The sequence below is a fragment of the Malaclemys terrapin genome, chromosome 11 (genome assembly GCF_027887155.1).
Source record: "Malaclemys terrapin pileata isolate rMalTer1 chromosome 11, rMalTer1.hap1, whole genome shotgun sequence".
Taxonomy (NCBI): Eukaryota; Metazoa; Chordata; order Testudines; family Emydidae; genus Malaclemys; species Malaclemys terrapin.
This window is the reverse complement of record NC_071515.1, coordinates 67457210-67718559: the sequence shown is the minus strand read 5'-3', so window position 1 is coordinate 67718559 and position 261350 is coordinate 67457210. Positions and strand designations below refer to the sequence as shown.

Here is a 261350-nt window from a genome sequence, read left to right as displayed (position 1 = left end):
CCCTTGATGCAGATTAAGCCCATTACTTCTTGTCCTCCCTTCAGGGGACAAGGAGAACAATTGATCACTGTCTTCTTTATAACAGCCTTATCTGACTGCAGTTATCAGGCGCCTCCTCAGTCTTCTTTTCTCAACACTAAACATACCCAGTTTTTTTAAGCTTTCCATATAGGTCTGGTTTTCTAAACCTTTTATCGTTTCTGTTGCTCTCCTTCAGACTCTCCTCCATTTGTCCACGTTTCCTAAAGTGCGGCACCCAGAGCTGGACACAGTACTCCAGCTGAGGCCTCATCGGTGCACAGCAGAGTGGTTAATATATACCAGAATGTTATTTGTCTTTTTTACAACTGCATCACATTGTTGGCTCATGTTTAATTTGTGATCCACTATAACCATCAACTCCTTTTCTGCAGTAATACTGTCTAGCCAGTTATGTTTACCTATTAAGCTGTTTTGTGTATTAGAACTAATCACTAGAGTTTTCCTTTAAGTAGAGCTCCTTAGGAAGGGGTAGATTATGCAAGAATCACACTGCCTGCTTGTTCAGAATTGAGCTATGTTAAATATTACCATATGTGGGCTTGAGCCTGAACAAGGCAGGTATGAAGTTCAGGGCAAGATCAAAAGCCATAAACAGGGTGGGAAGAACAGGGGACCCTGACCTGAGAATGTTGGTGCACTATCACATTGTTACTTCTGCCTATTGCCTGCAGCAGTAACATAAAAAGCGGAGTGTGCAGTTAAGTGTTGCATTTGCACACTATGGATCACACTTAAGCAAATGTCTCCTCAGATACATTCCTCTGTTGCACCTCTCTTATCTTGCAATCTCAAGAGGAAGGGACACGGCATGAACAGGGGGTCTGAAACCTACTACCATGAAGTGCAGAGAAGGAGAGGTTACTCACCTTGTGCAGCAACTGGAGTTCTTTGAGATGTATGTTCCTATGGGTGCTCCACTTCCGTTGCACCTGCGCCTTTGATCAGCAGTTTTTGGTAGCAGCACCCGTTCGGCCCATGTACGCGCCCCACACATCCTTGTACCCCGCACCAAGCCTATATGGGGCCACTGGATGACCCGTCCTCAGTTCCTTCTCCACCGTAAGTCCCACAAAGGAGACTCCAAAGCAGAGGGGAAGGAGGGCGGGTAGTGGAGCACCCATAGGAACACACACGTCGAAGAACTACAGTTACTGCACAAGGTTCGTAATCTCTCCTTCTTCCTCAAGTAGTGTCCCTGTGGGTGCACCAGTTCAGAGCAGTACAGCCCTACGAAGGTGAGAGGTTTGGACCAGGGTCCAATACAGAAGAGAGAACTGCATCACCTACAGCTGCATCTGATCTTGCTGCAGACACCAAGGCACAGTGATTAGAAAAGATAAGTGGCTGAGGACCATGTTGCGCTCTACAGATGTCTCCAACTGACACATCCTTAAGCTAGGCAGTAGAAGAAGAAAATACTCTAGTGGAATGTACTATCACTCTTGAAGGGAGTTGAATCTGAGTTTCGTCATAACAGACTGTAATACATCAAAAAGAAGAACAGGAGTACTTGTGGCACCTAGTCTCTAAGGTGCCACAAGTACTCCTGTTCTTCTTTTTGCGGATACAGACTAACACGGCTGTTACTCTGAAACTTGTAATACATCAGAGATTCACTTTGATAACTTCTATTTTGAAATAACCGAACCCTTCTTTCTGTCTGCAATGAATACAAATTATCTAGGAGACCTTCTAAAAGGTTTGGTCCTATCTAAATAAAAAGCTAATGCATCTAGAGTATGTAACATGGCTTCTTAACTAGTCCAATGTGGTTTTGGAGGAAAACAAACAAACCAGGCAATGAATGGTTTGATTAAATAAGAAATTCTGAGGACACTTTAGGTAAAAATCTGGGATGGGCCCACAGAGATACTTGCTCTGTAATGAATACCATAAATGGGGGTCCACCATTAAAGTCCCCAATTCTCTGACCCTTTGGGCAGAAGTTAGAGCTACCAAGAAGACTGTCTTCATTGATCGATCTAACAAAGAACAAATACCTAGTGGTTCAAAGAGGTACTTCATAAGGCAATGCAGGACTAGGTTCAGGTCCCAGCTAGAAGTAGAGTCTCTGATTTGTGGGCAGAGATTCAACAAACCTCTTAGGAATCTTACCATGGCCGGATGAGCAAAGAGCAACAAACCCCTTATGGGTATGCAAAAGGCCGTTATTGCTGCTAAGCAGTAGTCTAATGGAGTTCATAGAAAGACCCAATGTTTTCACTTCCAACAGATAATCCAGCTGATGACTTGAATAGCCTCATGACAAAAGAAGCACTTTTTAAATCCCAGGAAGCCTAGCAATCCCAAGCAAATTACAACAAATTGACCCCTATTGAAGGGGGGGGGGGACCTCAACCCTAACTATATCTATGAACAAAAATATTTTTAAATAACATTTTAAACTTTTTTTGAAGAAAGAAAGAAAGAAAGAAAGAAAGAAAGAAAGAAAGAAAGAAAGAAAGAAAGAAAGAAAGAAAGAAAGAAAGAAAGAAAGCTGTTCCAACAACTATAAACAGAACATATTAACCAACAAACTAAATTCCGAATACTAGTAGAGAACAGGCACAGTTGGAGACTCTGTCTCAGGCCACAGGTGGTTGAGAAGGAACTGAGGGTGGTTCGTCCGCACGGCCTCATATAGTCTCGGTGTGGGGCAGGAGGGGTGTGTGGGACATACGCGGGCCAAGCAGATGCTGCTACCAAAAATCTCCAACCAAAGGCTCAGGCACATCTAAAGTGGAGCACCCACAGGGACACTACACTCAAAGAAGAACTAATGCCTAGTACTGAATCTTACTTGTGCGTCTGTTCACACTTGAGATGGGGCACAACAACTTGCTGAGTGCTGGGCAAGACTCTTTAGGATCACAGGCTCTATGGCAAACAAACACTATTAAGTGTTAGTTAATTGAGGGTCTGTCTTCACTATAGAGTTAACTCATGTGACCTTCCCTGCAAAGTTACTGCTCTAGAGTTATCTTAGCCAGCGACAGCAGCCACTCTGGGACATAGCACTCAAGTTCCTGCGTCCACACTGATGCTGTACTCACTCAAATGTGGCGCTAAGAACTCTAAGGGCACGTTCCATTGTTAAGCGCTGCAGTAAGCGAAGCCACTCTATAAATTCTTTCCCATGTATTGTGGGAGAACTTGTAAGCCTTTTCTGAGCACACAGGGAGAATTGTGGGAAGGCATTGTAAGATTAGTGGCACTAGAGTGGAGCTAGCCTGCAGCCACACTACAAAGAGATTATGTTAACAGCTGATTCGAGTTTAGTTTATACCCCAACTCAGACCAGCTAACTTGAGTTAAGGATTTTTGTGTGTGGAAGGGAGTTGAGCTAGGGGCAACTTGAATTATAATTCGAGTTCACTTTGCAGTGTAGACAAACTAAGTGTTTTTGATTAACGTGATCTTCACCAAGCACCCAACCCTGCACAGAATGAAGTCAGAGAGCTTTGGATCAGACCCTTAGTTAGGAATGTAATAAATTATCTATTTGGAGCTTCTTCCTCAGTGATCAACAGACATTTTTACAACAGCCAAATGTGATATCTTCAAAAATAATGTGTTCAGGGAAGCTACATAGACTCACCAAATAGGATTGGTGAAATAAGTTAAAGAGTTCTTCAAGAATGAAACAACTGTGAAGTTAGACTCTATTGAAAAATGCAGAAAGACCTTCACAACAAATATGTTATAGTTTTTCATGCAAATTTGTTGTTGATCGTTCAAATTTTCTAAAATCACAGACTACACAATAAGCTTGTAAAAAATGCTTTTTTGCAAAAAATGTTGAATTTTTGGGGGTCAAAATGTCACAAATTCCTGACCAGCTCCATTTGCAGTGACTAACTGGCAATCCAGTGCAAACTGCCAGCTAATAGGACTGACACAGAGAAGACAGCTGGAAATCCTTAAGCCTTGTGCTTCTCCCACAGTCAAATGCATCTGGCCACAATAGGCCTGATTTTCTGATGTGCTGAGTAGCTCTGCAGTGCTCATTGAAATCATGGGAGCTGTGGCTGGCTGGATCCAATGCAAAGTCTAAAATTCATGGTACATCAGTCCAACCAGGGCTATAATACTTTTGTTCTTGCCCACTTTCTCCCTGAAGTTCATTATGGCTACACACATTTTCTGCAAAGCAATGCGATCTACCTCAACAATTTTATCTTGTAATTTATTGCTCCATTAACGAACACTTTATCTGATCTTGCTGCTTTTAAAAAGCATTTAAATTCCTGCTGGAGGTTGCTATGGTGACTTACCACAATATAACACCACAAGTTTTGAACAACAATGCAGCTCAGTGGGCAATACACTGTCACATTCAGACATTTCCAAACACAAAGGAGATTTTCAAAGCAGTGCAAGGGATCAGTTATACCTTTTCCCATTAAAATTAAGGAGGCGTGGCTAAATCCCCCATACTCCTTTGAAAATGTCAACCTATGAATTCAGCCATCATTGCCAGATGCAGTGCTTAGTTAAGCACTGAGACACTTGACAGAATGACACATACCAATAAAGAAAACTAATATTTAGTGGGAAATCCAGCTCCCTTGTTGCATAGGAAGCAGATCACAACATGGAAAGGCAGAGAAGGGTCTGAAATGAACATACACTTCCTACCCAAAAAGAGCACACACTGCATCTTTGCATAAAAGTTGGCCAAGAGGAAACACACAGTAGTCAGACCAATACCTGTAATTTTACAATATCTGTAAACAAAACACTCCCTAGTGGTATTCATTTTAGAGTGCAGGCAACAGTTAGTCTGTCCGTACTGATCTATTAACAAATTCATGTTATGTGACGTCAATGGCGAAGATAAAAGTGGAGTGCATAAGTTAACTTCCATAAACTTCCACCTGGGTCTTTTACAGATCTGCATATTGGCTCATTCTTCCCCTCCATCTTCGCTACTCAACAACTACAAATGGGTTTTCAAGGCAGCAGTGCTCCGTGTTCTTTTGAGTTCAAAGTCCTTCCTGTATGTTAAGATTAAGACTGGTATCAGCTGAACTGTCATGTGACAGAGTGTACCTGGTAAACAAGGACACATATCTATGTTGATCTTCCACTCCCACACAATTATGTTAAAAATAGTCTCTTCTTCTGGTTTCATCACTAATAAAGGATAGGTTATATTGTCCAGGGTAGATGCATGAATGTCTGGATCCAGGTAAACCAGTGTAGGGAGGATAAAGTCCATTTCTTTCCAGTTCCGCGTTTCTTAGACCAGTCGGCTATAGTATAAAAAAGAAAAGAAAAGAAAAGGCTCTTATTCTGAGGCCTGAGTCCTACTTCAAATGTAGCCTTAACATTTTTTCTTTCTCCAGACTCACATGATGAAATAGAAACACACTTGAATTTGTTTGTTTTTATTGTTCTTGTCTGAGTTCCCTTTTATTTCAGGCATTTATTTAGCTGATGTAAATTAGCGTAGCTTCAGTGAAGTCAATGGAGCTATGTTATATAAGAATGGCCATACTGGGTGAGACTAAAGGTCCATCTAGCCCAGTATCCTGTCTTCCAACAGTGGCCAATGCCCGGTGCTTCAGAGGGAATGAAATGTTGATTTACACCAGTTGAGGATCGGGACCATAACTTTAAGCAATGATTTAATACAGTTATTTCAGTGGCTACAAGGAAATGTCGTGGTTTGAGATGAGCTCTCAGATCCATCCCACCTGCTATTACAGGATTGTTCCTAGCTATTTTCTAGGGCTTGTATTTTTTTGTTCAGTCTAATTTTAAATATCTCAAGCAACAGGGACATGCCTAGACTTCATCTCTAATTCCATGATGTGCACTCTCAGAGCAGTGGAATAGGAGGACTCTGCGAGGCTCATTAATACATTGTGAACATTTATTTTTACCACCACGTGTGTGCAAGTGCAACTGTTTGGCTAACTCTCAATCAACAAAGTGACACAGGCCCGAACAGCTGTTAGCCTTTGCACCTGGTAATTAAGAGGGGAGAGGATCTGGAAACTGCCAGGGTTTAGCAAACACTTCCTCAATCACCGTGAACACAAAGGGAGGTGCCACGCACAAGAAGAACGCTAATACATCAGCACAATGTGCTGCGGGAATACCCTTCTTAGGGAGCCCAGAAAGATGTTAGCAGCTCCACTTTCAAAGAGAAGCTAATGCCACATGGAAGCCTCTGAAAAAATTCCATTTAGAGACAACTCTGCTGAGTAACCATAGTAAATTAGCAGAGACATCTGGATGCCAACAGGATCTTTGCTTCATAACGCCTAGACTGTGGAATCCTTACTCACAGTGAGTAGTGCCCTTGAGTAGCACTAAACCGCTGTTGGCTCTTGTTGGGATACTCGTCATTGCTGTACAATGATGGTTCTGTACCAACAACCTGCAAAAACTCACATTCCTGTTTATTGGTTATAATAAAGGTCTTCAGAAAAGTTTAGGAAACCCCTCAGTTTCCAAGGCTCTTTTGCTATCTGAGAGCAGGGACAAGGGTCAATTCCATTGCTATGGTATATCCCAATAAACGTGCTCTGGAAAAACTTAAATTTACCTTGGAAATAAAATGCAAATCAAAACAAAGTAATGCTCACGGTCCTCTTATATTGCTGGACAACATCATTGCAAAATATGGGCCTGATCCTTCAGCATTTATTCACATGAGTAACTACATTGACTGCATTAGATTTACTCACATGAGTAATGGTTTGCAGGCTCAGAAACTGTGCCCGCAAGACTCTCAAACCTCAGGTATTTGCTTTTGTATTACATGCCATGTGTCCACATCTCACATAGCAAAGGATACACTCTCTGGACCATCAGACAAAAGAGAAAGTACAGATGGAACCCAGGAATAGATACCGAATAATAGACATCCGTCATCTGCAGCAGGTTTTTAGTGCTTCCATTTTCTTGCATTTCTATGGTCTCTCTGCCCCACTCCTGTGCTCGAGGATTCTTGGGGTACTCGGCATATGGCGACATTTGGAAATCCCCACTCTTGAAGATGAGTTTACTTATGTCATTTTTGTTCTTCCTGTTAAAAAAAAAAAAAAGGTTAAAAGGCAAAATTGACCTTGCTGTCTTGTTACGGTGACATGATTTAAGGAGATTTGCCCTGACTGCGGGCAGTGGTGTGAACCCGGACTGTAGGTGAAGAAAACTCCAGTTTTTGCCAATGCAGCTTATTCCTGGGGTAAAAATTGTTCTTTTCTTGTTCATAGTCAGGGTTTGCACTGGTGCCCGCTTGGCTGGAATCGCCAGTGCAGACAAGCCTAAACCTTGCGACTAAGGTCGGAATGACTTAACAGTGAGGGTAATTAACCCCTGGAACAACTTACCTAGTGACGTGGTGGATTCTCCATCACTTCAAGTCTTTACATAAGGACTGCCTGTCTTTCTAAAAAAGAGGTGCTTTAGCTCAAACAGAAGTTATGGGCTTGATGCAGGAATCACTGGGTGAGAGTCTATAACCTGTTTTACACAGGAGGTCAGATTAGATCAGACATGGGCAAACTATGGCCCGTGGGCCACAGCCGGCCCGTGGGACCGTCCTGCCTGGCCCGCCTAGTCCCTGGCCCCTCCCCTGCTATCTCCCCTCCCCTGCAGCCACGCCGCCACGCAGGCCGCACTCTGGCTTGCCGCTCCCGCCGGGCAGCATGGGGAGCGCAGCTGGCTCTGGCCGGGTGTCGCGGCTGCGAGCTCCTGCTGCAGGTAAGGGGGCGGGGAGCAGGGGGGTTGGGTAAGGGAGCGGGAGGTTCTGGGGGGGCAGTCAGGTAGGAGGGGGCAGTTGGATGGGGCAGAGGTTCTGGGGGGGCGGTCTGGGTATGGGCAACAGGGAGGGTTGGGAGTGGGAGTCCTGGGGGGCCTGTCAGGGGGCCTGGATGTGGATAGGGGTTGGGAGGGCAGTCAGGGGACAGGGAGCAGGCGGGTTGGATGGGGGCGGGGGTCCTGGGAGGAGGTGGTCAGGGGACCAGGAGCAGGGGGGGTTGGATGGGTTGGGGATTCTGAGGGGGGCAGTCAGGGGATGGGAAGTGGGAGGGGGTGGATAGGGGGCAGGGGCCAGGCTGTTTGGGGAGGCACAGACTTCCCTACCCAGCCCTCCATACAGTTGCACAACCCCAATGTGGCCCTCGGGCCAAAAAGTTTGCCCCCCCGGATTAGATGATCATAATAGTTCTGTTTGGCCTTAAAATCAGTGAATGTATCTATTTTAGTTCATAGAAGAGTCATGGAAGTGTCAAAAGTCAGGGAAAGGTCAAGCTTCTCAAGTTTCTGTACATTTGAATAGACATATTTTGCATGTATATTGAAACTGCTTGGATCAATGCTCTAGGCAACTGTCTGAACACCCAGAATCTCAAACCCACCCGCCCCCCAAACAACCCTCCTATCTACTGTATCTTATGAGAATCTCCTTTGGAGGAGATTTAGATCCAAAACTGTGTCCCCAAAGAGGGTGATATCCCAATGATGCGCATATATGCTATTGAGTGGATAGTCTACTTAAGGAAGGGAGGTGATCTTGTACCTAGATATGAAGACTAGGAGTCAGGACTCCTTGGTTCTGTTCTTTGCTATACCACTGACTTGCTAGGCAACCCTGACACAATCATGTTACCCATCTACAGAACTGGTATCATAATACTTGTCTACTTCACAAAAGTGTGGCACAGGTTAATTAATACTGTACTATATTAAATATACTGAGTACAATTCTGTTTAACTATGGGGAAATCCTGCCTCTCATTTGATGCTTAATTTGCAATGAAAGAGGTGCTGGGGGTCAAGCCTTTAGGTGCCAGGCTTCAAGCAATTTTTTTACTTTCATAACTGACACGGCTATGAGATGCCAGGGCTATGAACTGCCAAGCCCAGAGGTGGGGGGTTATGGACTGCCAAGCCTAGAGATGGCGGGGCACAAATTAAGTGTTGCTCCCAGTCCATAGGTACAGAAGGCCTCCTGGCCAGAGTAATTTTGTGGTACCAAAGAGAGGCAGCACTTGTAAGAACGTGTAGAGGCCTGCACTTCATGGGTGATATGGAATCTAGCTCTGCAGAGCCTTCCTACATGGCCATGAACAGGGTGTCTGAGCAGTGGGGCTGGGCTGGGGCTTGCGGGGGGGAGGGGGACAAGAGCATTACCCACTACCCTATATCCTCTGGTCTTTCCTATTGCATAAATTGTTTCTTTCATCTCAGCTGGAGTTGCCTTTGCAAGGCAGCTCCTTTTCTGCTCCATGGCTCGGAGCAGGCAGGTTTCCTTTATCTCCCCATCCCAATGAACATGATTTCCAGCACTCAGTTGAGTTACTTGGGCTGGCTCCTGGGGAAAAAAAGATTTTCCCTGAAGTGTAAGTACAATATATCCCTTGGTATCTCCACTAACTCTATTGTTTACACTAGGTTTTGTTCTCTGCATGTTTGGTCTTTCAGGTCTAGATGTGAGGCACTAAGTCCTGTATAATCCATTAACATCACTAACACAGGATTTGGCATCTGGTTTATGATACCTACCGGCAGCAAGTGATGATCAGTGCTATCCCCAGGATAAGCAGAAGTCCCCCTCCTGCAGCTGCAATCACCACGGTGATTAGCTGATACGCTAAACACAAGAGACACAGGCGACCTCACTGACTTAGAAACGATAACAGGCTTATAAATATTTGAGTATACAGGTATATAGCTACATATCTATCCATCAGGCAAAAGGATTAGGAATTATCTCCTCTTGTTCAATAATTATTGAATAGGACATTAAATTATGTCAAGTAGATTTACCTGGAGTTGGGGAGTTTTGGAGGACCGGGTAGAAAAATGGGAACTGTGAGATATGCAAAAACAGGTCCCCTCTTTGGGACAGTTTGTACTTATGAACATACGAGAGGTGTGCAACGAAAAGTCTGCTAATTCACTTCAGATCATCTTTAAGCAGCAGTGATCAACTCATGACAGACTGTACTTTTTCACCTTCCTCTGCAGCATGGGGCACGGGTCCCCTGCAGGTTTAAACTAGTGTAAATGGTGAATTCTCTATAACTTGAAGTCTGTAAGCCATGATTTGATGACTTCAGTAACTCAGCCAGAGGTTAGGGGTCTGTTACAGGAGTGGGTGGGTAAGGTTCTGTGGCCTGCAATGTGCAGAAGGTCAGACCAGATGATCACAATGGTCCCTTCTGACCTTAAAGTCTGTGAGTCTATATGTGTGCAGAGGAGGCCTCCAGGAAGGCATTTGTGTAATAATGTTGAGGAGAGCTGGTTGAAAAAATGGATGGAACACTCTTCCATTGGAAAATTCAGTTTGATCAAAATTGAAACCTTTTGCAGGAACAAGAAGACCTCAACAAAATGTCCTATGGTAAAATTTTGAAATGATTTGTTACGACTTTCTTGTTTGTTTCATTTTGTTTAAACATTTAGATTAGATTAGATTATTACCGTTTTGATATTATTAAATGAAACTATATGATGAATTTCTGTTCTGAGAAAAAATTTGAAATTTCAGCTTTTTGGCCCAATTTGGGACTTTTTTCCACCCAAAATGTTGGAATTTTCTGACCAACTTTAATGTTGAGCAAACAACCACAGCTGGTTCAGCAATAAAACTTACTACTCCAACTTTCTAGCATTGGGTAAGAGCTCCATTTTATAAAAAAAGGATAAGAATTTCTCATTAGTGCTGACTGGTAATGGTGATCCAAGGAAAATTCTGCCCCGCTAATTAGAAGAACAAAGCACTCTCATTGCAGTTCAGGCTGAAAACGTATCAGAAATAGAAGAGCCATTTGTGTCCTCATGACCCTAACAAAGAATAATGTGAAAGGACAAGACGTTCCATACTTACGGTTTCTACAGTTCAATCCCCCCAAGCCGAATGGGCACCTGTAACAGGAAAGAACTATGAGTTTTAAACATCTGAGCCCTAGTTGTGACAACATGTTACCATAGCAATTTTGGGAGTGGGTGGGGAAAAAGGGGTTAGGTTAAGAAACAGAGATTACTATACCTCACACAGGTCTCATTTTCAAGCCTATATCCATCTTCGCAAGCTAGAAAATGAAAGAGAAAGGTGATGAGCATCCCTCAGTGATGAACATTAAGTAGGTGCGTATTTATTATTTGTATTGCTGTAGATAGAAGCTCTAGGCATAGAATCATAGAAGTGTAGAACTGGAAGGAACCTCAATAGCTCATCCAAGCCAGCCCTTCTACTCAATGCAGGACCTGGAGCATGTCTACACTTAAAATGCTTCATTGGCACAGCTGTACCGATGCAGCTGTAGTGCTTTAAGGAAAATACACCTCTACCCCAATGTAACGCTGTCCTTGGAAGCCAAAAAATCTTACCGCGTTATAGGTGAAACCGCGTTATATTGAACTGGCTTTGATCTGTCGGAGCGCGCAGGCCCTGCCCCCCTGGAGCACTGCTTTACCGCATTATATCCGAATTCGGGTTATATCGGGTCACATTATATCGGGGTAGAGGTGTACTCTAAGTCTGTTGGCTTAGTCAATCCACCTCCCTGAGAAGCGGTAGCAATGTCGGCGGGAGAAAACTCTTCTGCCGATATAGCGCTGTCTACACGGGGGGCTAGGTTGGTACAACTATATCACTCAGGGCTGTGGATTTTTTCACACCCCCGAGCGACGTAGTTATACCATTATAGGTTTGTGGTGGAGACCAAACCCAAGTAATAACTAGACCGTTCATGACCGGTGTTTGTCTAATCTGATCTTAAAATCCTCCAGTAACAGAGATTCCACAACCTCTGTAGGCAATTTGTTCCAGTGCTTAACCACCCTGATAGGAAGTTTTTCCTAATGTCCAATCTAAACCTCCCTTGCTGCAATTTAAACCCATTGCTTCTTGTCCTATCCTCAGAGGTTAAGGAGAACCATTTTTCACCCTCCTCCTTGTAACAACCTTTTATGTACTTGAAAACCATTATCATATCCCCTCTCAGTCTTCTCTTCCCCAGATAAAATAAACCCAATTTTTAAAATCTTTCCTCATAGGTCATGTTTTCTAGACCTTTAATCATTTTTGTTGCTCTTCTCTGGACTTTCTCCAATTTGTCCATATCTTTCTGAAATGTGGTGTGCAGGACTAGGCAACAAAATCCCAGATGAAATTCAATGTTGATAAATGCAAAGTAATGCACATTGGAAAACATAATCCCAACTGTACATATAAAATTATCTAAATTAGCTGTTACCACTCAAGAAAGAGATCTTGGAATCATTGTGGCGAGTTCTCCAAAAACATCCACTTCATGTGCAGCAGCAGTCAAAAGAATGTTGGGAATCATTAGGAAAGGGATAGATAAGAAGACAGAAAATGTCATATTGTCTCTATATCAATCCATGGCACACCCACAACTTGAATACTGTGTGCAGAGGTGGTCACCCCATCTCAAAAAAGATACATTGGAATTGGAAAGGGTACAGAAAAGGGCAACAAAAATGATTATGGGTATAGAATAGCTTCCATATGAGGAGAGATTAACAAAACTGGGACTTTTCAGCTTGGAAAAGAGAGGACTAAGGGTGGATATGATAGAGGTCTATAAAATCATGACTGGTGTGGAGAAAGTAAATAAGGAAGTGTTGTTTACTCCTCATAACACAAGAACTAGGGGTCACCTAATGAAATTAATAGGCAGCAGGTTTAAAACAAACAAAAGGAAGTATTTCTCCACATAACGCACAGACAACCTCTGGAACTCTTTGCCTAAGGATGCTGTGAAGGCCAAGACTCTAATAGGGTTCAAAAAAGAACTAGATAATTCCTGGAGGATAGGTCCATTGATGGCTATTAGCCAAGATGGACAGGGATGGTGTCCCTAGCCTCTGTTTGCCGGAAGCTGGGAATGGGCAACAGGGGCTGGATCATTTGATGATTACCTGTTCTGTTCATTTTCTCTGAAGCACCTGGCATTGGCCACTATTGGAAGACAGGATACTCGGCTAGATGGACCTTTGGTCTGACCCAGTATGGCCATTCTTATGTTCTTACATTCGGTTGACTCCCTGGACCCTCTCTGGGGGGCTGCGTCTACACTGCAGAGCAATAAGGCTCGGATCCTGGGTCCTGGCTTAACTTGAGCTTGGATCCTCCAGTCCTGCAAGGTCCTGGGACCCTGCTTCTGAGCCCTGCAATTGCAGTGTAGACGCAAGGGGGATTAGCTTGGAGCCCAGGATCAAGGATGGGCTTATGTTGCAGTGTAGATAAACCCTTGAAATCTTCAGAGCTTGAAAAGAAAAGACAGGCAGCATCTCAGCTCTTATCCAAACACACGCACACGAGCTGCAACCACAACAAAGCCTTAATGTCAAGCATTTGGACCTGTTAATACATAATCTGAGACAGTGTTGGAGGTAAAGGAATGCAGGAACCACTGCTCTTAGTGTGAGGTGGGGAATGCAACATACAACAAAGAAGAGGTCAATATTCACTGCCATGTAGAGCAGAATAGAAGCACAAACTCTTATTAACAAGAAGCTGGGCATTATTTCTGGCATTCCTGGTCCTTTAAAGGCCTCCCATCAAGAGAGCCGAGTACAATGGGGTCCTGGTCCATGAATGAGGCTCATAGGTGCTACAAAAATAAATAATAATAGGACCTCATCTATCAGATCACACTGTGCAATTGCTATCAATTTTGGCCCATGCTTAACTTTATGCACAAGAGTAGCACCCCTGTCATAGGGTAGTGCCTGTCTGGAGCCCTCTGGTGGCAGGCGGAGGCATGACAAGCACACCTGCCTCCGTTTCCCTTCTTCAGACTCCCCAAGCAGTCTTTCTGAGTACGAATGGCCCTTGTGGGGTTCATTTATTAAAAAAGTCCCATGCATCTAAACCATAACGAAACAAGTCCCAACCAAGTCCCACAACCCGAGTCCAGAGAGAACATCCAATAGAGCCCTAGTGTTATTTTGCCATGCCCTAGATCTCCAGTACAGCACCACCATTCCTCAACCTGCCTCAGCCCTCCTGTACGGCTCCAGCGTCCCTCATGACACCTCACTCCCAGCCTTCTGGCCCTCTGGCTTCAGCTCTCCAACTCTGAGAGCCAGCAGACATCTCCCTCTGTTGCTCTGAGCCTTCAGCCCTCTCCAGCCATGACTTTCTGGCTCAGGAAGGATGGTTGGCTAGCCCCTCCATTGGCTTCCTAGACCTCAGCTCTTTTCAGCCTGCTGGCACTGGCCTTGGCTCTTCCGCCAGCTTCCTGATAATTCCTCCTCCTTTCCACGGAAGGCCTGCAGACAGCTCTCTGTTGATTTCCCCAGAGACCTCCTCTTTTCTCTCCCTGATCCTTCAGCCCCCAGGTGCTGTCCTGCCCTCTTAACTGGCCAAAAGGGAGCATCTGTCCTGGTACAAGGGAGCTGAACTTAGTTCATTTATGGGGGAGAGCCACACTGTGAAACCCGCCAACTGCCTTCAATGGGACCACTCAAGTGCTTAAGTGCCTTGCTGGACTGGAGCCTCAGATAACAATTAGAGCTGGTTCCATTTTTTTATGGAACATGTTTCCATCGGAAAATGGAATTTCATCAGAATCAAAACTTTCTGTGGGAATATGTCCATTTCAATGACGTTTTGTTTTAAAAATATTGGAAACGAAGCATTCTGATTTTTCATTTTGAAATGACTGTTTTGAAATGTATAAACCTCTACCTCGATATAACGCAACCTGATATAACACAAATTTGGATATAACGCAGTAAAGCAGCGCTCCGGGGGGGCGGGGCTGCGCACTCCGGTGGATGAAAGCAAGTTCAATATAATGCGGTTTCACCTATAACGCGGTAAGATTTTTTGGCTCCCGAGGACAGTGTTAAATTGAGGTAGAAGTGTATATATTTTTAGATGTTGGAATCGGAACAACGTTTTGATTTAATCAAAACAGAGCATTTCAAGTCATCCAAAACAGATTGTTTTTGAAAAAAACTATTTCTACTTTTTGTTTTTTTCTGTTTTCATTCCAATTCAGTAGCATGGAATTCTTTCTTCAGTTAGGAGGTCAAACTGCATGTCTCTCTCTCAGGCCAAAACTAGTGACGATGATTTGACAAGATGCGCAGTTAGCCACCATCCTCTAGCCCGATTACTTTCCAGAGTCCAAATGCATCATTTTCTTATGTTCTTAAACTGCACCAGCCCACTGTGATGTGATCAACCTAACCACACAACCTTGGCCTCTTGTGCAGATGTTAAGCCTCTGGGCCAACACTTTGTAATTCGTACTTCCACCTTAAAGCAGAATATAAAGCATATGGGATTGTAATAAGACCCCAAAGCTATACTTCAAGAAGAGCCTACGTGTGATAAACACAGCTGACCAGTGAAGGTGTTAACCCACAGCAATACAACTGACAAGATCTTTGTCTCCTAGCTCTATGACTGTAGTGTGCAGTTTGCAACGCATGAAATGCCTTTAAAGTTCTTGTACAACTGGATGAATATATATCTAGCCATAAAACTGTATCTCTGTGTTCAGGTATTTGGCAAGGAAAAGAAAAGAAATTGTGTGACATTAATCTGTACCCAATTAAGAAGTGTTGGCAACATCATCACAGTAGACGAGGAGAATTCTGTAGCAGGGGGACCTCATAACGCCAATAGTAATTGATAGACTCATCAATTTTAAGGCCAGAAGAGACCACTGTGATCATATCCTGCATAGCATAGGCTATAGGATGTCCCTGAATTAATTTCTATTTCAAATCCAATAGCTGTGGTTTTACTAGAGCACATCTTTTCAGAAAAGCTCCAATCTTGATTTGAAAATTTCCAGTGATGGAAAATCCACTACCCCGACGATTCAAAATTTTATTACTTATTAAAGGTAACTTTAGTCTAAATTTGTCTTGCTGCATCTTCCAGCCATTGGATCTTGTTATACTTTGTCCGGTAGAAGGAAGAACCCTCTATTGTAATATTTCTGTTCCCCATGTAGATACTTATGGACTATGTTCAAATAACCCCTTAACCTTCTCTTTGATAAGCTACATGGATTGAGCTCCTTGAGTCTACCACTGTAAGGCTTGGTCTACACTAACCCCCCAAATCGAACTAAGGTACACAACTTTAGCTACGTGAATAACGTAGCTGAAGTTCGAAGTACCTTAGTTCGATCTTATCTCGGTCCACATGCGGCAGGCAGGCTCCCCCGTCGACTCCGCGGTACTCCTCTCGTCTAGCTGGAGTACCGCAGTCGACGGCGAGCACTTCCTGGTTCGACTTATCGCGTCCAGACAAGACGCGATAAGTTGAACCCAGAAGTTCGATCGCTCGCCGCCGAACTACCGGCTAAGTGTAGACATACCCTAAGATAGGTTTTCCAATCCTTAATCATTCTCATGGTTCTTCTCAGAACACTCTCCAATGTTTCAACATCCTTCTTGAACTGTGGACACCAGAAATGGACACAGTATTCCAGAAGAATTGTACAACTGCCAAATGCAGAGGCAATATAACCTCCCTACTCGACAGTCCCGTTTATACATCCAAAGATCTCATTAGCTTTCTTAGCCAATGTTGCATCGCAAGTTTATATTCAGCTCGTTATCCACCAGAATCCCCAAGTCTTTTTCAGAAGCACTGCTTCCCAGTCCCCCATCCTGTAAGTACAGCCTACACTCTTTGTTCCTAGATGTATGGCATTACATTTGGCTGTATTGCTTGCTCCCAGATTACTATGTGGTCCAAATCACTCTGTATGAGTGACCTGTCCATCCTCAATGTTGGGTCAGCTGCAAACTTTATCAGTGATTATTTTAAATTTTATTTCAGGTCATTGATAAAAATGATAAATAGCGGAGGGCCAAGAATTGATCCTCGAGGGAACCCACTAAAACCCCCCCAGTTCATTCCCCATTTGCAACATGTTACCTATCAATTAGCCAGTTTTTAATACATTTAATATGTGCCACTGGCGATTTTGTTTTGTTCTAGTTTCTTAATCAAAATGCTGTGTGGTACCAAGTCAAATGCCTTACAGAAGTCTAAGTATATAATATCAACTTCGTTACCTATATCAACCAAACTTGTTATCTCATTAAAAAAAAAAAAACACATTACTTTGATAGGATCTTTCTTCCCTCAACCCATGTTGACTGGCATTAATTATATTACCCTCCTTCAAGTCTTTATTAATTGAGTCCCATATCAGCCATTCTATTGTTTTGCCCAGGAATTATGTCAGGCTGACTGGCCTATAATTGCCCAGATCATCCTATTTACCCTGTTAAAATATTGGCACAACATTAGCTCTTTTCCAGTCATTTGGAACTGTTCCAGTGTTCTAAGACTTATTAAAAATCAACATTAATGGTCTAGTAAGCTCCTCAGTCAACTCTTTTAAAACTCTTGAGTGCAAGTTTTCTGGACATGCTGATTTAAAAAACTGTTTGATGTTAGTAGCTGCTATTTAACATCTTTCTTATTTATTGTTGGAATGAAAAGTATTTCATCATATGATATGAATACATTATCTGATTTTTCCAAGAATAGAAATATTTACTGAACACTTCTGCCTTTTCTGCTCAACAGTTCTACCACTTTCATTTAATAATGGGCCAATACCATTATTAGGACTTCTTCAGTTCCTGAAATACTTAAAAAACTCCTTACTATTGTACTTAACTCTTCTGGTCATAGATTTCTCCTTGTATCCTTTTCCTTCCCTAACCAAATATTTTCACTGCTACCAACTTTCCCTTTTTTCCATTTGTTATTTATATTATTTTTTATTGCTGCTTTCATTTCCCTTTTAAACCTGTCTGGCTTTTTTTTTTAACCAATTTTTTCAATATCTCACGATTGTAGGTTTTTTTGGATATTTAATTGCCAATCATCATTCATAATTAAGTCTGTCCATCATATTAATTGTATTAGATTTATTATGAACTTTCTCGTTTGATTTTTATAAAATCAAGAAAGTAGGGGTGACCAGATAGCAAGTGGAAAAAATCAGGATGGGTTTGGGGGGTAATAGGCGCCTATATAAGAAAAAGCCCCAAATATCAGGACTGTCCCTATAAAATCGGGACATCTGGTCACCCTTCAAGGAAGAGTCCACAAGTAGAAAGACAAGTGATAAGTGTCTCAGTCAACCAGAAACCAGGACAACAAGCAAGTAAATACAAAATTGTATACACCCGACCTGTACATAATAGTGACGTGTCAGCAGAAGAGCAGAGATTGAGTGGTTTGTTCATGTTACAAGATCCACGAGAGGGACTTGGGGAAATCTTCCCCCAGCCTGAGTAACTAGATTGGGCATTACAGAACCCTGCGTTGGGAGCAATCCTATCTCCCAGGCTGCGCTCCACAAAGGTGACTGCGGCCTAACGATTAGTGTTGTCTCCACAGCCCTAGCACTCTTCTGCTGCTTGGGGTGTGGGGAAGGACTGGCGGATTTTGTGGCCCAACCTGACCCCAATCCCTCACCCACAGGGATGCAGCTGCACAGCTGTGCAGTCAATGCATCCACCACTTACTGCAAACAAAATTTTCCAGTCTCACAGACAGGAAAGCTATCGCATGGAGGACAGGGGCAGGTCCTGGATGCGCCATTTCTGTGCATCTGAGGGTTCTTTAAATGTAATGCAGAGCTGCAGAACTCTTTGCTCCTATTTCCCTTTCAGGACCCCACCCGCTCTCCCCCTCCTGTCATGCTGCTGGCTTCCCTCCCACACCTCTCCCCAGTTCCTTTGACTCTGCTTCGAAGAGAGCTCACCGTGCCACTCCCACTCTCCAAGCTTTAAACTATTACCGGCTAATCCGAAATCTAAACATCGGTGTAGTTTGGAGAAGGCAGGGGGTGCGTTGCCCCCGCAAGGCGCGGAATTGGACCCCAGGCACGTCCCCATTAGCCTGATTGGAGCTGCCTCCCAAATACAGAAGTCAAACTATGCCTATGAATCTAAACTGGGAGATGGAAGGGGGCGGGGTGAGGGATATTAAGGACTAGAGAGAACTGCAGCTAGGCAGAACGTTCAACTCCAATCCTCTTTCGACTTTTCACTCAGGATTTCTTTTTGTCCAGCTTGACCTCCCTCACCCAGTGAATGCCTGAGGGGTCTCTTGGAACCTTTTGGATGGGAGGAAGTGATGAGAGCCTCTCTCTGCTCACACAAGGGCGCTTGGTTTTATTGAGAAAAATGCACCCCGCAGAAGCCAACACGGCGAGCCTGTGGTGGCCTTTTCTTTATTAACCCTGCAGGCTTGGGGCCATGTCCTGGAAAGGATGGGAACGGCAGCTACCTGGAGATGAATGGAACGCATGATGAATGGTATTTAGGCTGAGATTTTCAAGCTCCTTCTGGCTCCTTTGAGAACTCCTCCCTTAAACCTCATTGATATTAGATATTTGTGGAGCCAGAATTACCAGTGTGTTCCAAGGGGCAGATTTCCCACAAGTGGGCTTTAGCTTTTAGTCAGGAAAGAGACACACCTGGAAGTTTGCTGCTGACCATTCACCATGCCTTTTGTCCTCTCCAAATCACACCCAACTTCCTGTAAAGGATTCCGGGTAGCCTAGTACAATAGGCATTTCCCACAGGAAGAAACACTATACTTAGAATTACCACTTGCGAACATTTAACATGCTATGGGCTACATTTTCCGCATTCACAATCAGGGCCAGTTTTTCCAGACACCTCAGTCCCGTTTTAGGCACCTGTATACAGGGCAGTTTTTCAAAAGAGCTCAGCACATTGGGTCTGGCACGCTTTTGAAAAAAAATCTCTGTAAATGTCAAATTGGGAGCTGCTGGGTGCGGAGTCCTTTTGAAAATCTGGATCACACAACGGGGGCTATATGGGAGCACAGCTCTGTCAAAAATCGGGCCCCAACTGCAAATGCTGAGCACTTGAAAAATCTAGCCTTGAGCTCTTTTGAAGGTCTTGCCCCACTCCCACATATTGCGGGTCACTAAAGAACAAAGCTTCCCGCTCTGTCCCCAGCTCTTGACAATATGGAGGTAAAATTCCCCTCAGCACAAAGGTGTGTAAAAGACCATCTGCTGCAGAGTAATTTTTACCTATGTCATTTGCAAGCTCATGGAGGTGTCATCCTCTTTAAAATGTCCTGATTGTCCTGCTTGTTTTATCACAACAGAGGTGATGGGGTGTCTTTTATTGCTCTGCTGCAAGCCCCTTGACCAATAAAGTATCCTATTTATTTTATAGATGGAATGAGAACAGAATGATCCCATCCCATCTGAGATACTTACAAAGCCCCTATTATCATAGCATTTGAGCATCTCACAATCTTTATTCTCCTCACAGCATTTCCCCGGGGATGGATAAATACTATTACCCCCATTTTACAGGTGGGAAGCTGAGGCACAGAGAGACGAAGTGACTTGCCCAAGGCCATACAGGAAGTCTGTGCCAGAGCAAGAAACTAAAGCTGGATCTCCCAAGGCTCAGGCTAGCACCCTAATCACTGGACCATCCTTCTTCTCAGCCCCACCCCCTGCAAGTTACACTGCAGCAATCTCTTCAACATTTGACACGCACCTTCCTCCATTCTTAGAGGGAAAAAAAGGAACGCTACTTTCTCTGACTGGAGCCTATTGAAATAAAAACTAGATGTTATTTTATGTGGGTTTCACACATCCTGTCTCCTCCTCTTTGTTGCTGTTAGATGCCAGTGCTGCTGGTGATCCCATTACACGTATGAGGGCAAAGCAGGGAAACATTATCACATATTTTTTTAGCAAAGGCAGATTAGATGATTTTAAGCTAACTTCAAAGCTACTGCAAACCTGATTAGAATTGTTTAGTGCTATTTGACAAGGTTCTTTTATTGTGCTGTTGACAAGAACCTAGCCAACTAAGGATGGCAAGGTTAAGGACTAATTGGGGATAGTCAACATACCTTAACAAAAATACCGCCCTACACACATGCACTCCCCTCGTCTCCCCACACGTATACACTCACAAAGGATTCATTTGTTTTACAATAGCACGTACAGATCCCAACTGAGATTGGGGCCTCACTGTGCAAGGCGCTGTACATAAATATAGCAAGAGATACACCTTGTCCCAAAGAGCTCACAAATAAAGACTGGGTGGGGAAACAGAGGCACAATCAGGTGAAGTGTCCTACCCAAGATCACACGGAATAGCTGAGCCAGGGTTGGAAGCCAGGACTCCTACGTCCCAATCCAATGCCCGTGTGGTCTCTTACAAATTGTGATATTGTCAAAACATGAATAATCACCAACTAGCTGCTTCATAAGACACAGAGGGGAAGAGGGTGTCATCTTTTGTAGATTGTGAGCTCTTTGGAGCAGGGACACTCTTCCCACACATTTATACAGTATCTAGCATGTTGCAATCACGGCCAGAAACAAAAATAACCATCAAAGTCATAAGTGTATTAATGATCAGAAAGCTGGACTTCTTACGACACACCACAGGAGTGACTAGTCTAAGCAGGCAATGGGCTCCATTGAACCTATATACATTTATTTTGATCACTACAGGAGCAAAACTGACCTTAATTTATTTAAAATGTAGTGAAATAGCTCTGTGTCTGCTAAGACAGTAGTTAAGAGATACTGGCTCTTGTATTTAAATGTCTATTATGATCCTTTTTAAGATCAAATAAATTCACACTCCTCCTCAGCTACTTGGTCATTTCAAAATATTAAGGATACATAAATACAGCTTGTGAATTTAAAACAATTATCTTTACTTCCCCTGGAGTTCAGACAAAAGAGCAACACAAAAAAGTGTGCTATGTCATCTGTGCACTATGCCACTGAACTGTTGCCTCTGGCATTCCAACTCCTTGTCTCTTTTCACTGGATCTTTCTGACTTGCACAGCAGGCTCCCGAAAGTGATAATATTATGATTACTGTAGTGAAAGAGAATATCTTCAATTTCTACTGTAAAGCACCAAATCCAAATGGAGGAAATCTAAACTGTTAATATTTATTCATAATACTGAGCTGCTTAGCATGCAAAGAAATACAAAGAACACATGTGTGAAAATCATTTCAACTGGAAACAAAATATTAAGCAAAAACCAAAGCAAACCTGGCTGTGAAAAGAACAATACCTCTGCAGGAATGATCTATCTTCTTGTATTTAAAGTATCCACTCTTGCACTGACAGACTGCAATGCCATCCTGGTCGGTGCATTCCGAAGTTTCTCTGTCGCATTCAGGGTCCTTCTGTTTACACAAACCGCCAACTACCATAAAGACATCACCAGTATCAGCACATGTCCTTGTAAATACACTGTTATGCACATTGATCATCAACAGATATTAGAGATGGAAAAGACCTACTAAGTCATCAGGTCTATCTCCTACCAACCAACACAGCATTGTTCCTTGCAATATATTCTTGAGTGCTTTGTCTAATCTAGTAATCCCTTGAAAGAATTCAGTAGTCTTACAGTTCTCTCCATTACAAAGTTGTACATGATATTCAGTCTAAATGTGTATGAAATCTTCACTTAAAAAAAGAACTGTTTCTGGTCTAGATGATTTCTTTTAGAGTAAGGGACACAAATATTAAATCCCTGTTAGAGAGAAACAGAGTATCCTTCACTCTGTAAAGCTCTTCCAGTGTAAATGCCCTCACATCTTTGCCCTCTAGCAGACAGACAGACCTCTGACATGTAAAGATGTATTATATATTAAGGAGAACCACAGCAGCATACTCCACAAACACTGTTATAATTTCAGCCAAAATGGAGTTTCCCCACACTTCTGGTACAAACAAACCAAACTAGGAGAATAGAGAAAGAGAGGGGTATGGCCCACTGCTCTTAGCATAGAACCAGGAGCTAGAAACTCATGAATTCTAATCCTAGCTCTAATCTTGAGTCTATGGGTATGTCTACACTGCAATTAAAAACGCGTGGCTGTCCCGGGCCAGATGACTTGGGCTCCTCGGCTCAGGCTAAGGGGCTGGTTAGTTGCGGTGTAGACGTTGGGGCTCAGGCTGAAGCCTGGGCTCTAGGACCCTGCGAGATTGGAGGGTCCCAGAGCTTGGGCTGCAGAACCGAGCCCGAACAACTACACCACAGGTTTCAGAATTAAACAGCCCCTTAGCCCGAGCTTGGCGAGCCCGAGTCAGCTGGCACGGGTCAGCCATGGTTGTCTAACTGCAATGTAGACATACTCTATGTGGCCTTGGGCAAATTACTTAACCTTGCCTCATTTCCATTCTCTTTAATACAGCAACACAGGAAAATGAGCAATTAATGTTTGTGAAGTACTTTGAAGACGAGAAGGGCTATATAAGTACAAGGTATTAGTGAGTGAATTCTGCAGTACAGGAATGCGCTCCCCAAGACCAGTTCTCTGCGCCTTTACAGATTCTGAACCAGGCTGTGCAACATATTTGATTGCAGAACAAGGAAACCCCAATAACCATCTGATCACTGTAATAGACCCAAATCCTCTCCACAGGCTTAAGCAGCATGAAAATGGATCCCGTCATCTTAATGCTGAGTCACAGAAATGTAGTTGGCCAGAATAAAAGAATTAAAAGAAATGGAGTTACTTACTGCCTGTAAAGATTCATAACTGAACTACAGGCCTGATCCAGCGCCCCCTGCAGTCCGCAGAAAGGCTTCCATTAGCTTTGCTGGGCTTTGATTCAGGCCTGACTGAGGAGAGCTGGGTCAAGTTGGGTGAACTTGGATAACAATAAATCATTGCTACAACTTCTATGACATTATGCCTCCCAACTGGAGCTCACAACTCTTTACTGTCCCAACTCTTCTCGATTCCCTTCGCTTCTGAATTTGTCAGCTTGATTTTTAATACTTCTGTAACAGAAGAATTTGTGCTGTCGACAATTCTGTTTATCTTTAATGGGAAGTTAGACACTAACCCTCCCAAAATGAAAGTGCGGAAGAGGCCACCCGCTGGACTTGGTCTCAGCTGGCTTATCAAATCTAATGCCACCACTTTAATTGGGCTGGCGACAGGAATTAGCAGGTGAAGAGCTTTGGCATGTGTTATGCAGGAGGTCAGATTAGATAAGCAAAATAGCCCCTGAGAAAAGGAGTTAAAAACTCCCAACTTTCTCATTTTTATGTTTATTTAGCTTAAATGGCCAGACCAATTTTTCTTTAAATTGTTTTAAATGTTGTTTTTCTTTCAGAAAAATGGCTAAATGTTGCCAACTTTCATCCTCAAAGCAAAACATCTACAGTTATGTCACAAAGCTCTGGGTGTAGATTTTTTTAATGGAAACCTGTCTCTCAAATGTCCCTTGTTTCATGGGATAACACTCATTTTAGTCTGAAGGCTACCTGTGTTGCACACAAATTTGGGGTCCCCTCACTTGGACTGTAACATCAGGAATACAGTCTCATGAAACGGAGGCTACAGAAACCTATGTCCGTGGAAGGAAGGAATCCAACAGCATTTTAAAGTTTCCTGCACGAATCATGTTTTGGTTCTTAGTCACACACTGCATCCCATGTTTGGTCCTTGGCAGGTGGAGGGGTCTGTATAGAAATGTTACTTTGCCTCGAACCATTTTAATACCATTCATTTTCACCAGTGGAATCTGGCACCAAGAAAAACCCAACCCACAGCAGGTACAGATTAACTATAGCAGCCAAGAAACGCTATAATCAAATTGACTGGAAAGGCTTGTCTCACTATAAACCTCACTTGCTGTCACCCTCCCCTTTTTTAGCAGCACTAAGCCCTGCACTCAAAGCATTTTGATAGGTTCAAACCATGTGGTTAGAATAAATCTTGTATTTTTTTGATCTGGATGGGATTCAATGCCGTACCCCAGAGATGAAAGGACCATTCACAATGACTGTAATTCTGTGCTGTGTAATGTCTTTCACCCATGTAATGTTTTCACAAAGAGACAGATTTCTCACACATGTGAGTAAGATAAAGCTTGAAATCTGCAGTCTCTTTTTACGCTGCAGAGGCTTTAAGATGACTTCCATTTAAATGAGATAAATATTCGAAAGGGACTTTTCAGAGGGCCACAGTCACTTTAAGAACAAACGAACAAATAAAAGGCTGATTGCTTTCCACTTTCATTATGATCAATCCGGATGTTATTTACCTCTGTGGAGCAGCGTAAGGTTGGAGATGAACTGGCAGGTTTCAGCAGGAGTTTTGCAAGCACTGATGTAGCTTTGTACACTTCTACAAATGTCAAGGAGCGTCACGTTAGATGTTAAAGAAAAGGTGGTTTGGACTGAAACTCGGACAGAACTGGACTCCCTGCCAAAAAAAAACTATGCATCACTGTTTTGCATTTTATTTCATTGTTAATATGTCCTCAGCAGATTGCTATTATTAATATCAGTAACACATAGCATGTATAAAACACTTGATGTATATTGAAAAGACTGTCAAACTTTAGCTAAGTCCCCATAACAACCCTCTCTTATATTACCCCCACTTTACAGACAGGGCAAACATATACATTTTTATTTTATATGGAGATATACCTATCTCATAGAACTGGAAGAGACCCCAAAAGGTCATCAAGTCCAGCCCCCTGCCTTCCCTAGCAGAACCAAGCACTGATTTTGCCCCAGATTCCTAAGTGGACCCCTTAAGGATTGAACTCACAACCCTGGGTTTAGTAGGCTAATGCTCAAACCACTAAGCTAGAGCCAATTCTGTCCACAGTGGGATACAAGTAATTCACAATGAAGCCAGTGAGAGGAGCTTCTCGTATTTTTCAGGGGCAAAGTTAGGCTTAGGGATATTAATGATCTGATTTTGAAAACAGGTGTCATTGACTTCACTGGGAACTGGGGTTGGTCAGCACTTCTGAAAATCAGGCCATAAGTGACTTGCGTAAGGCCACAAAGCAAGTCATGGGCAGAGTACTAAGATGTTCCTTGCTCCCAGTTCCAGAGTAAGTCCTCTTAGGCCACACTGTGTCTATCTTATTATCAACTGCAAAGTTTGTATCCAGAGCTGAACTTCCCCAGAGTTTTAGTCTGTTCAGATCAAGGAGGTTGGTCCTCCCCAACATATACATCCCTAACACATACATTGTATTCCATTCCTTACCTTGCAGCTTTAACCACTGAGTTGTAATAGCCAGGTAACGTTGAAAGAGACATGTTCAGCTGAAGGAAAGAATGAATATTCTATTACTGTTTGGGAATTAAACAGGGATCTCTGACCTTCGCAACAGCCTCCTATTTCAATGAGACAGAGGGGCCTTTGTATTGTCAACAAGGGAAGGATGAAGTCGCCATTGTGCAGCTTTGGACATTAGCAAAGTCCTATGGTTTGTAAAAATGGACATCTGTCCTGGGCCTGCTGTGCAGAGAGCACAAAGGGTGAGGACCAGCCAGCAAACAGTGGGGAAAGAGGCCTGCATAAGGCAGTATTCAGAACGACACATTTGGATGCTGCACATCATCAAAGGCGCCTCCCCCCGAATCCCACACTCAAGGAAAGAGTCTCAGGCTCAGTCATTTATTTTGATTTCTCCTAAGTCTGTTTAGTCAATATCACGGAGGCTGTAAGCCCATCTTCCTGCTGCTTTAGCTATGTCACCAGACACGCCGCCTTGCTTGGTAAACAGGCCCAGTGAACTGCTGTGACCAACGTCTGCTAAAAAGCTGATCTAACGTGTGCGAAGGTAAGAATGAAGACATGGTAGGCAAGAGAACTATCCTTGGTATGAATGATACACGTGCCACCTCTCCACTATGAGCAAGGCGTTTGATTCTCCTGTTTGTCTACACAAACTCGCACTCGCTTGTACTGAGCTACGCAAGTTTCAATAACCGTGTAGCCACGGTAGCTGCCGCGGAGGCACGGCTTAGTTGTGCCAAGTATAAACCTGCCTGAAACTGGTGGGTACATACGTGGCACAGCTACGCCGTGCGGCCACTGCCAGCGCTACCACGGCTACCCTGCTATTGATACTCGTGCTAGCTCGCTGTGAGTAGTGGAGTACGTGTACGCCAGCAGGGGAATCCCAACCCTAGCTTGTAGAGTACTCCGAGCCACAGTTATCGTTTCCAAGCAACTTCAGCACCAGGTTGGTATTTATGAGACTTGTTGCTGAAACTGGGGGAATCCAGGATGATTGGTCCTGAGTTTGCCTCTGAACCTGCAATAAAGATCTTTATATCCCCTACACTGGAAACTGCAGTACAACAACAAACCACTAGGGGGAGGGTACTCAATACAAGCCTATAGGCAGCCCCAGCCTAGTCGGAATGAGCTTTGCCTTAGTCTAACTCACTCAGCCTCCTTGAAGCAGGGTCTCTCCATTGAGGTATTGATGGGATGGGGGACGAAATAAGATTCAAAAAATGTGCAGATCTTTTAATATAATTATCAGCCTAATCATCCATCCTTATTTCCTGCCTGGTCAAGCCATCTCTCCGCCAAGGGGGAAAAAAAGCAGCTAATGATTCAAGTTCCACATCTAAAGAAGCCCATCCACTGGCATGAAGGAAGAGCTGAGGTGATTCTTTCTTGTCCCATATCTCACTGGTGAAGCTTGGCTCTCCAGGGGGGTAATCAACAGTGGTTTCTGCCTTCTCAGAGATGGGCATCTTAGACTGGAATAGCATGAACACCAGCCAGTATTATTCGGCTATATGCAGTTTGTCTAATGTGTACTCTTCTGCAAACGCAGCATTCTTATGATTTATTTGTATTGTGGTAGCAACCAGGAGCTCCAGTTGTAGACTAGGACCCCACTGAGCTAGGTGCTGTACAAACAGAACAAAAAAACCCCCAAATAAATAAAAAAATTAAAAAACAAACAAAAAAAATTAATGGAGATATCCTATCTCCTAGAACTGGAAAGGACCTTGAATCCAGCCCCCTGCCTTCACTAGCAGGACCAAGTACTGATTTTGCCCCAGATCCCTAAGTGGCCCCCTCAAGGATTGAACTCACAATGCTGGGGTTAGCAGACCAATGCTCAAACCACTGAGCTATCCCTCCCCCCAAGACAAGTCTTGCCCCAAAGAGCCGATTCATTTTTTTCTTCCCACACAAACACAAAGTCTGTTACAAAGCCCTGGAATAACAGACTCATAGAACTGGCAGGGACCTCGAGAGGTCTTCTAGTCCAGTCCCCTGACTCATGGCAGGACTAAGTGTTATTTAGGCCATCCCTGACAGATGTTTGTCTAACCTGTTCTTAAAAATTTCCAGTGATGGAGATTCCACAACCTCCCCAGGCAATTTATTCCAGTGCTTAACCACCCTCACAGTTAGGAAGATTTACTTGAAGACTGTTATGCCCCCTCTCAGTCTTCTTTCCTCCAGACTAAACAAACCCTTTTTTTCAATCTTCCCTCATAGGTCATGTTTTCTAGACCTTTCATCATTTTTGTTGCTCTTCTCTGGACTTTCTCCAATTTGTCCAAAGCTTTCCTGAAACGTGGCACGCAGAACTGAACACAATAGTCCAGCTGAAGCCCAATCAGTGCAAAGTAGAGCAGAAGAATTACTTCTTGAGTCTTGCTTACAACATATTTTACAGTCTTTGAGGAAAAGCCCTTAGCGTCTGACATGGTCATGACATAGTAAATGAGAAATGCCTGAACCATAAAATTTAATTGGTACAAAGACAAACCCATGATTTAGAGTCTCTGTATCTTGTGCTTTGTTGCACAGATCATGACGACGCTGGATGAAATCTACACGTAGCAGCATTTGTTAATGTTTTAGAGCAGTGGTCTCCAAAGTGGGGTGCGCAAGAGGATCCTTCGGGGTGCGCGACTGGAGGAGTGCCGCCGGAGTAGCGCCACTTTTTTTTCCCCCCTCCCTCGGCAGTTTGGCGGAGAGTCCGAGCGGTTTTTTTTTTTTTTTGCTTCGGCCGGGGGTGCATGCTCAAAAATTTTTTACTGATGGGGTGCGCAATCAAAAAAGTTTGGAAACCACTGTTCTAGAGAGGACACTTACCATTGTTATTATTTCATCTTCAATTCGAGGGAGTTCAGAATACTTCCCATGAGTAGTGTTCAGTTTCAGTGCAACTTGATCAACAAATGTTCTTACTAAAATTAAAAACAAAGCCTGTTAGCTACAATGCATGCAATGCATACAATGCAATACAAAGCTTTGATACCCCACGCTGGGATCTTATCATGTCCCATGAGCTAGAAAGGGGTTAGCCTGGTTGAAAACTGCAAGGGCTATAGCAATGGGAAACCTATGAATGAGTTTACCACTAAAAAGCACAGATCCCACGGGATTCTTCACAAGAGATTGTGTGTCAGCCCCCGTGTCCTAGCTAAATTCCAGCTCAGATAGTTATAGGTAATCTAACTGAATACTCCTGTAGCTTAAATTGAAGAGAGAGCTGTTCTTTTTCATTTCCTGTCCTAAGCTGATGTGCAGTGGTACTACTTGCTGTTAATCAGTCTGCATTCCGCCAGAGAGGTAACTATGTTTTGCTGGGTGCAATAATTTTTGTACTATATACAATATAATCTCTCTGTCTCTATAGGGACATTTATATGGTTGTTCTGAAGGTCTTGATAGACCAAGATTATCTGCCTTTCCCCCCTCCACCAAGTCTCTTTTTATACTGTATATATTTTACTCATTCCATTTCTAATCTTCTGTTCTTTGCATCGCGTATCTTGATCTTGCTGGAGGGGTTTTTTTTTAATTTTTTCCAAATCCTTCCTATGTTGTGGTGCCCAAAATTGCATACAGCTGTTGAGGTGAAGTTGCTGTAGGCTCAGAAAGAGCAGCACACCACACAACCTGCCATGGCCCAAATATGGAGTGCAATGGGTGACAGAGACTCCAAAGGAGGGACACAAAAACATTGTTAACGCGGGAAACTTTAAATATTGTGGGATTCATTCCTCCAGTGTAAATAACTCTTTCTGTAACCCCAGTTACAAGAGTCTTTATTTCTGATTTGAATAACTTCAGTGTGGCCAACTCTCATGATTTTCTGGTATGTTTCGCCATATTTGGTGGTTTTCTTAAAGCCTCAGCTACTGGAGGCATGTGATTAGGTGAGAACCTCAACTTTTTTTTTTTTTTAATTGTTTAGCCCTCGTCGGTGTAGAGAAAAGCTTGAAAATGTGACCCAGGTGTAAAGTTGTGATGGGGTCCACAGGCCCCACACTGAAACTGGCTGGGAGTGGAGCAATATTGAGCTAAGGGATGGGCCCTGCCTACATGCACAGCATGTTCCCACAGCAGATACACTGGTAGCTCAGGGAAGTGGGGAGGGAGCTGCAAGCTCCCCCAAGGAAGCAAGACTGAAGCTGAGAGCTGTGTCAGGAGTGGCCACAGCTTTGTGAAGGCTGCTCTAGAAGCAGGTATTTTGCCCTCCCCCCGCCCCCCACTTTTGGGGAGCTGAAAGCCCTAAAAGAGATTTGCTTCAACAGGACACTAAGAGACTGAAGAGTGTCTCTTAAGCCAGCGACCGTGTTCCAACTGGAATAGCTCCAGACTGGTAGGAAGTGACCCAGGGGAAAATATAATTTGGGGTAGCTCAATAGCTGGGCCAAATGCTTTGATAAACCCCTAGGGTACTGGGTCAAGACCCAGTGGAATGGGTGGGCCCAGATCCCCCTACCATGCCCACTCCCCCAGTCCTCTGTAGTGATAGAACCTCTGTGAAAGCAATCTGAGTACACAGAAGTGATTGAGGCTGCAGCCAGGGCCCCTCTGGGTTGACTAGGCTGGCAGAAACCATAATACCACGACCTGACCACTAGGACAACTGGTCATCGGACCATCCTGCTACAAACCTCAAGACTCAAAAACTAGAAGGCAAATAAAAATCATTCAAAATCTATTTGTTTTTTTTTTAAATCTTATGATTTTTAAACTAATGTCTTGATTTTGGGGGCGCCTGACTCATGAGTTTTGAAGGCTTGGGGTTGGCAATATTTAATTTTCAACAATACGAGAGAAGAGATGTCAAATTTGTGTGGGATTTAGGTAACTTTGGGACTGAAATGCATGATGCCCTTTGAGATGAGGTACAGTTTAGAGTTAAAAGCACTCTTGCCTACCTAGATTTATATAAGCCTGGGGGCAGAAACTAATAACCCAAGTTGGAATTTGGTCAGAATAGCAGAATAGATTCTATCCCTAAATCTTCTATTAAATGTCATGAGATTGTCAGTGAAAATGGGAGATCACAGCTTCAGCTTTATATCTCATCCAAAAGACAAATACAGTTGCTGATAACATTAGAAAGCCTCCAATCCTTTCCCATGCCTTCAGGCTACACACAGAGGCCAGGTGCTCCTCTCACAGGAAGTTTTGTACCAGAGAAACCTCATTGACTTCTCTGGCTCCTGATTTACACTGGCATAATAAAAGGAGAATTAGATTCACGGTGTTTATATAATCTGCCCTTTTCTTAGTGTAAAATAAATCAAATCATTTGCTATCCTAGCAGTCCATCTTAAAAATGCCCTTCATTAATACCTCAGACATGATTCAATAGCACTGTTTTCACATTTGTAATTCTTTCAGATCGTGGCTCACAGTAAAGTCTTGTAAAACAAAGTCACTTCTACAATGGGTCATGAGAAAAGCCTGAAATTCGGAGTCGTCTTGCATATAGAGGTGATGGAACTTGGGTATTGAATAATTGTGCTATATGCTAAACGAAAGCTACAAAATAAGGCCTTGTTCCTACAAAGACTTACACAGTTGCTTAACTTTATGTACATGATTAGTCCAACTAAAGTCAAGTTACACAATGGCCCTACTAACATGTGCCTAAGTTTTTGTAGGAGTGAGATCTAAGTATTTTGTGGAAATCTTTTGGATTGTTAGAATTCATTAAAAAAATCTGGATTTTCTGTCCTTAAAATACAAATAAACCTGTAACCATTATTTGAAACATGCTGTTTCTATAGCTTTACAAAAGTGGAGGAAATCTTTAAATATTACTAAATCCCCAGGACATTTCACCACAAAATACAGTAGACTACATATCGGTATAGACAATAAAAGGCAATTATGCTAATGGAAACCAACCATCGGTAGCTGAATTTTAAAGGAAAGGATTTGTCTGATCCCTGGTTTTATTTCTGTCTTAGATTTTTATTTTTAACCGTGTATTTCTTTCTTTTTTTTTTTTTTTTTTTTTTTGCAGTGCAATTCTCTTACCTAAATTGCATTTTCCTTTTTCTAGCCGGTATCCAAGAGGACATTTGCAGACATAGGAGCCCTGAGTATTATTACATGTGGCCAAATCTGGGCATGGATTAGAAAGACATTCATCCACATCTGAAACAAGGGAGAAAACAACAGCCAGTAGAATCACAGAATTACAAGGAATCCTTGGCAGTAGAACTAGAAGACCCTCTGTGTATTGCTGTATGACTCACTGCATCGTTACCACTTATTATTATTTATCCTGTTCTTGATTATCCTACTGGAGTTGAATGAATAAATGCAAACAGCTTTCCCATTCTCGTTCAGTAGTTTTACTGACTTTGCTTCAGCCCCTGTGAATAATAATGCCTAGCTCTTATCAATCACTTTTTATCAGTAGATCTCAAAGTGAAGGTGAAGGAACTTTCCCAAGGTCAGTCAACAGGCTAGTGGCAGAACCTGAAACAGAACCCAGGTCTTCTGAGTTTCACACTGGTACTATAGCCACTAGGATCATGGCCTATTTCTACAAACTGCTATCATTCAGGCAATGCAGAGTGATTTATTTGATGGTGCTTGAATTGGGGGGAGGGATAGCTCAGTGGTTTGAGCACTGGCCTACTAAACCCAGGGTTGTGAGTTCAATCCTTGAGGGAGCCACTTAAGGATCTAGGGCAAAAATCTGTCTGGGAATTGGTCCTGCTTTGAGCCAGAGGTTGGACTAGATGACCTCCTGAGGTCCCTTCCAACCCAGATATTCTATGATAAGACAGAGGGGCCACTGGCTGCAATACTGTCCTTTACCTTCACTGCAGTCTTCTCCTTGCCAGGCTGGTGAACACTTGCACTGATATTTGCCCATAACACCATTAATAACACATTTTCCATCATGCAGACAAGGGTTTGTGGTGCAGACATTGACTGTGAAATAAGACATTTGGGGGATTAATTCCTGGCTTGACTAGCATGACTGTAGTTTTGTCTATTTTCCGGTGCTTGGCATGCCGTTAGGGTTACCATATTTAAAAAATAAAATAAGAGGACACTCCACGGGGCCCTGGCCCCATCCCTTTCCCACCCCGGCTCCACCCCAACTCCACCCCTTCCACGCCCAACTCCGCCCCATCCCCGCCCCTTCTCCAAAGTCCCCGCCCTAACTCCGCCTCCTCCCCTGAGCGCCCTGAATTCCCCCTCCTCCCTCCCAGCCATGCGAAATGGGCTGCCCGAGCGCTACCAGCTTCACGGAGCCCGGGAGGGGAAGCGCCCAGCCGGGGGCGCAGGGTCTGGAGGCTGCCCAGCAAACCGTGAAGCCGGTAGCGCTCGGGCTTCGGGCAGCCCCCATGTCTCCGGACCCTGCGCCCCCGGCCGGGCACTTCCCCTCCCAGGCTCCAACGGCTGCTGTGCTCCCTGAACTCCTGGGCTCTGTAAGCGCCGAGATGCCCGAGCGCTACCGGCTTCGGGCAGCCCCCATGCCTCTCGACCCTGCGCCCCCGGAGCCCGGGAGGGGAAGTGCCAGGCCGGGGGTGCAGGGTCCAGAGGCATGGGGGCTGCCCGAAGCCAGTAGCACTCGGGCAGCTCGGCTCTTACAGAGCCCAGGAGTCAGGGAGCACAGCAGCCCCCGGCGCCGCTCTAAGGTAAGCCAGGGAGTATTTTTCCCGGACATGTTCGGCTTATTGGAAACTCCCCCCGGATGGGGGTTTGATTACCAAAAAGCTGGACATGTCCGGGAAAAACCGGACGTATGGTAACCTTACATGCCGTACAACTGAACATTCAAATCCTTATGGGAAAAAGCATTGGATTCTCACCCCTTTTAAAAAGAACACCCCCTTTTCTGCCATGTCTGGAAATGCTCTTCATGACGCATGTGTTATTCTCATTAGCAGGAATATAAATTATGCACATGTCCAAGTGCAGAACGTAGCCAGAGGGGTTGGCTTGTTTGTTGATTACATTGGATTACAAGACAAATTAGGTGGCACATGTCACTCAGATTTGTTTTGTGGTTATTACTGCGCAGTGTAATTCACAAAAGCTGGAAGGATGGTTTTATGGTTAAAATACAGAATTCAGGAACTCCCGTGTGCTGTTGCTGGCTCTGCTGCAAACTTACTGTGTGGCCTCAAACAGGTCACGGAGGCCAAACATTTCAAAAATGGCCACTGATTTTCGGTATCCAGCCTGAGACAAACTGATTTTTCAGAGTTGCTGGGCGCTCACCCTGGTGACTTCACCTGACCAGAGTTATGGGTGTTCAGCACCTCTGAAAAGCAGGGCTAAGGGGTCTCAAGTAGGGCACCCAAAAATTAAGTAGCCAAAAGGTACTTCTCTGTATTTCAGTTTTCCTGTTGTAATATGGGGAGGAAACTGATTACCAAAAACAGTGGGGGGGAGGGGAAGGAAGGGCGTGTGGAATTGCATGGACGCTTTTAAGTCTTTATACCTTATTTTTTTAAATATGAATTTGTCAACATTTTGAAACATGGTGGGGGGAAGAAATTGTGAAAACACGGAAATTCTCTCTCTCTTTTTTTTTTTAATATCAAGATTTGGAATACTGTTAAAATCTTGAAATTCAAAAAATTTCAACCAGCTCTAACAGTGATGAGATACGCACGGGACTCCACCCCAAAACTCATATTCCTGTGTGTATTCTCACTGAAATCAATGGGATTGCTTGCATGAGGAAGGCAAGCAGAATTGGGCTATTAATTCCTTAACATTTCTAAAGCAGTTCGGAAGGCATTACAAAAATACAGAGCATTATTAAATCCACAGTACAAAGTGTTAAGTCCAGGTCACCAAAAGGATTTCCTCTTTACAGTAAACGTCAAAACCTGACTTTTAAAAAAATAATAAAGTAACAAAACACGAATCACTCAATAAAAAGAGGCTACATTAAATTAGATTCTCACATAAAATGCATTAACCCATGTCACTATTCCCAATATACTTAAATACAATCTGTAATAAAAATATTCAGTCACAGAGTCCAGTCCTGTAAACACTTATTACTGGCTGTAATGCTTTCTATTTTATGTAGTCCTACTGATGTTAAAAGGATGACCGAAGTCAGTAAACACTACCCTGTGTAGCAAGTGTTTTCAGCCCCAGGGGCTTTAACTATGGATTATATTTCCATTCAGATAAAAACTGTACTGAATATATTTAATTGAGAAGATAAGGAGACTAGACTAACTGACGCCCTTGGGTTTTTGTTATATAAAGTCCTTCACGCACTCCTCCCAGTGTGCTGATGACCTAGCCACAGCTACCTTTCCTCAACCCCCTTAGTCCCTTAAGGATAAGTACATGAGTCACCATTCCAGTTCACTCCTAGAAAGAGTTTTCCCTTAGCCAAGTGTGAAGATGCCTGCTTCTGCCAAATTATGTATTCTTGTTTTATGAAGTGGAGTTTCTGCCAAAGTTTCTGCTTCTAATATCAATCTAGTTCCATGTTCTTAACACATAACTGGCTACGACAAAAGGCAAAACTGGAACTTGTGCTTAACGCTTTTCCCTACTTTTCTTCAAAATATAAAATGTAATAATGACTGTGGCAATAGATTCAGCAAGGATACAGAATGTGGCCTAGACTTTCGCTAACAAGAGAAGTGACAAATGCAAAATAATGCACATTGGAAAACATAACCTTAACTATACACACAAAACGATGGGGTCTAAAGGAGCTGTTACCACTCAAAAAAGAGATCTGGAGTCACTGTGTGTAGTTCTCTGAAAATGTCTGTGCAGCAGTCAAAAAAGCTAGCAGAAGTTAGGAACCATTAGGAACGGGATAGATAAGAAGATGGAAATGTCACTATATACATTCAGGGTACGCCCACACCTTCAATACTGTGTGAAGTTCTGGTGGCCCCATCTCAAAAAAGATATATTAGAACTGGAAAAAGTACAGAGATGGGCAACAAAAATGATTAGGCGTATGGAACAGCTTCCGTCTGAGAAGAGATTACAAAGACTGGGAGTGTCCATCTTAGAAAAGAGACAACTGAGGTGGGGATATGATAGAGGTTTATAAAACCATGAATGGTGTGGAGGAAGTGTTATTTATTCCTTCACATGACACAAGAACCAAGGCTCAGACGAAGAAATTAATAAGCAGCAAAGTTAAAACTAACATAAGTCCTTGTTCACACAACAGATAGTTAATTTGTGGAACTTGGTGCTAGGGGAAGTTGTGAAGGCCAGAAGTATAACTGGGTTCAAAAAAGAACTCATGGAGGATAGGTCCATCAATGGCTATTAGCCAAGATGGTCAGGGACACAACCATGTGCTCAGGTTGTCTCTAAGCCTCAGACTGCCAGAAGCTGGTAGTGGATGACAGGGGATGGATCACTCAATAATTGCCCTGTTCTGTTCATTCCCTCTGAAGCATCTGGCACCAGCCACTGTCAGAAGACAGGATGCTGGGCTAGACAGATCATTGGTCTAACCCAGGACAGCCATTCTTTTGTTCTTATGACAGGCCCTTTTGAGGGAGATTATATATACAGAGAGAGAGAAAATGATCATAGGTTGTAATAACAGGACAAGCTCCAATGCAAATACTAATGCTGGCCAACTGTCTTTCCTCATTAACATGACATATATTTATATGTATCTATTTTTAATGAGAAATAAAGAAATTGTTAATTCTAAATGTACAAGGAGAGCTGGTCGACAGTTTTTGAATTTTAATTAACTTTGGGTAAAATTTCCACCAAAATTTTCTGCATTTTTCAACTGGGGAATCTATTAAACTCTCTCCTTTTGTTTCAAATGCTTAAAAATACCTAGAATTAAGACTAACTCATATCCTCAAAGGTTTTTATATAAGCTATGTCTGATGTTCTCTTCTTTCTACATACCCAATGTTTCTGGGCAACCTTTTAGCTGTTTTACCTGTTGTATGAGAAGTAGTTACTAATGCCCTTGTGCGACTGAACAGAGCAACAGTAGTTGGTTTGGTAGCTGCTGCCGAAGTGGTGGAAAACCCTGCAGTGGTTTTGCTCGAGGAAGATGTTTTGGAAGGATGTGTAGCTGGGATATTTTCTTCGGTGATTTTAATGCTAGTTGCAGTGCTAGTTTCCATTGATTTTGTAGTTACTCCAGTTACGTAGGCCACTGTCGTGGTAGCAGCAGTTTGAACTCTGCGAGTTTTCGTAGTAATAGAATGATCTGTAGTTGGCACAGAACGCTGTGGCCCAAAAGTCATGTCTGTTGACAGTGTAACTGTTTTCCCTGTTGTTAATTCCACTGCAGGGAATACATCTCTTTGACTTGTCATATTTGGCAAGATACTGGTCGATGCTTTTGCCATCTCAGTGTGTTGGGTATCCTTGCTCAGACTTGGAGCAGCTGTTGTCAGAAGCAAAGTTGTCTTTTCAAAATGGTCCCCACTGGAAGTGAAGGTTCCTCCTGCGGAGCTCGCTGTTACAAGTGCGGAAGCTGATGTGGATGAAGAGCGACTGCTGAGCTGTTCCATAGGTTCAGTCTGAAGAGGAAGTGGTCCTGTGGTTTTGAAACTAGTGCTCTCTTTCAACTGGTGTGGTCTGCTGTGATTGCTGTACTGTCTGGGTGTACTTCCAGAGAACACAGCAGTCGATGGCTCCATTGTGTCTGTCCCTCCTGATGTAACCATGGACCTGCTGGTTTGAAAACTGTCACCAGCGTGTGATGGTGAAGATGCTGAAGAAAATGAAGGTATTAAGGATGGTAATAAAGGAAATGATTCAACTGACGAGGAGGTGGATAAAGATGACGACAAAGATGGTGGTGGGAGTGACGATGATGGTATCACCGATGAAGAGGATGGTGGAGATGACTCTGATGATGCAAATGAATGAGGTGGCGATGGCGTTGATGAAAGCAAGTGATGTAATGATGACACCGAGGAAGAGGATGGAAATACTGATGAAGATAATGATGAGCTGCCAGTTGGCGACGATTCAGTGCCAGTGAAAAACAGAGTTGCATTTTGTAGATTGACTGTAGAAGAGTAAGTTGGCATTTTGGAAGAATGTACAAGCAAAGGCTCTGTAGATGGAGCAATTAAATCCCCGTCAGTTGATGATACGTTACTTCCTCTGCTCTGAGCCATAAAAGATGAGGATTGTGCTAAATCTGAAGAGTTGGAAATTTCTGCATAAAAAGTGGAACTTTCTGATGATTCGGCAGAGGTGCTGTTATTTGATATAGACAGTAACGTCCTGTCTCCGCCTCTACTGAATGTGGTTTGAATGTACATGCTGTCAGTGCGAGAAACAGAGGTCCTTTTCTCAGTGTCGATGCTGCTAACTGGTTGATGGCTACTTGCAATGCCTGGAATAGAAGAAAAAAAAGTAACATGACAGTAATATATATCAAAATATTTTGGCATTTTACTGAAATTATATGTCTGATACATAAAATTTACTAGTCTGTGTATTGGTCCATCCAGTCCATCAGTTTGTAAGGAGGTTATTTGCAAGTGAAAACTAGCTTGAGTGCAATGCTTTTGCAAATGTAACTATGTACTTATGACTATAATGGAATTTTTAACACCTTCTGAAATGTTAACCTCAAACTCTTGCAGCATTGAGTCCCACACAGGAACTGTATGTTCACCAATAAGTATTTTTATCTCTTTTCAATGTGTTGCCTTTTCACGTATCAGAGGGGTAGCCGTGTTAGTCTGAATCTGTAAAAAGCAACAGAGGGTCCTGTGGCACCTTTAAGACTAACAGAAGTATTGGGAGCATAAGCTTTCGTGGGTAAGAACCTAACTTCTTCAGATGCATCTGATGCATCTGATGCATCTGAAGAAGTTAGGTTCTTACCCACGAAAGCTTATGCTCCCAATACTTCTGTTAGTCTTAAAGGTGCCACAGGACCCTCTGTTGCTTTTTGCCTTTTCACGTGATTGATTACTGTGTCCTCTTCTTGTACTTCGTGCAAGGGTAAATAGTAAAGTCCATTTGTCCTCTAGATCATTCAGAATGACCTTATCCTCTAACTCTCTTCCTCTATTCCAAATTAAGTAAAACCAGTCTTTTTTTAATCTGTTTTTGCACAGAAGAATTCTCATGCCTCTATTGGAAGAAATTACTTTCAAGGACATGTTCTATGTTAGTGTGTATAAAATAAAATAATGTCTTATAAAAATTCATTGATCAAAGACTTTATAATCAGGAAACCTCGAAAGTACAACACGTCTCTTTGAAAAGTTAGCCGTGGATGACACAGAATATTAACATTTATTTTACAGTTAATCGTTGGAAGAGTGTGTGTGTAGTGAATTTCAGTGAATTTGACAATGTCCTTAGACATATAGGATGGGATTTTCAAAAGTCCTTCTGAATTGGCCTAAATCTGCTCCTACTGAAAGCTCCCATTGGCTTCATTGGGAACTGAGTTAGGCCAACAGGAGCATTTTTGAAAATACCACCCATTAAAAAAAAGGTAGAATAGCATTAGTATTAGTACTGGCTAGTATTAGTAGAAATCTATCAGATTTCTACTAATACTAGCCAGTCAAGAAGCACAGTTTCAATGTTAATAATCCTAGTTGGCTTGATGTCTACCCCTTTGGAAAGATTCCCCAGAACGTATGAGCGTGGCTTTGATTTGGTTATTTTAAATAGCACATGGGTATATGGGACCACCATCTGTCTGCACACATGGAAAGTATTTAATGCACTGGTGAGATTTTGTATATAAGACTGGCATTCTCAAGGTAACATACACACAAAACACTTACTTGAAGGATCATTTTGGAAAGAAGAGTCAGTTGGTATCTTGGAAGAACGTATAAAGAAAGTCTCAGTTGAAGACCCAGTGAAACCCATATCATTTGCTGACATACTCGTCCCTCTAGTCTCTGCCATTGAAGGTGACTGAATTAATTCTGAGGAATTGCCAATTTCTGTATACGAAGTGGAGCTTTCTGTTGTATGGGTAGATGTGCTATTTGTCAGAGATTGTGACGTCCTTTCTCCACCTCCTGTTAACGTAGCTGAACTGTACATACTGTCAGTATAAGGACTTTTTTCGGTTTTTGAGCTGCTAAGAGACCGATGGTTACTTCCAATGGCTGTAATGGGATTAAAAGGTGGAAATTAAATTTTATATGCACAAATCAGAATGAAATTGTGAGTTCTATAATAATTTTACCCTGAAATACAGGGCCAAATAACTCCAGCAACTTAAATGGAGCTATGCATGGGATTAATTTGGTTTATAAACACTTTTTACAAATGAATCACCGAGTATTTAAAAAAACAATATAATTTCTATTGATGGAAACCTTTATAAGAGGGACTTTCTAAGGATGAAAGGTATTGACACAATGTGTGTCAGTAGAGTTGGAATGATGCATTAGAATTACTTGTATGAACTGGACTAGTCAGGAAGTGAACAGTCTCCTACACTAAGAAGATGTGGTCCACTTTCCTACACCGTTGGTCACTGTTAAATACCAAATGCTGTGTAGGTGATCTCATTAAAGAGAATCATTACTGCTTACAAATATTGTGCCTGGCAACTACAGTGGCTTTGAATTTGTTAGCGATAACAATATGCATAACCTACATTGGGGAGGAGTGGGAGAGAATGTTTTTCTTATCAAAATGAGATTTTTGAGTTCAGACAACTCACAGGTTGTATCATTGGGTAAAGACAACGTTGAGCTCTTGGAAGAATCAGTAAGCAAAGGCTCGGTGGAAGGCTCCATGAAATCGGCATCACTTGATGAGATATTGAAACCTCCAGCCTGTGATACAGAAGATAAGAACTGGGTTGAATCTGAAGACTCGGCCGCGTCTATATTATGAGTGGAGATTTCTGTTGCCGCAGTCGATGTGCTGCTGTGAGTTTGAGATTGGGATGTCCTCTCCTCACCTCTGGCGAATGTCGTTGACACGTACGTACTATGAGTAGGAGAACTGGAAATCTCTTTTTCTCTATCTGAAATTGTAACCGATTGATGGCTACTTCCAACTCCTGAAAAGGAATTAAAATCTGAAAATTAAAGTTTTTATATGCACATCTTGAGCAGAACAACAATAGTTCTTTACACACACACACGAACATCTGAAAACAAATCTGGAAATTATTCACTTTTTAGAATGTTATGATTATTTAAAAGATAATCATTCATTAAAACCTACTGCTTAGATTCCTCTAGCTGTTCCAGAGAAGAAGGGTAGCAGAGAGTGTTGGAACCTGGCCCACAGTGGCCAGCAGAAAATTCCGTTTGCACAGGGAGCTATTAGGTGGCATAACTGGCTTCTACACCAACTGCCCATCACACCAGCCTGAAAGGTGGAATATTGGAGGCATGCTGGGACATATGAGGGAAAAGGACAGGGCATGCCTGCACTATACCAATTCTTTGTAGACTTGTGATCCCATAGGGATATAGCCAGCTGGTGTAAGTCAGAGCACCCCCTAAGTTCATCTAACTTATGCCTATGGGCCAGGGCCAGTGCAAATGCACTATGAGAATCAGGGAGGTGTAACTTGATCCCTGGTAGTTCTCTTCCTCTTGCACTAAGCAGACCTCAGCATAGGAATCTGAGCCTTTATATTCAGAAATCTTCAGACGTTTGGGCATCTCTTTGTAAAATGCAGGCTCCGAAAGCCATAAAAGGGGTTACTAAAACAGATTAAATTCAGTGAAGATAGGCATTGGAATTCAACACCTCTAGAAATAGAGGTACAGTCTACAGGTACAGTTTAAATCTAAGCAGATTTAATGCCTCTACAGTCCAGTTAGTTGGTAAAGAATCACTAAAGGTACGTCTACACTGCAATCAGACACCTGCACCTGACCCATAGCAGCTGACTCAGGCTCACAGGAGTTAGTGTAAGTGGCCGTTTAATTGCAGTGTAGATGTTTGGGCTCAGGACGCAGCAAAGGTCTGCAACCCTCCCACCTAGCAGCGCATGCGAGGCTGGGCTCCAGCCCAAGCCCGAATGTTTACACTGCAATTAAATAACTCCTTAGCCCAAGCCCTGCAAGCCTGAGTCAGCCGGCACAGGCCAGCCGCAGGTTTTTAATGGCAGTGTAGTCAGTATAATGGGATTACTTGCAGGATATGGCACTGCTGGACATGAGCAATTGTGCCAGAATCTGGCCGAGAAAAAACTGTACCATTGTAGAGGGAAAAAATGGATTGCTATTAAAATATTCAGAGCAGTGTTAGCAGAGAAGGTTGGTCCAGGGTTAGGGTGCTAGCTTGGGACTTGGGAGATATTTAGTTCCCTGATCTTCTGCAAACTTCCTGTCTGACCTTGGACAAGTCACTTGGTTTTTCTCTGCCTCAGTTCCCCATCAGTCAAACGGGGATAATAGCACTCACCTACCTCACCAGGGTGTTGGGAGGATAAATACATTACAGATTGTTAGGCGCTCAGACACGATAATATTAGAGGCCATATAAGGACCTTTCATAGGTATGAGTCTGAGTTAAAGAGCAACTGATTCTTTAATGAAAAGGGTTGACTTTGTTTTTGGGGGTGGGAGGTTCTTTCTTATAGTTTTTTTAACTGTGCGATAACCAGCTGGGAATTGCAAAACTCACCAGCGAGATCATTTGATGAAGACGAAGGAGTTGGGATCTTGGGAGAATGTGTAAGCAAAGGCTCCGTCGAAGGCTCAGTGAAGTCACTTGATGAGATATTACTTCCTCCACTCTCTACTACAGGAGATGAGGGCTGGGGTAAATCTGAAGACTGGGTATTTTCTAAGTTAGAAGTAGAGCTTTCTGTTGCATCAGGTGATGTGCCGCTGTTTGTTAGGGATCTGAACGTCTTCTCTCCACCTCTGGTGAATGTTGTTGAAATGTAACTACTGGTGGTATGCAAATCAGAAGTCCTTTTCTCTGTAGCTGAGATGCTAGTTGGTTGGGGGCTACTTTCCATGGCTAAAATATGATAAAGAAAAATTATAATTTCATATGAATAAATCCAAACACACGAATGAGTTTTCTTCGAACAAAACACAGATGAATACAGTGCATGTCTGAATATTAAAACAGGGTTAAGTTTCGGACTGGAGAAAATGCTGCTTTGGAAAGACATGTGCACTTCATAGTCAGTAACCCCTGAAATTATTACTTGCAAAAAAGAATACTAGAGCCATGAATAGTGCCACCAAAAAAATAACTGTGAGACTAACAAGCTGCATGCTTAACTTCACTGTCCAGTTACACTGCTTCACATTGCATGCTACTGGCACTTACAAAAAATTGAAAACTATAGAAATAATGTTAGTACAAGGACTGGACGTTCTTTTTCCTGTATTTGAGCTGCTAAGCTACTGACAACTATGTCCAATGGCAGCTATGATATCCAAAGGTGGAAATTACATTACCTCAGAATGGATTTGTGAATTCTATAATAATTTTGCTTGAAACACAGGACCAAATAAATCCAGTGTGTAACTCCATTAACTAAAATGGAGATACACATGGGATGAATTTGGTTTATAAAGAATAGACCAAGAAAAATAGTTGTGTATAGATCATTGTGTATTTAAAATAACAAAATCTTTTCTATTGATTGAAACTTTTATAAACAGAACTCTCGGAGGATGAAGGGTATAGACAATAGGAGTATAATTAGAGCTTGAATAATGTGTACAAATCATTATAATCAAAGTGTGACCCAAACTAGTCAGGTACTGGGCAGTCTCCTACACCAAGAAGATGTGGTCCACTTTCCCATGTTGTTACCTTAATAACACTTAGAAACTGATAGATAGATAGATAGATAGATAGATAGATAGATAGATAGATAGATAGATAGATAGATAGATAGATAGATAGATAGATAGATAGATAGATGGATGTAAAAACAAATCAGGAAATTGTTCATTCTTTAGAAAATGATAACTTAAAAGAAAACCATTGAGTGAAACTTGTGGCTTAGATTCCAGTGGCTGATGCAGAGGAGAAAAGTGGTAGAGCATGATGGAACTTGACCTAAATGGCCAGCAGAAAATTCCCTTGCTGAAGGGAAGGTCTTGGCTGGCTTCTGCACCAACTGCCTCTCACAAGCAACCTGGAAGGCGGAGTACTGGATGCATTCTGGGGCTAGCCAGGGGGCAGGGCATACCCTCACTACATCAATTCTCAGTAGAGTTACGATTCCATAAGGAGATAGCCAAATGGTGTACACTAGGGCAGCCCCAAAACTGCTCTAAGTTATGCTGATGGGCCTGGGCCAGTGCACTTGCACAGGAGAATGAGGGAGATGTAACTTTGCTCCATGGAAATTTCCCCTCCTCCTATGCTGCGCAGATCTTGGGACGGGAATTTTAGCCTTTATAATCAGGAATCTTTAGACATGTTAACATCTCTGTAAAAAGTGGGCTCAAAAAGCCATAAAGGGTGTTACTAAAGCAAAGTTGGAGCACTGAATTTGATTGAAATTCAACACCTACAGAAATATTTAATCCAAGTGCAGTTTAAATGTAAACTATCAAGATTGCATGTCTTCTCCAATCCCGCTGGCTGGTCACAAGTCACTAAGGGCCCAAATCTTCCCCCTTATTCACACTGAGTAAAACTTTCCTCTGCAAGCAGTCCCATTCAGCGTAATGGGACTACTTGCAGGGCATGGACCTATGGATGTGAGCTATGGGGGCAAAATCTGGCAGAGAAAAAATAGTGTCATGGTAGAGAAAAAATGGCTTTTTTAAAAAGCAATTAAAATATTAAGATCCATGCTAGAAGGGAAGGCTGGTCCAGCTGGTAGAGTGCTAGCTTGGGACTTGGGAAGCCTGAGGTCAAGTCCCAGCTCACAGGGCTCTTGTGATGAAAAATACATTCAAGATTGTTAGGTGCTCACATACTAAGGTAATAGAGGCAATATAAGGACCTGTGCACCTCAGTTCCTCCTATCCTCTGCCTGTGGCACATAATAGTCTAGTATCCTGTAATACTGTGGTCTCATTTCTGTCATCAGGTTAAGTCGGCGGATGCTTACTGCTGTTGGTGGCCTGTGATATACAGGTCAGACTTAATGATACAGTAGTTCCTGTGGCCTTAAACTCTGACTCTATGGCCTTTCCTGGGTTTGAGTTACTAAAGAGCATCTTATTCCTTAAAAAATGGGTCAACTGAGTTTTCTGGGAGTGAAGGGCTCTTTTTATCATTTTTTTTAGTACTGTGCAATAACCAGTTGGGAATCACAAAACCCACCTGCAAGATCATTTGGGGAAGACGAATAACTTGGGATCTTGGAAGAATGTGTAAACAAAGACTCTGTGGAAAGCTCAGTGAAGTCACTTGATGAGATATTACTTCTTCCAGCCTGTCCTACAGGAGACGAGGGCTGGGGGAAATCTGAAGACTTGGTATTTTCTAAGTAAGAAGTGGAGCTGTCTGTCACATCAGGCAAGGTGCTGCTGTAGGTTAGAGACCTTGATGTCCTCTTTTCACCTCTAATGGATGTCATTGAAATATAGGTACTGGAAGTATGCAAATCAGAAGTCCTTGTTTCTGTAGCTGAGATGCTAATTGGTTGGTGGCTACTTCCAATAGCTAAAGTGGGATGAAAAGATGGAAATTAAATTTGATATGCCCAAATCTGATTGCATTTGTGAGTTCTATAATAATTTTGCCCTGAAATAAAGGACCAGTTATGTCCCACATATCATTTCATCAATTTAAATGGAGCTAAACATGGGATAAATGTGGATTATAAAAACTAGATTAAGAAAAACAAGCTGTGTATAAATCACTGGGTATTTAAAAAACAATATATTTTCTATTGAGTCAAACCTTCATAAGAAGGATTCTCCAAGGATGAAAGGTACAGACTACAATGAATTTCATTAGACTTGGAATGATGCATTAGAATTATTATAAATAAACCATGACCCACACTAGCCAGGTGGTAGATACTCTCCCATTAAGAAGATGTGATCCATTTTCCTACATTTTTAGTTTAACAACACTTATTGATACATATACACACTGCATGGGAAAATAAATCCAGAAATTATCCAATCTTTAGAAAACGATAATTACTTAAAAGAAAATTACTGAGTGAAACCCATGGCTTTTGTTCCAGTGGAAAAAGGTTGTAGAGATTAGAGATCTGTGAAAAAGAGACTTTTTAGCTCTCTGGCAATAAAAAAAAACCCGATAAAAACCAAACCCAAAGTTTTGGGTTGACCAAACAACAAAACGATTTGAAATTTTTGGCAAATTGAAAAGTAAAAAAAAATATTAATTTCAGTTGAACAAAAGTGTTTTATTTTGATATCAAGTACTTTTAAAATATGTTTGCATTAAAAAAATAAAATTGAAGGAGATTTCTAAATGAAAAGTCATTTCAAACCAAAAAATGTAAACAATTCATTTAAAAAATATCAAAATGAAATGTTTTGACTTTTTTGTAATTTTGCCCAGATCAGGCAGACAGAGCGTTGGAAGTTGACCCTACATGGCCATAGGGGAGCTCTCAGCTGCCAGAGCTGGCTTCTATGTCAACTGCCCCTCCCACACAATCTGGAAGGTAGAGTTTTGGAGGCACACTAGGAATGGCAAGGGGGCAGGACAGGGCATTACATCATTACACCAATTCTAGATAGGCTTATGGTCCCACAGGGAGATAGCCAGCTGGTGTAAATTAGAGGAACTCAAAGGTGCTCTAACTTATGCCAATAGGCCAGGCCCAGTACAAAGGCACCATGAAAATCAGGGAGGTATAACTTGCTCCCTGGCAATTGCCCGCCTCCAGTACCACACAGAACTCAGCACAGGAATCCGAGCCTTTATATTCAGGAATCTTAAGAAACGTTGGCGTCTGTATGTAAAAAATGCGCTTAAAGCCATCAAAGACGATACTAAAGCAAAGTTTGTAATGAAATGCAGTGAAGTTATTGAAGGTTTCAGTCAATGACTTTTGAACTGGAACTCAACAACTCTAGAAATATTTATAGGTACAGCCCACAGGTACAGTGTAAGTATAAATTAGCAAGATTGTATGCCTTGCTAATCCAGCTAGTGGGTAAAGAACCCCTAAGGGCCTGATTTCCCCTCTTACTCACACTGAGTAATACCCTCCTCTGCAAGTAGTCTCATTCAGCGTAAAGGGAGTACTTGCAAGGCATGGTACTGCTGGACATGAGCAATGGTGGCAGGATCTGGCAGAGAAAAAATAGTGAGATTGTAGAGAAATAAATGAATTGCTACTTTTTTTTAACGAAAGTGATTAAAATGATCAGAGCAGTGTAGATGGGTAGTGTGGTCTGGAGACTACAGTGCTAGGTTGGGACTTGACAGACCTGGTTTCAGTTTCCTCCTCTACCACAGACTTCCAGTATGATCTATGGGTAAGTCACTTAGCATCTCTGTTCCTCAGTTCCCCATCTGTACAATGGAGATAATAATCCCTACCTTGCAGGGGTGTTGTGAGGATATACACGTTAAAGATTGTTAGGCACTCAGATACTATGGTAACGGGGGGAAATATAAGGACCTTTGATAGGTATGAGTCTGAGTTAAAGAGCAACTGATTCTATTAAAAAAAAAAAGGTTGACTCGTTTTGGCGGGGGGGGGGGGGAGGGGAGGTTCTGATTATTGTTTTACGTTTGTAAATGGTGCACTAACCAGTTGGGCATCACAAAACTCACCTGCAAGATCATTTGGGGAAGACGAATAACTTGGGATCTTGGAAGAATGCGTAAGCAAAGGCTCCGTGGAAGGCTCAGTGAAGTCACTAGATGAGATATTATTTCCTCCAGCCTGTGCTACAGTAGACGAGGACTGGGGTAAATCTGAAGAGTTGATATTTCCTAAGTTAGAAGTGGAGCTTTCTGCTGCATCGGGCAATGTGCTGCTGTTTGTTAGAGACGTTAAGCTCCTCTCTGAAGCTCCGGTGAATGTCACTGAAATATAGGTACTGGAAGTATGCACATCAGAAGTCCTTGTTTCTGTAGTGGAGATGTTAACCGGTTGGTGACTACTTCCAATAGCTAAAATGGGATTAAAAATGGAAATTACATTTGATATTCCCTTATCTGACTGGATTTTTGAGGTCTACAATGATTTTGCCCTGAAATACAGAACCAATTATGTCCCACATGTCATTCCATCAATTAAAAGGGAGCTAAATATGGGATGAATTTGGCGATAAAAACTAGATCAAGAACAACAAGCTGTGTATAAATCACAGGTATTTAAAAAAAAATATTTTCTATTGATTGAATCTTTCATAAGAAGGACTCTCCAAGGGTGAAAGGTACGGACCAGAATGAATATCATTGGACTTGGAATGATGAATTGAAATGATTATAAATAAAGCATGGTACAAACTAGCCAGGTGGTAGGCACTCTCCCGTTAAGAAGATGTGTTCGACTTTCATACACTCAGATACAATGGTAACAGAGGGTCATAAGTAATTTTCATTGGTATAATTCTGAGATAAAAAAACAACCAATTCCTTTAAAAAAGTGTTTGACTCAATATTTGGTGTGTGGGAGGCTCTTTTTATCATTTTTTTTTGAATGGTGCACTAACCAACTGGGGAATCACAACACCCACCTGCAAGATCATTTGGGGAAGACGAATAACTTGGGATCTTGGAAGAATGCGTAAGCAAAGGCTCCGTGGAAGGCTCAGTGAAGTCACTAGATGAGATATTATTTCCTCCAGCCTGTGCTACAGCAGACGAGGGCTGGGGTAAATCTGAAGAGTTGATATTTCCTAAGTTAGAAGTGGAGCTTTCTGCTGCATCGGGCAATGTGCTGCTGTTTGTTAGAGACGTTAAGCTCCTCTCTGAAGCTCCGGTGAATGTCATTGAAATATAGGTACTGGAAGTATGCACATCAGAATTCCTTGTTTCTGTAGTGGAGATGTTAACCGGTTGGTGACTACTTCCAATAGCTAAAATGGGATTAAAAATGGAAATTACATTTGATATTCCCATATCTGACTGGATTTTTGAGGTCTACAATGATTTTGCCCTGAAATACAGAACCAATTATGTCCCACATGTCATTCCATCAATTTAAAGGGAGCTAAATATGGGATGAATTTGGCTTATATATATTAATATATGGAGATATACCTATCTCATAGAACTGGAAGGGACCCTGAAAGGTCATCAAGTCCAGCCTCCTGCCTTCACTAGCAGGACCAAGTACTGATTTTTGCCCCAGATCCCTAGGTGGCCTCCTCAGAGACTGAGCTCACAACCCTGGGTTTAGCAGGCCAATGTCCAAACAACTGAGCTATCCCTCCCCCCTTATAAAATCTAGATCAAGAACAACAAGCTGTGTATAAATCACAGGTATTTAAAAAACAATATATTTTCTATTGATTGAAACTTTCATAAGAAGGACTCTCCAAGGGTGAAAGGTACGGACCAGAATGAATTTCATTGGACTTGGAATGATGGATTGAAATGATTATAAATAAAGCATGGCCCAAACTAGCCAGGTGATAGGCACTCTCCCATTAAGATGTGATCCACTTTCGTACACTGTTAGTTTAATAGCACTTATTTACTGATACATATAGACACTGCTTGGGAAAACATCGGGAAATTATTCAGTCCTTAGAAAATGAATATTACCAGTGGTATAAATTCCTGTAGTTGTTCCAGAGGAGAAAGGTTGCACAGAGAGCTCTATGAAAAACAGACTTTTTAGGTCTCTGGCAATTCCAACCTCTCCCTCCCACCACCCTGCCAAAAAAACCAACCCCCCCCCCCCCACACACACACACACACACAAAAACCCACATTTGGCGTTGAAAAGACAATGGTGAACTAACCAACTGGGAAATCACAAAACTCACCTGCAAGATCATTTGGCGAAGACGAATAACTTGAGCTCTTGGAAGAATGTGTAAGCAAAGCCTCCGTTGAAGGGTCAGTGAAGTCAGTTGAGGAGATATTACTTCCTCCCCCCTGCGTTACAGAGGTTGAGGCCTGGGTTAAATCAGAAGCCTTTGTATTTTCTAAATTAGAAGTGGAGCTTTCTGCTGCATCAGGTGATACATTGCCGTTCGTTAGGGATCTTAATGTCCTCTCATCAACTTTGATCAATGTTGTTGAAATATATGTAGTGGTGGTATGTAAATCAGAAGTTCTTTTTTCTGTAGCTGAGATGCTAATTGGTTGGTTGCTACTTACTATAGCTAAAATGGGATTAAAAGACAGAAATTAAATTCAATGTGACTAAATGAAAATTGATTTGCAAGTTCTATAATCATTTTGCCTGAAATACAGAACCAAATAAATCCAAAGTTTAACTCTAACTTAAATTAAGCTATGCAATGAATATGGTTTATAAAGATTAGGACAAGAATAAAATCAGTGGGGTATTAATCAGGGTGTATGAAAAAAAAAACCAAATCTTTTCTACTGATTGCAATTTTTATAAGCAGGTCTCTACAAAGATGCTGACACACTAAGTACCTAACAGTAGGAATAATGCATTAGAATTATTATAAATTATGAACCAAGCTAGTTAAGTAGCTGGCACTTTTGTACACTAATAAAATGTGGTCCACTTTCTTACACTGTTAGTTTAACAACACATTCATTGATATATAGAAATGGCATGTGAAAATAAATCTGGAAACTTTTCAGTCTTTAGAAAATGATAATTTCTTAAAAGAAAATTATTCAGTGAAATCTGTCACTTAGATTGATTCCTGTGGCTGATCTAAAGCAGAAAGGTAACAGAGAGTGATGGAACCTGCCCCTTAATGGCCAGCAGAAAATTCCCCAGGCATAGGGGTGTCCTCAAGTGGCATAGCTGGCTTCTACGCCAACTGCCCCTCACACACATCCTGGAAGGTGGAGTATTGGAGTCATGTTGGGAATGGCCAGGGGGTACGACTGGGCATAATTCTTGATGGGTTTATTGTCCAGTAAGGTGATAGTCAGGTAATGTAAGTTAGAGCAGTCCCTAAAATGCTCTAATTTATGCTTATGTGCCAGGGCCAATGCACCATGTTAGGACTATAACAGCGTTTAAAAGAGAACTGGATAAATTCATGGTGGTTAAGTCCATTAATGGCTATTAGCCAGGATGGGTAAGGAATGGTGTCCCTAGCCTCTGTTTGTCAGAGGGTGGAGATGGATGGCAGAAGAGAGATCACTTGATCATTGCCTGTTAGATTCACTCCCTCTGGGGCACCTAGCATTGGCCACTGTCGGTAGACAGGATACTGGGCTAGATAGACCTTTGGTCTGACCCGGTACGGCCGTTCTTATATTCTTATGAATCAGGGAGGCGTAAATTGCTTCATGCTAGTTCCCATTCTCCTGCACTGACCTCAGCACAGGAGAGAATCTGAGCCTTTATATCCAGGAATCTTTAGAAACTTTCGCTCTTTTGTAAAAAGTAGGCTCAAAAAGCCAAAAAATGTGTTGGTAATGAAATTCAGTGAAGTTGGGAATTGAAATTCAACACCTATAGAAATATTTAAAAGTACCACCCACAGGTACAGTTTCAAGGTAAGCAATCCAGAGTTGCATGCCTTTGTCAATCCTGCTACTCGGTACAGAATCACTACGTGCCTGAATCTCCAGTTTTACACTGTCATATCTTACAATGCATGTAATCCCATACATCATAATGAGAGTACCTGCAGGATATGAAACTGGTGGACATGGGCAACAGTGGCAAAATCTAGCAGAGAAAAAATGGTTGCATGGTGACTTTGGACCAGTCAATTTCTCTGTGCCTCAGCTCCCCATCTGCAAAATGGGGATAACAGCCTTTCCTTACCTCACAGGGGTGTTGTCAGGAGAAATACATTAAAGACTATGTGCTGCTCAGATACTATGGTGATAGGGGGGCATATAAGGATGCTAGATAGGTAAGAGTCTGAGTTAAAGAGCAACTGATTCTTTAAAAAAAGGGTTGACTCAGTTTTGGGGTGGGTGGAAGGTTCTTTTTATTGTTTTACGTTTGTAAATGGTGCATTCAACAGTTGGGAATCACTAAACCCACCTGCAAGATCATTTGGGGAAGACGAATAACTTGGGATCTTGGAAGAATGTGTAAACAAAGACTCTGTGGAAGGCTCAGTCAAGTCACTTGATGAGATATTACTTCCTCCAGCCTGTGCTACAGGAGACGAGGGCTGGGGTAAATCTGAAGACTTGGTATTTTCTAAGTCAGAAGTGGAGCTGTCTGCTACATCAGGTAATGTGCTGTTGTTCATTAGAGATCTTAACGTCCTCTCTCCACCTCTCGTGAATGATGTTGAAATGTATGTACTGGTGGTATGCAAATCAGAAGTCCTTTTTTCTGTAGCTGAGATGTTAATTGGCTGGTGGCTACTTCCAATGGCTAAAAGATGATAAAGATTATAATTCCATATGCATAAATCCAAACAGATACGTTTTCTTCTCATATCACCCAGATGCAAATAATGCATGTACGAATGTTAAATACGGGTACTTTTCATTCTGGAGAAATTGCTAGCTCAGAGAGATTTGAACCCTTTAGAGTGAAGACACATGGAATTAATACTTGCAAAAAATTAGCACAAACCATGAAAAGTGCAACTAAGAAAACTGGCAATAACAAGCAGCAAGCTTAACTTCATCATTCAGTGATATTACTTTGCATTCCATGCTGCTAGCACTTACAAAATTGTAAAACAATGAAATATTTGGAATTAAATTCAGCAGACTTAGAACACTGAATAACTAAGGGCCTGTCTACACGAGGTGTTACTGTGCAGCAAGACAAAGTGGGACACTACAGTGCACTAGCTTGCTGCACGCTAACATCCAGTGTGGACACTGCTATAGAAGTCCTGGAGCATTCTTTGATTTACTATACTTTACAAGCAGACATGGCCAAAGCTCCTGGAACTTTTAGGGTATGGTTATACTGCAATTAAACACCTGCGGCTGGCCCGTGTCAGCTGACTTGGGCTTGGGGGCTCGAACTACCAGGCAGTTTAGGCTCAATCTGGAACCTGGGCTCTGGGATCCCAGCCCTTGTGGACTAATAATTCTCACAAGCTAGTGGACTAATAATTCTCACCTTTGGAAACAGTTTCTGAAGCAGAATGAGACTGTGTAAGCAAAGGGTCGGTTGAAGGCTCTGTGAAATCTGTGGCAGCCAATGAGATATGAATTCCACTGGTCAGTGCTATAGAAGATATAGATGACGACTGGGTTAAATACGAAGAGCTGGACATTTCAGTACCAGAAGTAGAGTTTCCTGTTGCATTAGAAGATCTGCTGCTGTTTATGAGATCTTGTAACGTCCCTGCTCCAGCTCTGGTGGATGTAGTTGAAATGTACGTACTGGCAATGTGAGAACTGGCAATATTTTTCTCTGAGCCGTTAGTTGGCTGATGGCTACTTTCAATGGCTGAAATAGGGTAAAGAAATAATAAAATTCCATTCTCATAAGTCAAAACACTTGGACAATTTTTCTTCCAATAATATTCAGATTCACAGTTTGTGTGTAGCGGGGAAAATGAAAATATTTCAGTTTGGAGAAAATAAATGATACCATGGAAAGAAATCATTGACTGAAACCTTTATATTGAGGAAACCCTGCAAGTATTGACAGATGTCTATTCATAGTCATAGAAATGTAGGGCTGGAATGGACCTCAAAAAGGTGATCTAGTACTTCCCCCTGTGCTGAGGTAGTATTAACTATACCTAGACCATCCCTGGTTGGTGTTTGTCTAACCTGTTCTTAAAAACATCCAATGATGGGGATTCTACAACCTCCTCAGGGAACCTGTTCCTGTGCTTAAGCAGCCTTATAGTTAGAAAGTTTTTCCTAATATCTAACTTAAATGTCCCTTGCTGCAAACTAAGCCAATTATTTCTTATCCTACCCTCAGTGAACATGGAGAACAATTGAACACCATCCTCTTTATAACAACTTTTTGCTATTTGAAGACTTATCAGATCCCCCCACCCCCCATTTTCTCTTTTCTAGGCTAAATATGCCCAATTCTTTCAACCTTTCCTCTGAGGTCATGTTTTCTACCCCTCTTACCATTTTTGTTACTCTCCACTGAATTCTCTCCAACTTGTTCACATCTTTCTTAAAGTGTGGTGTCCAAAACTGGACACAGTGCTCTCAGCTGAGGCCTCATCAGTGCTGAGTAGAATGGAACATTTACCTCCCATGTCTTACATACGACACTCCTGTTAATTCATCCCAGAATGACATTTGTCTTTTTTGCTGCAGCATCACACTGCTGACTCATATTCAATTTGTGATCCACTCTAACCCCCAGACCCTTTTCTGCAGTACTGCTGCCTAGCCGATTATTCCCCATTTTGTATTTGTGCATTTGAGTTTTCATTCCTCAGGGCAGTACTTCGCACTTGTCTTTATTGAATTTCATCTTGTCAATTACAGACCAATTCTCCAGTTTATCAAGATAATTCTGAATTCTAATCCTGTCCTCCAAAGTGCTAGCAACCCCTCCCCGCTTGGTGTCATCTGCAAATTTTATAAGCACACTCTCCACTCCATCATCTATGTCGTTAATGAAAATATTGACTTGTATTGGACCCAAGACAGACCCTTAGGGCAGTGGTTCCCAAACTTGTTCCGCCACTTGTTCAGGGAAAGCCTCTGGCGGGCCGGGCCGGTTTGTTTACCTGCCGTGTCCGCAGGTTCGGCCAATTGTGGCTCCCAGTGGCTGTGGTTCACTGCTCCAGGCCAATGGGAGCTGCTGGAAGCGGCGGCCAGTACATCCCTTGGCCCGCGCGGCTTCCAGCAGCTCCCATGGAGAATCCCTCATGTCCCTCAGAAAACTGTTCTAATGCTCAATTACCCTGACTGGTAAAAACTTGCAACTTATTTCCAGTTTGAATTTGTCTGGCTTCGATTTCCAGTGACTAGGTCTTGTTATGCCTTTGTCTGCTAAATAAAAGAGGAGTCTACTATTAGATACCTAATTATGCTCAAGTCACCTCTTAACCTTCTCTTTGCTAAGTAAACTGAGTTCTTTAAATCTCTTACTGCAAATCTCTTACTGCAAGGCATATTTTACAGCTATCAAATAATTCTTGAACCCTCTCTAACTTTTCAATAAAAATTGCTAAGTGCTTAGTACTATTATTCCTATATTTTCAAAAAATGACATTTGGTAATATTTTATAATATTTTTACTGTGAAATGAAAAGCCTATGGACTGTAAAACTCACCTGGGAGACCACTCTTTAAAGGGGAATATATAAGTAAAGGCCCTGTTGAAGACTCAGGGAGAGCAGCGATAGTTGATGATCTATTACTTCCTCCAGTCCATGCTATAGAAGCTGAGGAGTGGGATAGATCTGAAGACATGGCAATTTCTGTATGAGAAGTGGTGCTTTTTAGTGAATCAGTCGAAGTGATGCTGTTTGTTAGCAACTGTATTGTCCTCTCCCCACCTCTGCGGAATGTAGGCGAAATGTACATACTACCAGTATGAGAACTAGGAGTCTTTTTTTCCATATCCCAGATGCTAGCTGTCTCGTGGCTGCTTCCAATGGCTAAAATACAATAAAGAGAAATTAAAATATTTGTATTGTTGTTGTGCTAACAGCACGTACAGTGGCAGCTCTTAAAGACATGCCAATTTTGGCTTATACAAGCAGCTAAAGTTGCCACAGTATTTGCACTGTTACCTAAACTTCCCTATACTTCACACAGAGAATACTGCAAATACTGCTGTGACATTGTCTATTATCCAATGGAATGAAGCATGTTTTTAAGTGCGAATGCTGTAATCAGACACATATAGCACATGTGAGAATTTTTCAATCAGTAGGAAAAAAAAACAAACGTAGCCCCGCTGCTGGTCCCTACAGACTAGGGACTGAATGGCTAGGCAGCAGTTCTGCAGAAAAGGACCTAGGGGTCACAGTGGACGAGATGCTGGATATGAGTCAACAGTGTGCTCTTGTTGCCAAGAAGGCTAATGGCATTTTGGGCTGTATAAGTAGGGGCATTGCCAGCAGATCGAGGAACGTGATCGTTCCCCTTTATTCGACATTGGTGAGGCCTCATCTGGAGTACTGTGTCCAGTTTTGGGCCCCACACTACAAGAGGGATGTGGAAATATTGGAAAGAGTCCAGCAGAGGGAAACAAAAATGATTAGGGGTCTGGAGCACATGATTTATGAGGAGAGGCTGAGGGAACTGGGATTGTTTAGTCTCCAGAAGAGAAGAATGAGGGGGGATTTGATAGCTGTTTTCAAACACCTGAAAGGGGGTTCCAAAGAGGATGGATCTAGACTGTTCTCAGTGGTGACAGATGACAGAACAAGGCGCAATGGTCTCAAGTTGCAGTGGGGGAGGTCTAGATTGGATATTAGGAAACACTATTTCACTAGGAGGGCGGTGAACCACTGGAATGCATTACCTAGGAGGTGGTGGAATCTCCTTCCTTGGAGGTTTTTAAGGCCCCGCTTGACAAAGCCCTGGCTGGGATGATTTAGTTGGGAATTGGTCCTGCTTTGAGCAGGGGGTTGGACTAGATGACCTCCTGAGGTCCCTTCCAACCCTGATATTCTATTCTATTCTATTCTATTCTATTCTATTCTATGCTTTTGCAAAAACTCAAGCATGTACACAGCTGTACTCCTGGTCACAGTCAATGGGACACGTGCAAGAAGAAAGTTAAGTGTTTTCAGGATAAGGGTCTAAGAAAAAAATCACTGACTGAAAATGTTCTACACAGACACTCTTTGCCTATAAATAAGAAAATGCTTTCTATTTACCCTACGGCCCTGTTACATTGCCAGAGGGTTGGACAGCTGAGCCCAATAACTTAGAGACATATGTATGGTTAATGTAAATTACCAATAATGGACTCCCTCTCCATGTCACTGGTTGGTCAACAATGACAAATGCAGTTTCTAAGAAGCTCACAGAAGAAAACTGACCACCTTCCTTTAAAAACAAAATCACCCCCTGAAATTAAGAATGTCCGAGAATACAGTTACCAACAACGGGGCATGATTCCTTTATAAATCATTACTTACATTTGGTGCAGGGGGTTGGGTGGGGTTTATCAAGACTACTGCTCTTATGGATGATAAAACTCACCTGGAGGATCACTTTGTGAAGATGAATAGGTGGGTATCTCAGAAGAATGTACAATCAAAGGCTCCGTTCCAGGCTTAGTGAAATACATGTCACTTGAGGAGCTATTTCTTCTGTTCTGCTCTACAGAAGAGGACTGTTGGGTTAAATCTGCAGAACTGATCATTTCTGTATAAGAGGTGGTGCTTTCTGTTGCAGTTGTAGACATGGCACTGTTTGTTACAGACAGCAACGTCCTCTCTCCACTTCTGGAGAATGTAGTCAGTGTCTCCATATTGTCCGTAGGAGACCTGGAAGTCCTCATTTCAATATCTGAACTTCTAAGTGTCTGATAGCTGCTTCCAATGACTGAAAGGGAGGATAAGGGAAGTGAAAAAATTAAAATTTTTATCTGCATGAACACCAAGTCTGCAGAGTCAGATTGTGATCTCTGTTACACAGGGGGAAATCTGGAGTAATTAAGCTGAAATTCATGGAGTTTCTTTGGGTTTACACCAGTGTAAATGAGAGCAGAATCTAGCCCATGATGTCAAATTCAGAAATCAATGAGTTTGCGCAATGTAAGCCACGCTGCGTTTAGTTCCTTCTCTTTGTCTGGGAAACAGTTTTAGGGAATTACTCTAAAATTAGTAAAAATTAATCCCTTAAAAAGAAATTATTGATGGAATACTTATAATCTGGAATCCCTAAAAGAACTGGTACCTCTAGGACAATTAGTCTTGGAAGCCAACTATTAGTAATGGAAGATCTATCATGAATTTCAGTGGTTTAAAAAACTGGAGTTTAGAAACGTCTATCTGCCTGGATAATAAGCTGAAACGTGTACTCTAAAGTCATAGGTTGGTATAATCTAGCCAACAAAAAAGGGAGACACCAAAATATTAGGGCTGCATTAGAAAATTTTGGCCACTGTCTTTTGTGGAATAAGAAACAAAACATTGGTCTCCCTACTCTATCCTCAATTCACTCCACCACAGCTGTGTGCTATTATTTTTAATGTTGATGTTAAGAGAGGCAGTGGCTTCTCAGTACCTCTAAATGTCTGACTGCATGTCCCATATTTTGGACCCCAAAAACGAAGCACTCTGGGTTGGTGGGAACTCTTATATAGCAGGGCCTTAATCTCTATTTTCCACCTGTGAAACAATCTGGTAATCATAGGGCTGACCTATCTTTGTACATCCCTTTGAGGTCTGTAGATGAAAGTGAGCAATCAGGGGAAAGTGTAATTAGTTATTACTGTGAAGTGAATCCTAGCTATCACAATAGTGCATCTAATGTTCTCTGAGGATAAGTGGAATCATTTTATGAAGATTACTTCTGAAAGTGGCTTCAATAGTTACATCTACATAACGTGTAGTGATCAACTAGATATGGGCAGCAATTTCAATTACATTCTGTTCGAAGTCTGAAAAAGATAGTGATGGAGGGGAAATGGAAATAAGTCAGTGAAAACTATTCAGTAAGGCTGATGGGAAACTGGGATGTAATTTTTCTTTAAATTTCCCACCAAATATGTCATCCTTCCCTGATCCTCATCAAAATTTGAAATTTCAATTAAAAATAGTCATATTTTCAAATGTCAAAAATTTCACCTGCTCTGTACGAGGTCAAAAAATGAGACAAGATTTTGTTGAAAATTTTAACCTGTTTTTCCATCACAGTGTCAATAAAAAAAAAAAAAGGTCAGCTATTGGAAAATATCAAAAACATTCGTCCTGCCCTATTTTACTTTTTGACCAGACTTACTTTTGAAGTTTATAACGGAAAACATTTTCAACATAGTATAAGCATCATATTGCTGGTGTGTCACTTCGAACATGTACTGTTGTATTCAGAGAGAAGGTGGCATTCAGAGCTAGATTAGATTTCTTCTGGCACTCAAGGCTGATTCAAGGCTATCATTCAGGCCCAGGTTTCAGGCCCAGCACCAAAACCGAACAAGTTGTTCTGAAGAGACTTCGTCCCTAAGTAGACGAAATCTCCCAAAACAGATTTCAGCCATTGTGGACAATGGAAATCTCAAGAGAACTGGCTTGTGATCTCATGAGAACTGCAGTGCTGGTGAGATTCTGACTGTGTCCAAACTGGAAAATAGGTCCTATCTGGTTTTGGATGTCATTCAGATTTGACTCAGATCACTCCTTGCTGGCCAGTTCTGACAGGCTGCAAAAGCTGTGGTCCCAAGCACCACCAGGTTGGGAGGGGACATCCATCGGGAAGGAAAAAGAGTTCTGAGCATCTTTGTTTTTCACTCCTCTCTGTGCCAGACTCTAGTGTGAGAAAGCTGAGACAGCTCTGCACCATGCCTCCTGCACCCAGAGACTCCACAGCCCCCAGGAAACCAATGGGAGTTAGACACCGCGTGGGATTTTCAAAAGCACCTAGCTGCATCTTTAGGCCCCTAAATACCTTTACAAATCTACCCCTAAAAAAGGACTGAAGTGGCTGTTCATTAGTCAGCTTCTTGGTTTGATTACAGCAGTGGTCCCCAAATATTTTTGTCCACACCCCCTTTACCTGGTCTGCACCCCCCCTCCCCTCCCCAGAAGCAGGGCCGTGGTCAAGGGTGGGGCTGGTGCTGCAGCTGGGGCCTCAGCCAGGAGCAGGCCCACAGTCAAGCCTGGAGCTGGGGGCTGCGGCCGGAAATTGGGGGCTGGAGCCGGGAGCGGGCCCACAGCTTGGCCAGGAGCCGTGGGCTGTGGCTGAGCCCACTGTTAAGGCTGGGAGCTGTGGTTGAGGCCGGGAGCAGAGGTGTGGCTGGGAGCGGGGCCGCAGTCAAGGCCAGAACTGCAGCTGGGGCAGTCATGGCTAGGGTTGCCAACTTTGGTTGGATGAATTCCTGGAGATATCATTACATGATAATCTTTAATTCCTGGAGACTTGGCAACTCTTGTCAGGGCCTCAACTGGGGCTGTGGCCAGGAGTGGAACCATGGCCAGGAGTGGGGCTGGGAGCCGGTGGCCAAGGCCCAGGCCAGACCTGGGGTCAGAATGGAGCTCAGGGCAGAGCGGGGCTGGGTGGCGCTCCCTCCCTGCTCCCTGTGGGGGCTGGCCCGGGCCATCCCTGGCTCCTGGCCCCGACCGTGGGCCCGCTCCCCCCCGAATGTTCCTCCACACCCTGTAGGGGACATGCCCCACAGTTTGGGGACCACTGTATTACAATATTAGCGAATACTGCTGACCCCAGTAAGACTGTATACTATCGTTGTAGTTTTAGCCTAGTACTACTCCATAGCCCAATACCTTCTGACCAGAGTGCTTAACTATAACTGCAGTGAGCAGTCTGTGGAAGTGAGGTTTAGTTGTGGAAGTCAGGCTTACACATACACACACACACACACACACACACACACACACAATATATATAGAGAGAGGGGGGGAGGTCTTGGAAGGATCAGATTTTTATCACTAAGTGTTCATTTCAATGCACGGACACAAATCGACGAAAAACATTTCCATCTGTAATAATCGAAATTTCAGAGAGGCCAAGAAAGAAAAACACTGCTTGAGAACTTATTGGAGTTTATTTAAGGATATTTACTTTGTCTATTTTGACATCTGTTGTAGACAATTTGTGTTTTAACGGTTATAAAGCTTTAACTTATTTCTGAGTCTCAGAATCTCCTGTCATTAAATAATTGTTGTCTGACCTCCACATCATTTCCTGCAACTATGAAAATTTAAAACCAATAAACACTGGAAAAAATGCTTATCAATAAACATCAATATTATCCAACAGTAACTATCAAAATTAAAATCAAATTCTGCCAAGCACATATGTAAGGCTGTAGGAAACATGAGGATTTCAGTTCATGTTGATCTCATGAACCAAAACACGTGAGTTCAGTTCATCTACGTTTGCAGCCCTTCAGTGATGTTTTGGGTTCAAATAACCCCCCAAATCTATATAAATACCAAATTTGCCTGCTTCATTGTAAAGTAAAACAAAACAAAAAGCTCACTCAGTCTTTGCTGATTATCATAAGCAATTTTCTGGGAGAACAGCCTGAAGGTCCCAAACCCTATTTGCCTCCTGTTTGGGGAGTGCGGCAAACTACCTAGCCTGTTTCACCATCTTCAGATGGGTAGGTAGCAGTGAGGGAGTAGGTCTGCAGCCTTCCATTAAATGAGGGGAAATCTAGGGGATGGAAATCTGCTTCTCCACCTCCACATCCAGCAGCATGAGGATTCACAAAGCTACAGCATATCCTGTGTCATCATCCCACTCCCAATTACTGACTACTGGGCACCTCAGAACAAGATAACTGACAATGATGGAGAAAGCAGTGGGATCATCCAGACTCCACCAACGATCATGCTAAGAGGGAACCCTGCTCGCCGTTTCTGTATTCCCCTGCCGAGCATTTTTCACAAGAGCAGGGGTGTTTATTGCCAGGCCCTGGTTAAATTCCAGGGGGGCTATTCAACCGCATTTTCACCATGTACATATTCTTAATCATTTTACCAGAAATGTCATGTAGGATTGCAGTGAGCAGGGCCGGCTCTAGGTTTTTTGCCACCCCAAGCAAAAAAATTTTTGCCCCCCTCCCCCCCCCAACTCCAGCCCTGGGGTCTCACCTCCACCCCACCCACACCCCCTGCTGCCCCAGCCCTGGGCTCCCCCTCACCAGTGCTGACTCCGCCCGCTCCCCCCTCACCTCCAGCCAGTCCGGCGCTGGCAGGGTTGGGGTAAGCAGCAGTGCTCCCGGGTCGCGCCTCTGCCCAGGGTCCCTCCAGCCAGGGCTCCCGCCTCCAGGACCAGCCAGGACCTGGGAGGGCAGAGCCGGGGGACCGCCCCGGCCGGGGGCTGAGGAGCCGGGGCAGGGTAGCCCCAGAGGGAGCGGAGCCCCAGAGAGCGGGACGTGGGCCCCGCATGGCAGTGCCCCACCCTCTATGGCCCCGCTGCTGCTGCTACTGCTGCTTCTGGCCGCCCTGCCGCAGTCCCTGGGCAGCTCAGGACGCTTCGTCCAGTCCCAACTGCAGCGCTGGGGGGGGTGGCTGCCCTGCGGCATCTGCAGGCGGCTCCGTGTGCCCTGAGGGGCGGCCCCCAGCCCGACTGTCTCCTGCTAGGAGCCTGCCCGGCCCAGCCACAAGGTGCAGGCGCTGCTCCCCCGCAGCACGAACCGCAGCGGCCCCAGGGCGACGTGCTGCTGCTGCCAGGGCTGGCTCTAGGCTTTTGCCGCCCAAAGCAAAAAAAGAAGAAGAAGAAGAAGAAGAAAAAAAAGACGGCCAGAATGCTGCCCTCGAAAATGTGCCGCCCCAAACACGTGCTTGGTTTGCTGGTGCCTAGAGCTGGCCCTGCCAGTGAGCCTGCCACACCAGAGGTGGCTGCATTTCCTGGCTAATATGATCTCTCTTAAATACAGCAGTTTCAATGTTAACTCGCCAAGAAAAGAGAGAGAGAGAGAGAGAGATGGAAAGTATCTGATTTAGATAGTAAGTACCTTGTAGAAGGCACTTTGTTTCTAATACAGATTGTAAATCACTTGGGGCAGGGACTGTCTTTTTGTCTTAGCCCAATCGGGGCCTGGTCTATGAATAGGGCTCCTAGATGCTACAGTAATATATATATGTTTGCATAATGCTGAGCACAAACAACAACAATAGTTTGGCAGAGTCGCTCATGTGCTTTGACATCAGCTGATGAAAGACTATGCATCCAGTTGTTACTCCCATGCAAATAAACACCAATTGTCCCAGTTGCATTGTTGCAGCCAATAGCCAGACAGCATTCTTGTATCCAGCACAGTCACAACAAGCCAAGCCTACTCCCATTTAACAAGTGGCTTGTCGCTGCAGCCCTTTTGAATACAGGGATTCTGAAGCAGAGGGAGTCAGGCTTGGCATTTTATTTGCAAGTCAATACCCAGACTGTCCTTGTATAGCGGGGCTGAGGCTCAAAAATGTGGGTGTGTTTGTGGAAGGGGCATCAAATTCTTCTCTGCATCCATCTGTCCCCCAAATCTTTCAGATGTGAAACAAACAGCAGATCACCCTGCTGGTGAAACACTGAGATGAGCTCTCGCATCCGTTTTTGCTCTAGATAATAAATGTAAAGTAACAGACACTGCAAAAGCCCTTTGAGGCTAAATACTGATAGAGCAAGATTTACCTTTCCAGACTATTGAGTAACTTGTCACTGAACCATCAGAAGGGCAAGCTACCGTAAATACTGTGATACATTCAGGCAGATTGCACAGAGCAATAGTATAATACCGACCAAATTCAGGGACCTAGAGTGCAGCTCTGCTGTTAAAATTAATTCTGTAAAAAAGGACAGCCTGGGGTTCCATACTTATGGTCTCTCAGTGACTCCTGATCAAATGTCATCAGTTTAAAAGTAAAAAGACAGACGTGGTTTTTCTAGCTGCTTGCCCAGCAAACCCTGGGATCTGGGTTCTTTCCTGTTTGCAACATCATCAGTGATAAATGGCCCACTACACCTGTGAAGCGCCACTGTTTTCAAATTATGCGCTCACTAACACCTGTGCAATGCCACCACCTTTAGGGAGGGCAGAATCCAATACTATTTTTGGAACTTAACAGCTCTGTTGATGCTGTGCAAGTCAGAACAGAATCCAATTCATTCTCCCAGGGTATAATTCAGTTTGTTTTCCTTACACTAGTTTGGTTCTGCAGGGCAAACAGGAATAAAAAGGGAGTCAAAAACTTGTCTTAGTCACTCAAGTTAATAAATCTAACTATGAATACAGCCAGGGAGCAGCTCCACTGAGTAAGAAGGTGCCATTTTCAGAGGAGAATCGCACTTTCAATAGCCCACAAAGTATGTACATGCTGCATGTGCAAAGGAGGAAGAAAGCATACCAATGTAGGCTCAGATACCTGGTTTTGAGGGCACAGTTTACTCAGTTACGTTTGAAAATCTGGCCCACATTGTGCAATAAGGATACTCAAGACAGAATGAAAAAATCAAACATGACAAAAATCTCTAATGACCGCTCAGTCCCTAACAAGAAATGTATGATCTGGGCTCAAGACAATTACAATCAGACTGTTGTTGACTCCCTTGCAGAAACTGGTCTTCAAACATGACCCTCAGCTTGTGCAGAATGGCCCAGACCCAAACATCTTGCAAAATGAAATAAACACAGGACCATCTGGTCTCTTCAGATCCATTAAAGATTTAGACTATAAGCAGACCCATCGCTCAGGTACAGTTTTGTCACTAAAGATTTTGTCACATGCTAAGCTGTTGCCTTTGATTTAAAAAATAAACTCCTTCTACGCTGCCACAGCTGTCAAGACAAAATTTTTAATTGTAACGTGAAATTGTCGCACCACCTGCAGCATCAGCGTTTTTGTTTCCAGTTAGAACGATAGCACTAGCAATGATGCTTACCAGACATATTTAATCTTAAGTGCTACTTTTTCTTTGTAAGCACAAAAAGTATGCTACTTATTCACAGTGCCGTTATAACGTGTCCAGTATAAACAGATCACGTTCCAGCAGATTTCTCAGCCCCGGTGTCTGCTGTTTTCAGCCTGGCTCTGTAACCAGCTTGTGAATGTCTTCAAACATATGCAGACACGTTCAAAGTATTTCTATATAACATAGCTGGACTTTATTCCTTCTTCCACGCCAGCAAGGCCCTACTTCGTGTCAGCATCACAATCCCTGTCTCTCCCTGCTTACATACCCAAAGTTCTCTTCATCCTCGAGGCTCATATCACATATAAGCTGTGCCACTGTGGAAGTGGTTGTTAATCTAAAAGCTAATCACAATGTTTTCAACGGGTATCAGTCGAGCCGACTGTCACAAAGCACATGGTTACTAATGGTTGGCAAGGTTGTGATCTAAAGGCCTTGACGGAGGAGTACTGCACTCTGGACAGGATGGCCCATGCTCCCTGTGGTGGGTTGGAGGTGGGCAGGGATGAAACTTTTGCCTGTGCATCACCCTTAACTTCAGCACAGTTTGACTTCCCCCCTTCTTTACTATTTACTATTATTTACGCCCAGTATTGACAGAGGTGGACTAATCTCTTTTATTCAGACTCTATCATTGCAGGTAATTTGCTTGGCTTCGCCTTTGCCATGCCTCATTAGCTGGGGTGGGCAGAGCAGACCCATATAGCATGTGCAATTGGCATAACTTTTACAAGCTTGCTGGCCAGGCCTGAGAGAGTCATAGGGAGGGGCAAGTGACTTGCCTAAGGTCAGATCCGTGACAGAACCAAAACTAAAACGCAGGTCTCCCAAGTCCCAGCCCTGCACCTGCTCCCCTGTGCCATGCTGCTGCTTGGCTCACCAGTGAAATGCAGTCGCCTCTGGTGTGGAACACTACAGAACAGTTTTAGGACAGGAAACGAAGGAGGCAATATCAATCTGAACTACAGGGGGAATTTAGGTAGGCCAAATGTAACTATCCACACTGGAATTTGGCCAGGATGTTGAGGGATCACACCTCTACTCTTGCATGAGATCTTCCATCAGCTCCTTGGTTTTATATCTGAACTGAAAGACGGCACCTCATCCCTTAGGACATTAGTACAATACTGATTCAGACAGACACTTAATCACCAATCATCCTTGAGCACCCAAGGATTATTCCTGGAGGTCACCCAGCCAAGTACCACATAGGCCTATCCTTGTTTAGTTTACTGAGGCTGACAAGGGCACAGCCCAACCCTGCTCCCAGGGAAGTCAACAGCAAATCCCAAACTGATTTCAAAAGGAGCAGGTTCTAAAACAGGGGTCCCTTCACTGAAATGAAGGCAGCTTGGGGGGGAACACAGCTGCTGTTAAACAGCTCCATGACATACATTTTAGGGCAGGAAGTGAAGAAGAATATTGTATCCCTTTAAAATTGCAGGGGCTGGGGGGGGGGGTTAAAAGGCAAGCAGAATGGGATCACCTGAGCTGAAATTTGACCACAATGTCAGGGCTAACACCAGTACAAACCATGCAACATGAATTGATCTATCCATTTATGTTTTGTTCACTGAACTGAGAACTATTCTCCGCTCTTCTCTAGAAGGGATTTCCTAATTTAACCTCTAGAAGTGAAGAAATTATCCGCTCTAACCAGCGAGCAAAATTAAATCAGAATTAATCGTTAACCAGCAAAAATTAATAAAAGATAATATACTAGTCACCCAATTCTACAAAACAACCACCCTTAACTCAGTTTCCATCATGTACATCAGTCACTTCCCCCCACATGCCTGACTGTTAATCTTCCCTTCATAGCTCATTTCAGAAGAGAAGGTAACATTTAGCAGTAGAAGGACAGGCTTATTGTACGGTAAAGCTCTGTTAAGTTATTGTATGTGAAGAATAAGGTGATGTTTTGCGCCTTTCTGGGACGAAGCATACTAAAGTAGATCTCTCATGAGAAAGAGAAGCTGTAATTGTAAAGCTCCCATCTGTTCAACTACATAATCTCAGCATCAGACTGAGAGATAGAGAAAAAAAATCTAAACACAGAAAGCTCCTTGCCGGCTGCAGGAAAACTTTAGGACTCAGATTAAGCCATGAAGGATCAATAAAGACCAGAGCAAGCCATCTACTTGCTGAATCTGTCCAGCCTCACTAGGTGGCACATACTTCTGCTTGTGTCTTTCTCAGCCACCAGGAAAATGGCTCTGTGTCATGTTTTGAAACACTGCTGCGGATGTAATGATTATGGGTGGAGGCCATTTGGGAGCCAAGTGAATTTGTATGAACAAAAGCTACAGCCCTAAATCTGGACTGTCCAGGGCTCTGTGGGATTTTCAGTTTCCTTCCTTGTCCTTGCCCTGAAACAGCACTGAGAAAAAATCTGAAGCATAAAAAAACTTGTCATGCTTTAAACTGGTCGGTTCAGTATAAACATGTTGATATTATTCCTTCAAAAGGGGACTTTGTGTGCACTAGCCACCAGAAGAGTTTAAAAGGGTGGGGGGTTGCAACATACATTTCACCTCTTCATTATTTCTATCGATATTTATAAATGGGCAAGGGACTGAAGAACATAAACTCTAGGAAATATCCCGCTAACACTAGCCAGAATCAATAGGCAAGTCCCCCAGTCTCTCACAACCATGAGTGGCAGTAACAACGCCACAATGGAGGGCAGCATCAAAAAACATCATCTCCAAATGCCCCCTTCATGAGAACATCCCTGGTATCCCATCCAATCTCAAGCAACTGCATGAGAAAACAGCTGGGGCTTTCACTGGGTCCTGGAGGCCAGCAAACCCAGGTCCTAGCAGGCCACCCTTTTTCCATCCCTGCACAGCACCTTCAGGGAAACACATTAAACATCACTCAGTGTCCAATATCCCCAAAATGGTTTTGTTTCTGTTCAGCATTTGCACTGAGCCGCTCTATACAGTCTATCCCCAAGAGAGCTATTGTATGTCTCCAGCAAGTTACGAGACAAGGAACAGATGCATTGACAACAGACAACGTTCTGCCATTGCACCCATTTCACCCACCCACCCCTCTCTGCCTTCAGAAGCAGAAGAAACAACAAAACAGCAAATCCAGACTGTTGCCTAGCGCTGGCTCAGCATAAACACGGTGAGCCCCATGCATGTCCTCTTCATGGATGGCCCAGACCTCCAAAGAATCTTGGGGATGCATGGGGTTTGGAGGCTGAACCTTTCCCTGGCCTCGAGGGCAGTGAAACTTTTCCCACTTCTAAAAATACCAACCAGGTGGAAACTCAAGCAGTTCCCAGTCTCTTAAGTGGGAAATTTGGCCTGTATCTTGCATAGGCTCCTTCAAAGAAGATAATTATAACTGTCCAAGACTAATACTAGGACAACTAGCCCAGCAATGCCCACCCACAGCACCTACCACAATGGACTCCCGGGCTATGACTTGAGCTCCTAGGTGCTATCACAATACCAATAAATAAATAATAATAATAAGCAGCAGCAGCACTTACATTTGTGTATTGTAGTGATAGGGTATTGAGAACACCTTCCATCTTTCCCTCCCACGGATATTAGGAAATTGAAAACACACTATTCAGATAGGCAATGGAGCCACTTTGATGATGGTACCCATAATATGATGTCAGACACAAACACAGCATGAGGCATCAATGCCAGTCACTCAAGCACTGCTCTCATTGCCTCTGCTCGGAAAAACATAAACACACCAAACAAAAACGGCAAGGGAATCTTTTCTCTGTGGCAATCGCCATCCAGCAATCAAGCTTTACATGAAAAAAAAAAAAAACAACAACAGCCTATAGGAGACTGTGATTGAATTACTGAAGCTCACAGCTTGTCCCTTTCAGTGATTCCTTAAAATGTAAGGGTAGGATATAAGATGGTAGGAGAGGTGAGGAGAAACTTGAAAAAGAGGGGGGAGAAAACAGTGGGAGGGAGTTTGTCCTTTATATTTGTCTGTGATAAATTGAAAAAAAGCCTAAAGGAGTTTTGTTTTCTGGTTTTTCACCTTAGAAATCTCAGGAATGCCAAGTCTGGCCTTCCCTACTGTTGTTGTTGGAGAACTTCTTGGAGGAATCAGAGATGTTTATTGGTGACTTTTCTCAGCCCTTCACTTAAGTCACGGGGTGCCAATTCCTTAGTGAAAGGGAGCTTCTCTCTCAATGGTTTAGTTAAATAAGTGTTAATAAAAAGAAACAAAACAAACTTCCAAATACTATGAATAATAACAACAAAAATTCCTTTCCCTTCTCAGTTAATCAAGTTTCACTTTCTGCTATGTGATCCTAATAATTCCCCAGCCACCCACAGCATGCAAAAGACCTCAATTTCTAATGGTAAATACTAGCAAGATTTCAATTTATTTTCAAAATCTTTCAGGCCTTTCTTTTATAATGAAGCACAACAAAGAAGTTGACCACCCAATTTCCCCCCCAACCCCCTTTTTTAAAAGTTCCCTTGACATTTTCATTAGCTGGAAGGCAGCATCACTGCTTCAGGCCCTAAGCAGCTGAGGAAAGAGAAAAGCCCGTTAGAGATCTGTTTTGTTGTCATTTTAATTTTTGCTCCCTTCTGAGGGCAGTGCTGCTGGAGTCTGTCAGACTGCTGGAAGAGGAAGTTAACTGGCAAGACTCCACCAAAGTGGAGCTGCTAGGTCATTGGAACAATAAAAAAGCAAGAAAAAACATCCTGGCTGCAAAAAAGAAAAAAAAAAGAGCAAAGCCCATAGCAGTTCCCTGGGTGTGTACAGTACAGGTTGAATGGAGTGAACTAAGCCCTAAAACATCAGGACAATGTCACTGCTGACTTTTAGAAGCACACGAGTTAATTTATAGCACAGACTCTTCTGCAGTGCTAGTAAGTGTAAGGAAAGAGAAATAAAACCCAATGTGTCTGGAAAGTTTCTAATCATTAGAAAACTTACACAGGGCTTGACGGAACAATATTTCCGAGGAAGCCAGCCTGCTTGTATGTAAAGATTAATTACTCTCTGAATGTTAAACAGAGTAGCACGCAACTCGTTGCTCCATTAGACAGTTCCAGGACACACTTATTTAAATGGGAAGGCATAGGAAAACTCTCCTTCAATAGGAACAGATTTCAGTAATAACACAGGGACTGATCCCAGGAAGCGTTGAGTGATCTGCAACTCACAGATTCAGGCTCTTAAAACTGGGAAAGGTGTGCGGAGCTCAAAAGTTTCAAACTGAAACTCTAGGATAGTGAACCCTAAGGCCAGAAGGGAGCATTAGACCATCACATCTGACCTCACATATACCACAGGTCACTGAACTTCACCCAGTGTCCCCTGCTTTGAGCCCAATAACTTGTGTTTGACTAAAGCATACCTTGAATGAGAACCCCAAAACTTTGCTGCTTGCAGCCTGGTCCACATACAGATTTTGTACCAGTATAACTATTTCAGTTAGGGATGTGATTTTTTTACTACATGGGGGAATAAACTATACCTGGTTAAGCACTTTTTTACTGAGCTAACTGCATCTCCAGCTTTTACTACACCGGTAGAGTTAAAGTGGCACAACTTTTTGTGTAGACAAGACTTTTGTTAAAAATATTCAGCCATATTTAGTCTGCAAAAACAACCCAAGCCCTTCAAATAATTAATACTTAACATTTCTAGAACACCTTCCATCCAAGGATCTCACAGTACTTTACAAAATGAATGATTTAGCCACATACTTCCCTCCTGCCCCCCTACCCAGTAGAAAAGCACTGTTTTCCCCATTTTTTCAAAAAAAGAAGGCACAAAGAGGTGAAATGACTTGACCAAAGCCACAGGGGAAGTAAGTGCCAGAGCCAGGATTAGAACTCAGGAACATTGTCTGCACAAGGTCACCTAGGAAGTCACTGACAGAGCTAAGAGCACAACTTCAAGCCCCTGACTTCCAACCACAAAACCATCTTTTCTCTTCTTAACTCGACGTTGTACTCCTTGAGCAGACAAAACACCCATGGGAATTTTGTTTATGTTAGGAGTACAGGATCAGTACGTGCCTTTCATCCCATCACTCCTCCTCCCTCAAAAATGTTATTCCACTTCAAGACCTGCCCTCCAACAGTTCTTTGCCCCTTAAACCCATTCCGACTTAGCACCTTATTCTGGCCCACTCCCAAGCTGATTCATCTTCAAAAGCTGAAAAAGGGCAGTACAGCACTTGCAAACACTCCCTTGGAGTGAATTTTTAAACACTTATTTACCGTTGTCTCATTGCTTTTTAATCCCATTGTGTAACAGGGATCACATTAACATGACGCACGTCTGCAGTAAAAAGCTTCTTTGGTGATCAGACACTGCTGATTTGTGATGACTTTTAATCAGCCTCACAAAAGTGTTTATCACTTTGCATGCAGCAACACAGCAATCATTATCCCACTGATTGAGCTGTTTGCTGGGAGCTAATAATGCATCTTCAGCAAAGGACACCTCAACTGATTCTTCTATGCATCTCTCCACATTGCTTCCAGACAGTAGCTGAGTTCCCATTGCACATCTCAGTGCTCTTTGGGAAGCAGGACTGCAGCAATGCCACTAGCCTGGGTTCTTTCCAGTCACATCCTTCCAATACATGGTCTGGGAATGGTATACTGCTTTGGTTTGAACTGTACTTGATCTGAACACCCTATCATTTGCTTCCCCCTAATGAGCCATCCTGCCATCTGGTGCATGCAAAGCCTAGATGCTGGAATGGCTTTTCCATTGCTAATCAAAGCACAACAAAGCCTTGTTTCAATGGAATGCAAAGATCCAGGATAGGGGAGGTGTATTACAGCGTACTAAAGATCCTGTGGGTTCTAACATCTGCAGCATTCATCCCCACAAAAGCCACAAATCAGTTTGGCGGGAGGACAGCAGTCAGTTTACTGCAAATGAGACTATTGGACTCAAGCAGATCAGTGCTCTGTCAGGGCTCCTTCTATATATGGAGATATACCTATCTCATAGAACTGGAAGGGACCTTGAAAGGTCATCAAGTCCAGTCCCCTACCTTCACTAGCAGGACCAATTTTTTTGCCCCAGATTCATAAATGGCCCCCTCAAGGATTGAACTCATAACCCTGGGTTTAGTAGGTCAATGCTCAAACCACTGAGCTATCCCTTCCCCCCTCTACAACAAAGCTGTTTGGTGACTTCTTCCATGCATCACCAATGTGCCTGGAATCTCCTTGCTGATCCTGTGTGCCATGGAATCTCACTCCCCTCCTTCAAATGCCTCCAACTGACAGACCATGGCCCCGGCAAAGCACGTGCTCAACTTTAAGCATGGGAATAACCCCAACGGAATTACTCATGTTCTTAAGTGTTTTGCTGGATCAAAGCCTCAGTCAGGATCTTCCAGTACCAACCTTTACCCAGGTCTTCATTATGAACCGTGTCTACAAATGCCCAAGCTATCTTTTTTAAATCCAAAGTCAAACAAATTTTTGTTTTACTTTGTTACATTTTTCGGTGTTGCAACCCTTGTTCTCCTAGTGTTTATCATCAGCCCCTTGTTGTGTAAAGTCTCATTTAGAATGTAAGTTCTGCAGAAGAGGAATTTCAGGTTCTAACACATAAATACAGCTTTGTCTTTTCTTAGAGTCACTACAAAGGGATATAGTCCCATGTCTAGAATCATATGGCTGTTCTCTGTTAGATCTGCAAAGTGATTCACACAGCAGCCAAGAAAAACAAATCTTACTACATATTATGACACAGACACATATACCACATACTCTTATGCATATTTATTAACTGTAAAGAAAATTAATAGTTATTAAGGCCAGAAGGGGCCATTATGACCATCTAATGTGACTTCCTGTGTAATACAGGCCAAAGAACCTCACCCAATAATTTCTGCATCAAGCCCATAACTTCTGTTTGAGCTATCACAGATCTTTTAGAAAGACACCCAGCCTTGATTTAAATACTTCAAGTGACGGAGAATCCACCACCTCTCTGGGTAAGTTTTTCCAATGGTTAATACGCTCACAGTTAAAAATGTGCACTTTATTTTTAGTCAATTTTTCTAGCTTCATCTTCTATCATTACATCTTATGCATTTTTCTGCCAGATTAAAGAGCGATATACCATCAGAAATCTATTCTCCAGGGTGGTTACTTGTAGACTGTGAGCAAATCATCTCTTTAATTTCTCTTAGATAAGCTACATTGATTGAACTTCTTACATCTCTGACTTTACATTCTTGTCTCTCTTTTCTGAACCCTTTCCAAATTTTCAACCTTTTAGAATGTTCTTGGCGCCACAAAAAATGTATTTTGTCCCATGAGAACAGCCAGTATGATTCTGATTTTACATAGCATCCACATTGTTTGTAGGCTGTGTAATAGAAATTAAACTAGCACATTCAAAACTCTGCTTCCGCTTGAACTGGGCTCATCACTTCCTGTTCTATGCACAGAAGTGGGAATTCAGGTCAGAGTGAGAAAGTGTCTGTCAGATTGGAAGCCGCAACAGTACAATTTTTGTCCATGACACAAACATGCCACTATTGGACAGGAACTGCTGGCTTGGCATGGGGGGAACTGGTTTAGAGTTGCAACGATGCTAAAATAGGGAGATGAATTGTGTAATAGATGCTTGCACAGTGCCTGTCCCACACTATACCCATCTCATTCTCTTATTTTCATGAATCTGCAGCCCTGTGCTGCCTTATGGACGAGAGGTAAAACTCAGGTCAATGGCCATTGTGGTCAAAGTTACTGTGACACTTTTCAAAAGAGGAAGGGTTTCAAAGCTAGGGTTCTGGTCAGATTCCAACCTGGATAACTACATTCTGCTTCTGAAAATCCACCCACTCTTTGAATTGGGCTTAGTATAGAGCTGAGCAAATGTTAAACTTTAAAAAGGAAAAACCCAGACATTTGGCAGGAATGATAACATAATATAAATAATAGAAAATGACAGCAAACACTTGCTTAGGAAAATAATGTACTGTAAATTCCCATCACAATAACTGACGTTTTTCAATGAGAGGTTGTGTCACCCTACGAGGGAATCAACGCCTCCTCTCCCTGGCTGCAAAGCCCATTTTCACCCCAGCTGTCCCGCCTTCGTCTCTCTCTGGCTTGCGAAGCTCCTTTGCTTCAACGCTACAGTGATCGCACTCTTTCCAGCAGGTCCACCCATAAATGACAGCTCCTCACCTGGAGGGCCACACCAGTCCCACAGGTCCCTAAACTTATTCCCTTTGTCAGTGTCCCATTGGTCAGCCTCACGGGTCACATGGTCTATGTCCCTCATGGCTGGCTCCTTGCACACTGCCCTTCAAAGTCCACCCACCTCTCCCCAGCAAATCTCCTTTTTCACCTCCTTCTCCTCTAATCACCTTCTAACTGCCTCTGAGCCCCCTCCCAGCTTGAACTGCCTTCTCTTAGCGGTATCTCTCCCCAGGACAGCATCCTGGGTGCTGCATCACAGCTGTCGGCCCTAACATTACTCCTCTTGGTCAAAACTGCAGCAAACGATAGTGCCAGAGCTACTACACCTGTTCAACCCGAAACGAAATGCTTTGTTTAGGCTGCATGCTGGGTTTTAACATTTTTTAAACAATACAAAAATGAAATAAAATAAATAATGGTTTTGGCCGAGAAAAGTTTAGTCTGAAAATGTTTGCCTTGCTCTGATTTAGTATTCAGTCACTCACTGTCCTGTGTGCTGTTTAACAACTGACAGATTTCACCCCAGCGGTGGCTACATTTCAGTGGTGGGCCTCGATATTCAGCCCTGTAGGATTCTTGCTCACTGGCCAGCCATGGGGCTGGTGGAAACCAATCGCTCTCAGAATGAGACTGATAGCAACTAGCTACACCTTACCCACAAAACCCTGCCTATGAAATGAACTACTCGTGAATGGTATGATAATAACACCAGTGATGCCTCACTGACCCTCCCACAGCTGAGCTATCCAACTTCCCAGCAACCGAAGATGGGATTTGGGAGGAGATCAGAGAAAAATGCAAATGAGTAGACAAGCCGCTTAAGGAGAAATTAATCCCTAGGACAGATAAGGCCCCCATCCCCCAGCTCCTGGAAAAGGATGATGATCTAAACTGCACTTCCTAGATGAAGCTATAACCATCTGCCGCAGGAAGTAGTGATGGCAGTGCTGAGGGGGACACTGGAGGGTGTATCCCTTCCAAAGGTTGAGTTAGTTCCTCCCTCCTCCTACCATGCAGGGGAAGAAACACTGACTAATAATCGCTTGATGTAATGAGCAGCTTTCAGCGTGTGGCTAATGCTAGGCCATCTGTGTGATTACTGTGTACACAAATAATTACACACACCTCCTTTGTGAGCATTAGGGATGGGGACAGGGGATACGTATTTGTAGCTACAATTTTCACTGGCTTTTTTATATGCCTCAGGGAGGCTCAAAACTGCATGCCTTCTCCAGGCTCCCTGATCATTTCTCCCTAGGGACTAAGAGGATACCCAGAAGAGATTCTCCCTGATGAACTACAGTTCCCAGCACCTTAGAGTTCAGCTTCACATCTGCATCATGCCGCCAATGCAGACAAGCCTAGGACAATGGAGAATGGCAGGACTGCGCTGTAAATCTCATTGCTGTCAGTCAGGGTGGACACAGAGAGAGGGTTAGATAAGAAGGATGGAGAGATCTTTGGCAGGGTTTACACCCACTTTGCATAGGTTTGAATAGCTGCATCAGGAACAGTGGGAGAATCAGGTCCAGTATCTGCTTGAAATCTGTTCAAGCCACAGCCCAGCACGTCCACCCACAGTGCACAGACAAGCACCAGCTCATAGCGATAGCTCTGGTATTCTCTCAGAATCAAGTGACAAACAAGTTCAGGCTTTAATCCAGCATGTGACCTGAACTCATCCATTGTGGTTTCTTGTAGAGATATGAACGCTGCCCGCGTTACTAATCCTCGGGGCTGAATTCCGAAGATCTTTTATATTAAAAAATAGGACATTCTGGCAGACTGTATTCTATGAAATGTATCTAAATACAAGTCAACAGGCGTGCAATTATAGTCATTCCAGTTCTTTCATTCCAGAACAGAATTTTCTTACTTCTTTATGTTGATCCTTTCATGTGTCCACATTTGCTTTTTCTGTGTCCCCACATATGACTGTCTTCATGATTATTCTGAGCTCTGATCATGTTACCGCTCTAAGAAACTGATTTTCAAAGAGCCTTTATTTCCTGGGTCGTCTGCCAGTCTTATACTACACCACCAGCCTGCATTTGATAAACGAGCCGATAATAGCCTAAAGAGAGTTGAAATTTAGTGCTTAGCCCTGTAACCGAATCCGAATCAAACAATGATGAATGTTCAGATGCCTAAAGCTACTCAGGGGCATTTTTATAACGTCTTTTAAAACTTGTGCCAAAGGTAAGAAGCCTTTTGAAGATGTCTTTGTGAATTACAGCTGCTGAAACCCTTCTCTTTATCCTTCTAGACACTGATGCAATTATGCCCAGCTCCAAAAAAGAAGATAAGTGATAAATTACAAGAGCCGTATTATGTCTCACGATCAAGGTCACCCATTTTGAATTTATGAGCAAAGCAGGTAATGTGCAGTTTGATGGTTTGTTGATATACCTTTCATGCTAATACATTTACAACACAGCTGTTGGAAATGACTTTAATATGACAATGCTGTTTGCCTCATTTAAGCATAATTTCATGTGGTTTTGGCAGCCATATTACCTTGACCTGTGAGCTTATCAGATCTCACAATCTAAGCAGGATCCGACCTGGTCAATGTTTTTGGAAATCTCCAAAAAATCATTCGGATACACCAGAAAGTCGTGTTAGTAGGTGCCCTTCTCTCCAAGGCAGTATTGATGCCCAATATGGGGCTAGAGGAGCATGGGGCTGTGCTACTACATAGCACTGAGATCCTGGGGCCAGATCTGACCTTGTGTGAATTGTCATAGCTCAACTGAAGACAATGGAGCTCTAACACCGTCCACCAGCGAGGATCCAGCCCTGAAGCTTTAAAAGATTTTCCACAACAGTAAGTGTGTGAACGCTGGTATTCTTACAAACTGTGCTGTGGCGAACAGTATTCCGTAGAGCCGAACCCCTCTTCTGATTGCAGCTGGAGAAATTCCTTTAACTTTCTCCTCAAACAACTATGCTGGCATGTGGCAAATACAGAATAGCTGCCACTCTCCACCCCAGAAGTGGTTGCACGTCAGTGGCATGGTGAGCGAAGACTCAGGTTGTTTGGGATCCCTTATGTTGAAAGGCATCCCATAAATCTGAGCTGATATGATTTAGTCCATCTTGAATGAGACAGAATTGCTGATAGAGAGAGTCCCACATGCTCACCCGACACTGATGACTATAAGGAATTCAGGGTATCTATGTAACAAATGTTATGTTTTATGAAACGTTCATGGTTACAGACAACAGGAAAGATGGTACTTGGAACAATTCATACATTATATAATAAAGTGCTTGGATCACTAAGGATGTAACCAAGGTTATGGGAACAGTCATTAAAACTACTGAGAAAATTAAAACAAACCAAAATATGTAAAGAAAGAAACAAGACAGGGAACATCTTTGTTACCATCTATAAAAGGGAAACAGGCACTAATAAATCAGCTGATATAGAGGCCTAGGTGTATGACTCTTGACTGTAATGCCAAAGGCCCTGGCTTCAAAGCCGTCATGGCAGAAGTGAAAATTATCTATAGCCCATGTTGTGCAAGAGGTCAAACAGATGATTGTTTTAATGGCCCCCTCTGCCTTTAAAATCTCTGAAGTCATAGTTCAGTGCAAACAGGAGAAACGTAAAACAACCTAATTGTCAATTATAATAGTGAGGGGGGAAACTGACCTTATATCATAGGAATCTGCATTAAAAACCAAACTATGCACCTGCCTTAAAAGAGTTTTTACTTTACTTAGGGATAGACCATTACACTGTTTTTCTCTTTGCTCCCCAATATTCTGTGATCTCCTTGGCACTTCAGTAGATTAGGTTTGACAGCAATGTTACAGAAATGTAGGCAACAGCTATGTTAACAGCTGGGAGAAACTGAAGTTTGCAAAGCTTCCTTTCCTCGAGGGAGCTGCATTTTTCTAAGATTATATTATTACTTGGGCTGGCCACTCAGCAACTCAGCATCATTTCCCTTTTGGGTGGGAAAGTTCTCTCCTCATCCTGTGACTCTAATTATGATTTCAGCCTGAAAGGATAAATGTAAACTCTGCATAATCAAAGTACAATAAGAAAGCAGTGTCTCGTGTAGCAGCAGCAGGATATTATGGTACATATGGCCTGTGACGCCTTAAAATATAGACATACATCTAAACACACCTCTATTACGTCTACACAAAGAGAGGGAAACCTGGCTGGCTATTATAGAACAATTTCCCACAAATATGCACTTGAACAATCAATACATTCACTTAGACTGGGTTTGTGCCCCTCTTACATCTGCTCCCCATGAATATTCTTGCTAAGTTTACTAAGATTCATGGAAATAGCGCGTTTGAAGTGACAATTGCAAAATGTCCACGAAGAGAGAATTTTAAACATATAATAATAATAATAATACCTAGTTCCTATATAGCACTCTTCATCAGTAGATCTCAAAGCACCTAACCAAGGAGGTTAGTAACTGTGAGTATTCCCACAAGAAACTGTCAATCAGCCAATCAGGAAAGAGAAAACACACCATAGGACCTACAAGTCAAATCAAATGTAAACAACAGAGCCCCCATTTGGGATATCAAATGCTTACAACAACAAGCTGCTTGCACACAATCTGCGGGCTAAGAATTACTCTCATCTGGTGAGTAGTTCTGAATAAAGATATTGGGTTGGAGAATCCTCAGGTAGCCGGTTAAGTTGCCTTTAAGGCTACTGTGCTCCACCAGAGAGTAACAATGCAGCCTTAGCAGGTGGCAGGAACCAGTCCCGTGCCTTTTTACAGAAACTCAATGTGGGCTATGGAGTGAGTGGATTAATGAAGTTTGAATTAACAAGGTGGGGTGTGTGTGTGTGTGTGTGTGTGTGTGTGTGTGTGTGTGTGTGTGTGTGTGTGTGTGTGTGTGTGTGTGTGTGTGTGTACAAGTAGAAAGATACCTTACTTCGAATGGGAGCAGGGGAAAAGACCTTGTGAGCTTCCAAAATACCACCTTAACACACACACACCCTCCCAAGAAAACACGGGAATTATTTTGGGGAAGTTCTATGGCCTGCGTTATACAGGAGATCAGACTAGGAGGCCACAATGGGCCCTTCTGGCCTGGGAATCTATATAACATCATTACTCTCACTCTAAGGAAACAAAACAGAAATCCCTGAGTGTTTTAGAACTTTCTGCTGCCCACTCAGATTAAAATACAGCAAGCCTGGGCTTTTCAAAAGGACTTAGCACTGTGCGCTGGGAACAGAGTTAGGTCAGCGCTATGCCTTTTTGAAAATCCCAGAGTGAGTGCTCATTTGGCAAGTTCCACTTTTATGTCAAAGTTGTGAAAAGGAAAAGTGGAGAAAGCTGCAATGCTCTGGGGCAGAAAGGATGGAGGCTGTTTTGCCATCCGACACTCTGGCTTACACACCCCCACAAACTGTTTTATTTATCCTCATTTTTGAAATCGATACACTTAACTTGGCGAGAATGCTTGCAATTCTGGCAGTCTGGCCTTTAAGCAGGGCTCTTGCTGGGATTTCAGAGAAGTTGGGGAACGGGAAAATTTGAAAGTTCTTAGAAGGAAAATCATAGAAAGCCTGGGAATAGCTTTTCCAGGGTACAGACAGATTATTGCTGCACAGGTGGGGTTTTTGTTTGTTTGTTTGCCTTTATAAGAAAGCAGTCTGGGATTCTTAAATTGTACTTTTATTGTATTTCACTCATGTTTTCACTACACTGTGAAAGTGCTCCCCCTCCCCACCCCCGACTGTGAGCATTTAATAAATAACGTTATTATTTGTCAAGTGAAGTACTGTTAAAGTCTCAGTCCTTCAGCCTTTACATGCTCATATGATCAATGGTCCTGAACACAATTTTCAGGTCTCTCATGCCATTACGACTTCAAGTTTTATTCACAGACTTTAAGGCCAAAAGGGACCTTTACAATCTGACCTCCTGCATCACACAGGCTGAAGAGCCTACCACTTGCCAGTAAAATCTGCCAACTAACCTTAGCCTTCCAAGGAAACAGCTAATGCTCATACACAATGACTGGACATTTTGTTTATACTTTCAAATACATGGTGATTCACAATGGGTCAGAACTAGGGGCCACCAATAGAGCTGGGCAGGAAATGGTTTTTGAGATTTCATAAATTTTCCCATTCCGCTTTGGGACAACACCAAGACCTTTCAAAGTTTTTTTGAAAAAACTAAAGAGAGGGAGACCCACCCAGAATAGCCAATAGCGTGGTGGTTAGTGCACTTATCTGGGATGTGGGTCTCCAGAGACTTAAATCTGGGGCTATTCTAGGCAGAGTCTCTCTCTTGTTTTAAGCAGAAATCTATCCAGGCCTTGAGAAACCCTTTCCCGATGAATGTTTCATTGAAACCTGTATAGTCTCAACGGGGAAAAAAACCCAACCACCAGTTTAGAAGATTCGGCATTTTCTGATGAAAAAACGGTTCGCCAAAAAATTCTTGACCTGCTCTATCTACCATTGTTTTCCGGTGGTGTAAAGAAATCTCTTTCCAAGAATGACTTGAAATATCACAGTTCTGAAGAAGCAGTCTGGAAATGGAAGACTTCTGCCCAACAGCAGCAAGCCAGAACCACAACCTCTGAACAAGTCCTTTTAAGTTGTATGCTGAAACCACAGTCAAACAAAAGTCATTGCACGCAGAGCGATTTTCTGCTGCACCTCAGGAAAAACAAGTCAGTTTCAAGATCAAACTTGCACTTACTTCATTTATGGCAGGCGCAAAAGCTCTGTAGCAAAGACTCCTATGATCATACACCCAAAGGGAATCTTATTGAAGATTAGGCTTTAATACAGATGGTACAGACTGTGCCATCACACACAAAGTGAACTCCCATCTTCTCACAGTACAATTTAATTTTACAAGATACTCAAGTAACTGTCCCACAATACACATCAGGGACAACAGTGGAAGTGTAACAGCAAGAAAATGTGAGGACGAGAAAGTTAAGGCCCTGACTCTGCTTAAGGCTAGGATTCGTGAAACTTGAGTTTTAGGCCCAGTTTGGCCACAGAATTCCACAAATCACTTAATCACTCTGTGCCTCACTTCCTCGCTGGTGTTAAACTGGGATCCATTAATGTTTGTGAGGTGTCCAGTTGTTAGAACAAGGAGTGCAAGAGACAAGGAAGGAAGAAGGTGGTACCAGCAAGTGCCAGGGTGCAAACCGCCTGAGATCTTAAGCAGCATTGGAGAGCGGGGGTTTGAGTTCCAGATTTAAATGACGGATCCAGGAGGCTGGGGGAAAGAAACAAACTGTTCTAGACACTATGTTGGGCAAAAATGCCATCGTCATCCTTATCTGATCAGTACTGTTAACTCTTCTCATACTTACGTAAATCACATTCACAGAGGAACTCATCCAGGGCACGGTACAATAGCGGGAGTACATTACATAGGCATTTCTTCTAACCCAGCATCAATTAATGCGCTGTGAGAATAAACCTTTCGCACTGTTTTTCCAGCCACAAGAAAAATTGCAGCTCATTACATTACCTGTTTTAAACTTAAGCAGTGGTTACTGAGTGGCTGGGATGATCGTAGGAAGCGTGCTGGACTGCTAGGCGTGTGTGAGGCCTGTGATGGGTCTAATAGTTTGCAATGCAAGGCTGAAACCATCAGAAATAGCTTCTGGAATAGCACTTATAATAAAGTATCTCATCTCACATTCATGCAATGCTTATTGCAATAACCCAGCATATGACAGATTCATTCCATGTTAATGTAGGTGTCAGTCACTGTAAGTCTGGATTACAAACATTTGCATTTCATCATTCATTAATCTGCCATTAAAATAAATGGTTACTGATTCAAAACCCACTTAAATCAATGGAAAGACGCCCATTAACTTCAGTGGACTTTCCATCAGACCCTTAATGCCTGTAAGGATCTGGGAACGGAGTAGCTCTCTCTCGCCTTCTCTTTTGTTCCCCTGAAGGAGCAAAGCTAACTCCATATAACTTCAGGGACTACAAATCTGCAGCACAAAAAATCATTTAATTTACATTTTGCATAAGGATGAGTAGGGAAGGGGGCGAGACCGCAAAGCGTGTTAGTGCATAGGTCTTCCAGGTACAGTACAGAGACACGGTGCTTGATGCATCATTGCTCTGCACCTTGAGCAGTCATTTACACCAGTGCAAAGTGGGTGTAATCAGAACGGCAGTGTTTTATGTCCACTTCACACTGATGTAAAAGATTAGATAAGGTGCAGGCTACAGAGAATCAGGCTCATGGACTGGAGGGAATCATGTGATCAATACTAACTAATGAGTGGGAGGGAGATTTGAAACCAGCTTGAGGATACAAGCCCCCTCCCAAACCATCTCCCTGCTCCCCAACGCTCCTTCTACCAGAATGCTTCAGAGATGGGAGAGGAAGGGAGTCAATATTACACAGTTACTTCTAATGCTCATAATGTGCAGCACTAAAGAAATGCAAGGCAGCAACTGGCATGGAAAAGATGACGGAGGAAGGAAGGAAGGAAGGAAAGACAACACAGACATGGAAAGGAGGAATCTACTTATTTAGGCATTTGCACGGCTCCCATCATCACTAGGCTATCCGAGTGCCTCACATACCATGGCCACATAAGAGGGACAGAGAAGACAAGGGGAAAAGACATAAGGGGAAAGATTTGCTTGACTGGGGACCCTTGTCTAGATAGGAAACTTGTAGAGGCCCAGTGCTAGCCTTTATCATCATCATTTGTATTATGGTAGCACCTAGAGGCCACAGCCCAGATCAAAGACCTATTGTACAAATACAAAGAGCAAGCGGCAGCCCCTGCCCTAAAGATTTTACAAATCGAAGTAGACAAGACAGACACATATGAAAAGGGAAGTAGTATTATCCCCATTTTACAGATGGGAAAGTGGAACAGAGAAATAAAATGACTTGCCAGTGGACATAAAGCAGTCTGTGGCACAGTCAGGAATTGAACCCCATCTCCCAATTCAATGTCCTACCCACAGACTAGCCACTTCCTCTCAGGTATGCCCCCTCATGGTATGATATTAAGATAAAACAACTGCCAATAGAAAACGCATAGCAGAGAGTTTAGGTGGTCTCACAATTCCAGCTATTGCTCGAACCATCTGTCCTGTTTCTCAGCATGACTACTTTTTCTGAATACATCTGTGCCCGTCCGGATTCAGTTTCTATGTTACACAACAAGCAAAAAGGATTTGTCCTAGTCCTAATTTATTCACATCACAAAATGATTGCATGGTTTTGGCACAAACAGCCTACTGAAGGGAATGGAGGTGAAGCTGAAAGTCAAGACTGAGGTGCCCTGGCCGAGGTGCGGAGAGCAGCTTAGATAAGGCCTGCCTCTGTTATGCATAGTTTGAACTATCTCCGCCAGCTGCTCACTTTCACAGGCATTAATTTTTAAGATTAAGTTTCACTGCAGAGCTCCTCTCTGCTGATACCATCTACTTACCTAACTCTGCTGAGAAAGAACCTTTGCATTCTGACTTCAAAGAGAGTCAGACCACAAGCTGCCAAGATGCAATCTTTGTTTCCATGTAGCGACAGAGTGATGAGTTTACAAGAAATGCTTGTGGAAGGGTAGGCAAGATAGACAAAAGCTAACTTTTCAAGTGTCTGTAGCTCAAACCCCAAATGATTCAGTAGACCACATCAGACTACAGCTATAATACAGAATCATTATCTTGACTGACAGGCACAGAACCTTACCTAACATCTAGTGGATTGCAGTTGTCAGGACATAATCTAATTTATTAGGTAGTTTACCATGGTTTCCAGCAGCCACCATGCTCTCAGCCTTCCTAATTCCTCCTAGGTTAAGATCGACATAATTCATGGCCTACTAGAGCATGATAAAGTCTATGGAGAATGGCTCTCAGTGAAAGGCCTGAGCAGTCACTCACAATAAGCCAAATTTATTTTAGAGCTCTTGCGCAGATAGTTTTAGTATTTCAAACCTTAATGATTGAAATGCATTCCTCTCTCACCTCAGGAGTCATCAGAGCCATGAAAAGATGCTGCACTGCTATCTGAGCTTAAATTATATATTTTCTACCCATCTAGGAATTTACATGACCCTCATCATTTAAATCTGAGCACATGATGATCATTAATGGATTTTCTCTCTGTCAGGTAGGGAAGTATTGTCCCTATTTTACAGATAGGGAATTGATGCACAGAATAGGTTAAATGACTATCCCAAGGAACATAGAGACCTCTGTGGCTGAAAATGCAATAGAACTGAGAGGCCTCTTAAATCAAAGCCAGTGCCCTATCTGTTATTCTTCCTCCCTTGTTATGCAGGCATCATTGTAAATATTCTTTATAGGGCTTTATTTGATCCACCCAGGTATAAACTTTCTTTCATACGTGTACATTTGATAAAAGGCACCTTCTGGATATGTTAAGAAAATCAAAATATTTTTTCAAAGTAGTTTTAACCATATGTTCTGAAATTGTAGCTCTATAAATAAAGTACATCTCTAAATAGCACAATGTGACATTGGGGAGTTCTCTCCACAGCAGAAATTACTGGGTGAAATTCTATGGCCTGTGTGACCGCGAGGTCAGTAATCATAGTGGTGGTCCCTTCTGGCTTTAAAACCACTGAAGCTATATTTATCACATGCTAGAGTTCTTTACACTGTACACAGAAATCCAATGCCAACTTTTCAAACACATTAATCATCCTTAGAGTTGTGTGTTCAAGTTGGAAAACAGGGAAGTCATGCTGTTTAAAATTATATCCACTTTCCCTATAAAAAGCGTGGCCTGTGTACCAGCCTGTGTAATCACCAATCTAGCACTGACCATGGTCAGCGGATACCGCTGTATAGTGTATACCTGACAGATGACTAATAAGAGGATTTTACAATCTATTGTGCCTAGCTTCCCATTCTTCATAGCAGAAGTGCAAGAAAGAAAGAAATTTAAAATTATTACAATTCTGAAAAATCCCTACATCTGGATCTGAAAGGCCAGTAATCAATATGAAGCAGGATATGGCGAAATCTGAATGAAGAAAACATCTGGGTGGTATACAGAAGAATTCTCACTGCACCTGCTGATTTCCTGCCCTGGAAGTATTGCGTAACACCTGGTAAAATATGCACCTTTGGAATGCAGCAGCAACTAACTGCCATGGCTACTAAACTAGGGACCATCCTGGAGCGTATCCACTTCCTACTGAGGTTCTGCTAGCCTTGTCATTTTCATTTCCACATTGTTTTTACAAAGTAAGAGGTAGAATCTTTTAAAGTTGATTCAGTCAGTATAGTGGAAATTTACAATCTGAAATATGTAAATGAAGAAATCTGAATGAATTTTATTGTATTCTTTGCACAAGCCTTCATCTGCTCAAACCCTCCTTTATTACACTAGGATACAACTGTGCAATGTTCAAATGATTTCAAAGGACCCAATAATTTATAATTACCAAAGCAAACGAATCTGTACTTATAATATTTCTTTAGAGTTCAGTTTGATATTTTGTTACAGGCTTCTGTAGTCTGTACTTAAAAGTATAAAGGCATCATACTCTGTTTAACTTAATCATCTCTTAAACCCAGAGGTATTTCTTTTCATATTCTATTCTCCCCCAACAAGGTAGCATTTAAACTTTTGAAACTCTAAACTACATCTGAGAACGTGAATTTTAATTCCATATGTATTAACTAACAGGATCACATTTATTTTCTTTTTCACATCAGCATTTGTTTTGTATTTTCATAAAATGTAAACACTGCCACAAAAAACAGGCTGATGAGGATTGCAAATTAAAAGTAAAACCTAAAGAGGAGAAATAGTCCAAACTTTTCTCTCTCTCCTTTTGTATCACAGGTAATCGGCTACTAAGGTCACCAGAATGACATAAATGCTTACACTGATCAGGGCCTTAACCTTTCCAGTGGTACAATTCCAGTATGTTGTAAGGGATTCATCCAATATTACCTTCATCATGTATATGTTATCTCACAGACTTTGCAAATAGAGGCTAAACTCCTTAGCTTTCCAAGGGCAGGATTCAAAGCTCTTTGAAGCCAATAAGAGTCTTTCCATCAACTTCAAGGGGCTTTGGGTCAGACTAAACCCAGCTGAAGGGTGCCGGCTGTTCTGCAGCGCTGCCCACACACCCCTTGCTGGAGTGCCTACATTAACTTTCCTTTCCTTTGCAGCCCTTTGTGTTGGAGGAGCGCCTGATTTCCCCATTACTCAGAAACAGCTGTCCGATGCCTGTGTACCCAAATCCGCTAGGAAGTAGACTCGGGACAAGCCCCCAGCCTGCTCGCGGTGCTCCCATCGTAGCAGGGAGCCCCCAGGCGGCTCCCCCCAGCTAGTTACAATTACATAATTCCAGGGATCTACCCCAGCAGCTGGTTCGCCACTTCTTAGCACAATTCCTCTGCTGCTGTCTCTCTCTCCGCCCTCTGGGATAACACAAACCAGAGCCCATTCCCCCTGGATACGCTTCCACGCCGCACCCCAGCGAGCATTGCAAAGTGGCCGAGGAGGTGCATTGGCCCCATACCCACATGCAACCTCCTTGCCAACATTTGAAAGCCGCAAACAGGGATTTTCGGGGTGGGGGAGTGGGATAAAATAGGGACATGCTTATTTAAAAAACCAAAACCAACTCCTCCTCCTCCTCCCTGGAAATGTATTAGCCTGGAGGGGATTTTTGCAGAGGGTGGGGAGTTGCAATGATTTTGCTCCAAAAATAGCCACACAATTGGCCCAGGTCTCTGCAGCTGGCTTCGGTGCTGCCCAGCCCTGCCTGCCCTTGCCGGGACGCTGGATGATCTGATCACCCCCAAACCGACCCTCCCTATGGCAGCGAGCAAGGGCTGGGAAAAGGGGGAGCCCTCTCCAGGCAGGGCAGCGCCCTTGCTGAAGCCAGAAGGGTGCCAGGGCTCAGGGGCACCCCGGGGCGAGCTGGGTGGGTGCCTGAGCAGGAGAGCATCCCCACACCCTCCCCAGAGCAGCAGCTCTCGTGCCTCACTCACCCGGGCTGCTGGTGTGTCCTCCCGCCGCCGGCTCCGAGGTGCTGCCGGACACTGGCGGCGCCCAGGGCACGGAGCTCTCCCTCTCCCAGGGAGGCAGCCGCGAAGCAGCCGCTGCCGCCGCCGCCGCAGCAGCTGCAGAGACGCCCCGGCTGGAAGAACCCTGCGGCCCCGCGGCCGGCGTGGTGGCTCCGCTGAGCTGGGTCCGAGCACGGGGGTCGCTGGAGGAGGCGAAGGGGCCCGATCCCGCAGAGGGCTCCAGCAGCAGCAGGAGGAGGAGGCTAAGTTGGCGCAGCAGCAAAGTGCAGGTTGCCCGCATGATGCAGCTGGGGGGCTTCACATGCCCGGCTAGTAACATTAATAATTATTATTAAGGAACCCGGGATAGATGATGGGGCGGGGGGAAGCGAAGGGAGCAGGCAGATCAAGGGGAAGCAGCGGCAGTAGCAGCCCCTGCCTTAAAAGTTCCCCGGGTCCATGGGGAGGCTGAATGGGGGGATTTCATGGTCGAGCCCCCGAGGGTAACACTAGTAAGTGACTAACAGCCTCATGCTAATTACACGGAGCCTGAAAGTAAAAGGACAGGCACAGGCTCCTCCTAGAGGTTGACATCACCAGCCAAAGCCGCTTCCCCGGCTCCGCTGGTGCCCTGGCCAGCCCTCCTCCGCAGCCCCATCCCGGGGAGAAGGGGCCGGGGGCTTTGCAGACCGGGGAGGGCGGGGACACCTCAGCTTTGCCCTACGTCCTGAGAACTGAAAAGTGCTACAGCGTGGGACTTCTCCTCCCGCGGTCAAACCAGGCTCTGGACTGCACAGGAGAGGGGCAGCGGGGGGGGGGGGGGGGGGGTTGTGAAAGCATCTGACAGCACACGGTTTCTCTTCCATTGTTATTTACTTACCATGAGAATTGCAAGATGCCTGATAACCATATGTTCTGTATGGACATCTTTACATCCTTCCCCCCGAGTTGTTCCTGCCCCTGGGCTCCCCGCTTCTCCAGCTCGGTCTGAGATTGCAAACTGTTGCCAAAGGAGGTTCTCTTGAGCACATTGGCAACACTTCAACAACAATAAGGTCCTGGTGTCTGCAGGGGCGATGTTATCCCTACACCCTGCTTGCACATACATATAAATGCATATAGAACGTTTGTGGGTGAGTTACCATGGAGTAAAGGGTGTGGAACCAGTAGTCCAGCAAGTCTGGTATCTTGTCTCTTGTCCCCTGGCAATGACCAATACTGCTTCAGAAGCAGATGAATATCTGCCCAGTTGTACATCTGTCCAGTTGCACAATGGTAAACAAGAAGGAACAATTTTCCTCCTGACCCTTATGGTGTTCCTCTGAGTCCATGAAGCATCAGATTGGATTGCCATCTTAGGACCCAACATTTAATTCCCTGCTCAGGAAGTGCCTTTTGCAAGATCAGGCCCTTAGCGTACATAACTGCACATTCTTTTATTGGCTGTAAAGTTATCCAGCCCTGTTTTAAATTCCAGGAGAGCATTTGACTCTGCAGCCGCCTGCAGTAGTGAATTCCACAGGCTGGCTGCATGCTGTGTGAAGGATTTCCTTTTATTTTTTTTAAATTACCTCCCATTAACTTCATTGAGTGACCCCTTGTTCTTGTAATGTGAGAGCCAATATAAAGGATCAGCAGATTCGTTTTTAACTATACTATTTGTAACCCTAAATATCTCACTGACATCCCCTCTAAGTTTTCTTTTTCCAAGTCCAAATAAATATAGCCTGGGTAGTTTCTCCTCATATGTAAATCCTGACAGACTTCTAACCTTCTTCTCTGCCTTTCTCTGGAGCCTTCCAATCTCCGATTTAACTTTCTCAAAGTGCAGCAACCAAAACTGAACACAAGGCTCTAAAGCAGGGTGCTCCATTGCTCAGTATATTGTCACTAGAGTAACACAACAAATCCACAACTATCTCGACATCCACAGCTGCCACTATGCCACACACTATGGCCACTGCGTCTTTCCTGGTCCTGAAGCACAGTCAAGCTAAAGTAGGATCAGGTTAGCTGGCAGCAGTATAGGGCCTACGAGTCTGACACACACAGTTGAACAGTTCTGGTTCCATCCAGTAGAGGGCAGTGGTACACATGGACACTAGCCAGTTCATTACAGTGTGGTCGATATTGTTTTCTGCCCTTTTTAAAAATGTACTCTGGCATTACATTTGTTTTTAACTACTACTGCATGCTGGACAAACATCTCTTCATTGAGTCCAATCGCTCCCAAATCATTGGGCACAAAGAATCATGCATGATCAGTGCCCATTGGTGCATGGTCTTAAACATTTTCCGCCCTGCAGTTATGCATTACCTTACCTCCGTCATTGTGCTCCCTAATCGCCCCATGTGGACTATCTCATATGCCTCTGTGCTTTTGACAGACTTACCAAAGCAACTTCGCAATTCACCATTATCAGAAATGACTTCACTGAACTTCTCTGATAAATATATTGAAATTAAACCAGTGCAAAATGCAGAACCCTAGGGCATCCAACTATTAACCTTTTCTCCACTCTGCTCACAACAACTTTTGGTTTCCTCTTGTTAAAACCCAGGAACCCATTCAATGTAGACAGTTTTTAAAGTATTAAGAAACCGAAGCAAACAAATCACAACTACAAATCTCACATTGTACATAAAAGACCCTAATTCATGACAAATTTGACATGAGTGAACTAGTTACCAGGCAACTAAATGAAATGATTACGAAGCAGGAGGGTAATTACTAATGCACAAGTTGAAATGGGACATCAATTTATTTCTCAGCTATTTCTTAACAGTTTTCCCATTCATTCTTTATTGGATAACTTGTTTAAACAATCAAAGTGAGGTAAAAGGAGGCTATTCATACTTAGCTAAGGTACCTCACAGGGCTATACTAAGGTTTAGTTAAAATTTGTAAAATACTTTAAGATTTTTTTGGATGGACTATGAAAGTATTAATATTAGCCTTTCAAGTACCCATCCTATTTATACACACTGAATTTTCTGGTTTTGCACGAAATGCTTAACTGCCACTTTGTTTCCTGCCCCTAATAATTATGATTCTTTGTAAACTGCTTGTAGTTGCTGGAATGAAAGTCTCGATAAAGAACAAACATTAGGTCTCACTACATCCTGTGAGGTAGCCAACTCCTATTTTAGAGATGGGGAAAGCGAGGCACAGAGATGAAGATTGATATGCCCATGGTCAGATAGCTGGGGTAGAATATAGCCCAGACATAAAGTCACCATGAAACTTACTCTAGAGCTGAACTTGGCCCTAGTGTCATTACACTACGGCTCTACCACACCAGAGAACACTCCCCCCATTTCTAATCCATTTCATTGTTCCCTGCCATAATTGCACTCTCTGAAATTATAAATCCAACGGGCAGGAGGCACAATATCAAACACTTGCCTAAAAATCTCGATACATTATTCTGACTGTTTTGTTCAACAGGCACGTTGAGAACAAGATCAGAAACACATGAACCCAAAATACTCATTCCGGGAGAAGAGCTGAATTATACTGTGTCAGTACGAAGTATCTCAGTTTTCCACGATACATATTGCTTAGCTGGACCACCATTATTAGACATTGAAATAACTTTAAAATCAGACAAATGAGAGCTAAAAAGAAATATTAATTAAAACCAGAGATGAGCTCAAACTTCAAATGAGGATCTGAACCTTTCCAGAATTCTGGAGTCAGGGGGGTTGGATAAATCCCTACTCAAAAGTTTCCAGGAGCGTAGGTATACAAGAGAAGTGATCAAAGCCATATATATATATAGAGAGAGAGAGAGAGAGAGAAATATATATATATAATTTACACACACTCAAAGTTAAGTGTGCAGCAAAACACCAGGAAATGTTCAATTAAGGGTACCACATTGTCCTTGAACTAGTGGCATCCTGGTTAAACTTAAAATAGATGGAGAAAAACAATAATAGGAGGTGTAGGTCCCATGCCACTTCATAGGATGTAACCATAGCGCCTCAAGTCCCATGCTGTTGCCTGGGGAGTAATGCTTGGATTTGCCTTTTACAGCCCACAATGTAATAATTAGCAGCCGGTGTGCAGAGCTGAGCTGTGGCTAACTGGAACATAAAAGCACATTAACAAGAACAAATACATAAAAATGTGGGGAAAACGTGCCCTCTCTCTGCCATATTTACAGTCACCGCTGGTACTCTATTAGCAGGCTCTTGAAATGAAAATACCCATATTCACACTTCCCCAATTTAAAGCTTTTCCACTACAACTGCCCAACTTGTTGGGGGTTTGGGGTTTTGTGTGTGTAAGTTTAAAACTGTTTCTTTTCTTCATGTTATTTTTTCCTCTCTCCACTTCACTGTCTTACCTGTGTGTAATATTCACCCTTCAAAGAGATTCCCAACAAAAATGGCAGTGCTGCCAACTCTTGCAATTTTATTGTGAGCCTTGCGATATTTTCCATTTTTCTTTAAGCTTCAACTCCTGGAGTCATGTGAATACATGAGAATGTCAGCTTTCATTTTTTAAAAAGTAAGTTTCTAGCCCTAATGGCTGCAGAAGGCAAATAAAAATACCCCCCACACACACACACACACATTTTTTTTTAATCTCATTATTTTTAAGCCGCACTCATTATTTTTGGGGCATGACTTGTGATTTTTGAATGCTTGAGGTTGCCAATAGTTAAATCACAATAATTCTCCATTCCTCTCTGGCACAACATAACTAAGGATTTCAAACCACTTTACAAACATGAACATTGGTCAAGGTAGGAAATGACCACTCAGATCAAGATGAAGTGTTGCATGCTGGGACCTGTAGTCTCACTATTGAGAGAAAAAAGCATGGCTGCTATCAGATCAGTTTAACGAAAGCTAAGGGGGGGCATCAGCATCCTGCACCTTGGCTCTGTGGATCTGAACGGGGTGAAGGTTGAGCACCCCTGCATTAGTACTACCGTTCTGCGTCCTTCACTAATACATATAAATAATGTGCTCTGTAATGCAAAAGTGATATAAAGGCCAGCAGGCTGTTTCCCTCTCTTTTTAGGACCACAGCCTCAATAAAGAATTTAAGTGCAAGAAATAGTGCCACGTGTCAGATTTGCCCATGTTTATCCTGACACAAAATATTACCCAATTACCTTCCTGAAACAGGGTGTGATCTACAGGGCCGGCTCCAGGCACCAGCTTAACAAGCAGGTGCTTGGAGCGGCCAAGGGAGAGGGGCGGCATGTGCGGCAATTCGGGGCGGCATGTGCGGCAATTCAGGGCGGCAGGTCCCTCACTCCCTCTAGGAGCGAAGGACCTGCCGCCGAACTGCCGCCAGTCGCGATTGCGGCTTTTTTTTTTTTTTTTTTTTTTGTATGGGGTGGCAGAAATGCTGGAGCCGGCCCTGGTGATCTAAAAAGTCCATCTCTCTCTCTCTGTCCAATATAGTTGTATGAAACATGGTTCTGGTCTGCTGGTTAATTGAATCCCACTCCTCACCCTGTTTGCAGAGAGGAAGAGCTTAGTTTGTTTTGCACATTGTATTCACTTTGAATTTTCTGGTCCTAACCTGAAAACTCCCAGTTGAAACTACCACGTTTTGCATAGTTTCGAGATGAAACCATTAAAAACTCAGAGAGTTCCTCTGATGTAGAACTCCTACAGGATTTAGTAAGAATGAAACCTATAGGTTATTTTCTATTGTATTAGCTAGGACTTCTCCCTAGGGGTTCATGTGATTTCTATCCAGTATCACAAAACTCCTGCAGTTCACTTGAAATCCAGCCCAGATTTGTCCAAACCTCAGATAATACTTACAAATCTCAGACAAGTTTTGTGTTGATAATAATTTTTAAAACTAGGTGAATTTCACCTAGTTAGAGGTTTGTTATAAAAGGTATTAAGATTACAAGTAGGTGAATAATTCATAATTGAGCATTTTTTTAGTTTGGGAAGTGTCCACAAATGGATCACAGTTGACTCAAATATATTTGGTATTGGAACATTTTGACTGAATGATTGTTTGCACATAATGCCTAGTCTGTAGCATGCTTAGAAGCAACTCATTGCAAATATTCAATATTTAAAAATAGGGCTATCAAATCATTAAAAAACATAATTGCAATTAATCGCGAGATTAAAAATAGTCGTGATTAATCACAGTTTTAATCACACTGTTAAACAATAATAGAATACCAATTTAAATTTATTATAAATATTTTTTACATTTTCAAATAGATTGGTTTCAATTACAACACAGAATACAAAGTGTACAGTGCTCACTTCGTATTTTTATTTTTGATTACAAATATTTGCACTGTAATAAAGATTATTAAAAAAGTGCAATCTACAAGTCGGAGCACAAAGAGGCATATAGATGTTTAGCATATCTGGCACATAAATACCTTGCAACACTAGCTACAACAGTGCCATGAGAACGCCTGTTCCAGTGGTGCAAGTGGAATCCATTTCTTACTGGTACTGGGGGTGGGGCAGCAGCTAACGGGGGGGGGGGCACGTGACCTCCTCCCATGACCCTCCACGTGACCCCACCCCCACCCCAGTCCTCTGGTGGGGCTGCTGCTGTACTGATGGAGCCGGAGGAGACGCAGCTCTGTGGAAGGGCAGGGGGCGGGGCTGGGGGTTCTGCTCCTTTCCCCGCTGCGGTTCCCGGAGAGCCCTGAACCACAGGCCTCTCCTGGGAACTGCAGCGGGGAAAGGAGCAGAACATGGAGCCTCTAGTCAGCCCCACGCCAGCAGCTCCTCCAGCACGGCTGTACCGTCCCCAGTCCCGTCCTCCGTCAGGCTGCTGTACAGATGGAGGAAACCCTGCATGGAAGGGCTGGGGAAGGTACAGCTGCACCAGAGGAGGAGGTGGGCAGCCCCATGTTCTGCTCCTCCTAGGTCTTTCTGGTTCATTGTACCAGCTATAAATATCTTGCTGGTACAGCAGACCGGACCGCCCTACTTGCCCTGTTGGCCTGTTCTCACTTTCAGGTTACATTGTAAATAAGAAGCAGGCAGCATTATCTCCCATAAATGGTAGCAAACTTGTCTGTCTTAGGGATTGGCTGAACAAGAAATAGGACTGAGTGGACTTTGTTTTGTTTTTGAGTCCAGTTATGTGGGGGGGGGGGGGGAAATAATTTACATTTGTAAGTTGCACTTTCACGATAAAGAGATTGGACTACAATACTTGTATGGGGTTAATTGAAAAATACTATTTCTTTTGTTTATCTTTTTTACAGTGCAAATATTTGTAATTAAAAAGCATTAACTGAGGACCTCCAAACTATGGAACCATACTCGGAAATGGAAGCTCAACCAAACCCTGGAAAAGCAATAGTAAGCGTATTTCATCTTGATAATAGGAGTGCCAAAAACACACTGAAAGTAGCTTTCTGTGGTAAAAATGTGTGACACAATTACACTCCAACATATATTGGAGTGAAACTTGACTACACCCTCATCTTCCATGATCATCTTGAGAAGGAAGCTGCAAAGATAAAAACAAGAGCCAACATAATCGAGAAACTAGCAGGTACAACCTGGAGTGCATTGGCATCAGTTTTGCGAACATCTGCAATAACACTTGGACTAGATGACCTCCTGAGGTCTCTTCCAACCCTAATCTTCTATGATTCTGTGATTCAGTAACTGAATATTGTCCTCCGGTATGGAGCAGATGCACAATATTCAGTTACTTGTGGATACCCAGCTGAATACAGTGATGCGGTGCATCATAAGAACCCTTAAGTCGACTCCAACACCATGGCTATCTATTCTAACATCGCTCCCCTGCCAATAATCCGAACTGCTGCGACATTCCATGAAGCTCAGTGAATTCAGGAAAACCAATGTCTTCCTATCCACCAAGACCTTAATAACACCCCCTGCAACCTCTTAAGTCCCGCAAGTCTTTCTGGGAACATTCATTTAGTCTCATGCAATCAGGCTACCATCAGAAAGAGACTTGGAAAGCAGATTGGGCTAAACAAGACTTAAAAAATAAACACCTTGTGCTGGATCCCACGCAAAAGGTTCCTGTGTTTGACCTTCCACCATCATCTTGGTCAACTCTGAATCAAATTCGAACCAACCATGGTAGATGCAGACATCTAATGCACAAATGGAAAATTAAGGACTCCCTGTGTGCGCGTGTGGTTTCCCACGAAAGACCGTCGAACACATCACCATCCACTGCCCAATTTATAAATACGAAGGAGGCATCACTGTAATAAATTCTGCTACTCCTGGTGTAGCCATTTGACTCGATCAACTTCAGATGAAATTGTAGTTGCTGCTCTACATCAGACATACGAAAGAAGAAGATGACAGCGCCTTGGAATAATAGTGGCCTGCTCCATGACTGGGCTTCCTAGGTACTACAGGTAATAAATCAATAAAGGGTCATGAACATAGTCAAATCCAATGAGTCCACGAAGCACCATTAGAAGTTTTGAACATTTTTTAGAACAGTATACACCCAGCTTTAGTTTGGATAGTGCTAGTGACTTCTAGCCCCCTCAGAGCTCACCGGAAAGCCTGCACAGCAAAAATATAAAAAGAAACTCTTGCCAAGGCTTATGAGAAACATTTGGATCCAATAAAGTTACAGGTGCATTTCTTTGCCTTTTCATTTTTCAAAGTTCTCTCTCTAGCTGTATATACAATACAGAGTCACTTCCATTTGCAGTGGAAACCATCCGCTTTCACACAACCAATGCAAATTCCAAATATTAAAAGTCATATCCCAAAGTTTCTGGAAGAAATCTCCCTCCCTCCAACCAACTCTCTGTTTTCATGACAGTGATCTGGCCTCCCACCCAGAAGCAGCTGTGTGCTCCAGCAATAACAGGAACCCAGCTCCTTGCAGAGAGCCTGCATAGCACTGCAGATAGGCGCTTGTGTGGCAGCAAACACAAGGTTGGAAATGGTCAACAATAAAACTATAAATAATGTGGCAATGTAGGGAGGCTCCCTTATCCTGAAGCGATAGTGGATTCAACAGATAATGCCACAGTCACTCCAGAAATGCAGCTGCTGTTCTGACCAAAAGAAGTCACGAAAAGTTTTGCTTTGCAGGGTTCCGTGCTTAATGCCTCTCTGGGAGCCTGATCCAAAGTCCATGGAAAGGCTCCCTTTGGATCGGGCACAGGGACTCCAGATTAACCTGGCTTAGTTTGCAAGTGTTTTTTTTTTTTCTCCTCCTAACTTAGTCAGCCCCACAAAATTCTCTTGGGATGCAAGAGTCAAGCTGCATCCTTTCCGGTTCCTGGAGCAAAATTCTGCAGCTGAAAATTAGTTCCAAATTCTGCTTTCATGTACATCTGTATCGATCCAGAGTAGCCATTTAAATCAGCCCTTAACTAACCCCGGTGATGCACAAGCCAGAGCAGACTCCAGCTCACTCTCTGACTTAGCTATGCTGGTTCGGCAGTGCCAATAGACATGTCAAGTAGTAAAAACTCATTATTTTTAATAAAGTCATCAGCTAGGAATAGCTTGGAATACAGGCCAGGCACCAAGGGCTGCATGCACAAGCGTAAGGTTAAAAGTATCGAGCAGGGTATAAAAGCCAGGGGAAACCGAGCCTGCGGCTGCACCGCCACTAGTGTACTCCTGCCTAGCATCTGGAGAGAGGTCAAGGATGGGGGAGAAGAAGGTGCCTCGTTAGTGTGCTGAGGATCACATTTAAGCCCATGACTCATTCGATACCCCCATTCTCTGCCCACGCTCATCCCTTTTCACCCTGCACACATGAGAGAATAGGCACACAAGGTGTTCGCTACAATAGGCTTGCCCTTACGTGCACCTCCGAAGACCTTCCACTTGTGACTGAATTGAATGGTGACTGCCTTGCACTCTGAGGGGAGCAGCTCTGTAGCTGCCATATTGCTGTAGTTGTTTCCTAAGCATAAGTGCATGTGCACTTTAAAAACTGCGCAGGAGTTGAAGTGAAAGTGACTGGTTTTGCAATACTAGACGGTCCTTTTCAGGGCAGGTGCTCCACTGCTCAAATGAGGTAAGTGTCTACTCAGGGCTTTGTTGTAGCCTCAGCAACTCCTGGCCTGATTACTTTTGCTCACCCTTCATCCCCTCAGCATCAGGACCAGAGATGGAGGGAATTCCCAGCCCAGCCATATAACTCAGCCAGCATCAGCACAGCAGAAGGCATGCAAGTGCCAACTCAACGCGCTCACAGCAGAACTGAAGGGATAGTCCCAGTGCTTTCAGGTCCAATGCATTCAATGAAGCAATGCACTTCATTGCTTGGGGGTGGGAGGAGGGGCAAGATTTTTTGCCTGGAGGCCCAAAAAATCCCAATGTTATCCATGCAAGTAGCCCCAATTTTGAGCCGTGCAGCTCCTAGGCCAGCAATTAGCAACCACATCCTCATCTCCACTAGAACATTTGGTCATGGAGACTCTTTACTAGCCCTGGATCACACTGTGATTCAGATCTTAAACATTAGGTCCCAAATCTAGACCTCCAAATCTAGGTCCCAATAACATGCCACTGCTATTTTGGGAATAGAAGTGAAACGATTAGGTAGCTATTTTTAAAGGTTCTACCAAATCCGGAGTCACCAGTAACACTTTTCTTTTCTCTGTGCCTCCGACCCAGGTAACCCCCTTTTCTAAGTGAGATCAAAGTACTAGTTGTCTCTGTACAGCTAAAGGCATATCTTGACTGAATACAGAGAGGCCCAGAGATTGAAGGAATCTCAGACTCTCACTAACTTTAATTATAATTCTGGGGCCATTACTTGCAATTCAGCTAACCTGATCTTCTTTCCTTGGAGATTTAAATATAATGCTGCGCCTTTAAGTTCAGGAAACAAAGCCAATTTCCCAGTCTGAAATTCCAGTGGGTCGGTAAAACACACTGTCTCACTGGTAACAGATTGGCCCAGTTCCCAATAGCTTATATAATATCATGAGCAGCATAATCTGTAGAATCTACAGGATCAACGTGTCTTCAATATAATGTATTGTGATTGGTTGTTCTCTATCTAGTTTCCCATATCACTCCTATTACTATCACCTAAGCTGCAGAACTGAAAATGGCAGCTGTCTCTCTCCTTAGCCTGGTCATGCAACTCAAACATACACCAAAAGTCAGGACGGGCCGCGAGATACCCATGAGGTGAGATATAGTTATGACACTGGACTGGGAGCTATAGACCTTGGTTCTGTTCCTGGCCTAGCCACGAGACTCCCTGTGTGACCTGGCACAAATTACACAGGGCCAAGCCCACTGACTTCAATGGAGCTATGATGATTTATACCAACTAAGTATCTCATAGACTTTAAGGCCAGAAGGGACCATACATGATCATCTAGTTTGGCCTCCTGCACATTGCAGGCCACAGACCCCTAGCCCCTTATTCTCATAGTATCTCAGTTCCCCGGCTATTATACTGCTCCTGCCTGCTATTGCTCTTGACTATTTATATTGCAAGTATTTCAGATCAGGGATTGTCTCTTGCTACATGGTTGTGTAGCACCCTGCTGGGTCCGAGTCTCAGTTGGGGCCTCTAAATCCTACTATAACGCAAATAAATAGTAAAACATTTAAATGGCGGCTTCACAACACTTTGGGCCTGTTTTGCTAGCAGGATAATCGCATTGGAAAGAGCAGTGTAGAAAACGTACCCAACCACAATCCACCAAATGTACATTACAGTATTAACAATAAACCAGAATTCTTCTTGAGATCTGTACATTTATTTAAATAATTCTTTCCTAGGTTGAATGACCTTTTACAAATCATGTTTATTTCACAGTTTTCTTCTTTAAAAAAAGCTTGTTATCAATCAATCTGTGGAGTCAAAGCAAAATAGTTATGGTGATAGCTGAAGTATATGAGGGTCCAAGTATATGAAGTATTTGAAGCAGAAATAGCAGGACATTTTCTTAGTGATAGTAACCAAAGGGTACTTGTCTGGGAGTAGCTAGCACAGGTACCTCTCAGAGCTATTCTCTGAACTGATCTTAAGGTAAATTAGATCTTCATGCAATTCACAGAGTCTAGAGTTACTCTGCTCAAGGGAAGTTACTAACCTGGTGATAGGTTGCTGTAGGGTGGGGAATAGTAACGAATTCCCACCCACACTCTTCCTTCCCGAAAAGGGCAAGAAAAAATATTTCACGCCCATGAAGGTTTCTCTAACGTCAGATGTTTTTGGAAGAGGAGCACAAGTCACATTTGTTTTGTTAACTTGTAGCATTGCTCAGTTCACATCAAGAGTTTTTGCTTCTTCCTTCTGCTCATTTGGTGCTCATGAAAGAGAGAGACTGAGAGCGTTACCTTAAATTGGCCCTGGTGCAGCTCTGCCAGTGCACCTCAATCTTGTCCCGAAACACAGCTGGCTCTTTGAGCATGGTGTCGCTTTAGAACATATTTAATTATTCAATGGGCCTCGTTCTGCTCTGACTGGTTTTCAGTGGGGTAACTGGAACTGAGGTGTTTAAGTCTGGGGTTTAGGTACCTAAGTCCCGTTGTGGATCTGGACCAAGGAGACAATGCCACGGAGAGCTGCCATCTTCCATCCCCCTATCTACTTACTCAGGTAACTCTCTCTGCACCATTAGAACTATTTTCTATTCAGCAATGATAAAAAGCTCTTCTTCCGTCATGGAGGCAATTATTAAAGTTTAATATTTAACCCTTCCAAGAGCGGGAGCAGCCTATCCCTTTAGCCAGACGATACATGGTTAAAATAGACTTTCGCTGTAACGTGATCTCCCGTGTTCAGTGCACACTCAGGGTGTGCGTGTGATGTCTTACACTCATGTTGCTGTGACAGCATAGCATTGTGCCCATTTGTAAGAGAGATGGATTATTTCACTGGCACACAAGTACACGAAACCATGTATTTCAGTTCATACTCCATCTAATGCAACAAGCGCCATCCTTCCTGAGGGAAGTTACGCTGCAACAGCAACGCCATATTATTGCCAGAGCAAAACTATGGACATGCTAATCCTGATGCATTTGTCTCATCATAGTAGGGTGAAATTCACTGTTGTGCAGAAGGCCAACAAAACCCTGTGCAGTGCTGAAGTCCGCTTTCAGAGCCCCCAAAATATTCTTTAAGTGGTGTTTATGGCCTTGTGCTAGGCCTCTGCACAGGACTGAATTTCCCACATTAAAGCCCAGTATAACTGACAGTATTGTTACAGGGCAAGCAGCACAAAGTCGTGTCAGAGAACATTAAGATGGAATGAGAGTTTTTGAGAGAGGTAAAATGTGTTTTGATGTTTGTTCTGCTTTTTCTGACACACGGACATTGATAAAACAACATGAATGGTGCACAATCCAAACCTCATTGCACAAAGCTAGAAACTATTGTTTGTATTTCACATTGTTACGTCTGACGGATAACGGAACGAACTGCGGTGTCTGATATTTAAACATTCCACACCAAAACCAGTCATCTGGTTTTAATTAACACATTTCCCAAACAAGATATGGGTAGTAAAGGGACATTTTTTTCCCCTTAGATATTTTGCTTCTGTTTGCTGTCTCTGATATCAAAGAGGGCATTAAACTGTTTAGGACCTAAGAAAGAAAATGTAAAACAAAGACTTTCTAACCATCTCTCATACCATGCTGTGCTATGTGCTTTTCTCTTATTGAAATGCCTTATTTCAGAAAAATGGGGGGCTGAATGAGCATCTTGAGATGGAATGAGCAGCAGCATATGTAGATGCTGCTAAGTTTTAAGTGCATGAAATTTTGCAATATATGGCCCTTATTATAGAACTATGGCTACGTATCATACTGTAAAAGGAACAAATACAGCATGTGCCAGGTGGTTTGAGAACCCAAATCAGCATGAAGAAAAGGTTGCCGATTGCAGAACTACATTAAACACAGTTTACAAGGTCATACTATGGTTAATTTGACCTTAACATTTAATCAAAATTGCCCCTTATTGAAGATTTCTGCTAATAGGTCTCTGCTTTGAACTGATCTTTTCACAGGCAAGATATCAGGAAAAAAGCACCTGAAGTGTCTTCACAGATAAATCTATACAGGTTCACTATCTCTGAGCATCCTGTATCACAACAAGTCCATTTACAGGTCCAATCTTGCACCATTTAAGTCAATGGCAAGACTCACATGGAGATCCGTGGGTTTAAGATTAAGTCCTACATTAGGAAAAAGATTAGGCTTTAGTTTAAGAGGTGGATATACACTGGCTCAGAATCCCACTGAACTTAAGGGAAGTATGGATCAACATCCAAACTTTTTTATCTAGAGTACAGAGCAAAACCAGAATATCAGATCCAACTCTTCTTGATATTTGGGGAAGATCAAATCTAGATCAGAACAGAGCTCAGGACCATCTCTATGTATTTCTATCAGTAGTAGTAGTAGTAGTTGTTGTTTTAAAGAAACGTAACTAAGGAATCCTGAAATGAATGTTTCTAACATAAAACAGCTTGGGGTGGGTCAACCTTCAGGCTGAGTTAATTTGACAGCATCCCTTTAACTTTCACAAGAGCGATCATTTAAGGAATACTGAATTGTGACTAAAGCAGAAAATTAAAATGCGGAGCAAACTTTCAGTAGCATCCCAGAATTACTTTATTCATGATTTCATTGGTAAAGCTGGTTTCCTTCCACCTGCAGGAAAATATCACATGGTAGAAACAGCGCTCAAAGGGACTGACCCTGTGAGGTGCTGGTGAATGCCTTGAGCTCCCACCAAGTACAGTGGGAGTCAAGGGCCTTCAGCCCCTTCTAGTAGCATTGGTCCCAAAGCTAGCAGGAATTCAGAGCTTTTTCTGTAGCAGATGCAGAGATCTGGTATTATGGCACTGAACACTAAAAAAACTGAAAGACTCAAAGATTAAAGGAAATTAATTATCACTCCCTTTTTTAATACATTTTAAATGCCCAGACTTATTTTGCAGTGCTCACTACTATTTTACTACATACTCCTGAGGCCTGCTCCTTCATTTCAGACCTCCCCAGGAGCTTTGCCTGCATTGTTTCCTATCTGAAGGACTAAATACAAGTGATACATTTCTTCTTCTGATTGAAGTAAGGGTGTGGCCACATATATCCTAATAGGTACTTTTTGTTCGTTTATATAAATTATTATTTTAACTGGGACAGGTTGTATTTGGAAACACTGTAGACCTTCAGAAAGAGGGTCCCCAGATTATCGCCTATGTTTCAAGATTCAGCCTCTCCCAATCCTCATTTCTGAAGTGATGTTGAAAATAGCTATTTAGTGCTGATAAAGCATAATTTCACAGTATGACGATACAGAAGAGTTCATCGTGATACAGAAGAGTTCATAAATTTAAATGAACGGATTTGATTCCAATTTTGAACACACTTCATAATCCTCTTGCCTTCACCATTTCGGCCTTTCATCTAAATGCCTTAAAGCACTGTATGAGCACCAATTAATTAAAACTCACATCACCCCTGTGAGGTAGAAAAATATTATTTTACAGGCAGGAAAACTGGGGCATAAAGAGGTAAAGTGACTAGACTAAGTTTGCACCAAATCAGTGGCAGGGCTGAGAACAGAACCCAGGAGTCCTAGTTCTCAGCTTGCTGCTCTAACCAAAAGATCACACTGCCTCCATAGTCAGTCCATGGAAGTTTCAAGTTGCATTCTTCAAGCGTTTATAGTTTTTGTAATATTTAGTGTGTACAGGATTTGAATTCTTTAGATTTCTAATGCTATTGTCCTCAGTTACTGATCACTTTACTATAGTCCTTTAATTTGTTTTGCTAAACTGGATAGGATATGGAATCCTAGTTAAAATTGCAAACTTTGTCCTTTGTAAAAAAATAAAATAAAAAGACACAACCCCAAACAGTGGAAGCATTAAAAAAATATAGTCACATTATTCAAGTATTTTTACCAGGTGCCACAACAGCGATTAGTGTTAAACGACTGCTGGAGTGAACAGCCGGATCCGTTTTTGTTTTTTACTGAAACTGATTGACAAATTCTTCTCTTCTGATAATAGAGGAATGGTGGTAGCGGTCTCGAGAGGCAAAATCTGCATTCTCTTCAGTGAGCTGAGTGGTCTCCATGCCAACTGTTGCAAAGGATGGTGTAACAACAATCTGCTCCTCTGGGGATGGCCTTCTCCTGAAAACAGACAAACACACAACCTTCAGATGTCCCATTGTTTCCCAATCTATCAGCAGCTGTGCTTTGAACTATGTAAACAAAACAAATCGAACCTCTGATGCACAAAGACTTAGAAAAAAGACACTAAAAACTTTTCTTGGTGGCTATGTGAGTTGCAGAACTCAGAGAACATTTTCCTCTACTAGAAAAAAATAGTAACCTTGCTTACAAAAATATCCCTCCTCTCCTTGGTTGCTGTCCAGTTGCTCCAAAAAGTTCTTCAGCCACATAAAGTGAGGCAGAATTTGCTTCAATTACAGTTGCACTTTGTGGCTGCTAACAAATAAAAAGGATAGTCATATATCTTACCAACCCTTTTCCAAAGTTTACAGGTAATGTGGTTGCAGAAAAGTGAAAAGGATCTACTTCTAGTCATCCTGCTCGTAATGGTAAAGGTCAATCAATGTAACTTTATTCTACAGTAAGGCTAGGTCCACACTACCCGCCCAATTCAGCGGGTAGAGATCGATCTTCTGGGATTGATTTATCGCATCTCATCTGGATGCGATAAATCGATCCCAGAAGCGCTCCCCCGTCGACTGCGGAACTCCTGCTCGCCGAGAGGAGGAAGCGCTGTCGACGGGGGAGCTTGCCTGTGCCACGTGGACCCGCAGTAAGTAAACTTAGTTCGATCTAGGAAACGTCGACTTCAGCTACGCCATTCTCGTAGCTGAAGTTGCGTTTCCTAGATCGATCCCCCGCCCCAGTGTGGACCAGCCCTAAGATTTTTAGTGAGCTCTCTGTCTACAGAATATAATCCACTGTATTCAAGAGAACTTTTTCAAATTTAGGGGCCTAAATTTAGGCAACTCAGTATTGTCAATCTCAAGGATTCAAAAATCATGAATTGGGATAAAAAAATCATGAGATTGGCTTAAAAGTCTTGAGATTTTTAAAATTTTTAGATTCTTTATTGTTGCCTCTGACTCCTTAGGATGGACACTCTTCATGATTTCAAGCTTTTCTCTGCATCCATGAGGTCTAGAAACTTTCATTTAACAAAAAAAAAAGTAAGCTGAGATTTTCATGGCATCTCTTGATTCCAGGAGCTGGGGTTTGAGAAACACGTCAAAATTCACATGACTCACAATGCAATTGTGAAAGCTGGTGACACTGTTACATCCATATATAATATTTGAATAAGTAACCTGATTGGGCAAAGAGCCCTCAGCTGCCTTTAAAGTTCATTCAGCATCTTCCAAGATTGGGCCCTCAGTCTCGTTAAAATGTCCTTTCCCACCTTGCTTTGCAATTTGTAAAAATAAATCTGAAGCCAAACCACCCACAATTTATTTCTGTGTGATATTGTGGATATAAAACAGCGTCAGGGGTGTGCTTTAGAAAAAGCAAAAAAAGCTGTGCTGGGAATTGACTGCAGGCATTATTAGAAGGCTACCCTACCAGCTGTCTAAATTAGAGAGATTTCATCTTGTGACAAGAGAGAAACAAGATCAACTTCTAACTTGGACTGCTGCCAGCCTGACACTGGATCCTTTCTAGCTGTGTCTCAACCGATCAATACTACTGACAAAAGGCACCAAGGACTCTATCAAGCTGCCAAGCTGCAGTATAAGAACCTCCGGTAATAGTGACACATCTACCCAAAGGTGTGGAACTGGCTCATTACAGGGGGAACATTTCTCTTTGAACGCCCACACGGTGGATTGCTCATCCGCTGCACTGCAGCTCTCTATTGCAGGAGTTGGGTATGGAATGGTCCACAGAGATTTGAAGTGGGAATAAAAAATACACAGAGGTGTCAGGAGAGGAGGATCATTCTCTACCTTTGCAATGTGTGTATATAAAGCAAATAATTAATGTGCATATACACCTAGGGGGAATTGGATGGACATAGTGTACAGGACACAGATCCTCTTGTTGGGTCTGACTCACTACGCAATGACTAATTCTGACTAGCCTTTTAGCACGAACCCATCCATCCACCCTGTTCTCATGCCTCACCTCATAACTCTTCTCTTTCACTCACATCATAATACAAATGAACAATGTGAAAAGAGAAAGGGAGAAACCCCTGGACCTAATAAGACACGTAGAAAGCTTAATTCAAGGCCATTCCCCCTCCTTTGCCTGTATTTTGTCTAACTCAGGTTCTGATCCTGCTAACACTAATGAAGGTATGAAACTTTACTCCTGGGAGTAATCCCAATTGTCACAGGAGTAAAGTTATACACACGATTATGGGTTTGCAGGACTGGCACCTTTGAAAAAAGTCTTCAAGGCAGGTCCCTTGTCTTCTTTTATATAGGGGAGGCAGATTGTCTATTGGAGAGGCCCCTGGGCTAGGAGTCAGGATGTCTGGGCTCTATTCCTTGCTCTGCCACTGACCTGCTGGGGCATCTTGGCAAGTCACTTCACTCCCATCTCCCTCCCACCCTTCGTCTATTTAGACTGTAAACATTTTGGGGCAGGAAGTCTTGATCGCTATGCACAGATACTTAGCACAATGCGGCCGCGATCTTGCTTGAGGTCTTTAGGTAATAAATAAATAAATATCTAAAAAACACCATGCGCACCAATGGTGTTATACTAAAATACAACAAGAAACAGTCATCATCTCCTCTTCTGAATAGCAAGCTGTGTGGAACCTGGAACCCGACCTCTGCTTTCCTCCAGGAATTGACACTAGCCAGTATCATCGCTAGCATTCCCATCCAAATTCTGGATTAGAATATTGCCATCTAGCACATACAGGGCTTGTCTACACAGTGGGGTGAACCATTCTGATTTCTAAAGAGTAATTGGTCTGTGCAGCCTCTGCTGCGGTGCTCTAAAGGTTCCCTAGTAAATAGGAGTAAATATTTATTTTTTGCCAGTAAAGTAAGCACATACAACTCTGAATATACAAAGGGGGCAGGTCTATTGAGTTAAGTAGTAAATAGTTTTACATAGTCACTTTCTCTAGCCATATCAGCACTCTAAATACAAGATGATATCAGTTATATCAAGGAACTCTAATACACCAAAAGAGGTGTGTAACAATTCTGCAACACACCGCCACATTTTTTCACAATGTCAATTGTTTATTGTTAAGCGTGAGCATTACTTATGTCACCACCAAGTGATTAGTACCAACCTGCATGAGCTGACCAAACCTAACTTAATCCAGCTGAGAAAACTGAAGTTAGCTGCTGCCCCTGCAGAGGGAAAACACATGAAAAGTCACCATGCTGCTAATTCTCTCATAATAGCTTTACATGATCTAGACTTGGAATAAAATCTCAAACAAATGTGCATATTGTTATTAGCCCTACTTACACAAAAGGTTACAGGTTTAATAACTGTGAGAATGTGTTTCATTTTTCCCCATACATGAAAGCTTTTAAAGATTCTCAAGAACGTAACCTGAAGAGAACCATTGATTATTCCTAGACATAAGCTTTATTAAACTGTAATAACAATTTCCCCTATATTTTCTCCAGTAGATCTCAAAGCACTTTACAAAGGAGTGTGTATCACTATCCCCATTTACAGATGGGGAAAAGTGAAGTGACTTGCCTGAGATCACCTAGGCAGAGTTGGGTATAGAACCCAGGACTCCTGAGTGCCAAGCCAGTGTTCTAGCCACTAGGCAACATTGCCTCCTCTACTGGTAGAGGTAGTGACAAAATGTAGTGATCATTTAAGGGGGAGAAAACTCAAAAGCATGTTCAAATTGTATGAAAAACAAAGATTGAAAAGCTAGGACATTTTAAGTTAAGGTAAATCTTTCAAATAATATGTTGGAAAATATGGAAAGATAGAGTTAAGGTACTCCTAATAACCTTTACTCTGCCCCAATATTCCATATCAGAGAGAAATTGAGGCTGAAAAGTGGGGAACTGATGTGTAGAGGGTAGATGGAACATTCAACAACTTAACTGCTTATTTCTATGTTTCTTACAATTTGCGTTCATGGGATCTGCAATCTAGCAACCTCAAGTCTAAATTATCAAAAGAGGATATTTTCAAAAGTGTGCGAGTGATTTAGGAACTCAAATCCCATTGACTTTCGAAGTTCCATTGATTTTTCTCCTCCAAAATTTTGTGCACCCGCCCTCCCACACATGCACACACAGAGGTCAACACATTGATCCCCACCACATATATACCAAGGAAATGTAGGCTACGGTAACTTGCTTTCTGAACTTACTTTAGTATTTAATTTTGAACCTGTATAGTATAAACCAATCACATGCATAGACCTTTTCAATGCCCTTTTGCTTAAGAGTATCAGATTATGTTCCTCACATATTCAACCAGTTTAATTCAGAATCAAAAGGCCCTCTTGTTTTGCCATTAAAAACACTGAGATTTAATGAGATACTTATTGTAATTCCAATTTTCACAGCAGTTTTCTCAGGTAGATTTATATTGACTAATTAGGTTTATTAAAGAGTATTTATAGATTAGCCATTGATGTAATACATTTAATATCTGCAATTCCTATTAACTCTTAATACCAGTGCTTTTACTTATAGTAATTACTCTTTCTAATTTATTTTATAGCATAGCAAAACAGTTTATTAACTTTTAAACATGTTTAAACTCATCAGAACCAAAAATTAATCTGGTAATGCTAATTGTAGCCAGAGACAAATATATAACTACGTTTAAAGAGTCAATTATCAAATTTTACAATAAACTAGCAAGGAAACAAAATCTGTCATTTGTAATGTGTAACTCACATGTTAAATGAAAATGCCTTAATTTCAAATTAACTCCAATTAAAATGTAATAGGTATCTAAGATGATTTAATGCCATGGATTAAGAATACTCACCAGGGGGTAGTCCAGGACTCATTTGGCCAATGTAGAAATATAGAATAATTGCTACACTCAAATTAATGAGAGTGTAGATCCATTGAATGACAAACATGATTACAAGCGATCCGATTGCCTGTTGAAAATGCAGTGTTCAGGATTACTACACAGAGCATGATTGTATTTCACTGTTACGCTAACAAATATTTCCTGCAAAATTCAGAGGATGTTTTCTGCCATTTTTCTGATCTTGTGCAAGACCTGGCAATGCTCTGGATCCTGGGGCAGTATTACCAGCCATACAGGGGGGTTGCCCAGAGCAGGAGTTTATTCTTCAAGATGAAAACAGGCCAATGCCTTTGATGAAGTCAAATAAAAAGCGGCCTGTACCTATGAGAATCCAGTATTTTTATTGAATATGACAGCACTGGAGCTTTCAAGGTGTCATTTGAACATCAGAAACTCCACCTTCACCAGTATTGCCAAACCCTGTACACCAAACCACCCCCATTTTATATCCTACCGAAAACCTACGTTCTGCACCCCCAGTGCCTCCTCTGGAGTTTTAACCAGTAGCTCTAGATAAACATAGATCTCCTGGCCGTACCCTCTGGTCTTCTGGCCTACCTCTCCTCTGTATAGGAGTGGGCCGACAGCTGCCACAGAGCATGGCTGGGTGATATACAGAGAGCGAAGATAGACTTCTCTGTGGCTCCTAGTCCAAACAAAATGGAAATGCGCTAGACCCATCAAAGCCAGCAGAATTTCAATGGGCTTCAGATAAGGCCATAAACCTGATTCCTTTGTGACTTTTTGCTTGTTTTTCGCAAATTTGGATGAACATTTCCCAAATTTTTCACCCATCATATAGACGGGTTGAGATTTGCCACCTTTCAACATGCAGCAGAATTTCGCCCAAAGGTCATTACTATAATGATGAGAGAACTCTATGATGCAGCTGCCTTACAACATAATCATCATTATTACTATTTTCTTATTTGCCTTCTGTAGCACCGCCTATGTGTAAGATGCTGTACCAGTATAACAGGAGGCATGGCCCTGCCCCAAAGAGCTTACACAGAAAAAAACAGAAAGATACGATAGACAGGAGAAGGGACTCAACCTAGAAGTAAAGTGGTCAAGGTGACTGCTTAGTCAACCCTTTGTATTATCAAACTCTGTATTACCAATTTAAAAATACAGGATATAATTTCAAAAGCATCCAAGTTTCATTTTCAAAAGTGACTTAGGAGCCTGAGTCCCATTGTGTCTAAGTGACTAAGGCCCAGATCCTGAAAGGGATTAAGGTGCCTAACTCCCATTGATTTCAATTAGGTGCCTTTGAGGGTATGGGCCTAGACTTCTTTCAGAAAGGGACTTAGGCACTTTTGAAAAAATGTATCCATACAGAGTATCCCCCTGTTATCCTCAGGCGCACCATCCATAGAGTCTCATAGGTGTCAGGGTAAATGTGGGTTGTCAGGAGGTGTCTGAATGGGGGTCAGAATAGTGTCTTTGCATGCCAGCTCAGGAAGCATGTTCCATGTCTGGGGGACAGCATGGAGATGCTTGTAGGAGAAACAGTTAAGCAAGTCAAGGCTGGCATTACTGCCAGAGCTGAGCAGGCAGGGGAGCGGGGCAGACAAAGGCAAGGGGTCAACAAGTATATTTATAGATATGCACATATATTATTAAGCTTCCATATCAAGACTTTTAAATCTCTGTGTAGCTACCCGAGCCCCAGTTATCCACCATGGTCTCTTTCCAAGCCAAATCATTCAACAGAAGCCAAGTCTGCTTTAATAACAATGTCAGAATAATCTCTTTACACAAATGTAAGAATTCCCCCATGCTTATGTGAGGTGTTAACCGCAGTCGTGCTATAGGAGCTCAGTATTTGGGAACCACGCTGTTTACTGATCCAAAATGTAGATGTTAGCTTGCAGCTGCTTAGAAGATTTCATCCACTCAGGAAAAGACACCTGACATTCATCCCACCCATCTCATCACAGTTCAGCAGGGCCTTTCTCTGGCAGTTAGCATTTGATGAGCAGATGAGCTACTGAGCAATGTGGTTTGAAATGTGGTTGCCAAAGCCAAGCTAAAGATAGTGGGTAATTTAATATTTAATTTAATTTAATGCGCTGTATGTTGTTTAACTGTACTCACTATACATATACATGAAATCACGTATGTGGAGACAATATCCATGTGATAAAGTGCAAAGCCAGGTGATAACTTCATTTATCATGTACCTCTGACCACCTTTCCTGCCATCTGCTCCAATCCATCTCCCCAAGACTTATTTTAATGTTCCAAATCCCTCAACTGCTTCAGACACCTGTGATTTTTAAGAGAAATGTTTCCCCTCCTTCCCCAAAGGTGGGATTTCCCTCCAAAATTACTCTTGCCCTAGGTCTGGGGAAAGCAAAATTCTATGCAGTAACGGTTCTTTGATACATAAAAATGGCATGGCTTCTAAGCTGACATCTGACTACACTGCACGGCTAGAAAGGGGAGCTTCACACCAATGATAAGGGGGAGATTCCCAATGGAACTAGTCATGTTCTTTCTGGTCTGAAAAGGCCCCGAGATACCAGCCTTTTTAGGTCATTGTCAGATATTTTGATGATGTGCAGTGAGCCCTGTACAGTGGGATTCATGCTAAGTAAGGCACCTGGGCTTTAGAGGTGGAAGGATAAAAGATAGTCCCACTCAAAATGCAAACATTCCTAAAATAGTTTTCTGATACGTAGGTGGCACTTACAGAATGCATGTGGTATTCACATTCTAGCAGCACAAGTCTGGATTAGAAATTTCACTTCTGAGTGGCAAAACCCTGAGTAAACTGTGCCGATCACCCAACATTAGCGCTTCTAAAACCTTTATACCACAACACATAAGAATTGCCAGATTGGATCAGACCCGAAGCCCAGTATCCTGTCTCTGACAGTGGCCAGCACCAGATGCTTCAAAGGAAGGGTAGGAACCTCACCATCGGCAGATGTAGGGTAATGTGCCCCCCATGAAGGTTTCACCCTGATCTGTAATAACTAGAGATTAACTTAAGTCCTGAAGTATGAGGTTTAATAAACTTTCCACAATTTTTGTTCGCATTAGGTATTACTATGATATACATCATCATATATGCCTATGTCACTTTCAGTAGGACTGAACTTTACAGGTAGTGAAGTGTCCAGAAGGACCCCTAGACTGAATACCACCCTCAATGGCAGGAAGGCAAGTGGATGAATGTGACATAGGCAGCACATGGATTCCTCACCTGTTGCCAGAAATTTGAGCGAAACAATGGACCCCCAATTGGCTAATTGTGGAATCTCATTTTAAGCAGCAAAGATGGCATTCTTCTGCCATCTACGAAAAGGACCCATAGAAATGTGCACACCCAGCCAGTGTGATCAGCCAGGTCTTACCGACTGATTCCTGTAACTTCACAACTGCTGGTCTCTGAAAAACCACTTTGAGAAAAGTGCAGTTGCCTCAAAATGCTGCAGTGAGGTTAATCATGGTGCAAGATATCACAGCCATATTCATCTCATTCGCAAATCACAGCCTGGGCTTCCAACGATGTTTCAAGCTGATTTTACACTGTCTCATTCATAGTCTTGTTTTGCTTATTTTGGCATCGGCCTACATTTCGTCTTGCTCCTTAGACCCCAGTCTCTAACTACTATGGGCTACATTCTACTCTGGGTTACACCACCTAAATCCAGAGTAACTCTGGATTTACATCAGCAAGACTAAGAGCAGAATGTATCCCTTTCTTCCTAAATATGGATTGGAAGCAGGAAGTCAGATCCTAGGTTGGGACTCTAAAATTATGGAGTTCCCACACTATTTAAATAAGATCAACCACTTCTGTCCCATGTTGACTTTTAGTGAGATCCTGGTCTGGCCTGCTCACACATGAAAGGGAATAAGACAGCATACGCCCACTATTTGCATTTTGTGGTAGGTGAAAGCATCCTCTGCAGAGTCACTAAGCCCTTTCCCACTGGCCCAGGTGGGCAGTGATTGGGCGGAGCGAGAATGGATAGACCCTTGGCTCTGTGCCCCCCCTCCCAATGCATAGGGCAGCACAAGTGCACCAGGTAGCGTGCAGATGCAGGGTACTTGCCCCCAATGCACTGCTGAGGTTGGGGATTGGGAATCATAACCTCCTTCCTGGGCTATACCTGCGGCAGCCAAGCAATGCACTGCCACACACACAGGGCTCATGGCAAAGTCACAGCTAAGCCCTAAAAGCTTTTCATTCAGCCCTGTGTATCTGAGCTCTACGATTAACCAACCACATAATGATTTGGGATACTGGAAATGAAAACCCCCTTGCCAATATATGTAACTGCATTGATTGTGATTTATTATTTATTTATTTTTACTTTTCTACCATCCTAAAGCGATGCGCAAAGTAAAAGAAAGTGACTTACACCAACAAGGGAAACCCAGTGATTGCAGAATCTGGCGTAGAAGGAAACTGGCATTCTCTGAATTTCTAGTTCTTGATTTTGTTGCTTTACGTTTGTATCTATAGAAAGAAAAAGAAAACAGAAGCATTACAAAACCAACACAGGTGATGAAGTAGAGCTACATCCTAGGAAGCAGCCAGGTTACCCCTTGGTTAGGATCTTTGTCCTCTATCTACATCAAGTTACATGAAAACAAGATATAATTTCAGGCTTCCAACTTGCATGACCAGGCTTAGCCAGGTTTAGCATTGGTTGTAGAGCGGCAGTGTTGTCTAGCATTTAGTGCAGGAGACAGGGAGTCTTGGGTTCTATTCCCAGTTCTGCTACTGATTCTTTGTATTATCTTGGGCAAGTCATTCCCTCGTTATGTCTCACTTTCCTCATATGGAGGATATAATAATAAAACCTCACAGGGTTTTGTGAAGCTTAATTAATCAATGCTTGTAGAACACTAAGGGCTCGCCTACACGAACAGTTAGCTTGCGGCAAGCAGGGGTATGACTGTACCCTGCACTAGCCTGCCCATACTAACTGTCCGCATGGTACCTGCTGATGCACATTAACAGTTCATTAGTGAGCATTGATCTAGTGTTCTTTGAAATAGGACTAGATCAAAGCACATGAACAAACTTAATGCAGGTCATTAGGACCCACACATACAGTTAGTCCCTAACAGCCTAGTGTGGGCTAGATTCACACTCAGCTTGCTGTGAACTAAATGTTTGCACAGACAAACCCTAAGATTCTCTGATGAAAAACTCTACAAAGTCAAAGCATTAAGTATCCAGATCTACAATATAAATTAATTCAGATTCTTAGATGCAGCGATGATGATGTGACGAATTACTCATGGTCTTCTTGCACACCATGGGGATAATTTCATTCACAAGCCTCCTCCCCCCAATATCAAGATGAAAACAAATGCCATTGTATGCTCAGAAATCTTTTAATGTACAGCATTAAGAATGCATTTGCAGAATAAGTAGCAGCATGCTATAGACAGTGAACATTCCCACATAATTTTGCCTGTTCTCCCGCAATTAATCTTTCACTGGCAAATTAGATTGGAACCTCTCCTGTGACTCATTATGATGAACTCTACCCTCACCTATAAAAAAAAAGATATTATTGCCATGAATCACAGAATGACAGCATCATATAAAATTAGTCTCTAGCCTGCCTACAGAAAAGTGCCAGCAGGACAAAGATTATTAAGCATCCCCCCATGAAAACACAAATGTCTATCTCTGCTCTTGTGATCTTTACCTTCCACTTTCTGATGGGGAGGATTCTGCAGCTCATTAAAAAGTTGTTCTCCATATTCCATTAGCTCATGGTCACGTTTTTGCTCAGTGTCCACAGCTGATGATAAACACAGATTTCTTTCACTCTGATGACTCTGTTCAGCAAAACTCTGCAGACTTTCATCACTAGGCTCTGATGTTTTGGTGCCACAGTAAGGGGCGGGGGCAATATTCTGATCAAGATCCAAGAGAAAGCTGTCTTGTAATGTTTGCTTGGCTGGCTTCTTTATCTTTCTCTGTTTGACCTTTTGGTTTAAATTCTTGTCTCTCTCTTCTTTCTCTTTACAAGTCCCTGGATCTTTATTAAGAGGCTTAAAAAGCTGGTCCATGTCTTTTGTGAATTCTAACAAGGTGCCATCTGATCTGCTTTGAATTATTCCATCTGATCCATAACGGGAAGTTTTCTCAAAGGTTAAAGGCTGGGAAGAGTTGACAACCCTAGATTCCTCCCTCTGTGTCCTTTTGGGTTTCTGCTGTAGGATATAACTCATAGAGACTGAGAAATAAGAGTAGTCCACAGCAATGTATGTCAGCATGAAGTTTATGGTGACTATAGGAGCAAGGATGTTCACTTGGCCAACGAAGACGAAAGCCATGGTGATGAGACTCGTTAAGCAAATCGCAGCCACTGGGGTCTTGTTACGCCCTTTCTATTTTGTAAACCAAACAAACATATTTAAGTATATATTTGCATACTCCACCAACCCAAAAGTGAAGACTGCCCTCTCTGTTCACACTGATAGAGGACCATCAACATCTAGGCAATATTTTGATGGACATCTCACTGGTCATGAAATAAGGGAATATATACATATATGAACAGAAGCATCAGAGTCTAGTGGCTTAAGTGAGGGACCAGGAGCCAGGAACTAACAAACACAAATCTGACTTCTGCCACTGACTTGCTGTATGGCCTTGGGAAGGTCACTTAACTTCACTCAGCATCTCAATTTTCCCATCCGTTAAGTAGAGTAATAAAGCAATGCTAAAACTCACAGAGCATTGGGAGGATTCTTATATTGTTTAGACGGGGCTTTGGAGAGGAAAATTGCTAATGATCGTTAATCATGGATTTCTAATTTCAGGTCCATGCAAGAACAGACATTGTTGCCAAACAAAAGGCTTGCCATATACAGATACTGGAAAGGAGCTCTGAAAACAGTTTCAATTGGCAGCTAAGCCAAGCAAGCCTTTTGGGGCAGCGAGGCAGAGGAGAGGTGCCATTTTACATTAGAAGCTGCCGGCCTGGCCTTCAAATGAGGCTAAACTGCAGCCACAGTATTACCGGATTCCGCATTTAGCATTACTCCTCTTTTTATAAAGAAGCCCCAACTGCCCTAAGGCCAAGAGGAAAGGAGCAGATGAGAGGTTAAGCAGTCAAGGATGTTAAAGGGTGTGTGTCAGGAAGAGCAACAAATGATGCCAGGCGAGGATCAGGAAGGCAGACTACCACGAAAAGTATTGTTTATTCTTTTACTTTGGGGCAGGGTGGAGGTAGCGGGAGGATGGAAAGGAGGCACAGACTGAAGTGCGTCAAGCTGAAATAAAGGACTGGGAGTTGGCAGCTCCTGAACTTTAACTCCAGGTCTAACACGCCCTTTGGTTGCCCTGGACGCATCACTCAATGTTTCTGTACTTCTGAGATGCTTGTGCAAAGCCACGTAAGGCTCACAGGACACCAATGAGGGCACAATCTGACTGCAAAGCCTCTCTTACAGGTAATGCTGTGTGAGACATAAAGAACCTCACTCCCCTCTCAGGCTGTGTCTTCACTGGGAAATTTGTGCTTAAACATGATTTTCAACAGCTGAGTTAGCTGACATGATGCTGACTGGCCAGCACAGACCAGGACAAGCAGTGGGCAAATCCTACTGGGATCAGGGTTTACCTATGACAAGCAGACACAACGCTGAACACGTCTTGTCCTTGTCCACACTGACCAGTCAGTGTGACACATGGTCAGAATCATGTCACCACTCTCAGAAAGAGATCAAATTATATTCAATGCTAGCTCCGCAGTGAAGACAAGCCCTTCAAGCTTAGGGTGAATTTGTGGGGCTGGCAGTTAAAACAAAGATGTCGCTTTTTATGTGTAAATGTGATCTGGAAATCAGTGAGACACACTCACAAAGCAACTTTACTAAGCAGAACCACACTAATTAACTTGGAGACTCTGATGTAAACCTACAGCACCTAATAGATTCTTCTTGAGGAATTTATGTTTTTCTCTACCCAAACCCTTACATTAGTGCCTAATGCATCACCTGGGGTAGGAAAACACTAAGGCAAGAAGGCACCATGATAGAAGTTTATAACTATCAGTGAGGAGAAAATATCAATGCTGGAGAAGGATTATAATTAGAATGATATAAATAGGCAGAATGGGATGATGACATTAAAAAAAGGAAAACTTAGCCTGAGTATAAGGGTATGTCTTCACTACCGGCCAGATTGGCGGGCAGCAATCAATCCAGCGGGGATCAATTTATCGCATCTAGTCTAGACGTGACAAATCAATCCCCGAGCACTCTCCCATCGACTCCTGTACTTCAGCTCGGCGAGAGGTGAAGGTAGAGTCAATGGGGGAGCAGCAGTAGTCGACTCACCATGGTGAAGACATCACAGTAAGTCGATCTAAGTATGTCGACTTCAGCTACATTATTCACATAGCTGAAGTTGCGTAACTTAGATCGATCCCCCCCCCAGGCCCCTAAGCATAGACCAGGCCTAAGACAAAATCTTAAAGTGCAAGATAGGACTCTGCATGAGAAGAAGCAATATTTTACAGGATCATGGCCTAGATTTATTAGGTTGTGGAATAGTATCCCTAAGGAAGTGGTGGAAGACCATTACTTGGGACATTTAAAACTGGATTGGATGAGACACTGTCAAGAATAAGCCTGCACTGAGGGATGAATTAGATGATTTAATAGGACTATTCTGGCTCTAATTTACTATCAATTATGAACTGAAATGTTATGTGTGGTTTTTTTTTTATATTAAAGTAAAGAGATTTTTGGAGGCATTTAAACATTCACCTACCGTATTGGAAACACGACACTCTGTATGGGAAGGCGGCTAGCTATTTGACCATGCGGACTAATGTCACTGCCCATGCTGAGTGAAATGCACAAATGAAAGCAGCAGCATAAATGGTGAAAAGGAAATTAGCCTCTTGTGGCTTTAGCAACCCAAGGGAACATTTTCAAATAGCAGCTAGGTGCCTAACTCCCAATAGGAACCAGCTGCCTAAATGACATTTGTGCCTTGGACAATCTCCCACCTAAGGGGTTATTAGTACCACAAGCAAAACATTTCAATCGTGACTGTCCCTTTCATACAATCTTTCAGCTCTGATTGGATAAACAAGAAATAAATTAAAATAAATGCTTTTCAAATATAAAATACTAAGACTTTCACCAGCTTCCATATAAACCATAGTACTGACCATACAAAGGTACCGCCAATAGTGTCGAGAACGTACAAGTCCAGTTATACCAACAGTAACACAAAATATGCCACCTTGAAATATTTTTCATCCTATATTGTCCTCTATTGTATGTGCTTCTTTAATAAACACACAGCTCAAACAGAAACTATTTCCATTTCCTCCACACTCATTTATTAATAGAAAAGGATAATACATCCTGCACCTTACACATTTTCCCAACAATATGAGAAATGTGTCTCACGCATAACAGGCTTCAGAGTGGTAGCTGTGTTAGTCAGTATCAGCAAAGAGAACGAGGAGTACCTGTGGCACCTTATAGACTAACAAATTTATTTGAGCATAAGCTTTCGTGGGCTAAAACCCACTTCATCAGATGCATGGAGTGGAAAATACAGTCGGAAGAGATATATATACAGAGAACATGAAAAGATGGGGGTTGCCATACCAACTGTAACGAGACAAATCAATTACAGCGGGCTATTATCAGCAGGTGGAAAAATCAAGCATAACAGTGTTCTCAGAAAGCATCTTAAGTATTAGAGATACTATTGAGACAGGTAACAGATGGTACAGTCTTAGGATGCCTCTGGCCTAAGGTTAACAACACTGAAAACAATGGTCAGCTCCTTCATATTAACTAGGATTACGATGACTACAAACATGTTTAAACCATTGTATAAACAAACCAGTGCAGAATGCATTGTTACGGGCAATCCACTTTATTAACCGGCCCATGAACCAAATCAACAGTCAATTCTCAAGGTAGCAGATACAGGCAGGGAGGAAGGAGATTTTCCTTAAATTCTTAAATCCTTAAATTAAAGCCCCATTGACTCGATTGGGACTCAGGAATGTGTGCGAAATCTACACGGCAGCTTGAAGTAGTAAAGGTGGTGGTGGCGGGTTAATATATTAAGACTCATTTTTTTTTATTAACTGGCTAATTTATTGTGGGCATCATAAAAGAAATGGGTCCTATGGAGGGACTTGAATAACGAGAGGATAGAGGCCTGGCAGACCAGCTCACGAAGAGTTTTCCATGAATAGGGTTCTGTCTGGAAGAAACCAAAGAGACTGATGTGAGAGAAGTGGACTGGGGTACTGAGGAAGACATCAATGGTGGAACCGAGGGGGTGGGGTGGGGCATACAATCAAAGACAAAGTCAGAAGGGGCAGTTATATGGGTCCTTGAAGGCAAGGACGAGAAGCTTGAACTTCCTGCCATGAAGGAGGGGGAGTCAATGGAGGGGGTTCAAAGAGCAGGTGAACAGAGCAACAGGCAGGGAAGAGAGGGCAATATGAGTGCTGGTGAAAGCAGAGATTAGAGGAGGAGTTTATAGTAATCAAATAGGTGGATGAGGAGGACCTGGACTCAGACAGAGAGACTTCTCCCATAACTCTGTATTTCTTTACAAAGCAAATATTTGAATGCTGTTTCCTTTCAGGGTCCCTTCCAGTTCTATGAGATAGGTATATCTCACCTGCTGATCCCCATTGGGGAAAAACCATGACCCCCCTCCTCTCCTGGTATTTAATTACTGTACATCACCCAGGACAATCTATTGACAGCAGATTCATTGTTTCCATGCATCATTAACATTTGTTTGTTATAGAACCCATAGCTAATTCTACATCATCACTGATTACTAACCCCATGTCCAAGAAAGGAAAGGGTCGGTATCACTTTTTCCTGGGCAATGCACTGAAGGATTCGGGGTGCTCCATACAAACCTCCCATGCAGGAAGCTAAGGAGGAAATGTACAATCCTAATAAAAACAAGAAACCCACCAAGGATACCTGGAAAATGCAAAGAGAAAACAAATATTTATCAGATATTTAAAAAAAACCACTTAATTGTCTTTAAACACAGATTTTTCCAAATTCAAATCAATTAATTTCCTTTGTAAATGCTAAAGACTCTGGCAAAAATTTAACAGAGAACGAGCCGTGTGAAAATAGAAAGTTAACCTGCTCTGTACTGTGAGTGTGAACTAGTAATACAATAAAATTATCCCAAGAAAGCAGTTCAGTGTTGAACATTCTGTACCAACTGGAAACCACGCGATAAGCTCACGTCCAGAAATATGTGCCACTTGGAGAAAACGCTTCGAGGAAGCAGACATCTGATTCCATTCAAGTAACTGGAAGTGAGTTTGAAGGGAGTTTATTTCAGGAGAGCACACTTATATACCAAGAACATCATACAGGAAGAGCTATCCCAGGCTCTAAACCATCCAAAACAGGAAGACAAACCCCTGTGTCCCATAAGGGAATACCAATAGTGGAGGAGTAGCAGGGGAGGGGAAGAAATCCACACTGCAATCAAATCAAAGCTGCCATTTAAATAAATGGGATTTCAAAAACATGTTCCAAAGGATATAATGCGACGACCTTATTTTCCTGTCTTAAACGTGTAAGGAATTTCTTTAAGTTAAGTGAACATAAAACTTAAAAATCCTTAAAGCAATAATGCTAAGTAGACTGCTTTATTCATATTTTGTATTTGACACCTTTGGTTCTATTGTATTCCAAACCAATATTTAAATTTTACAAAACTTTTTACAGGCTCATCAATTAAGGGCAAGCACCTTTTATTACTAATATTTTGTATGATGGAAGGTGCCAATACACACACATAGTAAGAGTCCCTGACCCAAAGACTTTACAATCTATGTAGACAAGACAGCAAAGCATGGGAGAAAGGTGTATATCCCCGTTTTACAGATGGGGAACTGAGGCACAGAGAGATAAAGTGCCTTGTCCCAATTCATAGGTAAAGTCTGTGGCAAAAGAAGGAACTGAACCCAAATCTCCCGTCCAGTAATTTAACCACACCACCATCCTTCCTCTGCTCTTCACTACTGGGCTGGAGCAAGGTTGCTGTTTGACAGCACACAGCAACATTATACCCTTCAGAACAGGAAGTGAAAAATATTGTAGCCCAACTGAAATTTCAAAGGGACTCTGGGTCAGCAGAATGTAGGTGCACAAATTGAAATCGAATCAGGTAATCTCCTCATCTGAAAGAAGGTGCCTCTGGCTACACAGTTGCCTGTAAGACTATGGTGGAACATGGATTGTTTCAGTAGCTTTTAACACGGAAGAATAACACCTACTGAACCATCATCATAACTTCTTGCAGCATCCTGTGTTCACCTTGCTTCCATCCAAGCTGTGAATGGGCCCCCAAAATTCTAGCCAATTGTGTAATTTAATGACATGATATTTCCCTTAACATCCATATTAATTGTGCAGGTATTGATCCTTGGAAGAAAGAACAAGTTATAGTTATACAGAAATACAGACAAAAAGAGAACAGATTCATCTGAGGTTAGCACAAGGGACAGGGAACTGGAAGATCTGAATTCTAGTTTCTCTGAGGAAGAAAATATAGAGGCCATTGCCAGTATTTTCAATATAAGTTAATGGTTTATTATACTCTCAAGATGAACAGCAAAGCCAAGGAAATTGCATTTGTCTTTTCCTGCTTCTCTGTGATGTATGAAGATGGCTTTCAAATTTCTTTCCAAAATACTTTCCCACGTTTTTTTAATAACATGAAACATCAGGAATATCAACGAGGACCTCTCTTCCTTGTCTTTGTTAGAGGGCCTTGGCAAAATCTTTGGAGGACCTTAACAGAGATGTTACACAGGACAATGGAGCTACAATTCTCTCCTCAAAACTGGATAGGAATAGGATGCTGAGTCTTAGACATCTAAAGTAACAGTGAGGACAAGAGAGAACCCTTCCTTATATGTTGAAGACCAGGCTTAGGATCTGCTGAAAGGCTGATGTTGCTCTGCCTATGTCTAGTTCTTATACTGAACCCATCCCTATGGTATTTGAACTCTAGAGACATTCCATCATGTAAAGAAGAGTAAAATGTCCTTTGGGTGGGAGCTCCAAAGAGAAGCAAGGTCAGAAATTGATGCGATTCTGTTGTGGAATTCCAAAGCCATCCCATGGTCCGTGGAGAAAAGCCAACAGTTTGTGGCCTGTGATAAGTGACTAGTACTAACTGGAGGAGTTAGAGACCGAACTGATCAGACAAGCTTGCCGCTAATGGAGAAAGGTCAGGGGGTCACTGCTACGAGTTAAAGGATAGAGGCAAAACTTTTTTTAAATCTAAAGAATGTATTTGCTGACCACATGGATCATCCTGAGATGTGGACTGCTCTGAGTGCTAAAATCTGCAGGAGGCCTGATTATCACAATTATGCAAGGCCTGGGATTGCCCAGTTGAGGACTTGCTTCTGGATGCACAGGTGAATGCAGGGAAATGCTGGTGCAGTGAGAGGTTTTGGCCAGTGTAAAGGCAGTTAGATTTCTGTAGAAATGGAAATGAATGTGGGCTGCTTATTAAGTATGAGACTCCCTGCCTTGACTGAGCAACTCCTGCCGCTGCACTGACACATGAATCTGCAGAGCTGTCTAGAAGGTTATTGCGTCTCCCGCCCCCCCGTGCAGCCAGACTTGTCTAACAAGACTTGCCACAGGCTGTCATTTCTGGTCAGCGTCCTGGCTTCTACTTCTGCTACCTCATGGAACAGGGGGGAAAAATTCCACGGCAAATGTGTCAGCATTTCTAGCATGTGGATCCACCTTATGCACATACGAGTTCACATGCAGCCCTCTGCCCAAATAAATCCACCACAACAAGCACACAACAGTTGCTGGCAGAACAGGAGATATTATCAGCAGTGCTTCAGCTATGGAAGCTTGATAAACAGGGCTCTTGCCATATTCTAGGAGACCGTGTCTGCATAAGAACCAGTCATGCAAGACAAAGAACTCCAAAAAGCTGAATAACAGTCTCTTTCCCTCCATCCAGTATTTTGGATAGGGGCTATTTTCTCCCTATGCCTCCCCACCTTGCAGCTGCCATCTTTCCTGCTGTGCAATGGACTTTTGCATAATATATCGCTACTGATCATTAACGAGCTAGAGAGATTAACTGTCATGTCGTCTCCTTCCTCTCCCGGCCTATTCAGAATACCCGGCCACTCCACTCTTCATATCCCTCAGCTGAAGGAGCGACATGCTCCATTTTCCACATACTTACTTTAATCAAAATGGTGGAAAACAGGCAGCCCAGCTTCTCACACTGAAATAAGGGGCATTTCAGAGTAACCTTTATGATCTGTAGAGCACCAAGCTGCTGAAGGGTGGAAAGAAACACTGGGCTGTGAACTGACACAAGGAAAGGGCCTGAATTGTATGAGGGCCCCATGGTAGCTGAAGTAGCTCGCAGCCTGTATTTCCCAGGAGGTGGTGGCTGTGAAAAGAAATCATGCTGCAGGTTGCTGAGGCCTACTGTTGGTGTCACTAGGCATCACCCTAGGTAACTCGGGGGGTTGGAAGACCACGAGAGTCGATGAAGCCCCCCCGCACTAGGCCAAAGTGAATCAAATCCCCTGCATGTTAACCTTTACTAACCTCACAGGCCAGCAGCTGGGAAGCGGTGGTAATAAGGCCTGCATGCTTCTGGCTGAAAGGCAAGATAACAGATCAAAGGGAAAAGGACAAGATAACGGTTCAAAGAAGAGTTACTAACGAGCTAGACTTATAGCCGCCAAGATGATTTAACTGCTTAAATGTAACTACTGCAGAGGGAGGAAGGGGGAGGAGGTAGGAAAGGGGAAAAAAAATAATAAAAAGGAAAAACTGCTTGTCTCAGTGCGCTTGATTTGAGACATGCTGGTCTCCTCGTGCCTATTCAGAGTTCTTGAATAAACTTTGTCTGCTTCTCCACCCTGGTGTGTTCATTGGCACGAAGCACACCGGGCAACGAACCCCGCTGTTGCCCCCTCAAGCCCTCTGTGCCAGCAACACTACCATGGTGTCCCAAACAGAAGCATTTCTTGCAATTGCTTAAGGCTGTTTTTTGAAGAGGGACAGGGGGAGGCAGTTCGTTTTGAAAGACACATGTAGGACTAAGGTCTATGGCATTCGCTAGGGAGTTTCCACCGCACCAAGAATCCTGGCCTGGGGCCCTCACATAACGCAGAGCAGGACATCCTCAACCAGTGGGGCACGGCCCAGAAGTGCATCATGAAGGGGCGACTGCTGGGTTTCACCCCACTGGGTGGGAGAGAAAAGAATTATTGGCAAATCCCAGACGCTTGGACGTGGGAGCTGCTAGGGCAGGGGAGTGAAGGAACAAATCAATCCCACCACCTGCTGCTGCCCACCCAATCCTGCTGCAGCTCCTCAGCCATGCTCCCATATGTACAGCACTCAGCCATAGGTAGTATGCTGAAGGCAGCAGCGCAGAAATAAAGGGGCACGGTATGGTATTGCCACCCTTACTTCTGCACTGCTGCTGGCAAGGGCTGCAATAGCCACTGCTCTCCAGCCGCCCAGCTCTGAAGGCAGCATAGAAGTAAGGTTGGCAATACCACAACCCCCCTAAAATAACCTTACAACCCCCTGCAACTCCCTTTGAGTCAGGACCCCCTATTTGAGAAACGCTGGTCTCCCCAGTGAAATCTGTATAGTATAGGGAAAAAACACCCCCCCTCCCCAAAAAAAACAGATTTCGGGGGGGGGGCGGGGGAGACCATATTTCATGGTCCGTGATGCGTTTTTCACGGCCATGAAATTGGTAGGGCCCTAGCCATAGGGAAACGGCACTTCAAGAGGCAGCACAGACAGTTCCACAGCCTTTTCAACTGGTGCTGCCCGCAGAGCCGAACAACATGAGGACTGGGGAAGCGAGAAGCTCCACACCCAGCAATGGCTTCCCCATCCAGGCTTCAGCAACAATCTGGTGAGCCCCTACTGAGACCTAAAAGCAGCCATCTTTTTTTGACAAGAGCCCAATCCCACAATACTTTGCAGGACTGGGTGGGTGGCAGTAAGGAACCAGGGATTTTTTTTTTTTTTTGAGGTTTCCGGAAGTAAAAGGTTGAAAGCCACTGGCACAGAGTTAGTTGAGCTGAGTGGTTACTTCCAAAATGGTGGCACAGAACGGCAGGCCATATCTGAGTCTACCTGTGTAGCTTGAGATGTATCAGCAGGAAGCCGGCATTCCAGTCCATTTCCCCATAATATTTGTCTCTGAAGTTGTGAACCTAGAGTCTCTCTGTCTATCTAAGGTATTAATATAGCCCCCATTCCCATAGCACCTAATAAAAAATAATAAAAATAAAAAAAATAATAAAAATAATTAATGGAGATATCCTATCTCCTAGAACTGGAAGGGACCTTGACAGGTCATCGAGTCCAGCCCCCTGCCTTCACTAGCAGGACCAAGTACTTATTTTGCCCCAGATCCCCAAGTGGCCCCCCTCAAGGATTGAACTCACAACCCTGGGCTTAGCAGGCCAATGCTCAAACCACTGAGCTATCCCTCCCCCCAACCTGAGCTATCCCTACCTCACAACCTGTAATGTATTTATCCTGTGAGGAAGGGAAGCACTATTATCTCTCATTTTGCATATGGGGAACTGGGGAACAAAGACTCTAAGGCCCAGATTTCTAAAGGTATTTTGACATTGCTGTGCTCGGCACTGCAGTGCCTAACTAATTCAGGATCCTACATACCATTTTCAAAAGAGATTTAAGTACTTAGGAGCCAAAATCCTCTTGTCAGTGGATGCGATTTAGTCTCCTAAATCACTTTTGAAAATGAAATGTAGGCTCCTGCATCAGTTAGGCATTGCAATGAAGAGGGTGGCAATGCCTAAACATATCTAGAAACCTGGGCCCAAACAACTTGCCCAAAGTCACACAGGAAGTGTGTGGCCGAGCAGAGAACTGAACCCAGGTCCCCTGAGCAGCACCATAGCCACTGGATCATTCATCCTGTCACAGGTAAAAACAAACACGCACCTCATCCTGTTCACTTAAGAGGTTATTCCCTGCTTCTTTGTGTCCCTGAGGTTGTACATGTCAGCTGGGGTGTGCTTGACTAGTAGTGGGTAATAAATTTACATTTTCTAAGAAAGCTCAAGATACATTGACCTTTTTTCTTATTTATGAAAGCAGCCTGCATTGTAAAGGAGGTTGGATGAAAAGATATAAAATTCATTCTGCTTGGAGACAGCATCTAAAATCATGCTGTGTTTTGAAAACCCTCAAACCAACCCATCTTCCCCCTCCAGGCTACCTCCCCGCCCCCCCTCCCTCTTCCCAACGAACTAATTTGCCTCCAGGAAAACAAAGTGTGTTATGAATGGATGGATGAAAAATATGAGAAACAAATCAATGTACAGACATTTACATTAGAGAACAGAACAGCCCCTTTTGATTTCAGAATGCCATCAATACAAAACCACAATACTATTGGTCCTATTTAAAAAAAAAATACTTGAAAGAAACACTTGATCGTGTCAGGCTTTGCCTATCATTTTAGTCACCAAAAAATGCTTGCATTTAAATGTGCTACTTGACATTCCACTCAGGGCTTAGGGGGAAAATGTCTTTTCATTGAGATTGTCAAAAGTAAAATAAATTAATTAATTAACTTTTAAAAAGTTTAGAGAGTACAAATACTTCACAAGAAATTGGCAGTCCTAGCCTATTAGATCTCCTTTGAAGTGAAATTACTTTGTGTCCCTATTTTGTATGTTCAGAAAAATACATTCTAAGGAAGACAAACAGCCAAATGCTTCTTTAACCACGACTGACAGAAATGGAAAGTTTGCACAGTTTTTGATTTGTAATGATTTCTTCTATCAAACAAGGCCAATAAAATATAACTGTGCTTATAATAATTCTAATAATCAGCCATATTTATACATGTATTGCCTCACCACTTCATATTGTACAAGGGGAAAAGAAAACTGTATTTGCTTTTTCTTGTGTCTTTATGATATGCAACAATGGCGTAATACTCTCTTTCCAGAAGATTTCATAGAATCATAGGGTTAGAAGGGACCGCAAGGGTCATCTAGTCCTGTGGTTCTCAACTGGTGTTCTGGGGCACCCTACAGAGCCGGGAGCAGATTTCAGGGGTCTGCCACAATAATCCAGAGAGCACAGCCAGTGTTAGCCTCACTGGGGCCCACGGCAGAAAACCAAAGCCCAAGCCCCGATTCCCTATGGCATGGAGCCCCAAGCAGTTGCCCTTCCTGCCTGCCACCCCCTAATGCCGATATTAGCTTTTAATCAACTGGATATGCAGAAAAACTGGTGTTGTGGCACAGGTGGGACGTGGAATTTGTATAGCATGTTGGGGGGAGGGGAGGAGACTCAGAAAGAAAAAGGTTGAGAACTGCTGATCTAGTCTAACTCCCTGCCAGGATGCAGGATTTGTTGTGTCTAAACCATCCAAGACAGATGGCTATCCAACCTCCTTTGGAAAACCTCCAGTGAAGGAGCTTCCATGACCTCCCTAGGCGTCTGTTCCATTGTCCTACTGTTCTTACAGTTAGGAAGTTTTTCCTGAGATTTAATCTAGATCTGCTGTGCTGTAGTTTGAACCCACTGCCTCTTGTCCTGCCCTTTGTGGCAAAAAGAACAATTTTTCTCCATCTTTTTTATGGCATACTTTCAAGTATCTGAAGACCATTATCCTATCCCCCTCTTAATCTCCTCTTTTCCAAACTAAACATACCCAGTTCCTTTAGCCTTTGCTCATATGGCTTGCATTCCAGCCCTTTGATCATCTTTGTTGTTCGCCTCTGGATTCTTTCCAGTTTCTCTACATCCTTTTTGTACATTGGTGAATAAAACTAGACACAGTACTCCAGCTGAGGCCTAACCAGCCCCGAGTAGAGCAGTACTATCACCTCCAGTGACTTGCATGCTCTGCCTCTGTTAATGCAACCTGAAATTGCATTTGTTTTGTTTGCAACAGCATCACATTGCTGACTCATGTTGAGGTTGTGATCCACCACAACTCCCAGATCCTTTTCAGCAGTGCTGCTGCCATGCCAGTTTTCCCCCATTCTGTGTTTGTACATTTGGTTTTATTTCTCCAAGTGTAGCACCTGACATTTGTCTTTGTTGAATTTCATTTTGTCATCTCTAGCCCAGTTCTCTAATTCATCAAAATCCCCAAGTGTTTGCAACTCCCAAGTGTTTGCAACACCCCTCCCAGCTTTGTGTTATCTGCAAATTTGATCAGTATGCTCTCTATTACTACATCCAGGTCGTTAATAAAGATGTTAAATAACACCGGACCCAGAAAAAATCCCTGTGGAACCCCACTTGAGACCTCCTTCCAATCCAACATCATTCCATTAATAGTTACTCTTTGTTTGCGGTGGTTTAACTAATTATGTATCCACTTAATGATAGTTCCACCCACAGGGAGCTTGCGCCCCCCCCGCCCCTGGCCCCGCCCCAACTCCGCCCCCTCCCTGCCCCTATTGGACCCCTCCCCAAATCCCCATCACAGCCCCGCCTCTTCCCCAAGCGCGCTGCGTTCCTCCTCCTCCCCCCTCCCTCCCTGCCTTGCTGCGCGAAACAGCTGTTTCGTGGCGCAAGTGCTGGGAGGGAGGGGGGAGAAGCAGGACGCGGTGGCCGCTCAGGGGAGGAGGCAGAGGCGGAGCAGAGGCAGAGGTGAGCTGGGGCGGGTCAGGGAGCTGCCAGTGGGTGCTCCTCACCCACCAATTTTTCCCTGTGGGTCCTCCAGCCCTGGAGCACCCACGGAGTTGGCATCTATGGTTCCACCGAGCCTGCATTTGTCCAGCTTACTTATCAGAATGTCATGTGGGACTGTATCAGAAGCCTTACTAAAGTCCCTCTTACTTTAGTAAAGTAAAGTATATTACATTCCCTCTATCCACCAAATGAGTTACCCTGTCAAAGAAGGAAATCGAGCTGTTCTGCTTGTTTCTTATGGGGTACTGAAGCTAACCTAATAAAGGACTATCAATATTTATATAACAAAGACTGAATTAAAATGACTAGCATAGAAACAGTGATGATTTCTGTCTTACCTAGAAGTGACATAAGCCCCATGTGACGAAGTGGGTGATTTTGTGGGTTTTTTCAATGGTTTGCATGCAGAGCGGGTGGACTCAGGCTATGGCTAGACTGGCGCTTTACAGCGCTGCAACTTTCTCGCTCAGGGGTGTGAAAAAACACCCCCCTGAGCGCAGCAAGTTACAGCACCAGCCATGCTCCCAGTGCTGTAAACTAATCCCCTCGGGGAGGTGGAGTACCTGCAGTGCTCGGAGAGCGTTCTGGCCAGTGGGAGGACAATGGGCTGTGGAGAGAGGACCCCAGTGACCTAACCAGCCGGTTCTAGCCAGTGGGGAACAAACGGCTGAGAGGAGAGGAGACCCAGGCAACCCTGTTACTTGGCTAGAAGACAATGGACAGAGGTGGGGCTTGGGGGCAGGTGATATCGGATGCCCAGCTGGGAAGCACGGGGTCTCAGGACTGGGGGGAGAGGGCAGGCGGAGCCCACCAGGATGCAGGAGAGACCTAGATGTACTGTGCTGAGAGAGGCCAGGCCTGAGGGCCCTGAGAGTTTCCTGTGCTGTGTTCAGACGCTCAGTAAACCCTCCTGTTTTACGCTGGCTGAGAGTCGCTGCGGTCTGGAGAACAGGGTTGCATTATTCCCTCTGGGAGTGGAGGCCCTGGGGGTCCAGAGTGAGTGGACTCCGTGAGGGGGCCCACAGCGAGAGAAAGGCGTGCAGAGGCTCAAGGAGGTGCGGTTCCAGGAGGCCGAGGGGCTTAACCCCAGAGAGAGAGTGGACCCCCAAGAAGGGCTGTCACACTAAAGGGGGTTCCCCCCAGGGACCATACGGGGCCAAGAGTGGGCACAACCTGGGAGTCCGTGACACCCCACATACGATCATATTTCAGTGTAAATCTAAACTATTTTTTCTTATCTTGGGAACAGGACAAAATCTAGGGCTGCATTCAGAGGGAAAATGAAAGCATGCATTTCAAATAGAAATTATAGCTTAAATTTTGTTAGAAGAATTAAGAATTAAATAAAAGTAAAGCGTGCCAAACTAATTTAATCAAAGAAATTCTGTCAAATTGCAGTGAGCGTATAATTTTGGATAATGGGGGATAATTGAAAATTAGCCATAAACATTTTACTTCCATTTAATGTAAGCGAGCAATGAAATACACTGAAATCTTTTCCTCTCTTTTCAGAGGGCCTCAGTGATAAGGTTCATTGACTATGACACTACAAACCGGCTTCGTAGGTATATGCCAATGTGGAATGTCTAGGATTTAATAATCCCATTACTTACATTGCAATTACACTAGAGTGGATATGAAAATGTAAGCCTTGCTTGACTTAGTAAAGATAAGCAGTTTGATTCCTTGGAGATTTCAATTAGACCTAAGCTTCCACTGATGAAATGGGCTATACTGAATAATGTACAGCGTTTATCATTAGGCAACATTAGCATAGTTTAGCTATTAAAGTTATTGCTGTGGAATTACAAGATTTAGCATTATGGGGCATGTTGGAGAATGCAAGCTATTCAAATCAATTTTGGGATGGGATTTTCAAAGGAGTCTAAGGCACCCAAATCCCACTGCTTTTCCCTTAGGCTCTGGAAAACCCCAACTTTAAATAATGCCCCTGTAGACTGGAAAGCACCGTTTTCTACAATGGATTGAGTTATTTTAAATTTAACAAATTACCTTTTCTGCTATCATAAAGTCATAGCGGAGCGACTCCCGGGTACAAATGGCTCCCAGCAAGAAAACAAAGACTATATATAGAAACCACCTGAAAATAATAGAGAGAGACACCGTTTGTTCCCAAAGCAATGAGATCATTGGGCATTTTTACTATTATTAAGGCCTGAAGAAATTCAGCTACTTACAGTGATCACCATTTAAAAGCTTCATAAATAATTGACATTACTGCAACACTTGTGGTATACCCTGTTCTAAATTTAGGGACTAGCATAGTACATGCAAAGGCAAAAGTGTAAAGAGATAAGCAGCAACCACTGTATTGCTTTGTTATTTTTTAATACCAACTGGAATCCCTTTGCTTAAAGCAACGCAGGTAAGATCATATTTAACTTTAAGCTTACAAATAATCCCAATGGAGTCAAAGGGGACCATGTGCATGCTCCATGTTAAGCACATGATTAAGGGCCAGATTTTTAAAAATTATTTAGGCACTGAAATGTGCAGATGGGCACCTAGTGGCATTTTCAAAAGTGCTGAGGTGCCTGACTCCCATTATTCCATTACTGGGAGCAGTGTGACCTAGTGGATTGCACACTAGACTGAGACTCAGGGGAGCTGGGCTCCGCCACTGCCTCGACATGTACCCTTGGGCAAATCATTTAATCTCTCTGTCTCAGTTCCTCCATCTGGAAAATGGGGATAATTAAATCTACCTCGTTTGTAAAGAAAGCACTTGGAGATCTACTGATGGAAAGCACTATATCAGAGCTAGGTACTGTATTAATTATTAATTAATTATTATTATTGTGAGTTAAATATTCAAAAATTGCCATTATGTTTTGGGGAAATACAGTAGAACCTGAGAGTTACTAACCCCTCAGGAATGGAGGTTGTTCATAGCTCTGAAATTTTCATAACTCTGAACAAAACATTATGGTTGCTCTTTCAAAAGTTTATAACTGAACAGTGACTCAATACAGCTTTGAAATTTTACTATGCAGAAGAAAAATGCCACTTTCCCTTTATTTTTTTAGTAGTTTATGTTTATCACTGTACTGTATTCACTTCTTTCCCCCCCCCCCCTTTTTTTTTTTTTTTTTTTTTTTTTGGTCTCTACTGCTGCCTGATTGCGTACTTCTGGTTCCAAATGAGGGGTGTGGTTGATCGGTAAGTTCATAACCCTGGTTCTATTGCATGTGAAAAAATGGCCTCAGAAAGAACAACTAGATGAGAAATGTCTGAAATAGGGAAGTGAGTCAATGTAAATGGACATCTTCCTTCAGTCCCTCCTTAAAACTCACCTCTTCCTAAATGCCTGCAAGTGGGTATGCCAAGTCTGCTGCATATTATATTACACGTGATTGCCTCACTTTTACCTTGTCCTTCCTGCCTCTATCTGAGGGTAAGGAGCACAGACAGAGGTGTAGCCTTCCACAAATCAGTACATCCCACTATGCACAAGCAGGTGGGAGTTGTTGGGGCAGGGCAGGGAATTGAGGGGCAGATGGGAGGATTGGGCCAAAAGAAATCTGATGAGGTTCAACAACGACAAGTGCAAAGTCAGGAAGAAAGAATCCCATCCACCACTGCAGGCTGGGGACTGACTGGCTAAGCAGCAGTTCTGCAGAAAAGGACCTGGGGATTACCATGGATGAGAAGCTGGATATGAGTCAGCATTGTGCCCTCATTGCCAAGAAGGCCAATGTCATAATGAGCTGTATTAGTAGGAGCACTGCCAGCAGATCGAGGGAAGTGATTATTCCCCTCTATTCGGCACTGATGAGGCCACACCTGGAGTACTGCGTCCAGTTTTGGTCCCCCCACTACAGAAGGGATGTGGACAAATTGGAGAGAGTCCAGCGGAGGGCAACAAAAATGATTAGGGGGCTGGGGCACATGACTTATGAGGAGAGGCTGAGGAAACTTGGGTTTAGTCTGCAGAAGAGAAGGGTGAGGGGGGATTTGATAGCAGCCTTCAACTACCTAAAGCGGGGGTTCCAAAGAGGATGGACCTAGGCTCTTCTCAGTGGTGGCAGATGACAGAACAAGAATCAATGGTCTCAAGTTGTAGTGGGGGAGGTACACAGAGGCGCTAGCTCGGCTCGAACTAGCGCACTAAATATTTCAGTGTGGACACAGTTAGACCAGCCCACCTGACCTCTTAGGTATGCTAGCCCGATCCACCTCCCATCCCGTCATGTGAGGATAAACCCTAAGTCATTCTTCATAAAAAAGTACTTGAGAACTTTAGCTGCAACATGTCAGCTAATATAAGAAAAAGGGAGGTCTAGGTTGGACATTAGGAAAAAGTTCCTAACTGTCAGGGTGGTTAAACACTGGAACAAATTGCCTAGGGAGGTTGTGGAATCTCCGTCTCTGGAGATATTTAAGAGTAGGTTAGATAAATGTCTATCAGGGATGGTCTAGACAGTATTTGGTCCTGCCATGCGGGCAGGGGACTGGACTCGATGACCTCTCGAGGTCCCTTCCAGTCCTATAATCTATGAATCTATGACTCTGCCTGTTTCTTTAAAAAAAAAAAATAAAATAAAATAATGGAGATATCCCATCTCCTAGAACTGGAAGGGACCTTGAAAGGTCATCGAGTCCAGCCCCCTGCCTTCACTAGCAGGACCAAGTACTGATTTTGCCCCAGATCCCCAAGTGGCCCCCTCAAGGACTGAATTCACAACCCTGGGTTTAGCAGGCCAATGCTCAAACCACTGAGCTATCCCTCCCCCATTTATTTTCCTTGTTTTCAGATGAAAATAGAAGGCTTGTAATTTTTATTTTCTTAAAGAAACCCAAATCCAACAACTTTGAAATCTACTCCAGAGTAGTCCAATCTGACAATTCTAGAGTTAATACATATTCTGTATCAGGAAGTGAGCCTGGGGGGCGGAGAAGAATTGATTATATCCGCATTAATGAATCTCTTCACTAAAAGCATCCAGAGTAGGAGGGGGTAATAGATGATAATTTGAACAAGAGCCAGACTTTAATTTTCCAGATGGGTGAGTAATAAAAGGTTGACTGGAATATGAAATAGATTGGTCACATCCAGGGCACACTCTAAACAGAAAGTAAATTCTTCTCACTCTCTTTCAAGCGACTTACGAAATGCCGATAGCTGCCAGAGACCCGAGTGGGATGCTGGCCGCAGGCTTCTGGAGATCTCCACTCATATTAAACCCAGCCATCACACCTGCATGTTGTAGACAAAGATAAACATAATTTGGAATTAGATCATTTATTGATCATGTCAGAACTGTAGCTATACTTTGTTACGTCACTGTTGAAAACACTATCTGCCCCATAGCCGTAGCTTTGTAAGTAAGTAACCATTCAATCCTGTATCCAATGGTAACAAGCTACCAAAAACATGCCCACAAAGGACCCTTTGTGCAGGCTGGACAATGACATGAGAAAAAAGCATGAATTTAAACAAAAACGTCTTATCTTAATACAAACATCATGGAAAACAGCGTTGTTCAATTGTCAATAGAAAAGTGCTGCCATTCATCCCAGTGTCCATTCAACAGGCCGTATTACCCAACTCTGACACATGCAGTTAGACCCAAATAGATGATGGGTTCTTACATCCAGGAGAGACAATCTTTATTATAAAATGGCTTGTACTGTCTCTGTCTACCAACGATCCCACGCACATTTAACAGATAGAGAATAATAATACTGTGCAGGCACCTTCCATCCAAGAATCTGCTTTGCAGATGTCAGTTAAAGCTCACGACACCCTGGTGAGATAGGTATTATCTCTAGCTTGCAGATAGGGAAACTGAAGCTCTGACAGGTTAAGTGTTAAGCCCAAAGTCACACAGAAAGCACATGGTAGAACCGAGAACAATCTAACTAAACTCTTGTTATTATTTATATGCCAGTAATAATATAATATATGAAGATATACCTAACTCATAGAACTGGAAGGGACCCTGGAAGGTCATTGAGTCCAGCCCCCTTCACTAGCAGGACCAAGTACTGATTTTTGCCCCAGATCCCTAAGTGGCCCCCTCAAGGACTGAACTCACAACCCTGGGTTTAGCAGGCCAATGCTCAAACCACTGAGCTATCCTCTCTACCCCACAAAGTTTACGATCTAAATAGACATGACAGACAAAAGGATAGAAGAAAAGGAGAATTATCCCCCACTTTGCAGCTTGGCAAACGGAGGCATAAAGGGATTAAGTGACTGGCCCACAGTGCCTGAGTCTCAGTTCAATGCCATAAGCACAGTACTATCCTTCCTGGTCAAAATAGCTTTTTCACACTTCCTAGAAGTATTCAGATACTGGTAAAGAGAAAAGTAGCCATGTTACTTTAAAAACATGATGAGAATTTGGACAGTTAGTCCAATTAGTAGTACACTATTAGTAGTATGCTATTAGTAGAACACAATTCTTCAGTGTACAATTAGTGTACTTATCTCCATACACCATTGTGAAGTAAGGAAGTATTATTATCCCCATTTCACAGATGGGAAACTAAGTGGTCAAATGACTTGCCCAAGGTTGCAGAGGAAGTCTGTGGCAGAGCAGGGAATTGACCCTGAGTCAGTTCCAGGATAGCACCTTAACCACTGAACTTCCTTCCTCCTCAGTTCAACTTATTACCATGCAAAGTGTTTGGAAGGTGCCCCTTGCAGACTATAGTCTACTGGCATGGCAACGAGTCCCCTTCGTTGTGGGGTTTTTGCCAAGATGAATTGCTCCTATCGAGTCTTTGGCTCAGGAAGAAATGCCACACAAGGGCCAATCACTTCATAGGAGCACCTTAAAATGGCACCGACTTGTGCTGAATTGGAGCCTGTCGTTGCTTATTCACCACCCAAACTCTGACTTCATCATTCCTGTGCAGCATTAGTTTCCCATCTCTGAAATGGGGATAATAATACTTCCTTACTTCACACTGGTGTATGGGGATAAGTATACGAAGGACTTTAAGCCACTCTGATAGTACAGTAATGGGGCCATATAGGTATGATAGATAGATTAGATAGTGCACAAGAGTTAATGTGAGCATCATCAACCACAGAGCCCAAACAGCCTCCTATATACAACACGCAGACCTCAGATCTTACTGAAGAGGACCAAGGAAGTTCAGGAGACACAGGTGGTGTCTTGCTGTTTTATTCTCAATCACCTTGTCCACAAAGGACATGTTCCAGACAGGGTGATAGCTGAAGAAGATTAGCATCAAGAAGTGCTTTCCTGAGTAGCAGGTCCAACAATTTTCAACGAAGCAGCAACCTGCTTACCCTTAACAATAATAAGTCCTCCTTCCCAGTTAAATACATGAAAGAATGTGTCTGATTGGCAAGCAGTAGGATGGAGTGCTCTCAAAAATGCTAGCTCTCAACAAGAAAAACTGTCCAAAAGATCAACTTGAGAAGCTGGGACATTTCTCTCCTCCAGACATAGATCAGCCCCCACGGAAGCATTCATCCCCCTCCAAATTTGAACAATCTTATCTGCAGATTGTTCTCAGAGAGAATTACCCACGTCTCTGTTTCAATCCGATAGCAGCCTGGATTTTCCACACAGACCCACTATCTCCCAAAGCAGATAATGGCAAAGCTGCTGGGCAAGGCAGGATAAAAACGTGGTCAATTCAGCCAGGAAACCAAGGGAGTATCGAGACAGCCTGTACATCACAACTACGCCCAATATAATCCTATTCTGGGAATTATCCATGCGATGGACAAATGAAAACTTTTGCAGAAGGATACTACCTACATCATAGGTCACAGACAATCAACAGCTACACCACCTCCAGTTTATAACTTAACCACCTACGATTTATCATATATCACTGTCATATGACAAATATTTTTACATTTTCTAGTACATTACATGATAAATCAAGATAGAGAGCAAGGGCCTTTTCCATTCCTCGTCTCCTTCATTCCTCAGCAGATGGGGAATGGAAAATACCAGATAAGAGTTCATTTTTAAAAGGGGCCAAATTCTCTGCTCATATACATTGGCACCACTCCACAGCCTTAGCGGAACTGTGCCAGTTTGCATCAGCAGATTATTTAACCCAAGATTTCTAAATCTATTTGCGGTCACTTTGAAACACCAGATGCAGTTTATTCCAGAATTCAGTTTCAGTGCAAAGATATTTCACAGTAACATGACCTCAAGAGGTAAGTTACTTATTTTGTTATAACTGGAGTTCTTCGAGATACATGGTCCCTTTCTATATTCCATTGTGGGTACACATGTGCTTCATGTGCCTAAGACTGGAGACTTTTTGCAAGCAGTGCCCGTTGGTCCTGTGTCCCTACTCTCCTTGCGCTCTGCACAGAGGGCATAAGGGATGAGGCGGACTGACCGCTTCTTCAGTTCCTTCTCCACCACAAATCATGCCACGATTCAAAGCAGAGGGGAAGCAGGGCAGGTAGTGAAATACAGAAAGGGAACATGCATCTTGAAGAACTCCAGTTACAACATGGTAAGTAACTTTAACGTTCCTTTCTTCTTTGAGTGCTGGTCCTTATATGTATTCCACAGTGGGTGACTGACAAGCCGTCCTTAGAGAGAAGGAGGGTGCGAGGATGCAGGTGGTATAGCTGCTTGTAGAACTTCTGCCCAAAGGATGCATCAGTGGAGGACTCTTGAACCAAGGCATAATGCCTCATGAATGTGTGGAAGGAGCTCCACTTAGCTGCCCTGAAAATGTCAATCAGGGGACCTCTTGAAGGATGCTACTGAGGCCGCTTGTATCTTGCAGAGTGAGCCCTTACTCCATGTGGGGGAGGAAGCTGTGCCATCCAATAACAGTTAAGGATACACCTGGAGAGCTACTTAGAGATCCTCTGAGAGGATACAGCTTGACTTCAAACCCGTTCTGCTATGGCAACGAAAAATTTAGGTGACTTTCTAATCGGTTTCATTCCCGGCAGGTAAAATGCAAATGTTGGTGCTCGTCGCATGTCGAGGGAAGACCCTGCGAGCGGCTACTAGAACAAATGGAAATGCCCTGTCTTGACAGTTGTCGGGACCCACTAGAAACCTGAGGAATTTTCTGTGGGAAGGGCAAATGTCCATGTGAAAGCATGCATCTTTCACATTGAGTGCTGTGAACCACGGGTTCTTTTCCAGAGATGGTGTCATTGATGCCACTGTAACCACACAAAGAATTTTAGTTTGTGAATAAAAATGTCAGTGTTGCAAGTTGAGACTGGGTCTTTTTGGGAACTAGGATATATTTTGAATAGAACCCTTTTCCCTGATGCTGAAGAGATACCTGCTCTATTGCTCCCTGCTGAAGGGGGCATTCTATCCCCTGGGAGGAGGATCTCCTGGTGAGAATGGTCCCTGAAAAGGGACAGGGAAGGAGGTTTTGGTGGGGGGGATAGGGAAACTCTATGGAATAGCTCAATGGATGATATCCAGCAACCATCTGTCCATTGTTATTGACCTTCAACTGTGGGGAAAGAGTGCTAGGCAGCCACCAAAGGAGACCTGGGGATTGGGTGGAGATGGCACCAACAGTGGTTCACAACTTCTGAGTATCTCGTTAAAAGTAGCTTTTGGCTGGCCCGGGAAGTTGGGTTAATGTGACTGAAGTGGAAGGTGCAGGGTGTCCTGGCCATTGCAGCCTCTGCCTTTTACGAAGAGGTTCATAAGAGTGCTGATGGTAACTGCTTATTGTATTTTCTCTGATGGATATATACACAGAGAGCAGAGGGTTGCCATGGAGTCCTTTAGCAAGTGCAAGTTTCATCTGTCTTTTCATGAAGAAGATTGGTCTTATAGAAGGACAAATCTTCTATGGTGTTCTGGACCTCCCTGAGAAACCCTAGAGTGTAGCCATGATTCCCAGGCAATGGCAATAGCCATTGATCTTGACACGGTGCAGGCTGCATCAACCTCAGATTGTAATGAAGTTATTGCCACCAGCTTGTCATCATCAATGAGAGCCTGCAAGTGAACCCTCTCCCTCTGGGGCAATTTGTCCCTGAAATCTAGAAAAGTTTAATAATTCAGAAAATCATACTTAGCCAACAGCAATTGACAATTCAATACACTAAACTGGAGGCTAGTAGATGTAAACACCGTCCTCTCCAGCTGATCCACACAGTTGGCCTCCTTATTGGTGGAGGTAGCTCCTGGGTGTTGCTGCCTGGGTCTCTCTGTGGCAACCTGAACATCTACAGAGCTCGGGACCGGGTGGGTAAATAGAAACTCTGCTCTGTTTTCTGGGACAAAGTAATCTTTCTCTGCCCTCTTGGAGGTAGGGGTACATGTTGCCAGTGCATGCCATACAGTCCTAACTAGCTGGATCCCAGTGGTTGCAGGATGTCTAGGAATTTATGTTGTATGTCTTGGACTTCCTCTAAGGAGATATGGAATTCTTATTCCCCCCTTGGTAGCAGCTCCTGGAGTTGCTTGTGCTCATCTCGAGGGGACAGCAAAGCTGGGGAGACCGCCTCATCAGGAGATGAGGAAGATGGTTCTGCCAGTACTGGCAGAACCGGTAGATTCGGCTCATAGTCTTCCTTCAAAGAGAGCAACCAAAACTTCCTCCTGACTGTATAGAAGAGAGAGGGGCAATATGACTCTCTACTACATACAGATCCCGGTAATAGGGGCAGTAGGAAGGGTCGAAGGTATGTTGTGGAGGTCCCCAACGCCTGGGGTACCACCGATCCTGAGGGAGGCGTTTTGCTTGGGTAGGGGAGGCTGGTTCCAGGTAGCTCTGGTTCTCCTGTCTGGACTGATCTTCCTCGTGGAGGCAATGACAGTTCCTCCAGTATATCCAACCTTCTTGTTGGATTTGGATCTGGCTTGATCAGCAGTGTTGTCAGTTCCGTTGAAGAGAAGCCATGGCTAGTAGACAGGATGGGAGACAGACTTCTCTCATAGCATTTATCTCCTGGTGGGGTCAAAATCTCCCTGATGAGGGTCAGTCCCAACAACAGGGGAGACTGTGGATCCAAGAGAGCAAAGATGTCCCCTGGAATGATGTATCTTTCTGTTCTCCCCGGGGTGCACAGGGTTCGGTCAGGCTTTACAGACTGAGCTGATGTAGGAAGATTCTGAGTTGGCAGATCCAGACGGGGTTGTGGTGGTACCCCCGGTGGCTGAGATTCCCTATGGGTGCTCTTCATCGATACTGGCAGTTCACTGCCCTGATAGTGGTGTTGCTGGTGTGGAGTCTGGTAGTAGCAGTGACTTGCTGCACTGTGCTTATTTATCATGGCCCTGGAGCTTAGGTCTTTGGGAGCTAGGCACAAAGACTTGCCTGACTTGGACAGGGTCAGGGAGGGATCCATCCTCTTTGGAGTGGACTTAGAGGGGGGGAGAGCTTATGACAGCATCCCCTGCTCTCCTGAGGAAACCCTGACAGTGGGTCCATAGGTGTATTCTCCCGCACTCCTGCATCAGGTCTCCTGCTAGGAGGTGCACTCCTTGATGTCTCTGACCAATGTACAGAGGGGTACCCCCCAGCCAGGTCCTGACACTGGAGGTTCCGACTCAGGCCATGTGATGGTAAGAAGGAACTGAAGAGGCATTCGGTCCAATCTGCCCCTTATACTATCAGTGTAGCACACGAAAATCGCAGGGGTGCAGTCATGGACCAATGGACGTTGCCTGCACAAATTCTTCGGTCACAGGAGCATGAAGTGCATGCATACCCACAGAGGAATCCATATGGAGACCAGCACTTGAAGAACACTGTATTGCTTTTATGAACAGCACAATACAGAAATAATAATAGAAATAAATATGTCTTAATAGAAATTAAAAAAAGAGCATTCTTTGCCTAAGACAAGCTTAAGTCTTCATTTTCAAAAATGCACCAACAACTGTGTGCCCAGTTTGTGCATGCAGTTTTGCAAGCAACAATATGAGCTATGCAATTTCTGACTCCTTGCCTACACGACCATTTGCACACACACATCCAATGTACATGCGAAATCACGGCAATAATGCAGACTAATTAGGAATGCATTCACCCACAATTTTTTGAAAAAATATTCATTCATTTGTGCTTTGGTGAAGTTATAAAAATACAGGTATTTTTACTCCATCTAAGTAATTATTTTAGCCTTTATGACATAATCAATAATCCTCCATGCCCATAAATACACATGCAAGCCAGCAACGCGCATGTGTAAACACACACACATTATATATATATATGTGCACACACAAACACAAACACACACACACACACACACGGATCACCTCTTCATTAAATTACAGAACTTTAAGAATAAAGCCAGCTGCATTCTACTTCCCTCTGAAATGTTTTAAATGGCTATTACACGGAAAGAAAACTGTGAGCAGAATTTGGGCCTAACTTAGGGTTGCCAAATTTCTTAAAACTGGACACTACAGGCCCCTGCCCCAGTCACTCACTCCCCCTCCCATCACTCGCTCACTCCGCCTCCACTTCCCCAGGGACTCACCTGCTCCTGCAGAGCCAGGCTGGGAGCTGCCACAGAGCCTGCCTGCCTGCCCACGAGATACAGGTCCAAGGCAGCCCCAACTGAAAAGGGACTGGCACGGGTTGATGACCTGGCACCTTTCCTCCCACCGCTGTGCTGCTCTGCCACCTGCCCAGGCCCCTCCTGGTCCCCATGCCCTGGGCCAGGCTGGCATGGTGTGGGTGATAGGCTGCTGCCGGCGGTTACAAGCGGTAGCCGGACTTTTGGTGTCCAGTCAGAAGTAAGATTTCAGAGGGGTACCCGTGTTAGTCTGTATCAGCAAAAACAACGAGGAGTCCTTGTGGCACCTTAGAGACTAACACATTTATTTGGGCATAAGCTATGTATATAGATACCTGCTACTGTATTTTCCACTCCATGCACCTGATGAAGTGGGTTTTAGCCCACGAAAGCTTATGCCCAGATAAATCTGTTAGTCGCTAAGGTGCCACAAGGACTCCTTGTTTTTTCAGTCAGAAGTACTGACTGGACACCCTACAGACCACCTTTGACCAGACTTTCCGGTCAAAAACTGGACATCAGGCAACCTAGCCTAACTGTAAAACTAACTCCACTCGCATCACTGGAGTCATATCACTGAAAATCCAGAAAAACTGAGGACAGAATTTGGACCGTGTCCTTAATTTTTTTTTTTTATGAAATCCCCAGAAAGTACAATTTACTCAGCTTCACTTCAGAGAGACAAGGTGGGTGAGGTAATATTTTTTATTGGACCAACTTTTGTTGGTGAAAGAGACACACTTTCGAGCTACACAGAGCTCTTCTTCAGGTCTAGGAAAGGTACTGGGAACGTCGCACCAAATACAAGGTGGAATAGATGGTTTAGCATAAGTAGTTAACACATAATTTAAGAAACAATTCAAGGCAAAGTGGCTAATTAACACCTCTGCAGTCAAAGGACAAAAAATACAGGTTAGAGGGTTACAGGTTGTTGTGATAAGCTGTAAATCTAATGTCTTTATTAAGACCATGATTTTTAGTGTCTAGCAAATTTATGGATTTAAGCTCTGAGGCTCATCTTTTGAAAGTGTTGTGCAGGTTTCCATTGAGGATGAGGACTGATTGGTCAGATATGCAGTGATTGCTCCGTGAAAAGTGTTTGTTCACAGGTGGTGAGATACATAGGGACTTGCACATAATCGGAGCCTCACCCATCATTACACAGAGCAGCAGAGTTTCCTAAATATCACTTAAATGATACATATCCAGTCTCTAATGTTAATTCACGTGTGTGGCTTTCTAGTATTAATAACTGATTTATTAAAGGCTGGCGTTTGGAAAGAACTTTCCGTTACTCTAATCCTCTACTTCTATACCCTATGATAGTGGTTTTCATCCTTTTTTCATTTGCAGACTGCTACAAAATTTCAAATGGAGGTGCAGACCCCATTGGAAACCTTAGACATAGCCTGCGGACCCCCAGGGGTCCATGGACCATAGATTGAAAACACTGTTCTATGGTAACAACAACCTTTCACAGACCCCTTAGATGTAGTCCGACCACAGGTTGAAAACCACTGCCCTATGACAACTGTCTCACTCTGGGACAGTTCCAATCTCCAAACCCCACTCAGTCCCCATCATACAGAACTCCACAAACTGCTTCTCCTCCACAAAGTGTACCTTAACCACTATTCATTGCTGAATCTGAACTTGAACTCTCATGGTGTCTTCCTATGAAGTTCCTCTTCACTCACAGACGTAAATCCCAGGACAGTGCAGTTGCAGTGCTGTAGTGCTTTAAGTATAGACACACCATGAGCCTGTGAGTGCCTGAGGCTTGGTCTACATTAGCAACTTATGTCAGTATAACTATGTCACTCAGGGTTGTGGAAAATCCACACCCCTGTGCAACGCAGTTATACCGACCTAACTTCACTGAAGAGCTACAGTGGCTCCGCTGCACAGGTGCAGCTGCGCCAGTCCAGCATTTTAAATGTAGACAAGCCCTCAATTCCCTGTACTTCCTTACTCCCACCTTTTTATTTGTCCAAACATACTGCAAGTTCTTCCAGGCAAATTCTTCTGTACGTACTGCACCTAACACACTGGTACCTGGATGGGGCCTCTATGCACTGCTTTCATACAAACAGGAATGGGAGTAAGATCACACAATCATCACTGGCACATTGCTACTGGCAGGGAATTGTTTAAATCCTCCAAATAACAGACTAACCAAAACGAGGGAAGTCGTGCGTAGCAACCCAATTAATTATCCTGTACACTGCACAAAGCTGTATTTTAAAAGACTCTTTAGTATTACTAAAAAGAGTACTTGTGGCACCTTAGAGACTAACAAATTTATTTAAGTATAAGCTTTCATGGGCTACAGTATTACTACTGGTATTACAACTACTAACCAATGAAATAATAAACTGACAGAGCTTTAAATAAGTTCAATCTATTAGCTTTGACTTTCCTAGCTGCCAAGAATCAGCAGCGATGAAGAACCATTTAATAACACTAAGGCTAATTTTCTTTGCAGCTTTGTCATAAACACAGTGGAACCTCAGAGATACGAATACCTCAGGAATGGAGGTTGTTCGTAACTCTGAACAAAACGGTATGGTTCTTCTTTCAAAAGTTTACAACTGAACATTAACTTAACACAGCTTTGAAACTTCACCATGTAGAAGAAAAACGCTGCTTTTAACCATCTTTGTTTAAATGAAACAAGCACAGAAACAGTTTCCTTACCTTATCAAATCTATTTTTTAAAATTTCCCTTTATATTTTCTAGTAGTTTACATTTAACACAGTACTGTACTGTACAGTATTTGCTTTTTTGTGGGGGTGGGGTGGCTCTGCTGCCGGATTGCATACTTCCAGTTCCAAATGAGGTGTGTGGTTGACAAGTCAGTTCATAACTCTGGTGTTCGTAACTCTGAGGTTCTACTGTACTCCTTTTTTCCCTATTAGATGGTTAGGAGCAGCTGCACTCCAGACATGGGGATGACATGGCAGCCTCCTCATAGCCAGTAGTCATGGGTAAGGGAGAAAGGAAAACCAATACCATCCGCCACTACCTTTCCTGGGATGCTACAGCTTGAGGCTGGACTCAGAACAGTGATTCTCCCAAGAGGGAGCACATGGTACCACTAGACAAGATAGCAGTAAAGTAAAACAAACTCTCACTGAGCCCAGGCGAGAAGCTGCCTGCCAAATCACTGCCCAACCTGTTTGGACTTAGCATAAGGGAGTTCAATGAGAGGCAAATAAGAAATAACTCAAGCACTTTCACAATGGCCCAGTCTCCATTAAGGTACTGAGCACACTCAACCACTGTGGAAGTGAAAGGACGTTAAGGGAGCTCCCATCATTGCAGGATCGAGCCCGTAGGTTTTGCAGGCAACACAATGATAGAAGATTCAAAAGCCTTTAGAATCATAGAATATCAGGATTGGAAGGGACCCTCAGGAGGTCATCTAGTCCAACCCCCTGCTCAAAGCAGGACCAATCCCCAGACAGATTTTTGTGCCAGATCCCTAAATGGCCCCCTCAAGGATTGAACTCACAACCCTGGGTTTAGCAGGCCAATGCTCAAACCACTGAGCTATCCCTCCCCCTTTAGCCTTTAAAGTGCTTCAGTCCTTCCATAGAGAGTGAACAAAAGAGCAACTATTCCAACTACTCAACAAAATGCATAAAACAGGAGACGCTCAGAGGCCAAGCCTTTCTGAGTGCTGAATGTGCCCTGACACTCTGCTAGGCCCGAGACATCACTACCCCCTCTATCCCCGCTCTGACAAATACTCCCTTTATAATCATCATCAGCAGAACAGAACTACAGGAGTGTTTAAGGAAACGGGAAGCGATTCCCTTCTGTAAAAGGCCAGGCAAGCGCTTGAAAGAAAGATTCTTCAGTCGGTCTTCGCAGTAAGTTCACGTAGCCCTGGTGATCCAGCTGGCTGAATGAATATTTTGGGACAAAAGGGAAGTAACAGGGACACTTGCTCCTCCAAGGCAAATGAGGTAGATTTCTAACAAAACAAGTATTTATGCTACTGGAACACTCATTCATTTCATCTGTTTTATGAAACCATATAATATGTCTCCCTGTATTGCAGCAACTCTGCTAATGACTTTCGGCTAGTTGCTTAGAGCTAATCCTCTGAAAGTTCATTCTATAATCCAAGGATTCATCACCATGGAAACTGCTTACAATCAGTACTTTTTATAGCAAAAAAACAGCATCAACAAGAGGAATTCTAACTCGAATTGATGGAGATTTCATTCCCACTTGGCATTGCCAGATTCATTTTTTATGGTCTTTTAGTTAATTTAGGAAAGTGAAATAAAACCAAATCCACAATTAAATTTAACAAATGTGTCAGCTGGAATGATAAGCAATGGTACTACACATACCACGCCACCAGCCTTCACCTTACACATACCACCACATCAGCACAGCTACAATCATTAGCAAGAGTCTCTCAGTAGCTATGCTGAGAGGCTAATGCAAAGAAAAATCTATAATTAGGGAGAGAGGATAACTGTGGGCTAGGGCATTGAGTAAAGCGCTGGGACTCAGCACAAACGGGTTTTGTTTGCAACTTTACCACTGATTTGTTGTCAGGAGCGCCACCAGCTTTTCCGCCGCCCTAAGCGGCGGAAGGTCCCACCCCAAAATGCCGCCCCCCCCACAGAGGCGGCGGAAGGTCCCGCCGTGGAAATACCGCCGCGGTCACCGCCCCCCAAATCGCAGTGCCCTAGGCGACCGCCTAGGTCGCCTAATGGGTTGCGCCGGCCCTGTTTGTTGTGTGATCTTAGGCAAAACTTACTTGTGCATTAGTTGCCCCATCTAAAATGAAATGGGAATGCTCATCTACTTTAGGAGAAGCATTTAAGAATTATTACCCAAAATTTAGGAAATAAATCTTGTTCATCACCATTATAGGTAAGTGCTATCAAATGTGATACGGTAGATTAATACTATGGCCTAATGACACTGACCTAAACCAATGCCTAACCCTCTAGTCTGGAAATCCGGACAGGTTTCATAGATAACAGTGGACTGCATTCAAAGAAATCCCAGCTCCCTGTATCAAGGAGTTAAGATAAAAGAGTCAGTGTCCATTAGGGAAAAAAAGGCATGAAAATTAGAAGGTCACGCCAATTACAGCTCAGCACCAATAGATTAAAAACAACATGGAATTTCTGACCACTAGGAAAAAGAAGATTAAATTAAAGAGTGCAATGAGGCTGTGCAGAACGTGAGGCAATCCCAGAATCACTGATCCACCATGCACTCACTAAGGCTGGCATGGCTAACTCGGATAATCAGGAGAGCTGCTTGCGTTGCTGCCCTGAAAAGGTGCTTAGACTAATTCACATTGTTTATGTGTGCTTGCCTCTATAATGCAGTGTAGGTAATAAAATGTATAGTACCTGTAGCAGCTGGGAAAAACACTCCAAAAACAGTGAAGAAGGACTCCCCCGTACTGTAGTCTGGTAGCGTGTTGTTAAACATAAGTTCTTTCGAATATCCAACAAAGCCATGTTCTGCAAACACAAGGGGTTTAAATGTAAACTATAAGAAAATGGATTTGGAATCGGATAGATGGAAATCCTTATTTACAGTCTCTCTCTCTCTCGCACACACACACACACACACACACACACACACACACACGGTATATCTACACAGCAAAGAAAACCTGGTGGCTGGCCCATGCTAGCCAACTCGGGCTCACGGGGCTCGAGCTGTGGGGCTGTTTCATTGCTGTGTAGCCTTCTGGGCTCAGGCTGTCCACCCAGCAATGAAACAGCCCCACTGCCTGAGCCCCGTGAGTCAGTTAGCCCGGGCCAGCTGTGGGTGTCTAGTTGCTGTGTAGACATTCTCTCTCTCTCCCTCCCCCGCCATTGGGGAAGTCTATTTTCCAAACACATGTGACCACACCAATTGGTTTAAGCCCTACATTTGTAAAAACTAATATGAATTCAGGAAAATATGCTCAGTCCTATTTTAAATTTCTGGAGAAACTATAGCTAAATACAACGAAAATGGGCACGGTCAGATCATCAGCTGGTATAAATCCTCACAGCACCATTGAAATCCTTAGAGCTGCCTGGATTTAAGCCAGCTGAGGACAAGGCTCACAATATCTATAAAGGCTTGTCTGTATGGAGAAACTGACTGGCAGAACTACAGCAGTATAATGATCCCACTATAGCTATGCCAGTATAAAACTCTCCGCTTCTAAAGCAGTTATTATACTGAAATAAAGTCACTTTTATTCCAGAATTGTGTCCACATGGGAGTTATAGCACTGTAGTATAATTTTACCACTATAGATCTGCCTGTCAGTTTCCCCCGGTAAAGAAGCCCTAAGTCTACAATTGACAAACATTGACTGTGAGACTTGCCATCAATCAATACATATAATGTATCTTTAAGCACATGTTATCAATAAACTCACAGCTGAGATAAACTTGATGTACTGTAGATTAGGTCCTCTCCTGTAGGTTAGACTCAGACACAGACTGAAAAAAATAAGGCCCTATATTATAGCCAGAGACTCCCACATCAAGTTTTATTCTTATCATCCCCATCTACATTGTTATTCTGTGGCTGCACTATGGTTTCAAAAATGTAGATGAACACATGGCTGTGCGCTATGACCAAAAAAACTCCTTCCCAGATCTTCAGCAGATGTTTAAACTGGTGTGTAAACATGTATCATAATGAAAAACAAATGCCAATAATGGCGTACCTTCTGCTGGTGCTGGAGATTTCATGCTTCCCCACACCCACCTCATGCTAAGTTTTTCCAGATCACACATAAATTTTGATTTAAAAAAAAGGAAAAGTGTTATGAAGTATGGAAAAAGGCAACTGGTGAGAGATCAGCACTGTGTAAACGATAATCTCAAAGTATCTACGAAATTTATTCCCCCCTCCACCACCCACCCACACAGTGCAGACTTGGATACTGCAAATTAAACCATCTGAATTTGGCAGACATATTTGAGGCTGACAGCTTAAGGAAAGGTCATGGGATGGTCATAGTAAAAATGGCTCGGATCATGGAAATGTGGTAAGTAGTAAATGATGCATACAACAGACTCTATAGATAAAGTGACCATATTGTCTCAGTTGACTGGGACAGTCCTGGTTTTTCATATGGTGTCCTAGTGTTACAGGAACTTCTTTCGGGAGACATGAACTGTACTGGTTTTTCATTTCATTAATCAACACATTTGCTTTAATAACTACAAAATGTTTGTCCACGGCATATTATTATACCAATGAGAATTTTTCCTGTGTTTATGAGGAACTAATAGTCCAGTGAAATGAGTGTTCAGTGCAATGACCAGTGTTTCACATGAAGAGAAAAGGTGACTGAGTGTAGACTCTATCACAGTTGTCCTTTGCCTCAAAGAAAACGTAAACGACTCTTTTGATGAAAGAGAGCTCTGCTTAAAACATCTACAAATTTTACTTCTAAAAACACAGAGAACAACAGGGCTTTGAAACCATCACAGAAAATTCCTAAGGATAATCAAAAGTGCCTACCGAATCCTCATCAGCTGGGTGGCCTTGGCATGAATGGATACTCACTGACAAAAAGCACACACACAAAAAGGTCTTGCTACTATTTTTTTTTTTAAATCACAGAATCTTAGAAGTATAGGACTGGAAGGGACCTAAGTATGTCATCTAGTCCAATCCCCTGGACTCATGGCAGGACTAAGTAATAACTAGATCATTCCTGATAGGCATTTGTCTAACCTGTTCTTAAAAACCTCCAATGACAGAGATTCCACAACCTCCCTAGGTAATCTGTCCCAGTGCTTAACCACCCTGATAGTTAGGAAGCTTTTCCTAATGTCCAACCTAAACCTCCCTTGCTGCAATTTAAGCCCATTGCTTCTTCTCCTTAACCTCTGAGGATAGGACAACAATTTTTCTCCCGTCAACATAGCGCTGTCTACACATGGAGTTAGATTGGTATAACTGCTTTGCACAGATTTTCCACAACCCTGAGCAATGTAATTATACTGACAAAAGTTGCTAATGTAGACCAAGCCTCAGGCACAAAGAGACTCATGGTATGTCTATACTTAAACCTTAGTCTGGAGAAGAGAAGACTGAGGTGAGACAACAGTTTTCAAGTACATATAAGGTTGACTTAAATGGAAGTTTTGCCCAAGTTAGGGTTGCAGTAAGGCTGTCTGAAAATATTCTGTCAAAACTATTGTTTGATGGAAAATTGGTTTTTTCAACTAAAGAATTATTTTGGGAAGAGTGTCTCTCCTATCCCAAGCATGTAGTCAAAGGAGAGCAGTAAGTACTCTGGAGCCCAACCAAAAGCATTTGCTGGGAACCCTCCTTTGTATGACAATACAATACAAGAGATTGATTTATTTTTGTAGGGATTCTTGCTTAAAAAGTAAATGGCATGGTCTGTTGGTTGGCCTTATGTAAGAGGGGCCCAAACTTTGAACACTGGGGGCTGCACTGGCAATAGGCCACTCACCTGCATCTAATTTATTTATAAATGCACAGAACGTTAGCGATCCTTGTGCTTCTTCCCTTCGTTGCATCCAATCTTCCCTCTCTTTATTAGTTACGGTCACTCACTGCAACACATCTAATCTTGGATTGCAAGACCTGGCCCCTGTATTTGTTTTGTGAAGTATCTTGTGCACTGTGGGTGTGCTGTATAACAGTCATACTATTTGTTTGTTCTTCCATTTGCCTTGGCAGATGAATACAAAATGCCTATTGAGGAAGGTTATCCCTGACCAGCATCATCCTCACCCTCAAATCTGAAAGAGAGAACAACGCTGGGTCTTATTTTATGTCCTTGTGGACCATTGTGCACCCTCGCTTTTGGATTTTGGAGGGAGTGTTAACCATTTTACCCACTGCTATTATGGTATCAGCCACAATCACAGACACACTGTATACAAACCAAAGGATGTCAGCTACAGTCCAAATAAAGGCTGAGAGCTAACTTGCTTTCAGCTTCATTTATGGCTCCTGATGAGAAGATTTTGAGAAAAAGTCATGCTTAGAGAAGGGGTCGGTTGGATCCCTAGGAGAACGGAGGAGGCACAGGATTTAGCTCACATTGTACTCAGATCCCTCACCCACATTGTGCGGTATATTCCAAAAGGAAACAGAAAGCATCCGTAACTCTCAACACTTCTCACCGAAGGCGAGGAGAAGCTCCCTCACTGAGCTCTAAATGCTGATGTTGGAAGCTTTGTTTCTCCTCACCCTTGGACAATTTTAACAGTTGGGTTTTTTCAATTTGAAGAAGAGAAAAAGACTCGAGTCAGCTCTGAGACGTGGGGCTCGAGAACACAGGACACACCTTAGTGGGCTGGCCGTGTGCAGAGCCTGAGGTTTCCGCCTAGCACTTTAAGATCTTGGAAAATGACTGATTTGGAGACCCTGCCAGCAAGCAGTGGTTATTTGGGGTCAGCCCATTATGCAACTACATAAAGGATATCTGCCCTGCCAAGTTTTATGCAACCTGGAGCTCATTACAAATTAGTCAAGTTTTGGCCAGATTCAAAAAGCCTACTCATAAGCTTAAAGTTAAGCAAACCCTGGCAGGGAAGCAGGACTGACCATGGAACTAAATCATGCACAAGTGAAAACTACCTTAAAGAACATTCCACCAAATGATCGTCACTTACTACACTGTACTTGTGGTTAGAGATTTACGCATAAAGGTGGATGCTGAAGTTCTTGGAAGACCGTCAGATTTAATAAAAATCAATAAACCACCACGTTTCTATTACAAATACCACAACGTGGTACCTGGCTTGGATTTTTCTCACTGGAACAGTCAGCAAGTTTTTTCTTGCCGGATGTTTTCTGGGGCTGACTCTAGAATGTTCAGGATCCTGGAGGGTAAGATGTGGGGCTAGGGGAGCCTAGCATAACTGTACAGTGCTAGAGTAATTATCTCCTCTTCTCTTTTTCTCTCCTTCTTCAATCACTAAATCCTGTCTGTTTCCTCACTGAAGTCGACCCTGTTCCTCTCCACCACCATTGCCAAAACACTTGCAAAGTCCTCAGTCTTCACAGAATCATAGAATGTCAGGGTTGGAAGGGACCTTAGCAGGTCATCTAGTCCAACCCCCTGCTCAAAGCAGGACCAGGGCCAGTGCAAGGAAGTTTTGCGCCTTAGGCGAAACTTCCACTTTGTGCCAACCCCCCCCCTCGAGTCCTATGGCAGCTCCCAGCCCCCCCTCCACCCTGAGGTGCCCCCCTCCGTGGCAGCTCCCCCCCACCCTGAGGCGCCCCCCCACAGCAGCTCCCGCCCTGGGGAGCCGTGCGGCAGCTCCCCACCCCAGCTCACCTCTGCTCCGCCTCCTCCCCGAGCACGCCGCCCCTGCTCTAATTCTCCTCCCCTCCCAGGCTTGCGGCACCAAACAGCTGACTGGCGCTGCAAGCCTGGGAGGCGGGAGAAGTGATGCGGCTGCTGCGCTGGGAGAGGGAGTCTGAGCCGCACGTGTCAGCACACCGCTGGCAGCCCAACGCAGGAACACTGTAAAAAAAAATTGGGGGCACCGCTTTTTGCCGCCCTAGGCAACCGCCTAGTTTGCCTTAATGGTAGCACCAGCCCTGAGCAGGACCCATCCCCAGACAGACTTTTGCCCCAGATCCCTAAATGGCCCCCTCAAGGACTGAACTCACAACCATGGGTTTAGTAGGTGAATGCTCAAACCACTGAAACAGCATTTTGGAGAGTGCCTAGCCATTGGGCTATGGGATATTATGGTGTGGGTCTCTCTCAATGTCTCCTGCACTGTGTATAAATAATTAAATGTTTTTCATCATAGAATCATAGAATATGAAGGTTGAAAGGTACCTCAGGAGGTCATCTAGTCCAACCCCCTGCTCAAAGCAGGACCAATTCCCAACTAAATCATCCCAGCCAGGGCTTTGTCAAGCCTGACCTTAAAAACCTCTAAGGAAGGAGATTCCACCACCTCCCTACGTAACCCATTCCAGTGTTACGCACAGTGATTTTCTAACACAGTGCTAGGGATTAGTTTCCAAACATCTGAGTGGATGATCTGCCATTCAGGGTTAAACCTTAGAAGAAAAACAACTTGCATGCACGTGGATTCCTGAAGGTCCGTAAATGGTTTCTGTAATTCATCTGCTTGTAGGATTTCATGCTACAAATCACAATGGAGATTGTGGCACAACTGCTTGCTAACATTTTGTCCCTGCCTTCAAATTTACATAAACAACTGGATTTAATTCTTGTGCAGACGACAACCAAGATGGGATCCACTGGTTATGATGACAGTTTTGCAAGCTTCACTGAGGCACGACCCAGTGCAGGTGCCACTCACGCTACTTTAGTTAAGATTGTTATTCAGTTATAATCTCCTTTGACATGCACAAACATAAGGGAACTCACTGTCCCTGCCTGCTAATCTAAATCAGACACAAACAGTAAAACTGTGAAGGTCACTTGAAATGGTATAGATCTCTGGTGAGTTATCATGATCAAAAGGCCGTGGTGAAGATGTGTGGGATCCAAGGAGGAAAATGAATGGTACTGTAAGTGCCTTTCCCAACCTGCTTCAAAAAACAAAGTCTGCACACTGCAAAGTCAAAAGACAACCCCTACTCTCCCCACCCCCACAGCCACCTTTCTATGATTGGGCTTTGTTAACAGTGAAATTAACAATGAAATAAAGTCCAGCTCAAACCTCCCCAAGGTGGGCTGCTCCTCGGGCTCCCCCCTTGTCACTACTTGGCCCGCACCCTAGATCCTCTCTCATGAGGGAGTCACTTTGGCCTCCCTTATATCCAGGTGGACTAACACCTATCTCAGAAAGTTAGTAGAACTTATGTAACCCTTTCCCCAGTAACACCTGTGAAATATCTGTGTGGGGTGTTTCAGCAAATGCTGCCAACCTGTTACAGGCAGGACATGGAGGGAGATCTCTGAATGAGGGAGCAAAGGTGAGAGAAGAATATAGAAACAGTGTTTAGGAGGGAGGATTGGGAGGAGGACAGGAAGTGGGAGGGAGTTGGAAGAAAAAAGAGCAGAGAGAGATGCAGAGCTGAATGGACTTGAGTGTCAGAGTTTCTACTAAATAACCCTAAATTCAGGGATAACTTCACTGTAACAATTCACTGTGGCCTGAAACTTGGTATAGGAGGCATAAGCGCAAGCGAGCTTTTTTCCCCCTTAAGCCCACAAATGTTACAGGAGAAACTGCATTCAGCTATTGCTGAGTTGTAAAACAGAACAATTCAAAAGCGAAAGATGAGTTGCCAGGTAAGCCAGACTGGATGAAGCACAAACAAAATCTTTGCCAAACCAGAACTGAGATTCAAACAAGTTTTAACATTTTTCAAACGGCGTTGAGCAGACATCCCCGCACTTCCTGATTTGCTCTAGAAATACAAGAAACTCTGCTTTAAATCACATTTTCTGACAGGTCCTGGTGGATTAATACTACGATGCTGGGGCCAGATCCACTAAAACTTGGCAACCCCTCCCCACAGACAGCAGTAGGTGTGGCATATGTTAGCTGAGTTAGGGTAACGTAATTCCCGGCTGCTGCCTGACACTGCTTTCCCTTGGACCATGCCATGATGGGACCTGCAGGGTTGAAAGAGGGTTCCTAGTGCATTTCCTCCTCCCCAGAGCGTGCACTAGCCATTGTTGGTTGGTTGCAGCCAGCTTTGCGCCCTGCCACGAACAGCATACAACTTGCTGCTGCACTCCAGGGCTCCAGCCACTGTATATGGACCCAAAAATCTTACTAAAAAGCCTGATCATGCGAGATTCCAAAGCAAACAGTGCTGGACACATTTGGATCCGAACTACCAGAAGCTTTATCTAAAACAATATGTTAACACCTTTTGTGAGTCAACCCATGACTAGCACTAATTTAGGCTGCTGCTTTGCAGTCCATTAACCCCAAACCAAACTTCATAAACATAAATACAAACCAAGTTTGGAAGTGTTCGTTCATGACGCTATCGGATCACTGAACGGAACGTAGCGGGATTAGCTCATACAAGCACGTGCACAGCAATTCTAGACACTACACAAAAGGCTAAGCAAGTGCCGGCTGGTGGATTGGGTTAGTCCATTTGCCACTCACCTCTGGAGTTCTGGGTTCAAATCCTAGCTTTAGGTTGTAAGTGAAACAGAGTCTGGTGATATCCTGGGTGCCCCACGAATAACGGCCTATGTCTCAAAGGTGTCATAGCATCAGGGCAAGAGTGCAAATCACTGCTTGGGCCTGGAAAAAGCAGCAGAGCTTTATTTGATTTAAATAAATCCTGATCGATCAATGCAAGTGCGAGGACAAAATAGATCCATGACATAATTAGCACAGTGAGGCAAGGCCACGGAAGTACAGAGAAAGGTCTCTGGGGAAGACTGCACAGCAATTGCACAAGCTCAGCCCAGTAGTGCAGAAGTGCTCAGCCCCTTTCAAGCCCTACCTGAAGTCAAAAGGCTTTAAGGAAGCTCAATACTTCACAGAAGCTGCTTGAAGTCTTGGTAGGACGGAGGCCCATTGTGCCTGGCTCTAACCAATGTTAAGGCAGCCATGTTGCCAGACGTGCTAAATACACATTTGTCTTTACAGCAACAGGGAAGGACAATAGGATTACTACATAATTTAGTTCTTAACTCTCAGTTCAACTCACACTAGTCATTAAAATACTTATTTTAGTATTATTTGTCGGTGTTCTTATTAAAACTAATTATGGTTGAGGCCACGTGGGGATACTCTGCAGATCCTGATGAAATGCAATTTTAGGTCCCAATGCTGCAAGCGGATTGTCACATCCACAGAGAACCCTATTCACTTCAAGAGTCCTACGTGCTAATGATGTCTCCCTTTACCCATGCTGAGGCCTGAGTCCCGCAACGGGCCCCTTACAACACCCCACTGACTAACGTGAAAGATGCCATTCTAGGATAGGTACCTTGAACACTGCTAGATGAAATCAGAAACAAGAGAGAGAGGATCTGATTGCTATTTTTTCCTATTCAAAGTGTATTAATGATAAAAGGAGAAGCTGGCAGTGTTTATTAGAAACCCAATTTCCCAGGCGGGTTATAAAGTAGGACAAAAAATTTGGCCCAAACACAGCAATCAAAAAAAAAAAAACAAAAAAAAAACAAAAAACAACCCTGCATCACTATTTTTCTTGTACAAAAAGAAACAAAAAAAATTGGAGGGGGGGAAAATCACTGAATAGTTTTGAAAGAAAGAAAGAATCCTGGTCTGAGATTTTTTTCCCTACACCCATAATAAGCAGGGCAAACCCAAAATGAAAGATTATATAAAGTCTGTAATTGAAGGAGAAAAAGCCACAGTTAAAACAATCTAAAAAGACCAAGCCCTGAGAAAGGCAATTTGGACTCCTTATCTTTTGATGGAAAAGAATGTGCTCCCTTAGATTAATGACGTGTTTACCCAAAAGGAAATCACCACCCTTCTGAAGCATTGACTGTTTGTTCCTTCCAAGTCACTGTTTTCTGATTCTGAACTGATCTCCCAAACCTCCTGTTTAAAGTCAACACACAATACAACTTCCTGTCAGCTATTGGCTGTGAGGGATCCCAGAATTAACCCTCTCCCGAAAGCTGCCAAAGGTTGGAAATTTACTGCACCTGTCGTTCTGGCCACTGCCAATGTCAACAAGGAGGAAAATGTGGTACTGTATTTAGGTCACACTTCAGTCAAGCTGTACTATGCACATGCAGTGAGACTGGGATTGCTCTAATTGCAACCAGTGAAATTGTAGCAGGAGGATGAGTCAGCCCCAATAAATATACAAATAGTTTTATGTAGAACGAGCAAGTTAACAATTGTGTAGACGGCCAGCGCTTTAAGGGGAAAACACTCACTGTGCATGGTTTATGATGACTAAACAGAACACTCTTTGCAAAGTTTAAAAACACAGCATGCTGCATCTTTGCAGTTCAATGCAGGTTTCAATATACGGTAACACTTTCGATTTTGCGTGCATTTCTACAGCATGTCACCAGAGGATCTCTAAATGCTTGATCAACATTTAAATAAGACCCACAGCACCTTTCTGAGGCAGGTGAGATGATCACTATTCAATAGCTGGGGAAACTGAACTAATAAGAGGTTGAGTGACACCTGAGTAAATTAATTACCAAGCAGGGAACTCAGGCCTCTCGTTGTAACCACAAGGTCACTCTACCTCTTCATATTATATTCCCTCCAAGGATAATACATTAATATTTACAATATGAAGAACTGTTTATTGGATGAAGAAATAACTTAATATTAGTCAAAATAAAAGCAGGTTAAAATCCCATTGCTGCTTGCTGTCCAGTAGTAAGACCTTTAAAGGGATTTTATATTGGACAGTGTAGTGGTTCTGATGGATATTACTGAGACCTGGCTGGAGTGGAGGAATTGTTCACTCCGGGGTTTTCAGTAATTCAGCATACAAGGATGTCTAGGATAGAAGTATCCTGGGGTTGTCTGGGTGAGCATGAGCCTTGGGTAAAAACAGGGACTCGGTGAATATCTGTCTCTTGTATGAGTAACAAAACTAAGCATTAGGATTGTCTCCCATTGTACCAACCCACACACACCTCAGAGAGTTTGGCAAGTTCATCTTGTTTGTGGCAAAGTCCCCATCATTTATTTTTCTTGAAGACCATGATGACTAAGACAGATGGGATTCAGATTCTTTAGCCATCAAACTCCACCTGTAAATAGACTCAACTCATTGCAGCCACCTAAAGAAGCCATTTATACTGGACCTGATCTTCTCTCTTAGCTTGGTTACTTCTTGGGTTGCACTGGCCCAGGAGCGGCACCAGGGTTTTTGCCGCCCTAGGCGGCAGTGCTCCTTCTCAGAACATTCGGCGGCGGGGGTCCTTCCGCTCCGCGTCTTCGGGGCACTTCGGCGGCGGGTCCCGGAGCGAGTGAAGGACCCGTCGCCGAAGCGCCCCAAAGATGCGGAGCGGAAGGACCCCCGCCGCCCCGAATTGCCGCCAAGGGCAGCAAAATGCCGCTCCCAAAATCCTGCCGCCCTAGGCAACGGCTTAGGGTCGCCTAGTGGAAGTGCCAGCCCTGCACTGGCCCTACTGAGATATCAATCAGTAGTCTTCATTTCAATAAATGGTTACACTACTCAGACCCAGGACCAGCTCTAGGCACCAGCAAACCAAGCATGTGCTTGGGGCGGCACAATTCCAGGGACGGCAGTCTGGGTGGGGGTTTTTTTTTGGATTTGGCAGTTGTGCTCTCTGAGGTTTTTTTCCATGGGGCAGCAAAAAACCTAGAGCTGGCCCTGCTAAGATCTTCTGCTGAAAAGGTTCCGGCCAAGACTTAAAAAAGAAAAAAAAATTAAAAAGTTAGGCTCCAAATTTCCTATTCAATTTCCTAAATAAGTGACCTGATTTTCAAAATGCTGCATTCTCTGCCTTTCCCACTGAACTGATGGAAGTCAATGAAAGATGCAAGGTGCTCCATGCTTTTGAAAGCCAAGAGTCTATATTATCACCTTAAGCATGTACTAGCTCTGGTGAGCTCTGCGGTAATTCTGATGTCTATGCGCCCTTCTCTAAGCAGATGCTTTGAGAGTAGTGGAAGCTTATACTGAAATACTAACCATGGTCATTAACACACTGATACCTGTATGTTCTCGCCCTTGAAGAACACTGGGGTTTGAGAAGTAAAGAGATAAGGTCGGGATTAGAATGTAGGTGGAGAGAAACGCAGATCAAATGCTGCACTCCTCACAATACTATCTGAGCACCTCATGGACAATAATGAAACAAGCCTCACAACATCCCTGTCGATGTAGTTAATAGAGGTGGTTGGAACCTCAAATTTCCAGGGGAAAATCTGAAATTTCAACAACAAAAAATTGCTCTAAATAAGAACCAAAAACTGAAATTTCGAAATTTTCTGCAGAACAAAATTCTGAAATTTAATTTTGGAAACCTCAAAATGACATTTAATTTACATAAGGTCAAAAAATTATGTTTTAACTTTATTAACTCAAACTTATATTACATTATAGTTTATAATATAATTATGTCATTTTTGTCATGTCATAACATTATATTATATTGTGACCTCAGAATGTAATAGTGAACCATTTAAACTATTATTTTAAATTGTATTGTATATTGTTTGTGTATATTTTATAAATTGGTACTGTAATTGGTAAAATAGTACTGTAATTGGTACTTTGTATTCTAACTGGCAATTGGTATTCTAATTGGTTTGGTAATTAGTACTTGGTTGGCTCAATTGGTATTCTAACTGGTCATTTGTAATTATTACTCTAATTAGTAATTGGTTTAGTAACTGTATTAATTTATTATTAATTATAATTAAATTATCATTATAATTATATTATATTTTCCACAGTGCAGATAGGAACCAAATGCCCCATGCACAGTTGTCGATCCATTGCTGATTGTAGGACAGGAAATCAAATTAAATAAGAGGAGAGGCAGCTGGAGAAATAATTTAATATTTGCAAATTATTTTCATAAAGAAAATAAATTAAATTACTTAGGCAAGGCTGGGCCACAAAACAGTGGAGTCACCACTGGGATGAAACACTGAAGGAATGAAATCATGCAACATAAAAGATCTCATTAATTTAAAAACAATCTTTAGTCTACAAAAAAGAAAAAGTGACTTTGGTTTTATTTAATTGCCCCATTTAAACATAATGAAGAGGAGGAAAGTAGAGATTATGGGACAGTAAACATTTCCCTTGAACTACTTAACCTTGTTTGGCTTCTATTACTAAATAGACTGCAGCTATAGAGAGAAACAGGCGGTAGGGGGAACTATATCAGAATTTATTTAAAAAAGCACAAGGAAAAATTATATCTGACACTATAGCACAAGTAGCGCTGACAGAGACAAGGAAGTTCAAAGCTGAAGTGGCAAATGCTGCCAATGTTATTTCCATGGTGACTAGCTATCGTTAGCATCTCCATACAATGACTGGTTTGATATATACTAATATAATAGTTATCATTTAACATAGGGCTTTCCATCCATCAGCCCCAAAGCACTTTATAAGGCAGGTAAAGCATTACCATCCCCAGTTTAGAGATGGGGAAGGGTGGGAGGGAGAGGTGAAGTGACGAGGCCAAGGTCACACATGTACAATGTGCTATATATTTATGAAGGAAGGGAAAAATCACCAGATACTGCTCGGGTTTTTTTCAGCAATACACAGATGCTTTTTAAAGTTTAGGGCCTTGATTCTGTCACTTGGTGTGTACTTGCAGGGCCATGCAGAGCCCCACTGATTTCAATGGGGTTCTGCCCATATGAAATAGCTGAATCAAGGCCTAGTTTGGTCGATCCTGCAGTCCGTACTCATGTGTGTAGCTCTGTTGAATTCAATAGAGTGGGGCAGGCTATCCAGTAGGAAGTAAAAGAACATGAAAAATGGAGCATTCAGTGAAATTCAAAAAACAGACCTCCCCAAAAAACCAACACAGAGAAGAGAGAGAAGAATATGGACAGAGACGAAATTTCTGCAGACCTAATCGTTGGACTGCCCACCTGGGAAAGCATTAAATGAGTGAAGAGGATAATGACAGATTAAAATGAAAAACAGGACTTAAGGGGAAAAAGAAGTGCAACTTGATAACCAGGATGAAAGAGGCCATAGGCAGAGAACAGTGAATGGAATTTACAGGCATATTTTGTCCCGCCCACTTTATCCACCAACTCCCATCCCATGAACAAAAGCAGAGATTAAGAATAAAGAAAGCAAAGCAAATTCCTGTTTTTCTAAATTTAAATATCCTCTTCGTACGACAGCTATTGTTAGCTGATTCAACCCTCCTGGCTCCTTCTAAGGCTCTAACTGAGGTGTCTGAGTGGAAGTGCCAGTCCCACCTCTATGTGCAATAGGGCGACGACAGAAGTTCCTGTCAAAATTAACTAGGTAGCAGCACAAAGAACACCAGGAAAAAAGCTCGGTACCATCACCAACAGCCATTCCTTGGAGTCAGCCACAAACTCACCTCCGCTAGCGCAGTTATTAATCGTTTGTGTCACGGTAGCACACAGAGCACCAGCCCAACGCAGGACTGCATGGCGGCAGGCACTGTATACAAACACACAATCGGAGTCCTTCCCACTCTCCCCTAAACAAAGAACAGCACATAGTGGTGCTGCCACAAGAGTGCAGCAGGGACTGAATTGTGACTCAGAGTCTCATAACTTGGTCCCTGGTACCTTCTCACTCCAGGGACGTAACTTGTGCCAGACCTTTGTCCTGGCACAACTTACTTCCCAGATGTACTGGTTCAGACGTGCATGTTGGAGGGGATGAAGTCAAGACTCTGCCCACTCCCTGCTTGCCCACTACCCACCAGGTGCCCCCTCTGTGCTGTGATTTGAATGCAGGTAGCCCCTGCTCAGGAGTATAGGGGTACCTTCTGTGTCCCCGTTCCCCCAGAAAGAGCACACCGACTGGCTCATGTCTGAGCCCAGACCCATCAAACCTCTCCTCAGGACACAGTTCCATTCACAGCTTTGTTCACATGAACCTTCAGACATTAGAAGTTGCAAACAAAGGTGCCATTAACCAGGGATATTATGAGAGGACACACTCATGTGGGCATCCAAACGATTGCCCTCTCTGCTCAATGTATAAAGGGATGTCTTGACTCCAGAGGATACCCATTAGCCTGGCCCTGGTGTGTGTGTCCCACTGCAATGCGACGTTACTGTGTCCCCACTGTTTATATAAACAGTGAGGGTGACTAAGTACTGGAAGTGGTAGATTCTACACCTCTTGAAGTTTTCAGATCAAGACCGGATGCCTTTCTGAAAGACATGCTTTAGCCAAACACAGGTTTGGGCTCACTACAGGCCTGACTGGAAGAAATTATATGGCTTGTGTCCAAGCAGATGATCTGATCTGATGGTCCCCTCCGGCCTCAAAAATCTATGAATGCTGGCAGAAGCAAGTTTTAAGGGAGGGTTTAAATGGAGAATATGATGGCTGCCTTAGAAACTTCGATGGAGAACTTTTTCCAGGCTTGGGAGATGGCACTGGAGAAAGTGCTGAGGTTTTTGAGGACCAGGGGACAAGTGGCCCATCAAGGTTTGCACCATTGGCAGAGCGAAGGCAGGGGCTGATAGTTAAGTGTGATAATAGAACAAACAGATAGGGGGCGGCTCACTTTGCATCTGAGTTCTACTGTAATATCAATATTTAATTACTAATACTCTTTTGCACAGATGGTTGGGTGCTTTTATTTCATTTCTCTCACCTTATTTTGCCTAAACAGACATTGTAGGTGAAATCCTGGCCCCATGGATGTCAGTGGCAAGACCCCTAGGGACTTCTGTGCAATCTGGACTTCACCCATCTCTGAGCAACTATTCCTAAACATGGCCTTTTGGTATTTTTAAGGGAAGAAATCCAAGTCAAAAGAAAGTCACTCACCAACAGCACTGTTATATAAGGCCCTGATCCCGCTGAGGACCCTCAAAAGCAGCACAGTCCAGCAGATAAGGCACTGGAGTCAGAATCAGAAACCTTAAGTTCTATTCCCGGCCCCGCCACTGACCTGCTGTGTGACCCTGGGCATGTCCCTTCACCTCACAGTGTGTCAGACAGATTCGATGATCACAAAGGTCCCTTCTGCACTCAAAATGGATGAACGTCATCTACTGAAATCAGTGAGAAATGATGGCACACGGCACCTTGCAGGAGGTGCTTGAAAGCTCACAGGATTGGGTCCATAAAGGGCAGCTTGTTGTAATAAATCTTTGTCTGTGTGTCACCCTACAGACACCATCACAACAAAACACTGAGTGTTGTTTAATACAATCAGAGCAGTGGCTGTGCATTGGGGGCTGGAAAATGAGCAGAGACAGATGCAGGCTCCAAACCTGTATAGGAGTGGGAGGGTCCAAGTGTGATAACCCCAGCCCCTCAAAAAAGTTATGGATCAATTTAAAAAAAAATAAAAATCTTTCTTTAAATACTTACTTCAGAGACTATACAGACCTGTTTAACCTTCCTGTCAGTATCTAAACAAGGATCTTAACAATGTTATCACTTTTTAAAACACATCTATACTTCAGTTCCTATCCCAGACAATTGGCAGGTAACCAGTTAATAAATTCCTTCGCCAGACTGTTGAATAGACTGGCCCATGGTCAAAAGTGATGTCACACCGATTCAATGTGCTATAATTGGAAAAACCTGGGTAAAGCAACTGCGTGTGTTTTAATAAATAAAGATCCCATTAGAAGTCTCCTACTTTATTCACCATTGTGTCTACCTTGTTCAGTAGCAAAGTGGGATTTTCTGTTGCCCTTTCTTCAGTGATTTCTACTCAGAATTTGATGCCAATTTCCAGATGTGTTTCAAACCAGGAAGTCAGCAATCAGGCTGGATAAAGCCTGTGGGATTAGCTACACATCAGCATCTGACACACACATCCTTCCTGTACCTCTCTTTCAAAATGGGGCACGCCCCTTACACCCAAAAAAAAAAAAAAAAAAAAAAAAAAAACATGTAGAGAAAAAGGGTTATTTTATTCTTCGATTTTTTTATTTATTTTTGTGATCATTTCTTAAAAAAAAAAAAAAAAACAGTCCACCAAAGCCCCTGAGACACCATTTTAAGGATCTTTACAATGATGGAATGTTTATACAACAGAGAACTTGATTTGACGGTGGTAGGTTCCCTCTCTGCGAAATGGCTCATGAGAGGTTCCCCTCCTCTTATAGCTACCAGCTGCAGTGCTGCTGACTAACAAATGTCCCTTCTCCCGGTACTGTTACAGGAAGCCCAGGGGATAAAAAGCCTTCAAAGAATTCGCCCTTCGAAGAAAAGGGAGAACAAACGTTTTTTCCAGGTTTTGCAAAGCTAGTTTCAAAATACTAAAACCAAAATGAGTGACAACAGGGATGTGCTTTATCTGAAGAATAACTCCAAAGAGAATTATCCTAACAGTGATACATTGGGAAATAGCAATAGGATAATATATTGTGTTTAGGTAGCACCTCAGCTGAGCACCTAAAAGCACTTTCAACCCCACCACTAATGTCTCACAGCATCTCTTAGAAGTGAAACCTCATTTTACAGATGGGGAAAAGTCACAGGCCTTGATCCACCCTAGCACTGTAGGGTCCTATCCACAGAGAGGTTAAGTGACTTGCTCAAGGTCACACAGCGAAGTTGGCGGCAGAACCAACTCCCAGTCTGAAGTTCACACCACTAGCCCATGCTGGGTTTAATTATGTAATTTGCAGTCACAGCCAAAGAGAACACTGAGAACAAAGAGAACACATTTTCTTTTAAAGGAACATTAGACGTTTAAAAATTGCAAAGCAACAACCATTTCTATGTAAACTGCTATTCTTTTTCATCTCAAAAAAGGAACAAAGCATGACAAAATTAACACCAGACCTCCTCTCCTCCAACCCCGCACTCCCTCAACACCAACCCCTTTTATTTACTCCCTCAGTAGTTCTATTTTCACAGAATACCTGAAAGCAATTGCCAAAACAGGAAAACAGGCGCCTATTTGAAGGGAGTATTTGGGAGTAACCCTCCACGAAAATTACTAGAGATAGGCTAGGAAAATAAAAGTAGGGCATTAACAGCGGCCTTATCTTCTTTTTCCATGACTCTAATGTTCTATGCATAAAGGCCAAAAGGCTTTGCATATTGTTCTGAAGAAGTGATCACGTATACTGCAGTAGTCTTCTATCTTTATCGTTTATTTTTTGTGGGTAGCAAATAGAGATGAATATTGAAATGTATGATCCCAAAGCAGTAAATATTCAAATACAAAGGACAAAGGCAAAAAAGAAAATGGTGTTCAATGTATTCAACTATATAACAATACTGTCACAAACACAAGTCCTTATTAGGGGGTCAAAGGGCACCAGGACTTTCTGGTGCTGAGGCATGTATACTGGACTCAGTAAAAATAACACAGTGTCCAGCTAGCAAGATAATATGGCTATTTTTCACTCCCTAGCACAATAAGGTTCTCCACTTTAAGCAAGCCCCATATTTTATTGAAGCAGATGTTCATACAAGGACCATGGGATCCAAATTTTCAGAAATGACTAGTGATTTTGGGTGCCCAACCTGAGATGCCTTAAAGGGGTCTGATTTTCAGAAAGTTCTAGTCACTTCTGGAAATTGAGGCTCTGGTGACTGTACCATGGAGCAGCTATAGAAAGCCCTGCCGCTACCAAAGAAAATGGAAGAGTGACATCGCTAGCAACACTCAGCAAAGCACTGGTATCAGTTGCATGGGAAAACTCATATACCTCCCACCATTATCTTCCCAGTCATTCATATCTAGGCAAGGAGCTTGATACAGATCAGTTGATATTCTTACTGGCTCTCCTTCATTGCATTATTTCTCTCAATACTGGTTGTTAGTGCTCTTTCAGCGACATCTGAAATACACAGAGACACTTTCTGCCATCTCACATTACATCTCATCTTTAATTTGCTGCCCACTGTTACCCCAGGATCTTGCAGCATTACTAATTACCTGGTATTACTGTCCTCAGTGGGGACTGCCACATCTCCCTACTTAGTAACCTATGGACTAAGTAATTATGCTAACCCATTGTGAAAATTCTCGGCCTACATTTCTTACCCTGATAAAGGGAATTAATGAATGGTTAACTGTTCTTGGGCTGCAGTTCACATCAGTGTGAGCAGGGGTCAGACTTTAGCATTGTGGGGCTGGGCAGGGCTATTTGCTGACTCGCCCTGGCAACCAGACCAGCTCCAGCTCAGGGCTATAAAATCCTGAGGGGTTCTCTGAGGAAGTGCAGCTGAGAAAACCCCTTTTATACAAGTACAGTCCTGCCTCAAAAATCTAAAAATAAGGGCAAGCCACAGGAAAGGAGTGAGTTTTTGGACAATATCCTATTTAATAGCTGTTTGTGTATATGTGTCTGGGGATGCGTTTAGGGAAGGGGAGTGGGGTGAGGGGGAAAGAGGCAGGGGACTCTGTCCAAGCAGAACGAAATAAAGACACTAGTTTAAGTATTGCTTTATGACTGAACTCCTTGGGGGAGAATTGTATGTCCCCTGCTCTGTTTTACCCACATTCTGCCATATATTTCATGTTATAGCAGTCTCGGATGATGACCCAGCACATGTTCATTTTAAGAACACTTTCATTGCAGATTTGACAAAATGCAAAGAAGGTACCAATGTGAGATTTCTAAACATAGCTATAGCACTTCACCCAAGGTTTAAGAAATCTGAAGTGCCTTTCAAAATCTGAGAGGGACAGGGTGTGGAGCATGCTTTCAGAAGTCTTAAAAGAGCAACACGCCAACTACCAGGGCTGGCTCTGGCTTTTTTGCTGCCTCAGGCAAAAAAGCCTCCCACTGCCCCCCGCTCCCCGGTGGGGAGCACGGCAGGGGAGGGCGCCGAGCCCGGCCGCAGCCCTGCTCTCCCCGGCCGGCCGGAGTGCCGAGGGAGGGCGGGGAGCCTGCCGTGGCTCCGCTCTCCCTGGCGGCCGGAGTGCTGGTGGAAGGGCGGCGAGCCCGGCCAGGGCCCCGCTCTCCCCAGCCAGCCGGAGCGCCGGGGGAGGGTGGCAAGCCCGGCTGCGGCCCCGCTCTCCCCAGGTGAGTGCCGCCCCCCTCCAGGTGCCGCCCAGGGCCGGCTCTAGGCACCAGCAAAACAAGCTGGTGCTTGGGGCGGAACATTTTTAGGGGCGGCATGGCCGGCGCCACAATGCCGCCCCTAAAAATGTGCCCCGGCCGCCCTAGCTCACCTCCGCTGCTGCTGCCACGGCGCGCGAAACAGCTGGTTCGCGCGCCGCTACTCGCCCTCCCTCCCAGGCTCTCAAGGCTGGGAGGGAGGGGGAGCAGCGGCGTCCGAATCAGCTGTTTCGCGCGCCGCGGCGGCTTGGGGTCTCCCCCTCCCTCCCAGGCTCTCAAACCTTGAGAGCCTGGGGGGAGGAGGCAGGGCTGGGGATTTGGGGAAGGGGCGGAGTTGAGGCGGGGCCGGGGGTGGGATAATTAAAGAACGGGGGGGGGGGCAAAATTGTTTTTGCTTTGGGCGGCAAAAATCCTAGAGCCGGTCCTGGTGCCGCCCCAAGCACATGCTTGGAGGGCTGGTGCCTGGAGCCGGCCCTGAAACTACAGAACCCGAACCACCAAAAAAGAAAATCAACCTTCTGCTGGTGGTATCTGACTCAGATAATGAAAATGAATATGCATTGGTCCACACTGCTTTGGATTGTTATTGAGTAGAACCCGTCATCAGCATGGATACATGTCCCCTGGAATGGTGGTTGAAGCATGAAAGGACATCTGAATCTTTAGCACATCTGGCACATAAATATCTTGCGATGCTGGCTATGACAGTGCCATGAGAATGCCTGTTCTCACTTTCAGGTGACATTGTAAACAAGAAGCAGGCAGCATTATCTCCTGCAAATGTAAACAAACGTATTTGTCTGAGCAATTGGCAGAACAAGAAGTAGGACTGAGTGGACTTGCAGGCTCTAAAATTTTCCATTGTTTTATTTTTTAATGCAGTTTATTTTGTACATAATTCTACATTTGTAAGTTCAACTTTCATGATGAAGAGATTGCACTACAGTACTTGTATTAGGTGAACTGCAAAATACTATTTCTTTTTTGTTTTTTACAGTGCAAACACTTGTAATCAAAAATAAATATGGAGCACTGTACACTTTGTATTCTGTGTTGTAACTGAAAGCAATATATTTGAAAATGTAGAAAACATCCAAAAATATTTAAATAAATGGTATTCTATTATAGTTTAACAGTGCGATTAATCATGTGATTAATTGCAATTAATTTTTTTAATCACTTGACAGCCCTAATAATAATAATATTTTTAAATGAGTGTCCAGGGCATCCCTTATTACTGGATGGGCATTCACGTAGACTATTCAAAATCCAAAGAAAAAATATATAGCACTTCCGTATTTCCAAAGGGCTGTGCAGACAATAACTAGTCCCTTTAGCAAGCCTATGAGATGGAGAAATATCATAAGTACCACCATCCCCATTTTATAGGTGGGCAAACTGTGGCCCAAACAGGTTGCGTGACTTGCCATATGTCATAAAGATAATAAGCGTCAGAGTCAGGATTAAAACTCAGAACAACCTGACTCCCAATCCATGCTCATTCCCTAGACCAGTGTGTCTCACAATACCTCTCTCTTGCCCTCGGTACCTAGCTTACTGGCCTGTTACATACTCACACTAGCCTCACGTGAGCAAACTTAGCAGCCTGCCGCAACAGATCTAAAACTCCAAAAGGTTGATTATACACAAATATTGAAGATGTAAGATACTGATCAAGAAGACAAAGATTGTAAAATACTGATCAAGGGCGGAAGTAATTCTTGAGACTGGTATTTTGCCCAAAGCCAAGGACAATTTATTTGTCTTTAAACCACCACACACTTCCCTTCCCTCAAAACCAGGCAGTATTAATTTGATTTCTTGCATAGCTATTGCCTAGTTGAACAGGGTCCTTCTATTTGCAGTTACAAAATCATTTATTAACCAACAGAACGTGTGAAAAAGATCAGCTGGGTTTATCAATATCTGTATTTATCATCTGTAAATCATTAGATGTTGCCTTGTAGGAAAGGCTTCATGTAAACAGATACAATCAAGGCTAATTTATCTACGCCACTTTAAAGGAAGTGCTGGAAATCCAGACAGAGCGGGTGATACTTTCCAAAGCCCTAGTGCTTACAATCAGGGCTGAGATACCACTCAGAGGCCTTTGGGGGTAATGCAGGACTTCCCAATGAATATACTTTTCAGGCAACTAAAAAAAAAAGAAGTCTCTCATATATAAAGTTATTTGTAAATCACACAAATGAAGACTTCTCAAAACAAGCATTAAGCCAGTAGATATAGTCTGCACACTTGGGGGGGATAGGGAGCTTGGAATGAAATGCTGGGACCCACATCTCCCACCCTGAGCCACAATCAGCCTTAAGACACTTTTCTTCTCCTCAAGTAGGCCACAGATATACTGTAGATTCCATACTGCTGAACTGGGTACCTCCCATCCACCTCCCTTCCTTTCTTCTCTCTCTTTTCTATCAGATAAATTCACATAAGGAATTTAGGATAAATAAATAAAGGAATAAATAAAGGAATAAAAAATTCCAGCTGTAAAGTTGGGCATGTTTTCTCTCTCTCTCTTTATTTCTTATATTCTTCCTTTTGTTCTCTCCTTCCAGTTCCATATTCGTCGTCCTGCTATAAAGTACGTCTACACTTCAAAGGAAGATCAGCGGCAGCAAGTATCAGAGCTGGATTAACTGACTCAGGCTTGTGCTACAGGGCTAAAAATAGCAGTGTAGACATTCGGGCTTAGGCAGAAGCTCAGGTTCTGAAACCCAGCGAGGGCTTGGGTCTGAGCCTGGGCTCCAGCCTGAGTGCCTCTGGTTATGTCTACACTGCAATTACACACCCGCAGCTGGCCCATGCCAGCTGACATGGGCTCGTGGGGGTCAGGCTAAGGAGCTGTTTAATTGTGGTGTAGACATTGGGGCTTAGCCTGCAGCCCGAGCTCTGGGGCTCTCCCGCTTCACGGCGTCCTAGAGCCCAGGCTCCAGCCCGAGCCTAAACATCTACAATTAACCACACCTTAGTCCATGCCCCTTAGGTTAAATACATTGCTATTTTTAACCCCGTAGCATGAGCCTGAGTCAGTTGACCTGGGCTCTGAGACTTGCTACCATGGGTCTTTTTTTGCAGTGTAGACAGACCCATAGTCTCTCTCTCTCTCTCTCTCTCTTACGTTGTATTTATTTTTTCCTCTTTATTAAAAAAGGATGGCTAGTTTTAGGCCCAGTTCCCCTCTACTCAAGACAAGTTAATTGAACAGTGAACAACTCTGGAATCCTCCTAATGTTTTCTTTAGTTATATAGCACAGACTCCTTTATTCTTGAAAAGTACATTAACTTAATTTTCTGTACCTGGCACAACGTGCCTCAATTTACTTTTCTTTCCAAGCATCAGTTGAGTGGTAAAGCAGGTTTAATTTTGCAACACTTATTATGATGAAATAAAAAATTGTTTTCCCAGAGTGTCCTACCTACAAAGAATCATTTCTCTCGGGTCTAAGTCCTGTGCCTGTGACATCAGAACACTGCTTGCTATCAGCATTGCAAGCACAAAACAGCTTGATGTGAAATTCTCTCAAACCAGCTGGGCTATGAATATTTACAAGGTGACATCTTCCCATCCCTGTTCCAGCAGTTATATTTTTTTTAATGTTGAAATCAAAACTAAGGACAACGAAAAATGGACTTTGTCCATTTATTAAAAGAACATTGGTGCATTTGGGAATGGAGGGAAATCAAAGATAAAGTGACACCTTCTGTTTATTTGGATAATTGCACTTTTTTGTGGTCAGTGTCACTTAAGCATTCATGCACTCCTTTCATTGCAATCTATCACATTATGCAATATGCTTCTATGACCCCCAGCTTAGAGGAAATCACAGGGTTAACATTACTCCATACTGTGGGGTTATTATTAAATGCAGTGATGTCTGTCTCCAACCCTGGACCACAATCAGCCTTAAGAGACTTTCCTTATCCCAGAAAATATTCCCCTCCTTAACTAGGCCACCCGTGATCCTGAAAATGTCTTTGCTTGTAAACGGATCAATATTTGCTTGAACATAAGACCAATTGTTACTAAACGTGGTGCATTTCAGTGCAAAAAGCTACAAAAAAAGAGGACTGATATTGAAGTCATAATGAAGTGCCAAAAGTTTTCAAATTTCAAGCATTTTGGATATTCTTGCTAATATTTCATTCAGCTCCAATAGCAGTTGCTGATTATGACGACTAAGGGCATATCTAAAAAGAACCTAAACAAAATTTTCAAAATTATTCTCCAAATATGTATTGGGTTTTTACATTATAAGTAGAATATTTTCCTGGTGACAATTATTATTCTTATTTATTATTTGTTTTACGGTAACCCATTGGAGCCTCAGTCATGGACCAGGAACCCCTTGTTCTAGGTACTGTAGAATCAAACACAGAACAAAAAGATGGTCTCTGCCCCCAGAGAATTTACAATCTAAGACAAGTGACAGAAGGTGGATATAGACACACACACTGGGTGGAGGGGGGGGGGGGGAGCACAAGGGGAAAAAATGAGATAATATTGCCCGTACTGTCTAAACTGTTTGATGTGCTGTCATGCAATTCATTATAGGCTGACAGTTTTATTTTTTAAAGGCCATTACAGGCATCAAACTGATAAGAAAAACTTCTTAATGTAAATTTGTTATCCTTAATCTTTATGGATACAACTCTTTTAAAAACTGGTTCATTGGACATAGCACTCTGTCTGTGCAGGCAGTTTTCTATTGTTAGAAAGCTTTCGGAAACTAAGAACTCAATAAAAGGTTATAGCCAGTACTTTTTAAAGTAGTTACCTAAATTTAGGCAGCAAAGTTAGGCACCTATGGTCCCAATCCTGCAAACATTGGTACCTGTGTTTAGGGAAGTATCCTAGGCTGGGTCTACCTCTATCTTCGGCTGCAGCTTACGTCAACCTAATTATGTCAGTGTACAAACTACAACCTTGTCCCGCCGATGTAAGTGCCTTATTACACCGACATCATAACCCCAACTCCACAAAAGGCGTAGGGCTTATGTTGAAGTTAGGGTGACACCGTGTCTGTGTAGACACTGTGTTACTTGCATCAGCTGTTGGCTCTCAGCATCCCCCAACACTGTCCCTCTTCAGTAGGTGGAAGTGCTCCTGGTGAGGATGTGCACCTCCAACAGAAGGAGGATTATGTGGACATCAGCCACTGCAATAATTACTGCGGTGGCTGTAAGTCGACCTAACATAGGTCAACTTCAGGCTGTAGAGATGCCCTACGTGTTTGCAGAATAGGGGCTCTGGTTAGGCGCCTAACTTTAGGGATCCACCTCTAGAAGTTTTGGTCTATATTTTTATCCAGCTTTTAAATTCACAGAATCATAAATTAAGGGGAAAACAAAATTTAACGCACGTTAAATACTGTTGCAACTGTAAACATGAAGTATTCATGAAATTTTACCTGGATCTAGGTGCGTGAATGATCCAATGACAAAGTCCAGCGTAGAAACAGCCAGCAGGAAGAGCAGTAACAGTTGGAGACGGATTATCCATTTAACACCAGCCAGGTTAATTCCAAGCAGACCGAGTAAGACTGCCAGTGAAATGCCTCTAACTGCCCAAGTGCTACTGAAACCCAGTAAGTCGGAGATGGATTCCGCAAACCCGGTGATGTACATAGCACCTGCAACACACTGAATGACATTTAAACATAAACACCCCCACCCCCAGCGCAAGTACTGCCTAACATGCCTGAACAGAAGGATGTTGGATGGCTCAGAGGATTGGTGACAAGATGCAGAATATTTCACCCGTTAGTTTCAGCCAGTCCAGGATGGTATTGACTGAAGGTTGTTACCATCTGATGGCTGCACCATGATGGATCTGAGAGGAGTCCGGTTATCTCAGTCAAGTCCCTGCAGGACAGGCGCCACATCACAATTTGCATCCTTGTTAATGTAATACCCACCCACTCAGGGTGGTGTTCTGTCCCCCTCAAGTGGTGGCTAGGCCACCCATAGAGATTGCTATGGCCTTCAGTAACAAAGCTGGGCTTTTAGCTCAGGCAATAGAGGCTCCTTGTCCTGGATTTGATGTCCACTGCCAATGACCCACCCACAGCCAAAGCGTAACTTTAGCAGAGTGGCTGAGGATTCCCTGGGCCAAACATTCACATGGAGACTAAACACAAGAATGAGGTATGTTGGCAGGATAGTGTAAGAAAGTTTGGAGCTGTTCCGTGGGTAAATAGGGGACTTAGGGCTCTGAGACTGTCAAGCTACCTACCTTTTACCAGCTCTAAAATGCACCCTTTTTTAAAACAACAGAATAAAACTCACCCCAGAGACACTGAGCATCTCCTGAACAATACTCTGAAGTGAAAGAAAATACGTTTGCCCAAATAAGAGCACATCTCTGTAATTTCTTGTTTTTCTTTCTTTCTGTGTAGCACCTGCTTGGAAACGACTGATTGCTTCCCACTTTATTGTTTTCAAGGTTTTTAACTCAGTATTTAGTTTGGATTTAAAGTTTGCTATTCCACCGGTTCCCTGTCTCTTTACTGGAACATAGCCTGCACTTCTGATAAGCGTGTATTGTGCAACTCAAGTTCCATGAGCTCTGGGGAGAGCAGTTTATTTTTCTTGATGCAGAGAAGGACTTGTGTTCTTCACTGGATGTGTGTGTGTCTGCAGAAATGGAGTTCCAAAGCTCAGAGAAGTGTGTACAGGTTAAGGCTTACAATTCTTGCCATAGAGAAGATACAGACCCAAGCAATCCTTTCCCTGCCAAACCAAAATGGCACTACTGGATTCAAAGAAGAAGGCGGGGGTTGGGAAGAGCGAGGACTATTATTCACTGTATAACTCTCTAAACTAAAACTTCCCGCCTTCCTATTATATCTGACATTTCAGCGACAATCCTTTCCAACGTGCAGCTGATACCAAGGGTCACATTTCTAAAGTCAGGCCTGGGCAGTTACGTGTGAACATCAGTGTGCACCAAACATATGGGTTCAAAAAAACCAATGTATGCACATTCAGGTGTTACAAATTGGTGGCCCATATGGGTATTTGAACTGCTGTGGACTTCTCAAGTTTAGGATGAACTTCCTCAGCCAGGGTGAGTGTGTAATCTATGTTGACACAGCATGGCTCTTTGTCCCCCTCTAATGGTCAGGCCATGTATACAGCTTTGAGTTAACCACTATCTCCTGACTAATGGTCCTTGTCCTTTAGTCCAAGCAGTAGCGGCTCATGCTTTTAGATCCAGTGGTCCCAGGACAAATGACCCAATCTGGTTAGTTAGTCACAAAGAGCACAATCCAACTCCCAGGGAAGTCAAACAAAAGACTTCCATTGACTTCAACAAGAGTTAAATCAAGCCCTTAGTAACTAGTGATTAACAGACCATAGATCACATCCTTTGCTGGGGTAAATCAGCACTGCTTTATTGACTTAAGTGGAACAATACTGATTTCCACCAACTTAGCGTCTGTGCATTCATGGACAGGTATTTCCAGGCAGACAGTGAGTGCTCGCAATGCATCCATGTAATTGCACATGCTTAGTTTTGAAAACTTTGCCCTCAATATGTATGTTTAATACAGAGAACTTCTAAAAGTATAATTTATGAAAGGACATCTAGTGTCGTGATGGGATATTCACAAAAGATTGCATTTGAGACTTGAAAAGAAAAGTAGAACCTGACTCGAAACAAAATGCATTAGCCTGAAAAGTCTAATACAAGAAAGAATCCTGAAAGCACAGAGAAATGCCATATAGCTGTTTGCAGGGAGCACTGCAATTTAGGATTTCAGGGTTCTTTTCAATTGATTAACACCAGTTTTTGGAAGGAGTTAAATAGGATCCTTCTAATTTCATAACAAGGCCAAGTAAAAGGAAACAGTATATATATTGCAAAGGATAATTCAGAGAGTGGAGAGAAAGAAGGAACTGCTGCGAGTCTCAACACTATCAGAGGCCTTGAAGCAACAGCCTGTCTTTCCTTCGATAAACCCTACCTTCGCCAGAAGAATGAAATATTTCTACGCATATAAAGGTATTGCTATGACTTCTACAGTGGAGCCAATATCTTCATAAATGCACCATGGAAATGGGTAATTTTTAAATGTTTTTGAACTATCCTCCCCCCCCCCCCCGCTCCCCAAGATTTCTGCCTTCCATTTAGCAACAGCTTCTAGAAGTCACCAAACTATGAGGCAGAGGAATGTTTTTGGGGGACAAGCGGCAACGCCATGCGGTGGAGCTCAGGATGGGAGCACCACCTCCACCCCCTGAATCACCTCAGCGGGCCACCCAGCCTGTCTGGGGTAGGGAGGAGTAACCAAAAACTTCAAGTAGGGCCCAGCTCTTTGGCATTAACCCCCCCAAATTTCCTCCGTGCCCCCTTGGGGGGGTCTTGCCTCTGATTCTGAGTCTCACGGTGGGTGTAGTTTTAACTGAAAGGAGATCAAACATTGATTAGATTGCCAAGTCTTACTAAATAAAATGCGTTGTCCGCCATTACAGGAATTTTCTGGTGTATCCCTGATGAGAGCTCGTGTAGCCCTAGGGGTATGCGTACCCCAGTTTGAAAACCACTGGGGAAAAACACAGCACTGCTAACCATCTGCCAGTTCCTCATCTCTCCAAACCCCACATCCCCACATAAAATGTTTGTCTAGGTAAATCCATGGTCTGCCAGAGCCCAGATTCTATGACCTCAGGACATGCTGCACAGCTCCGTTGCTTTCCCAGGCAGAGGGGGAAATTGGGGGAATTATAGGGCAAAAGGCTGGGGGAAGTCTTTTTCTTACATGTCTGACTTTTTTGCATGTCCTGTCTTGTAACTATTGAATTTGTATTTTATGTAGACTTTTCAAATTGGCCAGGCTTTTAAAGACAGCTGCAAGCTAATGCATTTAAATGAACAATTCTTCACTGTGCATGACCTTATCTGGTATTTCTAATCTCTCTATTTTTTTCAATTGCTATGGGCATTAATAATCACTTTTCTATTAGTAGGGATAGTTGTTTGTGTTTCTTAACCTTTAATTTCAATCCACCACTTCAGTGGCACAGTAGGGTTTCTCTAAAAACAAAGAGCTGCAAAACTGTGCACAAAATCAACTACCCATAAGCTCCTCCTCCACATGGGCTCTGGGTCCTCTCCACTTCCCCAATGGCTCAGACACTACTTTGTCTCCAAACCACCTAATCTCTTTTCCCCAAGTGCTCCTCCTACTCCTCCACCCTCATAAGGAAACATTTAGTACACTATGGGCAAATGTATAACCCCACAGCTGATCTGTAGAGTTTGTATTGTCCACTTGGCAACATAGGCTTTTTCCTCTTCAGTTTAAATATTTCCTTGCTTGTAGATGAGATGTCTTAGCTATGGCATTTTTTGTGTTTCATTCTGTTTTGGTCATTGTTCCCATGACCAGCACCTCAGGACAGCAGAGAGAATTCAGACTGTGTCAGAGATGGCTCCATACATGGGGAGGAAATCATTAGCCTCCTCATTAGCATTCCCCAAGTTCAAACATGACAGGACTGATCTGTACTCTTTGATGTATTGCTGTAGATGAGTGACAACAAGCCTGATCATACTGAGAGGAATGGAATTATATGCCTACAACTCTGCTTTTCCATGCCACCCTCCTTCTCAGTGGGATCATCTTATTTATTTTAGAGCGTGGAAGAAAAGGACCAAGGGCGTGCTTGCAGTAACAATCATTTTTACCTGACCAAAAATATAAAGGAGGCCAATGGTCCCTCCAACTTGACCACCGAGGACAGTAGAAATCATGGAATAGACTCCTCCACTTCCGATGCTGCACCGCTCACAGACCCCAATTCCAGATAAGACAGTTACCAGGGCAACCACGACAACAAAGGACACCAGAAACATGCCCATTAAAATGCCGGTGTTTCCCTATAATGGAGAAAAAAAGACACTGAAGAACACAAGGAAAATTATTCAGGGTAGGAAAAAAGACCCATCACCTTCTGAGATTCCAGTTAATTATAACACATTGTGTCAATTCATTGTAGGTTATTTTATATTCAGATTAAATAAAACACACACTTCTCACCTGTAAATTTAGCAACCATAGAAATGTATGTTAATTGTAAAATTCTTGAAACATGTTCAGGTCTTTGAGGTTTAAGGGCCGTCCTTTTGTTGTGTGTATGTGCAGCGCCTAGCACAACGGGCTCTTGGTCCATAACTAGGACTCCTAGATGCCACAGCAGTACAAATAATAATAATAAATAATAATATTTATCCCCACTGGTTCTTTCTAGGAAATTCTACCCTTATCAACAAGTGAGTGAGGGTCTCCTCAAAAGAGCCCTACTTTGTATAAATTCCTGAGGGCATCAGGTTATCTCACTGATCCCTCGACCTGAGATTTAACACACCAGGGTGTTATCAAGGGCAGATCACTACTCAGCTAAAGTTTCACAGTTACAACTCCCTTATAACCATGAATAATCCACCACAAGGTAAAAAGAGCGGGGATGGGGTGGGGGGGAGGGAAGAAATATTTTGATTGTAACAAATACTGGGTCAGATAAACACAAAACAAAAAACCTCAGCACCCAACACGTCCTGAAATAAAAGCCTGGATTTTCAAACTGTCCATTTCTTAGGCCCCTAAATGATCGGATTTTCAAAAGGGCTCGGAACCCAGCAGCTCCCATTGAGATCAAATGCTTCTGAAAATCTAAGCCACTAAGAACTACTATGTTGCTAACACCCAAACCAATGAACTACAAAAACAGAAGGAAAGACTGAATAGACAAGAGAAAAAATAAACATGTTATAAGTAATTGTTTGCTGGTCGTTATCTGGACTATACACCGTCTCGTCTGACGCAATATCTCAGTCCACACCCATGTGCTCCTCCAGCTTTCCACAGATGCTTGGGACAGTCTCTTTCAAGCAAGACTGTTCAGTGGCCTGCAACACGGAAATTGGCTCGCCTCCTGGTGGTATCACAAGCGGATCTGTGCAACCTGTGACTTTTCACTTCCTGATCTAGAGCAGAGGTCCACAAACAGCTGCCTTGGCATATGGCGCTGGCTTGTTCTCTAATTCCCAGCTGCTAAGGTGCATTAACAGACCTACCTTAAATCCCTTTTCCATGTATCCAACCGCCGTAGCTGTGTTATGAGATGGCGAATGGGCGAGCAGGTCATCTGTATTAGAATCCAAGACCCCCTCAGTCCACAGGCTTACAAGAAAACCCAATTCTTCCCAGAAACATGTAATGCTCTTGCCACCATGTGTCATGGAGCCTTTGGTGACTGCAGCAGGTAAGTCAGCTTGTGTGCCTTGATAGCCATAGAACCAGGCTACATATAGCCCATGGCCTCCCACCAGCTTTAAGAGACAGCATACCTTGTGTGCCTTCAGTTTGAAGCTTGCCACGTTTGGTGGGCTTTTCTATTCAAGTCAGAATTCCAAATGTGAAATAGAATTAGAGACTGTTCAGTGCCTTCAGGGAGTCCCGGCATCAAATGCTTCTCCTGTGAGCCCTGTTCTCACCATCTTATGCTTGTTCTTCATGCTGCAGAAATCTCTTTTCCAGGGTCAAGAGAATCTCTTTATGTTCCTGCTGAACTTCCCCAGCTAGTATATCTCGCTGATCTCTGAATCTCAGTCACTTCCCCTGAAAACTCATCCAGGACCCAATGCCAGTGCAGAGAGGATTGGAAACCTCTCCCTACCCTTCTCTCCTCCACAGCGCTGCCCCATTACTACAGTAAGGTTTTGCATAATTTCTCTCCGCTGATGGCTGCCAAGCTGCATCTCTCCCCATTCCAGTGGCGCTTGCATCTGAGGACACGCTGGCCTCTGGCACCATTTTGTTTCTTATCAGCAACAGGCGGCTGCTGCTTCTATTTTGTGCTGGTCTAAGTCCCACATCTTTCTGTTGGTGGTGGTTTTTTTTGTTTTTTTTTAAAGACAAACGTATCCAGGATGTTGCTATCATTGTGAAATCCTATTTCGGTTCAATATCCTGCTGTTTTAGGTGTTGATTTTATTGGATCAGTAGAAAATGAAGCCAAGGCTCGTTGGGAATGCAGCTGCTAGCTGGGTCTACATCACATGAACCCTTATAATCTAGTTTTGTTTTGTTTTTAGAAAAAGGAACAATTGTTTCTTTGCCTCAGTTATGTACAGTCAGGTTAAGTCAGTACTGAAAACTTGCATTTTTTTTTTAAATACACTGAAAAACTTTCAATAGGTTTTTTTTTAATTGGTAGCAAATAACTTCTATTAATCGTCCAGGAGGGGTAGTTCTTGCCCACTGCCTGGGGTAATGGACAGTCCATTTGGATCTTCAGAAGAAAAAGTCAGTAACACAGACCCTAAAAACCAGAATTCATTCTTGCAATGCATCATGGGAAGGAACGCCACACTCAGGGATCAGAGCAGGAGAGAAAACTGGAACACTGAAGCTTATTTACACATGCGTGACAGGACATGCTACAGTTGAGACTAAAGGCCCAGTGTATCATTAGCATTATTATCTAATACTTCAGTGTGGGCCCAAAGACCTCCAGTAAGAATCAGGGTGTCTCTCGGTGCTGCAGAAATATATAGGAAGACATGACCCCTGCTGTCTCGAAAATTTTACAATCCAAGGCCCTGATCTTGCCATCAGATCCAGGCAAGCAAACCCCTGTGCTTGTGTGAAGCCCCAGTGACTTCAAGGCCTAATACTATTATTTTCAATCACTCCCCATTTCCCTTTAAAAAATCCTATATTTGATTTTTTACTTTATTTATTGACTGTGCCACCAGTACCTTTCTATTAAATAGCAAAGGGAGGGATGAAGGCAATATGACGGTGTCGATGAAAGGCTTATGGAAAGCTTTCTGACATCTCAGTCTAAATTAATGTGGGAAAGGGAAGTAAACGATGAAAAAACTCACCTATTATGCCTGGCTAATGGGTATCAGTAAAGGGCCCTGGGTAATCCAACTGGGAATGAAGATCTTTCTGATGATGACACACCTGTGCGGGCAATGAACTATAAGATTTCATAAGGCAAGGATTGGGCCTGGATGATTCGTGGAGGAGAGACCTCCAAGGAAAATCATGGCAGCTGAAGGAAGTTACACTGGTGATTCAGTGGACGGCACTCAGCTTTCTGAGTCAGTAATGAACTAATCCCTTAGGTGGAACTAAGGGAGAGGGGGTTTCTGGAGGTACAGTCTTGAATGAAGGCCTGGACCCTTTTGGTCATTGTAGACTCCAGGGCAATTCTCACAAGAGTATTGTTCCCAACATCCAATGTGGGAACTACACTGGGCCCATTGAACCAATATGCCAAATGTAGATGATATAATCAGGAAGTGAGCTAAAGTGGCTATGCTAGGGAACTGAAGGCACTCAGAACCTGGCAGGACTGGGTTAAATGTTTCCCCTGCAGATTCAGTTGGATCTGGTCGTATCTACATTTCCTGCTATAAACCCTTGTGAAGTAATGCTATATGCCTTTGAACAGCTGCTTCATTTCCTACCAGTAGTGGCAACAGGATTCATCGATATCACTTTATTACGGGCCTGAGTCGCCTCTCAGACTGTGTAACTTCGTTGACGTTATTCCAAATATACCCTGGTGCCGTGGGAGATCAGAACCTGGCCCTGAATTTCTCTCCCTGTAAAAACACACAATTCCCCACCCTTTCAGAAGAAAGGCGCTATATCAAATTCTAGATGTTAAAAGTTTCTTCTTGTACCTTTGAGAACCGCTGGGCTCATGACATTAAGTCCAAGGTTCAGCTCCAACATTCCCTCGGGAAGCTTTGCTTTTCCTACATGGAAGCTGCAGGGAACAGCACAATTTACTGAGCGAGACTGGATCCTGCTTCATGCTGCAGTATAAGGCTCACTCTTAAAGCCATGACACTGGGATATATGCTACCCTTGAGCCATGCATGGGACTCTCCTGGATATCAAGGAGAATGTTGCGCAAACCAGGGCCCTTTAGTCAGAACAGCAGGGTCTCCATTTAAAACTGCCATGTTAGAAATACGACTGTTTCAGTGCTGCTTGGAGGAGGACAGTGGAGGATGTGTAACCATGGCAATACATTTTACCTGGAAAGTTATATTTGGATACACCGTTACACATGGACTTTTCTATAAATTGTCAGGTTTGTTTGGCATTTGCAGAACAGCGCATTACAGAGAAAACGGCCCCAGCCTCAGTGTATTTTTAAACAGTCATTTACATTTTCAGAAGAGCCGGAAGAAAAACCAAGAGATTTAACCGATTCACGAAGCACAAAATCAAACACAACTGTGGTGGGGGAGAGAATAACCTACTACTTAACCCACAGTGTCACCCACTTTGTCCTTCACTCACCACTAGCCAGCCAGTCCTCAGAAAAAGAACCACTCCAAAAATGTTGATCATGCAAGAAGTAAAGACGCCATCCCAGGTTCCAAAGAGCACTGGCTCCCAGACGAACAGCTGTATCTTCCACCAGGGTTTGGTCTGTGTCTGAGATACCTAGAGGAAAGTAAAACCTTTGGTTATCGCCATGCTGTCATCTGGGTGACTGCAGAAGTGGCACAGTGGCGTGCCAAGACTCCTACAACAGGGTGCTCTGCGCATGGCTGCTACAGTGTTGCTTTGCCTGACGTCACCCACAAAGAGCAGTATATCAAGGGAAAGGGGAAACCTTGAGTGATGGGACAGGATCACGAGGTCCACAGATCCCCAGCAATGCCATGAAACTATTGCAGGCTCCACAACATGGATGCAGAAAGCACCACTATTTAGTCCTTAATCTGCTCTCTCTGTCATACAGAACTCAATCTAACAAGTAACACCACACCGAAGCACAAAAAACGGTCTCTACTGTACAGAAGGCAGGGTCACAACATCTCAATCAATCTGGCATGGGGCGCTACATGTAAAAGCTATACAGTCAGGTTTTTATCAGGCACAAGAAGATATGTTACAGGAGAGGCCAATCAGCAGGTTCCCCATTAATGGAGTCGTGGTAGAGTGTACTTGGGCTCTCCTCGGGTTCCCATCCCTCAGCTGTTCTTTTTAGGTGACAAATCTGAGGAACTATCCCAGACTGAGGTGTCAATAGAGGTGGTTTCAGAACAAATTGATAAATTAAATAGTAATAAGTCACCAGGACCCAGAGGGCATATGCCCAAGAGTTCTGAAGTGAACTCAAATATGAAATTGCAGAGGTACTAACTGTGGTATGTAAACTAATGCTTAAATCAGTCTGTATACCAGAAGACTGGCAGATAACGTGATGCCAATTTTTTTAAAAGGCTCCAGAGGTGATACTGGCAATTACAAGCCAGTAAGCCCAACTTGAGGCAAATTGGTTGAAACTATAGCAAAGAACAGAATTATCAGATACATAAATGAACATGATATGTTGGGGAAGATTCAACACAGCTTTTGTAAAGGAAAATCGGGCCTCGCTGACTCTGAGGATTTCAACACACACATGAAGAAGGGTGATCCAGTGCAGATAGTGCACTTGGACTTTCAGAAAGCCTTAGACAAGGTCCTCATCAAAGGCAAAGTAAGGAGTCATGGGATGAGAGGGAAGGTCCACTCATGGATGAGTAGCTGGGTAAAAGGCAGGAAACAAAGGGTAGGAATAAATGGTCAATTTTCACAGTGGAGAGTGGGAAAAGCAGGGTCACTCAAGGATCTGTACTGGGACCAGTGCTGTTCAACATAGTCATAAATATTCTGAAAATGGGCATAAACAGCGAGGTGGCGAGGTTTTCAGATGATACAAAATTCTCAAGATAGTTGAGTCCAAAGCAGACGGTTACAAATGGATCTCACAAAACTGGGTGACTGGGGAACAAATGGCAGATGAAATTCAGCTTTGATAAGTGCAAAGTAATTCACACTGGAAAACATAATCCCAACTATACATACAAAATGATGGGGTCAAAATTAGCTGTTACCACTAAAGAAAGGGATCTTGAAGTCATTGCGGGCAGTTCTCGGAAAACACCTGCTTGCTGTGCAGCGGCAGTCAAAAAAGCCAACAGAATGTTAGGAACCATTATGAAAAGGAAAAGGATAGATAATAAGACAGAAAATATAATAATGCCACTATATAAATCCCTGGTTAAAAAGACTAGGAGTGTCCATCTTAGAAAAGAGACGATTAAGAGGGGATATGATAGAGGGCTATAAAATCATGACTGGTCTGGAGAAAGTGATAAGGAAGTGTTATTTACCTTTTCACATAACACAAGAACCAGAGGTCACCAATTAAATTAATAGGCAGCAGGTTTAAAACAAACAAAAGGAAGTATTTCTTCACACAATGCACAGGCAACCTGTGGAACTTGTTGCCAGGGAACTTTATGAAGGCCAAAACTATAACTGTGTTCAAAAAAGAATTACATAAGTTCATGGAGAATAGGTCCATCAATGGCTATTAGTCAAGGCAGTCAGGGATGCAAACCCATGCTCTTGGTGTCCCTAACTCTCTGACTGCTAGAAGCTGGGAGTGAACGACAGGAGATGATGGATCACTCAATAACTGTACTGTTCTGAAGCATCTGGCACCAGCCACCGCTGGAAGACAGGATAGTCAGCTAAATGGACCATTAGTGTGATTCAGTTTGGCCATTCTTATGTGCTTATGACTAAAGGCTGGGAAGTGCTCTGGGTTAACTCATCCTGCTCCAGCAAAGGACATGTCCACCACCTTGGAACACTTCTGCTACAGCACATGCAGTTTACATGGTGACAAGCTAGAGGGTGAGTGGGGAAGGAATGTAATGCCTGGGCAGAATATGGAGTGATGCTAAGTCAGCTTCTGCATGGTTAACTGTGGCTCTCCTCTGAAAAGTGACTCTATAGAAAAGGCATCAAGGTTCCATGATTATTTTCCCTCAGTGACTATCAAACTATTCAAAGACGTTTTTTCTAACTGCCAGCCCTGCAAACTCAGCCTGGGTTTCTGAAAGACAAGTTGGGGGGTCTTTCTTTCTCATGGATCAGCACCAGTACCAAAGGTTCCACAAGCCAAATTAACCCTTCCGTTACACATGTGCAGCCCCAACATTTTTGCTGGATTTGCACATATGTAAGTGGTGGGAATTTAGTAAGCAATTCTGCTGAAGCTGCACAAGAAGAAAGAGAATCCAGCTCATTCATAGTCACAGAGTTTAAGGCCAGAGGGGACCACCAGATCATCTAGTCTGACCTCCTGTATACCACAGGCCACCACCATCAGCCAGCGCCCACACACTAAACCCAACAACAAAAATTAGACCAAAGTATTACAGCCCACAGGAGACTAGACTATTATGTGCCATAGGCAGAGAATAGGAGGGATAGCATGCACCAGTGCTCGAGGGCACCACAATGTCAGGGAAATTACTCTCTCTGTGTTGGCTCTGCAAGGCTAACAGTACAAACTTTTTATTTTTGTCATTACAGTAAGCAGATACCTAACTTAGCTTGTTATTTAAGTGAGTGTTACTGGTTGGTTAGCACTCTTGACAAATAAGGGCACTTATTTAGGCACCTAAATGTGGACTTAGAAGCCTAACATTAGGCCCCTGTTTTTGAAAACCTCAGCCAAGGCCAATACAGTCATAATGGAAGACTGGTATTAACCATGGGTTTGCTTCCTAACATGCTATATCTTTAGGCATATACAGCATAACCAATATGATCACAGTGATATAGAGTCATGCAGAACTGCAGGTAACAGAATAACTTTAACACTAAAACGTTCATTTTTAACAGTTTCAGGTGTGTCAAAAAGCTTTAACCCACTGTCAAGTACAATACACAGCATTCCAGGGTACAGAGTAACTGGGTCCTACATAGGAAAGCCATCAAGTGAGCAAATTAATTTGGAATTTTTTTTTTTAGGGGAACTGGAAATAAACAACATTTAAAAGACTTTACTAATGATTATGTTATTGCTATTTGTTGGTGATTCGGTAAGTGGTGCTGACGTGGTTACAGAACCCAGGCCCCCCGTATGATGGCAAGGGTTCCTATGTCATTAAAGATGGGGTCTTTCAGAAGAGATGTAAAACCAAAGTCTCGACAACATGCAATCATCAAGGCACTTTTCTGTATGAGCTAGTTAACCCCTGTATCCTAGCCAAATTCTCACTCAGGTATCTCAATTTTCCAAGCTGTTTAAACAAGACTCAGTTCCAGACTTTAGCCCATGGACCATCATGTTTGGTAGTAGAATCTTAAAATAAAAAAGGCCTACAGACAACCAGACAGCAGCAATTTTCCAAATGTTACCAGAGCTGCCCTTGGAAAGAGCTGTCTGAGACTCTGTGCTGTACTGTGAACCATTCACCACACTCAGTTGTGCTCCAAGCAGAAGTTTGCAATGGCTCTCCTGCATGGCCTGAGGGGCAGGGAGTAGGGCCCCAGTTCATTCCTTCAGCTGCTTAAAACAAAAAACACAAACCCATCCCCTTTTGGTACCAGCATGGCTAGAATCTCATAGTGGACGAAGCCAAGAGTTAGAGTTTGGGGAAGGTGACTATACCCTATACCGCTCTCTGGAAACCAACACAGAAGACAGGCCCCTTCCTTGCCTGACATCCAGACAAGATATTAATCCAAGGAGTCTCAGAGAACTTCCATGGACCGGACCAGACCCTGCAGAGGCTACTTTTGACTGGATGAAACATAAGACCTTGAGAAAGGGTGACCATCATGCAACTCTGATGGATCTCACTAGGGTAATAAGGTATCCTTCATGTTCAAGGCCTAAGAAGGAATGAAAACCTTTCTTACTGAAACATGTGATTTTGACATAACCTGATTAATTTCAAATATTTGTTATGTCAGTTTATTCATCTGCCAGTTTATGATGACGTCACAGGGGCTGAAGATGGAACTCGAGATTAGTGGCTTGGGGAGAAGGAGCCTTTTCAACATACCTGTTGTGCTTCCTCGTGGAACAGCTCTTGCACGTGCGTGTCACTCCTCAGGCCAGCAGCGCTGCTCAGCACAAACATTTTATCTTTTATGTTAGAGCTGTATGTCCAACGTGCAGCCATAATGCCAATCACAAGTCTGGGGGGCAGAGTATAAGGTCAGCTATTCCTCTCAGACAAATTCCTGTCGCGCTGGAATCTCCACAGACGAGGATTCATGGTTTTGTTACTCCTAGTCAGAAGGGCTGGGGAAGAAAAAGAAAGACAAACCTACTGTAATTTTCTAATTCTGCAGAAGACAAAGAAGCGCAAATCTGCCATTTAAGCAGCACCATCCTTTCAAACCACACCCTTATAATGATACCAGCATGTGAAATATAGGAGCTGCCTCTAATAAGGCATCTTGATAGGGCATATTTAGTATGAAGACAAGAAAACAAAGTCCTGACCTTAAAATATTTTATTATTTGTTTCATACCTCAAGGCAAGGTATGCCAGGCAAGTCACAGAACAGATAGCTTGACAGGTCCCTGCCCCAAGCAGCTTACGGTCAAAACAGAAATGCATATTAACAGATGAGAGTAAGGAGCAGAGGATGGGAAGGGACTTCCTGGGTCATCAAGTCCAGTCCCCCGCTATCACAGGCACCCTGTCATATAATCCCATTCAGAAACATATCAAGCTCCATCTTAAAACTAGTTAGTTTTCTTACCTGCACTACTTCAATGGCAAACTATTCCAGAACCTCACTCCTCTGATGCTTAGAAATCTAATTTCCAACCTAAATTTATTCATGGTCAGTTTATATCCATTCATTCTTGTGCAACATTGTCCTTTATCTTAGACAGCTCTTCCCTCTCCCCGGTGTTTATCCCCTGATGTATTTATAGAGACTAATCTCAGCTGGGGCAAAGGACGTAACAACAGCGTAAGGATTGAACAATGATGTTTAGCATGTATTCTGATAGTTCTTAAATTTGATGATGGAAACTTTGTTGTTCCTTTGGGTTTCTAACATCAGTATTAATTACACTTCATGGTAGCGGGAATTAACAAATACACACACAAAGAATCAATCATGATTACAAAAATCCATGTTTACTTATTTGTATTTGAGTAGTGCCTGGAGACCCCAAATGAGCTCGGCGACCCACTGTGCTAGGCGCTGTACAAACACATAGGGAGAGACAGTCTCTGTCCCCAGGAACTTACAATCTAAACAGAGAAAGGAAGATTATTGTCCTCAGCTTGCAGGAACAGTGGGACAGAGAAATTAAGAGAATTGCCCAAGGTCACACAGAACATTGGGAAGCAAGATGGGACTTAAATCCAGATCACTCATGTCCCAGCCCAGGGCCTTAACCAAAAGACCACCTGTCCTTAACCAGCCTTCCTTTCTAATTCTGCCTTTGCCTTCAAACAGAACATTGCGAACACACTAGGACAGAAACAACATCTGTGCTCCCCAGTAGTTGCACTGATGATCCTCCTTTCTAGCATTTCTGCTGTGCCTGGTACATTGGACAGCACAGGAGGTGTTCCTTTACCCCGTGCATTTGGTTCGTTGATTCCCCGCTGCTCATTTCCCCCCTCCCCCCTTTGAAGCAAAAAAAAAAAATCCTTTACAATATCACAATTGGTTGCTGTTATAGGGCGGTTGGGGCTTCAAGCAGGGAAGCAGCAGCAGGAGCAGATGAACTCTTAAGGAACAAAGATTGTGTTTTTATGCAAATAGCCTGATGATGAAAACGGAGGGAGGAAAATACAGGACATTCAGGCAAAATTGCTTTTAAGTAGAATATTTTTCAAAGCGTTCCACAAGGCATCAGGCTGCTCTTTAATGGGAAGAGATTTTATTTAGTAAAGCGCCATTGTGATCACTAAAGTTCATTTTATTTATGGAAGATGCACCTGGAAGTAAAAGTTGAGCATCGCTGTCCTTGTTCATTTTACGGAGTTCATTTCTAAGACCCATATGCTTGTTGCAGTACCTTGGGGGACACATAGGTAAAGCATTCCTAGCAGCAAAAGTACATTTGCAGCAAGTTTGGAATATCAAGAAGTAATCATTCATTTACCATATCTTCCAAAGGCAAACATAAACATCTTTCACATAGTAAGGCCCCAGTCCTGAAATTTATAACTTGCAGGTGGACTGTGGTATAGGTTACAGGACTGAGGTGCAACCTTGCCAGGATATTTTGCTGTCCTACTTTTTAAATCCTCCAACAGATTTTTCTTCCTTCTTCTGCTCACTCTAGTCTCTGAGAACCCCTGCTCTCTCTTTTCTACTCCCCAATCCCTCTGCTTGTCTATCACTAGCTTCGCTCTCTCCCTGCACACAATCTCACCCCTGCTGGTCTGAGAACTTTCTCTTCTCAGCTACTGCTGTGTGGAACAGCCTCCCTAATTTTTCTCCCTTTCCTATAACTTAATTCTACAATGATTTATACACATACATGGATCACAAATATTTGCATTCATTTAGCATTGGGATACTGTTTTATGTAGGACGCTGTGCAAGATACGTAAATGAAAGGAAATATTCTGCTCTGATTCTACAAAGACTTACACACGTTTAACTTTGTACAAAGTGAGTCGTCTCATTGAAGTCGACGGAATTTTACAGTATGTAAGATAAATAAACACACGTCTTTGTGAGATCAGGGTCTGAGATTGTAGTCTTTGGGGCAGGGACCTTCTTCTTGTTATGTGTGTGTATTATGTGCCTAGCTCAATAATACCACCACAAAATATCCATCTAGGTTAGAACATAAGAATGGCCATACTGGGGCAGACCAATGGTCTGTCTACCCCAGTATCCTGTCTTCCAACAGTGGCCAATGCCAGATGCTTCAAAGAGAATGAACAGGGCAATCATCAAGTGACCCATCTCCTGTCATCTGGTCTCAGCATCTGGCAGTCAGAGGCTTTGGGACACCAAGAGCATGGGGTTGCATCCTTGACCATCTTGACTAATAGCCATTTATTGATAAGTTCATGGAGGATAGATCCAATTCTTGTTTTAATCTAGTTATAGTTTTGGCCATCACAACATCCCCTGGCAATGAGTTCCACAGGTTGACTGCACTGTGTAAAGAAATACTTCTTTTTATTTGTTTTAAACCTACTGCCTATTAATTTTCATTGGGTGACCCCTGGTTCTATCTAGCATTTGCCACACCATGGCTCAAGCATGTTATGCTACACACACCATTCAAAATTAGTCTGCTAGAATAATAATTCCTTTCCCCAAATATAAAATTAGGGTCTAATTCAAATTTTGATTGATAGCCACTTCCCCAGCACTAAATAAAAGAAATGTAATCAATGACCACATATTTATTTCCCCATGGCTTTCATGGCTAAGAGCAAAACAAGAGCTTTTGGGGAAATATGTCCATTGCAGTTTTAAGGGGAAATAATTATGTAGGGTTGATTTTTTGTTTGTTTTTATGGTGACAAGTAATTTGGAAGCTGAGATACTTTCATATTTAATTATAAAGGCTTATTCTGGAAGATGAAAATTACAGCCTCTAGTGTGCATTCTGCAACTTCAACTGCCATTGTACCTTTTCAAACTAAGACTATTTCATTAATAATCACATTAAAGAAACTTCTCAGCCCAAATCACTACTCTAAGTTATTCAACAGATGGCCTCTTTTAAAGAAAAGAGGTTAAAACATTTCCAACTGCAATTGTGTGTGGTCCAATGACCTCTGAAGGGGCTCCCTTCCTGTCATAGGAGTTACTTTCAAGGTTTGTTTTGTGATGGTACCCAGCAGCTTAGAGCACTTTGTTTTCAATAACTCTCAGCATAGTGAAGTTTTTAAAAACACCTAATTTTGGGGACCCCACGGAAGAAATTAATTAAAGATAAATCAAATAGCAGTCAGCACAATAAACAAATAGCACACTCAGGAACGTTTGATTATATACAAATACAACAATGTTATCCAGGTAATGTAATATCCAAGCTAATTTTGTTGCTCTTCTATATTTTGAAAACAATAGTAACAGAGTATTACATATTAAGGACAAACTCTCTCTAGTAGTATATCAATTTTACAGCCTGACTTAACTTACTTCTATTTAAAGTTGTTTATAAGGTCCCCATCACCTTAGCTAACTAGACACTGTTACACTTATGCTGTAAATGACTAGCTATAATGACAAAACAAGAACAAACCCCACTGGAAGGATTTATATAATAAAATAAATCACAGAAGTAAATGACATTTGCCACCATTGCATTGTTCACTCTGGCTGTATGTTCTCTCTCTTTCTCCGATACCCTGTGTCTGTCCCGTCTATTTAGACTGTAAGGCCTTTGGGACAGGGACGGTCTCTTACTCTGTTTGTACAGCACCCAGCACAACAGGGTCCTGTTCTCATCTTCCCTTAGGCACTACTATCATGAATATTATGGTATAAATCAAAGACTGAAGTGAATCAAACCATTCTTGATGAAAGAGCTCTCACCTCTTTGACCACCTACAGAAAATACAGCCACCCATCTCTTATTATTAATTTTTAAATATTAAGTATTATTATTATTATTTGTTTTTTAGTAAGAGATGTCCAAGGAAACTCACAGATGGGACAGCTACTCCTTCCAAGATTCACCAGTATACAGACTAGATCTCCCTAGCCTCTTTGACGAAACTAGCTTAACCAGCCACAAAAATCACCTTGCACACCTCCTCAAGCCTGCCAAGGGGGCCCTTAAATGCATATTCTCCGAAGCTCGGCTCACGGTCATTCCATCCCCAGACACGAGGCTCTGCGAACCCCTCCCAGCCATCCGAGCCCAGCTAGGCAGGTGCGTGCGCCGGGCAGGTTGAGGTGGAACCTCTGAGCTGACGAGTCCTAGAAAGGACCAGGAAGGAGGGCGAGCCCTGCCGCCCTTCAATCTGGGAGCAGGAGTTTCCTGGATCCGGGAGGCACCTGCAGCTTTTTCTCAGCGCCCTGTCCCCGCCTTCGCCTACTTGTGAAGATCCTGCACCTTCTGCTCCTGAGTCTCCCTAATCTTCCTTTCCTCTCCTGCCTGTCATTGTTGGTCCCCCCGCCTGCTTTGCCCTGGGAAGGGGGGCAGGTAGCAGCAGCCCCTGGCTCTCTGCTCAGTCAGTGGCAGTCTCCGGGCAGCCCATTTACAGGGTGAGTGGAAAACAAACCAGAAGTTGTTTGCCCCAGAAGCAACAACCCACCGCACTGCAGCCCCTGGTGCTCGCTCCGCGCGTGGGGTCCAGCCCACAGGCCCCACCCCACCAGCAGCCGGTTATCTAGCCCCGGGCTCACATACCCCCACGCACCAGCTGCTGGCTCTGCTCACCTTGCCCCCCCTCACTCCCTGCTCCCCCTGCCTCTGGCTGGGGGCCTCCCCTCTCCCAGGCTCGCCTTACCCTGGGGTGGGGTTGTGCCTCCCCTCTGCCCTGCTTCTGCTGCGTCCGGGACGGGAGGGAGGCGAGCCTCCAGCCAGCATTGCCCGGTCTGCGCTCTCCTGGGCCGGGCACTCAGTGCCACGTGGGCCTGGCCCTGCTGGTGCTGCGGCGGCAGGACAGGGGGGTGGCCTTTCCCCAGGCAGGGACACTCCCTGGTAGTTTGCACAGGAGCCGGAGAGCGCAACCCTAGAGCCTCCTCTCTCCATCCAGCCGCAGTCACCCTCCATGCCCCCGACCACAGCTAGCAGCCAGCACTCCCTTCCCCAGCATGTTCTCCAGTGCTGTGCTAGGCAGCCTAAAGGGGGACAGACAACAGGGCTTCCCCAGAGAGCTCACTTGCCTCCAGAAAGCAGGATGGGGGGCAACCCCAACAGCTGGATGGCCCTTATTATTTATTTAGACTTACACACATCCAGCTAACCAGGGCACCTACCTCTAGCTACCAAATACTGACCCGCTCCTGCCACCACTTCCTGAGGTCAGCAGACTCTCTGCCCTCACTTAGGGGAGCAAGGGCTAGGGCTTTGCCTTTCTCCCTGCTGGTATTGATATTCCCAGACTGTAAATACTCCAGCTCTCACTCACACCAGTAAACAGAGCAACTCCATTACAAGGGTGTTTGATTTATACTGGTAGAGCTGAGAGCAGAATTAGAGCCATATGGGGCAAATCCTAACCCCATTGAAGTGAATGAGAAAACTCCCACTAGGGCCACAATTTCACCCATAGCGCATGGAGTCTGGAGGTGGAAAAGGCCTGTTCGGTATCTGGCCCGAGCCTGCCAGTGCAGCATTGTGTCCTGCAGTATATTTTCTACTAGTCCTAGTAAGAGACAACCCTTGTTGGCTGCATCCAAAGGGAGCAGCACATGTAACAGGAGCCTTGTACAATTTTGTCTGTTACAAACACATGCAGCCAGTGGGGAGGGAATGTGACAGGTTATATATGCAAACAGAGAATGAGTCCCATTATCAGAGATAATAGGTTCAACATCCTGCTTGGCAAGCCCGTTTGTTTGTTGACACTCGGGGAACATAATTTTTTCCCCTTAAGGGTGGAAGACAATGAGGCACATAAACAGTCAAGTTTCACTAAAAACATGAAACCAATCATTCATTTCCTTATTTCTTATTCATAATGGAGGCTTTCGATTTATTTGGAAGTCTTAGCACTTTGTGAAAAGAAATTCTCACACACCCACATTCAGCCTGATGGAGCACAGTGGGCATAAGGGCTTGTCTATGCAAGGGCATTCCATAGTAGCTCTTCCTAAATAGCTCCCCAAGTGGCACGCTAAGGGGCTGTCTATGCCGGGAATTTGCAAAGCAGATTAAGGCACTCTTATTCTGGAATTCCCTTCTATCCTATATAGGTTCTGAGGTCCTGCCCATCATCAATATCTCAGCACCTTCCCGTCGTGCATTAAGCAATGTAATTACACTTCTGTAGTCTGTTCTCTCATCCTCTCCCCAGGGGGAGAAGTGTGTGCTGTGGCATGCCATATTTTGGTATGGTTTTAGGATTTGTTGCTATGTATTTATACTGGAGAAGGCAACGTCAAATAAATTTGCCTTGCACTTGGAGCAGAAGAGGGTGAAGTTTGAAATGGTCCTCAGTTCCTAGGGGTCAGGTTTCAGAGTAGCAGCCGTGTTAGTCTGTATCCGCAAAAAGAACAGGAGTACTTGTGGCACCTTAGAGACTAACAAATTTATTTGAGCATAAGCTTTTGTGGGCTACAGCCCACTTCTTCGGATACATAGAATGGAACATATATTGAAGAGATATATATACAAGAACATGAAGGGTGGGAGTTGTCTTACCAACTCTGAGAGGCCAATTAAGTAAGAGGAAAAAAAAACTTTTGAAGTGATAATCAAGATAGCCCAGTACAGACAGACAATTTGATAAGAAGTGTGAGAATACTTACATGGAGAGATAGATTCAATGTTTGTAATGGCTCGACCATTCCCAGTCTCTATTTAAGCCTAAATGGATTGTATCTAATTTACATATCAATTCAAGCTCAGCAGTTTCTCTGTTTTTGAAGCTTTTTTGTTGCAAAATTGCCACCCACAGGTCTGTCATTGAATGACCAGACAGGTTAAAGTGTTCTCCTGCTGGTTTTTAAATGTTATGATTCCTGATGTCAGATTTGTGTCCATTAATTCTTTTGCGTAGAGACTGTCCGGTTTGGCCAATGTACATGGCAGAGGGGCATTGCTGGCACATAATGGTAGATGTGCAAGATCCGCCAGCCAAACACATGGGAAAGAATTCTCTGTACTAACTCAGGACCCTCCCCATCCAGTGTTCCATCTCCAGTTGTTGGAGATATTTCCTAATAGCAGTCGCAGATGGGCCATATGCCATTGTAGGCAGTTTCATCATACCATCCCCATCATAAATGTATCAACCTCAGTCTTAAAACAAATTAGGTTTTTTGCCCCCACTACTCCCCTTAGAAGGCTGTTCCAGAACTTCACTCCTTTGATGATTAGAAACCTTCATGTAATTTCAAGCCTAAACCTATTGATTACCAGTTTATATCCATTTGGACTTGCGCAAACATTGGCCCTTAACTTAAATAACTCCTTTCCCTCCGTGGTGTTTATCCTTCTGATGTATTTATAGAGAGCAATCATCTCTCTCCACATTCTTCCTTTTGTTAGGCTAAATAAGCCAAGCTCCTTAAAAGTCTCCTCTCATAAGTCCTCTCATAAGGACTTCCTCTAACCATCCTAGTAGTCTGCACCTATTCCAGTTTCAATTCATCTTTCTTAAACATGGGAGACTAGAATTGCACACCGTATTCCAGATGAGGTCTCAACAGTGCCTTGTATAATGGTAATAACACTTCCCTATCTCCACTGGAAATACATCACCTGATGCGCTCTCGGATTCCATTAGCCTTTTTTATGGCCTGTATCACATTGGCTATTCATACTCATCCTGTGATCAACAATAAACCCAGGTCTTTCTTCTCCTCTATCACTTCCACCTTATACGTCCCTAGTTTATAGCAAAAATTCTTGTTGTTAGCCCCTAAGTGCATGACCTTACACTATTAAATTTCATTCCATTTCTATTACCCCAGTTTTCTAGGTCATCCAAATCTTCTTGTATGATACTCTAATCCTCCTCCCTATTTGCAATACCTCCCAACTTTGTGTCATCTGCAAATTTTACTAGCACTTCCACTTTTTGTGCCAAGGTCATTAATGAAAATGTTAAATAAGATCGCTTCCAAGATTGATCCTTGAGGAAACTCCACTAATAACCTCCCTCCAGCCTGACAGATCACCTTTCAACATGACTCAATGTGGTCTCCCCTTTAACCAGTTTCTTACCCACCTTTAGATTCTCATATTAATCCCTATCTTCTCCAATTTAACTAATAATTTCCCATGTGGAACTGTATTAAATGCTTTACTGAAATCCAGGTAGATTCACTCTACTGTATTTCCTTTTGTAAAACCATGTTGCATTTTATCCCAATTACCATTTACCTATATGTCCTTAACTATTCTCTCTTTCAAAATGTGTTGCAAGACTTTGCATACAACTGAGGTCAAACTAACAGGCATGTCGTTTCCTGGATCACTTCCCCGCCCCATTCTTAAATATAAGTACTATATTTGCTATTCCGAGTGATAGGGGGTAACCTGTGAGTTTCCAGATTCATTAAAAATCCTTGTTGTTGGGCTTGCAATTTCATGTGACAGTTCCTTTAATAATCTTGGATGGAGATTATCTGGGCCCCCTGATTTTCATCCAATTAAGCTGTTTGGCTTCCACCTTTGATATGATATCCTCATTTCCATTAGCCACCCTGCTACTACCCCTAAACGCCTCATTACCCTTATTAAACCTGAGGCAAAGTATTTGGTTATGCCATACCTACATTATCTTTAATCTCCACCGTAATGTTAGTGCTTAGTGGTCCCACTTTTTCTTTTTTTGTATTTTTTATTTATATGACTAGAGAACCTTTTACTATTGGTTTTAATTTCCTCTGCAAGATCCAACTCTGTCTGGCCTTTGGCAGTTCTCATTTTTTCCTTAGACTTTGACCTCCAAGACGTAGCTCTCCTTGCTCCAACCATCCCTTCTTCTATTCCTTGTAGGCTTTCTGCTTTTTCTTAATTACCGGTTTGAGATGTTTGTTTATCAAGTTCAGTCTACAACCCGTCCCTATGAATGTTCCTCTTTATTTGGATACAGGCTTAAGATACTTTAAGTCAAAGCTGCAGAAACTAATTTCAAGTTTCCTCCACAGTCAGATCCTTGAGTTCTTCAGTCCAGTCCACTTCCCTAATTAATTCTCTTAATTTTTTTAAATTTGCTCTTTTGAAATTAAGGACCCTAAGTGCAGACCTATTTTTGTTTATCTTCCCATGTAGTTTAAACTGAATTAACTCATGATCACATGAATTAAGTGGCTGTCCTCTACAATCAGTTCTTATAGGAAGTCCTTGCTGCTTACCAATACTAAATCTAAAATGGTATCACCCCTTCTTGGTTCAATAACTATTTGGTGAAGAAATCTGTTGGCTACCACATCCAGGAATACCTGGGCCTTACCGTTATTAGTAGCACTTGTCCTCCAATCTATATCTGGGAAATTAAAGTCTCCCGTGATTGCACAATTCCCAGTAGTATTTATTTAATGACAAATATTAAAGAGATTTCTATCCATATCCAAATCAGATCCCAAGCATGATCCCAATAGAGCCTCTTTTACCTTTCTTCCCCAAAGTAAATTTGACTCAGATTCTGTTTTCTCCATTCCATCACTTTTATTTCTTTACAGTCTACCTTGTCATTATTATACAACACTACTTCTCCATCTTTACTTTTATTTCTGTTTTTCCTGAACAGCACATGCCCTTCAATACCTATATTCCAGTCGTGAATACCATTCCATCTTGTTTCTGTTATCCCTGTAACTTCCTGAACCAGTAGTTCTAGTTCCTCCATTTTGTTATCCAGCCTTCTTGCATTGATGTGCAGATATCTTAGTTGTTTTTGCTTGGCTTCACCCATATTCCTCACCTAATTAGGTAAGGTCATTTTACTGCTAGTATTGCCTACCTATTAGTGTCAGTGATACTGGTATTATCTTTCCTCTTCTTGTCCATTCTCCTACCCTGTTGTTCCTTTTCCCATTGCTATCTCTTTTGCTTGATTTTCCTGCTGCTCAATATTAGAATGAGGTGTTGAGATTACATAAGCATCTCCCAACTGTCTCCTCTACATTGCTAGTTTAAAACTATTTTAATTAGCTGTGCCAACCTCCAACCCAGAAGTCTATTTTCCTCCCTACTCATGTGGAGTCCATTCCAAGAAAACAATACTCTGTCCACGAATGCCTCCCAGTGGTTGACTATCCCAAAGCCCTCCTTATAGTACCACTGCCTGGGCCATCTGTTGATCATTGTACTCTTGTCTTGCCTTCCCTCTCCTCCTCTAGGGACAGGTAGAATCCCACTGAAGATCACCCAAGCCTCCTTATTTCTTTAAGTGGCTTCTCCAGCCTGGCATAATCTGCCTTGATAGCAAGAACCTATCAGTATCATTTATTCCCATGTGAAGGAAACTCAATGGACTCTTTCCTGCTCCCAGTAGATCCTTTTCAGTCTCAGGTCCGCATCCTGTATCTTAGCTCTCTGCAGACAGCACACCCTTCTGTTCTGCAGATCACCTCTGGGGACAGACCTTTCTGCTGTTCTTAGTAGGGAGTCCCCTGTAGACCTGTCTCTTCCTGGTGTTGGTGCAAATGTTCAGCCTTCCTCTATTCTTTCTGGCTGCAATCTTCTTGTCTTCTGTTCTCACTCGTAGTCTTCTGCAAATCATCCTCTATCCTCCTGGCTATCTCCATTGTCTCTAGTTGTAGAACTAGCCACTCTTTTCTTCTTACTTGCTCTTTAATCTGCCCACCAGCCTTACCTCTGTCTTGTTTGGGTTTAGCTTCAACTAGCTGCTCGTTATCCATGAGCTAATCTCATCCAGGCCCTGGGCCATCTTGTTGTTAACAGTATGGTCATACATGGTGAAGGATAGGTAGAGCTGTGTGTTATCTGCATATCGTTGATCCTTCAGTCCATGTTGTCTGGCCAGATAACCTAGTGGTTGCATGTAAATGTTGAAGAGGACTGGAGAATTGATCCTTGTGGGACTCCACAAATCAGGAGGTAAGTGGGGGAGGGTCAGTTTTCCATTACTGTTTGTTGAGTGTGTTCCTTCAGGACACATTACCCTGGACTCCTGCCACTCTTTCAGGTGAGGCAGCAGTATCTCATGGTAAATAGCGCCAAATGCTGCAGAGAGGTCCAGGAGGATTTGAAGGGATGTCTGCCCTTTATCCATTAACTGGAGGAGTTCATCCAGCAATGACACTAAAGCAGTTTCAGCTCCACGCCCTGGTCTGAACCTAGTGCCAGCAATGCTCCCTGCCATGTACATTGGCCAAACCGGACAGTCTCTATGCAAAAGAATAAATGGACAGAAATCAGACATCAGGAATCATAACATTCAAAAACCAGTAGAACACTTCAGTCTCTCTGGTCACCCAATAACAGACCTAAAAGTGGCAATTCTTCAACAAAAATCTTCAAAAGCAGACTCCAACGCGAAGCTGCAGAACTGGAATTAATTTGCAAACTGGATACCATCTGATTAGGCCTGAATAAAGACTGGGAGTGGTTGGGTCATTACAAAACCTAAACTTTATTTCCCCAATACTAATTTCTCCCTACTGTTACTCACACCTTCTTGTCAACTGTCTGTAATGGGCCACTCTCTGACCACTTCAAAAGTTATTTTTCCTCCCTTGGTATCCCGCTGTTAATTGATTTATCTTGTTAGACTGACCTCACACTTGGTAAAGCAACCCCCATCCTTTCAGGTATTTATACCTGCTCCTGTATTTTTCACTTCAATCATCCGATGAAGTGGGTTTTAGCCCACGAAAGCTTATGCCCAAATAAATGTGTTAGTCTCTAAGGTGCCACAAGGTCTCCTCATTGTTTTTGCTGATACAGACTAACACGGCTACCCCTCTGAAATCTTAAATTAGGTGATCTTGTAGTTGGCCTTTGCTTACCTTCTCTAGGAGCTTGCTCAGGAATGGGAGGTTTCACACTAGGCAGTAATTGACTAGAACCAATGTATCCAGGGTGGGTTTCTTCAGTGTTTGTCAGACTATTGTGTGTTTGAAGGAGGAAGGGAAGATTCCATCACTAAATAACTTGTTGGCTACTTCAGTTGAGAATAGGAGCATCCACATGGGGAAATGTTCTGGAGTAGCTAAAGCATTTTAAAGTCACAGCCTACCTTATTCTGAAACAACTTCCCTATGTAAACACCCTAAAATAGTTCTCTCAGAGACAGGAAGTGAACTGGGGTCAGAATGGTGCAATTAGGTGGAGCACAAACTCAAATGTGGTGGGTAGAAAGCTGCCCCCTGAGGGATAGGGAGGTCTAACTCAGACCTGCTGACTAGAACAATAAATATCTGTGTATGAGAAATGTCATTGTCTTTTAAAAACCCACCTCTTGAGGATGTAATTTTCTAAAGATCTCTCCTTCCTCCTGCCCACCCTTCCACCATCCTCCCTTCAAAGACCTCAGTGTTCATTACAACTAGAAGAAAACAGATTCTCTAATTACTTACGCCAGTGCAAATCAGGATTAATTCCATTTAATTTGGTGGCATAAAATTGATGTAAACTAGAAAAATTAAGACCGCTGATGTTAGTGGTTTGCGTTGGGACTCAGTGTGAATGGGGAGGAAGGTTTGTGTGCACAATTGTACTTTGAGCAAGAAGTTAAGGATAGGTTTTCAAAAGCATTCAAAAATGGCCTAAATATGCTCCCACTTAAGTCAATCGGAGTTTTAACATCATCTTGACTGGGAGCAGTTACGTTAACACTGAGTATTTTTGAAAATCCCACCCTAGCATTTAACTGCAACCATATGTGTTTCTGACGCGTGTTAAAGTTCATTTACCTTTAGCAATGCTTAGCTCGTTAGTAAAAGGGTCCAGACTGATATGCCACAGTTATTTTTGTAAGTCTACTCAATAAATCATTCCCAAATGTATTTAAATATTTTTGAGAGAACAAACAGTGAAAATGAGAAGTGGTAAGCAATATAATACAGAACACGCTCTAAAATTACATATAGGAAATATGTGATGATGTGGTGTGGTATAAATAAATTCTCTCTCTCTCCAACCTGTAAAGCTAAGTTCCTTAGTTCAGCGGGGAGGAGGGAAATACAATTAATACATTAAAACATCCTAAAATATCTTTGTTATACATAAGAACAATATGAACTTGAAGTTTGGTATCTTGAGTGCTTTCAGGGTCCCCATGGAAAGCCAGGAATCTCCCCTTTCCAATAATACAGAACTCCCATTTCAAGGTTATGAGATGTTGGATGCCAATCCTAGCAGGACTGAATATTGTTCCTCTTAGACTTTAAAATAGAAATATCTCCTTTCTCCATAAAATTATACTATGCCAGCCATTTGAAACTGCTCAGAGGATTGGAATGTGGAGACGGATTCATCGGCAGAGTGGATGAAGTGATAAAAAGATGATATACAATGAGAGCAAGCAAACAAGCAGGCCGGGGACAAATTCTGGGGGCCAAGAAGTGTAGCAGATCAGACAGCAGGAAGCAGATTCCTGAGGTGGAAACGATAGTAGCAGTCAGGTTAGTCAGCAAGAGGGAAGTGAGCCATATTTAAAATGGCTACCAATTTGAGTGATCATCATTTAACTAAACAGAGACTGGGAGCACTATATAAGTGGAGGAAAATGTGAAAAATATTCTTACTTCCATGCATATCAATAAGGACCGTCACAACCTTCATCTTCTGCACCACATGCAAAGCCCTTTGACCAGTCTTCTCTTACACACACAGTAATGTGCATATTTTAAAAACAACCTCAAAAGGAAACACTCCACTACACACACAATTCTTGCCCTGGAGAGAGGATGAGAGAGAGAACGAACCACATGTGAAGGAAGTTTAATTTGGACTAGCCTGGTGCTTTTGATTTAACAGCAGCAAAGTCTCTGTATTTCTGCCTTTGTGAAGTAGCACTAATAATCAGATCTGACCATGAGAAAAAATCATATAGAGGCAACTGTGAAAGCTAACGTGTTCAGTGTCACAGCTTGTACTTCTGTACCTGTGCCAGCCTACCTCTCTCAAATAGCAGCTTATAAGATTATGCAGCCCAGGGAATATTATCTGTTCTGAAAGAAGGTACCTGGCTACAATATAATATTGGTGTAATGAACTGTGTCAGCAGATAGAAATGTAACTTGTGGCTATGGTCATGAATACACATGTTTACAGGCCAGTAAGAGAGCTGTACTGGCATAGATATCCTAAGATACCAGAGACATGTGTATGCTTGCAAAACCACAGCCAAACTGCTTTACTAATCAGTGGGTAGTAGTGTATGATAACTGTTACAGTATCATACTTTGGCTCTTGTGTATGAGAGGCACAGAAGCACTGGCCAACAAAATGAACTCCAGTTGGGAAAATGCTAGTCAAGCCAGAAAAAAGAAACAGTTGTGGTTTGGTGATGCTGGGATTCAGAACACAGGGCCAAAAGCTGCCTTGCAACCCACCCACAAAACTTCTGCTGAGCGCATACAACAGAGGGAAGAATCAGTCTTTTTCAGAAAGTGCATGGCTGCTGACACCTACATAGATCAGTAGCTCGGAGTGGAAATTTGGGTGGGCCCCAAATTATGGTGCATGGGCAATGACCAAAGCTCTGGTGTTACAGCAAATCATTTATACTGCATATTACTGTGGATTATTGCATATTATATTTGAGTGCCAGGGTGCATGATTATAGGGGAGTGGTGTAGATAGTGCAGAGAAGGGATTGAGAGCGAGGATGCTGGGTGCTAAGATGCTCAGTGGAGAGGAATGATCCCTGCAGTCCCACAAGCAGGTACAGGTTAAGCTGGGGGAGGAGTGCTAGTCAGCATGCTTGCGGGGCCTGGCTCTCATCAAAGCCATGCAGAGCTGGAAGAAATCTGAGGTGCTGAGCGGAGGCAGCAGTGGGACTGACTAGGCTGTTCCACTCTGCTCCCTCCCTAGGCCAAGAACCACCCACTCTTCAGCCAGGAGTTCCTGACCCATAATCACAAGGACCTCAGCTTCTGCATTCACAGAAGCTTGTACCTGGGTGCTAGCTGGGTGGGCGATGGTCCACTGTCAATAGGGTGTGTGTGTGTGTGTGTGTGTGTGTGTGTGTGTTGCACTGCTAAATTATGAAGAAGACAATCTAGTGTCAGAAAATTAGCATTGATAAATGTTCACTGGGAAATGTTCACTTTTTAAATGTCAATTATTAGCTACCATCAAATTCTTTACTAAGATATTCCACAGAGTTGCTCTTGTTCATGTAAGGATAACAATGATGGACAAGGTACCATGTGGTTGGAGATTAGATACACAGATGAACTACAACTTTTTTTTTTCTTTTAAGAAATCAAATTACTTGGAAAGGCTCTCACAGAGGAAAAACCACTCTGCCTGCTCCCCACTATCCTTAGTGTTGTATTTAAAAAGAAACAACCACCCTCAAATTTGAAGCAATCACAGCCTGAGCAATCGAAACTTTCACCTGCCTTTTCATTTACCAGAGAAAGTGACATCATAACCACCTTTGCCATAGGCTGAAAGAGTCTGTCTGTTCTAAACATCACTGTAGGGAAGGAATGCAGGATTAGCTCACAGTATATGATTGCTCAAGGCCCAGAGCTTCCAGAGCACTCCCTGTCACCACACTCTCAAGTTTCCTTCCTCCTGGCCCAAACCTTGATAGAGTAAATGAAGGGCCCAGCCCCGCTCCCTGTAGTCATAATTGTAGCCTGCCTCCTGAAGTCCTTTTGAAACCACCAACCACTCAGTAACAAGAACGTTGACAACTTTCCTATCTCTTTATAACATGTATCCCTGACCTGCCCATGTTAAACCCCTGACAAAAAGGCTCTCTGGCTTTAGCACACAACTCCCTACCTAGAGTTACTTGTATCTTTCAAATTTCCCCTAACAAGCGGCTCAGAAAATGAGTTAATGCAGTTCCAGGATACAATGATGCTGGTATATAGCTGCAGCTGAGGAACATATAAAATATGGTTGTGGATTTTTTTAATTAAAGTGCCCAAACCTTCATAATGACCCCAAAAGCAGTCCCAGCTACCCAAGATCCTCAGCAACTTGGGAGACGTGGATTCTATTCCCAGCTCAGCATCTTGGTTTCGCCATCTATAAAGTGGAATAGTAAAACTGACCTTCTTTGTAAAGTTGTTTGAAATCACCAATGAAAAATGCTACATAAGAGCTAGGTATTAAAATACTAAGTATAACTCAACTATCATAGGAAGGGGGGGAGTTGATGGCAATCCAATTTTCAGGTATTTCATATGTCCCCTTTTTGATTCCTTAGCTGACAGGTATGTTCCTTTGTCAGCCAGGGAGAGCCACTATGCCAGTAGTCATAATGAGTGGAAGAATTCTGCTTTTTGGAGTAAAGCTGCTAAAGGAACAGAACAGGATTAACACCTTTGCAAAACTATCATGAAAACTCACCAGCCCAGGGACAAAACCTACACTCACCTGGTCTTTACCACAATTCTAATTTTAAAGTATTATATTTTACTTGCCTGTCAAAAAATTGTGCTCAAACCGGGCAAGTGGATGAGTAGAATTTTTAAGACTGGATTTACCATGTGACATCTTACCAAACCATCATATTTAATTCCTGCCAATGATCAACAGAAGTGGGTTTCATATGCACACATCTGACAGGTTTCATAATTTAAAGCATGGGTTGGATGCTGTGATAGAGCATGTGAACTTGAAGGAGAGCCCTGCAGTGGAAGTAGAAAGGAGGCATACAGGAAGAGGCCACTTACCTGAAAGACCATTCCAGTGTTGCTGGCTTCACCAACTTCTGAAAGGAAAACACGTACCTGTTCCATTTTCAGTCCCTCTCAAAAAATTGTTGGTTCCCAATGAAAGACTTGCACTTGTTTAACTCCATGTCTTGAGAAACAGATTAGACAAAACATCACACTAGTTACTGTAGGAAACAATCCTCCATTGGCTTAGTGAGGGTGATGGATGAGATCAGTATTAAGTCTTTTCCAGACTCTGGTAATAACCAGCCTCCACTTATGTGAGTAGATCACTGAGTAGAGCTTCAGTATGGTTTATCACATGAAGTAAAAGGAAAATTCCAAGTTAAAGGGACAGGGATTGTAACCCTCTAAACACAAGGAGCACCAATTCTGATAGGACAGGCTGTTAAGGAAGTCATATTAAGAGCAAGATGATTACACTTCTCTGTATGATAACCATAGCAAATATTAAAGATAGCTTAATGTGTTATTCTCTTTGCAATAATATTAGCTCAGTGAAGAATTAGGGGATATTTGTATTCCAGCTTGGTTTGCAACAATTGCTACTTTTAAAAGAAAACTGGGGTAGATAAATATATATTACATCAAATTATTGACAAATGTCCCTATTTTCAAGATCACAGATCTACACCATTAGACAATGTTACATTTAAAGCATGAAAGCCAACAGTCTTAGGCTACCAAGTTCAGATTTAAATGTTGCTTTGTTTCCAATAACTAAAAAAATAACTAAAAATAAATATCACTAAAGTAAGAAAATTGAATATAGAAAACAGATCTGCTGAATAAGGAGGTGCAACTTTCTCAGTCATATTTCAAAGTACGCCCACAATCTAAGATTCGTTTTACACATTTTTAAAATTATGACGGCAATCATGTTTACATATCTTGTGTGGCTCTTTATACATTGTTTTCTTTACAATGCTATATGTGTACATTTCAGTAAAATCATAACAGAAGTGATGCACTATATTTATATGTACAGTGTACTCAACCCGTATTTATGGGATGCATGTTTCTCGTTGCTTGCACAACCATGTAATGGTGCACTGGCTGAAAGCAATGTGCATAGCAATACACAGACTAAAAAGGAGTGGAGTAAGGAGAGTCATACTAGCTTTAACTCAGAGTTTACATGACTTTGTATGTCATCTTTACATATACTGCGATATAGCTATCCAGTCTACTTCGTATGCAAAGTCAAACAGATTTCCAATCAACAGATCTACACATTTCTCAAAATGATTTTGTTACTGGAAGTGGTCTTAATTATATACCAAAATCATCAATACTAAAACATTTCAGTAAAATAATGTCACTAGGTCTTGCTTTTATTTTTGATCACAAGATTTATTCTTCCTTATAAATGCGCAATGCTATGATTTGCAATTCTTCTTATGGATTCTGCTTCAATGCAGGAAGAATATGCTCTATTAAATTATATATTACACACGGTGCATTTTTCATCCAATATATTCAAAGCAATATTAAAATTCACATTTCTGGCATGTACAGTTAAACGTACTAAGGCCTGATTCTCATTTAGACTATGGCCTCTGTATAATGCCATGGTGGTGCAAAGGGCCATTTGTGTGCATACAAATCTGTCTCACTTATCTTTTGTGCGCCTACCCTATAGTCATGCAATCAACTCACAATTTCTGAATTAAAATTAGTATCAAGTGTGGTAATAATATTCCAAATCTATAGGAGGGGAAAACAAGAAATAAGCCCTATGAAAATGTGCTGTACCCCAGAACCAAATATTTAAATATTTCCCTTGTTAAAATTATCCACATCATTTCTGGCATACTTGATATATTTCTACATACCTTTGGCCTGGTCCACACTAACCCCCCACTTCGAACTAAGATACGCAACTTCAGCTACGTGAATAACGTAGCTGAAGTCGAAGTACCTTAGTTCGAACTTACCGTGGGACCAGACGCGGCAGGCAGGCTCCCCCGTCGACTCCGTGTACTCCTCTCGCGGAGCAGGAGTACCGGCGTCGACGGCAAGCACTTCCGGGATCGATTTATCGCATCTAGACAAGACGCAGTAAATCGATCCCAGAAGATCGATTGCTTACCGCCGGACCCGGAGGTAAGTATAGACCTACCCTTTGTCTGCCATGTTAAGAGATCAAATTCTGTCTTAAATCAACTAACATGAAAAATACCGCTAAACAGTTTAATTCATAAAACAGTATTCTATACTTTTATTTTTCAAACAGCCAGTGACCACATTTAAAATGCATCATTTGCAAATATAAATTATCAAACTAATAGATTAATTAAAAATGAAAGCAAATAACGTAATTTCCTTTAGTATCACAATACATAAAAGGGTATTATAAACCCAAAATGGCTAAGTTAACCATAAGAAAACAGTAATGTCAGAAGCAATGAAACCCATTAAGCCACTTAATGAATAAATCAATTCTAAGAATACAATATCATTCACTATGACTATGCATAAAACCCATCTTCCACTGTATTATACAGGCACAACAATCCAATCGTTCATGCCATATTTTGTCAAGCAAAATTTAATTTACAATCACAGTCAAATGAATAGGAATAGCAACTTCCAAAGTATTTAAAAATTGTTTTTAAAAGAGAAATAAAGGCAGAAAAACGATCTTTTAAAATGTATTGTTAATGAAAAAATTCATTTGGCCAAGCCTGCTAATCAAGTAGTTTTATTCTTTTGATTTTAGAGTAACACAATGCACATTTCTTCTTTTAAATTCCCACTCAAGTAAACAAAACTCCCATTAACTTGAATGGGAGCAAGATCAAACACTAAGAACTAAACAATTCTGGTTAAATAACCTCCCTGCAAAATATTTTTCACCTTTCTGAATGGATTATTAAATTCAAATGCTTAGAGACTGCTTTGAAATGAAATAACCCTTTTATACTTGTTTTGACAACTCTCTCTCTCTCACATACACTCTCACACACACACACACACACCCCTTTGTCATGAAATCCCTGATTTCACAGGAACTAAAACTCATCTCCTAATTTCTATCAGAAACATAAGGAATATACAAATTCATACTTTTCAGGTTTATATAAAACCATCTATTACTTATATACATTTTTTTACAGATGGAACTTGAGTTTTGATTTTTTTTTTTAATTTTTACTCAAACAGTAAAATGGTTAGAACTGATGGTATAGGTTAAAAGAATACTGTATTACCACTGAAATAAACCTATTATCCTGCCAAAAACTTAATTATAGGGTGTTGGTCTTTTTTTATTAGTTGAAATACAAAGAAGGCATATGGACTTGAGGAAAATAACACTATATCAGAAAATGCACTGTAACAGTGTTCCACTATACATATATATATATACATATATATATATATATACACACATATATGTATTCAAAATCATCATATTTCCAGACTCAATTTAGCACTACATAGTATGCCTTTGAAATAAAAGGTCACCTGCTTTATTTGGATACGAAGTTCCCTTCCAGACAGCATTAAAATAAAGACAAGAGTACACAGACAAAATCCAGTATAATTCATTTCTGACAATGAAAATTCTCTCCATACTATTGCAAAATTCCTTCTACTGAAACGGTTTTGCTACAATAATAAAAAGCATACATTACATATAAAAGATACCAGTGTACTAAAAGTGACAGAAGTGGACTAGCAAATCCTTCAAAGCACATATTATATAACTGACTAGCATTTAAAAACATTTCTCTTATAAAATGTAGGTCATTTACATTTATAAACCTGTGTTTTTTCTAAAGCAGTGATGACTGTGTTCAAATAGCTATGCCACACTCTACCATCCAATACCTAGTCAGTTCAAACTATAGTAAGTTTGACACCTTAATAACTGAATAAACCCATTTCATCAGTTGAGGATAACTCACACTTAAAAAATAAGCACGTAAAATGAACGTACAACTTGTAGAGTCACTATTTAACTGTATATGAATTATGAAGAGAACTATTCCTTTATATTGGAGCCCCAAGTCACATCAGGTCAGTATCAGGACTTAAGGACTCTGAATTAAAATACAAGAATTGTCAGGAATCAGCACAGAAGCAGAAAAGTATCTCTCTTCCTTTAAAACTAAACTTTTGCAGTCTTCCTCATCTCGCAGAAGTGCAGCAAAGCCATTCATTTCTTACTGAAAGCGTGTACAGACGAAGTCATAAATCTAAAGCCTGTCTCCTCTGTGACTGAAATTGTGCTGTGTAAACAATGTTATATACTCCAACAGGAGGACAGTTGAATTTATTTATAAAAAATGATTAAGAATATTGATTAACTCAAACAAGGCTATTTAACTCCAAAACTATTTTTGGAACTATCCTTATGCTACTTGTAAAGTTAGCACTGTCATGTATTATTGCTTACATACAGTACAACATCATATGCCTTCTAACATAAAGCAGTACTGTGATCAGTTTGTATATATTTACAGCATTTTTGTGGGTTTTTTTTTTAAAACAAGCTATAAAAACATTACATACTTTACAGACAATACAGATTTCCACACTGGTACTCAATTCAAACAAATGGAATGCATAACAATAATAAACATCATAAAGGAAGACTGACATAAGTCCTTGATTGTCAAGACACATTTATATTTATATATAAACTCTAACTGTGCAGATCAAAGATTCAATCATAGGTACATCCTTATTTGATAAATCATATTTACAGCAAGATATTGCATAAAAAAATAAAATAATGTCGTTTACACAATTTTACCTTTCCATCCATTGGATTAAGGAAAGCAAGAAACAACTCTTAGAAATGTTTGCTCGCCTCAATTTGTGTATCCTAAGAAAAGAAATAGTTTTTAAAAGGAAACATAAGGTTTTTATATGCAGAGTATAACAAAAGCAACTATAAAATTTATTTCCCTGACTTAAAGCAATTTAAAACTGAACAAAAGTTCAAATTTAAACTTAAAGGTGTTTTTCATTAACAGTAATACTTTCTTAATACAAGTTCTTTGAAAAAGTGAATTCTAGTTTAATGTGTTACATGCTTAACATAAACATGCACCAACATAAAATGAATGAACTTTCAAAATTACAAGGCTTCCATTTAGTAGAACTTTTAACACTAATAAAGCATAAAATTATTATTTTGCCTCAGTATTAACCACATAATTTGAAAGTCCTCATGTGTATTGGTACCAGCTCAAGTAACCATAGCACAAGCATACGTCTCCCTGCTAAAGTTTCCAAATGTATTCCAGGAATATTAGGAATTTCCCTGCAATTTGTAATGAAGTTAATTTAAAAAAAAAAAAAAAAACTAACAAGAAAATTCAGTTTGCAAATTTACATACACAGAATAATGCAATATGGCAAAATTCAAAGTTAATTATTTGGGTCATTTTCAAATTTTTGCTGCACATGAGGCTAACCTAAAAATAATCAAAACAAGCACAGAATATATTGTTTATATCCAGATTTTTCAGAGGGAAAAACCAAACATTTTTGAAAAAGCCACAGTAGAACCCCATTAATGCACGGTAATGACTTGGAAAACCATTACAAATGACTGAATTTTGAGAAGTAGCAAGTAAGCAAGCAAACAAAGGCAAGACTATCACATCACAAAATGTACTTCGTTCATTTATTGCGACAACTGTAGTTAGTTTCCATTATACTACTTCAGAGTATACTAATAAATGTTCTGTAGTATACTTGGTTGAAGTAACAGACTTATTAAAGTGAGACTTCACTACAGTACTTTACTATTAATACTTTGCAGAGTCGGGAGAAAGCAGATAGTATGTGTAAGAATTAGGGGGTGCTTTAATTAGCAATCAGTGAATTAGAAAGATTTTATTGTATTTCCCCTTTATCACTGAACTGCTCCCTTTCTCCAAAACATTGACAACCTACAATATAAATATAAAAAGTAATTTAGGGGTTGTTGTATTTTCTTCTTGCACCATAATTTTCCCATAGGCAACACCAGGAAACACACAGGACCATGAAAAAATTCATTTTAAAGTCTGATTTAAATTCTTCATATTACTGTTTATAAGACCAGTGTATAGTAGTACACAATTCTATCCTCCTCTTCAAACTTTATCATTTATGATTAACTCACCCTCAAACCAGTACAAGAAAATGTAGATGCTTACTAATATACCATTGCAAGCCAATTCCTTCATTATTAGTTATAATTGTGGTAAAACATAACAAAGGACTAGTGCTCAAAGGGACACTGTCAAGTAATTTAGGCCCAAAATACTATCTATTTAAAATTATTATAGTCTGGGAGTAAATGCCCTAAATTTTCTAAATATATGTTTTTCATTTATCCTTACTCTGTCACAGAAAAAACAGCCATAAAAGATTCCACCTTACACGTGCACACATCCACACCTTTCACAACTTCTAAAATAATGTAAGAGCTTCTACTGTTGGCTTGCTGGGATATAAATGCTATTCCCAATGGCTTAGTAATGCTGGTACATGAACAATGTAACGAAGAAAAAGTCATTTTCATTTTTAGTTCTTTCAAATACATAGGGGGCCCAGATGAGAATAAACATCTGCCAGATCAAAAGGGGGGAAGCACGTACATGTGTGTGTGTGTGTGTGTGTGTGTGTGTGTGTGTTAGGATGTAAAACAATAAAACATGTTGAAGGGAAAAATATTTTTTTAAATGATGAACTTGTTAAAAATACAGGCTTATCTAGAGAGGGAAATTTACTGGCAGAACAATACTGGTATAACTACAGCAACAAAATCATATTGGAAGAATTCTGCTGGTAAATTTCTCCAGGTAGAAAAAGCCTAAGTTTCCACGGATTAACTACTAGTACTGCCTCTATCTATATGTATAAAGTAAGTCTACAAAATAATCACCATGGGACAGAGTGGGGACTTTACATCTTGCCCTACGTCACAGAGCACAGCTGTAATACCCCAGGAACACACCAGAGAATGAACTGTGACTCAGAGAACCACAATTCCTCCTCTGGGGAGAAGCAAGTTATTTCACCCTTTGTGTGAAACACCTTACTCACCACTATACACAAAGTTAACTATTCTGGCTAGTGTGCAGAGAGAGTGAAGCCAAGGTTTTCTCCCACCCCCCCACCAGCTACTTTCTCACAACAGAGTATCAGCAGAGTAGCCCCTGCCTTCTCCAACATAGCCAGTCATCAATCTGGCAAGGACCGAGTAGGCCTTACTCCCTCTTATTTCCCTGTGTGTCCAACTAAGTGCTGTAATAATCTAGCCCCAAGGGAATTTTCTTAAAACAATGGTAAATAAATGGACATATATTTGCAATGGTGGGATATTAAACCAAAGATGCCGATGTAGATCTAAGGGGACAGTGAAAGCTAGGATGTGACGGAAGTAATATTTAATGGAAATGAGATATCTGCTTCATGATAGGCTGTTTCTTGTTGTGAGTTAGGTGCCATACACGTGTGTATGTCTATGCAAGTAGGACAGGAGACTAAAACAATAATGTAGAAAAAATTCAAGGGACACAACCAGGTTAAAAATATTCTTTTAAAGATGTTTCCTTATGTGTCACTAATATTGTACAATGATTTCGCTTTTCTCTCTTGATGTTTATTTTTCTACTTAACTCAGGGCCAAATCTTCAGACCTGTTACTGTAAGAAAGTGGTAGGGTATATAACCCCTTGCAGCATCATAAAACAGCTGCACATTGGGCCAATGAATCCTAAGAATAGTTAAGGCCATCACAGGGCAATAAGAATCTGGTCTCACTGTATACAAATGAGTTATGCAGGAAGCTCATGTAAACGATCTCCCTGACCACTTGAGGTGCAGTCTATGGATTCCAGATGAACTTTCTTCCTAAAATGGGCCCAAGGGAGTTACTGCAGCTACGATGATGCAAAACAATAATATGTGGTTAGTATTTTGGGAATGGGTAAGTTGCACTCTCCCACTTCTCGAGTCTGCTGGCGGGGGAGAGTGTTCTTCAGTACGATGGGGCTCAACCTCCTCTCCGAGCTGATGGTTTCATTTGAGAGATGTCAGATGTTTACAGTGCTGTAAAGGGATGTATGCATCCTTATCTGTATCCCCACTTAATGGTTAATCAACCTACAATATTAGGTTTAAACTGCCTTAAACTACCTGACCGTGTATCCTCTAGGGAAAGGTGCAAAAGAATGAACATAAAGTTCAAAAATTTAAAATTGTTAACTTAAACTATACAACACATTTATGTTATTCCAATTTCACCACCTTAAAAATGCACACAGAACTATTTATCGTACCTTACTGTATACTTCAAGCCAAAGTACTATTAAAAAAACATATTCATGGTACAGGGATAAAGTTTGCAGTTTATTTATACTGTGAAATGCAACAAAAGCTTCTGATCATTCATCTATACTGAAAAAAAATTCTGTTCACTAGCATTAGTCAACAGTTTTGGTTGGTAAAATTGTAATGAACATTGTTCATTAAGAAATCGCTAAAAAGATATGCAATTAGAAGGCCCACTTCTTCAGCTTATTGGGATGCTTTAGTATGTTTAATTATCTGAATTGTCAAAGTTCTAGATCGAGAAAATTAAACCAGTTTTTACAGAAGCTAAGAAATTCCAATCTCATTTTATATTAAAAATATTAATCAGTGTTGTATGAGATGATAATGATGCAGCCATATCAGACCTAAAAATCTAAAATAGTTTTTATTCTTTGAGAAATCAAAAAATATCAAATAGAATCTAAGTGCTCTTTGTTAATCACTGTGAATATGCAGGGTAAAGTACAATTAAGCTTTAAAATCTTGGAATACACAATTTGTGTAAGCTTTATGTAATCGGGAATGTAATCTACAGAGTATTTTAACTAAAACTTCAAAATCTTGATATCTGCATGTGAAAGAATCATAAAAAATTATGTCTAGGTTCAACTGTACAAAGAAATATGCAACACACTTCAGGACTGAAGTAAATGCATTAGCAGACATGTATTTTGCTAAAAAAGTTTTTAAAGTATTTTAAATTAATTAGACTTTTAAATAATGGAGTTAGTCTGTCAGAATTTATTATTACTTTTTTCCTCCAAAACACAGCTCAGTGTAATGCAAAGCAAAAATAAAGGGCATATGGCAAATACTTAATTTTAAGAAAGAGGGAAGAAAGGGTATTTCTATAGAATACACCAATGTGGTTTAGCCATAATCGCTTGACATTTAAACTTTTAGTTTATTCTGTTTACTATATTTAGGTTCCCTACTGAAGAGCAATGACTACACTGACAAGCTTAGAAAATGACAATATGACAATTACTGTTCTCCCAAGAACATACAATGAACCAAATAGGAAGCTATTATGGGAGGAAACCTTACCTGGGGTTTTTTGTTTTGTTTTAAATTTAAGTGTATGTAAAAGAGCAAGTTTCTGGTCTCGAACAGATGAGTAATAAACTGCCTTTTATGGGGAGACAACATGTAAGGCAGTTCAATGACTGGTGGACTAACCAAAAATGAAGTTATTGATCTTGCTATATCAGCTTACTTTTGTTATAACACAACGTTCTTAAAAGCTGTACAGCACTCCATCTTATACAGAGCAACACCACTCTTGACAGATCTGTTCTAAAGTGCCAATATTATTTACAAAGATTTTCTTAGCCAAAAGTCTGGCCCGTTGTGGCATCAGGTGAAGAAGTCATCCCAGCTCTATTATCATTTACATTCACCAAGGGAAATTCAGGGAATTCAGCACTTGTCCCTGGCCCTCGCAGGTTCACCTGTCCGTTGGCAGTGCTAAACTGAGGTGATATTCCAGCTCTTGCTCCATGGTATTGAGCTCTGAACGGCTGCTCAAAGGAGCTCATTTGATAAGCCTGATGGACAGGCTGTGCCTCTGCTTTCTTCTGAGAAGTCACTTGATCCAAGAAGTCCTGTGTAGAGGAGGAGGAAGAATGATTTGCCTCATCACCTGAAAAGGGAAAAGAGTGCTGGGAATCAGCAACCATTAGTCCAAAATGAGACTTGTCTGGAGTTGTTCTTAATGGAGAGTTCATTCCCGATCGAAAGCTATTGACAGGTATAGAAGCATAGACCTGTTTGTCTATGGAAGAGAATGATGGCTGGCTTGTAAGAGTCTGGTTATCAGTCACAAAATTAAGGCTTGGGTTGTTCAAATAGGCATCATTTTGGCTAGTTCTGTCCAACGCTTGTTGTAGAAACTTTGAATATTCTTGTAACATACTGGCTTTATCTGATGAGGAAGCTTGAGAGCTTGTTCCAACAGTTTCAGACGGGGTGACCTCAGATACTTCAGAAGAATTGATTGATATACTGGAGGTTACCTCAGTATCCGTCACATTGAAAGATATTTCATGTTGTCCATTAGCCTTGTGGGAATAATGATCTAGTAGGGTTTGAAGCACCTCATCTGGGATGACATTTTTGTCATGGTTACTTTTAATTTCCACATTCAGTGCCTGTGAATCTAATATGGATGCTGTGGTACTTTCATCAATGACACTTGCTACAGCTGCCTGTGTTACTGAAGGTTGAGATGCTATAGTACCTACATTCAGGGCATATTCTCTACTATTATTACTAGCCGCTTGCAGATACCTCTTTTTCTTTAAAAACTGCATCGCGTCATCATAATTAGTGCTGCTGTGTACAGGTTTACTGGGTCCTTCCTGTAAAGTATCAACTTGGTCAATGTCAGCATTACCATCTGCGTCCAATAAACCTTGTTTATCCACAAGATCAAAGGCATACTTTGAAACCTTGTTCTCTTCATATGTAGATAAAGGTGAAATGGTCTGACTTTGCTCAAGTGGCTGTTTTAGACTTCTCTTACTAGTAACTTTTTTGAGAACCAGTTTAGGTGGGTGTATTTCTCCAGAATTTGCATCTTCTAAATGTGACCCACTGACAGAAGAATGTGGCATCTCAACAGCATATTCTGCCACCATATATTCATCCTTTACTTTAGCACTGGCAGAGTACAAAGGCAAGTAGTCATTTTTATCCTTCTTCTGTTCTGATTTATCTCCAATTTCCTTGTCCACAGACTTTGCTTTCTCTGTTTTCTGCCTTTTCTTCTTTGGCAAGGAGCTGTCTTTCATCGGTGTAGAGAAGCCAGGATCTTCCTCAGATGTCAAAAGGCCAACTTTGGTGGCACTTCTATTAGGTTTCTTGTCACGGCTCTCATGGCACATACGTTTATGTTTCAGCACACGGTCAGTCCTGGAAAAGTACTGTAGATGATATTTTAAGTTAGAGAAAAATATATAAATAAGAAAAGCCTTCTTTGATTGTAAGTAATTTACTCATTAATTCACACACAGTTCAGGCCACTTCAACTGAAGGCTGCCCTACAACATACATTCAGTTTGCATCAGTATAATTTTTTCTACATTGATTTGAAGGCTTGTGAGACTTCAAAATTTAGAGAAATTCTTATGTGATATTACTTTAGAATCAGGTTTGTTATTTCAGTTTTTAAAACGATGTGAATTATTTCAATTAACCATCTTACCTGCAAACAATATTCACACTGGTAAGGCTTCTCCCCACTATGAGTTCTCTTGTGCCTTTCCATATGATACTTCTGTATGAACCTCATACCACATTCATCACAGCGAAATGGTTTTTCACCTAAAAACAGTCATTATATTAAAATATAGTTTAAACAAAATAAAAACAGAAAAACATAGGGTTATTCCATACGGTAACGTTGGCAAATATTACTAGCCTCTACTGGAAGTAACGGTGAAGAGGATTTAATATGCTCCTGTTGAAAAGGCAATCTGTGTTCGTTCATATAATCTCAATTTTTCCTAGTACTCACTAATATGTCAAGAATACCATGAAGGAAAGCAAAAAGGGAATATTATACCAATAAATTCTAATTAAAAAAGGGGAAATTTTAAGTAACCAGTTTCTATTACCATCTCTGTTCCCTACGTGCAGATATGTATTGTAAATCCATCAAAGTGTTACCAAAGATTGCATGGATAGAAAAATATATTTCAAGATGAATTGTTGCCAAAAATACATATTTAGGACAATGAGAAGACTGTACTGATGACAAGGCCTACATTCTTTCACCTTCCTTGCACCATTTTACTCCATTTTCTAAAAAAGAAATTTAAATTTTCAAGATGTCAGTGGTTAAAAATGTTTAAAATATTTGTGTAATTTTCTATAGTTCTCCCTCTTCTTTCTCTCCATATCTGTATGAAAAGCTGAAATAATGGCCCTAAACAATTTAAGCGTTTTGGTTTGATTTCTAGAATAGTTCCAATAATAAGTAAAAGGCATGTTCACTTGACCTTTTCTTTTTGTAATTAAATATAAAAACAACAAATCTCTGTAGTTAAAGTCATTCTGGCAAATGGAAATGGAAGTCTTTCCCTTTGTCACATTATTCATTTGTTCAGACAACATATTCTGAATGCTACTTCCACTCCAGTGCTACCTATACGTTTCGCCTAATTTGTTCTTATTTAAAAATAAACAAAATTTACAAAGATCCATTCACATTATAAAATAACCCTGATTATCTCTCTTTGTTGTAACTTTTGTCTTTTGCTATCTTCATTGTCTATGTTTGTCTGATGAAGCCTAACAAAAATCTACCTGTCTGGCAGAGTGTCTCTCTTTTACAGGAACTCACTGTTATTCAATGGAATTCACCTGAAGAGCAGGACATCTCTTGCATTATAGATGTAATATTAAGGCTTCAAGACTGTAGAATAATAGGCAGAAATCTTGTCTTTTTAATAACTGCAAAACAATCTGCAAAGCTATGGCACATAACTCTTTATGAATGAATGAATTACTTAATTAATTACAAGAACAAGGCGTCTGGTGGCACCTTAAATAAATTTGTTAGTCTTTAAGGTGCCACCGGACTCCTTGTTGTTTTTGTGGATACAGACTAACACGGCTACCCCCTGATACCTAATTAATTACACATATTCCCATATAAACTAGTTTTTTAAAAGGAAAAAATTACTGAGATCCTGGTATTTGTCCAGGAAAAAAGTTCCATCTTTCATAATGAAGAGAGACTGGGGCAAAATTAAATTAAAAAAATATATATATATATTAAACCAGTATCATCTTGGCCAATTGGGTATTATAATACAGAGTGGATTCTGTATAGACGTAAATCTCTTCAGGAAATAGGTATTACAGTATCGAGACATAAATAATATAGCAGTCCTACCACTTCTCAATAACCATATCTAAGCCTCTGCATTTGGAATGTGGTTATCGTTTTGTTCTCCAATGTCAAACTTATTTATTGTTGATGTGACTGATTGTTCTTTTTTCTGAATATTTATTATGCAATCTTGTGATTTAATGAGATAGAAAACAGGAATTCTGCTGACAGCATCTGCCAAAGTGGTTTTGGTCCTGGAAAACACCACAATGTTTTTTATTGCAGACAATACTGGCATCCTTCCTTCGTTTCTAGAAGTAAGGTTTAGATTGTTCCACCCTTTCTATCTGAGGTTATGTGACACTGTGTTATCTGTTTTCATTATTACCAAGTTATGAATTTATTAATATTCAGAGGTATATTTTCCACTCAATATAGAGGAATTTAACCACATCCCAGTTCTAATGTAAATGAGAGTGGCATGGCTAAAGCCTCATATAAGACACTAAAATTGTATAGTACTGCAGTTTTATGTTATTATTACTTAGAATTCCAAATAGATGATGCAGAATTAAAAAAAACTGTATACATTCTATGTAACCTTCCTTCCAATATCCATGTAGTGAACAGATTCTACATCTACTATAAGTAGCCTACTATTGAAGCTTACATTTTAATTTTCTGAGTATTCTTCTTCTTCAATTATATAATTAGACACACCTACAATAAAACCATGGAAATTTGATTCATAGAAACTAGAAAAGAAAAGACCTTTTTAGATCATCTTATTGTCTCTCTTGGTGACCCCATCAGCTACCACGGTTTCATCTCTCACCTTTATGCAGATAACTTCCAACGCCAGCTACTGAGTCTTGCATCTCCAGTGTTTCTCAGATACCTCCTCTTGGATGGCCTGATGCCATCTCAAATTTATTCTCTCAAAAACTGAACTTATCTTCCATCCTGAGCGCTCTTTGCTGCTCCTTCCCCCCAGGCTCACAAGCTCAGTATCGTCTTTGAGTTCTCTCCTTCCTCCTTTCACATCTAGTCTCTTGCTAACCTTTGTTACTTCCTTTTTAATACCATCACCAAAATCTGGTTTTCTTCACTACCCACTTGCTCATAACATGGTCATATCTTGTATTGAATATCATACGTTTCTCCTCTCTGGCCTTCTAGCTTTGTACCTCTCCAACTCCAGTCTACTCAGTTTAGCCATTATTAAAATGATCTCTTGATTTCTCTCCACTTTCACTGTAATCAGATCAGTACTTTCAAACTTATTTATCTAGGTTTTTATACCACTTTTACCATACTATTATATTTTTGCCTAACATTCTACCCGCTTCTTGAATCAAGTTCAAAAACTTCACCTTTGCCTTCAAAGCCCTAAAAATTTTGTCCCATCTATATTTCTGCTCTAGTTTTAAACTCCATGTCACTCCCATAATTCCCTATCCTGCTTTCAATCCTTTTTCCTTGCTGTTTCCTTTTCCTCTTTCCTACTATTTCCAATTTTGTGCTATCACATTGTACCTACTTTTGGAACAACTTCCTGCTTCTTGACTACCAAATGCCCTCCCTACTGTCATTTAAGTCCCCCTCTAAAACCTAACTCTGGGGTTGGCGCAAAGGTGGCTTTGCCTCCCACATTTTGGGCCTCCGCAGCCCAAATGGGAACAACACTAGAGAAAGCTCAAACTTATTTTAGCTTTAACATCCCTGTAGAAGTCATTCTGCCAGCCCGTAAAGGCTGGAGCATAGAGTGCTCTGTTCACACACTTCTCACCCCTAAGCATGCCCCGGGGGCTCCATAAATGGACTGTTGTAGAGCCCTTACACTGCTTTACTCTAACTGGGTAGGCCCTCGGCGGGGTGAGATGGGGAAATATGCTGGTAGGTTACACTGCCAGTTATCTGTCCCCTTTACAACATTTGAAAAGTGTGAATGGGTCAGATCATAAGAGAGAATTTGGGGCCTTTGCGAGTATACACTAAGTATTCCTTCAAATCTAAACATTATTTCTGTATAGATCTTGACTGGAAAGAGCAGGAATCTTGATTTGAAGAAACTGTTCCCAAATGAGCTGCTACATCTAGGAAGATGATATTATTCAGCAGAGTGGCATAATGTTCTTCCAGATAAGATTAAGAAATGCCTTGTGAAGGTGAGTCTGTGAAGTTAATACCACGGTTAACTCTGGTTTAAATCTTTGTAAGGATGAGTACGTTAGAAAAGTATTAAAAATGTATCAGAAAATTCTTCTATTCTTAAGATGATCTGATGCCTATTGTAAACCATTTTACAGAGCTGCAATCTGAAGGTAGACGTTTTTGTAAAATTCTAACCAACTTCTGAACCAGGACACATTATGTGAGTTGAAAGATCATTAAGACACAATCTTCTTTAAACTAGGGAAAGAGTGAGGACATATTTTCCTTAACTGGGATAATGAGTGGGAAAAGACTGCATATAGCAGGAAAGGAATAACTTAAATGGAATGTACAATATATTATGCAAGTTATTGATCTAAATCGTATAAAAGAAAAATCATCTCAGATGTTTTGGACGTGTCTGTACTGGAGGTCTGTTAATATTAATTCTAAAATGTATTTATGAAGTGCAGCTACAAAGAGTAGTGAACAGGACGCTTAACAGTTATGCAAGCAAACGCCTAGGAAGAGCTTACAATCTAAACACAAAATTTAGACAAAGGAGTAGAAAAGGCAAGCAACATCAAAGCAGAGTGATAGAGCAATTATGTTTGGCAGATGTCTTGTTAGTCCCAAGACTGCTTTATCTATTTTTTGAAAAATTCTATCCAACTTTTGAACCAGGACACATTATGTGAATTGATAAGATCATTAAGACACAATCTTCTCTTAAACTAGGGAAATGTCTACTCAAAATGTGAAGTGAGCTGGATTAAAGAATTAGGACGTGAGGCAAGAATGCAGAGGTAGCGAGTTGGTGCAGAAATCTCCATCAGTGAAAACAAAGCAGAAGAGATTTGAAGAAAGCCTGTGGTGTTGTTCCCTTCAGGAGCCAGTGACCTAAGAACACCAAAGTAGTAGTCTACTTATGATTTTCCCTCCTCCCACAAACTGAATGTTGATTCTCAGTATCATTAGCAACAAGCAAAATAATAAAAATTACAACTAGCAGCTGATCTTTATGGTTATCACCCTCTTCCCGAGTGTGGCTGTTTCTAGGTAACATGATTTTGTATTAATGCAACTTGTTAATTGCCTACACAGAATAAGGGCTGTTGATTGATGACTTCCTACCTTCTTTGAACAGTATTTAATTTGAGGCAATAGTTCCAAGAACAGAAACCCTACCTACTGCTACTGGTTGGAGCACCTCTAAGTTCCCTGCTTTTACAAAGATATTAATGGGACTACTGACTGTGTTAGTGTTGTCTTCAGCAATCTTAATACAGGTAGTTGGAGAATGGATAAAAATCTTAAAAAGGCAAAAAAAATTCTGTTACTATTTAATCTTTTGAACACTGTACCAAAGTTGAAAAACAATATAGGATCATTTCACTAGCAATAAAGACAAATCAGACCTACTGCATTTGAGAATTGGGAAATGAAGAAAACCAAAACTGTTTACAAAAGAGAAAGGGAGAGCTAGGCAGAAATACTTCCCATGAATTCTCACCCTTTACAGACTATAAAGAATCTATGGCAGTACTGAAGTTGAAGTCCAAGGAAAATACTTTTTTTTTTTTTCCAGAGTAAAATCATGGAGACAGTATTCACCTTCCAGCCCTAGAAGGCAATCTTAAAATGTAAATTATTTGGAAGATCCCAGTATGCAACTGTTGAATAGCATACCGCAACACTAGACAACAATTTAGGACCAGTGGTAAAGAATACCATATCTAAATTAAAATACAGAAGGATTTTTAGGTATGTAGACTGTAAGGAGCCAAGCTAAAATTGGGGCAGGACACCAAAATCCACAGATTATAAAGCCAGAAAGGACCACTGTGATCATCTAGTCTGGCCTCCTGTATAACACAGGTCCAGAGGTTCCATCACTACATTTTCTATTTATTTACTAAATGAACTTTGGAAAACTTTTTAAGACAACCAAAAAAGTTCTTTCCTTTTTTTCAAATAGGCCGTATAAATATAATAATCACAGCTCACTGGGACTTATTAAGATTGCAAGGCAGCCCTACTGACTGCATGCTCAGTAAAGCAGAGAATTACCCCAGTGGAGATTGTCCTAAGCACTCATTTAACTGTCATCTGGGAAACACCAGTGTTCTAATGGTGTTAGAATCCTCTATTCCAGTTCCAAGAGAAAATTACCAAACTATGCAAGTCAGTAGGAGGCTGAGGAGAGGGGGAAAATATTTTTCCAGAAGTTCAGCAAACAGTAAGGTTAATTTGTTAAGACTGCAGTTTTTTTCTCTTATACACAAAAGACTAACACACCTATGCAAGAGTTGGCATAAACAAACAAACCAACACTAAAAGCAACATAGCAGCTTTCTCTCTTGGGGGGGGGGGGGTGATCCATTCTTGACAAGAATAATATCTACAGAGAGTGAAGGCAGCAGTTTCTCCAGAGTGAAGTTCACCAATTCAGAGCCAGAGGAAAAACTAGGAATAGAGCAAAGCCATTGGACAGAAAAAGAATGCGGGACTTTTCTGTGGCTGACTGGCCAAAGGAAACCTACTAAGTCTGGATTCATGGCAACATAAGACACTGACATCCCATTAACAACAGGGTACTTGTGCATGTAACTCTCTGTACACTGCTCAAAAATTCATTTTGCAGAATTTTTAACTTTCTCAACTTTCATACACACACCTTCACATTAGTAGCATTCATATCCATTTAAATGCTACAGCCAAGAAACACTGTGCACATTCACCAGCTCTGCTTTTCTGTAAAAGAGGCTGAGAAATTGGCATCCAGTCCAAAAGGACCATATCACAAAATATTTACAGAGGGATTGAAAGGCCATGCACCAAAATGCCAAAAACCCAATAAAGCCAAACCTGTTAGAGAATGTGGTTTTGCACATTGCAATAAGACAAAAATAAACAAATGCGCATAAACTAACTCATTTGTTTTAAAATTTGGGCCTTATTTGACCTATTATATATATATACATATAAAATATTTTAAAATATATTAGAATAATTCTGCATTAAAACTTTTAAAATAGAGTGAAAAGTAATGCTGATGCTAATACCTCGAGGGTTAGGCATTTTGGCCATTACAGTCCTGATAGTTTTCCTTTAATTCAATAAGAAATAAGCAATCTTCTAAGCTATGAAGACCCCAGTGAAAAAGTCAGTTTTATATGACAAAAGAGAAGATTGAAAAAAATCATGGGTTGTTAAATAAACTTTATGATTTGCCACTGTGGGACTATTTTAAGAAGAATACTTAATTCCCACATTTGCTCACTACAGTTTACACTCACTTTGCAGCCAAAGAAAAGAGAAGCAAGGCTAAAGCACAGAACTAAAATCACTTCTAAATGTTTTGTATCATATATGTTAAAATCAAAACAAACTCCAACAGGATATTAAGCTGCACACTTATTATTGGAAACCTGACCTGATTTGGGAAACAGTTCTTTAAGCACGCCAATAAAGATACTCAAGGCACTATACTCACCAGTATGAATCTTCTCATGTCTCTGTAGCAGGTACTTCTGTATGAAACGCATGTCGCATTGACTGCACTGAAATGGTTTTTCACCTTGAACAATATAATTCCACATCCATAAGTTAATAACTACAAACTGTTGTTTCTGATGATTACTTTGAGGAATAAAATAGTTGTCTATAAGAAACCAGCATCTGAGCGAATTCCAAAATAGTCTAATACCAAAAAATGTATCCCTACTAACTATACGGACTTCAAAATTCTCCCCATGAGTCACATTAACAAAAACATGGAGGAGTTGAAGCTGAAATGGCTGTAATTTCCTCAAGAACAAAATCAATCATGATGCTGGCATAAGTCTGCATTTTGGGTTCCGGCAAGCTATTATAATGGTAAGTACCTTTTTCATTTCTCTGAACCAGAGATACCTCATCAGGCAGATAAGCATCTAGAGCACATTTTACAAAGGGGTCAATTTTGGCACTTAGGCTACAAGTCAACCCATTACTTTCTGATAAAGAAAGAAAAGAAACCTTGTAAACAGTTATATCCTCAGTTTAATGAACATATGTTGATATTTTTTCTGGTATTCTTTTGACACTTTGGTGCATGGAATCACTAAGCTTAGATGCCAAGTAACCTACACTCTTAGAACTGAAATTCGCATAGAGCTGAAAACATTTTTACTGTGAGTAAACAGATCTTTATATAGTAGAAAAGACAAGTGAAGTTAAGCAGTACCTGTATGAATGAAGACATGTCTCTGTAAATGGTAGTTGGTTCTAAAGGCAGCATTGCAATGCTCACAAACATGAGATTTGGGGGTTTTCAGACCAAGTGATCCATCCTCATTTATTGTAAGGATCTATTTTAAAAAAAAAAGTAAAATTTGTTCTAACACTACCCACTAAAGATGTTTTATTAACTACAAAACAAAACATAAAATAAATTTGTAATGCAGAAAATTCAAATATTTCAGGTAAAAATAGTGTTAACTTCTATAAATCTACACCGACAGGATTTTGGTTTTACATTTGCAACAACCGCCTGTTCCAAACTTGTGTATCATCAGTTGTCAAGAGATATTTCCACCTGCTGGAGACAAAAGCAATTGATAGAAAACCAGCTTACAGCTTTCCTATTCAGAGTGGAGTCACTTTAAATGTCAGTGTTTACTTTCTCCATCTGTTGGGAAGGAGGTAAAGTAACCAAATCATCTTTGGCACAGCACCATGGATGATCATATTTTAAAGGATAAGTGGAATGCTGTATGATCTTTGTGGAAATAAAGCAAGAATGTATGATTGTCAAGATGTATAAAAGCTTATCCCTGAGTAACCACATAACCTGTCTGCTACTGCACATCACAGCTAAAAATAAGACTGGACTAATAAAACTGTACCCCTGTCCAGTTACATATAAAATGTCAGTACAGAAGTATTAAAGTAACTCTTTAATTGTTTAGTTATTTTCCATTCTATTCCCTTAGCCTTGCTTTCTAATTCTTTGATATAATGTCATGGTACAGTACTTAGCAGGCTTTTATATCACTTTTCTATGCTAACTGGCCACAAGACAACCTCTCCCAATATTCTGTAACGTGGAGATGATAAAAAAACAAAAACAAAAACCCACCTTGGACCCCTCCTAACTCGTTCATCTTACAGAGCCCTTCCTCACTTAGTGTATCCCTTGAGAAGATCTCCCTGCCAAATTCAGCTTTCTACTTTCAATAATTTTGATGACCATAGTAGATTTTTTTTTAAAGTTGCAAGAATTTTTTAAAAACTAGGAAAAGTTCATTTCCACACCCCATTTGATACAGCTCAGTACAGTTTTGCTCAAACTTGCCCCAAAATAACACCACTGGAAAGAGACCAGCAGGAAAATGGCAGCCCAACAAATGAAATTTTCAGAAAGTTTTAGGTGACCGAAAACAGTGTTATAATAATGTGTTATAACGAAATAATCTCAAATAAATAGTGATTAGCTCTCTAACTATAAAAACTGAGGAGGAAAGCATACTGTCACTCTAAATAGCCAGCATATTTTAACAGAGCAAGCAAAAAAGAGCCATTCTATTGCTCTGCGATCATTGATAAACTCAGTATTAACTGTTATTATAGGACCTACTTTGAAAAATGTTCCAATTTTACCTGCTCGTTCTGCTACAGCAGACTTCACAGACAGTTTAAGCTCTGATCTAGCACACACACTTGAAACCAATGGGATTACTCACATGTTTATCTATAAGCACATTCATATGTTTGCAGGGGCCTTACAGACCTGTGAAGTCCAATGCTTATAAAATTATGTTCTGTAACAATATGCTACTACTTAAACTGACGCTGTTAGATATAAAAGTATATTTTATAAAACAATTAAATTTTATCACATGTATTATGTATATTATTGACATTTTAAAATAACTGCTGAAAACAGAAAAAATATTTCATATTCCTCCATTTTTCCCTCTAAATTCTGGAATCTTTTTAATTAACTGCATTGTAGCTCCTCTTAAATGAAGAAAATCAGTTTTGCCAATGCGGTTTCACCAAAATGTAGTCCAAAAAATAATGGGGGTAAAAATGAATAAAAACTAGATTTTTCAAGTAGACAATTAATAAAAGGAAAATAGTACTGAAAATATTTCAATGTATTAAGTGACCTCCCCACTTAAAACTCAGCTGTTGGATTGACAGCAAATCAAGACCAATATGCTGGGATTATGCCATGCCAATCCTTCTGCTCTTCCTGCCCTTCCTATTCTTACGAGCCAATAAAAGATTGATACAAAACCTGCTCAAGGATTTTCCTCAACGTTTTTCAATCCCTCTTCATCTCAAAAGAATGGAACAGGCAGACAGGGAGATAGAGGAAGGAAGCATACATGAATGCCCGAGAAGTCTTATAGAAGAGGGACACCCACTTCTCCCATCAAACAATACTCCCACAGATGTGGTCTCTGAGGAGAAAGGGTGAGGCATTCAAGCCGGATGCCCTTCATTATAAAAGAGAGAGGTGTGCTGCCATCAGGGACCCAAAAGCCTGGAACTTGCTCCCAAACTCTGTCTATAATCTGTCAGCCCTTCAGGCATGCCACAAACGCCATCTATCTAAGAAGATTTGTGGGGAAGGTTATGGGATAGGTAACCCTGGGAAAAATGAAAAGGCTTGTTTTGTTTCAGGAGGGGTTTTTTTGCGCCCGGGGGGGGTGGGGAGGGGGAGGTAGAGAGGGCAGAGGAGATTTGCTGCTTTAATTTATTTGCTGGCCTGGGCTGTTTCCTGAATACACTTATTTTTATGCTATTGTGTGGTCCTCTTTATGGGACTGTGATTTTACTTAATTGCTACAGCACCTGAGTGCTTTATTTTAATTGTTGCATAAATCCAAATAAAATAAATAATTAGCTTGGGTTTTAGTAGAAGGGGGCAAAACATTGCTGCAGCCCCCATTTGGATAGCTGATCCTGTTTTTGTCTTAACAAAAACGTGCCCCTTTGATATAGGGAAATCTAAGCTCTCAGACTGTCACAGGGCAATACCGTCCTTCAGGACCCCCTTGTGGCACTGCAGGCACTCCCTGCCTCAGTTTCTCCTCCCCAGGAGTTTCTGTATCTCCTGAGGTTCATGTGGCTCAGCCCTCTGGCTGGATCACTCTAAATTCAATCTCTCTTGAGGTAACCAGTCCAAACAAAAGTCCCAAAATTAATGAAAGGTACTCCCTGTTCACAGTCTCTGATGGGTTACCTTTCAGCCTCTCTCTCTCTCCCTCCTTACGCAGGAGTCCCCAGTTTTCCTCCTTGGAGCTAAGCTATAAGTTAGACAACTGTCGGACCCTAGTCAGATTCTCCCTCAGCTGGCCCCTTTCCCCCCTAATTAGTCCCCATGCTGAGAAGTCTCAGCAGACCAGCCTTCTCTTGCTGATGTCCGCCCAGCTATGAGGGAGGAGAGAGCATTTATGCTGGTCTGCATCTCCCAGCTCATCCCCAATTGGATGGATGGTAGGAGAGCCTGGCCCCACCCTCTCTCCAAGACTCCCCGCCCTTAAAGACACAGTGATGGAATTTCCTTGCAAGCACTACTTACTCCTGGAACCACTTCCTCTCTATCAATATCTTTTAGGACAGTCCTTATATTCTATATATAGGACCATTCAAAATCTTAAAAGGCCACGCCATCTGGCAGAGTGGGCTGACCCCTATGTGCCACTACATTTAAAGGGCAGGCTACCCAGTGACACAGGCAGATGGGTAAATTGCTATATCCCTCTTGACAATAGATCTGGAAAACAAATTCTCAAAATAATGCAGAACAGTTATCATGAGAACTTCTAACACAAATAAGAATACTACTCGTAAGGGAATTCTGTGCCAAAAAATTAAAAATTCTGCAAAATTCTGCATATTTTGTTAAAACAACATAATCACACCATTTTCAATTATTTGCTGACAAGTATTTGGAAATGATTTACCAAAATAATTGAAAATTGTGAGATTATATTGCTATTGTGTTACTGTGTTATTTTGCCAAATAAAATTATGCAGAATTTTAAAAAATTTATTTTTTTGGCGCAGAATTTTTAAATTTTGGTGCAGAATTCCCTCAAGAGTACCAGGGTTCTGTGTGGTACAATTTGGTGCGGGCAGCTCGGTGGGGGTTCCAGGAGGGATCTGGATGCAAAGGGGGTTGTTGGAGGGTTCTGGGTGCAGGGGGAATAAGACAACAGGGGAGTCCAGGTGAAGGAAGTTAGGGCTCAACAGGGGGTATGGGTGCTGGGGGGGGGGGGGGGCTTGGTGTGGTGGTGGTCAGGGTGCAGCTGTTTGGGGCTCAGTGGGGTGGGGGTCCGGTTGTGAGGAGCTCCCGATGCCGGGGGTAAGGCTCAGCAGGAAGGATTTTGGTGCAGGGGGGTTCAGATGCACAGGGGTTGGGCGGACAGGGGGAGCAGCTCCCCGTACAATAGCTGAGGAGTAATGGGACCAGGAAGGGGGGGGGGAAAGGGTCACTGTAGGGGGAGTGCTTCCTGTCCACGCAACTCCCATGCATCTGCACGCGCGCACACACACACACGCACACACACACACACACACATCGCTGTGCCTCACCCCCTGCACCCAGCCCCTCCGTCCAACTCTCCGCCCGCAGTACAGAGCTTCCTACAGCCAGGGAAAGTTTCTAGGGTTGATCTGACCCATTGCTGGCTGCTCCAGGCAGGGGAGGGGGAACTCTGTCTCTGTTGTCGTCGTCCTCCCTCCTGTGCCCAGCCGGGACTAACATCCTGGGGCAGTCAGACACGCCCCCCGCGGTGACTTTCCTCTCCCCTGACTGCTCAAACAGACCCTGCCAGAGAGGGGTGAGTGAGCATTGGTGCAGCTTCTCTTTGGTTCCCCATAGAAACCATTTTTCTGCAGAAAAGCAAAGAGAATCTGCGCAGGGACATGTTTCTGCATGCGTGCAGCAGCGCAGAATTCCTCCAAGAGTACAATATATACAAAGACACTTAAATTTTAGGAATGCTCTCTACCAGCAGGTTATTTTACTAAATTTATGGATGAACACTTTTTAAAAATTTTGAAAACTCATTTTAGATTTGTTTTTAAACTGTTCTCGATGCATAAGGCACACAATAATTCTCAGGATCATAGAAAGGTACAACTATTATTAGATGAACCTAGTGCAATGATTTATAACTTGTCCACAAAACTACTGACTCATAATTTAAAAAAAATATATTTGGAAAGGGAACTGCCTGGAGAGACAGATGTTAAAGTATGTCAAAGGTTCATGTTGCTAAAAGGAGTTCAAAGAAACACACTATGAATGCCTTATATCACGGTCTTCTCTGGACTCTGGAAAGCTCCAAAGTTACATCTTTACTGTGCAAATAAAACAACTTCAGACATAACTACTTCAAATTCTAATGAAATCAAAGTCATAGCAAATCTACAGGTTCTTTTCAAGCTTGGTTTTTCCAAAATCCGTCTTACCTTTGCTGGTGAACGCTGTTTCCTTTTCTTCTTTTTCTGCAAATCTACTGGCTCTCGTATTTGTTTTTTGTCTCTCTTCTGTTGTTCAGATGCATCAGTAAAAGTAATTTCTTGCTTTACACTGATCTGTTAAGATACAAAGTGCCAGTTTCAGGTGAGGCTCTCATTACAAAAGAGCAATTTTTCATTTTCAGATGACAAACGGCTGAAACAAAGGCTAAGATTTTTTCTGAAGGGATTGCCCCATGGTTTCATTCTTTCAGAAATTTAACAAAAAGGGAGTAATCAATATCTTAAATGCAGAAAGGAAATAATTCTATACAGATTTACAGTTTGCTGTACCTCTTCATTCATCCAAAAAAATTTAGGCTTTTCTTTCTGACCTGTAGTGTTTCCTTGTGACTCCTAGTGTATATCAAAATCTCTCATATGTGCATATAATCACTCTTCCATTTGTTTCATACCTATATTACTTTTGCCTGTTGTATTGTCAATGCCAGGATTTAACAGAAACAGATTAATTTACTATATATTTGAGCTAAAAAAAATTTTAAAAAGACCCCCAAAATACAGAGAATGAACTTTTTTCCCATTAATACTTCTTGATCTAATATCAACTTTATTAAAGATCATATTCTTAAATGTTCCTAGTATGTTTTCTAAACTTCCCAACAATCTCTGAACTTCAGTTAAAAGGAAAGCCCTCTCAATGTACAGTGTTTTAACAAAACTCCAGTTGAAAAAGGCCATTCTTTCTTTTTACACCTATATAATTTGTCTTTTTAAATCACTGACATTTCAGTAAACACCCAAACTTTACAGTAATATGCATTATTTTCAAATAGAAGCCATTTTTATTCTCCCTATGATGGATGGAAGACACTTTCTATTAAATATCAAGGAAGACATATATGGGCATCTACAAAGTGTTATATGTTTGACCTGCAGCATGAATGCAAGCAATAGCTATCAAATGCTAAATTTCTATATGAGATATACTTTAAAAACATGTACAGAAATGCTTCAGGTGGCAAAAGGAAATGTGCTTTGCATAAAACAAATAAATCATCCAGGCTCTTTAAATATTACTTATCCTGGTTTATATTTGCTCTTTAAAATGTATTATTGTGTGGTTTTTTTAAGTGTTTAATGTTAACCAGTCAATTCATATAGTAACAAAAACAATATCATTATCCATTTTTGTATAAATAAATGCTTATTATAAAAATGAAATATAACTGGGTGAAACTCACCTCAATGCAAATGACCTACAAAAGGTTGTAACACACTTTTAAAACCACACTTAAGCTCATGAAGCTTGGTTTAAATGATGTATAGGGTCTTTTGTCGGCCCTCTAACTGAGATGAATTTCACCCAGTCAGCAGCTAAAGACATTTTCATAAATAGCATCTATTATTAATACATATTTTTATAATCAAAATGCAAACAACTCATTAATATATTCCTAACATAACACAACAACATTACCAAACCATGCTTCCTAAATGAGTGTGCAATATTTCATGAATAAAATGCTTACAGGAACATTGACTGCATACTGTAGCCCTTGAGGAAGTCTATCTTGAGCCTCCAGCTCATCATCATTTTTTACCGTCTCCTCATGGACCATGAGTTCATCATGTGAAATCATCTCTTGCTGTCGAAGCTCACTTTCTTGTAACACTTCATCTGTTGCAAGAATTTCTTGATGTGCCATAGTCCGATCTTGAAGCACTGCTGCTTGCCGTTCCCCAGATACTGAAGACTGGTCAGATACTGCACCCATCCCTACCATAGCCCTGGATGACTGCATTTGGTCTATGCCACCACATTTAAGAAATAATCCTCCAAGTTTGTCTTCAATATTCATGCTTAAGTGCAATAGCCTATAAAGAGAAGTATAGCAAGTGAATATATACAAATGGGCAAATTATTTAAAAATTTACTTGACATTTAAAAAAAAAAAAAAGAAAGGTTTTACAAAATAGAGTCAACAACACATGCCTTTCTTGTAAGTACTGTCCAGGGATTTCAATACTTCATCTTTGTGGTAATAAGCTAAAGGAGATCAATCTAGCTCTCTCTCTCTCTCACACACACACACACACACACACACACTTTTTCAAATAGGTTGTGGTTGTCTTTTGACTACCAATATAACGGGGTGATACAGTAGTTATATGAATTGATAGCCAAAAGAAACTTAATACATCCCCTACCCTTTAAAGGAATCAAACTGCTTCCTCTGTCTCTCTTCCCCATCCCCTCCCCACCATTTTTTGTGCCTGATCCCTCTCCTGAAAATGCCTCCTTTCACTGTGTTCTCTCTTTTCCACTTCCCCCTTTTTGTATGTGCTGTCTGTCTCTCCTGCCACCACTGCCCCAGGCTACCAGAACAGCTTTATCATCACAAGGGAGAGGAAGGAGAATTTTTTGGCTCTTCTTGGGCCGCTGTTATTGCATGTGAAGGAAGGAAGAGGAGTAGTTAAACATACTTATAGGGGGGCAATCACCTCCACACCCACTCTGACACTAGAGCATGAGTCAGGGTGTATGGGCTTAGACACTGCCACCATTAATAGTGCAAAAACATAGTAGGAAATAGGCAGTAGTTCATCATGCTGAGGGGGAGGCTCAGTTCCACCTCAGTTAGGCTTTTTAGCTAATTAGGCTCTGGGTCAGCTCTGTCCCTAATGTTCTAATTGTCCAATTAAATAGCCAAAGAAGCCAAACCATCTTGCCCAGCAGTACAGAAGGGCTCTCCATCATCCCCTAAGAATTACACTGTGATGCCCTATAGGCAATTTAACATCCTGCTACTCGCAAAGCATACATTCCATCCACAAACTTGTATCAAACAGACCAAAGTGTAATGTTTAAACTTCAGTTTTCAGTTTGAAAATAGAAAATGTGTCTCAAAAAACACTTGCAGTGATTGAGAAAAATAATGAGGATTCTGGATTTATCCTAATTTCTAGTGAAGATCTGTTCATTTCACAAACCCACCACACAATCTGGCATGAAGGGCAGACTCGCCTCAAGTGGGGCCCACGAGCATTTGATGTTAGGAATGTGGTCCATTGACAGAACTGAGTGGTGAAGATTACACATTACTCATCTGCATCATACCCGATTCCAGACAGTACTATTGGTAGTCCTGATTCTTGTGAATATTCAATTCACTCAAGCAAATTAAAACAGAATTAAAAATGTAGCCAACATTACCATTCTCCAGCATTAATCTAGTCAAGACAGGAGAGGATCTGTGCCTGCGCTATCACACAAGAGCAAGAATCTCTAACTCCTTGAATACGTCAGAGAGGTGGCTAATTTTTGAGCTGTGCAGGATTGTCTAATAAGCCTCCTCCTTTTCAAGTTCAACTGCTCAACAGCCAAGTCAAAAGAGTGAAGCATGTTGGATATTCAAGATAAAGTGGACCTTGTACCCGTAAACTTTTCACTGCTGGAAGTCCGAATGGATTGACTACTGATGTATTCACTCAGCTTGACCCTAAATATGTAGGGCACTGACATCATTAAAAGATTTAATGATGTGGCTTCATTTGCTTTTTGGGAGACACTGAAACCCAAGCTTCTGCACATAAAAGGTCAAAGATATTTATAAATGAATAAGAAAGTAAAAAGGAACGAACAACCTTCAAAGATGTGGAAATATGAAAATGGAGGTATACACTTGAGACAAAAAAGTAATGACTGTTACTCCCCAAATCTACAACCTAACCTGTGAGGTAGCTGAAGAACAAGGCCTTTGATGAAACTAGAGAAGAGAGACCCCAACACATTTGCATGGAATTAATATTCCACTGAGCAATACCATACAAAAAGGGCCTACAGACCCTTTGTATTTTTCCAGAATAGATGTCCTCCTAGATTTCAACAAAAATGTTGAGAACTGTCATGTTAGAAGGGCTCGCTCGGTACACAAGATTCCATAAGTGTGAATATCAATGATTCAGAGACAGGTGTTCCTGCGAGATGCAGAAAACATAGTCTGTAGGGGCAGTTTCGGGTGATGAGGATCAACAATCTTTTGTCTTTACTGGAAAAGGTAGCAAAGTCTCTCTGCCGGCCAGCCCATGTGAATAATATAATAATAAATGGAGATATACCTATCTCATAGAACTGGAAGGGACCCTGAAAGGTCATCGAGTCCAGCCCCCTGCCTTCACTAGCAGGACCAAGTACTGATTTTGCCCCAGATCCCTAAGTGGCCCCCTCAAGGATTGAACTCACAACCCTGGGTTTAGCAGCCCAATGCTCAAACCACTGAGCTATCCCTCCCCCCAAGACTGGAAAGCAGTTGTCCAATCTTGCTGTTGTCAAGAGTCTGGAACAAAGTAAAAGTTCAGAACTTTCATATTTGATAAAATTTGCAAACAAATCTGTTTGTGGAAGGAAGCACATCTGGGTCAGGTAAATGAAGGTATTCTAAGTTTCCAATCTCGTGAGGAGAGTTCCTTCTAACTCTGCCAATCTGTTTGCCAGTTCAGCTTTGCTGGATCTCATATACTGCTAGAGATATAGGATTTTGAGACCTTTTCATTTAACTTTCTGCTTCTAGTGCCACCCTTACAGTAGACCAATTACTACCTTCTATATACATAGTGGATATTCTAGCAGGGATTTTGCAAAGAAGTGATCTGGCACCAATGGAGTACTCAGCGCTAAAGGACAGTTGGTTGAATCTGTTCTGAAATGGTCTGCAGAAACAAAGTTCAAAATTTGGATCTACTGACTCTGAAATAACATTGAAGGAGCATTATCTTATTAAGTTTCTGATGCTCTTTCAAACAGTCTGAAGCCATCAAACAGAACTTATATCAGACTGCCCCACTAAGTGTGAAAAGAGCCAATCTGAGGCACTAAGGACAATTTGAAAATTTTATCCTGCTAAACTCGGTAGTTTTTTTCTGAGCAGATACTATGTGCTTGGGAGGGATCTAGTCAGAACAGACTAGTGTCTCCAGGGATAGTTATATAAGCAACTTTGAAGCCTTTCTTATGCATCATCTTCAGGGCACTTCTCTTCAAATGAAGGGACACCGACTCTTCAATGTTTAAAGCAGGGTTAGGTTATCTCATCTAAGTTAAAACGTATTTCCAGTTGTCTGAATCACATATTACCAAAGAAGAGAATGAGAGTTCACCCTTTTCAAGGGATGAAGTGCACCAGGAATGTCACCAATGATCCCAGGGAAAGAAACTGTAATCCATAGAAATTTTTTTGGAGGTAACTGGGGTTTCATGGCAGTAGGGTGAAGTAGTAGTTCTCCATCAATGCTGCTGAAGGTTTTCTGGAGAGGACTTGCAACAATAGACCACAGTAATACTAAAATGAGAGGGAGATGGTTCAGTTGAAGGGGGCAGGATGATCTTAGGCCTCCATCTTTGGAGGTTTTTAAGAACAGGTTGAACAAACACCTGTCAGAGTTGGTCCATATATATTTAATCCTGCTCAGTGCCCGAGGATGGACTAGATGATCTCTTGAGGCCCCTTCTAGCCCTACATTTCTATGATTCTATACATGTTGAGGTCTACTGCAGTATTAGCTTACTGCACTGCAGCCTTCATAGGAACCAGCTAGAGAGGTGCTGAGATGGGGAAGTGCAAACTGCTAAAAAGCAAGCATTCAAGTGTGAAAAACAGCAGCTGCAGTCCGTCTGGTCAAGGCACAGCTGAAAGCAGCGCTAGGGACTGCTCCAGATACAGAATATTGTTACACTGCTCTGAAATCAGGCCCAAATTGAGGAATTCCGGGATTTAAAGCTATTTCCTTGCAGAAAGGTACGGAGAATAATGAGAAAAGGGTCTCAGAAAGAGAGCAAAGGACTCTGCTGCTGCTGTCACCAATGAATTGGGGCAGACTGGTGAAACATAGCAGCAGAATGCTAGAGGAACAATTGGTAATGTGCAGCAGCTGCCTAGCAGAGGACACACACTGATAGTAAGCCAATGCTCAAACCACTGAGCTATTTGTAACATATTGTCAGCTGTTTTACTCATTTAAATTGTAAGGGATATGAATACATGGCTGCTTTTCACACTGATTAGTAGGCTAGTCCTGAGATAGTAGGCTTCAGGTACGTTTTTCAAGTTCTGATCTTGAGTCACCTCAGGTGCATTGTAAAAGCAGGTTTTTAGATATCTGGCCTTCCATACAAAAATAATGAGGACTCAATCTGCAGCATAACACTACAACTGATGAAACACAATCCTAGTCTACATAAAATCTAAACACGGAACAAAATAATATGAAAGTAAAGAAAAACATAAAAATAGGCTATTAGTCCAAATGAGACGTGTCCTGATTGGAACTGCCTCAGCAAATCAAGCATAGTTGACCACAAGATGCTTTGCGGGGGGGAGGGCGGGGAGGAGGGCAGAGGTTGCTTCAGTAAGCAGAATCATATTATTTTAATTGAAACCAAGAAAAAAATGCTCTTGGCAGAATAACAGACTGACCAGAAAAAGTAAGCTGAAGTTTTCAAAATAATTCACCTGGACCTGTAGTAGGTCAACCAGTAAGTTAGAACAAACTACATCTGTGAAAGAAGATATCCCCAAAATAAGATTATCCTTGACAGAAGCCATGATAATACACACCACATACTTGTGTAAATTAGTATATCTCCTGACATAAAACATTGTGATTTTTAACATAAAACAGCAGTCTTTTTCCTGGGATTCAAAACTTTTATTTAATAAGATTTTTAGCACAATCTTTGAAAATATAGTTAAAAATCTCTCAATAAAGACAGAGGTCCAATTATAAAAAGGTAACATAAAAGGTATAACTTAAATGATCCAAAGCTAAAAGAAATGCAGAGTTAAGGTGTTCCTTGTGCTTGATAGCGATTCCCCAAATTCATCGCCTCGAGCAAGGCATTTGAATGTGGGGCTCCAGAGGACAGACTGCACGGATATGTATACCAAGAAAAAAAGAAAAAGAAAAAGAAAAAGAAAGGACTGGAAAAAACAACCTCAGAACAGTTGCTCCATCCTAGAGCTTCTTTCTCTTTTGATACAATGCTCAGCAACTGCTTGCAGAACACAGCATTTCTCGCATACGGCCACCAGAGGCTTTTCTTGCAGCCACAGACACCTGGGCAGTGATTGGGAGGTGAGAGGGGGCAAACCATTGGCCCCTACCCTGGGTCTGCAAGTAGGGGTTGGGCTTTGCACCCACAACGCTGGAAGAACAGACAGCCGGTGTGAGTTCCCCACCTTCCATGCGTGGTGGGGCTCAGGCTTCCGGTTTCAGCCCGGGGTGGCGGGCGGCAAGCTTCAGCCATGTGGCGGCAGGCTCCAGCCACTGTGCTTCAGGCTCACCACCCCCCTCATCGCCTCTGGCCCCTGCTGCCTTCCCCAGTCCCTGACCCATCCATCCGATCACCCCTAGCCCCCAAGGCCTCCCTACTCACCTCCCCATCCAAGGCTTACTTTGTCTCCCAGCTTGCCAGGGCTGAGTAAGTAAGTCTGCTGCGAAAACTGATATTTGTATAAAAAGAAGAACAGGAGTACTTGTGGCACCTTAGAGACTAACAAATTTATTAGAGCATAAGCTTTCGTGGACTACAGCCCACTTCTTCGGATGTAGTCCACGAAAGCTTATGCTCTAATAAATTTGTTAGTCTCTAAGGTGCCACAAGTACTCCTGTTCTTCTTTTTGCAGATACAGACTAACACGGCTGCTACTCTGAAACCTGATATTTGTATGTTTGTTAATACCACTTTTCACTGCCTCCCAGCTAGCTAACAAGTCTGCTGCTGAGCAAAGTGATATTAACAAACGGCAGTGAAAAGTGATTTAACAAACATACAAATATCACTTTTCACAGAGGCAGACTTACTAGCTAGTAATTCTATTTAAAAACAAAAAAAAAAACAGACGCCAAAAAAGCAAAAGAAACAACAACAAAAAAGACAAGAACATGCAAAGCACCTTATTTGTGTTTCTATTCTGGTTAGGTCTTCTAAAGAATAGAGACAACTGCACATTGTTATTATTATTGAGGCTGCAAAAAAAAAACCCCTACATAGATAAATTACAATGATTTGGACAGGTATGTGTGCATATTTATTTGTTTTTCCTAAAGTTAATTAAGTTTTTCACAAAAATTGTCATATTGGCCACCAGCAAGAGTTGGTGACCGCACTCGAAGGCCACCAAAAAATTTGTTGTGAGAACCCCTTCTAGAGCCACTGAACCATGTTGATTTGTTTCAAAAACTGCTACTCAGACAAACCCTACTACAGCACTTCAGAACAGTTAGTTTCAGTGTGCCTCACATACCTTTTTCCAAAGACTCCTGGTACATGCAGGAGATCTAAGGATATATCTGCACTACAGCTAGGAACGAGCCTTCCACTTGGGTAAATGGACTTGCTAAAAATAGCAGTGTGGACATTGTGGCTCAGGCAGCATCTTGGGCTCTCAAGCCCACCCCAACCCCCGACTCAGAATGTAAAAAGTACTTAGCTGAAAATGTCTTGAAAGCAAAATGTTGTTGCCTTTGCCTATTTAGAACAACCACCACCATATTTTGGCAGTGGGTAGAAAAGAAATGTGTCCTGATAATGTAACCTGATAGCCACTGCCAAGTTGACCCATTCTGCACAAAATGACCCTAACAAGTTCACTATAAACAAAATATACAGAGTTGTAAAGAAGCTTACAAGAAATAAGGTGGAAGGAATCTGAAGGATGCTGTGAAAATCCTGCAGAACTGTTAAAAAGTTCTTGGCCAGCTATTATTTTATGGTTGCAGATACTGTTCAGTATCATCCGGAGAGCAGAGTTGGTCCCATACGACGGGCAAAAAAGTGATATTCTACCATTTTGGAAACATAAAGGCAGCAATTGAGCCTGCTGTAATTGTTGCATTACTCTTCTGTCCACCCCAGGGAAAGTTTTTGCTTCTATCTTGTTGGCCCAAACTGCTGATATCTTAAGCAATAAGACAAGACCACAACAAGCTGGTTTCATTCCCCGCTGTTCAAGGAGCAAATTTTCACAGCTTATTCAGAAGGCACAAGTAGTCAAGTGCCCCATTCACATTACATTTGTGGATATCAAGGCATTTGATTCTGTTGACAGGGTATTGCTTTGGCTGATCTTGAAATTCGCAGGCATCCCTGATAAGCTCTGTAGAATGTTTCGTCTTCTACATGACGACTCTTCAAGCTTCATTGTTGTAAATCAGAAAAGAACTGCCTTCTTCCAAAATTAGGTTGGATGTTCAGCAAGGACATGTTACTACTCCAAAATTCTTCAGTGCCATCATAGATTACATGCTTGAGCAGACAATAAGTAAATGCAGGTTAGGCATATGTCTTGATGATAAGAACCTTACCATCATCAATTTTGCCAACAATAGAGCACTAGCTGTCAAATCAACAGACGATATGGTTGTGGCTCTTAAATCTCTGGAAAACTCAGCAGCCAAAGTCAGCCTGAAAATTAATTGGGGTAAACCCAAAATTCTTCCAATTTCGAATATGCTGTGGCCTTTAGCATATGAATGACCACCCATCTGGGATTATCAGTGATTTCATCAACATTGTCTGTGTTGTTGATAATACAAGCAGTGTCAAGAAAGAACGTGAAGCCTGCACTTCAAAAGCTCATCAGTAATAGGGCACTTTATTAAGAATGTCTTTCATGAACCAAACACCCTGATAAGTACAGAGACAAAGCTGAGGATAAATAAAGCTTCTGTGGTCAGTATTCTGACCTATGGGACTGAAACATGGTGCTTCTCTATCCAGATTTAAAAAAAGTTGGACACCATTCAGATGAAGCATGTCCAAATGATCAAAAAATATCAAATGGAAAGTCTAATGAAGAAATACAGGAGTACTTGTGGCACCTTAGAGACTAACAAATTTATTAGAGCATAAGTCCATTTTCTAGCTAAACAGGTCGTGCTCTGTCATACAGTCTCCCAACACTCTCTAAGGTGGTATGGTCATCTGCTTCAAATGCCTACCATCTTCCCCGCGAGACTCATTTTCTACTTTGACCCAATCAAAGCAGGGTGGAAAAGACCCCCAGAAGACCTAAAACACAATGGTTAGGCAGTGTCGACAGATCCCTGTCCCTCACAGCCATTCTATCCTGTTATGCACCAGATTTGACTCAGGACAGCACATCATGGAGTTGCATGATGTATTCTGTGGCCTGTACGCTGTCCAAATGACTGCATCAGAACTAACCTAACTCGATAATTAGGATGATAGTGACAACTCAGTGGAGTAGGACAGATATCCCAGAGGAAAGAATCAGCTTGTTTAACATCAGGGTAGAATGCAAGACCAAGCTCTTTTTTCACTTTGACTGGTGGTGGACGGGTGTATACATGTGTTTTTCCTTTTATTCTTGTACAAATAAAGTTGGTTTTATTAAATAATTAACATGCACCTTGAGATACTAATTGGGTGCATTTCAGAAATCTTAGACATAAATTAATATTAATAAAATTAAATTAGTATGTGCAATATAGCCTTAGGAGAATTTGGGAGATTTTAATGATTGAATAGACAACTTGCGCAAAAGAAAAGAGAGGGGAAGTATCTGGAAAAACTGATAACATAAATAAAAGAGGAAGGAAAATGTCTATCTGCTCTCACATATCAAACGTGCATTCTTTAGGTTTCACACTGCTTTTTATTTATCTACCTACCTACTGTAGAATAGAAGTTGTTGAAATTTTTTGTCAAAAAAAATAAAAATAAAAAATGGTCCTTTTTAATGAAAATATTTATATACTTTTAAAAAATGTATTTCTAAATTTTCTGAGTTTCAAACAAAACATCAAAAAGTTTTGAGTTTTCATCATTTTCGTTTCCTCCCCAACACCCCATTGTCTCCATCTTTTTACAGAGGCAAAACTGCAAAAAGAAAAAAAGGAGCAAAAAGGGGGGGAAAGATCCCACTCCAAAATGGAATATCTGCATATTTTTTAAAATAACTTTCTGGGGGGAAATTATTTACCATTTATCAGGCAATTCTACTGTGAAACTTAATTAAATAATGTATTATGAACAGATGCAGGCACTAATTCCCTCTCACTGTGCATTCCAAATTTCAGCCAGGAATAAATGTAAAAATCGTGTGTATAATGGAAATTCTATCACATCTTTCTCATCTAGATGCCATGCTAATAAATCTCTCTTCAGGATTTCCCAAAATCAAAATCAAGATACAATTTGATTCAAGTTATAAAATGGCCTCAGAGCAGAAATATTCCCCCCATCCCCCATAATAGAAATACTCTGATAATGTTGCTTCTTAAAAATGCAACTCCACATTTTTGTTGGGTATTGTTTTAGACTAAGTTAAAGGTAAAAAAAGCTTTCAAGGAAACAAATACCTGAAGCTAGAAAATACAAGTGTGATGGTTCTTCCCACTATGTCCTATTTCCCACAACAATCTTTGGAAAAAGGTTTAGTGTTTTGTCCCCCAGCAGAAAATTCTGCTGAGTCCACTCGTGCAAACAGTACACCAAGGAAGCTTAACAAATTTTGATGCAACATTTGGACATTCCCAGGCATGATGTCTATTCTTCGGGCTTGTCTACATGGAAAAGTTATACATAAGCCAAGGTGTGAATTTAAACAGATATAGTTATACCAGGACAACTCCTTGTGTTCTGATTCCCATAGAAGAGTGCCTTTTTTCAGTTTAGCTTACACCAGCAGTTCTCAAACTGTGGTTCGCAACCCCATTTTAATGGGGTCATCAGGACTGGCGTTAGACTTGCTGAAGCCCAACCCTCACCACCTGGGCCAAAGCCTGAGACCCGCTGCCCTTGGGCTTTGTCTTTGCCCCCCCCAGCCTGCCCAGGACAGCAGGGCTCGGGCAGGCTCGGGCCCCCCTTCCGGGGTCGTGTAGCAATTTTTTTTTGTCAGAAGGGGGTTGTGATGCAATGATGTGTGAGAACCCCTCGCTTACATTAATTCGAAGAGGGTTAAGGTAAACCAAAAAAGTCACTTTTATTCTGGAATAAGTTATATCAGTATAACTATACCAGTATAATTACACAGGTATAACTGAGGCTAGGTCTACACTACCCGCCTGAATCGGCGGGTAGAAATCGACCTCTCGGGGATCCCCGAATCGACGCTCTTACTCCACCAGCGGAGGTGGGAGTAAGCGCCGTCGACAGAAAGCCGCAGAAGTCGATTTTGCCGCCGTCCTCACAGCGGGGTAAGTCGGCTGCGATACGTCGAATTCAGCTACGCTATTCATGTAGCTGAATTTGCGTATCTTAAATCGACTCCCCCCTGTAGTATAGATGTACCCTGATAAAAACTGGTAAAAACCTTCCCCAATAAGCAACTTTTGCTGAAGCCTCATTAAAAAAAAAAAAAAAAAAATAGCAGCAGATCACACTCGCACAACAAAAGACAAGTGGCGGTTTTAAATGAATCAATCACAAAATTCAGGTAGGAAAAAACAAACAAACAAAAGCCTCCAGTCCAGTTCCATAGGCCATTCCGTGTCTTATTCTTGTGTCTGTGTTCTTATTTTGCCAGAACCACTCAGTCCAAACCCTAACTGTATGTACACTGGTGAGTAGGAAAGTTAAGACTGGAATAGGAACCCTACCTAGGCCAAAATTTACACCAACAGAGGATTTATATTTAAATTCTCAATTAGAATTTTTTTACAGGAGGAAATAGGGAAATATTCCTGCAATTCTTTATGCTAACAAAAAGAGAGATGGCAAAATGACCTAATAATGCTTTAAAAACTGTAAGTGCTTAACATGTTGTATTTTTATCCTTTGTATTAATAAAACAATACTATCAGCAGAACCCTCTTCGGAAATTAAGAAAAGTAGCACTCATGGTAATAAATTATAGCTGTTGAGTTTTGAATTGCAAAGAAAGTTACCAAACATAAATCAACACACAGAAAAAAAGTTGACAGATCATGAAATTAGAGAATTCTAACTGTACCGTATGACTGGAAGCCTCTTAAAACTCAGATCATCCAGAATATGCCCCTGTGAATAACTATGTTGCTGAACTTGTGCCAATATAGGCCCTGATCCTGCAAAGATGTACCTATATGCTTAACTTTGTGCACTGTGAATATCCCCAATAAAATGTGGGACTCCTCACAGCGGGACTATTTATAGTGCATGTGTGAAAATCTTTAGAGGTTTGGAGCCATAGTCTAGAACTTTCTGCTTTTTCTAAATTCTATATTAGTTGACCATTTATCATAAATCATACTGTAACATATCTAGAACATATTCAATACTGAACACAAGTCTCAAAAAGCTTTCCATATTACTTCAGCAACAAAGCAAGTTAAAAACCACAAGCCAGTGAGGCAACCACATTTTAGCCATTCAAAAAGCCATGGATGAAAATAAAATATGCAACATTTGTTTACTTTCTGAACTGGAAAGATCCATGAATCTTGTGACACTGTATTGTCAGCTTCTCTACAACATTAGTAAACGCAATATTTCAAAAAAACATTAGAATTTCTACTACTGTACAGTTGAAATGAATAGAATACATACGGTATCTGTGTCCTTACATTGTGAAACAAACATTAAGAAGTCTTAGCTCTAGCTCTACTATAGGTGGGATAGCAGCACTGCTTATATTTAAGATTGCCTGACACTTCTCTGTTTTCAGTTGCTTATATCTTTGCCAAACTTCAGCTGGTTTGGCTGAAATTTTCCATGCCAGATGTCTGCCATGGGCTGAATTTTTGTTTTGTTTTGTTTTTTTGTTTGTTTGGGTGGGGTTTTTTTTATAATATTTCAGCCAAAACAGTTCAGCAGTTTCTGAGAGCAACGCCAGAGAAAAAAATACACCATTGTATTTGTCCATGTTCTTTTGCCCATATTAAAAAATTCTAGTGACCTTTTCTTTGAAAAGCTCTAATGCCCCCATCCTTTGGAGAAGGAACTTGGAATTTGGCAAGGGATGGCTTTTGTATTAGGGATGTGCCTTTTCTGCCCCCATGTCAGGGCCCATCTGCAGGTGGCTTGTGTGCATTCATCAGTTACCAAGTTGCAGTCAGGAGATGGGTAGCCAGGTTGGAGTTGGGCCAGGTTCAGGCACCAGGCAAAAAGCAGAGTTGGGGATGAACCAGGGTCAGAAGTTGGAGACTAGGGTCCACAGCAAAGCAAGCTCTAGAGCAGAAGCAAGGAGGCAATCTGCATTGCTGCTCAGGCTGCTCCCCATGATGGCTTCCTAGTTTATATACCAGCAATCAGTGGACTGATGGGGGCAGCCACACAGGGCCTGTTGGGTGGTACTTCCTGCAGTGTCTAGCTTCAGAGTGTCCTCCAGCAGAAATCCAGCCTAAGCGTCCCATTGCAATGAAGAAGTGTCAGCAGCCCAGAACCTCATGGTCCCATGTTCTAGTTCTGCAGGTTCTTCTACCCCATGAAAATCCACACAAATTTGGCCAAATTATCATCCTCTGAAAAAATTCAGTTGGCACATGCTCAACAGACTTCTGTCTGCACTGGGACTGTCTGAGCAAGGACACTGGGATTGGGAGGTGGGGATAGAAACAGCAAGTGGGGGTAAGAATGAGACCAGATGAGAACCCTAGCCTCTGCTCTTTACATTGTTTCCTAAGAATACAAAATTCATGGTCTCAGTCCTGATCCTCAAGGCCATCAACAGCCTGGGCCCAGAATACCTAGAAGAGCCCCTCTAAATTTCTGGAGCGAGGACCACAGCTGACAGCTCCACTCCTCAGGCACAACAGAACTGCAATTGTCTACAGTAAAGGTACAGCTTGCATGAGCAGGAGAAAGCTATCTCAGGGGTCCATCTAAGATTGTGGAATAAATTCCCACAGTAACTAAGAGTGACCATAAACCTCACTATTACCCCTGCAAACACAAGGAAAAAGTTATTTGACTTTGCTTGTATTAATGTAAACACACAGTACAGTGTACATATATTAAAATAAAATAGAAATTAAAAATTCCTGTACAACACTGACCTGGAGAGAGGAAGAGAGAAATACAAGTGACAGTTACTAATCATGATCTTTAATGCACTTCTGGAAGGTGTTCAGACACTATGATGATGAGAGCTGTATAAGAACCTCAAGAGGAGAGAATAGTAAAGATGACATTGAAATAAGTATCAGGCCTAGAGGTATCTCAGGCAATATTCCATTACGATAACCCCTTCTGATTTTTTATGCATAATGAACAACAGGGGGCAGAGAACCTTGCAACACTCCATAGAGAAGAGTATTGAGTAATGATGAGAAAATGTCTATCACCACATTTTGAAATCTCTCTTCCAGTTATGGAACTCAGTGACTGAAGAACAATTCTGCTCATCACAGTCAGGAATAGCTGCCTGGCCATCAATACCATGCTATCAACTGTATCAAAGGCTGTTGTCAGTATCTAACATTATCAGCAAGGATCATTAGAGCATTCAGCAAGTTGATCAGAACATGTCAGTATTACAAGACAGTCTGAACACAGACTGAAAGAAATAAAATAACTAATCAACCGCAGACTGGTGGGAACAGAACACCCAAGTCATGCCTTTCTCAAAAATCTTTTCCAAACATGAAAAATTAGAAATCAGGCAAAACTGTCAGAATACAGAATTTTTTTTAAATTAAGGCCCACACCTTCATACACTTAAGCACAATCAAGACCTTATTAACTTAAACAGAGTCACTGACATTTATTAGCAGCAAGCCCATCGCTAACCCACTGGCAGCCAAAGAGGTACATGACGTTTGTGGTCAGAATAAACCCATTGAGAACCATTCTGATCTTGGAATCTGAAACTCAGCCAGGACAGACCGGGTACAGACATCTTGTTCAGCTTAGATATTGATACCACAGTCATAAACCAATCTTTTCTAACCTGGTTGAACTATTGTCCAAAGAATGAGGAAAAAGTGTTAAGAGCAAACAACTGCTGAATCCATTATGGGTCACTGGCATACAGTATTTACCAGACTACCAACAACCCAAACTAGTTCTGCCAGATAATTCTTCACTCTAGTCTAGTCTCACTAAGAGAACTTTAAGAAAAAGAAAAACCTATTGGCCTCCACCACAGATTCCCAGTGGGTTGGCTTTCACCAGGACTTCAGTCTTGTCCCTGACTTTTTAATTACTCAAGCCTATTATTAAATCAAGCTAAACGGATGACACAAAAAGAGAGGATGTCTTGGAGCCAATTCATGAATAGCAATGGGAAACACAGTTATACCAATTCATTAACCCACTGCAGAAATGACTCGATAGCAATTCAGACGAGAACAGTTCTCTGGAACAGGCACTTTTCTGGGGAAGGACCACTGAAACTGAGCCTTGACCTTAGTGGCACTGGTACCCTGATCCCTGTCTGAACTAATTAAGTGTCAGAATACAATAGAACAGACATTTGGACTGATCCAAAAACAAGGCAAAAGTATGTTTCCATCTCTGTGTGTACTCCCTGTACTTATCAGGGACAAACTGATAAAAGACACTGGTTCCATGAATTCACAGCCAATAATTAAGAACTATCATCTGCACTGACTTGGAAACCTCCTAGCATCAACAGCCAAGGGGACTCCACCACCAAGCCAGAATTGGTGTAATACGGTCACTGCAACCAACATCACAAAAAAGGCAGGAAACTACGGGTTTGTCTACACTACTGGCTGGATCGACGGGCAGTGATCGATCCAGCGGGGGTCGATTTATTGTGTCTAGTATAGACGCAATAAATCGACCTCCGATCACTCTAGCATCGACGCCAGTACTCCACTTCAACGAGAAGCGCAAGGGGAATTGACGGGAGGGCGTCTCCCATCGACACACCACAGTGAAGACATCGTGGTAAGTAGATCTAAGTACGTGGACTTCAGCTACATTATTCACATAGCTGAAGCTGCGTAACTTAGATCGATCCCCCCCATAGTGTAGACCAGCCCTACATTCTGGTTTAATATATACACTCTGACTAATGTCCCACAGTCACATTCAACACATGCTATAGCTTCTATATGGTGTTCAGGGCCTACATAGAGTGTAATGCTGTTATTCCAGATATTAATTCCATAACGCATATAACGGCTGACCACCTAATAACAGTTAGGTTGCTGGACAGTTAGATATAGCTGATGTACATTTCTTTAATTTAAAACTATGTAGTGTAATGTATAATATTCATAAAAACTGTATATGCCTTTCCCTTATCCTTTGTATGTTGCTTGTCTTCTCAGATGCCAAGCTCTCAGGACACAGACTATTTCCCTGTGCTGGTGGGTATAAATAAGCACGTGGACATTGTCCAGCACACTGTACTACCAGATTACAAATAAGAAGTAACAAAATAATAAGGCGGTCTAGGAGTCACAAATAAGGCATTTATCCAAAGAGTCTGAAAGAGATAATCCTGATTATCTTGCAAAAAAAGGCATTTTGGGGACACCTTTCCACCTGGGAATTCAAAAAATTTGCTACTTGGCCAAAGGATTGCCATCCTCCCCAAGACCAACAATGCAGACAAAAAACACTCTCATCACACTCTCAAGATTAAATAATTTGCTTTTAGGTTAAACTCAAACCCTTCAAGTTGTAAAAGTACTAAATACAATCTTACCTGAGCTGTTTGGTGATGCTGTTTCAAAACTCAACTTATCAGAAGGTCAGAGGTTCAGATTTTCAATGCTGGCTGTCAGCCAGACTGAATATAAAAACTTTCCAGGCACCATAGTGCATCATCCCCACCACATAAGATGACAAGCTCCTAGTGCTGCCCCCTGCATGCTTCTCCCATGCTGAATGCAAACACTGTTTAATTGTTTAATTAGTGTAGACCTTGAATGATACCACATTGCATAAAATGCACTGAAGATTCCTGTCAGTCAACTAATTTGAGCTAGAAATACATTTTAATTTATTTAGTTCTTTGGATAAATCATCAACTTGTATATAAATACCAAGTCTGATGGGGTGTACACAGACCCCGCACGGATGAGGAAGGTCTGAGATAGGCCCTGCGGCAGCCTGGGCTAACCGCCCCCCCCCCCCCCCCCGGCCAAGGCCCTGTCAATCTTGTATGATAGGGAGGAAGCTTTTAAAAGGGAGGAACGGCAGCCAGCTATTGTGGAGATGAGGAGGCAACTGCCCTAAGCAGCAGACTGCAGGAGTGACTCCGCCCTGGTCTACACTACGGGTTTAGGTCGACTTTAGCAGCGTTAAACCGAATTAAGCCTGGACACGTCCACACAACGAGGCCCTTTCTTTCGACTTAAAGGGCCCTTTAAACCGGTTTCTTTACACCACCTCCGACGAGGGGATTAGTGATAAAACCGGCCTTTGCGGGTCGGAATTGGGGTAGTGTGGACGGAATTCGATGTTATTGGCCTCCGGGAGCTATCCCACAGTGCTTCATTGTGACCGCTCTGGACAGCGCTCTCAACTCAGATGCACTGACCAGGTAGACAGGAAAAGACCCGCGAAGGTTTGAATTTCATTTCCTGTTTGCCCAGCGTGGAGAGCACAGGTGACCACGCAGAGCTCATCAGCACAGGTAACCGTCATGGAATCCTCCCAGGATCGCAAAAGAGCTCCAGCATGGACCGAACGGGAGGTACGAGATCTGCTCGCCATATGGGGAGATGAAGCAGTGATAGCTGAACTCCGTAGCAGTAAAAGAAATGGAAAAGTATTAGAAAAGATCTCCAAGGCCATGAAGGACCGAGGCCATAACAGGGACACACAGCAGTGCCGCGTGAAAATTAAGGAGCTACGGCAAGCCTACCACAAAGCCAGAGAAGCAAACGGAAGGTCCGGGGCAGAGCCGCAAACTTGCCGCTACTACGCGGAGCTGCATGCGATCCTAGGGGGTGCAGCCACCACTACCCCAACCGTGTGCTATGACTCTCTCACTGGAGAAACACACAGGGAAGACGGTTCGGGGAACGAGGAAGATGACGATGGAGGTACTGTAGGTAGCTCACAGCAGCAAGGAAGCGGAGAAACCGGTTTCCCCAACAGCCAGGATATGTTTGTGACCCTGGACCTGGAACCAGTAACCCCCGAACTCACCCAAGACCCTCAGGGCACACAGGAGACCTCTGGTGAGTGTAACTTTGTAAATATTTGTAAACATTACAAAAAAAAAGCAAGCAAGTCTGTCAACGTGTATGGGGATGGAGCGGAAATCCTCCAGGGACATCTCCAGAAAGCTCTCCTGGTTGAAATGAGGTGATTTTATTAAGGGGGACATTCAGAGGCGCCCGTTCCTGCTCTTCTGACCAGAAATGTTCCCCGCTGTTAACCACGCGGTGGGGGGGAGGGGTGAAGTGATCATCCCAGAGAATCGTGTGTGTGTGTGGGGGGGTGGTTTACTTGTGTTTGTGCCGCATGTTAACCGGGAAACCGCAGCCCCCTCCTTTTACATTGAAACCCCATTTTAAATGGACAACCCAATTCATCCTTGATATGGGAAATGCGCTGCTGTTTGCAACCTTTCCCGCATGTTAAGAAGGTTAAAAAAGCCAAAACACTGTGGCCTACGATGGCTGCCTGCAAGCCGAAATATGCGACCTTGTAATGAAAGAGTGTACCCATTGTTCCCTAAAATGTGTCTTTTTTAACCACCTCTCCCTTCTCCTCCACCAGCTGCAAATGTTTCTCCTTCGCAGAGGCTCGTGAACATTAGAAAGAGAAAACGTAAGACGAGGGACGAGATGTTCACGGAGCTGCAGATGTCCGCCCAGGCTGATAGAGCACAGCAGAATGCGTGGAGGCAGTCAATGTCGGAGATGAGAAAAACCCAATATGAACGAGAGGAGAGGTGGCGGGCTGAATCGCGGGAAGAACAGAGCAAGTGGCGGGCTGAAGACGATAGGTGGCGTCAGCTTGCAGACAGACGGCAAGAGGCAATGCTCCGTCTGCTGGAGCATCAAAGTGATATGCTCGAGCGTATGGTTGAGTTGCAGGAAAGGCAGCAGGAGCAGAGACCGCCGCTACAGCCCCTGTGTAACCAACAGCCCTCCTCCCCAAGTTCCATAGCCTCCTCACCAAGACGCCCAAGAACACGGTGGGGGGGCCTCCGTCCACCCAGTCACTCCACCCCAGATGATCGCCAAAGCATCAGAAGGCTGGCCTTCAATAAGAGTTAAAGTTTTAAAATGCAGTGTGTCCTTTTCCATCCCTCCTCCCCCACCCATCCCAGGCTACCTTGGCAATTATCCCCCTACCTCTGTAAGGAACTAATAAAGAATGCATGAATGTGAAAAAACAATGACTTTATTGCCTCTGCAAGCGAGAGGGGAGGGTGGGGTGGGGTGGTTGGTTTACAGGGAAGTAGAGTGAACCGGGTGGGGGGGGGGGGTGGAGGGTTCATCAAGGAGAAACAAACAGAAGTTTCACACAGTAGCCTGGCCAGTCACAAAACTCGTTTTCAAAGCTTCTCTGATGCGCACCGCGCCCTGCAGTGCTCCTCTAACCGCCCTGGTGTCTGGCTGCACGTAATCAGCGGCCAGGCGAGTTGCCTCAACCTCCCACCCCGCCATAAAGGTCTCCCCCTTACTCTCACAGATATTGTGGAGCGCACAGCAAGCAGCAATAACAATGGGGATATTCTTTTCGCTGAGGTCTGAGCGAGTCAGTAAGCTGCGCCAGCGCGCTTTTAAACGTCCAAATGCACATTCCACCACCATTCGGCACTTGCTCAGCCTGTAGTTGAACAGGTCCTGACTCCTGTCCAGGCTGCCTGTGTACGGCTTCATGAGCCATGGCATTAAGGGGTAGGCTGGGTCCCCAAGGATCACGATAGGCATTTCAACATCCCCAATGGTCACTTTCTGGTCCGGGAAGAAAGTCCCTTCCTCCAGCTTTCGAAACAGAGCAGAGTTCCTGAAGACGCGAGCATCATGTACCTTTCCTGGCCATCCCACGTTGATGTTGGTGAAACGTCCCTTGTGATCCACCAGGGCTTGCAGCAGCATTGAAAAGTACCCCTTGCGGTTTACGTAGTCGGTGGCTTGGTGCTCCGGTGACAAGATAGGGATATGGGTTCCGTCTATGGCCCCGCCACAGTTTGGGAATCCCATTTCAGCAAAACCATCCACTATTGACTGCACGTTGCCCAGAGTCACTACCCTTGCTATCACCAGGTCTTTCATTGCCCTGGCAAATTGGATCACAGCAGCCCCCACCGTAGATTTGCCCACTCCAAATTGATTCCCGACTGACCGGTTGCTGTCTGGCGTTGCAAGCTTCCACAGGGCTATCGCCACTCGCTTCTCAACTGTGAGGGCTGCTCTCATCTTGGTATCCTGGCGTTTCAGGGCAGGGGAAAGCAAGTCACAAAGTTCCATGAAAGTGGCCTTACGCATGCGAAAGTTCCGCAGCCACTGGGAATCGTCCCATACCTGCAGCACGATGCGATCCCACCAGTCTGTGCTTGTTTCCCGGGCCCAGAATCGGCGTTCCACGGTATCAACCTGCCCCAGTGACACCATGATTTCCACATTGCTGGGGCCTGTGCCTTGTGAGAGGTCTATGTCCATGTCAATTTCCTCATCACTCTCGTCGCCGCGCTGCAATCGCCTCCTCGCCTGGTCCGGGTTTCGCCTTGGCATGTTCTGGCTCTGCATATACTCCAGGACAATGCGCGTGGTGTTCATAGTGCTCATAATTGCCGCGGTGATCTGAGCGGGCTCCATGATCCCAGTGCTAGCTATGGCGCCTGGTCAGAAAAAAGGCACGAAAGTAGTATCTGATGGACCAGGAGAAGGAGGGCGGGAGGGAGGGAGGGAGGGAGGGAGGGCCGAGTGACGACATGGCGTACAGGTACAGGAACAGGGAGAAACACAAACAACTGTCACACAGAATGGTCCCCCCAAAGATTAAACTGGAAACCCTGGCTTAGCAGGCCATTGATTTCACGGAGGAAGCGGAAGCAAATGAACACAGAACAAATCTATTTTTTACATCTTAAGGTGGCAGCCGACGCTGCAGTATGAGTGACAGCCATACCAGTATGATGACGATGGGTACCAATCATAATATACCATCATCTGCCAAAAGGCAAGGGGCTGCTGCTGTGTAGCAATGCAGCCCCACGTCTGCCAGCCCCACGTCCGCCAGCCCCACGTCCGCCAGCACCCAGCATCGCCCTCGGCCTCTTCTGGGTGCTTAGCAGACAATATTGGGCAATTGGCAGAAAATAGTATATTATGACTGGTAACCGTCATCATCAAAACAGTAGCATGTCTGCCCAGGTGGCCATGATTGACAGCCATACCAGTATGACGATGACGGGTACCAGTCATAATATACCATCGCCTGGAAGGGGCTGGTGCAATGCAGCCCTACGGCTGCCAGCCCCACGGCTATCACTCATGCTACACCGTCTACCGCCAAAAGGCAGTTAGCAGCTGCTGCTGTGTAGCAATGCAGTCCCACGTCTGCCGGCACCCAGAGGACATATGGTGACGGTGAGCTCAGCTGAGCTGAGCGGGCTCCATGCTTGCCGTGGTATGTTGTCTGCACAGGTAACCCAGGTAACCCAGGTAAAAAGGCGCGAATCTATTGTCTGCCGTTGCTGTGACGAGGGGGGAGGGGCCTGACGACATGTACCCAGAACCGCCCGCGACACTGTTTTGCATCATCCGGGCATTGGGATCTCAACCCAGAATTCAAAGAAAAGGCGCGAACCGCTTCTCGGCTCGAGCTGTGGCGCAAACGTAGTATCTGACGGCCTAGGGGAAGGAGGGAGGGGGGCCGAGTGACGACATGGCGTACAGGCACAGGGAATTAAAATAAAGAACGGTGGCTGTGCATCAGGGAGAGACACAAACAACTGTCACAGACTGGTCCCCCCCCAAAGATTAAACTGAAAACCCTGGGTTTAGCAGGCCGTTGATTTGACGGAGGGAGGGGGAAGCAAATGAATACAGAGCAAATCTATTTTTTTACATCTTAAGACGACGGTGCAGCGTGACTGATAGCCCTCGGCATCTTTCTGGGTGCTTGGCAGCAAATACGGGGCGGTGTATGACGATGGTCTTCAGGCCTATTGTACGAGCTGCTGCTCAGGGAAGACTCTGCTAACGTGCGATGACCCGACTTGTAATAGGCCGGCTAACAGTCATAATACACCATTTACTGCCAAAAGGCAAGCCCCACGGCTGCCAGCACCCAGATCGCCGATGAAGGCTACCAGTCTACTGCACCGTCTACCGCCAAAAGGCAGTTAGCAGCTGCTGCTGCGTAGCAATGCAGTCCCACGTCTGCCGGCACCAAGAGGACATATGGTGACGGTGAGCTCAGCTGTGCTGAGCGGGCTCCATGTTGTCTGCACAGGTAACCCAGGTAACCCAGGTAAAAAGGCGCGAATCTATTGTCTGCCGTTACTGTGACGGGGGAGGGAGGGGCCTGACGACATGTACCCAGAACCGCCCGCGACACTGTTTTGCATCATCCGGGCATTGGGATCTCAACCCAGAATTCCAAGGGGCGGCGGAGACTGCGGGAACTGTGGGATAGCTGTGGGATAGCTACCCATAGTGCAATGCTCCGGAAGTCGACGCTAGCCTCGTACTGTGGACGCGGTCTGCCGACTAGAGCACCTAGAGCATTTTATTGTGTGGACATACACAATCGGCTGTATACAACCGATTTCAATAAAACCGGCTTCTATAAATTCGAACTAATTTCGTAGTGTAGACATACCCTCCTAAAGTCACAGAGGGAACTCCCAGCCAGGAGACCTTCACCCTGACCCTATTGAGAGTGCAGCGAACTCCCATGGTAAGCCAGACAGACTAAGCCTGACTCAGAAGTCCAGCCAGGGAGATTTCTCAAAACTCACTATGCACGTGCTGGATCATTGGCAGCACTGTGGACTTTTCCTCCACCTCACTTTTTGAGAGGCCCTGGGAATGTGGGTACCCTCAAATTTGTTGGGGTTTGTGACTTTTCTTTCGATCCCCACATCCGCAGTGTGGAAGCAGAGAAAGAACTGACAGGAAGGGGATGCAATGCATGACAGTTCTTTCTCTGCTTCCACAGCAGAGTCTTAAGAAGGCTCACAAAGGACAGCCCTTCCACCCCTCCTTGCAAGTAGTAAGGAACCAGGGCCTCTGCTGGAACCACCCAGTGAAAATAACTGGGTGCGGTCAGGTTCTACCACCATCTGTGGGAGGAACCACAGGGGACTCTATTACACCAAGTTTTAATTCTAAAAATAAGACCTTTTGACCACAATACTGATTATGGGTTGGTGGCATCTGCACCATAAGTAAGGTTCAGACTTGTTTTCCATCATAAGCTTTACTTTACCCCCAAAACAACCATAAAAGTCCTTTCAACTTCAAATATGGTATATGTGGTCTGTGGCATTAACATAACTTTTTTTTAATTAAATTAAAGGTAATTTAGACAACCCATTTTAAAGGTATTACAAGAGATTATGAAGTTTGCGTGGGAGAAGGAGAAACCATATGGTTTTCATGAGGTCCACAAACAATTACCTAGCTTCCTCATGGCTCTACATACCAACAGCATCCCTACCACATATGCACCCCTGCAACCCATCTGCTGCCCCAATGAAGATTCTCACAGGACTAAAATTGGCAGGCTTGGCTTCTTATGCAAGGCCTAACCACCATTTTCTCCTAGAGGAAAGGTGAAAACCTACACTCCTATATAAATATATTAACAATCTCAAACAAAAATTGACTCAATACACACACACTGGATTCTACCAAAGTGGAATGAGATCACATGCAGGTTGAAGGCCAATACTCCTCATACATTTCTAGAAAACAAGCAAGTGGTAATGGCCCAAATTCATTCAGAGATTTTGTTGCATTTGATTACAATGGGGACTAATCATCACTTCTGAGTCTAATAAATCATGTCCATGAAATAAATAATCGCTTCACAGCAAGAAAAAACATTAGATTCTCTTTGCAAAATGAGTCAGCTAGGATATACCAAACTGCCAACCACCCTGAACAATTCTTTTACAGGGAATTTTATGGACATAATGGTAGACAAGAAAACTGCTTTTTTCACATTCACTATACCTACCATGTGACTTTAGAAATGCTCACTACAAATGTCCAACCTAAGAGCTTGACTTTTGCCATCCATCTCACTTGTCACAGGCTCTCAAGATAGCAAGGTGACCTGTGTTAAGAACCATCATAACAACGATCAAGAGCAGATGACAATCAGAATATCATAGTAGGCCATCGACAGGGCCACTGGCTGTAGCATATTTTCTCTTGGAGAACTCTGAAATCTATTTGGGTCCACTAGTGTCCCTGGTAGGATCTATGAAATCAGTCCTTCTTAACAGCAGCCACAAGCACATATTGTTCCAAAGGAACTGCCATGCTGGATCAGACCGATGCTCCATCTAGTCCAATATCCTAGCCCCAATATCCTAGCGGCCAACATCAGGCATTTCTCAGAAAGGTGCAGTAGATAGTTGTGCATAGTGTGTCCCGTGAAGGTTTCATTCTAATCCCTAATGGCTAGACATTGTCTTAAATCCTGAAACATGAGGTTCTCTCTCTCTCTTACGAAAAGAGTATCAGAAATCTGGGTAGTTTGTTACCCATATAAACATTCAATCCCTATTTGAAACTTGTTAAATTCTTGGCCTCAATGACACTTCGTATTTGTTTTTCCTAGAATCAGTATGTTGTAAGCAAAATCCATACATTTTACCATCCTATCACTGTGAAACTTGCGAAAGACATCACAATGGCACGCAAAGGCTGCTCTAGCCCCTCCCACATAACCTACAGATCTCAATCTTTCTCCAAGTAGCTTAGTAACAGCACCTCTTCCCCTATGATTTTTGAATATTTGTAGCACTCAATGAACAAAATCCTAGGCCAGTGATCTCCATGAGTTTGGGATAAAGAAAAGGAGGAGGAGGCAGTCTAGGGACACTGGCAAAAGCTGAAGAACGATGGGTCAAAGTCGGACCAGACAATCATACTGTATACTGGCAAATGAAGAGACAACATGTAACCCACTTACGATGTCTGTGGCAGAAACAGATCAGAGAGGGCAAGGGAATTGAGGATTACTAGGTACAGGAGTAAGTTATACTTGTCTGGAACACACCAGAACTTTCTCCCCCTCAACTTCAATTCTTGCAAAAATATAAATGTGTGTTTGACATTTCTGAAAAACAGCCTTTAGAAGCTGCAATTCTGATAGTGTAAAAAATGTTTGTGTTCTCTTTCTTAACTATTTAGTGAATGTCCTATATCACATCTGCCAGCTAACAATCTTCTTCACTCCACCTCCTTCAATAATGTAACATTATCCAATCACAATGTTACTTTTGCCATAAACTGTTCCATTTGACAATTTTTTAATATTCTATTTTGGGAAACATCAGTAGTAAAAAGTGAATACAGACATTGTGGAATATTACAAGAGCATTAAGATAATCTTTGCAATTTTTAAGAATGGGTATATTTTTACCCTATGTGTATGCAGCTTTGTTCTAAAATTGCATATACCTTCCCACTTTAAAGAGTTTATCCATACAGTCATCACAACAACCTTATGCATTATTAAAATAACTTGCTATTGCAAGGAATTATTTTGTTTTACAGTCATTTTACATGCTTCTTGATTTTTCAGTGCTAAAGATATAGACAGTTTATACTTGATAGGCTGCTCACAAATTATATCCTTCTGCTGTTTGCAGGTTGGATCTTCTGCCCACACAGATTTCATTTTATCATCAGACTATTTAATTCTGCACTTATAAAAATGTCATCCAAGCCATAAAAGAAGAATCAGACAGCACTGTCTTAAAAGTTTGCTGTACAAATTGTGACAAGATGCAGATACTGTAATACTAAACTGTCAATAAAAGCAGGTCAGAACACTAGCTCCAAAAATCAGACCAATACATACAGGATATACAGTTAAACAACAATTTCCCACATGATTTTTCCAAAACTCAATAAAATGCTGAAGGCATATTTAAATCTAAATATATTTCATCACTAGTAAAAATTGCTACTTAATTATACTGTATTCCTGAACATAAGAAAAATCTGACAACAGTACCGGATTTACCATGGCGCCAATGGCACCATAGCGCCAGGCCCAAGCTCAGAAGGGAGCCCATAACACTCGCTTCCTTAGAGTAGCAGGGATCCAGCATGGCAGCTGAGAACCTAAGGGGCCCTGGGAGCTGTAGTTCCTTGGCCAGCTCCCTGCCTAGAGAGACAGCAGGGAAGAAACTACATTTCCGCAGCATTCCCTTGGCCACTATCAACAGGAAAGGGAGGGGGAAAGAGTGGTGAAGTTGAACCCCATGCACTGCAGCTTGCTGTGAATGGAGAGCTGGCTGCTAGAAGGGGGTGGCGGTATGAATGGGAAACAAGTATGCCCAAGGAGTAGAAGGCTTTGGCCCAGATATCCCCCTCAGAAGACTTCCCCAGACTGGATTAGGGATGCTGGTGTGACCTCGCCTGGCAGCCCCAAAGAAGGAACTGGGTGAAATGAATGGACAGTGCACCTCTCTATCTGAAGCCTAGAAAGGGAGGTATGTGGACCCCATCAGGAGAAGTGAAAATGAAGGGTAAGGGAGGGGAGACTCTACTGGAGGACCTGGGCAGCTTTAGGTACAGTACGAGGCATGCAGGAGGATTTCCACATCTGAGCCATGGAAGCAGAAATTGATTTTTCCTTTCCAGATTTATCCAATATTAAGAAAGGGAATCTAGCACATGCCTTCCTGAATTTTGAGAGTGTTCAAATCTGGAGTGATCAAGCTCAATTTGGGCAGCTGTTACTTTATTTCTCCCAAATCAAATATACTGATCCAGTGTAATTTGCTGTAGAAAAAGTAAGATAAAATTGACAAACAAATGCTGGGGTCTTCCCAGTGCTAGGACTGGAATTGCTACCTATTAATTTCATTTGATGGCCCCTTGTTCTTGTATTATGAGAAGGAGTAAATAACATTTCCTTATTTACTTTCTCTATACCACTCATGATTTTATAGACCTCTGTCATATCTCCCCTCAGTTGCCTCTTTTCCAAGCTGAAAAGTCCCAATCTTATTAATCTCTCCTCATACGGAAGCCATTCTATACCCCTAATAATTTTTGTTGCCCTTTTCTGAACCTCTTCCAATTCCAACTGGAGCAGGGTAAGAGGACGCAGATCAGGCTTGCAGAGGGAGAATAGCCCCAGCTGGCTAGGGAGCATGTCCAAGGTAAAAGGGAAACAAGCATAGGAAGAGGTGGTGATGACCAAGTAGTAGACTAGCATGTAGATAGGAGCAGAGGGAGAAAGGCTGGTGACTTCAGGTTCTCAGGGTCTAAGTCCTCACTTTGGGGAAATGGTGTTTGCAAGTGGCTTGCTTAAATGGCAGGATGAGCACTGAGAAAGGGATTTGTCAGAATTGATCAGGTATCCGCTGACCGTGAAACTTTATTGAGCTGAGACCAGAACCATATGCAGTGACTGCTGACATAGGGTGGTACTGGAGACATGGCTATAAAAGGTCTGAATGAGGAAGGAGATAAATCTGTGGGGAGTTTCCCCTGATCACTGTGAAATTACTGCTTATTATGGACACTGGTAAACCCACATGGATATACAGCTTAATGAGAAAAACTGGGGGCTGAGGGAGCTGTGTATGGCAATGCATATAGTCATGCAGAGGTGTGTGATCAAACTGAAAAATGTCTCTGAGATTCAGTACCAGGTATACTCTGGCACCAATGGCACTGCCACACCAGGCCCACACTCGGAGCCCACGACTACATGGGGGCCCACAAAAGGTTAATCTGGCCCTGTCTGACAATATCCTAAGCATAAATGCTGAAAAAATAGGAATTTTGGAACAAAAGTACTATCTGATTTTTTTTTAATAGATAATTCCAGACATTGTGTAGATTGGGTTACCAGAATCATTTCAATACATTAAAAATTTCATTAGAAATATGTGTATGTAGATTTATCACTCTGCATGATATACTTTTCAGTACATTTCCAAAGGAAGGTAAATCTTCTTTCTGCACATTAAAAAAAATATTTAAAAAAAAAATCAAGACACACACCAAGCAATATGATAAAATAATTTTAAGTTTTTCTGATATATTATTTGAACTGCTAACTACATATGAAAAAAAATCTCATTATGCAATCTGTTCGAGATCATTTTTTAATCACAAATCCTATTATAATAGTCTTTGTATGTGTTATTTTATATTAATGTGTACTATATGTAAGAAAGATATGTTCAATCGGTATGTTAATTATTGCACGTGTAGCTTAAAGCATTGTTGCTAATATATAAAAGGACACTCTGCTATATAAATATGAAGATTAAAAAACCCTAAAAATAATTGAATGTTTAGAATGTATATATAGTACTAATGAGCTAAACAGATGGGATAGTGTTTTTAACTTCACTGAAAAGTACTAAAATAAAGTAACTGACAGAATCTGTGTAACTGAAGATAAATGTTGTGAAAAACTCTCTAATAAGAGTGCCCACTCCAGAGTTAATAGTTGGAGCCAATGGTTTGTGCCTTGCTGACAGTCCATGTCCTGTCAACAGTTAAATTTCTGCTCTTTAGGGACATCAAGCAATTTGTATGTGGGGATTCGCTATTTGTTCAAGGGTCTTTATCTGTATTTCAATGTGTCCATGTGGAGATTCATTATCTTCAGTGGGACTTCATTTGAGTATAAGCATCCACCTACACAGATCAGACTGCATGCTAAGGGCCTTAGTCTATTCTCCAATCACTATGTGGCGATTTGAGAAGGCAGCTTTCATTAAAAAGTCTAGTCAAATGAAAAACGTAACAATTTAGATGATTTCAACTGAAATAATTTAATTTGCTGCTTTAATTTTAGCCCTTCACTCAGTTTGAACAATACAAATAGACACATCAGTTTCACTTTCAGGTTCTCCTGAACATTGCTAACCAGCAAACATTGCAGGATAACGTTTAAACCCAAAGAGAAAACTTGTAATTTATTTATCTTTAATGTCATAAAAACATGTCTCTTAATATTAAAGGGGGAAGTTGCATTTTTTAAAACCAAAACTAAATTAAGCCTAATCTATCTGACAATATTTCTAACAAACTGGAATTAGGAACCCATTCTTGCAAGCTACTCCAAGCATGCACAGCCTAAGGGCTTTTCTACAAAGGGACACTCAAACTTGTCACACAGTGCAGCAGTGCGCATTACAAGGCTGTAAACTGTAGAATGCTTTAATGTATTGCATTCTAACTGCCTCGTATAGACCTTGCTGACATGCTCTAAAAGGTACCTAGCGTGCACAGACAGTCTCGTTTGAAACAGCACTACATTAACACACACTAGGAACCTTTTACAATGTGTCAGCAGGGTCTACACAGGACAGTTGGCATGCAACACATTAGAACACTCTACAATTTACATATACCCTTTTGGTGAGCACTGCCACACCATGTAGACAAACCCTCAGGAAAGTTAAGGTGAATCAACTAAAGGTGTGAGGTTCATGTACATAAGTCCTGGCCTACACCTAAAACTTAGGTTGACCTAGCTACATCACTAAGAGCTGCAAAAAATGTCACACCCTGTGTGACCTCGTTAGGTCAACCTACCCCCGCCCCACTGTAAATGCAACTAGGTTCATGGAAAAATTCTTCCATGAACCTAGCTAAAGCCTCAGAATGGGGGGAATTTACTACCTATAGTAGGTGTCTACATTACAGCAGCATAGCTGCAGCACTGCAGTTGTGCTACTGTAGCACTTGAAGTGTAAACATAACTCTAAGTTAAATCATTTTAACCCCGTGTGGATGCTTTCATTCAGGCGTAAGTGGTCTTAGTTCATTATAATTTAAATCCGTTTTACTCTTGAGTAGGAGCCTCCATATGGGAGTTTAACACTCTGATTTATGCACACTGACTTCAAATCTCTAACTGATTCACCTTAACTTTCCAGAGTGCCCCAAGTACATAAATGTTTCCACTGGAGATATTTACAATGGAACAATAGCACACTTAATATTCTTCTTCACAGGGGAATAAAACAACAAAGATCCTTGGCCTATAGAAGGGGTTCTCAGACTTCTGTAGTGGTGACCCCTTTCACACAGCAAGCCTCTGATTGCAACCCCCCTTATGCATTAAAAACACTTTTTTATATATTTAACACCATTATAAATGCTGGAGGCAAAGCAGGGTTTGGGGTGGAGGGTGACAGCCCGTGACCCCCCATGTAATAACCTTGCGACCCCCAGTTTGAGAACCCTTGCCCTATAGACATAATTAATTTCCAGTAGAATGGCAAAATGTCAACCCTGTCCAGGATTTTTCCAAAACACTAAAACATGGTGACTGATCACATTTTCATCCCCCAAACTCTCCTTTTTTGGGGGGTTTTGAAACTTAGTCTAAACTGACTGAACTCACAATTGAAAACTTTAATTCCACCATTTCCAAATTTACATCACCAAATTTGTGGTGCACTGTCCTGTCCATGAGCTGTCAGGAATATAAGCTCAGTTCTTTTATATTTGAGTTCATAATATTTCACTGGGACAAAGCATGTCCATAATATTGTCTTAAAACACCACTAATGTTGTTGTCACAGAAATTCACAAATTAGAAGCAGCAGTTTTCAACGTCAATAGATTTAGAATGCCATTTTCCACCCAGAATAAAGTGCTAATATTTAGAGACTTATAAACTGACAATATCATTATCTGTTATATTAGAGACTTTCCATTAAAATTAATGTATTTCTAAGTGTTTGTAGGATCTGGACTTAAATTTGGAATAGGGTAGAAATTAAATCCAAGACAATAAAGCAATCAAGAACCATGCCAGAAATATATATTACATATACACTTGTTTTCCCAGGCTTTTGCCTGAGGGGGTGAGGGCAGAAAATGTGAATGCTACATTGTAAAGTCAAATACAGGAGACTAGTCTCTTTATTTTGTTTTTAAGTTAAATTGGCTAAATAACTGTATTTTTTTTAGAATTTCTACATATGCTCAGACACAGCTATGAAGAAAACACTTTTAGAAAATCAGTACAAAAAACAATTATTATAATTAAACAGACCCTGTTTCTTGTTTGTTTTAATGCATAAATATTCTGCAATCCTTCTTGATAAAAACCCAAGACAGGGATTTTTATGGTGGGGAGGACTGACTTAGTAAAGCTGATCTTGCGGAGTTTTCCTCTAACCATTCCTGGGAGATCAGCATTTGTCCCTGCTGTGAAACCAGCATGATTCCAACCCAGAGCCATCAAATTCCACTAGATCCACAGAAGACTATGTTTGAGAGGCTGTGGGCCCCCCTGGCACTGTCCAGGCTTCCCTCAATGACAGCTGTCCCTGGAAGCATGCATGAGTACCACAGGATACCGAGGGAATATAGAAAAATTAATGCAGCCTGAAGGGGCATAAACTTTTTTTGCAGATTCAAGCATTTTAAGGCTAGAAGGGACCATTAGATCTTCTAGTCTGACCTCCTGTATAACACGACTCCGTGCAGGAAGTGGGATAGGATGATACCATTCCTCAACCTCTTACCTCCTCAGGCAAGGATCTCCAAACTAGGGAGGGGAAGTGTAGGGACCGTGCTCCCCACAAGCAAAGGAGTAGATCTGAACATGGATGATCCACTGTGTTCAGAGAGCTCAAGTTCCAGGTACATACTCCTGGTGACTTTGAAAAGTAATGTTAAAGTTTATACTTGGGTTCATCCGTAATCTAGCACATTAAAAACAAAACAATAAAGATTCCCTTTATTTTAATAAAGTTTTCATTTTATGCGGTTTGCCTTTCCAATAATCTTTTTTAAAACGTGTTGTGAAACCACCATTTTTCTCAGTCTCATCTTAAACTTCTAGCTTTCCAGAATCACATACATTTGACTTTATGATCCATGGCCACATTCCAGGTGGGGTTGAGAAACAAACTTAAAAGTTTGCTCGCTGGATTCTACGTATAATAATACTTTACATCATTATACAGCACCTCTCAATTAAAGAACTCAAAAAGGTTTATGGAAATGGAAAAGGTTAGCTAAACAGATGCATTACATTTGCAACATTAATGTCTAGCCCATGTCTATGCACCATTAAGGAAAAAGACTCACTATTGTGCTAATCCAGACTAAAATCTGACAAGGTTATTGGGGGGGCGAGTTTAAATCGCAATTAAATACCCGTCACAACTCCTCCACCCCTTTTTTCTCTCTCTTGTCTGAGGACTTCCAAGCAGGCACTTGTTAGCAGCTCCTGACACTAGAGAGATCACTCGCAAAGCTGCCGGGGGGGCGCATTGGAAGATTACATCCCCAAATCAACAGCTCCCCTTCCCGAGAACAATAGATACTGGGAGGAAGGGGGTGTCTCTAGGTCTGTCTGTCTGTCTCCGTGTCCCCGAATCTCACTCCTCCGTCTTTGTCTGTCAATCGCCCAAGTGCGAGCCCCGCTCGCGGCGCAGCAGCCGCCCTGCAGCTCTCACTCCGCCTCCTGCCCCGAACTCAGACTCCGGCAGGGAAAGCCCCGAGCGCAGCCCGCATCAAGGGGGGGCGGAAGGAAGCTCCCCTCACATTCACCCTCCACAGCAACAAAGGGGGGGGGGGGGTGGAAGCCTCCTCACCCCCCCCCTTCTTCCTCCTCAGGCTCTGGCCTCCCCCGCCCCGCTCGAGGTTCCGCAGAGCCTCCGGGCCGCTTGGCCCGCAGCGCCGCGCACAGGGAGCGGCGAGGCCCAGCTTCTCGCTCGCTCCCTCCCTCCTCCCTGTGCGTGAGCGGCCGGGCCGACCCAGCTCCCCCGCGCCCCGGGGCTTACCGGCCGCGGCGCTGCGAGGGGAAGGCGGGAGCGGCGCTCAGAGTCCCCGGGCCGCTGCCCCGGGCATGGTGGGCCCTGAGGGAAAGTTCGGCGGCGGCGAAGGCTCCTTCCTGCTCGGCGGCTCGAGGAGCGCAGCAGCGTCGGCCTCCTCCTGGCGGTGACAGCGACAGGCCGGCCAGAGCGCCGCCGCGCCGCGGTGCAGGCTGGGAAACCGCCGGGAGGACCCGCAGCCGCCCAGGCGCCGGAGCCCTGGGAGTCGCCGGGGCTACCCGCGGACGGAGCCTCGGCTGCCTGCTGGGGCGAGTGGGGGCGGCGCGCGGGAACCTCGGCCCTCCGGGGGAACGGGCGGAGCGGAGGGAGCTGGGGCCTGAGGAACCGGCCGCCTTGGGCAATGGGGTAGGGGAATGGAGTCTGAGGAGCCGGTCACAGCGGGGGATAGGGAGCGGGGGGGGGGGAGGGAGCTGGTCACACCGGGGGATAGGGAGCGGGGGGGGGGGAGGGAGCTGGTCACACCGGGGGATAGGGAGCGGGGGGGGGGGAAGCTGGTCACACCGGGGGATAGGGAGCGGGGGGGGGGGAAGCTGGTCACACCGGGGGATAGGGAGCGGGGGGGGGGGGAAGCTGGTCACACCGGGGGATAGGGAGCGGGGGGAGCCGGTCACACCGGGGGATAGGGAGCGGGGGGGGGGGGGAGGGAGCTGGTCACACCGGGGGATAGGGAGCGGGGTGTGTGTGGGGAGCTGGTCACACCGGGGGATAGGGAGCGGGGTGGGGGGGTGGGGAGCTGGTCACACCGGGGGATAGGGAGCGGGGGGTGTGTGGTGTGGGGAGCTGGTCACACCGGGGGATAGGGAGCGGGGGGGGGGGGTGTGGGGAGCTGGTCACACCGGGGGATAGGGAGCGGGGGGGGGTGTGGGGAGCTGGTCACACCGGGGGATAGGGAGCGGGGGGGGGGGTGTGGGGAGCTGGTCACACCGGGGGATAGGGAGCGGGGGGGGGGGTGTGGGGAGCTGGTCACACCGGGGGATAGGGAGCGGGGGGGGGGGAGGGAGCTGGTCACACCGGGGGATAGGGAGCGGGGGGGGGGGGAAGCTGGTCACACCGGGGGATAGGGAGCGGGGGGGGGGGGAAGCTGGTCACACCGGGGGATAGGGAGCGGGGGGGGGGGGAAGCTGGTCACACCGGGGGATAGGGAGCGGGGGGAGCCGGTCACACCGGGGGATAGGGAGCGGGGGGGGGGGGGGGAGGGAGCTGGTCACACCGGGGGATAGGGAGCGGGGTGTGTGTGGGGAGCTGGTCACACCGGGGGATAGGGAGCGGGGTGGGGGGGTGGGGAGCTGGTCACACCGGGGGATAGGGAGCGGGGGGTGTGTGGTGTGGGGAGCTGGTCACACCGGGGGATAGGGAGCGGGGGGGGGGGGGTGTGGGGAGCTGGTCACACCGGGGGATAGGGAGCGGGGGGGGGGTGTGGGGAGCTGGTCACACCGGGGGATAGGGAGCGGGGGGGGGGGTGTGGGGAGCTGGTCACACCGGGGGATAGGGAGCGGGGGGGGGGGTGTGGGGAGCTGGTCACACCGGGGGATAGGGAGCGGGGGGGGGGTGGGGGGAGCTGGTCACACCGGGGGATAGGGAGCGGGGGGGGGGTGGGGGGAGCTGGTCACACCGGGGGATAGGGAGCGGGGGGGGGGGTGTGGGGAGCTGGTCACACCGGGGGATAGGGAGCGGGGGGGGGTGTGGGGAACTGGTCACACCGGGGGATAGGGAGCGGGGGGGGGGTGT

The 261350-nt window shown here is 42.6% G+C and overlaps 3 protein-coding genes and 1 long non-coding RNA gene across 9 annotated transcripts; 1 reads left to right on the top strand and 3 right to left on the bottom strand.

Annotated features, from left to right (window-relative positions):
- Window positions 1-2524: 2524 nt before the first annotated feature.
- HEG1 (heart development protein with EGF like domains 1) lies at window positions 2525-87256 on the bottom strand. 3 transcript variants are annotated; one of them, XM_054044013.1, is made up of 24 exons: window positions 86749-87256; window positions 57172-57516; window positions 55287-55613; window positions 53147-53479; window positions 52100-52441; window positions 49932-50273; window positions 48675-49016; window positions 47764-48105; window positions 45322-45663; window positions 42700-43041; window positions 40772-41134; window positions 39876-40208; window positions 37040-38458; window positions 32941-33057; window positions 32149-32268; window positions 28957-29051; window positions 26086-26144; window positions 25121-25281; window positions 22125-22259; window positions 11051-11093; window positions 10889-10926; window positions 9562-9649; window positions 6907-7081; window positions 2525-5297 (listed from the first exon to the last, which is right to left on the bottom strand). In XM_054044013.1, the coding sequence occupies exons 1-24, from the start codon at window positions 87101-87103 to the stop codon at window positions 5148-5150; spliced, it is 6708 nt and encodes a 2235-aa protein (XP_053899988.1). In that variant the 5' UTR covers window positions 87104-87256; the 3' UTR covers window positions 2525-5147. The 3 variants fall into 3 exon arrangements, with proteins under 3 accessions (XP_053899988.1, XP_053899989.1, XP_053899990.1); XM_054044014.1 differs by having other exon boundaries at window positions 40772-41116; XM_054044015.1 differs by lacking the exon at window positions 32941-33057.
- A 14063-nt stretch (window positions 87257-101319) lies between these two features.
- On the bottom strand, window positions 101320-189009 carry SLC12A8 (solute carrier family 12 member 8). Of its 3 annotated transcripts, none has more exons than XM_054044529.1 (14): window positions 188923-189009; window positions 183523-183764; window positions 178961-179107; window positions 174319-174510; window positions 170036-170267; window positions 145347-145460; window positions 132599-132686; window positions 129482-129569; window positions 118565-118711; window positions 113425-114112; window positions 112120-112217; window positions 107690-107807; window positions 106005-106065; window positions 101320-102868 (listed from the first exon to the last, which is right to left on the bottom strand). In XM_054044529.1, exons 2-14 carry the CDS (start codon window positions 183640-183642, stop codon window positions 102703-102705), a joined length of 2259 nt encoding a protein of 752 aa, XP_053900504.1. In that variant the 5' UTR covers window positions 183643-183764; window positions 188923-189009; the 3' UTR covers window positions 101320-102702. The 3 variants fall into 3 exon arrangements, with proteins under 3 accessions (XP_053900504.1, XP_053900505.1, XP_053900506.1); XM_054044530.1 differs by lacking the exon at window positions 188923-189009 and adding an exon at window positions 188212-188360; XM_054044531.1 differs by lacking the exon at window positions 188923-189009 and adding an exon at window positions 188221-188360.
- Window positions 189010-209257: 20248 nt separating this feature from the next.
- Window positions 209258-259740, bottom strand: ZNF148 (zinc finger protein 148). 2 transcript variants are annotated; one of them, XM_054043920.1, is made up of 7 exons: window positions 259572-259740; window positions 227249-227594; window positions 225708-225833; window positions 220462-220585; window positions 219730-219813; window positions 212448-212566; window positions 209258-212166 (listed from the first exon to the last, which is right to left on the bottom strand). In XM_054043920.1, the coding sequence occupies exons 2-7, from the start codon at window positions 227576-227578 to the stop codon at window positions 210571-210573; spliced, it is 2379 nt and encodes a 792-aa protein (XP_053899895.1). In that variant the 5' UTR covers window positions 227579-227594; window positions 259572-259740; the 3' UTR covers window positions 209258-210570. The 2 variants fall into 2 exon arrangements, with proteins under 2 accessions (XP_053899895.1, XP_053899894.1); XM_054043919.1 differs by lacking the exon at window positions 219730-219813 and having other exon boundaries at window positions 259572-259654.
- On the top strand, window positions 215703-217244 carry LOC128845343 (uncharacterized). The gene is made up of 2 exons (XR_008446648.1): window positions 215703-216247; window positions 216972-217244. It is a non-coding gene; the product is annotated as an uncharacterized LOC128845343 (long non-coding RNA).
- Window positions 259741-261350: the final 1610 nt, after the last annotated feature.

What these genes read in the sequence shown, in the direction of transcription:
- ZNF148 (XM_054043920.1), bottom strand. Translation starts at nt 227,578, where the DNA reads ATGAATATTGAAGACAAACTTGGAGGATTATTTCTTAAATGTGGTGGC. An exon ending in AGTATGCAGTCAATGTTCCT is followed by an intron (nt 225,834 to 227,248) that starts GTAAGCATTTTA and finishes GTATCTTAACAG; the next exon opens with ATCAGTGTAAAGCAAGAAAT. An exon ending in AACAGCGTTCACCAGCAAAG is followed by an intron (nt 220,586 to 225,707) that starts GTAAGACGGATT and finishes TTTTTAAAATAG; the next exon opens with ATCCTTACAATAAATGAGGA.
- HEG1 (XM_054044013.1), bottom strand. Translation starts at nt 87,103, where the DNA reads ATGTTACTAGCCGGGCATGTGAAGCCCCCCAGCTGCATCATGCGGGCA. An exon ending in AACTACTTCTCATACAACAG is followed by an intron (nt 33,058 to 37,039) that starts GTAAAACAGCTA and finishes CTTATTTCACAG; the next exon opens with TCAATGTCTGCACCACAAAC. An exon ending in GGGATTGAACTGTAGAAACC is followed by an intron (nt 9,650 to 10,888) that starts GTAAGTATGGAA and finishes TCTTGTGTTTAG; the next exon opens with CGTATCAGCTAATCACCGTG.
- SLC12A8 (XM_054044529.1), bottom strand. Translation starts at nt 183,642, where the DNA reads ATGGCTGCACGTTGGACATACAGCTCTAACATAAAAGATAAAATGTTT. An exon ending in TGAGGACTGGCTGGCTAGTG is followed by an intron (nt 174,511 to 178,960) that starts GTGAGTGAAGGA and finishes TCTCCATTATAG; the next exon opens with GGAAACACCGGCATTTTAAT. An exon ending in GTTTTTCCCAGCTGCTACAG is followed by an intron (nt 132,687 to 145,346) that starts GTACTATACATT and finishes TACAACATGCAG; the next exon opens with GTGTGATGGCTGGGTTTAAT.